General features: G+C 43.6%; 2 protein-coding genes across 5 annotated transcripts; both read right to left on the bottom strand.

Annotated features, from left to right (window-relative positions):
• Nucleotides 1-68,508: 68,508 nt before the first annotated feature.
• Nucleotides 68,509-173,825, bottom strand: LOC128903006 (pro-neuregulin-1, membrane-bound isoform-like). Of its 4 annotated transcripts, none has more exons than XM_054186840.1 (9): nucleotides 173,198-173,825; nucleotides 100,413-100,542; nucleotides 94,558-94,625; nucleotides 87,614-87,637; nucleotides 82,932-83,034; nucleotides 79,447-79,573; nucleotides 77,856-77,986; nucleotides 77,131-77,334; nucleotides 68,509-73,070 (listed from the first exon to the last, which is right to left on the bottom strand). In XM_054186840.1, exons 1-9 carry the CDS (start codon nucleotides 173,823-173,825, stop codon nucleotides 72,419-72,421), a joined length of 2,067 nt encoding a protein of 688 aa, XP_054042815.1. In that variant the 3' UTR covers nucleotides 68,509-72,418. The 4 variants fall into 4 exon arrangements, with proteins under 4 accessions (XP_054042815.1, XP_054042816.1, XP_054042817.1 ...); XM_054186841.1 differs by lacking the exon at nucleotides 94,558-94,625 and adding an exon at nucleotides 93,863-93,921; XM_054186842.1 differs by lacking the exons at nucleotides 87,614-87,637; nucleotides 94,558-94,625 and adding an exon at nucleotides 93,863-93,921.
• Nucleotides 173,826-201,145: 27,320 nt separating this feature from the next.
• Nucleotides 201,146-251,520, bottom strand: LOC128902547 (pro-neuregulin-1, membrane-bound isoform-like). The gene is made up of 7 exons (XM_054185753.1): nucleotides 251,287-251,520; nucleotides 219,961-220,138; nucleotides 213,521-213,645; nucleotides 205,515-205,565; nucleotides 202,530-202,580; nucleotides 201,684-201,860; nucleotides 201,146-201,159 (listed from the first exon to the last, which is right to left on the bottom strand). Exons 1-7 carry the CDS (start codon nucleotides 251,498-251,500, stop codon nucleotides 201,146-201,148), a joined length of 810 nt encoding a protein of 269 aa, XP_054041728.1. The 5' UTR covers nucleotides 251,501-251,520.
• Between the last annotated feature and the right edge of the window lie 36,838 nt (nucleotides 251,521-288,358).

The raw sequence follows: 288,358 nt of genomic DNA, 5'->3' as shown, positions 1-288,358 counted from the left end.
GCACTTGTCTAGCTGCTCCTGCTAGGTGCTCCAGCTCTCCTCTTCCTCTCTCATGGCTTCCAGCTTGTAGCTCTGCAGCTCCACAGTCAGCGCTGGCTCAGCTTGTGTCTTCTGCAACATGATGTAGAACCACAGGCAGCCCTCCTGCATGCAAGACACTCTGCAGTTGCTTAGCAGGAAAACCTGGTTTCAGGTTAGCAAAAGGACAGGACCAAGTAATATTTCCGTCAGTAAAACAGAAAAATTAAACAAATCAGCAATAAAACCAGTTTGGGATTATATTAAGCACAAAAGTCTGCATGCCTTTCCTGTGCCAGTACCTTAGCAGGGTGGGAGGGTAGGACTTATCAGTTAATTCTGCTACTGCAGTTGCCTTTCTGTCCTGAGGGCAGTCTTTTTCCCTGTTTCTCCAGGATTCACCCCTTCTTCTGTCCCTACAAGCTCTCCTGTGTTCCCATGTCATTACCCTGCTGAAGGAGTTTGTTCTCTGTGACCCCCAGGGTTCCTTAGCCGCACTGTGCAGCCTGCACAGCTCGTACAACTTCCTGGAGATGCAATGTCTTCTTGTAGCTTGTTAACAGAGTGTAAGGAAGAACTCACAGAAATAAATGCAAGTGAAAGGCTTGGCATTTAGGTATGTTTTTTTAAAAATTACCTCCTCCCAATCCCCAAAATTTTTAAGAGCCTTGAGGGTCCTGCCAGGACCCCGTGTTCTTTAGAAAAGAGAGACTGAGTTACGCCCTGCTCCCCTGTCCAAGCCCATTCAGATCACAGCTGTTCTTCTAAGGTTTGCTAGCAATCTTGTTAAAGTGATCTATGATGGTAAAAGCTACAGAGCTGATGAAGCCAGAAGCCATTCTTCTGTGAGTCTTCACATATCAGAAAAAAGCTCAAGATTCCCTTCCAGCTGCTATGGACAAACATCTCAGACAGCATGGCTCAGGGGCATGTTTGAAAAAAATCAAGGAAATGTTTTAGGAGATGCAAAACACTGAATGGAGAGAGTATCTATGAGGTAAGACCTTCATCAGCAGGGTCAGATCAAGAATTCCTGGGCCACCACTAGCACCCAGTCATCATGAGGCAGAGCCCTCTGCAGAACTGCAATGGGTCTTGCCTGTGAACCATTGTTTCTCTAAGTCTCTCTTGCCTTGGGATATGAACTTCACTGTCTCAATGCCGAAACTGGAGACTGGGGGCTGTGATCTCCGTGGGAACACTGTCTGAAATCCCCTGCCGCGTGTAAGGCTGAGGAGTCAGGGCAGAAATTCAGAGCCTCGAATTGTGGATGAGGTAGGTGATGGCGTGAAGAGGTAGGTGGTATGGATCTGGGAAACCTTTCAGGAGAAGAGGAACCCATGCAGAAAGGACTATCCCTCTTCATAACGGAGCTTGTCTGCAGGCACAGGAAAGGAGAAAGGCCATAGAGGAGTATGTCCACTCTGCATTGGGAAAAAGTACCTTGTTCATACCGGTACAGCCTACAAGGTGGATGTAACTAACAATTATTGTGTCTAAGAAAGGATCAGTAGAGAAATAGAGAGCACAACCACCCAGAAAATTAGTTTACCTGCAATTCTGGCTGCTTGGCATGTGCCAGGACACAGAGCAAAGGCAAAATTTGCAAGTGCTGGTCTGTACTAACAGGAGGCTGAAAGACCGAGAAGTGTCTGGCTCTGTGGTTGATGAGATGTTAACAAGTTCCTATGACCAGATGGCATTCACTGGAGGGCTGAGTGGGAACTCAGGTGTGAACCTGCAGATCTGCTGTTTGAAGTGCATAACCTGTCACTGCAAAGAGCAAGGGTGTCAGATGGAAGCATCAACCAATGGGTGACTTACAGTCCTGAGAAGATGATAAAAGCCTACTGTCAAGACTAAGGTCACACAGCATATGGATAAACACAGTGTATTGAGAAATAACTAGTATGGCTTTGTAAAGCTGCATACTGCCCCATTTGCCTAATGGGGCTTAGTGGAAGATCCTGCAGACGTTAGTGTTGGCACCAGTTTTTTTCAGCATGTTCATCAAAGAGCTGGAAAAGGGTGTGAATGGGAAAATCTTGATGCACCTGCATTTTCAGCAGACAGTGCAGGTCTTGTCCCTCTCGTCTCCAATAAAGACATGCTGGATGTAGAGAAAGGAAAGAAAAGAGAATTAAAATGACCAAGGAGATGGAGAAGCTACTTTCAAGGACACTAAAAAAGCTGAGAGGTTTTAGTCTGGGACTGGGCTGAAGGGTATGAGACAGGCACATGCAAAATCAGTAAAGTGGAAGGCAAACTTAAAGTGGAGCCATAGCTCATCAAATCCTGCAACACTGGGGTCAAGGGGACTGGTTTAAAACAGAAAAGAAAGAAGCTGCTTCTATACAGAGGGGAAGAGAATTTTTGCAACTTGCGGGTTTTGACAGCAGACAAGGAAACACAAAGCACAAAGGAAATGGAGAAACTCATGTAAGTGGATGGGCTTGTGTCTTCTCCCTAAGCAGCATTTCCTACTGCCACAACTGGCCAAGAGGACTGCTGTGCATCAGTGGTAGAGCATTTCTTATGTGTTTTTCTTACCCATGCATGTTCCCTGCAGATCCCACATATTTCCTCCAACATGCTTACTCCTCCTTTAGGAGGCTGCTTTTAGGAGCCATGTGATGGGTAGCGTGAAATGGGATGGAGAAAGATTACATGGGACACCTCTATTGGAGAAGATCCTGTCTGGTGTTTAGCTGGATGGGGTCTCTCCTGTCTGGCCCTGTAGCTCTTTGAGCCCCAGCTCAGTGGCAGACACTGCAGGCATGAATCCATGTGGTGTGTGCATCTCAGAGCACGTGCACCATGAGGAGATGCAGCAACGGAGCAAGGCCTGCAGGGCAGGGTAAATGAGCAGGAGCTGCCTGGTCCCACTCAGCCCATGAGGCAAGGCAGGCCCACTTCACTCCACAGCTTCTCTTGACTAAATTGTTTTGACTATAGGGCTAAGAGGTGGCCCAAGCAAAGGGTCAAATTATTAAAAAAGAAAAAAAGTAAGGGAGGATGAAACAAAACAGAGGAGGAAAGAAAGCACTGGTCTCAAATGTTTGAGATGTCTGCCTCATAAATTCAGCATCAGCTTCCTTTGGTCCCCAAACCAACTCTGCTCTAATGCTATTTGCAGATATAGATTGCTGTCTTTTTCATTACTGTTATCAAATGATGCATTTGTGGTACAGCTCAAGAGCCCTCTCTGCCCTACTAAGTGGATTATGCATCCTGGTGCCAGCACTACTTGAGTTATACTTTTAATACTAAAAATAAAGAAGAAATAATAAAATATCTCCTAGGCTTCTAGATTTTTTCTTCTCTCTTTCTGAAAGATCTAATTAAGATATTTATATCCCAAGAGGCAGAAGGGACCTGACCCCTGCTTTGTTAGCAAAATGTGACAAAAGGCACTTTGCTAAGCATTTGCAATCACTGCTATTGCCAGCTAAACTTCTGGGAAATGGTGTTGCAGTTTCTTCCTGCTGTTCAAGGCTGAGCCAAGCTCGACAAGATGAAGATCCCCTCAGCAAGCCAGCTGGCTGCCTCACATCACACGGTGTTTTGTGTCCCCTCACGAGCACCAGGTATGAGGAATTGCTTCTCGGCCCTGAGGCTTTTAGAGTGGAAATAGAGAAGGTCCTTTGTCCCTCTCCCTGGTGCATGTCCAACTGCACCGCACCCACACTTCCAAACACAGGTCGCACATTTTATGCCTGTGTTTGGCAGGCCCACCTTGCTGGCAGTTATTCTGCTCGGAGATGCCCCTGGAAGTCATGCATTGCTTTCAGAGCCCAAGAACATAGTCATCTGTTTCGCTTGGTATGAGCTGAATTTAGTAGACCTGACCAAGACCCCTTAAAGGAATGTTTCTCTCACTGTAGGGTTAACCTCACCATTCCCAGTAGAGAGGACACATGGACAGAGGTCTGAGTGCTCTTGAGCCTGTTGAGGAACAGATATTTGTCTCTATCAGGAAAGTACCAGAGGGACAGTACGTATTTCTGAGGCCCTTTGTCACAGCTAGGTCTGTCACTTTATTTCCCTTTTTACTATTTACCTGTTTAAACCCTAAGGATTTGGAAAGAGGCTGCTTGATTCTGAATTTACGTAGCATAATCTGAAACGAGAGAGCACCTTTGCCATAAAGTCAGCTGCAATCACAAGCATAAGCCATTACAGGACTCTCTGGGTCCACTCTGACAGCATCTGTTCAGCCAGCAGAGGTGATCCTCAGCTGGTAGGACTACAGGAGCAGCAGGAAAGAAAGTTGACCTGCCTGCTATCCATCAGAAGTTCTGAAAACCTGATGACTTTATGTTCTAGTTTTACTTGTTTCTCCTCACTTGCCTATGATTCTGCCCAGTTTCCAGACTGTGCCATTACACACATGATGTCTACCTCAAACCCTGATCTCTGCCATGATCTGCGGCCTCTCCACTGTCACTTACTCCACTCCCGTCTTTTCACATGAGCAGCATGTGGCATCATGTGCACTGAAGCCTTAGTTAAAATATTATTAAACACCAGCAGAGCAAGAATGAAAAGGTTTCCTGAGATCAAAAGTGGTATATAAAAATAACACCAGAAGAGAAAACTAGGCTCTGCAATATTCTCTTCCAATAACATTGGTATTAACCTCCAGGAGTGAAATAAAAGGTGGAAACATGAGCTACAATCACTTGATTATTATTTTTTTAACATTAAAAAGGGACGGAGAATAAAACGCTTGATAGCTGCTGAGTCAGGAGTATAGCATCCAGCATGTCAGATTCTTACTAAAGAGATAGTATATGAGAAGCCAGGCAGTTCTGTGGGTGCTGCATAAAGATCTGCAGAAGTCATTGGACTGGGAGGAGTTCATCACGACAGTTATGAAACTTGCTAAATAAATGCAAAACTGTCTTGACTTCAGATGGTTTTGGATCAGTCCCTATTGCTGCACTGAAGGAACCAATCCACTTGACTTGCTAAACATTAAAGGTGAAATCTGCAGAACAGACATTTTGCTGTCTTGCTCCCATTAACGTTGGTGTGGGTTCATCACCCAATGCCCATCAGCAGGCTTTAAAATCTTGTCCTCCTTGGTTCTTATAGACATTCTGAGGAGAAGGCAGAAGAGAGACAGAAAAAGATGCAAAACCAGATTTTCAGTAGGCAGAAACCTGTGATGCTTAACTGAAGTAAATGGAGCCACACTGAACTACACCAGCCAAGCTTTGATCCATAAAGGTTGCAGAGACCTCAAAAGCAATAAATGGCCTGATCAACCACCAAAACTTTGCAGCCACTGCAAAGGGTCTTGGAGTCAGAAAATACAGAGCACGAAAATGTTTGTGTCATATTAACAAGCCTGACTTACTGCTGGGGTGTGTCATCTCAAGTTTTCAATTATTTAACACATTGATCAGGTGGCCAGGATGAATGTGGAAACATAGAATCAAATGCAATACATTAAAAATCAATCAGAAATAACAACAGGCACAAATATGCATCCTGAGAAGACACTGGGATCTAGCCCAGGGGAAATATGAGAAGAGATTGCCTTTGATTTTAAGAGCTGGGAACTCTGTTTATTTGAGAAGAAGAATGACATCATTGTCTAGCTATGTCGGTGAGAAAGGTTTTATGTGAAGAGAGATCATTACAGCAAAAGCCTGGAGTCAGCCACCTACCCTACAAGAGTTAGAAAGGCACAGTGTCGGCTTCTCTTTGCTTAGACCGGGAGTTAAGCACACATGGGGAAAAGAGAAGTTCCATCTCCCAGGCTTGTGCAGCTGAGGTGTAGGTTGACCGGTAGGGCTCAGGGTCTGCCAGCTAGCCGACATCCCAAAAGCAAACGCTCCGTGCAGCAAGGAGCTGAAGGTCCCAGCTTATTTCACCCCTTATCTCATGTTTCTCCAGGCACAATGTGAGTATTATGTGCTCCTTCTACAAGTAGACAACAGCTGAGATGAAGAGCCAATTGATTTGGGAAGAACCAGGCCACAATTTCAACATTTTTCAGAGATTTCTGCTTCTCTTTTTCAGAGTATATAGTAGAGCAGATACCTCAAACCAGGACAGCCTTCCACTGAAGAGACTGAATTGGCATGCATTCACTTGTCAGACAGCAGTCACCTTTAAGATCGCCTGAGGCATTTGCACGGAGGACATGATAGCCTGCCTCTTAAGGTTTCTTCTGTGCATCAAGCCACTGACAATTCTTAATTGTCATTCTTTGATGGGGCTTATTAGCATCACTGCCTCAGATGCCCCTTTCCCCTTCATTGGTTGCAGCTTCTCTTTTGGGCAACTGCCTCTTGGCTTTGCTTTAGTTCTTGTTTGTGAAGACACCAGGAGGGACCTTAGCTCGCTATAGTGGCAGAAGGTGGGTTTAATCAGTACTGGTGGCCACAAGTTGTTTAATGGATTACATGAAAAACTGAAAAAAAAGGGAGCGTGTGGGCATGAAGGTACATTAAAGTGGGGACTTCTAGTGTTGGGAGTCTTGAGCTAGGCAGCTAGCTCACAGTGTCTTTGTAAGGAGGCTTCTTTCTCCTTTTTGCCTTTCCTCCTGTGAGTGATTCAAAATCCTCTGGTAACTGCTGTGACAGTAGCTGATATGTCAACGTTGTTAGTTCTTATTACAGTGTATTTGCTGAACTGCCAAGGCAAACGAGCACAGCTCCACCAAAGTCATTCGAATGTCTCTGACTTAAAACAGCTGAGAATCATTTTTACTAGTTGCAATAAATAACAACCCCGACAACCTGGCTTGGATCCAAAGTGCAGTGCAAAATTTTATGCAAGTTGTTGGAAGGAAATTATTTTGCAGGCTCCAGGCACTCCTCTGGGACACAAAAATTAATGAGCAGCACTTAGGTTTATCAGAATTTAGATGAAAAATGTCCTCCTGCAGCCCCCAGTAGTGCCTCTTTGTTGTATTAATCTTCAGGAATTGGTGCAGATTTCAAATATGAAGACAAAATTTAGATGGGAAAAAATATAATCAGAGGTTTGACAGAAAATAACCATTGGCTTTCAGGCCAAGGGCAAGAGAATACTGAAAAATATATATTTATCTATATATTTCTATATAATACAAGTATATATAACCATCTATCTATCTATAGAAAAAGCTTTTATGTATGATACGTATTATCTGCAGTATATCTTTCTATTGCAAATGTATGGGATTAATGTTCAAAACAGATGCAAGGCAACCCTTTTTGAAGCACTGGGAAATCCTCTAGCCACAAGAATTCCTTGGGGCTGATGACTTCACAAGACTGAAAATTTGCTATTCATACAGAGCAAAAGAACCGCCATTGTAACAGGTACTGCACAGTGCTAGGGAGGAGAGGAAAGTGGGGCGAGCTCAGAAAATCGTAAAGCTCCCCACTATGCATAAAGCAAGGTAGGTAATTAAGATTAGTAGTCATGAAATCCAGCACACTTGAGCACAGAGTGCTGAAGCCAGTTAAGAAACGACATGAAGTCTGCAGGGAAGGCATAGTGCTTCCGAGGAGTTATAAGTATTGACCTTATGCTGCACCCTGCAAACAGGTGAGCCTTTGCCTTTGGAAGAAAAAGGGTGGTTGGGGAAAGGAGCACATGGCATAGTAAGAAGGAGGGACGCTGGGCATGGTATGCCATTTTCCATCCACTTTCTCACTGGTTAGGACACTCCTACTTCTTACATCACTCACTATTTAAGTCTACTGTGTGAAGTTAAGCAGCCTGCAGAGGCAAGGTTGTGAGATGGCTCTGAAACATGGTGGGAAGATATGCTCCTTGGGCAAGGCAGGCTGCGGATTCAGGTGTCTCCAGGCAAAAAGGGGACTTGAACACAACTCCTTGGCTCCTTGTGTGATGTGCTAACAACTAAGGAGCACCCTTACTGGTATGGGCTTGTACACATCCAGAGTCAAGAAGATCTGCTGCAAGATGAGACAGCCTTGGGCATGCCTTGAGGCGTGTAGGCTGTACTCCCTTAAGCCCAAATATTGCAAGGACCAGACTTAGAAATTTGAGCACATCCAGGACATTAGCTGGTGCTGTCCTGTGGTCTTCACTACCTGGTGCCAGAAGCTGGAGCAGTGAGAGAGGAGGAATGACATTGCTGAAAATACACCCCAAATCTCCAGGGTCAGCACCAGCAGCTCAACTCTTCACCAGAGGCAGCCTGGAGCATATGTTGGTAGAATAAGCCTGATACACGGCTAGGTTTCCAAAGTGTGTTTGTGGCTTTCTATGAGGCCTTATGTCTACTCTTGAGAAAGTTATCACTGATTGAGAAGAAGTAATTTTGCTGCAGGAGCAAAATGCAAGAAGAAAGGCAAACCAGGGAAACTGGGCTTAGTACAACTTGAATCTCAATGGACTTGATGCAATGGAGTACTGCGCTTGTATGTTCTGTGAGAAGGATAATTCCTCCTTTGGGATTGTTGTTCTTTGGAGATATACATCTAAAACAATTACTGTTCTTGGGCTGATGCCCCTGCTTGTAAACCTGGCAGAAACTCACTTCAGCTCAAATTTCTGAGCTGTCAGTTCAAGCAAAGGGCATCTTTGCACTCCGCTATTTATTGTCTCCTTCCCCTACTCAGACATTCCCAGTGCTGCGACTGGCAGAGCCTTTTATGGTGAGAGGAAAACCCTTGCATGAGAACCACAAATTGTAAAAGGGAAAACAAATAACAGCCAAGATCCTGGTGAAGCAGTGCAGGCAAGGAAGCAGTGGAGAAGCGATCATCGTGGAAATGACGGTTAGCCTAGCAGAACTACTATATGCGACAAATGATCTCTGTAATGAATGACCGGCTTCTCCTAGGGTGCTGCCTTGGACATTGCCAGCTCGCTTCACACCATGCAGGATCACAAGCAGGCAGGGCGAAGCTTTCCAAAGAAATAAGCAGGTCGCAGTTAACCTTAGTTGGGATATTTCACTTCTCTCAAGGGTCTGTAAATCTTCATGTTGCCATTTTTCAAGCACCTAAGAGCAAACCCAAATTTTAGTCCCTAAAAGTCCTTAAACCCCATGGCTGTCAGGCTGATTCATACCCAGACTCCTCCTGGTTTTTTTCCTCCACCAGATTTCCATCCACCCAGTTCAGCTGTCTCTCCCTGGCCCTGCGAATATACAAGCCAGACACACTCACTGTGTACGTGCTGATCAGGTTGAAAAGCCATGTCAGGCCAAACTGCTGGAGAAATGCGATGGTGCGAAGCCGCAACTGTGAGGGGAGGGGCATGTGCAATGCAGGCAAAACCGAAGAGTGTCACCAGTCAATGGGAGATTTTGCCCTCATTTGAGCTGTGCTCCCCACTACAGCTACTGGTCTGGTTAGTCTCTTTGACAGCCAGCAGGAAAATTACCTTTTTCTACATTTACTCAATGGTACCCTTGTAGAGGACACTGCAGCGTATTACAGCAGCCACTGTTCTCTTACACACATCTATGCCAACCCTCCTCCCATTTCCTTTTTGGAAGGAGGAGATGGTATTACCATTCTCTGTCTTTCATCTCAAGACAAAAAAATTGCAGACATTTTTCTGGATGGGTTTTGAATGTGCAATTGCTGGATGATTAATGAGAATTTTATAAGAAGCTCTTAGCAAAATGCCTATGCTGGATTTTATCTTCTATTTTTCCTAGTTCCACTCCAGAGCTGCCAAACTTCCACAAGGTGTTGGAGAAAAACCTGTATTGGGAACAGATAGGAAAGAAGTTATTTCAGTTGTTCGCCCCTTGTATGGCTCAGCTGTTCTGTGCAGCTTGTGTGCTCCGTGCATCTCCGTGTCTGCAGGGCTGGATTTTTCAGCTTTGTCTGATGAGAATGTGCTTTCCTGGACACCAAAAAAGACTCAAAGGCAAAGTATAGCAAGGCTCTAGCACTTCCCTCTGTTGAGTCCTTGCTTCCCAGGCATTTTGAAGCGTGGAAAAGGAGCTTGCAGAAAAGGTAACTTCTCTTCTCTTGAGCATTCCTAAGAGAGAGACAAACTTTACCATTTCCTACAGCAATGGCTAGTTACCCTCCCTGTCATGATGCTACTTAGCCCATTTTCATTCTTTCACAACTATTTCTGACTCTAAGCCCCCACAGTGCTCTTATTGGCTGCATTGATATGACCTGATCTCAAATATATTCTCTTGTATTGCATGGACTGAGATTGCCTCTTAACTTCTCTCTGACAGGTTAAAAGTGTTGAGCTTCTTTGGCATTTTATGCATCCTGTAGTTCTCTGCAGTTTTGTGGATACTTTCTCCTCTGTTGAAGATGTTCTTCAGCCATTTCCTCAACCCTTTTTCCACTGAGATGTGTACAGGCGGTGCAGAGCTGATAATTCATCACATTTACTGATAAAATGATAAAAAATTCAGATCTTTTAACTAACAGTTATCACATGTGCAGCTATTGCACCTCACTCAAGTCTTTTAGTTTGCTACATTTACACATTCACTTATGTATTTTCTTGACTTAAGTAATGAGCCCATGACTTATTTCTTCCTCGCTTTTGGGACAAAGTGATCCCAGACTTGCAAAGGAAAGAGCAGACAAGGACAAAGAGAATCCTTTTGGCCAGAAAACAGGAAGAAAACTGCTAGTGCTCCAAAGACCACCTTCTCTTTGTTTCAGCTAAGGGCACCATGCTGAAGGAAAGAACAGTTTTATCAAAAGCACTCAGCTGAGTGGGAATATTCTTTGCCAGACTACAAAGAAAGAGGGTCTCTAAGTCAAGATTGTACTTCTGCAGCCTGCCACATGTGGAAACTGTCTCCAGTTTTCAGATGGAATAAACACTATGGCTTCAGTGCAGTGTTTCTTAGGACAGGTTTGCTCGTAAAACTAATGTCTGGTCTGCATCTGTCACGGAGAAGGATGCATCAAGAAGTCACTAAGACCCTCCTCATGCAAAGTACCTGATTAATTGTTCAACAGTGGAAAAGACTGCCTGAGAAAAAGGGTCTGATGATACCATGATGCCATGTATCTAGGGCAAAAATAGCCTTACTGAGTTATTCTGAATAGTTCTATGTGAGCTCAGGGTGGTTTAATGTCTGTACAAATAGAAGGGACCACTGAGTCCATCTCTGAGGGGTGTCCACGGTATTAGGCACAATGCTGGGAGGAAGGCTGCAGCACCGGATAGCATGCAGCAAGGGTGGGAGCTGTAGGTCTGGTGTCAAATTCTTATGACCTTTGCAAGTCAGTGAGACTCTGATCTTGTTGGGCCACCACAGAGGACTTGTCAGCACAGGACACTGAAGAAAAATTACCCAAATTAAACAAAAGGTGTCTATTTCCCTTGCTTTAATTGAACTGCTGAGAGCACTGTGTGGGCATTCTCTTTCAGACTTGAAAGGGTCATAATTCTGCTGAGTTTAATTGACTTAAGACAAGAATTGAGTTAAGCGAATTAATGCCCAATTAAACTAAACTGAGGTCATAGGGCTTTAGTGCAATTTAACAAATCCCTTTTCAAAGTTATTCTGAATTAATTTCCTCAAATGTTCCTGTGCCGACAAAGAACAAATGTTTGTCTGCAAAGGAACATTAATTTAGTTAATGTCATGGGATTAACATAAAGCAAATGAGTGATTTGTGGCTCACTCCCTGTGCATGAGCCATTCTCATGCTGGCCTAAACATACTAATTTAATCTAATCTGCTCTGGAGCAAGCATTGTCATGGAACGGACCATCAGGAGTAGCTGTTCTAGAACAAATCCTAGTATAGAAAAGTGCTGAGTGCTGCAGAAAAATCCGTTCCAAACTGCCAGTCCAAATTTAATTTCTTAATGTGTTGAATGGCAGTCCTTTGTTACCTTTGCAACTCAATACCACAGAAAACTGATATCTGCTTCTTCTGGCCACTTTAACAATATTACCTCTTCTCTCTTTTTTTTTTTTTTTTCTAAAGTGCTCAGACTTGAAACACCCAAGAAAAAAAGTAAGGCAGTGATTTAAATTCCAAAGCAGTATTGGGAATGCATTTCAGGCTAACTGTGATATATGTAATTGAAAATCTATAAATACATCAGGCTGATGCTTGCTAAATCAAAGCCAATTTTATGTCTATTACTAGTAATCTTTGGAGTGATCTTGTTCTTTCTCTCCACTCTCATCCCCCATCCCTTGTGACCGAAAATTGCACATTCCTTTTAATGCAATTACAGTTGCAAATACCACAATGTATAATTTTAGTAACACTAGTTCTTTAAAATAAATACAGAGCAGTAAACTAAACAAACTGAATGAGAAATTGCACAGCCAGACAAGACCATGAAGGTGAAGAGACAGAGATGGACATGTGCTGCTTGCTTAGGATCAGAGACGCATTTTCAGACTGATTTCCTCAGAAAATTAAGGTTATGCAGTAACGGTGTGTGTGTCCCAGCAGTCCCAACATGTTCTGAATCTTTGACTAGTTTCATTGCAGTTTGATAGAGGAGGAGAGATCTCAGCGATAATTGCAATCCTGCTTCCTAGGAGGGGGACAGAGAAGTCTCCACTCAGTCTCCTGCTGAGGAGAGAACTTGTGTTAGGTGTAACTGAACCCACACAGGAGACACACTGGAAAATATGCTTTGTAATTTCCATTGCTCAAGGAACAGCTTGGTTTTCCAGGAGCAGACAATCAGACATCCCCAGAATTGTCTAGGTTGTGGGAGAACACAGTAGTATTGTCTGTCAGTGATGGTTTCCAGTCACTCTCTGCTTCTCCTCCAACAGGGAGGACATCAGCTATTTTCCTGGCACAGCTCACTGCTTCTTCCACCCTGGCAGAAAATGGGTTGGCCAGGGACAAGGAACCAAGGCACCAGGCATCTGCAAAAGACTTGCCTTTTACTGTCCCCGGGGGAGAAAACTATTCCCTGCCCTCGGAGCCTCAAAATGCAGTGCTGTGGTCAGAACAGGTTGGGGTGGGAGAGCAGGATGGGAGCTCTACGGCAGCATGCTGAGGGGAAGGAATGCTGTGGAGAGCTGGCAGGGCTGTGGAAGACACATCAACATTTAGCAACCAATATCCCATGGTGTGGAGGTCTGCAACTTGCCCACTCCCAGCTAGGTCACTCATATAGCTGCAGACACCAACCTGCCCCTCTGGCCCCCCGTGAATCCGCAGAGCGAGCTGCTGAGCAGACTGCACCCTCTGCAAGCTCAGTGCAAAGCACCAGTTGCTCCCAGAAATTGAAGAGTATGAGCAACACTGATTTGCATAGAAGTGCTGTTTCATGCTGGAGCTTTTCTGCCCCTTTTTGGCTTTTGTGCAGCTGATGAATTATTTAGTAAACAACTGACTGTCTTAAGAAAACTGCTTTGACTGCATGTGTCCACTAAGAACCTCTGGTGACATTCAAAAACAAAAGCAATTTAGAGAGGGAGAAATACCAGAATAGGCTCTTAGTGAGTCTAGGAATATTCTCAGTGCAGGCCTTGCATTGAGATCAGAACATTGCACAATGCATAAATTGTGGCTGACATTTGATCAGTGACTCATTGCCCAAGTATTTGGAAAGGAAGTATTGATCCCAGTGTGCTGGAAAACCCCAAAAGCTTTGATAAAAAAATGCCTATTTTAATGTAGCCTTTGGGGGAAAAAGAAATAAAGAAAAAGAAAACACTTAGGATCTTTTTGTTATGGCTGCTGGGAGTTTCTTGACATTCATTCTGGACTCTCATTCCAAACTTGCAAATATTTTCCTCTTTGTTTTTGGTTTTCTTATTCTTTTTCTTGTGGAAAAGCAAAACTGTCAGAATACCGAGATATTCCCCCTTTTTTTTTAGCTGACAGTGGCATTGTTGCTTGAAATTTACTTGTATATAAATAGGTTTGGAGCAGAAGACTGAGACTGCCCTTGAAGTTAAATATCTTTTAACTACATAAGAATAATAATGGGGTGTGAAACCATAGAGATTATAGTAACACAGCTTATTATAAAAATGGTATTACATTATTGTCTTTCTGAGAAACCGATTGCTGCTAGAAAGACTAGGTATCTTCGAAGTTAAAAGGCAGCTTTGGACTCTGCCAGATGCCCTTATTTACACTGTCCTCATGCAGATGGGTGCTGTTTTGGATGCACAGTAGTGCTGATAAATCAAGCACAGGATTGATACTGTGAGCGATAAGCTACGTTCCTACTTGTGGGTGAGGCCAAGTTTCCTTTTCTGCCTCCCCCACTATGAGAGTCAAAAGCAATCAGGTCCCTCAGGGAGATGTGGAATGTAATGACCTCTACTTTAGTTTTTTTGTGAGTCTGTTTTTTCTCCTCTGAGCACCCTGTCACTGTTGTTCTAGAGGAGAGAGCTCCTGTCCCCCGCTGTCTGCACTACAAGGGCACTCAGATGAGGTTTCCTTGTTTTCTGCCTCCCTTTGGAAAGGTGGGGCAGGAGAAGGGATTTGGACTGGATTTTGCTGGTGTGAATGTCCAGGTAGCTACTACACATGGTGAATTCCTTGGAGCCATGGTCTGGCTGGTCAAGTATTCAATCTCCACTGGCACATAGTCCTGTCTGTGGGCTTCTTCCACTGTCCAGTCTCTCATCTTCACCATTCAGTGGAAAGTCCTCATGTTCTGCATGGGGGTGTGTGAAAGGTCCCAGCTAGCTTCTATACAGTAACCTTTTCTTTGGTGTCTACGTCAGATGTGTTAACTTTGACATGACTGCTGTCTGTACCACCTGTTAGCTTCCTTGAGGGACACTGCACTAACGTGGAACCTTACAGGATGGATCTTCAGTGTGCAACATCCAGAACACCATTGCCTCTCTCTCATCCAAGTAGCATTGCAAAAAGCTCTATGCTTTGTGCAGCTCTTAGAGCTGAAACAGCATGGTGGTTTCATTATTTCACAGATTAACATCAGAAGTCACCAGGTGAATCACTCAAAACACGCCAAAACTGAACAAGGGCTCTTCTGGGGAACATGGTTCTGCACTGGTTACAGGTGTCTTTTCTGACCAACAGGTTTTTTCTACTTGCCATTAAAGTACTTGCAATTATTTTAAAACCACTTCTGAGCTGGCTGATCCTTTTCGTCATTTGGCAAGGAAGAGAAATCTTGGCATTTCAGAAGGAGAGCTGAGGAATGTGAATAGGTTGGAATTACACAACAGTGCTGTCTGCCAAAGAGTGGCACAGCACTTAATCAGCTGAGAAGTACTGTGTGCTTTATTGGAGAAATTAATATAAGAAATTAAATGTCTTTCACCTCTTCTAAAAGAGAGAAAGAAGAATGTTTAATTTAAAAAGTGAGGCTTCAGTGCCCACATCTTGTCCAGAAATAGTTTTGACGTTAATAAAATACATGTTGAGATCAAAGGTCTGGGATGAGGCACCAGATTGCTCCTGTTTAGAGTATTACCTTGCATCTCTTTTGGTGTGCTCTGTAGCAAGTCAGGCTGCCAGGGCCAGGCAGGGAGCAGCCAGACTCTCCAGGTCTGAGTCCTCATCAGTCAGAAAACTCTGCACACAGAGGCAGCTTTTCACTGCTAGGGCGAACGACTGCACCATGCCCTCCGAATCCAGCCAGGAGCTCATGGCTGTGAAGGATTCAGCAGGAAGGTGGTGGGGAGGTTTGAGTGCTCAGCACCAGTTTTGCTTAGGTGGCTGGCAGATTTTTAGTCTTCATGGCTCAAGCATTGAGGGCTTTATGCCTTTCTCTAGAAGTTAGAGAAAAAGAAAAGTTAAACTGCTTCATTCTCCCTAAGTTTCTGCTCCCAAAGTGCGTAGAGGTATGCCAGGGGCTAATTGCTCCAGCTAGTTGTCACTGTATGCACAGGTGACTGTGTCGCTTGGACACCACAGCAAGGGGGGGTGGTAGTGCAATAACTCAGAACACGAGATACAGCCTTGCTCTTTCTCCCCTCTCACAAGCTGGGGAGTGGAGGTGGGATAACAGCCATTGTGCCAACTATTTTGCCAGCTGCAGGGAGCTTTCTGTAGGCTAGGCTGTGCCAGGGTGAGGGCAGAGCACAAAGACGCCTCAGTGTGCAGGAGGCATGGGCTGCGCGGGTGCAGGATCCCAAGTCCCCATCTCCAGGACATGTAGGAAGACCATGCGTGGATATCTTGCCATGTAGGGAGGTCTGGCTCTTTGCCTAGCAATCATCTCTTCTTTTGGGGAGACAGTCACACACCAGGGCAGAAATGCTGAACTCATATAGCCCCATGGAAAGGAAGTGCTTTTGCATGTAGGCAGTGAATTTTCACAGCCGACATCATTAGGATAAAGGCTTTGTGTGTCAGTGCATTACCAGCCCCCTTCCAGCAGGACAAAGGCTGGCATTTTAATGTGCAACCATTTTTCCTTGGCTCCTCTTCAGTGCTTTTCAGACTGGGGAACACCATTCAGCAAGTTTAGCGTATTGCTGGGACAGTAAAAAAAAAAATCTCCATGTCTCTGAAGGTGAGAAACAGGGAGGAAACAAGGAATTAATCTAAAGTAAGCCCAGCCTTTAACATCCAGTACAAGAACAAACAAAAAGGACCACCGGCCCAGATAAGTCCTTTCTTCAGTCCGTAACTCTGTAGAAGAAACCATTCACTTGGCCAGAACACATGGAAAATACACTCTTCCCTTTCTCTTGCACACTTTCTTGATACTTTTTTCTCTCTCCTTTTATTATAACTCTGTCAAAGGTTGTGATGTCCAGAAAAACATATTCCATGCTAACTGATCAGTCTTCAGATCTGCCTCTGAATCAGCCACAGCTTTGGCAAGAATGTAGTCCATACACCATTTTTCTCCCAGGAAACCAGAATTATGTTATTCTGTCTATTCTATTTTGCCAAGCCTGACTTTATTTTTCTTGATTGACATTCCCACTGGAGAGAGCCAGAGTGACCTTTCTGACCTGAAGGATGAATAAACACAAATAGTTTAATGTGAAGCAGAGTGCAATTTGAAGGGGGTGATATTCACTTGCTTTTCTCCTCCTTTTGCCACTTACTTGCTGTAGGAGCTCAGGGAGCCACTTTGCCTCTTTGTCCTTTTCTGTCTTGCCCAGTTAGGCCATTTGTCTCTCTAGGAAAGGTTCCTCTCAAGGAACCCCTGCTTGCAGGGATTGTGACACATTGGGACCCTAATTCCATCAGAGACCCCATGGCATGCATAGACAGCTGTTGCAGGACAAGCCTCACCAAGGCAGGGAGCTCTCTCTCTTCACATTAACAACCAAAATGTAAATCAAACTGTCTGTCTCCAAACAGCCTGCACAGTTGAGGAGACAGAAGCACCTCCAATACAGTCCACTCATCTTAGTCACCTGTCTTTTGGATGAATTGCAGGCTGGAGGTGCCCTACCAAGTAGACAGGAATCAGATGTCTTGGCTGGATTAGGCAGAAGGCTACAGATGGTCGAAGTGAGACACAGGGACTCCTGCCCCATGAAACAACCTGGTTCCAGGTTCAGAGAAGGACATGTAAAGGTGGAGCTGACAAAATGCAGCTCTAACTAGAAAGAAACATTAATTTAATAAATGAAATTCTTGTTGCCAGTGTTGTGTTATTTCCTGCTGATGTTACATATTTATGGAGTAATGTAACTTTCTCCTTGTTATTAATGAAATATAAGCAAATTCTTTAAACCCTTTCAAAGTCTTAGCCTTGCTTAGGTGAGGAAATAGTGGGCACCAGAACGTACTCCTCTGTGCCTGGGCTGATTTCCTGGGAAACCTAGTGTGATAAATGAGCTTGCCGGATAAAGGTTAATTGCTATCTGCAGAGTACTAAGATATTACATTGATGAAATTGTAGATGAGCAAATCTAGAGTGAGCACAGTACACCAGAGCTGAACATTTTACAATATTACTCTGTTCTGGCTTTCTTGTTCACTTTCAGTTTAAGGAGGAGACATTTTAGATGTGTGAGAGATCCAAAAGTATTCTCCACTAGTTCACCAGTCCACGGCACGTGGTTTGCCTACACAAAACCAAGTTTACTGCAATGGAAAAACTTTGCAGTAATATCTTGATGTACATGTATTGCTGCCAACAGGCCACACTAGCCCACTAACTTCATGGTTTCACCATGACTTAATGTTTCTACATGTCGTTCAAAGGTGGTATCTTCTTAGTCTTCCACATCACTCCTGCATAATGGGCATTGTGGAGCTGTTTTCCGCGAATGAAGTTTGCTCCTGAAATACTATTTAACTTCCACTGTGGATGTGCCATGTTCACCAGGCCTCATCCTGATTTGCCACTGCAAGCATTTTAAAAGCAGTAATGGCAGTTGCAGCTTATCATTGTGCATTTGCTGTTTGCTCAGACAGTGGAGGGCGGTGAAAGATAGCTTGCTGCAAATGCAGAAATCACAGTCTATCTCACTGAGGGAGCACTATGAGACACAGAGCTCTAGGTGATTTGATAAACTTTGATGAATAAATGATTTGACAGCATTACGAAAGAGATGTTTCTGCAAAAATTTTACAGTTTCTCACAATCAAAAATAACATGCTTTTTCTTTTTTTTCTTTTTTGAAGACTGCCAACACAGTGCTGTTCAGTAAGCACATAGCTACCATGAGACTGTGAAATCTCCTTCTAAATCTGGGTCATGCAAGATGTAGATAATGGTGGAAAAGTCCAAATGTGGAGAATACCTAGGAAAGCGGTGCAGCTGGTGCATTACAGTCCCAGGACTTACCCTGAGTAACAGCAGTACATGGGACTGCTCTGAAATGTGCTCAGAGAGCATAAAAAGGATCAGGGCAGTTGAAAGCACCTGCCTGTGAGTGTCTCCTATCCTTGATGCCATCTGGTCAACCTCCAGTGTACTTCCCAAAACATGTCCCAGTGTTGGAAAGATGTATAAAAATCCTGCTTGCACAGATGACGAAATTTATGTGGCGTCCCTGTCTTGCCATCCATCAGAGGATGTATTCTTTCCCTGTAGGGAAGTGCTGCCCAACACTGTGCCTGGGTTTCTGTGCCCAATGCTCCTTTGGGATGCTGCTGCACGTCTCCCAGGTGTGAGTGGGGTGCACGGGCCTTTTGCCTCGGACCACAGTGGGAGCCGGCTGTGGGATGACGTGGGCCCAGCTGTATGAGAAGCAGATGAGCACAGACTGTGAGAAAAGTCTCCCAAGCATAACCCAAGCACAGGCATACCAAGGCAACAGTACATCATCCTTGCATCAGTGAAAGAACCAGTGCCTGCAGGACTTGATTTATCTGGACTTCTCTGTGGTCCAGTTCTGTGCAACAAGGCAAGAGAAGCACAGGAATACTCCTGCTCGGTACTTTTCTCTCTGCATTAGGCATATCACAGAGCCAACACAGAAATAATTCACATTGCTGCATATGCGAAAAGCACCCATGTGAATTGCCAGCTATCCAATATGCACTTTGTTGTTTTCACTTCAGATTCTCTGCTGCTTTCCAGTTTTTCCCAGCACTGCTATCAGATGCATACAGAGCAGCATTTAGCCATCGCTGTGTCCTCCCCACCATTACATTAGAAAGAAAAACTGTTTTCCGTCCCATTGGATGCATGGCCTTGGCTTTTAAATTTGTAAACGTAGATCAGATGAAGCTGAATTTAGCGCAAGTTCAGGTCCAACCAGTTTGATTTATCTAGCATTTTGAAATACGTTAATCTGCTTGAACAAATTAAAATCACATGTCTAAATCCTAGACTAGATTTGTCCTTAGCCTCATGTTGCTCAGAAAGGGCTTGCTCCCAGCTGGTGGACGTGGGCAGAACAATAATAGTATCCAGTTTTGTGGTAGCTAGGGAGAATATACAACCCCTTTGTTCTGGACACACCACCAAGCAGTGGGCCTGGCCCACAGGCATTTTAACTGCAGCAATACTGACAGCATGATACTGAAAGACAGAGATAATAATATCTAAAAATTTATTAAGGGAAGTCTTAGAGTATGTTCAGAAAAATTTCCACTCATGCCACATGCCTTGGCCATTTTTCTGCACACACGGTCCTTCTCTGACTCCACAAACTGATCCAAAATGATAATTGGATCATTACATACTTACAGGATCAGGATCCTTTGACCTGCTTGTACCAGTACAACAGAAGAGTTGGACGGCTAAGTCCAAGGTTGTTCCTAATCTCCTGTTGTCACTTTCGTGTTGCTGGTTTATGTGACTGTGTATAAGGAAGCTGTGCAAGTCCTCCTGCCAGCAGCGCAGTGATGTTCAAGATCTTGGTCCCACCGGGGAAAGACTTGAGCCCAGTATAAACTAATGTTCCAAGAGCATGACTTAAAATAGAAGAAGAAAGACTAAACTGGTATCAAGTCTGGTAATGTACTGTTTGGGATCCTCTGCAAGTTTCTGTCTCCTTTCTGCACATCTCTAATCTTACTACATTTCACAATTTTGTATCTCCTCCCTGCCTGTTGGAGATCAGCATGTGTTAACTTATTCATGCTGAAGATCTGAATCTTGGCTTTGAAGACTAAGACTGCTGATTGCAAGACAGAGGAAACATTTTTTCCCATTTCTTCCTGAAATCACAGATTTCTAATTTGAAGTATGATGATCGCGGACCCAAAAGCAGGAGGTAGTGCTAAGAAAAAGGGGTAGATTTAGATTTTTGTACTGAAAAGGGTAGATTTAGACTAGATATTAGGAAGAAATTCTTTACTGTGAGGGTGCTGAGACACTGGAACAAGCTGCCCAGAGAAGCTGTGGATACCCCATCCCTGGAATTGTTCAAGGCCAGGTTGGATGGGGCTTTGAGCAACCTGGTCTAGTGGGAGGTGTCCCTGCCCATGGCAGGGGGATTGGAACTAGATCTTTAAGGTTGCTTCCAACTCTAACCATTCAGCGTTTCTGTGATTCTATAAAAGCCCTGGAGATTTTGTATGTTCTGGTTCCTGTCCCTCACACATGAAAAGACTCCTCTCCCCTGACTTTATGCCTTGGATCTTACTGCAGGGTGAGAAATAAAAGGCTGCTCCCCTCACATTTAATTTTGACAGATAACTTACTTTTTTTTGCTCATAGAGGCTAAAGATGACTGAAGAAGGGAAGTGCCGTGTGACTGATGTGACTTCCGTGTGCAAGGGGAGAGGAACTTGGCTGGGAGGCAGGAAGAAAAGTTCATGGCACCCTCCAAAATGGTAAAGCCTTGTTTAACTAGGAAAAGATTTGCCTGAACCTGGTCTTCTTGAGCAGAGTTTGCATGTGCTTGAGCAATGGGCAGGCCATGGCACATGAAAACCAGCTATACAGATGGCAGTAGTGCATCTCAAATGTCTGAGTGTGTTGGCACTTATTTCCTTGTCTGCTCCATAACTATCCAGCCCAGACAGGTCCTTAATTACCTTAATTATTTTGTCACTTCATGCCTGAGTCAGAGACATTTAAGATTAAATGGTTTGTACCCAACAGGTTCTGTCAAAGAAAGAAGTTCTTGGTTGTTACATTACAGATCCAGTCCTGCAACACAGTCCCCTCAATGTAGTGTCAACAAATAGATATGCCGTCTAATTCCACTTGGGATTTATATATCTGGCTATGCAATGGAATGGCAATATGACTTGAACAGGATATATATACATATATGTGTCTGTCACATATACACGCATGATGACTGCAGTCCCAGAAAATCTCCAGGCAGGAGATCACTCTAAGTAAAAGCTTTTCCACGTTGACCTTGCACACTTATCTTTTGCGCACTTATCCATCTATAAATGGAATTTATTAATGTGAGAGAGGTTTACATGAGTCCATGTGCAGCAGGCTTTCCAAGAGGTAGAAGTACAAAATCATTATTGACCAGTTTTGAAAACCTGACAGTGCAGCTTATGATCCCAGTCCATAAGGCACTGCTTTGCTGGTGCCAATCGTATTGAGGGAAAAAAAAAAAGAGCTTGGCTGTCAGGTGAGGTGAAGCACTTCACAAGAGAACTTACCTAGCCACACTGCTGCACAGTACATTTTCAGGAGGTAGAGCTGTCACTCCAGCCTCCATCATGTGGTTATGACTAGGATAACAGCCCACCTTTTATACAGGAGGAACTTGTCATTAGGACAGTCTAAGTTGTTTTAAAACGAGTAATTTTAAGGAAATTTTTTGAGGATTTTTTTAAAAACTTTTTGAATTTTTGAGAATTTTTTTTCAGGAAACTGAGACAAAGTGAACCACATTGCCCAAGATCAATCAGAAGTTTAGTGACAGAACCTAATTCAGCCATTGGGCTGACTGGTGGGTCAGCACCAGGTTAATCAAGTATCTGTAAAGCCGTATTATTTCCTAATCTAAATGTGTCCACACTAGAGGGTGCTGCACTGCTTTTCTAAAGTAATTTCTTGTATTTCATTTATTTAACCAAGTGCTAAACTCAAGTAAGACTTCTTTGTTCTTGACAGCGAGAGTCTAAAGAGCAGGAGCTGTTCTTGGGTAACCACATGTGGGCATGCACTTTTGTTTTGGAGAATTAAGCTCATAAGGAGGAAAAGAAACTCTTTTTTAGATCAGTGCATTTACAAGTGCAATTTCCCAGTAAACACTGTACACATACATAACTACAAATGTAGATAAGCTCTTTTTTTCATAAAGCCAGTAAAAGAAAATCACAAAGGAAAATACAGAATTTTAACAGAGGTGGTGGAACAGAGTTTTTATGTGCTTTATAAAAAACAGTTTCAATCAAAATGTTGAAAGCGAAAACTTTATGGTCGAATATACAGATATGATAGACTATTTTATCAAACTAAAATTTACCAGAAAAAGTCTAACTGACTTTAAAATAACTTTCAAAAGTATGTGTACAGATTTTTCAAAAAAACCTCTCATTTTCCAGTAAATTTAAGAAAATTAACTTTAATTGAATTAATAAAATCCTCTTAATCTGAAAGTGGCATGGAATAAATTTGTGTAGCTCAAGGACTGCGAGCACAGGCTAGCTAGGACATCAGGAGGAATGTCCTATTCTAATCAGTCGAGGGACTGGATGATATTCTGCTCCCTTTTACAAGGGAATAAATCCAGAGAAACTTTGTTGAGGTTTACAGTGGCATTAATTTAAGATCATAGCATCAGTATCATGCTACCAGATGTGTGAGCTTCTGTCTTAACAAGAAACATGCATACACATGCGTGCACAGACGTGCATATGTGCACATACAGAGAGCATGAACATCAGCACGTCTCAGCTACATTCTTTGGAATGATTTTTTTGGCCTGAGAGTGGGAAATCAATTTTGCTGTTGGGAATGTAAGAGCCCAGAATAGCTATTATAGAAGGAGTTAAAGGATAGTTTTCTCAATGGGCAATTCAAGGCGTCCTAAATCAAACACCAGTGAGAGAATCCGTACCATGTGGGATTGAAATAGACATAAATTATGTTGCTTTCTTTCCCAAACTCTCTTCTGTGCTACAATTACCTTGTGATAGCTTTAGCCAAATTAGTGCATCTATTATATTTTTAGATATCAGACTGCAGGTACTTGTAACAATTAAGACATTACCTGCATGTAGATCTGACAAATGCACAATTTTGAGCTGCTCTTATCAAACCGTGTCTTCTCTCTGATCTTAGGTCCATAATGTGCGCTGGCATATTCTCTAAAAATTTATGTTCAGGAATGTGATTTGCATAACAACTTTCATGAAGATTGCAGGAATACTGGATTACCCTAGTGATAAATTTATGACTGAGATGAAAAGGAATGTTGTCAATAATTCAACTATAATGCTACGAGTCACTTGTCAATATATTCCCCTGTAGCCACTGTTATATGTCCTTTTAAAGTGAATGCATGGCAGTGGAACTTGTCATGTGTGAACATGAAAAAGCAGTATGGCTCGAAAAGTATGGTGTGCATTGATTAATGCTGAAAGAAATATCTCCCATCTTGCCTCAAAAAGGCAACTGCTAGAGTTTGAGGGAAGAGACTTGTGAGTTAAAAAGCTCTCTCCACGGCAGCCAGCCAGCACTGCACTTGACTGTACCCGTTTTGGAGCTTTCTACCAACTGTCCCCAGTTTCTGTGTTGAATTCCCACCTCTCTGCAACTTCAAACCCACATGGCACCTCTGGTTTCCTTTTCCCTTGACTTTGGGATGAGTCCTACTCCACCTGCTCCATGGCACACTTTGCTACAGCAAAAGTTCTGGCCTCATACTTCTGCTGCTTGTGGTGTCTTATAGCTGCCATAAAAACAGTTGGTTTCATGTTTGGATGGAAGCAGTAAGCAAACTTATTGAAGTCAGGGATGACAGCTTTATCAGAAACCCTGATAAGTTCTTCTGAAATTCAGACCAGGCTGTTTGGACAGGGGGGATAACTTCGGGTGCGTGAACAAGGTTTCATCTGCTTTTGTCCTCCAACTTTACCAGTCTGATGTGTTACTCCAGGTGGCTGCTTAATGGACCATGACGACCTCCTACCTTGCTGAACTCCTGTTCAGCAGCAGTCACTTCAGAAAACATATTCCAAATGCTTTTTCAACTGGTGTACTCCGCACACGCCATGTCTCAGGGCACAAGGCTGGTAAGGGCTCCAGCACAGCAGAAGTATTGAGTCTGGGGAAGATGGGGAAGGTGCTCTCCCTGCAATGAGGACCTGGGCAAGGCAGATGGCAGTGAGCTGTTGCTGAGTCCTGCTCTGTGGGCACTACTGGGTTTGGGAGGCAGAGCATGTCTGGGCAGCGCTCTGTGGTGCCCCTGCCATTTCAGCATCTTTGCACACTGGAGATATTTCATCCTACAGAGTACAGGTAAAGCCAGCCAGGGACAAAATGTGGCACATCCTGCCACTCCAGCAACATAAAATGCATTGGATACCCATTTATCACTGTGCCCTCTGTGCCTTCCCCTCCAGCTCATGGGAGGTACATTTCATGGATGTCAGAGGATATTGCAGAGACACTGTTCAAAATACAGGCACGCAAACTGTCAGTCATGATTTAGATTCAAAGGATCGTTGTTGACTGAAGAAGACAATACTGGCATTTCATTGCATTTGCTGACAGCCGGGCAACTCTGCACATCGTTATCCTTGTGACAATGAGATGCTCAACTCCTGGGAGAATTGCTCCACGCCAGGGAAGTCAGAGGGGTAATGCTCTTTTCGCTGCTTTCCTCTCCACTGGCACTTGCAGGGTGATGCCTGAGGGCTAGGCTAGCCTGAGATCCAGCCCGCTAGCAGTCCAGCTGACTGGTATTTGGCACCGAAGCAGCGAGAAGATGGCTGTACACTTCCACTCTCCTGAAGTGGCGTGCGGAAGTCAGAGCCACAGCCTTGTTGCTGTCTCTACCCTTATTGAAAAAGTATCTTTGGATATGGGAAGGCCCTTTAGAGAGTGCAGAATCCCAAGGAAACGCTTTCTGTTTCATTCTGAGGAACCGTTAATCCTCATTAAACAGCTGCGATATCTTTGAAGGTCTCCAGCAACTTTTGTCTGAAGGTCAGCAGGAAATTCATCCTGAAGTCGAGGAAACATTCATGTTTCTCTCTGGCTCTTCAACTCACCTGATTTTCATGCTACTCTGAGTTTGCTTTATGTTTTTCTGTGGGACACAGAAAGAGGAGGGCTTGTTCTCTTTTTGACCCTAAATAATTTCTGTCTTCAAACAAGGTGCTTCAACTGGTACCCAGGCATCTCACACGCTCTTCCCATATTCCTTACCACATTATTTGTAGGAAGTGAAGAATCAGCATCTTAACTTGAAGACAAGAGTCTACTCACATCTTTTACCACAGAGGAGGAATAGGCTCACTCGTGGTCTGGGGGGAACATGACGCAGGGCGAGATCTCACTTGTGTGTTCTCCGGCTCACTTTCAAGCCAGATCTCCTAAAACTGCATATTTAAGTGGGCATAATATGCACACTTCCTCTCCCACATTGTTTGAATTACTATTCAGTGTGGTGTCTTTCTTCTCTAAGGCTTGTCCGCAGAGCACAGCCACCCAGCAGCGCAGCTAGCTGGTGACATTAGACCTTTAACCTAGGGAACAATGATGTCTGGTGATGCTTGTATTTCAAAACCTGGTGGACCACGTGGGTGGGCTGTTTTATTTGCACGTGGCACTATTTATATTTTCTTGTGTTAAAAACCTAGGAAACTGCATAGAAATGTATATATAAATTGCACCACATGTTGCCAAGAGAACATTAGAGCTAAAAGTTGAGTACTTGGGAGTTAGGTAATGCCAAAAACACTTGAACTCCCTCATGTGTGCACGTTATGAGACAGTCTCGAGTTACAGGATCACATTACTCCTGTTTCCACAGGACAGGCAATACTAGGTGCTGTAAGCTGGAGAAAAGCTTGATTCTATGTCTTGCCCGCTACCATAACAGAAATTAGGGGCTAAAACGCAAAACAGCAACTGTGAGAAGAGCAGGGTTTGGGAACAGGTGTAAGTAGGAAAATCAGCTGGTTAAGATGCAACACCTTAAAAGCCCATAGCAGTGTTTGGCGTAAACGTCCTGATAGCAGGTTGCATCTGCCTTCTATACTATTCCCGTGTACTCTAGTTTGCCCTGGGGACTTTATGCTGAAAATTGTAATTATGACAGGCAATAAGATTCACCAGCATGGGAGAAATAGAACAGAAGGGGAAAGAATTGCAGAGACAAAACATGTTTTGCTTTCTGCTTCACACTGGTGTTCCAGAGGTGTGGGAAAGCTAAGAGATTTTGTAATACTAAATTGCAGAGTTACGTGACAGGTCAGCAGTTCTACTAGGTTTCTCCTCCACATTGGCGTGGAGCATCAAACTCCATGCATTCAGGCACTTTGCAAGTTTTTTATTGTTTATTCCAGGGAGAACAGTAAACCTACTGTCCCCAGGCGTGTGTAGTGGTCTGCTAAATAGTAATGTTTTCTTGTTATACTGAAGAAAAAAATCTTTATCCAAAAAAAGAAGAAAAAAAATGAAGAAAATGAAAGAGGAAAGAAAGAGTGTAAACATAGCCGGTAAGTATCTTCACTTTGCCAAAACTTCATTCATAACTGTAATAATGTGTTTGTTAATATTGAATTAACTTCAAACAAACACCAAGGATTGAGGTAAAATGGGTGTCAATGAGAAAAATGGCATAGGAACAGAAGAGATGAAAAGTGTCCTCAAGGTCAGCTTTAGGACATCTGTTATTCATAACATGTGTCTATATATAAATATAAAATTACTTGGATGAGTGTGTTGAAAGCCCAGGCAATATCCAGCTCTGGTTTCCGTTTGTTCACTCTGGAGTAATTCCACAGACTTTAGTGGAGAAGGTCCAGATTTATCCTGGTTAAAAAATGGAGAGCAGAATCTGACTGGAGAGCTCCAAGTTTACAGATGATGCAGAAACTGGAGGATGAACAAATAACAAGAAACAGTATAACTAGAATCCAAGGGATTTGGATTATATTGAGATTTGGAGCCAGCAGATGGCAAATGCTGCTCATTGTCAAAATGATAAAATAATGAGGCTGAATTCAAGGAGACAATCTAGGGAATAACTGCTACATGCAGCAAATGTCTCATCATGACTAGAAAAGAGATTATGGAAAAATGATTGAAGCCCCCAGCCTGTTAGACAGCTACAGTAAAAAGACCTGTGAGGTATTGTGGTTAAGTGCTGTAAATAGAAGGAGAGAATATTAAAGAAGATGCACGATAGTCATACCATCTAAGGCACTTGCCAGGCAATAGTCTCTGGTTCTTATTATCAGTGTACGGGAAAGCTGTCTGATCATTTTCCTTGCCTCTGAGAAGGCTTAGCACTGATCTGGGCAATGAAAGTTAGGAGAAAGGACATCTTGGTGTGGCCTTGTCTCCATCCTTTCTTGCAGTACAACTGTTGATCCACTTGATCAGATAGAGATGGAGAACATCTCAGTGACACACAACCATTGTACACGCCTGCAGGAGAGACTGCAAACCCTGAGGTCCTCACAGAGAAGAGTGCTTTAGGCCAGTAGGTATGTCTGCATTTCAGGAAGTCGTCTAGGACCTGTGCGTTGGTCCAGCCTTGTGATGAATTTGCGATATCAGTGTAAACACAAAATGTTCAAGATGAGACAGTCTATGCACATATTCATGCTCCGTGCTGTCACCATTCTTGGTGCCAGGCTGAGTGGACCAAGAGGAACCTTGTCTGAAAACCCATGAGTGCTGTTAGAAGGAAGAATATTTTTTGAGGTTTCAGGTTACTTATAAAGGGCAGATAACCCACCTTCCCTGTTCATAAAAAATACATTCACATTAATTAACTTACTTTACAGAATCCTGTAAAAATTAGAGATGAAAGTAACCTGTTATTAGATGGCTAGTTGTCTCTTCCTCAGGGGAGTGATAGGACTTTATTTCCTATATTATAAATTTCTAATCTTAGTGCAGTTCAACAGTTTACCTTTCTTAATTTCATGTTTCTACTCTGTGTAGTTAGTAGACCTGCCAGGATCACTTTGGAGCCAAAACGCCGGTGTGTTGAAATAACACATTTCATGGTGTTGATACTATCGATTTTGACCAAATGCGCAAGAGAGTGAGGCTGAAGTTTTGATTTTCATTTCAGCTTTGTCCTTCCAAAAACAACCTCCCTGGTAAAACAACTCCTGCAGTGTACTCAACTTTTCTAATTTGGTTGCTGTTTGTTCTGTCTGCTTTGAAGTTTCCTCTGGGAGGGCAATTCTGGGTTATACAGGCCACTGCTGGTTATAGCTTCTTCCAGCCCATTCCTAGCCAGCAGTTGCCTCATTCTCACTTTGGCAAGCAGGCAAGCAAGGCTGAACACCACACCACCTGCACAACCCTCTGGCAAGGGCAAGGGGGTGGCTTTGATCCCAGCAAAAGAGTGGGGTGGGGAAAAGTGTGTGAGATAGCAGTGCACACAACTACGCTCGCTGTGGATCAGCTGGTGTGTGGCAGTCATGTGTCTAAGCCCTAACATTGTATAAAGGGGTCTCTCTGCTCTCACGGCACCGACACCCTCTCTGGCAAAAAATTTCCTGCCAACCCTTCGCACAAATCACAGCAGACATCCAACATTCAGAAACTGCAGAAGGATCTGAAAGTTACTTCTGGAGAAAAAAAAAGAACAAAACACCAAAAGGAATTTTTACCCCTAAAAAAGGAGCAGGGGGGTGGAGGAGAAGACCAGAGACATTCTGTGAACCTATTTAAGGATGACCCTATGGCATCACTTCTGTGTGAAAATGCATGGCTCCTATGTTGTGGACCAGTCTAAAACCAAATGGGAGAGATTTCTATCAGAAAACTCCATGATCAAGCAGTTTAACAGTCAGCATTTCCTATATTTAAAGGTCAGCAGGGACCATTAGCTCATTTAGGCCGACATCCGGTAAAGCACACAGGCTGTAGGACTTTATCCAATTACCTCTGCATCAAGCCTATAGCTTTTATATGCCTGTAGCACTTCTGTAGCACAACTCTGGGATCCACCAAGTAGTGAGGGCTGAGGGAACACGGAAGAGTGACAAGTGGGAGGTGACTGTGTTTTTCATGCATGACACTGGGATGAGGCTCACCTGGGTACACAGCTGAGTCTCCAGGAAGACAACATTTGAGTAATGAATTACAAGTGGTAATTTTACCTTTATAGTGGTATTTTCAGATCTTTGACAAGTCTCCTCTTTCTCTGTGTTAGACAAAAAATGCCTATCAGACAGCAAACAGCTTTCTAAATGAAGGACACACTAGTCTTTCAATTGCCTCTTTTATCCAGCAAGGTTTCTTCCAATGTTTCCATGTGTAAGACAAAGTATAGTTTTGCTTTCCAATTTAAAGGGGTATTGTCAACCTGTAAAATCAACGAAGAAACAGATATATGTGTAAAAAATATTTTGAAGCAGAAATGGGCAGAATTTGTGGCAAATTTTGTCCTTTCTCTTTTGCAAGGAAGTCAAGAGCAAAATTTTTTTTCACAAAGAAGATTACTCTTCAATAATAAATTGTAATTAGTGGTCAATTCTTTCTAAGTGGCATGGTGCTTTACTTTCTTGTATATATTATTGGGTTTTTTTGAAAAAAATAAGAATGGAGGAATTTATAAATACTTTATATATGCAAAACGGTCTGGTTTACTTCTATTGAAATACAAGTCTTTGTACGTAGAGTTGGTGATTCCTCAGGTAACGTTAGCAATAAAAAAATCCTCTGCACAAAACAAGCAATTAGCAGAAATCAGGAATATGCTGAACATCCCATCTGGGTTGCAGGAGTACGACTGAGTGTATTACACATGCATTCATACCCAGCTCTACAAATGTGCTTGGTCCAGGGATGACACTGAGGAAGAATCATACAAAGTACATACAGAGATTACAGGCTTGAGTGCATGTCTCCATCCCTACCTGCAAACACCCTGTGGACAAACCTCAGCATAGCTACTCACCTCTAGCTGTATCTACATAAAACCTGCCTAAACCCCATCTTGTCTTCAACATACCACTCTGCTACCAAGGACTTTCTGTTGCAGGAATTTGGCCTTTCCTGGTCTGACAGAGTTTTCTGAAGTGTTTTGTGGCTAAGAAGTCACTGGCTGCTGCATGCTAATGCTCCTCAGGAAAGGTGCCAGGGTCTGTATCAGTTCTAGTGGCAGGATCAGAAAAAAATGCAGAAAAGGAGGTGAAATGGATGAGTACACAGTAAGGAGTTTAGAGGGAGGCTGTCACCCAGGGATGAATTTCAGGCTTCAGAAAGGTGTGGAGAAATGAGTGGTGGAGGAAAGGGGTGACAAACAGCGTTAAACAGCTGGACATATGTGCCCAAACCAAAAAACCCAACCCCCCTTTGCCCCATGCCTAGAGAACAAGGCTCCTGAGACAGCATCCTCAGTGCTTCAGTGCTCATCAGGGCTATGCCTTCTAAAGGCCCATGAGGATGGAAGATGAGGCAAATGTAGCCTGGTCTCCCACAGAGGCCATTGCTGTGAGGAAAACCTTGCAAACGCTATCCCGTGAGCAACAAAAAAGGCTTGTACTTGCTGAAGCATCCGGATTGCCCAGCAATCACAGTTTGGTACCTCCCTCTGGCTGGAACAGCCCTTTTCCAGCACATTCACATTTTTCCTCAATCCTTTTGCAGAGGCTGTAGGTCTTCTGTGGCTCCTTACTTATGGGAGCAGTGAGTTGGATGAGCTTACACCATTCATGACTGCAAAGCTTCATCACTAGGCGTAGCTCCTGCAGTCATTTAACACGTACATCCTCTCTGCACTTTCCTTTTGGAAGGCGAGTCCGGCTTCGCTAAGCTCCACTCTCCCGAGCCAGTCTCCTTGTTTACATCAGAGTAGCAAATCTACTGAGGAGGCCAATTAATTGTATTGCGTCTGTGGCCAGTTTGATGCATTGAGCGAAATTCTTAATAAAGAATAATAGGAGATGGTGCTGGCCACAGAGATTATTTGGTTTCCAGGAAACAGCCTGTGACTGAGAAACCAATATGTTCAGTGCTGGGTGCCAAATTGCCAACACGATCCTCCTGTTTCGTCCTGCAGGCAGCTAGTGATCAGCCTCTGGTGAGCTCGGCAGGCCTGAAAAGCAACGGGAGGAGCTGCCGTGAGCTCCCCTACCTTGTCAGATTTCCAGTAATATGTCAGAGCAGTTGACCCCTGGATGACTCAGCCACATCTCAGAAGGGAAATGCCTGGCAAGAAGATCATGCTGGAGGAAAGATTTTAACAGCTGGGAGAAGCAGCACTGTCATTGCGTCAGAAGAGGAAAGGAAGAAGGGGAAGAGTGAGTAAGACATCATGATCTGGCCTACTCGGACACCAGCACGTGAAGATCAGGAGACAATGGATGACCCTGTTGATCGTGGACCGGGATTTTCACAAGTGAAGGCCATCAGAAGAGCCAGAGGGATCGAGCTCTGGATAAGCTACTCTGTAAGATGAGAAGTGTTGTTTCCTTACTCACATGTTTTCTTACAAAAGCCAGTTAGACTGTGATTTCAGAAATCATTGGCCAGGTTCACCAATAAGCTCCACATGCTTTGCTGCTGCTGCACGGGCTGAAACAAGATGTCAAAGTGTCTTGTCTTATGAGAGTGTTCATGTGCTGCTTTACACAGACAGATCAGTAACAAAGAGATGAAACATGCCAGGCACTCCAACCCCTTAATGTCTTCTCCAGGGTGGGACACGTGCTCTATCAGAGATAAACAGCCAGCACCATGAGGAGAATTACTGCCGTTACAGACAGGATCTTCATGGACCACTGTAGCTATGGAGTCTATGTTCCCATGGCTTTGTGTCTCATAGTAAAGCATAAATCCCCTCCACTTAAGACTTCTGCACCACTCATTTGACACAGTATCCCGAAGACTTTCCTATCTCTTACACAGATATCCTCTATCTTCAGCTGTCTCTGTGGCCCTTTTATGTACTTGAACATTTGGCTTGCAAAACCAACTTGAGAGTTGAGCAGAGACTGGAACAATGACTATCCCAGTTGTGAGCAGTGGGACACACTCTGCAAACACATGAGCTTTGCATTACATGTGCGTATCCCTTTCCAAATATCTCAGTCCTCTGGGCCATCTCTGGTGCCCTTTGGGCACAGCTTGACTTGCTGAAGCTCTTGCAGAGTGAATAAAGTTCCTAGCCAAAGACGTCACTAGGTCCAGACACCCTGAGAAAGAAACCAAAAGTCCCAAACTCCCAGAAAGGACAAGTACCATGTCAATGTCAATGGTAGTCTTTTCAAAGAATAAGCATGGTGGTTTAAACATCTGTGATAGCCATTACTTACACATGCTCTCTCTTTTATGTCTCTCTTAAACTCCTCAGGTGGGAGAAAATTCTCTTATCCTGAACTGTAAGTCACTTACATAGGGATAGTGATACCAGGATCCTGCAAAGGCAACAAGCATAACAAAACCTTACTCTCTCAATGTTTGGATTTCAGTAACCCAGGAAAATGTCCTATGATCTGCCTGGAGCTGGTTAGGAGGTTTTCTACTGTCTCTTGAGTACAAAACCAGGAGGCCTTAAATATGATGCAAGTGTGCTCCAAGCCAGGGTCTTCAACCCTGCCAGCTGGCACTTGAGCGAGCATCCAAGACCTGTCCCTTTGTCTGGGCAGCTGCATGATTTTGTAGCCATCAGATAGTCCATATCTGACTTTTGGGGTGGAGCTTTGGTCTGATCAGGACTTGAACCAAAGAAAAGAAACTAAGAATACAGAAAAGAAAAAGAAATTTCCTTAATCCTGGCCATTTACTTCTTCAGGAATTAATGACAAAAAGTTCCAAAAAGACTTACACCTGTGTTTAATATTATAATCAGGAATAACTGCACTGAGATTAATGTGACTATTGTAAGGATTCTGCTTACAAATGTATATAACTTTGAAGGATTGGTACCATAAACTGCGTAATCAACAAAGGTACAATACGCATATGCTGTAAATCTGTGGGTTTGTCTTCCGCATCCGAGATACACAAACCCAAGTGTCATTGTTTGCTCAGGCAAGGAAATCTTGCATTTTCTTGTGCAAAAGTAAGTTCAGGCAATATAAAAGGCTGTCTTAATCCTCTTGATCTTCTTTAGGACTTCCCTTGTGACTGACTCCATGCTTCTGAAAAGTTTGCAGTTCAGTCCCGAATGTTTTTTCTGTCACTCTTCTGGGATGAAACATTTCTCTTTCCCTTTCCCTTCAGTCATGCTCTATAGAGTGGGTGGCCCATAAAGACTGTTTCTCTCTTCACAGTGTTTGAAGGCTTTACTTTCTATTTGAAATTGCTATTTTCTCCCACAGTTGAAAGAGAGAAACCATTGTCACTTTGCAAGCATTTGAGCCTCCGCGGCCACACCAGAAAGGTACACTGCTCAGCACAAGCAGCAATAAACTGGTACCCAGAACCCTCGTGTTCCCCAAATGTTCATCTACATGTCTCATGTTTGTTGATCATGCAAGAACACAGTGGATGTGGCTCTGACTTGCTTAGTTTCTTTGACTCTGAGCAGATTTCCACCAACAGAGCACTCAGCCCTGTGTACGCTTATTCTGCTCTGTAAAGACGTTTTTCGTCCTGTGGTTTGTTTTTTTTTTTTAGTATTTTTTTTTTTAATAGCACAAGCTTAGCTATATTTCCTTGTATTTCTTCCCAAGAATAGATTGACTAAGACAAAGCTGCATTAATGTTGCAGGGCTTCATAATGCTCTGACTTTGCTCTTTACAGAGCAGAATCCCTGCACTATCGTACTGTTGCAATATAACACAGGGACATTAGAAATGCTCCAGAGATACAAACTGATGGTCAGTCAAGTCCAGGGAGTGCCTACAGCAGTGGCTGGCAACCAAATGTTTTGGAGGAAGCAGGAAAATGTGCATAATATTCCTTCCATTGCAAGACTTCAGCACAGGGAACTCCCATCCCAAACCCAGCTGCAGATCAGTCTATTCCCCAAACAACAAGGCTAAGTACCCCATAGAAATGTTATCCCAAGCAGTGTAATTACAAATGCAGATTGTCTCAATTTAAGGCACCTAATCCCGTTTTGGAAGTCTTACTGACAAGTCTGCTTCTCTGCATGGCAGCCCAAATTTAATTAGGCTTTGTGCAAGGGGAATTCCCCATCAGCCTATGGTTGCCTGCCTTTTAATTCCGTCACCTGCCCTCCTCTCCCAGGGTGCACAGATGAATACCCAGAGGTGCATGGCTTGCTTTTTCCCTTGCAAGATCAGCCTCATGGGTTTCATCCTGGGGCTGCACACTCAGCACCTGTTCCCTGCAGGATCTGCATCCCGGCATGCCCCGTAGCACCCTCCATTCAAACCCTCTGCCTTGCCTTTCAATAGTTCCTGCAGAAAAGGGACTGTTCAGGGATCACATGCCCTCTCCACTCCCCAGGGCAAACTCTTCCTGGGCATGTCTTTGTCATTGAGATCTTTCCTTGAACTCCCGCCTGAGAAAAGCAGTCCTGGAAGAGGCCCTTATCAGGAACTGAGGAGACACCTGCCACACAGCAAGTCTCAAGGAGAGGTTTTTTGCTGGGGGGAAGGGAGGTCACCCAGTGGGACAGGTGGGGAGCATGGCTGAACTGGGCTGCTGATGTGGGAAGGGTGGGTGGCAGATTGGGTTTGAAGACCAAGCTGCCCAGAATCTGGAGCATTTTAAAGACAGGCAGCTTGAAAGCAGAAAGTGTTTTTTGACGAGCCCTTCTTTTGACATTTCCTTGCAAAGCTGTTCCCTGCACCTTCCCCTCCCCTTTAAAATTAATTTTGAAAATATAATAAAAATCATTTTATAAAAATGCAACATCTTGGTAAAGGCTGCAATTCTTCACTTCAGTGTTGCCATTTTGCCCATCATAATGCCCTGCAAGTGTGCCAAATTATCATACCAAAAGCTCCAGCTTGGCAGAAATAAAACACTTTGATAATTTTTATCAAAACTGGCATGTTCCTGTGGAATGTTTCAATCTAATCAAACAGCCGTTCAGTCAGAACATTTTCGAGCAGTTCTAGTCAGACATTTAGCTAGTAGTTTCCAAACGTACCAAAGAGACTTAGGCACTCAAGGCCCAGTGCAAGGCCAAGGAGTTTCTTGCTCCTAAAAAACTTGGTGCTTTCACACTTCTTCCTCTTAACATTCAGGAAGACCAAGAGGTGACAACTGAGAAGCAGAAAGTAATCCAGAAATTGAGGGAAAGGGTGTGAAATACTGTCAAGGACCAAAGCTGGGGTGGAACTCCATCTGAAGCAGAACTGGCTGCTGTAACAAATCGATTTAGCCACACACCCACAAGGGCACAATGGAAGAAAATGAGACTCAGGAGAGAACGGAGCATCAAAGAGAGATCGTGGGTATTGGTAGTTATGCTGCCTGGGAAAGTCCCACCACACTGAGCTCTTTTACTGGCCAGGAGACTTTCCTGAAAGGTATTGTAATGAGAAAACCATATCCATCTACCAAGGTTTGGCCAAAGACCTGTAATATTAATGAATCTCCTTTTAAACTGACATCCTCAGTGCTATGGGCTCAGATGCCATTGAGCTGAATGAGCAAAGAACCAACCACTCAAGCCCAAAACCATGCAGCTGGGGCAGCTTATAACATTTTTTTCCCATCTTGCTCTATTCCTCTAGTCTTGCTATCTTATTTATTTTTCCTTTTTGCAATCTTGAAGATTTTGCCTTACAGAACTGAGAACTAAATGCATTCAAAACCATGTAGCTAATTACATGTAAGACCTTTGACAGCTTTAATCAACATATGGAATTTAAATATATACTCCTATTCCCCTGTGGATTAGTAACACTTTTAAATCTGCCTTGAAATCAATATTTTGCATCAGTGACTAAAGAAAATTAGTAGTGGGCTGGGACTGAAATTGAAACCTGCAGCTATCCTCATCAGCTCTGTCCCTCTAGGAGACTGTGCCATATGGTACGTTGTGATCAGGACACTTGTCAGGCAACAAAATTGAGTCAAGGAGCTTTGGGGGCTAGGAGCTCTTCAGCTCAGACTTTTACTGAGATTACAAACAGATCTTACACTTTAATAATCACTGTGAGTACTAAACCTCTCACGCATGCCCTTTCCCCCATCAGAGCTGCTCAGAGAGTCAGAAACGCCTTTGCACCCTCTTCCTGAGTCCGCTTCTCCAAAATGAAGCTTTCCCACTGAAGGCATCTCATCTATGGTGGCTGCTAAATTCAACTGAAAGTAGTACCTGAAATAAATTTCCCCAATGCAACTTTTCTGCAGGACACAGGCCACAGAGCCCAGGTCCCTGAAGCATCTTAATTCTCAGTCGGCAAGATGCTGTTCATATCCCTGGCATGTCCACATCCTCATTTGATCTGCTGCAAGCCATGTGTGGCTGGTAAATTAGCATAGTTTCCTCTGCAGGAAGATGCTAGGTTTCAATGAAAAGAGAATCCACCACTTAGCTTCCAGCAATTACTCCATCTGCTAAACATTTCCATCCTCTTTTTAATTTGCTGCTCCTGAATTTAGAAGGTTGTTGGGGCTTTTTTTTTTTTATTTTTCATTTTCTCTCTCTATTATCTTACCTTCCTGTTGTTTTTTATTTGCAAAAGACTTTAAAATTTACCTATTTCCAAGCATTTTCCCATTCAAAAGCTGCTTCCAGTCCAGCAAATTTTAAGCTTCCAATTGTGCCTTGTTCTCCTACATCTCCTCCCTTGTCAGTGCATCAGTAATCACAGGACGAAACCCACTGCTTTTAGAGTGAGCAATCTCCCATCCCTCTCTCTCTAAATAAACCAAGGTGCTTGAAGCCTGTTACTTCAAGGCAGCATTTTCAGACCTTGCATCACTTATATATCTGTTTTCTGAGCCTTCCACTTTCCCATTTTACGCCACCTCCCTTTGCCTCCTCCGGCACCCCCTCCATACCAGTGGCACCAAGCTGGACACAGCAGACTAGGGATGGTGTCACCACAGCTAATGCCAGCAGTCTGTAACTCCTGGTCCCTGCTCCTTGTTCACAGCCCCTGTACAGGAGGACTGTGTTAACCCTTTCAGCTGCAGTCTCTCACTCAAAATGCACATTAAGTTACCCTGCTAGAGGCACTGCTTTCCAGAACTGTCCCCCTGATCATCACAGACTGCTTGTTACTAATTTTTACTATTAGGCAAATACAAAGGCCTATACACTGAACAGTATACAGTTTAGCAATATGGATTTCCCTGAGGAACCCTTCCTTAACCATTCATTATTCTATGCATTCCTGTTTCATCTGCAAATTTTATCAGCAATGATTTTCATGTTTCCTTCCAGGTTATTGATTAAAATATTGAACAGCCCTTGGACTAAAATCCATCCTCAGGGATACAACTGAAATAATTTGCATTCACAGACTGGTCCACTTGAACAATTACCTTTTGAGATATATTTTTTGGTCCATTTTTAATCCATTTAACAGGCCTTATTGATTCCTAGACCATGCTTGTTTTAAGGAAGGGGTACTTTAGCACACAATGGAAAGCTTATTCATTTGGGAAAGTGCATTCATTCTGGTCCTGGCAGCCTAGGGAATTGACGTCTACTTTGGTCCTCACACTATAGCATTTATTTGTTTTGTTTGGTTTTTTTTTCTACTATTTTCTACCACAGTTGGTTGCTGTCCAAACAATAAGAAGTATACCGTTATTTCAGAGATGCTGTGCTTTATGCTCTTCCTCGCCACGCTTTTTACAAAATGACGTGCCTTCTTAGTAATAGTAGTTGTTAATTACCGCTAGGGGACAGCGTTTTATACCTGGTGTCCAGAGTTACTGCCTGAAAGTTACAGGACTATTCCCAAACACCAGCACTTTGTTTTAAACAGATGCAAGGAGGAAGATGTGTTATTCTCCATTTTAATGCTATTGACATCATCCAGGCTTCCTTCACTGGCAGAATCATTATGAATGCCAAGGATGAAAGAAAAAATCTCCCCCACTTTGACATTATGGAAATAGCAGGCTGGTGGACCCCTTACAAAAAAAAATAAATTGTCTTTAGCTGCACCAAACTCTGTGTATGCTGTTCGTGCAGGCAGAATTTGCTTGTTGTGCTGCGGAAAAATCCTTTTCTGATATATGGATTACTGAAACTGACCGTTTCAAGTGTGCTGAGGACCCAGTGAAGGCTTTCAGTCAAGAATTCAACTTAGCATTTCTGAAAAAACATTATCTGAAGAAACAGTGCTTTTAAGACTCCAGGCACACAGAGTTGATGTGTATAGGTTTTTGTGGTGTGCATAAGCAAGGCAAACCCCAACACTGAGCCAGCAGTATAATGGAGAGTCTGTCCTGACTCCTACAGAGAAATCAACCCCACATGGAAGCCAAGCAGCCACTCTAAAGCGAAGGAACAAATTAATGCAATTGCCCCAAACAATAGTAGCAAGGGGATTTCATTTTCCCCTCCAGGAAAGCCTAGAAGGCACAGGAGCACTGGAGATGTTCCTGTTCATGGCACACCTGCTTGCCAGGCAGGTGGGTCACTGTCCAACTCCCATGCCCAGACCACTTATCCCTGAGACCAGTCTGGAAAAATTCAGTGAGAAAGAGGAGTTTATCATGACTTTTTTTTGACATTTCAGGGCAGTCCAACTCAACTTTAGCAGTGCAGTGCAGCGCAGCTGAGAAAAGGAAAAATCTAATAGCCAGCTAACCAGAAAAGTGAGACATGAGCCCCACAGTGGGCATGTATATTGCCTTGCATGAAGAATAATAGATATCCCAACAGAGAGGAAGATGCAGGCTATTACAGTGCCTGCATATAAATAGCATGTCTATAAGTATCTGCTTAGGATATTGGAGAAGACTACATGGAGATTTGCTTGGCAGATGATGTAGAGGTAGTAAATCCCTCCATGTGTCTAGACAGGCTCTTAGGGAGTGCTGGAAAGGAGGTGATAGTGATGGACAATCAGTTATGGTTGAAAAAGGGATGGGGAAGAAGGAAGATTCTGCACACAAAATTTATGGCTTTAGACAATATCATCTTTGGAAGTCCTTCCAGGAGCATGTTGAGGGACAGTCAGAGATGTGGAAAAGCAAAACCTTAATGTATAGCTGAGTAAATGACATAGGGAGGTGTGAGGGGGAAATGTTCAGTTTCATCAAAAACTCCTAAGGGTCTGATTTCTGGAGCGGAAGGGCTTCAGCTAATCCTGCATGGAAGCAGGCTGCAGCTAAAACAGTTAAATAGCAAATCAGAAAATAAAAAAGAAGGAAACGCATAAAGTACATCAAAATATACTGTTTGGAATGATGACCTGTAGGGGTGAAGTGAGAGAAACTGCTCCCTCAAAAAAAGGGTAGAGTAAAAGGTCATGGAAAAGAAAAGGAAAAGAGCAGTTTGAAGAGATAGCAATTCTCATTTAAGCAGAACACAGACAATAGGAAATAAAATCATAATATATACACACATATGTATGTTTAAATATATATACAAACTTCGTGGCAAATATTTGTTGTTTTAGAAATAATGTGTGGGAACTGATGATAGTTTTAAATGAAACTACTCATAAACTGGCTGTAGCAGAAACTTGCTGGAAGAGTGATAATTAATAGAGGACTGAAATGTCACACCAGGTGACTACTTGGCCCTGAGCAATGTGCAAGGCCTGACATGATTAAACAGCTTTCCTACCTGGAGGAGGAGAACAAGTGAGACCAGATGAGGACAATAGGAAACCTTCTGGTTAGTCAGAGTTACGAACAGGCGGGTCAAAAACCTTGGAGAAGCAACTTGCCAAGGGCATATGTTTCTTCACCACTCACCAGGAGAAAGATGCCCTTCACAGGCTGTGTAAAAGCTGTAGGTGGTCACAGAGGTCAAGGTGAAAAGATAAGGCCATGGCAGAAAACTGAATACATTCTTCACATCTGTGTTCACTTGAAAGGATCTCTCTAAGGTTCATAGTTCACTTTCTCTTGGGATATGCTGGAGGATCTGAGTCAGAATAAACCTATAGAACAACTTTATAAAACAAAGAGTGAAAAAGTCACCGTGAATGATGACATTCATCCAAAACTTCAAAAGGAGACCAAGTATGAAATTCCCACATCAGTTACTGTGGCATGAGATCTTATCAGAACAACCCCAGTGCAGTAGAAGCAGGTGGCCCATAACATAACAGTTTTAAAAGAGCTGTGGAGATGGGTGTTGTGGGCAGTGCAGGTTAATAATTCTGATATCCACACTGAGCAATACAAGATATAGTTTATGGATAGAACAAATGTGATCAAGAACAGTCCTCAGGTTTTGCAGAAGGAAGTCATGTTTCACCAATTTATGAGGGTCATTTTGAGGAGCCACTGAACATATTTGTAAGGAAGATCCAGTTGTTAGGTACTACCCGAGTTTCTAAAAGAGCTTTTGACAAGATGATTCGGTAGAGGTTTTTGGAGAAGCTAAACTCCAGTGAGCTAAAAGAGAAAGGTATTGCATAGGTAAAGACCAGGCTAAAATAGTGGAAGTAGTGAGTGACTAAAAAGTCAGATTTTACAATGAATATAGGCTTCTAATGAAGTGCATCTATACAGAAGTGCATGTTGCACAGCCTGTTTACAAATGATTGGTAGAAAGGGTAGTTGCCTAATGAGGCAACCAACTTTGGCAAGCATACCAAGTTGGGGTAGCAAAAAAACACGTGCTGAGAAGAGTTGCAGAAAACCCTCAAGATGCAAATTACATAAGAAAAAGATTGTAGATGAAGCTCTAATACATATTTCGCCATGTGGAAACAGTATTGTCAACACTGCATACAAAGTGGTGAATTGTGAATTCCACAGTTTCACTAAAAAACAGATTTTTGTGTTCCTGTGGGTTGGTCTGCAAAAATATTAGTTCAATGAACAGTAAAAGTACAAAAAGAAACTAATATTAAAAATTAGTAGATGGGAAGACAACAGAACAAACTCTATTAAAATGCTAATCCATAAATGCTCAGGATATCCACATCTTGAATACAATCTCCAATTCATTCGTCACAGATGAATTTTGTGCAGCCAGAGGAGCAACATGGAGATGACTGGTGTGTGTGGAGGCTGCAGCATGAAGAGTGATTAAATATAAGCAGGATACTTCTTCCTGAGAAGAGATGGCTGAGGAGAAATATGCTAGAAGTTCATGCTAACAATGAAGTGTGATTTCCAAACCCCAGGGAACCTAGGTTCGTAGTTCTGCAGCAGTGGAATGGATCCCATAAGAAGGAAATGCACTTGGGATTTCTGAGCTGCCAGAACTCACTCCAAATTTGAACTTTGTGTATTCTTGTTGTTGCAGAACTTTAAGTTATTTGGCTCTATGTGGAGAACAGGGATGAGGGCAAAGAAAGATACGTGAAAGAGGTTTCTAAAAGACCTGTCTCCAGCTGCTGAGGACACATTGTTCCCTGAAGGCCAACATGCACTATTGTAGGGACACACTCATTTCTCAGGAGACACAATTCTGACACTCATACATTGTCCAGCAGTTTTTCTTATAAATTTTTGCTTACTTTTAAACACGCATCAGGACTGGCATTTAGAGTCCTTGAGCAGGGTGTGTTGAACTGGCAGATCTCAGACTCCTTACCATCTATGTAGCAGCATCTGGAAATGGCCCTTCACTGTGCCAGATGCTGTACAAACATAGAAGAGGAAGGTACTCTGCCATTGCTCTACTGCAACTTTTCCTTCTTGTGGGTATTAAGCAGGCCAATAGGAGGCCAAGGTGCTAAGCATGAGGCTGACATTAAGGAAAGGAACAGTGGACAGTGCAGGAAGCCATTGAGTATATGAAAATCACAAGGCCTTGGTTTTGTAAATTTAGGAAATGTTTAACAACAAAAGACGACAATACAGCCTACAAAATATATATACTATTTATTTTTTTTTGGTTTTCTGCCCACCTTCCCCCCCAATTCTATTATTTTTGAGTGGTCCAGGACAACTGAATGATCTTTTCTCTTTGCAGTAGGGTGGTCCTCATTCACATAATCCTAACTCTTCCACATCAGCTGTCTTCCACATTATCCATCTCCATTCCATGACAGAATGGAGAATTGGTCTATGCTACCAAGTCCCCTGGCTTGCCAGGTGTTCTAGCTATTATTATAGCTAGGCCACTCTATTCAGTGGTACCTGCAATTCTTGACTTCACCATATTACCTCTGGATTTCTCATTTTAGCACTCCTCAGTTTCAGATTTCTTTAATCAGATCTCTTCATCTCTGCACTCCTTTTCCATCACAGAAGCACCACACTGATTATATGACTCAGTTTGGCTTTTGAGAGTAGAGGCAGCTACCTGTGGCTTACTCTGTGTGTGTGAATGAAATGGGAAGGCCCTTCTTTCTTGTGGTGTGAAGAAAAGTCACAAGTGCAAAGGTCAGGAGAGGAAAAAGTTGTAGAAGAGAAGTGAATTCTTAAAAATTTTGAAACCCGCCAACTAGCTCAAAACAGCTTTGTGTTAGCACAGGTTGGGGCTAGTGGTGTTTGTGGGGCTGGTTTCATTGCTGGACATGGAAAAGGCTGTTAGGAGGGCCTTCCTGAACCTCACCGAAACCTGCAAGGCTGTCATTGCTAGGCTGGAGCTGGTCTGAATTTAAAACTGATGATAATTTTCAGTGGATGGGCCATCATTGTTTCAACAGCACCTTGGTCTGCCCTTAAAAAGCCAAGTTTTGTGTTTTGATCACCCTGTAAAATGGAGGGAGGCAGTACGCAAACTGTGAAAGGGAAGGTTTAACCTTCAAGACAATGTCAGCAAACTGGAGGTGCTGTTCAGTGGGGACAAGCCCAAGGCACTGTATGAGGAAGCGGTACTCAGTTGCATCAAGAGAGGATGGGTAAATCCTGCCTCAAGACCACCTCTGCAGAAGGGATCTGTAGGTAAATACAGATTCTGTTGCAAAGACTGACGCCCTAATAAACACTAATTCATTTTAAAAAGGAGTCCCTAAGACTAGAGGTCTTAAAAAGCTGCTTAGATTGGCACCTGGCAGGGTACACAGGGCTACAGCTGCCCTTGCTCTAGGTTATCTGACCTTTCTGGGTGGGCCTACTGCATGACCATCATCTCTGAGGGGCCAGACTTACTGATAACACAAATTCCTAGAGCATGATCATAACCAGTAAGGCTCAGGATAAAAATGGCCGGAAAAATCCTCATTTGGAGCCTTGGGCTTGTGTTTTCTGAGTGTTTACACACAGAAAGTGGCATAGTGACTAAGGACTAAGCTGGAATTAATACTGCTTCCCAAATGCCTTCTCTCCATCCATAAACAGACAGAAATAAAGAAGGTATCAGAGGAAACCCGGAGAGATAAGAGCTATTTTCCCTGGACTCTAGTTTTCATCAGACTATGTAAAACTAGCCGTGCAGTGTGGGAGCTTTTCTTTCAGCTTTGATTGTCTTCTAGCCTGTGACCCTTGCAAATACAGGACCTCACCTTCTCTCCCTTGGAAGTCAAAATTGTAACTCCTCTTTTGGGACCACAACTCCCAACATTTTCAGTCTCCCCACAGCCTTACTTTTATGGACAGCACTCCATCCAGCCTGTGATCTCCCTTGCCATAGGGTGGTGAAGAGTCTAGGAGACAGAGGTCTCCAAGGAAGCAGAGGTAAAGCAAAAGTATGGGGTCAAGTATGTGATGCTCTAAAAAGGAGAAAGAAAGGGAAGGCATGAGATAGAGGCAGTTTTCTTGCTATGTCTTGCTCAGCCATTGGATGTGTGAGATTGGCCGAGTCCCTTGTAAACAAGATAGATACACAGAGTTCAAGATTTTGTGAAACCTCTGTTCTCATAAATGACTTTCAGGTATTTTATTTAGTAGGTACCACCAAATTCAGGAAGTTTGAATCTCCATCTTTCCAGACAGACTGATGGCAAAGTCACAGGGAAAAACACTAAATGACTGAGAAAGACAGAGCAAAACAAATTCATGAAGCAAGAAAAGGAAGACTGATGTGTATAACCCGTAATACTCCAGTGACCTGCCCATGTTGTCCTTATCACCAGAATGAAGAGGTTTAATTCCTCCGCAGGTAATCTGGAAGTGCAATTATAGTACAAAAATCCACGGTTTTAAGCCTCTGTAGTTTCTCTATGCAAAACTTCTCATTTCATTCAGAGTTACGACCACAAACTGTAAATTAGTTGAATGAGCAGCATTTTACCCACCAGTCTCAGAATGGAGTCTGAAAATGAAAAATAAGTTGAGAAACCCACCATGTTGGAATTAAATGGAGTAAACTATCGTCTAGCAACAGATACACCAGATAGATAAATATGAATGTCAGCTCCTCCTGTGATAGCCTAGATTTACATACACCTCTAGCTTCAGGAGCATTGGGCATGGTAGAATATAATCTTGTTAAAAATGCAACAACAACAAAAAAAGCCAGCTGCTGGCCATCATATCTACAAGTTAACACTTGAGTTTAACAAATTTAATTAAGAGGTCCAACCAGGAGACAAAGGAAAAATCCAATATCCAGTCATGGTGGTGGGTGCTTTGGAGGGCACCCAACGTGCCGGCCGAAGTTCTCTGTCCTGACTTTTGAAGACAATTAGCGCTGCAGCTTTTTCCAATCTGATCTGAAGTGGACTGTGTCACTGCTGAACACACCTTAGGAAAGGAGTAGGGCAGCCTTTGACTCTTCATATCAGCTGGGAGAGACTTTAAGGCTACATACATTTTCTCTTCCCTTTCCATCCAATAGGTGTTTAAGATGTTGGTGCAACCAGTCTAAAGCAGAGAGCTAGCCCAGATAAGCCTTGTCCCCTTCTGGCCCATGAAACACTGCCTGCAGAAACTGATCTTTGCTGCAGAGGTGTTGTGTATGGGCTAAGGTCATGCGATCTCTCATGGACCTTAAGGCAGGCTGTCTGGTAAAAAAATGCATAGCAGGCACTTCTGAATCAAATCTGGATAGTGGATTGGCATTCTAGGACTTTAGCATCCTCAGCAAGCCCTTTGACATGCTTAAGGGCACACCTGAAAACAAAGTCATGCTATCTGTCCACATGGCACAGAGCCTGCTGACATTTTCAGGCTGATTCGTGTCACTAGGCTGTTAAGTAGACCGAATCAAGCCCATACAATTTTATGTAAGGCCAAAACTGTGTACCAGTGGATGTTCTTCCAGCTCTGTGGCATCTGTTTCATTGCTGACGCCAGGCGAATCTTTCTTACGGTACCTGTATTAAGATTTCACATAACCAAAGGCAGGACACAGAATGTGGCTAATCCCATGGAAATCCAGAGGCACTCTTGGCCAGCCTAGCCCTTCCAGAAGAAGGCTTGGTTGCTTGCATGTGAAGACTTGATACACATAGGACCTCTCTGTGCCTCACTTGAACTCCTGACTCGGCCAGGAAAGCTTTTCTCTTACTCCAGCTGACAGGAGCTGCTGCCATAAGAGGAATCCTTAGGTATCAGAAAGGGCACTGGAGATTTTGGTTTTAAATAGCATTTTCCACCAGCTCTTGGCATTGGGGCCAAGAATAAATTTCTCTTCTTTGCATATTGCCCAGCACAGTGGAGCTCACCTCTGCAGAAAGACCAGTGCCATTGGGCAAGGTATACCTACGCAAATACATGTGGCCACCTGGAGTTAAAGTCCAAGTGACTCTTCAAAGGACCAGTTGTGCTGGCCAAGCCGTAGAGGCACTTCAGATATAGCAAAACTGAAAGCAAAACTTTGTGCAGGGCCTGTCTCACGTCATTGCGCAGGGTCCTGAACAGCATGGTAACTCCCAGCCTATTTGTGGGAGGGGCTGCTGAGGGAAGGGGCTGTCTGCTGCTCAGCTGGTGCTGCTTACAACCCATCTCACCTGCATGTCCAGGGAACCTGGGGGGTGGTTACTCCTGCTGTGGCAGTAGCAAGGACCGGATCAAAGAAGGTCATACAAATCCTTAAACTGCTTTAGCTGACTCATTGTCATTCATCTGCCAGAGCCCTAAAAGTATGTTTACTTTCTCCCTCAGAGAAGATAGCTTATCCTGGGTTAACTTTCATCAATACATTTAGATGTGCAAACCACAGCATTTAGTTAAATCACAGAAAGCATTTTTACAGCAGGTCTTGCACAAAGGGCCCATTTTAGCTAAATTAGCCTGTAGAGAAGGTGGAAGAACCAAACAAGAAAAGCTCAGGACTTATACACAAAACAAGGTATTTCTTTCATTCTATTACACACACAAGTGATTGCACTTGCCAGGTACTGTGTTTGTGGAGTCAAGGAAGAATCTAATTGCATGCATGCAAGGACAGCTGGATTCCATGAAAGCTGGAATCAGCAATTAAAATAGCCTCCTAATATTTTTAATTGTGGATCCAGGTGACAATGAAAAATCTTTTAAAATGAGTCTCCAAGCATTCTGATGGAATTTTCAGTATGGTATGATGCATCTTTGTTTTCCTAACAACCCACAGCTCTGCTATCACAGATCAAAGGCTGGCTTGGGGAAACTTCTGAGAAGTGGTGGAGCTTCAGATCACTACTAGCTATGGACAATGTCCATCAGAGGGTGAGGAGAAGGAGTCTCAGCTTGATAGTCAAGCCAGCAAAGCATCATACACCACTCTGGGATCAGCTGGGGTTCAATTTCATTTTTAATGGAGAACAAGACTCAAATTTCACATAATTTGATCCTTATAAATATCTAGATGACTTAGCTGCTCTTCCATCACACTCTGCTAGCAGGAAGAGCAAAAAAAATTGTGTGCCTTGAAGATTTGTGTCTTTAGCATATTATCCCTCATGTTCTCAAGAGGAAAACAAGGCACAGGCTGTGATATTGCTAGGATCTCAAAATTCCTTTTTGGGCTGAAATGTTTTTTGTCTTTTGTTCCAAATGCCTATTTCAAGGTGACATCTCCACTGCCCACCAAGAGAGCTGCGGGTGCCTACTTGGTCTCGGAACCACAAAAGCAATGGAACAGTTGGATTTCTGCATTTGTTCACTCAGAGCGGAAATGAGTTACAAGAAAAGACAATTTCTCCACTTGCTTCTCTTATTTTGGAGCAGTGAATAAAGAGAGATGGGCATTTCATTCCTCTCAGAAAGTTTAGCAAACTAGCAGAAGCACTAACAAAGACAGTTTCTCATAACTCCAGCTCACTCTCCAAAGAAGATTTTACAGGATTTCACTCTAAGCAGCACTGCTATTGTTCCTCACTTTGTCGCATCCACTGTTTCTCCCCTCCAACTGGTCCTTAACTGCTGGCTGGACAAGAGACATAAATTAACGAGGCAGTCCATAGGCCAAAGGAAACACCTGGTGAACTCAAGTCACAATCCCTTTTACAGTGGATCTCGTACCCAAGTTTCAGCTTCCACAAAACACGTAGAAATTTAATCCTCTGAGATATTGGTGAATACCTTCAACAACTGTTATAGGACAGAGAGAATGGTGGCAAGCAGACAGAGTATTTATATATCCTGATTCCTAATGAAAATCAGACCAGGGTTTTTCATTGAGAAGGAAGTTTTTTATTGAAATATCAATTTTCTGATATTTAGGGATTTTGACAAGTGATAATATTTAAGAAGAGGAAGGAAACAAGCAAAAGTAAATTTCAGTCATCTCAAAGGCGCACTCACTTCCACATACTAACAAATGCCCTAAGTATGGATAACGAATGCAGAAATTTCTGACTAAGGGTATCTATTTTTATTCTCACCCACACTACTTTGTGGTTGGAACAAATCAATTTTCTGATCCACACTACAAATAACCTCTCCTGCCTGCTGTCATCTTCTTTTGCCCTCCAAACTACAGAATTAGCTAGAAGTCTGCAGAGTTCCCAGCAGCAAGAAAGCATTACTTCTTAGTACTTGATTATTGCGAAGGTGAGTGGAATAGAAAGAGCTCTGCCCAGGTGACATTTGTCATTGTCAGCTTATTACAGGTGCAGAGCATTGGAAAGAGGACAGTCACCTGGCTCCTGATGAGAACAGCCTCCTTTTGGAGGCCAGTCAAGATGTTATTCTTCATGGGTGATGGCTCCCTTACCACGTCTTCACTTGCACTTTAGGAAAGCTGATACTGTATGGGCAGACCAGCATACTAGAAAAGCACAGGCAGTTATATACAATGGAGCTCTTTTCCAGAGGAAATTATTTTCTCCACCACCACCTGAGCTCCTTAGATGACTTGAAGGCATTAACAACCTGCAGGCCCCATAGCACACCTTCTTTTACTTGCAAATGGATCTACACCATGCTCTCTTGCAATACCCATGCTCTTAGAGCAGGGCAGGGAATTCTGCCTGCCCAATGCAACGAGTTATTTCTCTCCTCTTTTCTCCCTGAGAAAGTCCTAGGTCTGCGCCTATCCAGGTATAATGCTATTAATATCTCACCTGGGGACTGAAATCTACTCCTGAAAAGAGCATGTACACTGCCATTTCTGATAGCAAATGTCAAACCACTCAGTGTTTCTTTTGTAATATCCTCTAGGGTGGAAGTGTTTGGTTTTTTTTTCACAGAGGTGGCAAATGCATTGCACACCTTAATTTGAGGACTGTCATTCAGAGAGACAGGCAATAGAGAAGAACTGAGAAAAAAGCTCCCCTTTCGTATTGCCAGTGGGCACACTATTCTGCACAGCATGCTTCTCTCCCCCGCAGAAGGAGCGCTGCCAGATAGTTTGTGCTGCAGACTTGACCTGGTACTGTGGAAGAGCTCAGGCCTTTACTTTGGCGTAAGGAAATCAATTGTCCCATGGTGCAACGCAGGCAAACTTCACAAGTTCAGACTGGAAAACCATGAGAGGAGGATGGGGCAAGAGGAAGGCAATAGCAGGGCTTTTACCCTTTAACAAAGAGGCAGCTGAACAGTATACCTCTCCCATTACATGATCCTCAACTGGTGCTTTAATAAGTTTTTCTGTGACCTTGACAAGTCAGATGAGTACCAATCTCCATTAACTGTGACATCTGACTGGTATGCCTGAGCAGTAACTAATGGACACAATTGCCCATCACACAAATTCTTCATTTGCCAAAGTTTTCAAATATATTACAACCCCTCTCAGTTCCCACTTCCCTCCCATCCCCATTGCAACCTGCTGAATCAAGAAATGAGGGGTCAGTAGCCCTTGGCATAGGATTCAAAGAAGACATGATAGTAAAAATTATAAAGATAGCAGCAACTGTAGAAGGTAGCAGTACTCTGGAAAGGTGGAAGCCTATTCTGGTTTTCCCTGAGTTTCTACCAGCATGTTCAGTCTCCAGTTTAGAAGAGTACTGTGGTGTACCAGGGAAAGGTTCCCTATGACTGCCCTGGCAGACCATCAGACACAGGAGCCCATCAGAACCAACACGTCTGTGGTTGCTGGTTTTGTTCCAAAGACATGTAAAGTATGCGTAACACTCATTGCCACTTTCCTGGCCAGATCTCTGTCACACTTGGCTGTCCAGCGGGCTCTTAGGGCACCAGATATGAAGCATGGTTTCCTCTGGCTGCTGAAAAGGCAACACAACTCCTCTGCAGCTCCTGGTGCCAGTCCTCTAAAGCACGTCCGGCAACAAGTGAGCTCATATGACTTGAAAATCAGGATGAAATACCTCATCAATTTGAAATCCATTCTTCTGGGGTGCTTGTCTGGATTTTTTTTTTTAAACTTTGTTTTTTTAAATCATTGACCTCAGACAAACCAGTGGATAAATTATATTTTTTCCTATGTCAACTGTTTGTTATCAGAGGAAATGTCCTCAGAGTCAGGACTTGCTGTTTTTTGTGTTTTATCTGTGCAGCAAATTCCATTAAGTGAAATTTAATGCCAAAGCTCTAAGATCTGCATTCCTGGGGAATGACTGTTTGGGGGGCATTGTCTTTGAATCAGGAGCAAACACAAGCTGATAAAACACTTGTTGGATTATTTAGTCATGCCATCTTTTGCTGGATAGCTAACACACACATACAAATCACTAGAGGCAAAAATATTTCCTAAGTGGAACGTTGATGATTCCTGAAAGATACAGCAATGGTCTTAGGCAAGTAAGCAACCCTACTGGTGATTAAGCTGTTCCTGACATACATAACAGCCTGAACAAGATCTCCCTCTGCCCCCTCAGAGTGAGAAATTTTGTTTGTATCTGTCAATGTTGTGCAGCAACGTGCACAGGGAAAGAAAACATCACCCTATTTCATCTTCTCAAAAACATAACTGTGGCTGATTCTTCATCGCTTTGCACCATGTAATTTTCTAACAGCTAGAGGAAGCCTAAGAGTCATCTCCTCATCCCCATCTGTAGAAAGAGGGGCAGAGCAAGCTGGGGTAGAACAGCTGCTTGTGCCGCTCAGAGGCTGAGTGTCTGACAGCATTGTCAAGCCTCATAAAAGCCTGCCATTTCCTTAGGGAGGCACTGCACTGCTTGTCCCCCTCAGCCACCATAGCTTGCCATGCTTCTCTAACTGGAAACTCATCTATGGCACATAAATGAGTTTGCATCATCTATGGAGGATGAGGAATTGTCTCTTTATCCCCACTTGTCCCTCCTGTATCCTGTTGTTTTCAGGACATAAGAGAATACATAGACTTAGCTATCAAAGCTACTACTAACCTGGTAGCAAGACTCTCGTCAAGACCCTCCTACAGCACTGCTGCTCATAACATACATGAAGGTTTTGTTGAAGCCCCTTTAATTTAAGGTTGATGTGCTCATGAAAATCGGTACCTAACCTGCTAGGTTGCAGAATATGGCTTATGCACATGACTTGCATATGAATCAGAAACTGAGGGATTAATAATGCTCTAACAGCAAGAACAGCTGGATTTATTCAGACCCATGTGTTTGGACACTATAGTTTTTGGAGAAAGCTGACAAGTGGACTCAAGGTGCAGTGCTGTCTAAGTACCATTGAAACACTAAAGTGGCACAACTGTCATGATGATCCCAGACCTAATGGTGTTCAGGTTACTTGTTACTTGGTTGATACCTACATGGTCTAGACACAATTTTGAGACCATAAGCAGGCTGTTAGTTAAATTGAGCTAGCCACTAATAAGTTAACTAAACCTCACAGAAGCAGCAGAAAGACTTCTTCCAGAATGGGGATAAACCACTTTATGCTTCTCAATTTGAGATCAGGCCAAGCCCAGTCTTCTTCAGCGGTCTCCCTTACCCAGGTATATGAGGTCACAGTCAGTCAGAGCAAACTGCCCTTTGACTTCTTTTACAAAGAAACTGTACTTTCACAAACTACCTTCTCAGAGCTGCCAGTGCTAAACCTGATTTATATAAGGGGAGACAGAAAACCAGAAGCTGCAACAACATTTTAGTCTGGAATATCTGTTAATTAACTACTCTTTCCTGAAGGTCCCCATTTTCACTGAACAATGGCTCAAGTGTTATCATCTGTCTAAGGATATCTCTGTGCGGTGCAGCAATTGCTCAGGTCTGCAGAAACAGATGAGGACTATGCCTCTGACACTCCTCTGTCTTCAGACTTGATGCAGAGACCTTTCAAAGCAATACATAGAGAGATTTTTGTGCCTGAGGAAAGAGGATGAGCCTACACCTGCCAATACCTGACACAAGAGAGCCACAGAGGACTAGAGCCACAGAGGGAAGAGGTACTCTCCTTCAGAATCCCCAGCATAAACACTTCTCCAGCTTCTAAACAGAGTGCTCCTGCCTCTGTGCAGAGTGCACAGCCCTGCACCGAGCAGCCACCACCACCTGGTAGCGATTGCCTGACTGGGATGAGGGAGAGCGCAGCTCAGATCCTTGTGCTGATGGGTTCATAGTAGGTACAGGGCAGGAACATTAGCCTTCCTTTCTCAAAGTGGAAAACAGCTACCCCAGTGCAGGGGTCCTGCACTCTTCCCTGCTGGAGCTGCTTGTTGCAAGGTGCTTTAGGTAGGTAGGTAGGTGCTTTAGCTTTTGTCATGCAAAGGATTTTGCAAGGAGAAACTTGCAACTTTGCAGCCTGCTTTCTACTTGCAGCTCAGCACTATTTCACCTGCTTTCCCCCTTTTCCCTGCCTTTTGTTGCTTTAGTTTATATTTGGGAGCCTGTTAGATGTATGCACAAAGCTTAACAACCAGTCAGCATGCAGCACTTACACCCGAGCAAAGTGTGCATACAGCATCCCATAAGCAGGGAGAACCAGGAGGGAGCCTGTGTGCCTAATGAAATACTTTATGACTGCTATGGGGAAGTATTATGGGGGTATCATCTGCTGCCCTGGAGATGAAATCAGGAAGAGGGCATTTGTCTGAGAACCTCTATTGCTTCTCTCTCCTCTTGCTGCCAGAGAATTTTTTTCTTTCCCTTTGCTCTATCTGTTGGTTAATTTTTATTTTTCCTTCAAAGTGACTTCTACCATTACAGTCAATGCATGCCATCAGCTACAGGCTCTGGTAATAAATAGTTGTGCATCTGTTTCAACATGCTTTGTGCAGCATATTCCATGCTGTATAGATGACAAAGCCAGAGAAATGATAGTCTTTGGTAAGGCTTTGTATGGGAGCCCCTGAACCCATTGGATGGGTATGGGTTCAGTTTCAGCTCTTGGATTCCTCTGTGCTGCCTGCAGGGGGGCAAGCGTAGTCTGGGGAGCAGCTGGGGACCCCACTGAGAGCTCCTGGGGCTCCCGCTTCGCAAACAGTCACTGCTGGAAACCTCAGTGTCTAGACCAGCTAGATTTGGGTGCCTGAATGTCCTTAGGAAATTGTATGTCTGTAGCAACCCTTGCTGAGTGTGCTAGGCCCCTGGCCCGGCTGAAGGAGTACCAGGTGAGAAGGCTGATTGACAAAAGTGATGAGTAGCATCCTCATGCCCATGATGTAGCAGTAGCTGGTGGGGGTTGCTACTGTAGATGCAGTAGCACAAATCAGTTGTGATTTCTTTTCAACCATGGCCGGATAAATTTGCTAGAAAACCATTGATCAACCTGACAAAGTTCATTGACTACAATGGCAGCACAAAAGGCTGCCATTCCCTCTGCTGTGTAGGGGCACCAGTTGCCCCCCTGTAAGCAAGGCTTGCCTTTAGCGGGACATGTTTGGGAATGTGAGCTCCCAGCTGGAAAGAGTGAGAGCTGCTGGGCAACAGCTACTTCGCCTGATTGAAAGAATACAACTGTTTTGCTGAGCTCCGTTCCCAGTGTTACTATGATTATGAATTCAGTTGTTCATATTTTTTCATAGGCATTTTTCATGGATTAGGCATTTGGTTTCCACACTGTCATTAAAACCAAGCTCTGGCTCCAGGGTGCTCCATCTCTCTGCTGACCCGCTGGCTTGCCAAGCCTACATGGGTAAGGTACTCGAAGGGACATGATTTTGGAAAAAAAGGGCAGCTCATTCCGCAGCGGGTAGGAACCATCTGATGCCTCATAGGTGTCAGATAAACATAGCAAACAGATGATGGCATCCCTCTGGTTATGAGACATAAAGGACTTACATCTGCCAATAAGTGCTCAGGGCCAGTTTCTGACACTCTCTGACTCTTCTGACTGTCTTACCTCTGCATGCATGGCCCTAGGGAAGACACTGGCAGTATTTGCATCAGGAGGTACTCCTGTGAGGAGTGATCTGGGCCCAACTGCTACTGAAGCGCTAATGCTCTGTAAATCCCGGGAGCCAGCATTGTCTAAAGGATTAGTACAGTAATTAACAGGCTCTCTAAACACCTCTGAGTTTCCAGAAGTTCAGCTTTAATGACCTCACCCCGGAGGTCAGGGTTTCCTGGCTATACTCCAGCCAGTAAGGGTTATTTGAACGTTATGCAGTTCAGCTAGAGAGTATAATAATTTCAAAAATAGTTTTCTCCATCACAGTATTATAGCACAGGACATGTCTCTGTGTGTTCCAGTCTGTATCTGCACTTTGTTACTGAGGCTAGGCTGGATTTCCAAGAATCCAGAAAAGCACCAGGTTAGCTTCAGGAGTCCAGTTATGCAGGCACTGCCACTGGGACATACATCCGGACTCAAGGAATTCTCAGGTTTCGATGCAACATGTGCAACTGTGGCTTTTCCTGACTGCGCAAGTGTTGCCTCTCTCCTCCACACCACTCCTGTCCCTGGTATAATGGCAGGTCTGTGACCCATTACAGGAGGGCCTTTTATTCCTCTCCTGCAAAATGCCCAAGCAGCAGCGTGGAGATGAGGCCACCTCAGGGTTGCTGCTGGGTGATCACAGTTTTCCTTTATAGGGTGGTGGATGACAGCTGAAGCATGGCTCAAGACCAGGGCATCCTGAAAGCTGCCACTGAGCATCCCTTGCTAGCTCCCTATGGCAGGCAGCAGGCAGGTGACAGGTGGGCTGTCATTACCTTGTGCTCCCCTGGGTGTTGTGAGGGGATGTTGGACCTGCTGCAGCATTGCCAGGCATTCCCTCTCAGGCAGAAAACCATGTAATCATAGGTCAGACACCAATGGGTTTGGGTCTTAGAGTAGAGATGTTGCCCCTGCTGCTGATCCAGACAGGTAGCATTGCTAATGCTCCTGCAGGGTTCGGGGTTGGCCCCTGCTTGCTGCCTGAGCAAGTCCTGCAACCCTTCCAGGGAGCAGTCCCTGCACCTCTCCTATCCCCTTACCCTTTCATGGGTGGTTGTTTCACCCAGATCAGAATGGCCAGCTGTGTTCTGCTCTCTGTGTCACCCTTCCTGGCCTTTTTTTTCTGCCCCCTCCCAAGCTGGCTGGGCTGCAGCAAGCAATGTGCACAGTGGCACCCAGAGCTGGGGTGGCAGGCAGAGCTGAGCCCAGCCCAGCCCATCTTTCCTGTTGCTGGCAGAGGGTGCACAGGCAGAAGGGCTGCCCTGCGCTGCTGGGTGTCTTCCACGCTGCCGTGTCCTGTCCAGCTCCAGGTGCCACCTCTGCCTCTATCCATCTGTAGGCAACGGTGCCCAGGAAAAGTGCAACTGGTGTGGGGGTAAAGCAGCCTTTTATTCCTCCTCACCCCGACCCCACAGCCTTCTCCTTTCTGCCTTTTTCTCTCTCTTCTCTCCTGCTTTCCACCAGCTTGCCTCTCCAGAATGCCCCCAGCTCACTTCTCTCCTGCTTTCCCCACCTGAGTGTCTCTGGGGGAGGCTGGAGGAGCCCACAGGGAGAGGCACGGAGCCTGCCAGCTCCTCCAGGTGCTGCCCTTCTGTCCCGCTGCTGGGGACTGCCAGGAGGACAGTTGGTACCCTCAGCCGTACAAAGCAGCCGGAGATACTTAGCACAGAGTCTGTCATCTTGTGCCTGAGGGTGAATGCAAGGAGAGCGAAGGGGAGGGAATACCTCTTCCCACTGTGCACCGCTTAGAACGAAACATGGTTTGTTATGATGCCAGAGCATCAAGCATGTTATTGCTTAATTTGCCTTGTGGGCCTTTTGCATGGCTTACATCATAGCATTTCAGCTCAGACCCATATGTTATCAGCTGCTACGGGGATTAGTCTGAAAAATATCTGACACTGTATGTAACTCTCCTAGCTGCTGAAATAGTTTAAACAGATACGCTGTGCTTCTGTTAACACTCTCTTAGACACCCATAAAAATGCTAGTCACACAAGTAGATGGAGGCTTTTGTACCCCTGAAGCCAAAGATCAAGCCCAGTTCTGTGAGAGATCTCATCCTGAAAGAAGGAATTGAAGGTTTGCTGAAGAATAAGAACAGCCAAAAATTTCCTTTGCAACTCTAGTTCAAATTTGTCTCCCTTGCCTACTTGATCATGTACTCCATCTGATACTCTGGGCTGCACAAAACAGCCAATGTTTGATTGATGCCTTGCATGCAAGCACAAATCCAGCCCTTCAGTGTGCAAGGTATTCACAGGTAATCCCAAAGGCAGAGTAAGACTGGCTGGAGTTTGGGACCCAGTCAGAGTCCGCTCCCACTGAGCCTGACAGTTGTGGTGGACAAGATGTCTGCAAATTTCCTGTTTCTGTGCCCTTCTGGTTTGTCAACATCACAAGAGACTTTTTGACCTTTATTTATGGGTTTGTGCCTTCTATCTGGCCAGTACACGTACCTTTTCACTTTACTGTACACTCTCCATCCCAGAGCCCCATTTGGGTGTTGTCACCGGGCTTGCCCACTGTATTTTTCTCCCAGGCACCAGCTCAGGACTTCAGTGTGATTGAGGTGACTTAGGGTGAGCTTGAATTTTGCCCTCTGAGGTAAAAGGAACCCCTCTACTGGCAGTTCTGCATAAAATATGGCAGCCTTGGAGCCAGATGGCATAGCATTGTCAGCTACAAACCAGTGGCCCAGTCCTGGAAGGGAAGAGAACTGTAGCTGTCCATAGTCAGTCAGAAGGGAATATTCCCATCCACTTCAAGTGCCTGATCCTTAAGTCTTTCAGAGAGACAGCAAGTATGGGCAGACGCAAAACAGCACGGCACATGCAGCTGGATAAAGCAGATACATCCCTCCTTATACCAGGGACAGGAGGGATGTCTAACAAGTAATTGCATATTTAAAGAAGATAACTGAATTCAACCCTTCCAGCTAACTCATAGAAGAGATACCTTGGCTGAAGCTGAGTCAGTGTCCTTAAACCAATTTTTCTTGCCTGCTACAGAACAGCCTGAGAAAGCTGACGTGACTAAATGGACTAGCAGCTCCTTTCACAGTCCCTCTGCCTCCTTTCAGCACATCCTTTTTTAATGAGACCTTGAAGGAAGCAGAGCTTTGATAATGGCCTAAGCATAACTGAGTTGTACTGAATCATTTGCACAGCCCATATCTCGATATGTGCGCTGCCTGCGTTTATGCAGTTGAGACCATGCCACTTAGGGAATACACAAAAGAAAAGATTTATTATACCTACTAACTAGGTAAAACAATGGAGATGTCACAGATGTTTTTGCCAGATCCCTTTAATCTCAAAATTAATCAACTGACACTGTTCAAAGACTAGGTACCTTCCTGCATAAAAAAGAATCAAGGGGCTATAGGGACTTAGTTGCCCTAAAGGGCAACTGAGACTATACCCTGGTCTCCCATTTATTTTGTCCATAACTACTGGAAACCCTTCCCTACTGCATTCATTTAGCCTTCAGTGCTCTTAATATGAAATTGACTTTGCCTGCCCCTTACCACAACTTTTTTAATGCATGAATAGCACTGGATAGGATAGATCACCATTAAAGTGAGACCAGAAATCTGATCAATTTCTGCCTTACTCTTGTTGCCTACAGCAACACAGCTTGTGTAGATTTTCTGAGGGACTGCACTTCAATGCACAAATTGACTCAAAAAAAAAATTAATTAACCTTCTTGACTTTTACCTCGTTTAGGCTATTTCACACTTCCACAAGTGTCTTTTATTTCTCTTACAATTGCATAGAAGAAACCAGAAAGTAACTCAGGACCACCAACTAAAAAAGAAACCAGATGATGCATTTCAACATGATTAATTCCTTTATATTTTCCTTTTCTAAGTGCAGTTTCAAATGACAAACTCTTAGAGGTACCTCCTTTTGCAGGTATGTCTTTAAGATATGTTTTCAATCAAAAAGTTGTAACAGTTATGGAACAAGGGACTTTCAGCTCCATTCGGTGCAAGGTGAGGTAGGGAAGCAATAGAGTGCCAGTGCTGTAGGGCAGCGTGCCCCAGCTTGTCACCTTATGTGGGTCAGATTGTTAATGGAAATAACAGTTTTTAATAATTATAGCTACGACAACTAGTATGGATATAAATGCTGCTGGGTACCTTCTTGTGAGAAGGGGCTGGTTCAGTACCTGGGGGGACACAGGTAATGTAGGGTCTTAACTGTGAAAGCAACAGAGATGGCCAAGGGGCAAGGTGGGCCTCTGAAGAACCTGTCTACTTTGGTCCATCTTCACCTTGTACAGTGCCTGTCCCAGAAATGCACAGGTTCTGTTCAGGTGGAGAACTCCTTTCCTTGCTGCTAGCATAAGAGGTCTCTCCAGCGCTATACACCAATTTGTTTTCCACCTATGAACAGCTGTAGTGAGATGGTGGTCCGTGAGAGCCTAGATGAGCCTCTGGGCTGAGGCATGGCAGATCCTACAGACTGTGGCAACTGAAGAAGTGACAAAACTGGCAACGCCGAAGTGCAGCCTGGTAATTAGTGCCAATCCTTGCAAGAAGTCCACAGTACACCTCAGAGAAACCCAGTTTACCAATCCCCATAGTCCTTGTGGGGCAGCGAAAAAAACCCAAACGTTACCTGATCTAACTAACCTGAGCTAACCCCTCTGCAGAAACAAAATTCTCAGTCCTCTGCAAGCCAAAAGCTGTATTAGCTGGATGAAGCATGGCAAGACCGGAACAATGTCATTATGGGAAGGTGCCCCTGTCTGCAGCCACCCAGGAGTTAAGCTGTGATCTCGGAGAAGAAGAATTAGACGGGCAAAAGACCAAAAGGAAAAACTTTGTCCCCATTTGGGTGCAAGAAACAACACTTTGTTTTCTAGCAGTTTGTGGTTTTGCTCTCTGAGGCCAGGGTAGAATGCAGACACACGGTAACCAGGACAAACATCAGACTGAGGATTAGGCTCAGCACTTACATGCTGTTTTGGAAGACGAGTGTGTTTCTACTCAGAAGTGTGGAAAAGTCAGAGCAGCAAGAACACAAGAATGCTCTAATGAGCATAATTCAGACATCGCACAGGCCTGCTAATTGGAACAGTGCCTGGGATTTGTGAGATGACCACCACATAAACATGCCCCAGCCAATCAGTTAAGTCAGTCTTCCTTCATTCTTAGAGTAAATGAGGAAAGGCTCCAGTTTCTGGAACCATACTACCAGTAATTTCAGAAATCCATTGTTATTTTATTTCTGCCAGGGATGGTCTCAGCTTTTCAGGAGGCAAGCAGCCCTCTCCCCGCCATGTAGTAGGCTCCCATGCTAACTGAATGGCACTATTAGTTTCATGTCTATTTGCCTCCAGTCCTGTGTGCACAGGGGTAACTTCTACTGGTCTGTTTCTAGCCACTGTGCACTGTTGTTTGCAATGGAGGAGCAAGTACCGTCCGCTTCTTCAACAACAGCCTGCGACCTTATGGAGCTGGATAATTCAACAGTCCCATTGGTTTTCTTCCTCCTCTTAGTACTTGCTCTTGAAGACCAGGAAGGTGTTCCTGTTAGCTTAGGAGACACAAGAAAGATGACTGCTGCACACAGCCACTCTAGAATAGACTTTCTGTGAACTTCAAGAAACAAAGAGCTTCTCCTGTCCCTGGGCATTGCAGTCTGGCGGGAGCATGTAGTTTTTAAGGGAATGGGGACCACGTGTGGGCTCAAAGCAGAGCTGCAACTCCCAGCTGTTCATCCCAAAGGCTTGTGGTGCTGTCCCTAACAGGCGTGAGGTGTACCTAAGTGTTATAGCTATGCTGGATTCTTACTCCTTCTCATAAGCAAGAAATTTATACCACTCCTTTCCAGTTATGCCCTCTGAACTGTTCCTGCCTTCGTTCCCCAAAGGTCCTAAATACTCACTGCTGGTCAACTTCTTGCCCTCTTCCACAGGGAGAAGTCCAAGCAGACCTCCTAGGCAGTCCATAGGAATCTCTGCTTCCTAGGCAGCAGAGAGATGCTCTTTGCTTCTTGTCTTTGAAGCTGGTCATGGCCTATATCATATGCACCCAAAAAGTCATCTTCTGAGCACCTATCATCATTGAACAGAACCAAACCGTATTACTGAGCACTCCAAACAACTTTGTTGTGTTTCAGCTGCCAGCAGTGGCCTTGAGACATTTTTCTCTCCTTTTCTATTAACAGCACCAGGCTCAGATGCATTTTTGTCCCAGGGTCTTTCCAAGGATGGGGGCGTTGCATGGGACAGGTATTTCATACTCCAAATATATGTCATTTGCAGCTGAAACTTCATGCAAACTAGCTGAGGCAGAACCCAAAAATATGTTAGTAGTAACAAACTTCAGCTATAAAAAGGTTACGTACTATACAGTACTGTGACATTATCACTGTCATGTGCATTAAGAGCAGCAATCCTATTTTAATCCCAGTCATTGCAGTAGTGATTGCTATTAGCAGAGCAGTTATTCATGCCATTTCCAAGCCTTTGCGGCTTTGTGAATCGAGGCAGGAACATTTGTTATCTTTTGAGAAGCTGCAGAGTGCTCATCTGCACAACGAAACTATGGTGATATTGAGGCTAATCAGCACATGCAAATGAGGGCTACAATCGTTGTAGAAGGTTTTTCTCCACCAGGGCAAGTCATTACTCTTCAAAGACCAAGAAAAGCAGGCAAAGTTTCTCCTGGGAAGTGTAGGGGTGAAGACTCTGTGCATTTAACCCAGTTATCTTCATTTCTTTGTTAAAAGCGAGCAACTTTTTCTGTGGGGAGGCATGAAAGCATTAATGATTCATAAGCAGGATTCTCTTTACCCAACTACTTTAGAGCTTTTGCACTTCCCCAAGCCCCTCCTATGGAATCTGACCTCAGGCATTTCTCCTGTTTAATGCGATAGTGGAAAAGGCTGTCCCAAAGAGGCAGGATTCAGCATACACAACATGGGTCATTTTGTACTTGGACTGCGTGAGACAGATATATTTGGGACAGGGATGGTGGGTAATTTACTAGTCTCAGTACAAGAGTGTGAGTTAGGACCACCATGTTTAGCCATATAGATAGATCAGCAATTCCTGGAAATGTTAACTGTTGAACACCTTCCCACTGTTCACGTAGGCATAGCCAAGCTGGTAGGTCAGTGTTAACTACCACAGCAGAGAGCTTGATCTGCACTTCAGAATCTTTTCAGAAGCCTAGCTAAGTAGCCATGTGGCCAGTGCATGCTAGGCTCGCTGCTGTCACTGCTACTTTGCTATCATCAGCAAAGGGGATAGCCTCTCCCCTTAGAGGGATTCCAGCTTGCAAGGTCTTGGGGACTCTCACAGGGAGAACAGACCTTTTAGAGTTACTGAGTCCTCCGGGAGAGTTTACATGTGGATGAGTGCAGTTATGTGCCTTAGGCAAAATAAACATCTTGCACAGGCAGCGGAGAATATCCAGCAAGTTCTTGCCACATAGGTACAGTGTTTATCTACAGGTGGATGGAGCAGCTGGTTGCACAACTACAGTCACTGGACACTTCGTGTCACTGTTTGGATGTACAAGGATGGTTGTGACCTTGTTGTGTCAACCTCAGCCACCGAGCAAGAGCACTCCTTAAACCAGCCGCCCTCCTCTCCTGAAGAGGCTGCAGAGCATTTGCCGCCAGGAGCAAGCTGAGGCCCCATGTTGGTAGTGGGTGAGAGCATCTGCTGTCAAAGTGCTGTCTGTGCCCCTGGGCTTTGAAGGACTCTAACCCAACCTGCAGGCTGAAAGTTTCTGTTGCACTTCATCATCTCAGCTCCCACCCACCACCCCTCCAAGAAAATCAGGGAAAACATTTGCTCATTGGTGCAAGAGATTGTTCAGCTTCTAAGTCACCGGATGCTTCTTTTCTGAAGTAATTCTCACTACCATAGCTGTCATAGCAGAGTATTGACACAGTGTCTGGTTTCAGGCCAACATACAGCAAGTCAAACTGTGCATTTGTTTCCTCCTTCTCTGGGCTGGAAGGAGCACTGCTGAGATCCTGGGTCTCCTCACTGGCTTCAGGAAGAAAGCCCTGGGTAGGTGTCTTCAAGCCAAGGGCTTCCCTGCCAGAGTGGGAGCACTTAACGCCCCTGAAAGCAAGTTGCAGCCAAGAATGGCTGACCTTTGAAACCTCCACACATGCCTAGGGCATGACGCACTGCAATGCACGCAGATGGCTGCCTTATTAGAGTAATACTCTGAATACTTTTGGAGCTCCCAGGTCAGACAGGTCTCTGGGTGCCACTCCTTAACTGCAAGCGGTTTTCAGCCTCTGCTCTGCAGATCGGCATCACTGTATTCCTCAGGCAGTATGGCACATTTCCCATCATCTCAGTTTGCAATGAATAATACTTTGCTCACTGAGTGTAACAAAGCTAAATATAGGCTCAATGGCAAAGCTGTTTATCTTTTACTCCTGAAACAGAACCTCATAGCACCCCCTTTGTTCCGCTCCCCCTAAAAAGCTCTTTCCATTTCCTTAAATCTGAAAGATGTGGTACATGCATGTGGGAAAGTGGTGGAAAACAGACAAACTCAGACCTTTTAGATCTTCAACCAACCAAAAATATTTACAAAGAACATCCTGGAACTACGTGCTGACATTGGTGATGTGATCCTGCTGAAATACCGAAGAAGGAGCAGCAAGCATGCTGTTCTCCTGCAGCTGAGAACCTATTGCAGTTACCTCGGGACCAAACTGAGAGCTGTTCTGCTGCTGAGCCACTAGAGCACTTGTCAGTCAAGTGAAGTTAGAATCATAGCATCACAGAATAGTTTGGAAGGGACCTTTAAAGGTCGTCTAGTCCAACCTCCCCTGCAATGAGCAGGGACAACTTCAACTAGATCTGATTGCTCAGAGTCCTTTCCAACCTGACCTTGAATGTTTCCAGGGATGGCGCGTCTACCACCTCCCTGGGTAACCTGTTCCAGTATTTCACCACCCTCATTGTAAAAAAAGTCTTCCTTAAATCTACCCTCTTTTAGTTTAAAGCCTTTCCCCCCTGTCCTATCACAACAGGCCCTGCTAAAAAGTTTGTCCCCATCTTTCCTGTAGGCTCCCTTTAAGTACTGGAAGACCACTATAAGGTCTCCCTGGAGCCTTCTCTTCTCCAGGATGAACAATCCCAACCCTCTCAGCCTGTCCTTGTAGGAGAGGTGCTCCACACCTGATTATTTTTGTGGCCCCCCTATGGAACCACTCCAACAATTCCATATCTTTCCTGTGCTGAGGACTCCAGAGCTGGATGTTCCCCACTCCAGGTGGGGTCTCACCAGAGTGGAGTAGAGGGGCAGAATCACCTCCCTTGCCCTGCTGGCCACGCTTCTTTTGATGCAGCCCAGGATACAGTTGGCTTTCTGGGTTGCACAAGTTCCAGGACAGCAAGTGAAGGTTCGTAAAAATACCATGATTGACTCATCTGAAGTCCTAGAATGGCAATTTTAACTAACTATGAGAGTCACAGAAATATTCAGATAGGCTCTGGACTATATCGGGCAGCCAAATGAAGGAAAGGGCTGAGGGTAGAATTACTCTGAAGACAATCATGTTAACGACTTCAGGTTACCTGGACTTCAGATTTGCTACCTGGATTTCAGCAATCATAATTTCCTCTTTGGATTTGGTAAAGCTGTTTGTAACAGGCCATGTAAGTCCTATTTGAAGGAAGCTGGCACTTGGAAATGAAAGTAATATGAGCTACAGTATAAGAGTTCCTTTCTGTTATTTCATTGGTATGACCCGGAGCTTGTGATTTAGTACCATGACAACTGAACTGCTGATTATAAAACAGACACAAGATAGCTGTGGTCTGCCAGTTCTTATTTGGAATTTTATTACTTTGAACTTTATTTCATAACCATTAGCCATTAGATAAATATTGCATGTTTTAGTTGAATATGGTAAGATGGTCTGTGCAGATGCTAAGATGTCAGAATTACAGGGCTTCTTTAAAATGAATAAAAAGGTTCATGTATCACTAGAATAGTATTATTTTGTTTTGTAGAGCTTTTACTAGGGGATGGTTTTAAAACGGGATGCTGAATTGCAGGTTCCTGAATTCATACTGTGGCCTTTATGTCTTATAGTTTTGGATTACTGCTTTTACTGCTTTCACAGCCCTAGTAGTTCACGTTGCTTTTTCCAGGAATGATGCTGTAGGTGCAGGTATCTGAGTCTCCTCATATACATTCAGCAGATTACTGTCTATTTCTGTGGAGGATCTGACTTACCTCACACTCAGCTTTGGGTCTTTAGGGTGAGAAGGTGAAGGACAAGATGGGAACATCCTAAGAGCCAGGGCTCGGGATGAGAATTGCTCTTTGGAGAGTATCTCTCACTGCCACATATAGAGGGCCCAAGACCCATTACTTGGGCATCTTCAGTGACTCTCTTTCTGTTTGGGATGAATACTTTGTCTAGGGTTATTTCAATGAAATGAGAGATACATTGCTATCCTTGACCCTAGTCTGAGTCCCCTCAGTCCTCCGCCTTGACAGTCCCTTCTCAGTTGTGGCCTTGTGAAGGCTCCTCTGCAAGCTGTGATCCAGCCTGTCCAATTGGGTAAGCAAGAGATATTCCCTTTCCATCTCTCCACAGCTGTACAGGTCAAATACTGCCCTCATTTTCCCCTCTTTGTTGTGCGAAAGGTGTTTCCTCTTGGATGTAGGCAATTTTGCAGCTGCTACAGGGCCTTGGTGAGCCATTTTTTCTTTCCTGTGACTGAGCATGCACTGAACATCAGGAAATCATTACAGCAAATTGGGAGACTGTATGTGTGTGTATACATAGTGAACACATCACCCAATTGTCTGCAGTAATGTGCAGGGTAAGTTAAAATACCTCCCACACAATATTTGGCTTCTGAAGCTTGGTTCCAAATTGGCCATTATCAGAGTAATGACTTCATCAGTTATTAACAATCACTGTACTCCCTACCAACTGATGAACATGTAACCTTGCACTGACTCCCTTGCCACCTCCTCTGTTGCTGTCATCAGAAGAGCTGGCCTTACTTCGTGTGGTTTCTATGCACTGCTACCACAGTTCCTCTCTCCTGAGTTCCCAGGACATCGCATCAAGTGCAGGTAAATCTGCTGTCCTCAAGGATAAGAAAGAAAATGGAAACAGCAACTGCCATTTAAGTTGGTGCTGGGTTACCTACTGGACCTAAAGTCTTAGAGAGTGAGGTCTAGCTTTCAAGAGGAATTCATTCTGTTCATACTGATGGCTTTGTCTCAGGCTCAGATAATCTGTGCAATGCTTAGAAAGTGCAGAGCTCTAAGTAACCCCTGGTGGAGACAGCCATACTGTCCTCAACATCGTTGATATGGCAGCCTTCCTAGATGTGCATCAGCCCGATCATGTTCCACCTCTTCCTTGCTGGGATATGTGGAAATTTAAGTCCTTGTCTTAATGGGTGGAAATGTGGGCATCAGGAACATACGACTGATTTGTGACATTTGCCCTGCCACACTTAGTCTGGAGACATAGGGAAAAATTTTGCAATCAGTAGAACTTTTCTAATAAGGGCTACTTTGTAATGACTCCAGGAAAAGGTCATAGCATCAGGTACAAGGAACACTCTGGGATCAAAAATCCCGAAGACTCTGTGTTGTTTTTTCTCAATGCTGCCAAGAGATATAGCCCTGAAGGGTTCCGAGTGCTGTTGCCAAGGGTCTGATGTCACTAAAGAAGAGTTCTCAGGCTCATAAGCTAAGCACAGTCCATGTTGCTTTGCTTGGGCTATACACCTGTGCGTAGCTGCAACATCTTGAGGCCTTTGATATAGTTTTCTTCCCATCAGCTGTAGCAGAGACAAAGAGAAATAACTTGGGGAATGCATCATCCAAATCATGTGCTCATAACTGGGTGGAGTTGGCATGCTAAGAGCATACCCAGCTGTGGGCTGCAGAAATGAGGAGAAGGGTTTGCTTGCTTTTCCTGTAGCGTTCCCTGAGGCCATCTGCTTCCCGACCTTGTGGAGAAGTGCAGAGGCAGAAGCTTGGCAGAGAGACAATGGGCTAAAGACAGCATGGAATGACAAACAATGTTTTTGCAAGGACAGGCATTTGGGACGCACAAGGATGTGTTCCCTGAAGCACTCTGGTCTGTGTCAAATGTGGGGTGAGGTCCTGTTGACTCTGAGTGGTTCTTATGGTACTTAATTGCTTCAGAAATCCCCTACCTTTCTCTCCCACCCAAGAAAGGCCAGTGGGGACGCTTGAGGAGGAGACTGGCTTCTCAAAGCATCCCATTTCGATTTCAACAGCCTGCAGTGGAAGATACAGGAGCATCTTCCTTTCCTCAGTAGTAGTACTGTGCGATGGTATGCTGGCTTGGGATTGCTCTGAGGTGACAGGGCCCTACCCAACTAAGACATTCAGGTGAGGCAAATAGCCTAAGCACCCAGACTGCCAAATACAGGATCCCTCTACATGCAATGGCAAGACAGGGAAGTTGTCCCAGGGGAACTTAACCTGTCTTGAGGTCTGACTAGCCCACCAGGTCTTCACTCTCTGTGTTGAGAATGGGGGAGACAGGGTGACAGAAAAAACACTTCTCTCTCTCCCTCCCTCTTTTCCTCCCTTCCTCTCTCCCTCCCTCCCTCCCTCCCTTCCTTCCTTCCTTCCTTCCTTCCTTCCTTCCTTCCTTCCTTCCTTCCTTCCTTCCTTCCTTCCTTCCTTCCTTCCTTCCTTCCTTCCTTTCCTTCCTTCCTTTCCTTCCTCCCTCCCTCCATGTTTCTACCAGGCCTGGGAACAAATGGATGTGAAACACATCCAAGATGTCTTTGCTGCATTCCTCCCTCCTTTGCTCCCTCCTAGCTTTCCTCCTCTTCTTTCATGCTTGTCAATAGCAAATGGCTTTGCATACTAATATGATGTAATGACAGCCCTGCCCGCTCTCCAGAAGTGGCAGATAGATGGGGAAGGGTAGGAGCAGGGCAAGTATACACAATATTTCCACCTCATTAACTTCCACGTTTTCAGCTCAGATATTTCGCACATCTGATGTGGAGTACGTGGATGTAGTAATTCTCATTGGATTACTGTCTAAAGTCCGGATCCCCCTTGAACCCATGGAAACTTCTACAGTCCACAACCTCTTGCAGCAAAGAGTTCTCCAAGTTCCCTAGACCTTACATGAAGAGCCACATATTTCTGAATATGGTGCCCAGTAGTTTTGATTCATAACTCAATTTATTGTGTTGGAGGAGGTACTGAACAGCCAGTCTTTCCTACCCTCTACAAGATAATTATGTTTCCATAGACCTTTGTGATACCTCCCCTCAGCTGTCCTTTCTTCCAGACTAATGAGCCCTAGGCCACTCAGTGCCCTCCGGACCTCACTGTCTGCAGATATTTGTTTACTCATGTTGCCCTCCAAACCTTTCCCCGTTACACTATTCCTGTTCTGAGATAAGAAGACCAGAGGACCACTCGTGTTGAAATCTGCACAAATCATGAATTTATAGAGTGGCGTGGTGATGGTATCTAATAATTCCTAGTATCTGATTTGCTTTATTGACTGTTACTGAGCAGTGAGGTGACATTTTTGTAGAGTAGGCTCTCGCAGACCCAAGACTGTGTCATTTCTGCTCCCCACCATCCCTCATCCACCTTGAGTAGTAATGGTCAGGGTAAAGCTAATAATTCTAATTTAAGAAAGTAAAAATCTTGTACCTAGGAACAAGAGTGTCTGTCAAAGACCTCCATAGGGGCAGGTCATAAACTCAGGGAACAGTGGCCCACAAAGACAGAACAAGACCTTTACAACACTCTTTGGATCCAGAAAGATGGTGGCTAGTGACCTGACACAGTCTGCTGAGCAGCTGGGCCAGTACAACACATAAACAATTTAATCCAGCACCTCTTTTACTGAAAATGAATAACAAAACCTTAATAAATCAACAATTACTTATTGCTGTATTTGGGATAATAAATTCTTTAGTTTATCAGTAGCTTGTGGCTTCCATAGCATGTTCTTTGAACAGTTTGCCTTTCAGTTACATCCCCTTTCTCTCCTGAACAATAAATTAGCATTCATTTTTCTTTTAAAGGAAAAGAGGGGAAAAAGAGGATATATTACAATTTTTTTCAAAGCAAAAAGAAAAATGCAACATATTTTTGACATATATCTTAAAATAATATGAGGATAACTTTCTCCGCGTGTTAGATGCCTATGCATAAATAATAAAGGACGTTATGTTATTTACAGTGTTACACAATAAACTAAGAGAGTCTCATTTAACACATAATCCATAAAGACAGTAAATGATGAAAACATCCAAGTATGTACAAGATGTATTTACAATAGAATAGAGAGTTACAAATGATGATAATTGGCCATGTTCTTTGTCTGCCCTTCTCTGCAGCATTTCATAGGTGCTTTTTTTGTTTCTTACTAGAAGTAAGTCCCAGCTGATGGTAAGTAGCCACACTGCAGGGCCAAGAAGTGTTCAACAGGCTGAGAAGTGTGCCCTTTGAGGGGATGCAAGTTTGCTGTCCTGGATGCTCAGGAAACTGCTTGCAATGTGTGTGAGAGAAGCAGGGAGATGCAGTGTTGTTGTTTTGGAGGACTGGAAAGAGAAGGAGCTTTTCCATTTCCCTGATAAAGGCAGTGATTGATCTCTTAAACCTGGGAGTGTTGGGGTGGCTCAAGTGAGGAAGGGAATAGCTGGGCCAAGATGAGGGAGTAGGTTTTCTCTGTTACATGAGAATCTCTGTGGAGCTGTAATGATTTACACGAGCTGAACAGGCAGGCTGTGCCAGGTTGTGCACAACATATCCCAGCTATAGACCCCTGAAGGAAGCTTTTTATCCTGGAATAATTCCTGCGTATAAACACATACGCAGGGAAAACTCACGGCTCAAGTTAAATGACATGGAAAGAAACCAGGACAATCTGAACAACTCTGCCACCACTGGAATATTTCCCCCTCCCCCTTCAAAGTACATTTCTCCTTGCCATGACTTTCAGCCAGAAGTTGGCAAGGGTTACACAGTGATGGCTCAAGGGTGCTGGGACTGCCTAGCTCAGAGGTCTGGTTAATGAAGCGAATATCCCCAACAGGGGAGCTGGCCTTTCCCGGAGGCACTTGCTGGCTCTGCTCCGTGCTGCTGCAGTCGCCAGCCCCTTGGCCAGCAGGAGCTGGTTGCAGTCTGCCAGCAGAACCTGTGGCCATGTAGATTTGCTAACTTTGGGGTGTGGACTTGGCTGATGTGGAGCACCCTCACAGTGTGCTACAAGCAAGTCCAGAGGTGAGGGACCGTGTCCTGCTCCCACTTCTGTGAGTGCCAAGCCAGGGCAACTCCTGTATCTTGCTGTTGCATGAATTGTGCTGTAAGGCTGGGGTCTCCCCAAAGACCTAAGGGCTTAGGCAGCCATATCCCCAATTGTATTTTCTTGTTCTTAGGTCCATGTGAAGTCCCCAGCCCAATTTCATGCATACTCTATAACACACTACTATATGTACCAGGCAGAGGAGGAGCAGGGACTACACAACACTTTGACTTTGAGGCACTGCAACAGAAGAAGTGTGACATTTTCCCCGAGACCTACATCAAATAAATCTCACGTGTACAGCTCCCAAGCATGCAGTTGCTCCTTTGTTTTATACTGGCCCTTTATAATAACAGTGTTAGTACTCAAATAATTTACCCCAAGGCAAGTTCCCTTTCCATCCTGATTAATCTGTCCGGGCTATCACAGACACTTCAACGAGAGCTGGCCTTGTGGATGATCTATACTGGAGGAGATTACAGAAGACCTGTGTTATAATCTCTATTCTGCCACTAAATGGGTGATTTTTGGGCAAATCTCTTGTTCCTCTTCCATCCTTTTTCTGTCTTATCTGTCCTGTAAGATCTTTGCAGTATCAGAGACCTTACTGAAAGAACAGATTTTTAAGTGCCTCTGGAAACTCAGCAGTGCAAATCCTTTGGAAACTGGTGGTCTGCATCAGGAAAGCCCACCTGGCCCTCTGTGCTACTGAGTTGCAGAGTTACTGGGGAGGTGGATGTTCTGCTGCACGGGACTGCAGATAAATAGGCATGACTAAAGGGATGAAAATGAGTGTATGGTATCTAGAATTTGTAGAGAGCTTTTGTTTTAGTCTGCAAAGGCAAAGTGTGTTCAAGTACATGCCAGCTAGGGAAAAAACAGCAAAGGGGACTTAAATCCAGACATAACGTATTTGACAAACTTTGCCATCTCCCATAGACTTTTCAAATAAGCAGTGCTATTTCAGCCACCACGTAGCCCAAAGCCATGCCAGTTTCCTAGCCTTTTGCTTCTACCACCAACATCCTAGCATACAACTTTGTCATCATCTTCTTCCTGTACTGAGGCTTTTTGTTCTTTTTTTGCTGAATCTGGTGGCCAGGTAGATTTACCCATGTTCTTACTAATGTGATGTTGTTGATTTATACAGTGAGCAACTCACTGATTTTTATCATCCTGATAAACAGCTTTATTTACTAGACTTTGCTTTCAGGTCTCAAATCAATTGGACACCTTGTTCAGCAAAACTCTTAAGCGTATGCTTAACTTTATGCATGCGCTGGATGCATCAATGGGAGTCTAGCACATGCTGAAGATAACTTTTGCCGGGATTAGCATAAGCATATGCTTGAACAATTGACTGAGGAACTTTAGTTCTTCAGGTTTACATCTCACAAAATTTCCTTAACTTATTTCTCTTCATTTAACTGGGACCACGATGTGGCCCAAAGGATGAGTGTAGTTTGGCTGAAATTCCTTTTCTCTTGACATGGCTCTTATTTAAAGTTCAGTAATACCTGTAGAACATATGTTCTCATTTTCAGAATCCCCGGAGTCTAGGAAAAACATTTGTTTTCCACATCAATCCTGAGTCTATGCTGTGCCAACTGAACACACAACAGAAATCAAAAGAAGAGAAGAGGCAGAGAGACCCTGACTAAACTGATAGGAATTCAGTGCAAAAGAGGCCATTTGCTTCTGTCTGAATGGATGCAACTGCTCCAGCACTGACAGCATCCTTGTTCATTACTAGTCAAAGACTTCAAGGCCATCACTGGCTATCTAAACACTGATATAAAATAGCCATGCACACTGTGGCTGTAATCCACATGGTGTGCTTGCCATTGTAAATGGGCTTTTGCATCAGCCTTGCCTCTCTCAGCCCAAATAATGGAGTCAATAAAGGCAAGTAGAAACAAACTCCATACTTCCACTATGTCCTTCCTACTTGTCTATACTTTTTAATGAGTCAGCAAATCAGTTCTTCCCTGAAAGACATTTCTGTGTCCAAGAGTAACCCTTACTCCAACAGCAACTCTAACAAGGTATTGCTAGAAGTTTGTCGGGGTTCTTTCTGAGGAGGAGAAGAAAGGGGAGAAAATTGAGAGGAAACAAAAGGATAAATCATCTATTAGAAATCAACATTAAAAAATAGAGGTGAAAACTGATTGCACTTTTATTAGTGGCATTTGTTTTCCAGCTAGATCTCTTCCTTGCTTGGTTACAGATATCCGCTATATTTGCCCCATTAACTTAAACTAATATAAATCTTTTTTTTGTCTTTTTTTCTTTTTTTTCTTTTTTCCTTTTTTTTTTTTTTTTTTTTTTTAATTGAGTATTGGGTTCAAAGCCTCAGCTAACCTAAACCCATTTTCTAAGGGATAACTAGAACAATTAATATCTGGAAAATAATGAAATGGCAGCTCCTAGTGATTACAAGCTGACCTCTGATTAATAATATATTTGGTTTAAAATCACAGTATTACTTTCTTTCTATATGTAACATTATTTAATGCAGGTTGGCTTTTTTTTCTTTTTTTTTCTTTTTTTTTTTTGTTATCCTGCTGTAATTAATAGTAGCATGCTGTTGGATCTACTATTATCCCAGTGCTTAAAGAAGCAAACCTTTTGGCTGGCAGAGAGCAGACAAAACTCATTTCATATACGGAAAGCAAATAAAACTTCTTATAGAAGAAAATATTTTTTGTTGTTTTTCAGCTTTTTTTTTTTTTCCTCTTTTTTTTTCTCTGTGTGTGTGTATTTCTGGTGGGGTGGGTAGGGGGGAGTGCCATTACAGGGCTTTTTGATCTGGGGATTCTACAACAAGCGACCAGAGGGACTTCTGCAATTCTTGCAAATCATACATCCAGTCATTATAACGCAGTGCACAAAAAAGCCAGGACAACTGAGGGCTAGAAGGTTTTGCAAAATACTATGGGACAGCAATCATTGTAACTGTACAAAACTTGCTCTCAACGTAACATAACATAAAGGCACCATTGATATCTTTCCCCATTTTGAAATACTGTAAAAAATTGCTACATATGGCACATAACACATTTGTACATACGTATATTTAATTTATAAAAGTTTTTTTCCCTCTCCTGTTTTCTATCAGCGGAATTGCTAAAATAAAATAAATTGTTTAATTTAAAGGTGGAATACTTCATTATATAAAATAAAGTTTTACATGTGAATCTATGTGTTTTATGTTTTATACAGCAATAGGGTCTTGGTTAGCTATCACACTGGACAACCTTGCTTGCAACTCTTCTGGTGTGGAGAAGCGATTTGCCGGGTTAGTCCTGTTTTCAGCCAGCCGGTAGGCAGCGGCTGGCTCCAGACTGGTCGTCATGGGGTTCTGTATGCTCAGGAACGGTGTATCCTCGCCTATTCTTTCATCTTCGGTTTCCGTCTCAGAGCTGCTGCTCTCAGAGCTCGTGTCAGAGTCCACTTCCACCCTGCTGGAAATGTGGCCATTGGGCTTTGTTCTTTTGACCCTCCGGCTGTTGGTGAGTTTCTTTGGAGGCTCCTGTGCTGGTTCGTACTCCTGCGTGGTCTCATACTCCTCATCCTCCACTATCCGCAGAGGACTTGGTGGCAGGCTGTTGCTTTCATGGGTGGCATTGTTATGGAAGGAGTTGAACTGCTGAAGGTGGTGGTCGTACTTTTCACGTAGCCGTGGTGGGGTCACCAGGAGCAGTGGTCGCTCCTCTTCTATGAAAGGACTCACCGCCACTGAAGGGACGGAGATGGTCAAGCTGGAAGCTGGTGGCGACATTTTGGAGGGGGGGGACTTGGGAGAAGTTGGAGTGTGGAAATCAACTGGTGACATGCGAGCTGGTGTAGTCATAGCTGAGACATACCTGAAGAAAAGAGATGGGGAAAGGTTGCGAGCACAGGAGTGGTGGTGATGTGAACACAGCTGCTCTCGTGGGCTGGGAGGGAAAAGGCAGGGATGCCTTAAGATCCCCAGCATCCTCACACAGGGCTACCAGGGAAACTTTCCTGCTGCTATTAATCCTATAAAACTGCTGACTTCTGGGACTCCGGAGAAAAACACCCTAACAGCGGGAGGAGCATAGCAAAGCCCCCAGGTCTGTTTGCCTCAGAAGAGCCATGGAGATACTGTAAATTATTTGCCAGAATAAATTCCTGGAATGAATCCAGGAATGGGATTCAGAGACTGGGGGGCTGCCAAAAACAAAATGCATTTGCAAGTATTTTCTCAAAAGGAAATCGGGTGCTGCACTTCTGGCAGGAGTTGACCAGAACCTGGGGTGCACACAAACAGACAGAAGGAGAGAAAGGAAGGGAACTGAGGGACAGTCCTCTTGGGGCATCACCCTCTTCTGGCAACCAGACTGTCTCAGCCTAAGGAGGAAAGCAAAGTTTGGACAAAAACTAGAGCCAGGTTCTGCTAAATTTAATCACTGGGGGTAGTCAGAGGAGGGTTTGCAGCACCATTCCAGTAGCTTTACACTGCTCTGCTCCTTGGATGCTATCTACCCTGGCTGGTAGATCTATCTGGAAAGAAACATGGAGCGTTATTTGTTGTCATGTGGGAATAAATGCTAACAGAGAGGACTGTCTGGCCTAGCGCTCATGATTTCTCTACATAATTTGCCGCTATTCCTTCATAAGTTTCTGTGGAAAGGGTAGTGGTCAAAGGTGATTTCTGAAAACAAAGCTCAGGTGCCAGTACAGTGCTTGGCCCAAAGGAAGAGGACAAAAAATGCGGGAGCCTCAGCTGGTTTGACTCAGTGGAGCTCCATGAGATGCTATGAGGTTGTGCAGATTCATGCCAGGTGAGGATCTTCTGCCTGAAACCTGTTGATCAAAGGCGCAGTGCCCAGCATGACATTTTGCATAGTTTGGCTTCGGTTTTATTCTTATCCTAAGTTCACCTGCCTGAATTTCATCTGTGTCCAAATTCAAAATCTTTCTAAGCTTCATCTCTTACACAGGCCCATTGAGACAAGTTATATAGCTATGATTGATGAAGTTATTTAGTTTTTCATTAGTGATTTATTTATCCGAACCTGAAATTACTAAAATAAATCTAAATTCAACTTTCTTATCCAATATATGACTCAGTTGCACATATTACACTTGATTAAAAAAGAGTTATTGGACAAAAGAAACCAGGACAGATCCTGAACTCATGTGTAGTGGAGTAAATTGGTTCCAGTAGAGGTGCATCAATTTAATTCAATTGAGGAACAGGAGAAAGAAAAACAAAACTAGAGTTATGCATGGGAATTAATCAAGTTGGTTGCCAGCACAATTAATAGGTTTATGCATTGGATGAATGAAATAACTCTTTTATTTTTCCTTTCATCCCTTTCACATTTTTAAATAGGCATTGTATGAAAAACTGAAGCCTTTCTACTTCCCCAGCTGGCACAGTGTTGGACGTACATCTTGACACACTGGATTTTAGCTAAACTGTTTCAGTTAACACACTAAGTTAGTAAAATGTCTTCAGCGTATGGTTCACACTCCCATCAGTGTCAAGTTACCCGTACCGGGGTCTTTGTGCATTGACACATTTCTGGTGTATTCCCCCACACCGTAATGGGGCAGTGCTAACAAGCTGCTGTTCGTGAGCTGAGGCATGGGAGCCAAACACACGCAGCTCTAGCCCATCCCGAAAGGAAGGTTAAACAGCGATAGATTTATTCAGCTTCACTGCCAAGAAGAGATAAACCATGCTGGCTCAGTGAAAGGGGATCAGAGCGTATCCACGGCCAGCCAACAAGCATTAACTAGTTACGTGCTGCCAACTTCATCATGGAGTCCAGCCTTTCCTGCAGAGATGGTGCTTTTTGATCTTCTCTCCTCTAGGCCGGCTAAGGACCTTCTGAAATATAGGTTCTTGGGACCTCTGCTCATGTAAACAGGTGTCAGGGCATGGGATACAACAAAAGCATGGGGTAAAGCAAGAGAAACCCTCATAAATATCTATTCTATTTCCTTTCAAAATTGTGAAGTAGCTGGGGACTGGAAGGTGGAGGGAGCATGGCCTTGATCTACCAATTCACAGCACAGCAACATTTGATGGCTTCAGGAAGTAATTTGTCAGCTCATACATTCCTTTATGTTTTAGAGTCATTTTTAGTTGCAAATAACTCTCATTTTCGCCCTTATATACACACACATACAAGCAATCCATCTCAGAAATAACCTGCCATGTATTTCCTGCTTGCTAAAAGTAGATGAGGCCCAATTTAATGCCCAGGGAACTATCTTCTGCATTCCAAATTCATGGTCTTTTCAGGCACATGCCTGGTGAATTATCACAGAAAAGTTGCTGCTTTTCACCTGTAGCATCATCTTCAAGAAACACAATAATTGATGAAATGCCTTCTTTCTTCTTATTGAAATGGAAAGACACACACTCCTTCCCTCCTGCTTCCTCCCAGCAAAAATCTAAACAGCTCATATCAGAATGATGCTCCAGGTGTCACAGGCAATGTGGGAAGACAGTGCAAAGGACCTTTACTTCTCACAGGCAGATGCCCAAATATACAGAGCTGTAATGCTCGCCGTCGGTGGGTGTGTGGCCATGCGTCCCATATGGTTCCCAGGCAGGAGACAATGCAGTATTTACTGCTATAGGTCCTGGTCCAGCAAAGCACTTAAGCACATGCTGAGCTCTAGCCCAGTGAGTAATCTCGCTGTTTTCATCGGGGCTACTTGCATGACTAAAAGTTGATCTTGTTAAAGTGCTCTGCCAGATCAGGGCCATGTCTGTTTGTGCCTTGTGAGCCACATATCTAGAAGTTAAATTCCATGGTAAATAACAGGTAACTTTGTTATAAGAAGAGAGACAGTTCACTATCCTTAGTGGTCATACAGGCCTTATTTAGACACCCCTCAGTTGTGATGCCTTATCCTGCTGCTAACCAGTTGTTCTTTGTGTAGCAGAGGGAGTACCACAGAAACGGCTTTTGCTGTACTTGCACATTAATTTTTCTGGAAACCGCAATTTGTCTCCTACACAACTCAGTCTCCTTCGGGATTGCCTGGCTGCATTTTTGACATCACGGACATCCCACGAGATCAAATCCCTTGTGATTTCACAATGCGCAGAGAATTGGTCCAGTAACCCTTTGTCTTCCTTTTCTTCTGCCTCTGTTTGTTGGGAGAAAAAGCTATCTTTAAATGTCTTGTTTCTTCTCAGTCTTCCTTTTGGGAAGTGATCCCATGCTCTGGAGGTAAAATCCTAGCCTAAAGCTGAGAAAACTTTTTCACCAGAAGTTTTCTTGCAACTGATGCTTTTCAAGGTAGACCTTAGGTTCTGATGAAGCAGCCTTTTCAGAGAAAAAATTACTTTCTTGGAAAATTCCTTGCCATCTTTCTTTCTAACCACTCTTGATTTAATAACAACCTGGGTTACTCTGTCTTGCACTTTGTGTTCCTTGCTTTTATTTAATAAAGTGTCAAGGGAATTTTTGAAGGAGATAACGTGTTTAGGAGCTGGAATCCCCCAGAAAGCAGGTGGCAGCAGAATTCCTATATTGCTTAGGAGTCCTCCTCCTATGAATCAATATGTGGCTTTCTCCCCACCTTTTGTGTCTCACAAAACCCCTCCGTTTTCTCACTTGCTTCTCCTAAGAAACTGGTAATTAGGCAAAGATCTGTTTTTACTTTACAGCGGAAATTTCTGACAAACGACTTCAGTGGAGCTTATCCAAATGTGAGCTGCTGGCTATTAGGAATAAATCCAGCAGAGGCAAGAAGAGAAGAAATTCTTTTGGTAGACTTTAAACTACTACCAAGCTCTCTGCCTCTATAAATGAGGCGATGTATGCCCTACATGAACAGCTGCACTGTTGAGTTTCCTCCTGTGCTCCCAAGCTTTGAAACCATCCGGGAACACCTGGTCTTGCCAGCTGAAAGCAACGAGGTGGTGTGTCCTACCTTTCACTGTGAGGAGAGTCTCGGTAGGAGTCAGGGGTCTCTCTCGCATGCCGGAGGAAGCTGTTGCCTTCCCGTGGACCACCAATGCCATTGAGGCGGCCCCGGGGTCCTGCTGGGCTGGTGTGCCTGCTGTTCTCCATGGAGGAGCTGACGAGCACTGAGTGGCTTTCAGAGAGGATGCTTTCAGTGTGGCCATTACTCCAGCTGGAGAGCAGCAACCAGGAAAGGAAAAGAAGGAAGGGGAGCGTGAGAGGGTGCTTTGGTGGCAAACAGATAAGCAGAAATTTAGCCAGGGGAGAGGAAGGGCTCTGTTGCTGCTCGAGATGTGCAGCGTAACCTTCAGGTTGGTAACTGGGGCTGCAGAGTTTTACTACTTGTATGAATTCACATGCACCAAGACGATTTTGTATGTGTGGATAAAAGGAGAGGGAAGATGGGCCTTCCAGTCACCACTTTACATATACTAAACATTTTACATTTACTAAACACTTTACATATACTAAAATTCACTGTAAAAGTATTGGAATGACACTCACTCAATAAAGATCTTTGCAAATTCCTGGAAAGATGATTACTTAGGTAACATGACATCAAATAATGTTAGTCTTTAAATGAAAACACTATGAAGGAAGCATAGATTTTTCTGGGTTTGTTTTTTCACACATCTTTTCGGTTTTGCAACAGAACAGATATTAGAGGGGCTGTTTGCCTTCCCCCACCAGTACCTGTGGCTGGGTGTCTGGGTGACTGTCACGGAGTGATGTGTTGTTGAGGTGTAGTGGCTCGTAGAAAATGAGGTCTCTGTTTCTCGCTCGATGACATGCTCACTGGAGATTACATTTTTTGAAACGTACTGCTGAAAAAACCCAGACAAACCCCAGGTTTACAAACTGTAATTCACAGCACATTTGCAGATATGACTTCCAATCCCTGTCCCCTCCCCACTAAGTTGCAGTTTTTCATATATGCCAAAGCACAAACTTTGTCACTTAAATACAGGCAGAAACCACACTGGCATATTTGAGCACGTTCCTGTACACCTCTGCATACATACCCCATCTAAACTCAAAGTAGGGGGAAACAAATGAGGAAATTAGCAAAGGACTGCATGCCAATCAGGCTATAAACAACATATGTATTTAACAAGGTCCAAATGGATAGAGACCTGGAAAGGCAGCCCCCCTAGACACATCAAAAATACTGTTCTCTGATGGAGAAGATGTCAGTAGTCAGCAGTAGCAATTGTTCTCTGCAGGGTAAGAATCTGGGCAGGAAATGGCTATTTTCAGTGCCCATGGATGCAGCACCAGGGCAGACCTATTCATCAGGGGATGATCTGTGGAAGGGGCCAAAGTCTCCTGAGATGGGACTGGAGGTGTGCAGTGCCCAGCCTCCCACACAGCTTTTCCCCCTGCAATGCTGTCACTGGTAGGACTCTCCATTCTGCTCAGTGGGGAATCCTAGTTTCCCCTCTCTTAATAATCTGACCATGGATTTAGGTCTTTTGAGGGGAAATATTGGAAGCTGAGCTCTTCTGAAAAGGCGTCTCGGCCTTAACCAAGGTCAGTGTGAGCGCTGCCGTTGACTTAGCAGAGCCAGGGCTCACCCCTGCAATGAGCTGTCATGAATACGTGGAGCAGGAGAGTGGTGATGGCTTGAGGTGGCAGGAAGCCAACATTCCCTCCAGGCAGCAGGCTTCTCTGGGAAAGGGAGGACAGGTGGAAGCAGCTACAGACAGTGTGAGCCCTAGCCATGAAGGCCAAGGGGCTTGGCCAAGGGGTTAGTTGAAGAGTAACTCTCTGCTCTGACAAATGGCTGGGGGATGCTGGTGGAGTATCTACTTCAGCCCCGTCTCCCAGCCACTGCTACTGTCCAGGCGAGATCTTTATTCAGACTTTTACCCCTGAACTCATAATGTCACATTCCTGATTCAAAGGGGCTGTCCCTACCCACCAACCATCAGGCCAAGGGCGGTAGGAAGAGCAAGACATGTGTGTTTGAAGAAATTGATCCCTACAGCGCTAAGCCCTGCTGTAGAGCTGTTAGCATTTTTTTTCTGAGGTAATTTTCTTGCTTTCGGTGTACTAGATCCACAGGCACAGCTGCAACACCGAGACACACCCCAGTAAACTGTCCATCTGCAGAAACGTATCTCATTTTACTGCATATGTTTTGCAAAGTCCATAATTGGTTTTGGGTGGAGAAAGCCAAAAGAATTCAGTCACGAGCCTGTGGCAGGTAGAAATTTAAAATCTGTGGGGTGAGCTTTGCTATAGCACTAGAAGCCTAGGTTGAAATGTGGGCAGTAAAACCTACGTTCACCAGCTGGACGTTATCAGGCGGCGGGTTGGGGTGGTGTGGCCCGTTGGCCATGTTCATCACATTGTTCCTTTCTGAACGCAAGCTCTGCCGAAGGCGGTCATGCAACTTTTTTCTCTGTTTCCTGTGCATGAAACATGGAAATGATTTTAATAGACAAAGGGAAAGCAGCTGCACCTTTCAGCACGTTGATGATGATGATAATAATACAACATCACTTTTTTGCCAGCACTTTCCCCACCGCTGCAAGATCTCAGAATAACTCTGAAGACCGCAGGTCTAATTGCAGCTGGAGCTGTGAGGACCTGCAGAGGGGGAAGGACGTGTGGGAACCCTTCCAGGAGTCAGCAGGCCACACAGGGACGGAAAAAAGTGCGACGAAGAGGGAAGCCATTTCTAAGCCACGGTCCATCTCAGGAGGTGCTCTTTTCTGCACTCAGAAGGGAGGGGGAAGAGATTTTAACCCAGCCACCTTGACACCCTCACCGTGGCCACGGCCAGGTTTCTGACAGCCCACCAGGTGACGCTTCTCCATTCACAACAGGGAGCTGAGGTGGCCTCGCCTCGGGGCTTGCTTGTGGCCACTGGAAAACATGGCGTGTGCCGTGATCTTTGTGATGTGGCAGCTATTTTTTTGTGGGATATGTCCCCTACCTAAACAGTGCACTCCAAATACATAAATGTGTTAAAGGAGTGAAGGGTGCAGAGGAAGCCCTGGAAATCCAAAGTGGGTGAGTGTGTGAGGTATGCCTGAGCCTGCAGCCACCCTGGCAGCTCTGGAAGGTTTCGTTACAGCAACAACAGATTAACTCTGGAACCTAATGATTGCCAGGTAGATGCCAGGGCTGCCAATGCATTCAGGAGAAATATCCACCAACCACATGCACTAACGGCAGGGTCTCTGGCTGACTTGGATGCTTCCACTGTGCCCCGTCCTCAGCTGCTCCTTCCCCAGTTGCTAATCTTTCCAGCTCTCCTCAAGAGAGCTTTACAGGAGATCACTGCAAGCTGTCACTAACAAAACTTGCAGCATAGGAAAACCTGGTGCTGTGAAGGCCATGCAGAATGCACTAAATAGAACACCAAAATAAATAACCAGGCAAAGAGCTGTTCAATTCCAGACTTAATTTATCAATATTCCCCAGTTTTGTCTGATTATACTGGAGAATTTCCACCATCCTGCCACAGAATCCAGGGAAATGAAGGGAGGATGCAGGCTCCAACGCACTGCAGAGTGCATATGACCTTGGCTGTAGTAAGAACTAAAATACACACAATTCCCTAAGCTGTATGCAGAAGTGCAGATAGTTTTGGCAGGGTAGGACACTGTAAGATATAACCATTTTCAATCGTGTTTTGAACTCAAGGGGACTATTCCAAGCTTTCCAAAAAGGAGGGGGGAGGGAAAACTATAAATATGTTGAAGCTTGATAGCCAAGGAAGCTTAAAGACAAAGAAAACATGACTTGACACACTGCATTTTACATATTTTCTCTGTGTGTATGTGCCTGGATAGTGGAAGACATTTAATTTATGTCACTCTACATGAATGGTATAAGCAGACACGGCTGCCTTGGAAATGCTCCTGTCTCAGCAGGACACAGCCCCTGGTCCATGTGGGCTTTGTGTTTGGAGGATAACCAGGCATCATCTTAGGACACACAGGTGCTTAAGGTGGATGGAGAGTGCAGTGCCAGGAGATATCTGAGCAGCTACCCGAAGACCTGCCTGGGCTGAGAAGCAATACAGACAAGGGTTTAACTTGATTTCATAGCACCCCCCCATGAGACCTTGGAGACCTTGGGAGCTGAACACAACCCAAGTCCCCTGACATGATAGAGAAAGTGGGTTCTAGAAAGAGTTTGAGTTCATCACCTATGGGTCTGAGATCCTGGCACATAGTGCCCAGGAATCTCTCCTGAGGAAACCGCATTACTTCCCACCTTCAGTGATCAATGCATTTGCATTTTGCATGCTTCCATGTGTGCTGTCTGTCCTCTAGCAAAAGGACACTAACTAAAAAAATAAATTACTCCAGGAAACTAAGAAGAAAGAATAATGGGAAAGCCAATGTGTACTTCACTTATTCTGAGAAGCCTTACCCTTAGTGTAAATGACTTGAAAATAAAGCACCTCTGAATTAAGACTCAGTGTCAGAAGATATTACCTTAGTATTTGACCAGCAGTATCTCTTGTCAGGAGACCAAAAAATCTAAGCTATTACATTTTATTTAGTGTGTTCTCCTAACACCATTCCAGGACTTCCCCTGGTTTCTGGGTTTTCCCCTATTAGGAAGAAAGAGCATGGGGAAACATCTCACAGATAGCAGTCTGGCATCACTGCTGCCTTTGGAGGGCCATGAACTGGCAGCTAACTTTCACTCTCATCAGTTGTGTTTGAAAACATTTCACTCTTGGCTGGCCGTGATTGCTGATGTCTGGGACAAACTGTGACTAAGCATCCAGACCCATGATGGATTCTGGGGGTTCTTTGTATAGAAAACCATACTTCAGGACCCAGGACTACAGGGGATGTCCTGGCTGATTTTGATGAACTTTGGAGAAGGAAAGATATTGTTTAGCCTCCCTGGCTTGCCAGTTGTCATTTCTAAAAGCACTATTGATCTCATTCTATATTACTGCTTCAGTTGTTCCCCACTCGTTTCACAAGGTTGTAGGTGCGAGCAGCGTGTGTGTGGCTGGACTCTCACTGAGGGTGGTAAATGATTCCCCTTCTCCCTTTCTTTTAACACATCCATTATTGGTGGGGCTTACAAGGAAAGCCAACAATCCAACTGCCAATCAGTTCCTGCAACAGTAAATCAGGTTTATACCAATGTGGAAGATTTATGATATGGGTTTTCTGTGTTTTGGTGGGGAGATTTATAAGAGCAGCCAGAAGTTTGGGCAGCACAAATCCTGCTGATGTTCAGTGTAATTTATGGTCCAGAGTGCCTCATGCGTGTTTGAGAGTCACCCCCAGTAATTTACAGAGACCCACAGAATGCATTTAAGTGCCTGCTTTTGCACTGGGAGCACTTTCGTGTTCAGTTCTTTGGCCTTTGGTGTTTAGTAACTTTTAGCACCGTTAATCTTGCCTCAAGTACAAACAAACTAGGCTGATATGTAAAATTTACTGCTGGCGAGTAACATGACTCCAGTGTTGGGGTTTGTTCCTTTCCAGCTGGGGAAACCCAGCTGGAATGGGTGATAGACAAAGAATTGCAAGTCAGTGAAATTCGCTCGAGTCACATTTGGGTGACAAACCTTTCAGATACCCATCTTATTTTTGCAGTGCTGATGGTCATGGAGACCTGCACCCAACTAGCTTGGACCAGAGCACCCTGGCCACAGGTTTGTCTCTTCAGTTCATCTCTGGAGAAACCCAGACACAACATTATGCTCAGAGGACTAGAAGCTACAGTTAGGTGGGAAGGCCCTGACCAACAACCACAGATATAAAAAAGAAGAGAAAAGTTTACTTGGTTTTGCAGTAGGCCACAACACACATGATGCCAACTACTAGAAGAGCAATGCAAATGCCAGTTATGGTCAGCACCCGTTTCTGGTACAGTTCCTCAGCTTCTAGAAAGGGACAAAAACAGAGAAGGTCACAACATGGAGGATGGCTAGGCAAGGAGCACACAGTCAACAGCTGGCATGCTACAAACGACTGCACAGATTTAAACAGCCACACCAAAACACAGCCACCACACTTCAGGCAAACTCATTATTGACTGCAGGGAGAACAGGACTGTACCATAAGCTCTTAACACATTACTGGTGACGAGCTATCATCCATACGATTATAGTCAAAAGTAATCTTTTTTTTTTTATTTGTTTAAGTCAACAGGAATAATATCTAAGAAACAACTTCACAATTGACAAATACTCAGCATTTTCTGGAAATAAAAATGCAATGCACTAAGGTAATAACATGAATTTGCAAATGCTTTGGAAGTTTTACTCTGCAAAGACAGCTGGAATGAAGGCCAATTTTACAGGCCTTAAAAGAAATTTATTTTCGTATTATCTTTTTGGATTGTTTTCATATCCAATGTCCCTCTGCCCCCATGTCAATTTATATCTCAGTTGTCTTTACAGGAGAGATTTCAAAATAACTTTCTGTATTTGAGACATAAGCTTGGCTTGTAATTATATTACCAATGGAAAGGAAGACAGATTTTGAGCTCTGGTCATAAAATTCAGACTCTTTCTCCAGTGCTCCTCCAAAAACACAGCAACATCAACAACCAGCAGTGCTTTGTATCAGAGAAATGCTGGGTTTCTACTTGTGTCTCTTTGTGTCGAACAAAGGAACTGCTCTATCTACAGTGGCAGCTTGCTCAGTGACAACAACTTGTTACCGATCTCGTTCATCAGAGATATTTCGCTATTGTAAAGACATTAGTAGCACTGGTAATGTTTGGGTTGGAGCTACCCATGCATTCCAGCCTCGCTCACGCTTGGCAGAGAGCATCGCTGCATGCTGTGCCGGGGAAACTTAATGTAAGGAGCGCTGAAACAGAGGCATGTTCTGTGCTGATGCTTTATGCATGAAGATTTGCATTCCTCCTTTTAGAAAAAAATAATGTGTGTCTAGCTTTTCTCAAGCCTTATTTTTGATTAAGCAGACAGTCCAGAAAACTTGCCCTGGAGAATCCATACTGGAAGGTGGCCTTAGGTCAGACTGCAATATTGACCACAGTCGGAATACCATCAGGTGATTAAAAATAAATGAATGAATAAAAGCTGTGCAGCTCTGCACTATCTTTGGGATAAATGCCAGCGTTATTCCTGCCAGAAGGGACTTAAATGAACATAAAAGGTCTGTGGGGCAATTCACCAGGAGGTACAGAGACACACAACAATCTCTCGCATGTGCCATGTGTCTCTGTCCAAGCTCAGGCACTTAAATGATGTGCTGTGAAAAATGCCATGACAGTTCAGGAGAAAATGCTCTCTACTGAAGAGGGAGTAGTTATTCTTCCAATGTGTTTCCTGGTCTTATCTAGTTTAGCTTTGAAGTTGCTGTGGGCAAATGGCAAATATTCCATGCAACAAACCACAAAGCAAAAAAGAAATCTTAATTTCTCTGATACAATGCACCTCACCATGGGATAAATTTATGATACAAGCCAAACCCACTATAAACCAAAACACCAGCAAACAGGTCATGAGCACTGTCAGACAAAATTAATAGCACTGATTATTAACAAGGGGGGAGGGGGTGGGGAAGAAGTGAGTTTGGTAAAACAAGGATGCTGCAAAAATGTATTAAAGAAAACAAAAATATAACTCCAAGAACAGAAAGTCAAAAAAGGGAAGGAAGAAAGGGCTGAAACTCCAAACCAAACAAGGACAAAGACAAAAAAAGGAAAGTGAAATATAGGGAAAGACAAGGTTAAAGGGTTGAGAAGTCAACTGCAGGCCTGGCACAGCATGCTTGATACTGGAAAAAACAGAGTGAAGAAAAGCTTGGGGACAAAACAAAAAGGTTGAAGCAGAGTGTGAAGGGATTTCTCATACAGCATAACTCCTCGCCTAGGCTAGTTAGTGGCACTTGATCCCCTTCCCAGTTTTGCCCCTTCTGAAAGCGCTTATTAGTTAGCCATGGAAATGGTGTATTACGAGGATGTCACAGGAAACAAGAGAATTGTGCTAAGCAATTTAGGGGCAAATTTGAAAGGCTTTGAATTATTCTTTTTTTTTTTTTTTTGTCATGCTGTCAGCTGTTAGCTTGTGAAAGCAAAATGAATTAGGACATTTTGACCCGTTTTTCTGGAGGGAAACGGAGAGGAGGAAGAAGATTAATTGACAGTGGAAATTCTTCTTGGCTGTTTATAGTGAGGGAAAAATTGCACTGACTCCAGAAGGTTTAATCCAGGCTGAGGGTGTTGCAAATGAGCCCGGCAGCTGGCCGGTGATGGCCTCGCTAAGGCTGCCAGTGGGTTGAGGCTTGTCGCTTGTGTGTTGGACGCTTCTGGGCTCTCACCCACTGGAGGGCAGGGAGGGGACAGCAAGGGACCAGGGCTGTGGGTGCATCCCTGAGCAACGCTCCTCACACCGGCATGTCTGCTGGGACTGTAGGCCTTGAGAGGCATGGAGAGGTAAACCCTGGGGTCTGCTTTCATTGCCTTAATTCCCTCCCGTGCCCTTCCAAACGAGGCCCTTAGGATGATCCAGCTTGACATGGTGTGCATGAAGGGTGCCGCTGCCATGCCCTCCCTCAAGCCACGAAGGGAATGTCTCCTGGCATGTCCTGCCCAGCAAATCAGCAAGCTCCTGTGTAAATTTGGCCGTACTCCTGGCTAACAGGGTCTTGCTGCCTGGGACACCAGAGGCCGACTGGGGGTTGCCCAGGTGTCCTGTGGGGGCTGCTACGGGCAGCAGGGGATGCTGGCAAGCCAGGACATGACCAGGGATCTGGGCCACCGCTCTGTAGGCAGCATGGTGCCTTGAGGACAAGCCTTGGCCTCTCTGTTTAAGGCCAGAAGAGTTCTGTGAAGCAGGGACCGAACTCCCACAGGGCACTTGCAGTTATACCGGGTATCGCCCCAAAACTGCCGTCTCTCTCTAAGGGGTGTTAACATTTACAGAGCCAGTTAATGATGCCCAACAAACAACATGTGCTGTGTTCACAGTGCTCATCAAACGAGCTTGAAAGAAATTAACAGCAGCCTTGGGGGAAAGTCCACAGAGGAATGTATGTGCAGTGAGAATTTAGAAAAGGTTTTAGCCTGTTAAGTATTAAAAATCGCTCGAATACATTTTTTTTCACCTGCAGAATGCTAGGAAAAATCAAATCAACATGAGACTTAAGCCAAGATATTAAATCCCTCTATGTGAAGCCTTTCGAACATGCACATTATGCACTTAATTTCACGTCACCATAATTTATACATAACTGATGATATATATGGTCTTAAATTTGCCCTGTTTTAAAGTTTTTCTTCTTACAGGTCTCTGGGGATTTTTAAAAGAATTTAATCCCAAGAGGTGGTTCCACTGATGTAATTTCATATATAAAGCAAAATTTGCAAGTCAGTTTTTTAATGGATTTTAATTTAATTCCTCATATGCTAATGTAGCCATATATCTTCTTGTACGTATGAGTGAGAATTAATATTATCTTGTGATAATGATAACAACAACAAGCTGGGTTGTGAGAGATTTTTAAAACCTGGACTTGTAATGGGTTTTCCACAGTTCACAGCTTAAACTAATGACATTTTGTAGGGGCATTTTTAATAAGATTATGAACTAAAACTGTGTGAAAAGCAACACTAGCTGCTGCTTCTCATTTGCCGACAATTTTGGGAGATTGCATACTAACACTGACCTGAATTTCAAGTTAGCCTATTCAAGAGATACATTATTTGTACTCCTGATTACTAAATGTTAGTCAGATAAATATAGTGTATTCATGAAGACAATTTATAAGACCTAGTTCTATTATATTTAAGCTTAAGTGTAAAAATAGTACCCACTGCCAATGTTCTCGCTTGAGTGCAATATGAGTTTACTATTAGAAACATTTACTGTATGTGCTCACTTTAGAATCTGGAGTATAGCTGTAAACCTCTACTTAAGTTCCTGAAGAACTTTCAGTTCACTTCGAACTTACAGACCTAGAAATGAATGTGTATATGCATATCATTTACATATATGTATATGCATCTGATTTACATACCTAGCTGTGGGTTTAGACATAAAACTTTTCCTGGAAACCAGAGCTCAAAACTAAATTTGCAGAATTTTCCGTGGCTATAACAGCTTATCTTTTTTTTATAGACTGGTTAGTCATTTTGCTTAATGTTTGCAGTGTTTCCAAAATCTGGCAACCCTAGAAGAACTCAGCAAAAGCAAATGTCAAAACTAGTCAAAATTACACAGCAGAAAAATGAATGTACACTATGTTATGATTACTTCAGTAGTTCCTAGAACTCTTTAGGTCTGGAATATCCTATCACTATTACCATTTTAGTGAGCTGATCTCTGCTAACATTTTGACAAGGGTTGTTGTTATAGCTGTATGATCCCTTCTAAAGCACAAAGAAATTGGTTAGGAATTGAAAAGGGGAGGTGGAGAAAAAAAAATAAAAAGGGGTTTTATCTCTCAGGCTCTAAAATCTGCAGGCTAAAAGGAATGATTGGTCCATACCCATAAATTCAATCCCAAGATGCTCTGCCAATGCAGAAAGTTGACAAAAAAAGAAAGAAAAAGGAAAAAGTTTCAGAAAAGAGCAATACACTTTACTCAAAAATAAATCACATACGAGAATTACAGCTATTCTATGTCTGCACATGAAACAGGACAAGGGGCGAATGGCTATGTGGGCAGTGCTCAAGTGCACCTCTGTAAGCTACATGACCAGACCTTCTGCAAGGGTTACACACCAAAATACATATGGGGATCTGAACAGCCACAGTGGAAGGGAATGCAGCAGGAACCATTAACCCTTAAAGATCTTACTGAGATGAAGAGGGCTATGGCCTGGGGACGCCATGTGAAACAGCTGATAGTTTTCAGATGGGATGATGAGAGCACAGGGATGGCCTTCACCTGCAAATGGGTCATGCACTGCCCTCCCTTCTGGCCCTGCTCCTGTCCCGGGTATGTGGCTCCTTGCTTTTATGGGTTGCAACCTGGAGGTCACTGGGACTGTTTGCTCAGCAGTGGGGACCCTTCTCAGCTTTGCAAACTGACTGCAGCAGGGCTCTCGTTTCTTGAAAATGAGGAGCCAGCCCCTATTCCCCTGCCTTTGGGCTGCACTGCCTCAGCAGAACCAGCATCTGGCCGGCTGAATGCACCCTGGGGTGCAGGGGCTGATGCCATTTACATGGATCACATGCCTAAATTATCACCCCCAGCCTACAGCAGCCGGGGGTGAGGAGGAAGACAAGTTTTTGCCCTGGCAGGAACCCTAGAAGACCCTTTCCAGGGGGCCAACACCGTAACCATGGCAGCTCTCACTTTGTCCTTGTGTGCTGTGAAATTTACATACAATCCTCTTTTTCTGACCAAATGGATTTTTTATGTAATTTGTACATATTGGGAATGCCAATTCTTTCCCACTAATCAGTAACATTTTAAGGGTTAAGTAAGTTGGAATCCATCCAGGTATCTTCCTAAAGAGCCAGTATTACATGCCTGCATGAACACTGTTAACGATATACATTAGTTGCATAGAAAGCTTGGTTAACTCTTCAATAAAATGAATGACATGCCCATGCATATATATTGTTGTACTTATGCTTGCTTATAGGTAAGACACCTAGCCTGGATGTAATTTAATTTTACGGGAAGTCATTCATATCATGCAGTTTCTATTTCAATTAATTCAATGGGAAGCTGGTACTTAGAATGGGAATACATTCTGTCTGAAAGCCCTAACAAGAAAACATGCTGAAGAAACATGCATTGCTTATCCAAACCTAGATGCCATTTAGCTCTTATTTGTCTTTGGTATTCCTAGCTACATCCCCTAGACCTGATTAAAAGAAAGCAGAATATCCCAACACTTCTAATTTTATAAACAGGTCATTATTTTTGATCTTTGCCTATTTAACCCAGTATCGTTGCATGCTTTTTACATGCAATGTGCTCTCTATTGAATATTTGTCCAGGCGCTCTGTGAAGGCATACAATTATTTTTAAGAACTCAATTTTCATTCTGGATGTGATTTTTGTGGAGGCAGTATTGGAAGAAAAAATGTTTGGGAAGCAGTTCTTTTTCCAAACAGAGACTTACAACTACCTCTCCTTGGATATATTGTAGCATGGAGGGGTCCAGGGTCTAGAGAACAAGAGTATGATGCCAGGAAATGCTGGAACACTTCCTCCGAGACTGCATGCTGTGTTCATGAGCGGTGTGCCGCGGCTGCTGGGCACCCAAGATTTTGGGGTGGCTACTCTATAGAGTCAGGTAGGTGGGTGGGTAGCCTGGGGACATGGTGCTGCCCAGTGAAGGGTGAGCACAGTTGCAGGTTTGTGCGTAAACCTTGCACCTGACAAAGGAAGGACCCATTTGGATAAACTGCATGCAGCAGCTGAGGGGTCCAGGGAGTCCAGTTTCACCTCTGAAGTATCAAGGTGCCATGTTTCTTAAGTCATTATTTAGTTTTCTTACTAAATGTGTTCTCTTGGGTAACGAGAAATTCTAAAAAAGTTTCTTTTCATGGAATAAAATACCTCAAACTACTACAGAGCAGAACCCCTACCTGTTGGCCAACTCTGCTTGAGGAGCTGAGATTCTGTGTCTCTTTGTGAGGCTTAGGATCCAGTTTGGATCTTAAATCTTGGTTCATTTCAGTGGTACTCAGGCTAAAAAATCAATTTGATCAACTTGAGATGTTAAGTTCTATGGCTCCTGTAAAAGTGTTGTCCTACAACAGATTCGAGTCTCAGAAGTGTAGAAAATGTCCTTTCTTAATTAGAGTGTTCTATCGTAGCAATTTTACCATTTAATGAGCATTAAGTGAGCAGTTTATAGCGAAAAGCTGTCTTCTTTAACCTTGAGCAGAAGACGGACAATTACATTTTTCAAATCTGTTTGTATCATTTAGGAGTCTTGATCTCGGCACATAAAGTGTGCACATTTAGGGTGCTGAAAGGCTTTAGAAAATGAAAATTTCAGGTAAGATTGTCTAGTACCACCTGAGAAATATATAGAAATAGAGTAATACTGAGCTAACAGAATTGCTGAAAAATGGACTTCTGAAGATCTGTAGTTTATGTGGAAGGACTGAAAAATTGAGGCCATTACAGAGCACCAGCAGTTTTGGTCATCCCTCTAGATTATCATAGCTTTACTCAACCCCTGCCCCCTTTAACCTGATGAGCCTGCCAGGCTCATCTTGACCATTTGAGGCAGGGCCTGTCATCTAACAGAAATTTCCCTTTGTCCCTCTTCATACTGTCCCTCTTGCTCACCAAGGATGGCAGAGCTGAAACAGACATGGTCTAAACTGGTGTCCCATGCTGAAACACTTGCCTGCAGGAAGGCAGGGACCACATTCAATTCATGCCTGAGATGGCTCACAGCATGCCCCACAAGTTGTTCTGTATTTACAATGCATACATAACTCTTAACTAGTGAAGTAAGCAACTCCATTGGCCCTTTGGATGGGGTCCTTGGCCCATCTGGGATGTTTGGGAGGACAAGGAGTTTACCTGTGATTATGCTCTAAAGAAGTTTCCCCAACCTCATATTAAACCAAGGCTCCGTCAGTGTTTCTTATTCCAAGGATCTTTCTGCACAGTGTTGCTATAAGAGTTCTCATGCACAGCTACACAAAAATTAGGCAAAACTTTCAATGCTCATTCATTACTTTTATTTTCCTTCATTTGCCTTGCTTCCTTGCCTTCAAGGAAGTGAATGTGTGAACATTCAAATACAGCAAATATATCTGCATGTCTTTTTGCAATACTTTTTTTGACCACTGTCTGGTGTCTTATGGACCAATGGTGGACCACGACCGCCAGAGTCAGAACCATTGCAGCAAAAAGCCACGATACTGTGGAATACACCTGGTAGCAGCTGTGCTCAAGGAAAGGACATCACAGAGTCTTCCAGCCAGACTCCAGAGATGGGCAAAACTAGCACTGTTTGTTCTTCAGTTTCCCTTGGTCTGCAGTGGTGGTAAGCACCACTTGAAGGGGAAAAATTGTGTAGCTGCAGTGCTGGAGGTAACTGTAGCAGTGGGGAATCTAACAGCCATCACTTCTCAGTCACAGCAGGTTGTCCTATGGTTTGGTGTGTTTGCAGAGCTGGAAGACAAGGGACAGTCAGCCTAAACATGTGCTTTCCAGTAGTCTCCCTCACATCCATTCCCGGTTACGCTCACACTTCCACTGACAGAAAAGAAAGGCTTTGGAAGAAAAAGGAAGAACTTTCTTAAAATGGAGATCAACCTAATTTCCTGTGTCCATTTTCAAGGCATTTGTAGTGCACCATGATAATTGAATTCTCCAGGGCTAACCAAACCACTGTCAAGATAAGCCAGTTAGCCTTGCCCTCTGTTGCGACAGGGGGTTTCCAAAATGCTAAGCATCGGCCTTGTTTTGATAACTCTCATTCTAAGTCCCCTTTTTAATTGTATTCTCACCAGCCAAATACAGAGCCATAAGAGAGTAACAGCTCATCAGTAGGCACACTTGGTGTTGAACCCATTGACTCTTTCTTTCCAAATGAAGACAGACCCTTCTGAAAACACATAAAATTAGATAGCGCTGTACAGTTCACATGTACACTTTTGTTTCCTACTGGTACTTATGCCATTTAACATCCCAACTTGCTCTGTACTTTGCAAAAGCTGCATCTATAGAGCTAAGTTAGTTACCTGCAACTCTTGGTGCAAAATATGAGCTTTACTTGAATGCCACATTTGCCCAAAGATAACTCTCATTCTAAGTCCCCTTTTTAATTGTATGCTCTGGTCTGCATTGTGTGTAATAATAAAAAAGTCATATAAATGCTTCCTCATTGATTTTATTTTTTCTTAAACATAAATGTACCCTCGCTGGACCCTTGCCAAAAGTGTTATTTTAAGATTTGTAGCAGTTTAAGAAACCTGACGTTATGCTGCAGATGCATGGTAGGCAGAAGTGCGAGAATCTCATAGCCGTTGCCTGGGGCTCTCAGAGCAGCCCGAGGTAGGTAGTGGTGCCTACCACTCCTGCCAGTGCACTTCAAGGAGGGGAGGGCTGGACCAGCTTAAGTACTTACAGTTTAGCATAGCTCCTGTAGCAAGGCAGGGGCATCTATGCCTTTTCCATGGAGGGAACTTCAGAAAATCTCAGCCTGGTGTCTACTGCCCAAAGATTACTTTAAAAATCCCAACCAGGGTTAGGAAACTGAAAAGCTAGCCCCTTTTTTTAAATTTTTTTTTTTTTAATGGGTAGTAAAATGAATTTCTTATCAACATACAAATCTTCCATAGTTTTCAGGGTGAATTCCATAGCAAACAATGGATCTTATATTTTTACACCACCTCTTTTTAAATTATTTGTCTAAGATATGAAAATCTTAATTGCACTTTTCACCACAATACACAGAAAAGGCCATTTACATCTAACATTTGGTAAACTTAAACACTGTAACAGCATAAAAATTTTCAAATCCATAATTACCAGAGGCATTTAAAAAATAACTCACACTAATAAGGCTTTTAAAAAAGGGCATAAAATACACACTTGAATGCTGGAAGGTCCGGTCTCCAGTCAGCACCCTTGAGATTTACATGGGCAGCATCCATGATGGGCAGTATGAATTATGTATGGACATTTTTCATCCATCAGTATAAGAGAGAACCTATGCATCTCTTCAGGCTCCAAAATGTCCAGCACATGCTAACAGCTTTTTTGTGCTATATACTAATGGAAATTAAATTAAGCTAGCCTGTAGTCTCTGAAATCTTTCTGTGCTGGCAAGTGATCCATCAAAAAAATAGTTCCTATAATACTCTCTTAGATCATAGTACATTCTGATGCCAGCGACAATTAATTATGAAGAGTACACATGCATTAAAATGGAAGATCTAAGCAATTTTCTTATATGTTACCTTTGACTTTGCTATAGCCAATGGGAGAAAATAAATATTCAGTGTACTTTCTGTTTCCTCCCTGACAAGTCATAATAATTAACCCATCCCTCCATGAGAAAGCTTACGAGATGTGTGACTGCAGTGCTGATTCTACCAGCAGTCTGACATAGACAGAGTCCTCTGTGTGTGTGTGTGTGTGGTACATTTCTTTGGCCAATTAATCTGGCTCTGAAATACTTGATCTCTTGCACCTGTTACCCACAAATAAATATGTCAGACCCCATTCTTTATGCTGTCTCTCCCCCTTTCTTTTTCTTTTTGTGCTCTTTCTCCTGTAACTCGGACAATGAGGAGGAAGAACACTTTGATCCTGTTTGGCATGTGCTCATTAGAAACATCGTTAAGAATGTCAATTACCTTTAACTTGTAGGTCCAAATACAAATCTCATACGCAAGCAGAGGATTAGCTACCTGTCCCTTTGCTGGGGGAGTGCTGCCCTGCAGAGAGACTCATAAGCTTTTTGTGGCAAATAAAATGTGAGACCTTCAAAATGTCATTTTTGCACTTGTACTGTTGGATGTCAGTGGGGAGTCCGTATCACACCATTCAGTGTTAATTTCACAGCATTCCTAAGTCTTGCATTTCCACATAACCTCAATGCCAAACAATCCAGGAGAGTATTGCAATTGCTTTTTGTTATCATTTTCATGCAAAAGGCAGAGACAATCAATATTAGGCCTTAGGCAACAAATCTAGTTACAGATTAAAAAAAAAAAAAAATTGGAGGAAAGATGCAGCGACAAGAAAGCAGCACCGACTGAGCATGCTTCTACTGCGGCACAGACAGAAAGGTAGTGGACGTACTGTAGAAGCTGGCCATTACGTAGTTTTGGCAGCGATCACCAGTAAATTCATTTGGGCACCTGAGAGGAAAAACAAACAAAAAAAAATGGTAGAGAAAAAACAGAGAAAAGAGAAGAGGTGAATATATGCTAAGAAAGAAGCTCCTTCAGTGTGAACTGATAAGACTTGGTGAGTTCACTTTCAGAAACTGAATCTCGGTTTAGCATGTCAAAATGTCTCAATATGTTGAGAGCAACTCATTTGCTCTGTGAAAATGAAAAGAAATCCCCCCCTGAAAAACCAGCCAAAACCAAACCAATCCAGATCAGTGCGTTTCGAGATGTGAGACAGAAATTCAGCATTCCAAATTCCCAAATTGCTTTTAGGATGCACTTTCCACAAGGCAGCGAGGACACAAGATCTGTACATCACTCATCTCCATAAGTTTGGTCTTTTAGGGTTGCACTTTACAAGAAAGCTGCCAGTGTGTGCAATACAAATGCATCTGCGAACGGATGGAAAGATCAAAAATCACACAAATGAGAAACATTTTGGAGGTCAATGATGCCATGGTGTACAGATTTTATTTTAGAGAATCAGGTCATAAATTAGTGCGTAAAGAGGCCAGTTCCAGCTGAACTGTGAAAACACCAAGTACTATTGATTTTGTTGCTGTAGTTGGGGAAGAAAGCAAAGTTCAGATTATTTTAACATACTTTCTTGGTTTTGGATTTTCATGGGCAGAGTTTCAGTACATCTTGCTCCAGTGAATCCAGGTTGGCACCTAAAGGGCAAAAACGTGATAAGCAATAGTACACCAAAACTGCTGCACTAACAGACTGACATCTGCTGGCCTATGGAGATGGGAGTGCATTAAGTGACCTCCTGGTTAGGTGTTAGTGAAAAATGATCAGAAAAGGGGCAAGAAAGTGTAACCTTTCCAGAAGATAACACTTTGAAAAATTTACAGCAAAAATCCACCAGAGAAAAAAATCTAGGAAGTCTTTTTGTGGTCTGTTTTGAAAAAGAAAGAAGAATCAGGGCTAGCAAAAATGTGTATCAGTTTATCGTTTATTCCACCTCATAAAGGGACCAGATTGAGGTTTTTTAAATTTGCAATGCAGTGTATAACAGCAATTTACACTGTTGCTTTCACCAGTCACATAAAATCTATGAAAACACCATGATTTCCCTATTTCTTTTAATCACATGTTGTGTCTTCCAGTAATTTCCTTTGAAGGGGAATGGTTAAAACAGCAATCACAGAAAAGCCAAAAAAAAAAATCCAAAAAGGGAGAAGACAAGCTTAAACCCAGAGGCAGGAAATATATTCAACATGGCTGACAAATGGAAAATAGTCAGTCCAGTCAATAAATAAGATGAGAGGGCAGAGGTGCTCTCAAAACTTGAAGTCCCACAGCTGCCCGCCTTTTCAGTTCCTGCGCTCTTCTGTGGAAAACTTCAGTGCAGATTTCCCTTTGGCCATAGTGAAGGAATTTTTCTTCTGTGCTTTGCCTGTCTTTCCTTCTGCCGCTGGCTGTCAGTTCTTTCTTCACCTTTATTCTCCCTTTTCAGGCAGAGCTCAGGCTCCCAAAATATCACCATAGCAATACAGGCTCCTGTGCTTCAGACATAAGTATGAATGACTGTCCAGCACACTAAACCTTTATAGATTTCAATCTTCTTTCCTCCTCCTCCTTCTATCCACTCCTACTCAGCGTGTAACCTGAAATTACCTGATACCTGCTTCCTTGAATACATCTCACCTGCGTTGCCCGTCTTTCTGATGCTCTCTGTGAGTTTGCAATGGTGCAAGAATCTCCCCCTCTTTTTCTCCTGCTGCCAATCAGGTGCTAGCCTCCTTTTCAAAGTGCTTCATCATTTACTCGTCAGGTGCAGAAGAGCCTTCCCATTTGCAAATGCAAATGTTGTTCAGAACAATCCTCCTCTTCTTCTATCCATCTGAATTTCATGTGCATTGAAACCTGTCCTGATTTTTTAAATTCCGCTCTTCCACAACTGCCTCTGGCCCTAAGGGTCAGGGATGCTGCTCTTGTACAAGTTTGACTTCCAGAAAATCACTTGGGCAGAGGACCAGTGTCAGGCATAAACACTATTATCTTGTTTAAATAAACCACACAGGAATGATTTTTGCCTAATAAAGGTATATTTTGAAGATCTGCAGATGATTCTTTGGAGCTGATTTGCTGTAATGTATTTGTTTGTTAAGGAAGGGAGCTTATGCTCTTCAGAGCCCAGGTCACATCTTTTGATAAGTACCAAGTGTGGAGAGATCTCAGTCTCCAGAGATATATTCAGTTGAGAAAAATGGAACAAGGATAAACTCTGTCATGAAAAGATGATATTGTTGGGCAGGATAGAAGACTTTTTGTGTCTTTGATCAAAGGCATTTTGATCTGTGTTACTGAATGAGAGTAAAAATGTTTTATCTCCATGATTTCAGTTTTATTTTGCACTGTAGTGACTTTGTTAAATACCATCCCTGGAAAGCTGGCATTCACACCTGCATTGGCTCTCATTTCGCAGGGACGTCTACATCTTGTTCATCAGGCTCAACCCTACACAATCCCAATGAACATGCTGCTTACTCAAAGCCTCAGACATTGCTCCTGCCGCTGGCCAGTGGTGGCTGCTTGCTCCATCTGTGCAGATGTTGGTGCAGCTGTGGAGGCGGTGAAAACAACTGGAGCACTAGTGTAGACAATGCTGAAATCGATTCCATACCAAGCCAGGTCAGCCCTGTTGAGGTGGCGCTGAACACAGTTCAGGTGTGTTTATACTCGCTCTGAAGCCACTGTCAGCAAATGGACTGACTGCAGCACCTGCTGTTGAGAGCAGGTCCAGGGTGAGCCAGCCGAGAGGAGAGCTGAGACGACCCTGTCTGTTTATGATTTTGTGTGAGTGCTAAAGGAATTTTATTGCTCAGATATGCAGTGCAGCACCGTTCCCAGTGCTGTTTGGCAGGTTGTTTACTGTAAACCGTGCTTTTACAAACAGATTGCGATGGTGTCGTTTTCAAAACACCTTGTCCTACTCAAAATTTCCAGACTGCGTTTCTTGTTGTGTCTTTCTTTTCTAGTTCATTACCTATGTAGAATTTTCTTTTATGACACTAGCAAAAGGTGGTGTCAAGCAACTCAGGACAACAAGTAGACATTTATGCTGCAAGAGCCTTATAATTTCCTTTCTGCCTAAAAAAGCGCTACTCAGACTATTTATTTATTGTATTAACTGTGTGAAACCACAATATTAAACCACATATACTAAAATAATTGGGTTTTTTCTTCTATACGCAGTAGTTGCAAAGAGCAGTATTTGCTCTTTCAGAAGACACTTTTCAGAACAACGAGCATGTGTCATCAAATTGTTTTTCGGAATGAGAGGAGTGGCTGAATGGATCAGGACCTTGCATTTTCATTTCACGCACTGCCTATAAGCAAATTCATTGTCGGAGAATGTTTTTTTTCATGGGAAGTACAGTACACTTCCATATTTAGTAGTCCATTTCACTGTCCAAGTCCCAACTAGTATTTCTATCCTGCCTGTTGAATGAGTATCTCTGGAGCTCTTGTTGTCATCATGGAAACAAATTTTCTCTTTTTGCTGTTTTCAGGAACTTTCTTTCAATTTCTATTCCACCAAGGCCTTTACAGGAAGATGGAGATAGAAAATGGCTATATCATGGAAAAGTATGTAATTCACTCTTTTGCTGTTGAGAAAAGAGGCAGCATCCTTCAGTTAGAGAGAAGCACTATTTTCATCCAGTTAAACTCAAATGTAAATTAATTTCTTCAGTAACAACAAAAGCACTACAAAAGATGATCTCTGTGAGTAAGGAATCAATTAGTCAGACCAGCAAGGCCTTCATGGTAGGATACTTCAAAAGAACCCTCTAAAAGCATAACAGATATTATATTCATATAGATTTTCCTTCAAGTGAGAAACAAATGCTAGTAATTCTGGTCTTATTTTTGTATTTATTGAAGAAGCTATCTGATCTTTTTTCTTAAGTGATCTTGGGGACCATTTCCAACTGAACAGAAATGACTTAGGAACCATAGTCTTGTAAGAAGCCAGTAAGGTCCAGGCTTCCAAAGTCTGTATTTTCAAAATGCAACTCACGTTCCTAGGAAACTTCTGAAAATTTTATATACTAGTTTATTTAAGTAGTCCCAAAGCTTCCTTTTTCACCTTTCTTATTTTCAGATTGTTTTGTTCAGTCTGGGGCCATAACTATAAGACGTGTAGGGAACATACATGCTACCATACATGCTACCACAGCTGTATGATGCATTACCAAGTCTTCACACATTTCTTGAGTACTTCACATGGTTATCCCTTGAAAGCAGGGAATTTTCTTGAAGTTCACAGCAGTACCTGTGAGAGCAAGATCTGATCCAGTCTGGATCATTACACTATGTATTTTACAGAACACTTTTTTTCTTTTTAAATACATAGCTAGATTTTATTAGAAGATGGATTTAGGAACTCCTTTTTTTTTTTTTTTTTTCTTTAATAGAATAGGGGGTTTACAAAACCAGAGGTATCACTTGGAAAATTCCATGGTTGTTATGAATCTGAGTCATGTTTTTTGGTTAGGGATAAAACCAATTTAGAATGATATGGCTCATGCTTTAGAAATTTTGTTTTTGCTCTCAACAGATGGACCATATGGAAAAATGTGAACTTGCTACTGAGGCAGAAATATGAAGAGCAAGTACCATATTTCAAGCATTCTGTTTCCACAGGCATGTTCTGGGGGAAGATTTATTTTCTCAGAACAATGAAAGCAATGTGTACTGGTTAGATATTTATTTTAATTAACACTGGAATACTAGAATTAAAAGTAGACATCTGTATTTTTAATGAAATAAGAAGAGAACCGTATTTTGTCTCTTCAGTTTCCCAGTACACCCACCTTCAAGTACTCACACTTCTATTTCTTACGTGGATGTATTGCATCCTGTTTTGCTATACAACATAAAGTTTCGGTTCTGGCAAGTATTAGAGGGCATAGCAAAAGGCCCTGCAAAAAAGCGGAGGCCCTGCTTGTCCTCACGATAAGAATCCTTTTCCATTGCTTTACTGTTAACGAGATTCACCCTCTCTGATTTTACAGCTCTGATGCTTTTACAGCTCTGATGCTTTTTCCAAATAGGTCTTGGGCCACCCATAGAGAGGCACATCTGCCAAATTTGGGAATTTCCTTTTCTTTCAACTCCAGTCCCAGAATTAAAGGTTATTACTTGTCTACAAAAGGGAAAGAAAATCCCCATTTCATTCAAGTGTCTCTGAAACTTTTAATTAAAAAGTAGCCAATCTATAACATCAAAGAACTGATTTTTTTTAAAAAAAACAGTCCTCGTACCAATGAAAATACGATACCTCTGAAACTGTCAAGACAATTCTAATTATTAGCAATTCTGCACGATGCTCAGCTCTGCAGCCCTGGAGTTTTCTGAGCAGTGTTTGGATAGGAAGTTGAAACAGGCAGGTAGGCTCTCGTACATGCCCTGGAGACTCATAGCAAACTGCTCATCTTGTTCTGTTGGCTTATAACGATCATGTAAATTTAACACAAATCTTTCTCTCTCTCTCTCTCTCTCTCAAAAAAGAATCCAACCCACCAGAGCCAGTAACTTTTCCATATTCACTTTAGCTAAAAATGATTCTGAAATCAATGAAATATTCATCACTTCCAGCAAAAGAGCAATCTGTGAAAAACCAAAGCAAACCAAAGCTCATAAAGTGCAGGTAACATCCTTCTATGAAGAAAAAGAAAATTCATTTCCCCCAGTTTAAATGCCAAGTTCCCTCTCAAGCCAGAGAGAGGCCGCAGCTCACTAGGACTAGTTCAGCTCCAGAGGTAAATGCGACATGATGCGCTACTGGCCAGGAGGTGAACTCCAGTGTTCTCCAACCTAATGGATTATTGCAACAGCCCAATAGAGCACAGGACAGGACTTGAGAAAAGTGCACATGCACGCCCTTAAAACTAAACTCATACAACTTCCTGAATCAAGATTCTCACATGAAATAGAAACCACCACCAATTGCCAAGACATTCATCGCTTTTTTATGCAATTAAACACAATAGTAAAAACCCCAGTTGTGAATCCGGTCTCATCAGAAAGGACTCAGTTACTACAGCAGACAATAAAAATAACCAGTTTGTCCTGTATAAAGGGTACTTATCCAATGCAGTTACACACACACCTTTTTTGCTATTTGCAGTGTATTTAGTTTACAGTATCTGTTTAATTATTCCTAACATAAGGCTCAAGCTGTGTTACTTCATGCCATGTAAACGTCAATGGGACTTGCTGTGCCAGTATTATGTGGGAAGATTTCCTGGTTAGCCTCTGTTATGCCTCATATATAGAGCACAGAGGTCATTCTTGGTAAGTTATTTTCACATCCACATACTTAAAAATGAAGAAGTATCTAATGTCGCAAGTACAGGAGAAGAAATTCTTCAGGTGCTCCTTTAAAGAAAAAGCATTTCTGGAACTTGGTGGCTCCACCGAGGCAAGCAAACAGGATTTCTTACCTGCACAGGTATCTTGGGGGGTTTGGGAGGTCTTTAACCATGTAACACTCTCCCCCATTTACACAGAAGGCCTTCTGCTTTATGTCACATTTCGTGAGATGACTTGTCCCAGTTGTAGATGTGGAAGTGGCTGGAAAAGACAAGAGTGAAAATATGGATCAGAACAGATTAATTTTAATTCCTGACTGGTAAGCGTACTTGTATGTGAGGGAAGAAGTAAGGCCAAGGAGGATCTGGCAAGTCCTCTGAGCTCTTTATCTGCTGCTACCACAAGCACTAATTACCTGACCTGTTTTGTTGATCAACACGGGGAGTGGAGTTTAAATGCATACCTAGAGATATGCTACACCACACACAGCCTGGGAGGAAGGGAGGATTTCACTAGCCCTGTCTATCAAGTGACCTTAAATTTCTGCAACACTCGTGTGTATGTCATTAAAAATCTGTAATTTATGTGCAGTTACTTATATTACTTTAATTGCATTCAAGTGATTTTTGTGTGTGAGAGTCATTACAGACTGCTGATATAGTTGCCCAATAAAATGAGGCACCAGACGAGCCTTCTTCCTGGCATTGCCTTGAAGTAGGTGTCTTTCAGTGGAGCTTAACCTGAGGCCCATGCTGATTCAATCCCTCAGGACTGAACCCCTCAATCCAGCCACTGCCTTCCTCCCAGGGGAGAGGGTGACCATCTGAATGCTGAATGTCTCTTCCCCTGCTCCTAAATGAAAGCTGTGGCTGCTTTGGTTCAACTCTGTAGGGAAGGAGAGGACAGGACAGGGGGGATGGAGGCATCATCCCTTCCTGTGCATATACGATTGCCACCCTTGTGGATTCTTTGATCTGGAGGCCAACCTAGCATCTCCTGCAGAGGGGCTCATCTGCATGAAGTATTAACAGTTTGGGGCCACCAATGCTGCTAGACACTATTAGGTGTATAAGTTGCTATTAAATGGAAATACCACTGTGCCTGCAGTGTTTCTTAGCTTACTCCCTGCTGCATTTAGGGAATAACTGGAGAAGGCAAGAGCAGTGTCTAGTTAGCAGCCTGGCAGGCTAGGCTGACAGGCTAGGATGACAAATCCCACCCTTAGGATTTGCCCATGCAGTGTCTGCCAAGGAAATGATAGTGCCCTGACCAAAGGGAGCAGTACTGTAGGAAAGTCAGTGCTTAAAAAGCCCCCACTGCAGTCATTGCTTCAAACTGCTAGTGTAAGGATCTCTACCTGAGGTTGCCCTAAACTAGCTAACAGCAACAGGGATGATGGGGAGGCCATACTACATCCTCAGCTCCTCATGCTGCTCTGTGCCTGCAAAACCACCTCTGTGAGCTGAGTTACACCTAAGTCAACCATGTACCTGCTAGGCTGCAGTTGCAGACCCAAACTAGAATATCTGGCTGCCCCCTAGTTTGGATGAGTTTCATTCTAAATTCTGTCAAAACAGGATAGGCATGCTTGAAGCCTGGACACCAGACAGTACTCAGCTCAGGAACCATGCCACTGATGTGACCTCTGGCAAGCCATTCAGGTTATTAATTTCAATTGATTTTATCTGCCTAAAACTGAGGTGTTTAGTTGTAAGGTGTTCTCCATCACTCACATAAAGCAGCTCCACTTATCCCCATAATGGGTGGTATAAACAGCACTTCTAATGGCGTCTGTCTCCCTACATTGACTGCAAAGAAAATTTAAGCTCTTGAGAATATGTGCCTAATATTTAAATGTCTAAAAGCAACTGAAGTGACTGTCATCTGTAAAAAGTGGGGAAGATTCCTGCATTGTTTTTATTTAGCTGTCTCCAGAGATACAGAAGTAAAAAATTTTATTACAGTGCTGAACAAATCCCAGTATTTTTGTTTCTACCCAGCATCTACCCAGAGGTGGAACAGTGCTTTAATCTACTGACCGATTCCACTGTAGCTGACTAGAAAGCTGCAAGCACCTACACAAAAGTTGTCTGCTATTCAATGCCTTTTCTAACATAAAGGCACCCAAGGGGCATGTTTATAGTAGGTGATGTGTAACGTTCTACCATTTGCTGCACACATTGAATCCAAAGAAAACATGCTTTTGGCTATCAACAAATACGACTTATATATTTCAAGTTCTTCTTTCTGAGAATAAGGATGAAGTAGTCCCTGTGACTTTTGATTTTCATGTGTTTCCCATTATCTTCCAAGTAAAACTGCATTTTTAGCACTCAGCACTTGGGAGAATGGGCCACCTTGGCTGGCACCATTTTCAGAGTGGCTGTAGCTGTCTTGTTTCAATGAGAGATGACATAGTGACTGGGATGTTTAAGCTCCCGCTTTTACTCCATCAAAATCCCATCTGCCTGTACAGCTAGCGTGTCTCATACCCCTTCCTTCCTTCCTTTGCCATTAATCACCAGCATGCCAGCTTCTTTCTCTTTCTTCCATGATGCTTTGCTTGCATGGGGTGCCCTCCTCTGATGGGCCAGGAAAAGCCCTTCTGTGACCTCTTCCAAAACTCCAGCTCCCTCCTGCTTCTCACTGTTGCACCCACTCATTGTGTCACATCTCCCCAGATTCTGATCTTGACTGGGGCCTCTAAGTGCTAATGAAACACAAACATGGAGTACTAATTCCTCGTAATAACACATTCCTTTCTCCTGGCCCCTCAAAGCATGATTTATAACCTCTCAGACCAGGATAAATTTATGCCTTGTCCAGAGGCAGGAAAAGGGGTCATGTTTTAAGAGTAGTCTGACACTCTTTCAGCTAGCACCGGTTCAAACAGGACTTTGCACCCAATGTTGACAAAAGGCTGGCCAACAGATTGCCATCAGCTCAAGCAGTGAAGGGTCGTCTACGCTTGATGTCAGTGGGCTTACCACCATCCTTGACATGAATCTTAGTATGGGGAGATTTGCCTTGTGGAAGAGCCTTTCCTTCTTCACCGGCTTGAAAGGAGAGCCCAAAGGAGATGCCTGACATGACAGGCTATGGCATACCAAGACCTAAGATGTGACAAATGTGGGTGAGTGAATCCCACCTATATAGTAATGCATATTTTGAAGCCTTTGTGTGTCTTAACAGGTAAATTCACTGTTAAGCTTAACCCTGCTGATAGCTTATCCACTATTGTGTCCTTTCACCTTATTAAAAGACTTCAAGCTGCAAGTGAGAAAAGCACTCTGAGGATGTCCTCAAGCTCAGAAGGCTAATGCATTAATTTGGAAGGGGAAAAAAGCAACATTATCTGCAGCATTTATGACAAAAAAAAAACCATTTTGCTACCCTGCTAGCTAACGGAATGTTTTCACTTGAATTATGAAGGTAGATATAGTAGCAAGTGGGCTTGTAGCCATCTATAATTGTTTTCATCATCTTGCTTACTGCTTTTCCTTTAAGCAGAAGCTCAATCAAAAGCAGATCACCGTGGAGTTTCAAAGTAACAGTTATTTCCCAGCTGATGTAAGTGAGCTTTGGATAGCAGCAATTGCTCTGAACTGATTACTAGAGATGGGAATAATCTGCAGCTCTCAGAGAAACCTCATGATACAAGGGATTTATGCATATTTGTAAGGAGTGCCTTTACCCACGCTTTTGGCATTGCATGCTCAAAACTGTTGTATAAATCTTGCGCAAGAATTTTCTCTGCAATACTGATTCACTGGCACTGTAGCGCCAATCTGCCAGAGCTCTGTAACTTCATGGGGTGAGGGGAGGAAAAAAGTCTCCAGTGAGTTAATTGTGACACTAATTTTTCTTTGCAAAGGATGCATAGTTTTTATGGCATATGGACAGTACTCAATAATAGACCGTAAGTCTATTTTGCAAATTAGATACAAGAAACACTAACTATGGTTTTGGGTTTCACATAAAGCCACATAACGGAAGAAATGTGGTGTTTGGGAGCAGGTGTTCATCAGAGCCCATTTCATACAATCCATAACTAGCCCCAAAACACTGCCTTTCCATACATCTCTAGCAGACATGGGCTTGAAGGATGTATGGTGGGAATGACCAGTAATGGTGAGGTAAAGCACAGCTGTACACCACGTATCTGTGCAGTGTTCTTTATTCACCTATTCAAAATTTGTACCTCCTTTCTTCTCTGTAATGTTTTCTTCATCTATACTAGCACAAGCTGGTTTGCTCTAGAGTCCTATACCAAACCCCTAGCTTAGTGAAAAGACTAAATTACATGCTGTAATGAAATTTGAAAATGTCATGCACAAGATAACATCTGAAAACACTGCATACTCTACCTTTTTTTTTTCTTCCCTGAATGCAGAAACACCACACTTAAAAAAGCAACTGCACGCAGTATGAACAAAGTCCCCACTAGTGCAAATATTCATGTGGCCCTGAAAAACAATGAGATCAGCTCCCATCTAGAGGAACTGCCTAAAGCCATTAACAAGAAGAAAAATAGGACCTATTGCATCTTTCAAAAACTCCAAAATGTGAATTTCTGCTGCAAAACTACCTTAGGATCATTTAATGTGAAGCAGACACAACTTCCTCTAATTCTGAGCTTACCTGGGGAATCTCTGACCATTTTTTGTCCTGAAAAAGAAAATTGCATTCTCTTTCTCTCTCTTCCTTTCCAAAAAAACCCTCTGAAGTTCAGTGGCTACAGCAGCAGGACTCCCAGGCCCTGCAGAGGTGAGGCAGTCTGCTGAGAGGAGCTCTAAGGGATCTCTGAACGCAGACTGAGAGGGAAGGGCTTTGCAACCTAAACAGAATAGTATCCATGCCTCTCTGAATTGAGTTTCTGCAAAGCTGGTGTAAAATCAGAGGACACACTCAAAGTCATGCAAGGTGCCTAGTGAAACGCTTATGACTCAATGGAGACGAAGTGGCAGCTGCAGCACAAAGGAAGGTTTGCCATTCTCACTGGAAGGCCACTTGCTGGATGTAAATATGCCGCCTGATTGGACTGCAGGTGGAGACCTTTCCAGTCTCTTTTTGTGAACAAAAAGAACAAATTACCAGAGAGGAACAGAATAAATACTCCTACTTATCACTGTTTTCTGAGACTAAAGCTTGAACAAAGCCTACTTCCAGCTCATGCTAATGGAAGACGAAGAGACCTGCATGGTCTGAGGGAGGGACAGAGGGAAAGAAGGAGGTGGAGAGACAGTGCACACAACTGAGCCTTGGTGTGACGAAGTGTGTGCCACCTTTGGTGTGTCCCACCTTTGGGGTGATGAAGTGTGTGCCACAAGAAGAAACTCAGCTTTACTAACACATGTTCCCTCAGTTGAAGCTCATTCATTTCTTTAGAAGCACAATCCAGTTCTGTTTTGGCTTCCCACTGGGTACTGAGCCTCTTCAGCTCACTCTGACTTCCCCAGTGAGCCCGACTTGCTTGCAAAGCACTTGCCACTTGAGGAAACCTTGGCATTTCTGTGCTGCACTAAATGAGGGAAACTGCTGGTTCCAGCATAACTATGGGCAGCAAAAACTATATGGGTACCTTCAAGGAGAACAGAAGCCAAAACCTGAGAGCAATCAAAAACTAGCCCCTTTCTGAACAAACAAGAATATCCATTTTACCAAGCGTGTAGAAGGACGTATTTCATGTCCTTCATACTTATTGGTTCCAGAGCTGAAACTGAATCCATGTAGCTCTGAGCATACCAAAGGTATAAAAAACTACCAACACCAACAAATAAACCTCAGAGAAAAGAAATAAATAAATCCCAAATCTCTATAGGAGGCATTCACTGTCTATTTCATGGGGCTGCTCTGAATTTTTCACATTGCTTTGGTGATGTAATACACTAAACTGGCTGTTCAATCTAGTTATAAATTTTTTTCAGCCTCTGTCTTCACAAATAACATGCAATGTAACAGATTCCTAGGACTTTCACAGGAGATCATTTAAGGAGCCTGCTGTTTTGCCAGAAGCTGGAATTAAGTGCTTACAAGTTAGTGGAATTACTCCCTGGCCCTAAGACAGTGCTTTCTCACTTTGGCACTATCTCTATGAAGATCAGGGCCAGCAAGAAGGAAACAGGAAATTGCTGGGACTGCAAGATAGAAACTTCAGGAAAGACTGAGAGCACATAAACTCTTGCTGAACCAAGGCGGCGTGTCCCTCTTCCCCCTACGACACGGACTCGGCAGCAGTTTCCCCTCATGAATGCAACCTTAGCAAAGCAAAGGAAAGCAAAAAAAAAAAAAAAGAGGAAAAAGAAAAACAAAGGACAGACGCTTCAGCTCGCTGCACCACCCGATCGCTTCCTCCACGATAGTCCAGCAGACTGACCCAGTTGGCAGGCGCGCGACTGCGAGACCTGCACAGCATCTGGCTCACCACCAAGGGTCAAGAGGTGACACATGCTAAAGACAGCCCAACCAGGAACAATTTTGGTTTGCTTCATTTAACTTTGAGGTGGGAGGAAAGATGGGCAGGGACACACAGCTCATGGGTTGTTAGTGAGGAAATTACTGCTTGGAATTACTGCTTGCAAACTCTAGAGTTTTCAGAGAAAAGGGGGCAGTGTGGGTTGTGGAAGAGTGCAAGGGTGCATGAGGAAACCTGCTCGAAACTGTGCTTTGAGACAAGGCATACTTTCCCATTGTCATGAAAGATGTCAGCTTTCACTTTAGGGTGATGTGATAAGCGTCTGCAAAAGGTCTGCAAGGGCCTTTAGAAAACATTCCCCACCTGGTGAGGGGAGACATGAATGGCAAAACACAAGGCAGTGACAGGCCACAAGGTCCCAAGAGGAAAAATGTATGTGTGGTGGGGAGGGGCAGCAAAAAAATAAAAGAAAGGAGGTGCAGAGGAAATACGTGTAGACAGAACCACTGCCGGAAAAACAGGTCTAAGCCCAGGAATGCTAAACTGACAGCCAGATAGGGAAGTGCCTTTACTACTGAGGGACTCTCAAACAACCTTGAAAATGCCAGGAATGGGTGGGAGGGTCTGAAAACCCTTGGATTAGGGTTTTCTAAGGTATAGGCCATATATTAAAGCAGACAGCAGATAAGCAGCTGAATGCAACTGCCACAATATAGTGAACTTTACCAATGTGGAGTCCTTTGCTGCACTGAAGAGCATCCCACCATGTGGAAAAGCCTGGGTGGCCAAATAAATTGTAGGAAAGGATTCCTGGCTCACCTTGCTTGAGAGACTGCATCCTGATCTTTTCCATGCTTGCTGTGCAGCAAGGTAAGTAAATAACTCATTGCGCTGGAAATTTGTAACAGGGCAGAGCCCATGGAGAACAACCCCTAAACATTTCGTTAGATGTGCTCTGCCACTGGGGACATTACTCCCGTGTATGTGACAGTTCCTCCACAGAGCTCTGAAAGGTCTCTTCAGGCTGCTGGGGAAGGACCATCAGTGCAGATGCAGAGGAGGCCCTCGAAAATGCATAGAACATTTAAAAAAGGAGGTGAAGCTTCATGAAGCAAGAGCTGCCCAGAGAGTCCATCCAGTTCCTCCTCCAGTGCACAGCTAGGGGAGCCAATGCATAAGGAAGAGAAACCAGCTGTTGGACAGGTAAGAAGCCATCTTCTTCTACATGTCCTGGTGTAGATACCAACCCCAGGAGAACTGATTGCACCAAACCACTGGGCAGGTCAGGTTTCCTGTTGGAGTCATGACCCTGCCTAACCAATGAGAAAGAGGCTATTACACCATCTGCAGTTGCATTATAGCCTGGAGAGGTGAATGATAGGACCTAGATGGAAACCTCCCTACTGACAAGAGAACTGGACTTGAGCTAGTAAAACACAGAACTTGGGCTCATTTCTCAAGTCACAAATGCCCTAATTCTGCAAGGCAGAGTGGGGAGCACCCTACTGCAAACAGCATCATTTCTCCATAAAGCAAACAACCGTGCTCAACGGTTTTAACTCAAAAAGACTTTTATTTTTAAAAAAGGGGGAAAAAGAGCCTTGACAGAACTGAAAGGACACACAGACAAAGACTACCAAGATTATGAAGACAGATTGCTGTCCTTCAAGGAACTGTCCAGAGAGAAATCCTTACACGATCCTAGGGCCCTGTCAGCTGCCCAAGTCCAACTGCAGGTTTGGTATGGCAGTAAGCTCCCTGAGGCAGCAAGTACAGCTGTGCTTACAGTGCCTTCCATGCCTCAGGATGCAAAATCGGGATTTTTTCCCTTCTCCAGGCCACGTCTGATGCTTTCTGTGAGGGTCTATCATGTGGTTAACCAGTACTGTAACCCACATTCAGTTACTAAACCAAATAATAATAAAACATCTAACTCTGATTAGCTGAAGTTAGTCTCAGCTGTGGTAGCAGGGCTGTATTACTGCTCCTGAATGTTACTGTGGCAGAGGATTGTGTTAACAGGTTCCACCTGGTACCATCAAATTTGCCTTGATGGGTACGTACTGATACTGACATAACTATTTCCTTATGACATTAAGTATTGAAATACTTCCACCCCATTATGACATAGTCAGTCAAAATCTGTTCTTCTTCCTCTTTCCTCTGAAGGATTTTTCTTATTAATTCCAAGTATCCAATTATATTTCTGCAGATAAGTGCAAAATCTCTTCTCTTCTTTAGTGCTACCTGCTTACAGAGATGCAGGGATAATAAAGACTATTCAGCAGCTTATGAAAGGAAGCATGCAAGCTTTCTATTACAAATGATGTTTCATGTAAAGTCAAAGTGATAATCCTTGTCAGGGACCCTGGTTCAGGAAAGTGTTTCAGCAAGAACATACTTAAAACTGAGCATATAAGCCCACATAAATTCAAGATAGCACTCAAGTACGTGCTTAATTTATAGTCACATTCTCTTCCATGTTTTTTCTTGGTGTCTTTAAAAAGTTTTTCTGAAGTAGAATGGATTTAAGCATGGCGCCTTGAGTGTTCAGCCCTGTTAAAGGCAAAGCTTGCCCACTGACATACCCCACATTAAATAAGTTTGCAAGAGGAAGCCATGTCTGCAGCCTTTCCTTGAATAATTAAATATCCAGTCCAGGATTCCTAGGCATGCATATAATCTGTCTCCTATTGCATACTCTGCAGTGAAAAACATTTACTAATTTACTAGTTCCACAATGAAATAAGTTTTAATTGATTTTGAAGCACATCTTCAAAGTCATTAAGGGCATGTCCACTCCTCCTGCCCCCATCCCCAAAGCACAGAAGACTATCTGTTGCTTCCCCAGTGGCCTTCTGCATCACGGGGGTGGCCGTGGGAAGAAGCCACTGGAAACTTGAGGCCTGAAAGGGATGTGCTGGCCATGAGGCAATTACAGCCCAATCTCTTTAACCAGTCTGAGGTCCCTGGGTGGTGAGGAAAAGAAGAGTAGCAGAGTTTGGCTGTTCCCATGTAACGGTAGTTCTTGCAACACCCTTTGAAACATAGAGTAGTACAGAAATATACCTCCATTTCTCAGTAAAAGTTACGGCAAAGGCAACTTCTCTCAGAAAACACAAAGGATAGCTCACAGGTTGCCAAGTATCTCCTTGATATCTATGATAAGAAAGCATTACAAGAAAGGACCCCCAATAAGGCTGGCAGGTAAGGGAGACAAATAAAGAACAAGAATGCTTATCAAAGAGAGCTTCCTTCCTAATGCACCGAAGCTGAAATTTATTTGTCAGTTTACTTTGATATTTGTATTTCAGCAGAGATTTCCAAGGCCTCAGATTTTTTATTTTTATTAAAGATGCTTTACAATTCAAAACAAATTTTGAGCTACAATGGGTAGAAAAGAAGAAAGACTTATTCTCTCACTGTTAGAACTTATTCCTGATATTTGAAATGGACTGTTCCCCTTGGAAAAAGGTATAAGAGCTGCTGGGTCTCTTATGGAGTCTTTGCTAGAGGATCCAGCCTTCTGGCCTGTTTTGGAGTTGCTCACTGAGACCAAGGAGAAAAATCTTCTCTGCGTGGGTGCACAGGGAAATTTCCACTCTGCTATCCACCAGCATAGCCATCTGACCCACCTTTTCTGAAAAACCCAGAGTCACCACTTCCCTGCTTGGAATTTCTCCAGAAGAGAGTGGTGGAGAGAGACATTATTAGGTGCTTTGCTTGTAGCAAGATCGTTTGGACCTTGTAAGCAGGGTCCTTTCATAGCAAACTGTCAAAAGCACTTGAAATTCCTATCAAAGAAAGTGCTTTCTGCAGTAAGGAGCCTTTTCTCATTTCCCTCCTCAATTTCCAGCTGGGAGGTATGAAACTGTCATTGTTTATAGTTTTGTCTGAAAACAAGTGTGTACGAAACAGTACTCATGACAGTAAAAACGTAAAGAAGAATGGCCCAGAAAACATGACTAGTGGGGCAAAAAGGAAACATTTCAGATTGCTTAGGCTGAAAGAAGGTTTTTTCAAACTGTGGGCTGAAGTCCTGCTGGGACTGACTCCAACAGGCTTCAAAGGATGGTGGGATGTGTCAGGAGCAGCTGCATTAGCGGGCACCAGCTCAGTGTGCCCCCTGTGACTACTGCTGCCCCTGCCCAGGACCTCTGTGAACTGCTGTGGGTGGGTGGCAGTCACGAATGCAGAGGAGAAGTGCTCCCACCCAGAGCCAGTCCCGTGAGCCTGCTCTCCCCCCCCTGCCCCGGCTCCCGTGACTTCTGCCACCACCTGCATCAACAGGTGTGCAGTACTTCACCTTGGGTTCACCGGCAAAGCTCCATGGCAAAACTCCAGGTTACTGCCAAGGGAATGCAATGCCGTCCTTAATTAATATCTGCTATCAAGTTGCTTTTGTGAAAATGAACGGTAGTATATTTGTTGCAATAGGAAATGCTACGTTCCGTCTATCAATGGCATTATTTGTTCTGGCACTTTATTTTATTTACCTGCTAACCTTATTTTATTCAGCTGTTATTTCTTCAGTGAAGTTGTATTTTAATGTGCTGATACAGAAACTGTCATTTAATCAGTACCTGTTCTCAAGAAACATCAGAGAGGAGTATGCAATAAACATGTCACTGTTCCAGACAGGTTTTAAATGTTTATGAAAAAGTTAGAGTTTTTTTTCACTTTAAAAGAAGTACATTAAAACAAGCATAAGGTTATTTTTCTAGCCTCTAAAAAAAGTCTGGTAAGAAAAAATACAACCATGTAGAAAAATAAAATGTGTTCATGTTGAGACTAAATGGCACTTTTCCTCCAGCAGTTAATTTCTACAGTCTGGTTATAAATCTGTCAAAAATCAGATTTATAATGAAATGCTAACAGATTCCAAGCAATTGCTGTGTTAATGGAGTCATTGTCATACTCCTGTATTTGTGCAGACCTGTAAAAGGGATGGATCTTTAGGAATGAGAAAAAGGTTCAACAGCCTGAACAGAGTGTGTCTCTGCAAGAGGCAGTCTCAGGGGGAAGGAGAACATGCAGTCCAGATGAACATCATACTTTGAACAGAAAGTCAAGATCTTTGTCCACCTAAGGGAAGGAGATGTGGCAACAGTGCACGCACAGTCATATAAGGGAAAACTTGCGACCAAAAAAAAGCCCTCTTTACACATGGTAGTCGCCTTTCTAACACAAACCAACTTTGCTAATGCAGTGCTATCCTTGGCCCTTGTTCTTCAGCTTAGAAGGGGCTCTTTGACGGCATTTATTATTTCTGTCACTGTAAACAGAGCTGGGATGCTGTTGTGTACCAAGGTCAAGGAGAACACTGGCCAGAAATGTGAAGAGTTCACAGGGCATGTAAAGGGCAGAGATGGGGACACAAGAAAACATCAGGAAACTCTTCATGGTGACAGCCAAGATTTTTTGTAGGTTCTTCCACAACAGAGAATATTCCTCGTAAAATGAAGAGTTGAGGCTTACAGAGAGCCCCTCCAAGCAATATTTAAGTGGCTCTTTGAACAACTGTTTTATGGAAAGCAGCACCCAATTGCTGCCTGCAGGTGGGAACCTGCATTTGTGTGAGCGGGAGGGAAGAGGAGATAAGCTGTATGGGGGCTGGCATGCAATGAGATGAGAAACCACTGGAGGGATGCAGAAAGAACGCACTGGTGACACTGGAAAAGCCCGATGGGGTGGAGGTCCTAGCTGTCTGGGTAAGAGAAGAAAGCTGTGCTCTAGTGGTGTCATGCACAAGGAGCCCTCCAGACACAGGGAGACAAAGTGAGCATCCACCAAGCCTACACATTTTTAACCTCTTAATTTCAAAGCACTACATGAGGTGAAAGGATTACCCTTCTCCTACAGACTGGGCCTAATCTTTGGGCTCATTGCAGAGAACTGTCAGTGCATGTGGTAACCTACCAATGACCGTCCAAGCACTCCATTTGCTCCAAACACTTTTGTGACCCTTTGTATCAAAATGAAAGCACATATTCATTAGTAAACCTTTTAGAAAGTTTGTCTTTCCGTCTTCTTTCAGTCTACAAACTGAATTGTTTGCTGCATCCCTTTTATGGTGCCATGGGGTGTACCTTCAAGCAAAAATCTGTGCTAATGAGAACCTTGAGTGTCAAATGTGTCATTGTCCCCTGCAGGTGAGGCAACTGCTATCTACCACCCCACAGGAGAGACCCTGACACCCCAGGAACTGCTCTTGTCATATTGCTCATCTGATACCATTATTTCCTGGGTTTCAGCCAGTAATTTGCCAAAGTCCAAAAGACAACACAAAGTCTGGAAGAGAATTGTACACCCAAGCCCAATGAAGCTAGGTGTGGTTTCCACCAAAAAAATGCTTCACATGCCACAAATATTGGGCAGATTCATTGATCTTTTCCATGCTTGTTCTAGGCTTGGGAACAAAGAGGAATTCATGAAGGTCTCCAGGACAGGACAGCAATTTGGCGCCAACTGGGGAAGCTACCAAGTGCTCGGGACCAATGTTTTAGGCAAACACTTGACAGTGGCAGTGGTGGAGCTCTCCTGAAGTTATGGAAGACATAGACCTACCACTTATTTATTTAGAAATATTGCCTTGCAGTATGAGCTAAAACAAGATCAATAATCTGAGACATTTAAAAACCCTGAGCCAAGCCTTCAAAATCCTGAAATTAGTTTAGAAGGAGAACAGCAGGATATAAAAAAATAATTCTCTCAGTGTTTGTATTGTTTTGTTGCTTTTCAGCCTTTGAGCCTATCATGTATTGCAACCCAAAAAGTTAGGCTTTCCCTTTTTCCTTTGAAGTGAAAGCTAAAATGTAGCTTGAGGAAAGAAACCAAATGCTGCAGGGATTCTGCCTATTTTATGTGCTGGTAGTATTGCAACAGCATTTTACCATAGCCTGAGAAACAATGCAATCCACCGCAAAACTGCCTGTAAATACAGCTTTCAAAGGATCCTTGGCTGCTATACCCAGAGTGACCTGCAAGGAGCAAATTACCAGTCTGGGAGGTGATGAGGGTTTTAGTAATGACCAATTTTTTTTGACTCTTAAGAATACTGAGACAAGGTTGAGCCTTTTCACAGGACAAAAGTAGTCACTGGCTCGTTTTCTCCAGGGCTGAGGAGTGTGCGTGGGAAAGAGGTGGAAGCCAGCCCGCCGCGCGTGGCGTCGTCGTGGCTGTGCCCAGGCAGTGTCGCATCTCGGTGCTGCCAGAGCTGATGCTGTTGGCATGAGGCTGCACCAAAAAGCTGTGGGGGCTGCTTGGTGGGAGTGGTGCCTCTGCACTTTCCACTGTCAGCCCTCCCCTGCAGCCTCCCTCACCAATTTGCACCCCCAGAAACTCAGTAAGTGTTCCTGGCACAAAGATCCCTATGAATATAGAGAACAGCAATTCTAGCCTAAAGCCATCCTGCCTTTCACAGCATGCATTTCCTCACTGGAAAATACTTCAAGGTCAATGAAGACAATTCAAAGTTTGAGTATCTCGGGGCAGAACAGAATGATTTTTTTCTTTCTTCAGGGTATTCTCTTACAGTCAAGCAAAGCTGAGTTCATGTCTTTTTCAACTTTCCTGTTCAATCGGAGACCTATGTCAGCTGTCTGCCTTATTTAACCTTGGTCAGCAGGACACAAAACCTAAATGACAGATAGTGCTGTGTCAGACACTGTTGTCTTCCTCCGTTTACCCAATGCCGTGCTTCATTCCACCAAAGCCATATATTCTGTTACCAGTAGCAGCAATATCACAGCAGCAATGAAAGTCTTGTGTTGGTAGTATGCCAGCGGTGTGCTAAGTTACTGGGCGTGTGCAATCTTTTACTCTCCCAGTACTGTAGAGATGGCCCCTGGGTGCCATTGATTTCCATGGCCTTTATGAAACTCACCGAGTGGGATGAAATTGCATTCTACTGTGCAAGGAGTCTGCTTTGACACAACAGGGCAAACAGGCCAGGGGGATTTATCTGTGAAAGTCACTTATGACTGGACTGAAATGAGAAACCGATCCCACTGCGAAAGAGAGAGAGTGGGTCCTTTTCCTCTCTGACATTTTTGCATGATTTATTTGCTTTTATTTACATGCACCAATGAAGAGTGGTCCTTTGAGCACAGTTTTCTTTAATGCTTCTAAGGCTAAGAGCAGCTATTTAAATTAAGTAGTTTGAGATACTGCCCACATGGAAACCAGTGAATTTGAGCACCTAGATAAAAATTTTCCTTTTTAGCTAGGGATGAAAACAAAGACAAGCTTAAAACATTCACATGTAGGGAAAGAAAAAAGTCTAAATGAGTGGATGATAGCTTTGATTAAAGAGTTGACTAATGGAAAAATGTTTTAAGGGATAATAAAATCAAACTAAGTACAATATGAAATACATTTGCTTAACTTAGAGCAGTAAGTCTTTTTTACTTGTTTTGATCTGTTAGTTTTGTGTGTCTTACAGACATTTGCTGTGGAATAGGATCTTCCCTTCATTACTCGTACTGATCAGAAGAAATTTGGGTATCAAAGAGACATCTATTAATAGATGACACTAGAAAAAATAAAATTAAAAAATCTTTCATGCATTTTGCAAGGCTAGAAACAAGTTCAAGCAGCACAATGAACATACTAAACAACCTTGTGCTTCCAAAAGCATGAGGAACATTTTTCACTTCTGAAGTTTTATTTCATAGCTAGTAATCAAAACCAGAGAAAAAAATTCAAGAAGTCAGTAGATAGCATTTAAGAAGGAAGTTTAATATTTTTAGAAGGATTTGGAAGTAAACAAATTGGAATATATTTCTCTACTTCCTTGGAAAAGAATGGGAAGCCTGACAGTCAGAGTTTTCCCTGCAAGGAAGCAATCACTGCCTTGATTTCATTTATCATTTTGCTTTAAATTGTGATGAAATACACTATGTGAAAAATGGTAAAAAAGGAAAAACAAAGCTTTGAACTCAATCATTATCAAACTCTTTTAGCTATGTCGTCAACACATACAGCTCTTGTCTGGTGCATACCCCATGCATGTCTATCAGACTGGTGCAGTATATGCTGCTTGTGTCATGGACACTCGAAAGTAATGATACTGATTTTTCCAGAAATTCTACCAGAAACCCTTTCATTTTTACTTATTTAGTGCTCCGAAGTTGGGACAGCCACAAAGTGATTCCTCTAAAGTAAAAGGTACAAGCCTTTTTCTATAGGATACTGCTGGTTTTGGTTCGACCAGCTCGAGAGCTCTTGAGCTGGCTTGCTTGTCAGACACGTTGAGATCATCCTGCCTTGAAGCTGCCTTGAATTAGGGAGTCCAAAAATGGAAGGACCCCAAAAGTCAGCAGTCTCCTTCTAAAATGTGAGTTTAAATGCAACAGTATGAACTCTTAGTGGAATTACCCTGGGTCTGTCTTCTGAGATTAGTGTTTGGCCCAAAGTCAGTAGCAGACATGTTTTACAAATGAGTGAGAACAGGATGTCATTCATTACTTCCCATCTTTCACACATATTCTGTGTGATCGGGTGGAGTGTGTCCCATTGGAAAAATAAATGGAAGACGCTATCGCTTTGAGATAAAATGGGAAAAAGCAAGTTTCAGGGATTTAATCTTTGACCTTATTATAGCCTGAAATTTGCCAACTAGACTCTGTTTCCAGAGGCTGAAAAAGAATTATGGCTGTCTAAAATGATACTTCTGACTCCATGCAGAGCTGAAGGCCAAGGCTGGCTCTCACTGTTGTAGCAGTGGACCTAGAGAGCACATTTACCCCTTTTTGTTTTCAGATCCTTTCACCCTCCCCGTGACAGTTTATTTTAGCTGTGCCAGACCAGCAGTCCAGTCTGCCTGTCTGAATCTTTATTTCTCACCACTTTTCTTCCCTCTAGTCCTCCCCACAGCCCCTCCTGCTTCACCAGTTGAAACTATTTCAATTTCCTCTCCCTCCCCAACTTACGTGCCCTTACAGCACTGTCCCTGAAAGATGTAAGGACAGCAAGGGTATTTTAGGGCTCTAGAAGCACCAGACCTTGACAAATGCTGCCCTGCTGTGCTGCGGGCTAGGGACGGCATGCAGCGGCAGGTGATGTGCTGGGCTGGCAAAGATGCAACTTTCCTGTGACTAACATCAAGAGGGCTGTCCTCTTTCCTTACCGCCAGGTATGAGTTTGTCTGGAGCACAGAAGTGTGTAATCCTGTCGAGTAAGAGAGGCTGGAGGGGTTCTTGCACAGGAGCAGGCTCGACACAGTAACCAGACCCATCAGTAATTGCATCCCCTGCATGTTCTGGTGTGCCTGGCTCCTCTCCTAGACTGACTGCTCTCTGGAGACAGGTCTGGTTATATCTTGATACAGAACATGCCCTTGGTGTTAAACAAAGGGTCACAAAGAAAAGCCTCAGCTCAGTTACTTAGTCTGACAAAAAAAGGCCTTTTAAAGTGTTTTTGAAGTGGTCCATTTTGCTAGAACTTCAGCAGCCTATTTATTATATAGAGCTTATTGCTTTGGATTTGAAATTGGAGATTCAGCTTTTCTGTGGGTTTCTTTTCCCTAGCCCTTACCTAGGCCTTTCTGGATTTTTAGTAGAGTGAATTATGAGCAAGTGACAGACACATTATGAGAGGAAATTACCCAGCAATACAGGGCAAGAAAAGAGAGGCAATTATCTGAGCTAATTCCAGCCAATGAGGCAAGGGAGCTGAAGAAAGAATCCCCCTTTCTTAGTCGCTTAAATAATAAAGTTAATTAACCTCTAGGCTTCAACTTTACACCACACCTATCCCAGACAGCCTGCTTAAAGCACTACCCCAATGCAACATGCACATGTACCACTGCCAAGGTGTACGTGGCGTGTCCCCTGGGAGACAGTGGGCCAGGGTCTCAATCTCAACAGACTCTCAAATGCCTTGAAAAGCCCTCCCTGGCATCATGCTTTAGAGAGCAGCTCTGGAGGAGCTCAGGTCACCTGGTCCTGCTGTATTCTGTGCCAAGCTACGATCAGCAGAGCTGTGGGAGCATCCTCCGACTTGCGCAGTAATGCCAGCCCTGCTCACCAAGGACAGAAACTTTCCGGACATGCCAATCGTTCCTGTCCCTCCTGCAAAAACCCACCCACCTCAGTGCTGCATTTTGTGCTCTGCTCCAGCAATGCTCCAGCTACCTGTGGGGCTGATTTAACTGCCTGATGAAGGGATGTATTTGTTCAGCCTGTGCTGTCACACATTGCGGCCTAGTAATACTGCTTCAGTCCCCCCCTTTATGATACATATAATATTTTTTGAGGAGATCGTAACTTTTCTCTTGCAAAATTATTTCCAGCATACAGTAAAAGTAATGCTTAAAGCAAACAAGCATGCATGCAGAGCATGACTGTCAGCCATGATAATTTTGTAGTGACCTCAGAGACGGTGGGATTTCAAAGACTCAAATCAAAAGAATCAAGAGAAATTTTGGAGTTGGTGGCGTGCTTTCTGGCAATGGTCTGTTGCAAGAGGAAGAGAGTCCAAGGCAAATTATATAGTTCAGGAGATTATTTAGAATTATATGTAAGACATTTATTCACATAACAAGAATGAATAAGTAGAAGATATATCTCTGGCCATTTACAGCATGTCCATAATTCTGTTTTTTTTACTTCCTAAGGAGCATGTTCAGCCATTAATCTTACAATCAATATGTAAAACAGACTGCAGTGCTCTAAGTACTTCTGTTCTGAAGGGTCAGCAAACTCTGAAAAGGAAAAGACATATATGGGAGAGACAAAAGTGCGTTTGGATCCCAGGACTTATAGATCTTTAGATCCTTTGTGGATGACTGTTATTTTTGTCCCTTGGAGCACTTAAACTAAAATGCTTGGTCTCCTGCCTACTAAATATAATGCCTGCAAAACGTTTATTAAAATGAAAGATTGCACTTCCAGGTGGATATTTAACCATGTGGAACCACACATCACATGCAATTCCCAATTCCCTGCTCATGAGTCTGGATCAATCTCATCATTCCTTAAAGTCAGTACATTACCACAAAAAAAAATTGTTTGGCAAGATTTCATAGCTGATGTGAATCTTCCAGAATTCAGCATTGCCCTTGACTCTAGCTGTACTTAAATATTTCTCTGATTAAACCATGATCTCATACAGTATATTTTTCATAGGTGCTGAGTATGAGCAGCTTTCACTGAAACCAAAGGGACTGGCAGGTGCTTATTCTGTTTAATTACTCTGCTACATTTTTTTCAGACATTCACGCACAACAGAGAATTGTTGCAGTAGCAGGAGTAGGTGGCACTTTTCAGTGAAAGACCAGCAGTTTATGAGATAGATGGCACATTGCCAAAGGATTGCAGGCCCTTGACATCAAGCGCTGATTTTGGATATCTGAGCTGATCAATGAATTTGGACAACTTAGCATTTGAACACCCAACGGGACTAGCTGAGACTACCCTGATCAGCCCTTTATGAAAATCAGGCTGCATTAAAAGTTGCAGTGAGAAGCATCTTAACAGCTCCTCTGTTCTCCTCTTATTCTTCTGATTTCCAGGCAGCTTCAGTTCACTCTGGTGATGCTAAAGGTGCATGGAGGTAAAGAGACAAGGGGCACTTTATAGCTCTGAAACACTGCAAAAAGGAGCCTTTTCTAAGGCTCCTATGGATCCAGAGGGTTATGCTGTGATTGCTATCAGGGTTTCTTCTTCCAGCATGTTAACAGGCCCACAAAAAGCCCTCCTTGTAACTGCATGCACCTATTTCAGATTAGATCAAATCTGGGTTTGGAAGGAATGAGGAAATTTTCCGGCCATATGCAACAGATGTGATACTGCTAAAGCCAGACGAAAAAGTGGCTGGGAGGATACAACCTCATTCCTCTTGGGAAGCTGCAGAAGCAGATGAAACTGCATCTTTCTTCCCCCTGCCTTCTTATTTTTATATGCCTCTGTGGAGGCGCCCTCAAAGTGCTGAGCAAATGTGGATGAAGCTGTGGTGGAAGGGAAATTCAAATAGAGCAAACCCCTATTCCTTCACACACAGAGAACATCCACTGCTGGTCCCAGGCCCTGCTGGGAGGGAATCAGACTTATGACATAGTTCTGCAGCCTTCCTCCTCCTCCTTTTCCTCCTCCTCCTCCTCTTACTAACCTATTTCTCCAGCCTTGCAAGACCTCTCAACCCAACTGACAAAGACTTCAGAAGACTGAAGTGGGAGATAGCCTGCCCGGCCATGGGCACCTTTGCATGAATTGCTAAGGCCCCTCATCACAAGCAGAAGGGAAAGGACAGCCACTTCCTGCATGCACCATGGCAGACCTTTGTGCAAGGGTGCTGCCACAGAAACACCTATGCACCTGATACTGCTTCTCGGAAGATGGATCAGAGCAGCAACAGATGGCTCATGCAGACAGGGCCATACACAGGGAAGGACTAGTGGCATCTGGTGTGCTCTCCACACCCCTGCCTAAATCACATTCCAGGTATGTCTCCACCAGCTACAAGGTGTGCTCAAACCAACTGGCATCTTCATTAGTGTGCTGGGAGTTAAGGTTGAATAAACACATGCTCTTCTGTCTTCTCACCTCCATACCAGGAAAATAACTTTTCAGGCTGCCTATAAGGGGCTTCTAAGAGAACAAAACATCATATTTCATGGGCTTCAGACTGCCCCAAATGGGATGTGCAAAACATCTGCAAGAGAGCAAGCTGGCTAACACCAGGTGGGCAGGAGCCCAGTGCCCAGCACTCCAGGCTTCTCTGACCACCCCAGCCCTACCATGTAGAAATACAGGCAAAAATGAACACAATCCCAAACCTTCTTGGCTCAAATGTCTTTTGTACTTTAGATCACAACAAACACGGTTCAGCTGCAGGTGACCATCAGCTCACAGACAGCTGGACATCATTCTCTTGTTGCCAAGCAAGAGGAAGACCTCGGCATGGGCAGCATCACATCAACTACCAGGGAATCCCATCACAGCCAGAGCACACATGGGGCAAACAGCTGGTCTCTGGTATCAATCCCGAAACACTGAGGCAAAGTAGTGCCTGTGGGAGGTCTTGTTCACTGATTGTTTTATTTTTCCAAGCCTCTGAACAGCAAAAACCTGGGGAAGTTGAAAACCTGGGGTGAGGGTCAGGGTAGATGAAGAAAGAAGAGGCTTCGCTTGCCTTCAGCTGTGAACTCTGCTCCCGATACGGTGTGTCACGCACAGGCACCCGGGTGGTTTGAATGTCCTAGTTCCTCTGCTGCCGGAGGCAGAAACTGTCTCCTTCAGCATATGGAAGTGTATGTGCAATCACTGTTGGTTTGTTTTTTTTTTTTTCTTCACAAGAGTACAGCTATATTACTAAAGGAAAAAATCGCTGAAAGGGCCAATGAATTTCAAGGCTATGTTCCCAACAAGAACTAAAACCTTGCTGATTTCATTGTGAGATTTATTCTATTTTGTATCAGTATTGGGAAAAGTAAAAAATGCATTGATTTTGCTTTGCAGCTATGGTTTGTAAGTGAAAAGATGTGTCAGCTCCTGTATCACAGATTGCCTATGCTTCTGTCTCACTGTATTTCACTGTACTTTGCCTCTTTACTTCAGAAAACTGGACCTGATTAGTTAGAAGACTCTCTGTGTCAGGTTTAATTTGTCCGTCATAGTGTCTCTGCTTTACTTTTTGAGATCATACATTCTCTGTGTTAACAAAGCATACAGAAGTTTTCTCCTCTGATCTGACAGAACATTTAAAAACCACAAGCAAGAAGGGCATGATATTAAAAGAAAAGAAACCTCTTGTTACAGCATCAAAAATGGACTGTTTGATATGGACTACAGATAGTCTCAGTCCAGTAGTGTAAAAAGGGAATGATGTAAAAAACAAATACTATTCTATTCAAAGCTAGATAGCTGAAGTTAGACTGAAACAACTGGGCAAGAATGCTTCCTTTTTCTGTTATCAACATTTACTAGGATGCAGAGAAACAGTGAACATTATAAATTCAAATCCACCTGTAAAGAGTCAGGTTTCAAGCTTAAACATGTTGCCTGTTTCTTTTTTTTCATTTGATTTTTTTCGAGACCCAAAGTCTAGCTACATCTGTTCCTAGCCTAGATAAACACAGAACCTGTTGATGGGAGCAAACCCACTCATTTTTATCAGTATGGGGCAAGGACGTAATCTTCTGGAGATAATTTATTTCCTGTGGAGAAGATCTGCAGGGTGCGAGAAGAATGGAGTAATTGAAAGCAAACTCCAGTTTGCTTTCTGGAAGCCAAAGGATATTCATCGGCAGTGATACAGCTTCCACAACCTGAAGCGAGTTACCAGCTCAGCCTGTGCGCTATCTGGGGTTGTTCTCCTACCCCATTTCACCCCTCCCTGCGTTGTTCCTACTCCCTTAGTTCAGTTATGCAGTCACAAGGCAGGGGGCTGGAAACACAGGAAGATGAGCCTGTGAGGCTTGAGCACCACTTGTCAGCAAAAGATAGACTCAGGAGAAAGGCCCCCATGGAGGACTGGTACTACATCTGCTGTTGTAACTCACCTCTGCAGCATCCCTCTCTTGTTCAGTGGGTTGCCGTACATGTTTCAGAAGACCTTCTGCTCTGTGGGGGGCTGACAAACCCAGTACCAATTGGAGCTAGAAGGTCCTCTTGCTCATGTGTTATGGGACTGAAGGTGAAAGAGGTCTGCGCAATTGTGGTGCGTTCCTGTCTGTCTGGAAGCGGCTGGCTGGCCTCCATTGGAAAGCTGCCATTTTTGCCTTGTGATGCTTGTCGAGTGGCCTGAAGGACCCCAGCAAGCGCAGTTTCTGATAACCAGATAGACTGGCCAGAGACTTCATCCGCTCCTTAGCTAAAGCATTTCCTTCTGCTGACCAGTCTCATCTGCATTGTTTCCTGGACTGACCCAGGGCAATCTCCCTCTTCACCTACCCGTTGCCTTGGCCCAAATTCCTGTTTTGGTGCAGGACTTGAAGTTGGCCAGATACTGCCACTTGTACCATTACCACACAAATAGTTCCAAGAAGAAAAATCAAGGTCTCTGACGGTTTCCACTGAGCAGTTCCAGTGCTTTCCTGACAATCCCATGCACAGAAATCTAACACAGCGAAACATCATCCTGGTTTTCTGATTTCCTGTGGCAACAAACTCCACAGTTTAACTACATGTAATATAAAGCAAGATTGCCTTTGATAAGCTTTTTAATCCATCAAGCAGTGGGACAGAGCACATCCTTGCTTTCATACCAGCGGACAAAGACAGCAGCACCTGCTGTCTACCCTCTCAAGGCCATTTTTAAAATCACCCAGCCTCCCCATCATGTCCCCCAAATCTTTCCGTTCCAACCTCCTCACATAGGAAAAACCCCGAGAGTTTTTCCAAGGTCTGTGCTATTCCTTTAACTCTTTGGTGGATGCCTTTCTACTCTGCTATTCCATGCGTGAAATGAAGCAGCAGGCAGCACTCCAGACAAAAATACATCACCATTTTGTATGAAGCCATTGTGACATTTTTCCTACAGTTTTCCCATTCCAATTTGTATGTTTCCTAACATGTGCTTGCATCTTTGAGCACAGTGGTGTGTGCAGAAGAGCTCTTAATTTGGATTTGAAACCCAAAAATTACTGAACTACAGCTGTGCTGAGGCAGCAGTGGAATAAGCTGTTTCTATTTCAGAAATATCTGTAACGCAAGTGAAGACCAACCCCAAAGGTGCTTACAATCCAACGTGACCAGACAGATAAAAGATAAGAGGTGATGTGCCCAAGGCTAGACAGAGGGTCAGCAGCAGAGGCAGGGAAAATGCTTGGTTGTCCTGGGCAAGGGCCAGGACTGCGAGTGAGCAGCTTTGTTCTGGCTTTCCCTCTGGGAAATGGGCAATTGGGATAATTACGCCTATGTTCTGTGTCAGCTCAAACAATTTAACAAAGTGGGAAGAAACCCATCACAAAGGACTGTTAGGAACAGGTTTGTTTCCTATAGTCTGCATCCAGGGGCCTACCTTTCCCACTGTCCCCTAAGAGGCTCTCTTTTTCCTTTTTTCCCCCTTTACCATGTATTATTTGCCAGTTCTGTTTAATATGAATCATGAGAAATAACTCTGTTCCACGAGCTCTGCTCTAACAGATCTGCACAGATATGGTCACCCAAGAGACAACGAAACTTTAACTGACCTACTTGTAGCCAAAGTTTAACTTTCAACAAGGAAATAAGCAATGCCTTTGATGCAAAGGTTCCAAGGAGGAAAACAGGAGAAAACCAAAGATAAAAGTCAGTCAGTTATCCCTGAAAGACATAATACACTCCACAGTATATTTTTCAGTGTAGGGGGGAAGGAGGAAATGGGGAGCTCTTAATTCACGTTCCTCATTCCACCAGTCTCAGGGGTCCTTTGAGCCTTACAGCTGGTCTGAGCTATAAATAGGTATATCTCTTGCTTTTTATTTTTTGTCTTTTTGTCATTTTCTTGTTGGCACACCTGGTCCGAGGACGGCCACTACACAGGAAACTATTGCAGATGCTTTAGTTAACTTTCTTAATGAAGTAACAATTTTCCAGTAACCAGACTCATGCTGTTGTGCCCATATGATCCTAAGTGAAGAGACCCTCTATTTCCCTCCCACATTTCCAACATTGATTTTCTAATCTATTTCCAGCCATATGCCTCATTTCAGAATAGAAAAATTTCCAGTATTGATATCATCCTCTTTCTAGGTTTAACAAGAGATTGCTTTGCGTTTTGGAAGCAGAGGAGTTGAACAAAGCAGAAGATCAGCTCAGCTTTGACATCCAGAGGAAACCAAATCTTGCAGCAATAAAGAATAACCTAATAAAATGGGCACAGACTTTTCCCAGTCTTGGGTGGCTGGGATTTGTTCTGTTAAGCAGACATGGTTTTTTTGTATATGCCTATTCATTTGAAAAAGATCCATCTGAATGATTGGCTGAACTCTCCTTTTTTGGCCCAGCCTCCTCTTTGCTTATCTCCATATTTTCTCCTGATTCTTCTTTTCCCCAAACCCTGTCCTCCCCATCCCATTGCTGAAGTCTTACCTTCCCTGCACATCCAAAACATGGGAACCCTTCCATTCCTCTCCACTGGGAGCAAACGCTGATAAGTGCTTTGGTATACACATGCTCTCTTTCACAGGGGCTGCAGCTCTGTGAGACTTTTCTGGAAGGTCCTGGGAGAAACCTAGTCTTGGCAAAACCCCTGCTGTGTTAGCAGAACTGGTGCACCTCCTGTCCTGCACAGAAGATCCCATTGAGATTGCTTTAAAAATTAAAACCTAGCATTAAAAATAGAAAAGGTTTTTGACTGGCCCCAGTGTTACAGTGGTAGAGGATGATGTGGCCTCTCAGATTCATACTGATGTTCAGACTTAAAGATGTGTGGTTAGGTCTCACAATAGATTGCATCAGCCTATGAGGCTAGGTATTAGGTTTCTTGCTTTTGATTGGGGATAGGCTAACTTCTGGGTTTTTGCTCACAGAATCTGAAATGAGAAAATTTGTTCTGCTTTCCCAAAACTTTTGCTTTGTTTCTATTTTCATTCTGAATCTGCATTTAACTAAATAAAATTGATTTTGCCAGACTGTGTCTGGCTCAGGGCCCAGTCACCCAGTGTCCCCTCTCTGAGAGGGGCCAGCACCAGATACTTCAGGGGAAAGTGCAAGATACTCCGCTAATGCTCGGTTACGGAATAAGAAGGCCCCAGGGAAAATTTCTTCCGGAGCCCGGTTAGCTAGAGCTTGGCTTCTGTCCTGATGCCCAAGGATTTAATATTCCTTCCAAAATCGCTTGTTTATTTTTAAGTATTAACCATTATGACTCTGGCTAATGTTGCTCTTCATATTATGACTAATCCTGTTTTGAACAGCCCTGCAGTCTTTGGCTTCAGTTATATCCTTTGGCAGTGAGTTCCATAAGCTAATTGTGTATTGTGTGAAAAAGTATTTCCTCCTATTAGTTTTCACTTTTTTGTCTTAATAAAAATCATTTTGCTATTTTATCCCTCCCTTACCTTTTCCTGTTTTCCTCACTGATAGATATCCATCCCGGAGCTGGAGCAGAAGGGAGACATGTACTATTGATGTAAGTTGTGCCAATGACTCAAAGACAGGCAATGGGTTGGAAGACATCACCTAGCCAGCCCTAAGCAGTTTGCACTGTAATGTGCCAGCCCTGCAAAAGTAGAGCTTCTGTAAATAGCTTTTAGACTCATAGATGTATTTAGAACAAAAATTTGAGTTTTTTTTTAAACTTTATTGTAATGAGTTCTAATTTTAGATATTTTAGTTCAGACATTTTATTTATTTATTTATATCATATATTGACTGCTTTGTTATAGACCAGTGGTCTTTAGGGCCATAATTGGCAAATGCAAGGGTAAAATTTGCTATTAGTTGCCAGCCAGCATTCCTCCTTATTCACTAGAGATACTTCCCCGGAAAGGAGACAGATGGCAGTGCCAGCAACATACTCCCTTGGAGATTTTCCAATGAGGAAAACTTCCTTAAATTAAAAGCTGAGCTTTCTGAGAAACCAAGTTGAAAAGCCTGCATAAGTAACTTAGGAATTGTTCTTGCGAGGTTCTTCACATCTTTTAGTGGGAAAATTACTTTCCAACATTGCTCGTCACCGTGAAGGCTCTCTGCTGGAGGACCAAAACTGCCAGGTTACCAGTGGACGCCACTCACATGGTCTCAGGCTGAATGGGCTCAGCTGGCCCCCGTCCAGCTATAAAGATCCATGACCCGGAGACATGAGTTTGCATTTACTCCAAGAATGTATCTTTCATGGCTGATTCTGCAGCAATACAAGATTGCTCCTCATGCTCTTGGTAGCATTAACTCCATCTTTTGACTTAGAAAAAAAAACAGTATTGCATTACATTTAAAATCTGCTCTGATCACCATTGTGATAAATAAATGTGTGCCACAGCCTGTACTTCATAGGAGTTATCTTCTCTATCGTCTAGAAAAAACAGATTTCAGTCCTGTAGCCACATTAATCACTGACCCAGCAAGCTGTTTAACTAATCAAAATCTGGATCTTACAACTGTTTCAATTTAATGAATCAATTTCAGTGTCATTGTGGGCATACCAGGCCACTTCATCATTGTCACCTACTGAACTGGGGGAAGTGAAACTGCTTCATTTTCAGTAACTACTTACTTAAAGGCAGGGTAGAAGTGGCATGGCAGTTTCATTCATGGATAGCCACTGGTCAGGGGATTTGAGGAAGCCAGATGAGCAGAAAGTGGGGGTGATTGCTGGGTGAGGCATTCTAGCTCATGAATGTGATCTTGGGAGGTCTGGGAGATCACCCAAGCCAACGTACAGGCAAGGTACGGTGCTGACCTCAAGACCACCACAGTACCTCAAAGAACAAGATGCTCAGCAAATGATTACAAAACCAACTCAACGAAAGACAGCATGTAAACAGCAAAAACAGATAGCTGCGAGCTTGCCACACTGCACTTTTCTTTGCAGTTGCTTTGCATACTTGAGCATTGCCTTGTGTCAAAGAACTGTTGCCTCACAGCCCCTTGCCTTAATTGGTCTCACAATAAAGTCACTGCTCAAGATGTCTGGAGTCATGGTGCCATGCCAACGGGTTGTGAGAGCATAAACAGGTGTATGACCTCACTGCGAGACTGGGCAAAAGCGTGGCAGATATTTATCCAGCAGTGAGTGTTACTAAGCAGTAAAGATGAAAAACAACACAAACACAAGTAAAATGAAAGGCAGTGAAGAAGACAGGTCTTACACAGGTCCTTACTCATGGTTAACGGCAGCCACAAATCGTAGTAAAGGAAGAATACATTCTGCACAGCTCTTCTTTCTCAAATTGTGCATGTGAGAAATAAACAGAGGTCTCCTTACAAAGCACATAGAAGTGTCTGCATTTGGAATCCTGTATAGCCATAATGCTTTCTTGCAACCTTATTTTTACTTCAGTATCTGTACACAAAAGGACACTGGTCCTCAGTAATGGCCCCTTGCTTGACATACATCAATCTAGCTTTACTTGTTCAAGAAATACCACCTCACTCTGACCCTGTTGTTGCAAATGTTTCTGTGCAAAACCAGAGCCTGCGCATATGATGGTCTCTGCATATTCACTGCTGCTTCCAGAAGCAGAGGCTTGTCCTTTGCCACCTGTTGTGGCAAAGTTGTGTGCTGTCTCAGTAGTCTGTGCACGTGCACCTTTAGAGCCCCAAGGCCAGAGAACAGGTTCACAGGAGAATCCAGGTCCCCACACATTTCAATGGGAGTCACCGGTGCTTAAACAGGGTTTAAGAATCTAAATATATTTGTAATAGTCCCCCCAAGAAACAAGAAGATACCCAATGATTTCCTAATTTCCACTGACATTCCATCAGTGCACTGACAGACAATTACTCCAAATGCTTCTGTACTAAGAGACATAGATTCCAGTAAGCACATCTTGTGCTGCTCACTGCAGATCCCAAGCAAAGATAGGCACAGGATGCGTATCTGTTCCCTACAACGCAATTTTTCTAGGCTGAGTGCTTCAGAGACATTAGGAACACAAGAATCTGCTGCCTCAGTTTTCCTAACCTCTCCCATATTCCACCAATTCCTTGAAGCTACACAAAATGCCATCGTAATATAGAGAGAAGAAAGTCCTTTCCTGGTGGTTGTTGCTTTGCTACTTCCATTCTGAACAGACCATCTTGCACATAAGTCTTAGACATACTGTCTCTTGTGAGTCATGGAGCAAGGGCAGAGTGCAGAAGGAACTGCATTTAGCAAACTGGGAAATCCTGTAAGCCCTTTACTTCTTTTAGTTGTCCCCTGGCTTTTTCCAGCATGCGTGATGCTGCTCTGCCTCCCTTTCCTCTCTTCTGTGGTGTTTGAAGGGGATAAGAAAATGATGCAGAGCTAATTTGTGATCAAAGGTGGAGCCTCTTTCCACACAGGCATGGACATACCTTACCTATCCCAGGATGCGTGGCATGCCATTAGTGACATATGGGTGATTTTGTAGGTGGGACAGGATAGGGCACTTCCTGTGGTTTAAAGCCCTGTTCAAGAACTACCCAGGGACTTACTTTTAGCCTCGGAGACAGATCATACTGGCTCTCATGAGCTGGTCAAGGACTGCTAAGAACGTCCTGTAGTACCCATCTGACCTAGACATTTGCAATATCTGGGAGGAAGCTATGCACACCCATGTGTCCCCACAGTATGGCACCCAGCCACAGCTAGGGACCTGCCTACTTGTGTGATCCTGCCTCCCTCTCTGCGTTACCAGCTGTTAAACTGTGCAAAAGGACAGCTCCAAACTCTTTAAACACTTTCTGCCTCTCCGACTTTTCCATTCACACAAGTGCCTCCGGGATGAGGTACTGGCATGGAGCAGTGGCAGTGAGAGAGGGCACCATGCAGGAGTCAGTCTCCGAGTGACAACAACATGAATGATGGCAGTAAAATCTGCAGAGGACATTAAAGGTTACATGATTGCATCCAGATACAGATGAACAAACCCCTGTCTGCCAGCTGCAGCTCCCTGATGAGTCATGCTGCCAGGCATGCCAGCTTAGCGGGAGGGGGGAAACTTCATTCCACTGCCTGTTCCTCTGGAATGCCTCTTCTGAACATTGTTTTAGTCTTGTCTGACTAACCCTCAGCTACTGACTCCCAAAGGACAATAAAGGGCTGGAGCTGTTTATGGCAAAATACAGGGCAAGCAGTGCTTGAACCCCTCGTATTCACAGCCAAACTTCACTCATTTCAGTTGTGAATGCTCAAGGTTTTAGCTGTCACACATATATAGTAAAGAGGATGGGTTTCCATCTATTGCTGCGTCGAAAGATCCAAGATATCCCAAAACTTTCATGGGAACAATGCACCAAGGAAGACTGCTCTTGGGATTCATTTTATTGCCATCAGAAAGACCTACATTTGGAAAAGCTTGGAAGAACTTCTAATTTCCAGTGTGCATGCACAGTGTCATGGGCAGCCTGGGTACACAACTGGGTACAGAATAATCTTGCCTATATGGTACTTAGTATGTGATGATGAACCACAGGAACGATCTAGAGAGAAAAGCTAGTGCCAGCTGATTTGGGCAGCGCTGTAGGTGAAGCCAAGCTGCTTGGACTGAAAATGAACGAAGGCCTCACTCCAAATTGGGAAGGCTTAGCAATTGTCTTAGCAAATGTCGCCCCTAGCACTTAGTCAGGCAGGTGCATGCAAAGTGCCCCTGCTACCCTGCCAGGTCCTCATGCTACCCAACATTTTTTGCATATTGAGCACAGAAAGAAAGAGGATGTCTGGCCTTTAGGAATAGCAGATGAAATGCTGCTCCGTAATTAAAAGAGGTGGTGCGTTGATATGGATTGATGCCTGATCGTGCTTATATGTTTACAAAGGTAAAAAAGGATGAATCACCCTCATTCCAACAGTGCCTGGACTACTAAAATATTAAGAAGCCCAAAGCTGAAAGCAGTCACATTTTGCTGGTGACACAACACAGGATGTCAAAAAAAAGAAGGAATGTTAAGATGATTATAAAACTGTAAATCAACCTCTAATAATAAGCAGTAAGATTTCTGCAATTTTTCGTTCTCCTGACTTAGAGAAGATCTATTTTCATGTAACTACAAAACCCAAGCCAGAAATTTGTAGGAGTTTATTTGGTTTATCCATTCCTCTAGGGCTACTATGCTTCACTCTTTACACAGACCAGTGCATTGGCTTTCAATTAAGACAACAGAAAAACATAAATCTAGGTTACTTGCTGGAGTTGTTTTTGTGTATCATCCTCCCCCTCTGCCCCATCCAGTAGCCACCAGAGACATGCAAAAATGGTAATACTGAGTTTTTATGCTTGACAGCCTTCCTCCTCTCTCCCATTCAGTTATCCTTGACTTTCTGAAGGTATTAGTCCCTAGAAAGAACTACATGTACATCACAGATGGACAATTTCATTTGACCACAGTAGGAGAGAAGATTAATTCCAAGCTTAACAAGGAACGCTAATCACAGCCGTAGCTACAGAGAGACCACCAGCTCTTCTTTGTTTTGAAATAGCAAAGCCTGCCTTTTACAATGACAGTGCCTGCAGCTCACAGATTTTTGAAACCATGGTGGTGGGGAAAAGAATCAGTTGCACGTGGTGTTAAAATGGGGTTTTGACACCACTGGCATTTCTGAGACGCTACTTCTTTAAGTGCTTGGACACTTGTTCTGTACCAAGGCAGGGTAATAGTACATTGGAGGGCTTTGCTGTCATGATGCATAACACTGAAAAGGAACCTGAGGGGTGTGTGAAGCTGGAGAGGAAAAACACAGAAAATGAGGGCCATTTGGGACAAGAGCCCTACATTTTTTTTTTTTTATCTGGAGGCAAAATGTTAAAACATTACAATAAGTTATTGCACTGTGTCTTGATGAGGTGTCTCTGATGGGACATGGTACAAAGAAAATCACGATCTTTGTGAGTTCTACAGTGTACATAAAGATAACAGTTTTTCACTGTAGAAAAAAATTCACTTAAATTAAAAATGTCGTGTGGGAATCTGAGACCATCACATACAATCTTCTTCCTGAAATGCTGCAGGGTTACCAAAAGCTAACCACCATCTTAGACCAACTTTCTGAGCTCTCTCTTTCTTATATACAGGAAGTGGAAAACCCCAGAAATATCAAGAACAACCACAAATTTAGCTAATCTGTCCAGGATTTCCAAAGGACAATCCAGGGCCCAGGTCCAGGGTCATGGCAGACTCTGTTTCATATCAGATGTTGGGACACCTCAGCACCTTGGTGGACGGGCATGCTGCTCCCACCTGTTCATTGCCAATGTGAAACTTCATTCCCCATCCCTGACCAGGGAAAAGTCATTCTCATCTGATGAGCATACACAAAGTCCCTGGCTAGAACATCTTTTGAAATTTGTGAATCCCAGATCTCAACAGCTTTCCCCTCCCAGACTGGCTGTTTGCTACCAAAGCCGTTCCTTCTGCCAGGGCCTGTCACCCCTGGCACAAGCCTGCTGCTGACTCCTTCTTGCACCTGCCTCCAGCGGTCGGCAGGTCGGGCAGCCTCCATAACTTTCCAGTGCACAACGCCCTGACACTCCCTTCCCTGCCGCTTTCAGGCTAATGGTGATGGACCACAGCACCACAGCCAGTTCCTGACCACACAGGGCTGCTGCTCTGTGGCCAGTGTGGGGTCTGCAGAGCTCCTCTGCTAAGGTGCCCGTACATTTGCAGGTTTAAAGGCACTGTTTGACCAAAGCAGTTGAGTTTTCCAGGGCAGCAGTGGAAGGGTTACTGTCTCCAAGCTCCACAGAGGTTGTGAGAAACAGTAAAAGACCTGTACCACCAATGGATCTACACAAGGAGCTCCCAGATCCATTGCTGAGGCTCCAGGCTGCTGGCGATGAACATGCCAGGAGGATGCAGGATACACAGGCAGCCTGTGATGGACACCACGAGGTGGGTGAGCCCTGAACAAATCCCTAGGAGCTCCCTAAGAGCAGTCGCAGAGACACTAGCAAATGGTGCATTCTCCTTTTCATGCACCCTTACATGCCACACTGTTTTTGTCATTTTGAATGCAACTCATGCAATAATCACGATGCAACTAATGGATCAAACACATCCCCGTTCATATGAAATGCAAATTCAAGCTGTTAATCACAACCCAACAGGAGTCATCCTTGGATGGCAGGTAAACAGAGTAACAAAGAAAATTACCAATTACCAACCAATAACCAAAACCACATGCACACACCCTCACTCTTGGACGCAAAAGACTAAACAACAGAAACTCATCCAATGCCGGAAATATTGTATGCTCGTTAAAATACTGGCCAGACTGCTTTATGATTACTATCCCAGGATTTTAAATGATGGCTGAGTTTGAGAAGAGGCTTTCAGAACAAAAACTGCTGATGAATAGAGGAGGGAAGTGGAGATGAAGACAATGAAAGGGATTTGGACATATAGGAGGAGAGACTTTTCTTCTAGAGCAGCCAGAATTAGTTTGACAAGTAGCCACTGTTTCTAAGCCAATGTTCGTTCTTTCTGTCTGTTGGGGCATTATCTTAGATGACCAAGAAATTATGGAAATGAATGGGAGAAGCATAGCAGCATAAGCTATCTAACATCACCCACAGCCGCTCATAGCAAATCAAAGGGGAAAATAGAAATGTGGCCTGCGCTACATCCTCTCAATGCAATTGGAAGGACCACTGATCATGCCAGCTCTTATCCTTGACTGCGATTTTTTTTTGCTGTTGTTAATTTTTAATTGGCTCTCCATTTGCAGTTTAAGACTGCAGCAAGTGAATCAGCAAGTCTGTATCTTTCAGCTAAACGTAAAACAGATCATTCATAAAATGAAAGGAAAAAAAAGCAAAGAGATGAGCAACAATAAAAAAATCATGCTTCAGGGCAATGTGGTCTTCAGTCACAATCCCAGATAGTTATTCTTCCAGAAGATAAGTAACACCCTGCAACCTCCTCTCAACATAGCCTGCAATGCTGACTCACTCCAGGAGGCAGATCACCTTTATTTTCCCTTAATGGTGCATCGGGCAGCTGTGCCAGAAATGAAGTAAAAGCTTCTCCTCTCTTCTCAGGAATCCTGCAAATTGCGGGTATACACTTTCTCTTTGAAATGCCCCTTTCTCCTCTCTCCCCCCACCTCTTTTTGGGAGAACAAGGTTACCATGGTAAGCATAATAGCTATCTTTTCCTAGGAGGAACCCACTAAATCAAATCAATCTGCTGCTGACATCTCTGTCCTCCTATTAATTCCCCGTTGTCTCCTCTTTATGCCATTTGTGATCCACGCAGGCAGAGGTCTTTTAGACACCTTGGTCACAACAGCAACAGGTCAGTGTCCCATATGGGTGCAAACTGGGTGCCACTGGAAAAAAATGGCTGTGTGAAGAGGCTGAATGAAGCTGATGAGCCATTAGGGAGCTGGGAGGAGTTCAGTGGGCCAGTAAATCGCTGCCCAGGGCAGACCTTCAGGATGTCTGCCAGAGACCAAGCCTGTAATGGAGACTGGGCTGGCAGTTTTGCATCACATGTTGATCCTACCCAATTCAGAATAGTTAAAGAACTGATAGGCAGAAAAGTAGAAAACAGAGGCAGATGTGAGTTAATGTTCACACTGAGGTCTGGGAAGGAGCAGCTTGTATGTGGCTATACGAAATGCAGGACGCTGAGCACTAGTGTTAGCCACCAGCATACTCTTGTCTTCCCAAACATTAGCAAGGCTCTTTTACCTCTCTGATAAGTGCAGCGACAACATAAATAAAACATTATGCTGAATATGTATGCTTTATAGTGCTGTCCCTTCAGCCACATGACTCTGTATCTAAAGAGTCACCCGCATGTGTGACTGTGTGTGTGAGTGCATCCATTAGGTACTTAGAAGCTATTCTTTAGCATGGGGAAATCTGCTCTGCAAAAAATTTCCTAATTTTGCTCTCAGAAGAACAGAAAACGCTTTTTCATTGAAACTTTCCTAACAATGTTCTACCTACAGCATAAGGCAGGGAAAATTTCCATTTGAATAGTCTGTCAAAATTGTAAACAACTGACAACATGGACTTATTGTGGAAAATGCCATACGATCTTAGCTACAAGGCATTGTCTACTAAAATCTAAATACTAAATGTTTAAAATAAATTAATTTATTTGTCATGCAAGATTTCTAGGCGGTTGTTTTCTCTTTCTGCTTAGCACTGGATGGCCTCCTTTACGCTTAACACAGTGTAAGAGAGTGGCAATGATGTCATTCACTGCTGCAGAGGAAATAAAAAACTCTGAGCTTAGACCTTGGCAGGAAAAAACAGTTTTGCACTTAATCTCTGAACAAGTGTTTAAATAAAGTTTGTTTTGCTTGAACGCTAGTCAGGGTCTGACAGCAGGCGGGTAAACTTTCCCCAGTCTCCGGACAGATGAAAACTGAAGGCAGAGCAGAGGGACTGAAAGCACCAGGGTGCTGTCAGCCCCATAACCAGGTTAGCAACCAGACCTCTCTCTGGCACCCTCACCTCCTCCCCAGCACCTGTGCATGTTAAGAGAGGTGAACATCTCTGTGGCAGTGTCTCCTCAATTTTTGCATGATGTTCATTTAGAGGCTTCTTAAAGGACGCCAAACTGCTGTGCACTCGGGTCCTCCTGATCAGCCCCCTGCTCTGATCATCTGCTCCACTGGTGGTGCCCCAAAACACTCACTCCTTTGGAAAATTTGGGCCAGAAACCCTAGTTTGTAACAGGCAATGCTGGTCACAGAGCTGAAGGTCACAGCTGTAGTATGAAGCTTAACAAAGCAAAAGGACAAGCCGGGATAGTCTGTGTGACTGGCCATGAGATACCTAAGATCTGAAACCAAAACATCACCTCATGGGCATGTGGCTGTGGCTGTGTTACTTCACACCTGAGACAGTGACAGCGCTAAGTTTACGTAAAAAATGCTTATGTAAAAGACATGACTGGAGGCAATCTGGGAACCACAGCATGAAGAAGTAATTTGCATGCCTGTAGCACAGCTAAAAGCAAATACAAAGCAGCAGGAAACCCTGATTTCTTGTTTAGAGTTGTTTTTTTTCCTGGTAAGTGACATGGCTAACAAAGACCCATACTGTAATTAATTTTAAATTTAAAGAATGACAGAGTTGAAAGAAGAGTGCATCTCACTGTGATCACAGTTCAGCTTTACTTTATGTTCTAACATCATTAGTTTATGTGATGAAAGCTCATCTGCCCACCCATGAGGGAAGGGCAGATAGAGGGGGACCCAAATCGTACCCTGCCTGGCCCCTCCCAGGCCCACCACAGAAGCCATCAGGAGGGATGAAACACACCACTGTGATTCAACTGGAAAGGTTTTCTGGAGCAGCTTTCAGAGCGTTGTTGCTGCCTATGAGAGTCTGGGACTTCTTATGGGACGCAAGGGAAGCGCTTTTTGGTATTGTACAAGATTCATTATGAGATATTTAGGGGAGAAACCAAAGGCAGGGAAAGGGAGGGATTTAGGTGGTTCTGGGGGAACAAGAATGGGAAAACAGAAAGATAAGGGGACAAAAGGTCATGTGTAAAGAGGCTGCTGATCAGTCTGCTTCTGTGGCTGTACCATGCACCTGATCAGTACAGTTTGCACGGTCTTCTCATTAAACTCTATTTCTAACGCTTTTCCTGGGTGAGAGGTGTGCACGTCTGTACAGATCACATGTGAATGTACATGTGCCTGTGTGCATGCCTGCTGGGAACGCATGCCCAGCCTCGCTGCTGCCTGGACCTGAGGCATGGAGCTGTTGCAGCCTCATCTCAGTAGGGCTACTAGATTTGTGCACTTCCTAGCAAATACACTGTATTGTCTTCAGGAGTATGAAATGTGGTCAGCATAGGACAAAACAGTACTAATTCATTACAAAAACATTCTTCTTTGTATTACAGACAACAAAAACCCATTCATTCTACTTCAGTGCCACAAGACCATGGGTATTGCAACTGCTCCTCACTTCAGGTACAGATAAATGCCTCACTTCAGGTACAGATAAATGCAATATACATCTTGAGCTGAGGTGATCAAGGCAAAAGATGAACATGCTCATCCTTTTTTCTTTCTATAAAAAGTTTTCCATTCAAGAACTGCCACATTACCTCCTTGAGAAAGGGAGACTTTTAAATAATTTGGGGAATTAAGAAGATCTTGTCACATAGAGAAAAATTTTTAAAACAAGGTGGTTTGGTGGAAAACACAACACCATCACTTTTGAAATAGTATGTTCAATTTTTCTGGTCTATTGTAAGGCTGCCTGTGCAGATGTTTTTAGTAATATCAGGTCTCTCAGTGTATACAAGATGCTAATTTTTTTTTTTGGCTGCAAAACACTTTCTTGGAAGACATCAGGGACACAAAGCACATGTTGTATTTCAGACTAGGGTGTTATAACTCGGGGATGCTGACTGCAACTTGAAGGCAATAAACTTGAAGTGAAATACAAAGTAACAGAGTTTTCCTTTGGAGATGCTCAGCTGATAAACAGACAGCCTGTAATGATTACACACACCTCAGGTTACATTGCAATGAAGAACGAACCGTTGAAGCACGGTGGGGAAAACAGTCATTTTGAGGGGACCAAAATTCAAGGAAACATAGCATCAAACAGGTCACTTAGCACAGAGTCTTGTTACAGAATATCCAGGGTAATGCCCCAGGTGACCATAACTCAAGTCACCCTTGGCAATTTCCTCACAGTCTGACCTCTAACTTGTCTTAACTTTCTGTTGTTTCTCTAGAGCCCTGAGATGTGGCTGTTTGGGTTGGGGGAAGATGAGGGTGCCTTGGTGACAGGTTGCCCAGCACACAGCTGGACCCTGTCCCATAGCCTCCACAGCTAGAGTGTGAGGAGGCTACTCACTACTGCTGAGGGCTAGCCTCAGGAGAAACAGGTCAAGGAGGCACTGATTGGGGTGGCAAATCCATGGAAAGGAAAACCCACTGCCTCATTGGAGCTGCAGCATCCTTTGCTTTCCCACTCCTCTCTGCCACACTCCCTGGAGACCTGTTCCAGTGCACAGCTGCTCTGACCCATAGGGATTGTCTTCCAATTTCCAGACAAAGTTCACTCTCTCTTCCTCCCTGTCACTGGTGCTTGTCCCTTTTTATGTCTTAGGAGATGGCCCAAAGTCCAGCAGTCTTCGTATCACTACAGCAGGCCCTTCCAGTTGGTCCTTTTTCTCCTTTCCAGTTTGTCAATGTCTTCCCAATTGGCTTAGCCCTCTCATCCCACCTCCTAAATGGGAGCTGAGGCTGTCTGGTACTTCATGGGTATATTTAGCTGCGTATCCTCAGTCCCCAGGTAGTGCCGACCTCAGTCATGACTGCAGCTTTGCCAAAGCACTCACTATGCACATGGTGACAACCAAGCAAAAAAGCTTTTAATCGTCTGTGCTGCACTGCACACAGGTGCCTCGGCACGACCCCTGCGGGGCTGCTGAGGCTGTCCTTCATCCCTGGGTGAGAAAGGGCCCTGGGGCTACCCCACACCTGAAGGAGGGGAGCTGCTGCCCAGCTGACTGCTTTTTCCTGGCAGACAAACCCAGACATCTGGCAGATCTCCACTAGCCACTTTCCTGAGTAGGGAAGGGTTACTGTTCTCCTTTCCTCACATTTTTAATGACTCTTAGTCATTTGGCCTTTGCTAAATATGGTCCAGGTGTAGACAGGGTCTCTCCTTCAATAAACTTTGTGGTATTTTGGACTCTTTTCCCTCCCTGGATGCCTGTAAACAATCAGTGACTGCAGGAAAGGATCTCCTCCACCTCTGGTTTTCGTCTCATAAGATTTTCTGCTCTGATGTCGTCGCCACAAACACACGCTACCATCACACTCAGCAGTGTGGATTATCCTCTTTGTGCCTTCTCATGGAGATGGACACCTAAGCTGATTCACCAGGGAGCTCAGCAAAGGACAAAATGTTGAATCCGCTTTTTTTCTACACCAGTCTAATTTCAATGAAATTTGCCTTTGCCTGAACGTGAGGTATCCAGCTTCTTACAAAAAGCATTAGTAACTAAACAGTGACTCCGGTTCCCCACCTTTCCTGTCTCTGCACATTTTTTCTCTGTTCTCTATGGTTTGCCCTGTTATTGAGATTATCTGTCTCATGAAAACAGCATACTATAGACGTTGCTCCACAGGGGCTTTCCAATTGGGTCACTAACAACAGAACAGCAGATAGATTCTCTGGTCTGTTTTTTTCCATTGTATTGTGGTCACTGCTTAGGTCTGACATGAAGAAGATCTTGGGTGCAGTTTCCTCATCATCTGAAGATATGTGCTTGTCTTTCAGGGCTATTTGCTACTCTGTGCTTTGAATGGCTCTGGAATAGTACTCAGCTGACTGTTCTGCAGCCATGTCTTTCATTCTGAGAAAAGCCTTGATGCTTTCCTTAGCATCTTAAAACAGAGGAGGATTATTTTTTTTTAACCTACTGATGGACAGGAAACCCTTTTTGATGATCCACTTTAAGCATTACCTGCTAAATATAATGGCTGCTTGCAATGCTTCTGCTGATTGCAGGAGATTTCCATGTCAGACCCCTGAAGATTTAATTGTATTTTTTGCAGTAACACAGATGAGCAGGCAACAGAACCCTCTTCATAACTCATACACACTAGTACACCTTAACTGTTAAATGAGCTAAGGTCTGTATTGGGGAGCAGTATCTTTTGGTGGACTGACAGATTGAATTGGAAAAAGATAGGTGAACTTTTGAGCCCACCTATGTCTTTTCAGGCCTTTACAGTTTCAACACATTAATCTGATCCCACAATGTTCTTATAATCCCACAATGCTCTTATACTCCATAAGCACCACCTTCTGCTGGTGTTCTAGGGGTTTAACTTCACAGACGTTAATGTGGCTCCCTAAACCTGTGGTGGATATGGCTTAGTGTATGTATATACCGAATATATCAGTGAACATGTCTTAGTGAGATTGACTGAGCTGACTAACATGGCATTGACTTAGCTCTGGTTCCAACCCCAACCCCGTGGCTGCTGGGTTAGTAGTTACAGGTATTTTGCTAGCACACAACATCACGTAAGTCTCTAAGCTTGCTAAACATGTGGAATTTGCTCTTGCCTCCAACACTGCCTGGACCACTTGCCACCTGTCCTAATTTATCCGTGCTGCAACTGAAACAAGAATGTTTTTGAAGGCCTTATTGTTGCATCCAATATATCGTTGCTCATAAGCCAAGCAATTCTGCTGCCAGTGCTCAACAAGCTGGGTACACTCAGTCAGAGGTTTGTGAATTACTGGTTTGTCTCATATGCACCTTGTTTCCCTCCAGCCCACAGGCAACTCAATCATCCTCTTTATTAAGAGGCATTTATTCAAAGTCAGGATCAGCCTACTACCTGCAACATGGATGCTAATTAATAGCTTCCAAGATGCGTATAGGTATGAACGATCTCAGTGCAGCAATGATAACATCTCTGCTTCATTCTCCAAGCTCTTTGCATGCAGTCTCTCTTCTTTCCCGCCACTACTGCCAAGGGTCACAGCAGTTGGTAGAAATAGGACACCCTGGGAAACCATGCCCTGTTTTCACTTTCTGGCCTCTTTCTGTGTGGTGGAATGGGAGGAACTACAACCGTGGTGTCTTCAGGCACTGTCCCGGGTGACTTTTGTGCACGTCTCACAGCCTAGAAATCCAGTCTGGGGCAGTCAGAAGGGTATAGAGCCTCATCCATGCAAATGGCTTTCCCAGTGAGTCCAACATAACAAGACTTAAAATCTAGTTGAGGCTTCTGGGGCTGGATCACATCCAGGCTCACCAATGTGATTGTACATCACTGGCATTTCTCCCTGGCTGACCTGGGCAGTGGGGATCTGCTGGGTCACCCCAGCTGTCACCCCAGCTTCTCTGGTATGGTTCCTCACTTTCCTGTGCAGTGCCTGCTACACCACCCCTCCGTGTTTTACGCAGCTTGTGTTGGGTTGCAAATACAGACAGGCACAGTGCTTAGGAAAATACCTAATCGCCCTTAGTCAGCATGTTTCTGCTGTGAAGTAACTCAAGCCACATTCTCCAGTTCTCGCAGCCTGACCTCTTCTCATTTCCTGATGATTTCCCTAAACACTTCCATGCAGAAACAGCTCTCAGCCCCTCTGGGATCCCTGCAGAAGGCTCTGTGTATCTGTCTGCTGGGGCCCGAGCAGTGAGGCAGTGCTCATAAAGGAGGTGTCAGAGGAAGTCCTTGAATGACAAACAAAGTGAGCAAATAAGAACAAAACCAACCACAGCATGCGGACCTTCCCTCCACCCTGGGCTGCATCTTACCCGACCAGCAGTGATCACACTCCCCTCCTAATGTGATTTTTTCTGGGCAGCTGTTCTGAAAGCCCCAAGCGAAAGATATCCCTAGGAAAGGCAGCTTTGCCTGTCCACTCTGTCAAAAGCAGCTGCCCATACCAAGCACACTATTTGTAATATTTCACCTCTGAGGAAGATGTTCACGACTGATGTCTGCTGACAACAAGAGAACTGAGACAAAGGTTTTCCTTTTCCTTAACTAGCGCTTATGTTGGCAGGAAGAGGAAAACACGCATACACCTCAAAAGCAAACTGCTTACCAGTGCCTGTGTTGAGGTAGGCCACAGAACTGGAGACAGAAGAGGGCAGAGCTCTCAGGGAGGTATTGCCACTGGGCATGGGAAAGAAGTACAGCCAGGGACACTACAGGGAATAGGCAGCACCGGCCATGCTGAGAGTCACACAAGGCCTGGGAACAGCCTGGCTCTTGGCTTCAATTACTGAGCAGCAGGACTGCACTTCAGAGACCACTTATCGCTGCAATAAATCTTGCTTCTCACTGAGCACATGTGGAAGCTGAGACATCTGACAGTGAGGAGGGCTCATGTAGGCAGGGGTTTGGCAGCGCGGGCAGGCAGCAGTTTTTACAGAGCTACCCGCTATCGCCAGTAACGTGACAGAAGCAATACTCCGTGACTAAAGCTGCTTTTTACATGTGTTTTCTTGGGGGCTGGGGTGAGCAGTGAGAAGAAGGGGATTTGGAAGGAGAAATCTCTTTTTAAGCAAAGAACAGAAAACAAAATTTAAAACAAATCCACAGCCTCACAGCTTCCGTACAACCCCCCACCCCCTGCTCCTTGGTTTCTGCACTGGGGTGCTGGCAGAGCGAGCCTCTTCTTTAGGATGAGGAGCAAATCCTGCCATGCTCCCATTTTTACCGCTGCATTTGCTGCAGGAAGCGTGAGATGCCAGTGCCTTCTCACGCCGTATCCGCACCCCGCTGCTGCACCCAGCAGTGAGTCAGCACCAGATGCTTGCAGGCTTGGGAGCCTCAGCTTCATCAACTGTAAATCCCTGCAGCTCCACTGGCTACAAGAGCTCCTCAGAGCAACACCAGCTGGCAGCCTGCCCCTGTAAACCTCTGGGGATGAGCTGCCCGAGCTGCTCCACCTCAAGCTGGCCCTGCACAAGGGTCTCATTCTTCCTGGTTCCTGAGCCCATTTCCACTCCTTCTGATGCATAAAGGAGTTTGGTGGAAGTGGGAGCCTTTATTTAGACCGAGCATGCGGGGTTTGCTTCATCTGTAGTCTAAACAAAAGTCTAAGAGAGTGTAAATGAGCGTAAATGGAAGTCAGGAGTTTGTGTGCCCATGTGTAGGGGAGGTAGTAGGGCTGCAGCCTGCTTCTGTCCTCCTGGGAAGAAAACAGGCATTTGTAAAACCTGCACACACCTAGTTTGGAGACAGACTGAATATCCATTATGTATACACTAGCAGGAGCCTATTTTTAGCCACTAGGCAATGATAGGGTATCTGTCAGAGCTGTGTTCAAACCTCATCCCGTGCCTGTCATTTTCCTTCCCCCTCTCTTCATGTCTTCATCATCCCTCCCCCAAACTTTCCCCTTCTGATGGAAACTGGGAGACGTTTCATGAAGTTGTTAATGAGATTCCATCTCCACACACAGACAATGAATCATCCAAGGAGTTTTTCTCTCCTTCCTCTGTGACTTTTCACAACAAGCGAATCCACTCATAATTCTATGATCACATTAACAGCAACAGCAATGTCTTATCATCCTGTGGGTGCTGCTAAAAGTGATACCCAATTCTTCCTTCCTTCCTTCCTTCCTTCCTTCCTTCCTTCCTTCCTTCCTTCCTTCCTTCCTTCCTTCCTTCCTTCCTTCCTTCCTCTTTCTTTCTTTCTTTCTTTCTTTCTCTTCCTTTCTTTCTTTCTTTCTTTCTTTCTTTCTTTCTTTCTTTCTTTCTTTCTTTCTTTCTTTCTTTCTTTCTTTCTTTCTTTCTTTCTTTCTTTCTTTCTTTCTTTCTTTCTTTCTCTTCTTTCTTTCTTTCTTTCTTTCTTTCTTTCTTTCTTTCTTTCTTTCTTTCTTTCTTTCTTTCTTTCTTTCTTTCTTTCTTTCTTTCTTTCTTTCTTTCTTCCTTTCTTTCTTCCTTTCTTTCTTCCTTTCTTTCTTTCTTTCTTCCTTTCTTTCTTCCTTTCTTTCTTTCTTTCTTTCTTTCTTTGTCTCTCTCTTTCTCTCTTTCTCTCTCTCTTTCTCTCTTTCTTTCTCTCTTTCTTTCTTTCTCTCTTTCTTTCTTTGTCTCTCTCTTTCTCTCTTTCTTTCTCTCTTTCTCTCTCTCTTTCTTTCTTTCTCTCTTTCTCTCTCTCTCTCTCTTTCTTTCTCTCTTTCTCTCTCTTCTCTCTCTCTTTCTCTCTCTCTCTCTCTCTTTCTCTCTCTCTTTCTTTCTTTTCTTTTCTTTTCCAGAGAAGAAACTTGTTTGCATTGCTGGCCTGCATATTAAGATGAGAAGGGTTTGAAGCATAACCCGAAGAGAGCATCCTTCTGTGCTATGTGCCCTGTGATACTCAGCAATATGAAAACCTGAACCATTGACACTATTTTATTACCATAATGACTTTGCAAGTGCATGTGCCTCATGGTATCCTAAGTCAAAATGAGATCATGGAACAAGAGGGGTTAACAAGAGTGACATAGCCCTCACATGGATTGCTAGATGCAGGGATGACCGAAGAAGCACACAATCTTGATAACTGAAGGGGCTGTGCTAAACGTCTTAGCAGCACCCAGTGCTCAAAGTGCTGACACACAGGCACAATAAATTTTTATTCTGCTTTGTTTTATGGCATGTCATATCCAAAGACATACCTCAAATGTTCTCAGGCACCAGAAAGTGATGAAAAGATTGGCAAACCAATGCAAAAATGGGTAGTGTTGCACTTCCAAACAAATCAGGAAAACTCAAGCATTCCAAACTGCAGAAAATAGGACTCTTCACGGCTACTGCCCAGCAACGTTCAGCTATGCAGAGCTATTATTTTAACAGCCTTATACATAGCCTCTAAATCAGAAATATTTTTTCATTCCAAACCCTCTTAAACTAGCATCTAAGAGAATTCCTTTATTTCCCCTCATATCAGGACAGAGTCAGCAGGACTACTTCTAACATGACTCCATTGGAAAAAAGGTATTTTGTCACTGATCTACATAGAGTTACTCCAAATTAGTGCTGTACCCTCAAAAGTGTAGCTCAACTGTGACTCCAAAAGACTGGCAGTAAAGAATAGCCAGGGGCAGTAACTTCCTCACCTACTCCAGCTCCATCCTCAAAATATATGAGACTGCACCCTCCCTGTGACTTAGAAAGAAGCCAGCAGGCAAAAGTTGTTCTTGCTATAATGATTGAGAACTGAAAACAGGCAACAGTCAAGAGTCTCCCCAGACATTTGTCTCTGAATTTCAATTAATATTTGGTCACTAAATCATGCTCTCCTCAAGCTAATTCACAATCTCTTATTTTTTTTTTTTATCTGCACTAACACTCTGAAAACGTGTGGACAGGGTAGCAGTTTTCCAAGGCTGATTCACATGTTGTGTCACCTAAAAAACTGTCAGTAATCGTCCTATTCTTGGTTTGCAAGAAACATACAAGAGCTCCAGTGATGAAGCAGTATTTCAGGGAGCACATGCATCAGTTTCCTGCACTCAGTAAGTGATCAGAACTACCGGCTGGCTGAAGGGGAATGGAAAATGAGGGTGTTAAAACAGTCTCTGTAGCCCATGGGCAGAGGAAGGTTACACCGTGATGCTCAAAGCATTCAAATGAGATTGCTGCACTCCATCACCTCATGAGAAGCCACCTTCTCCACTTCTGATGCCTGGTGAGCTAGCAGAAACTGATGTGCTAACTGAGACATGTCTACAAATTACAGCCTGGAGGTGCTACTGACTAAAAGCAAGCTGGTCATGGTGCTGGTGTGCTGCCTGCCTATTTGCTTGCTGTTGTAGGCTGTGCAGAAACGGAAATTTTCTCTCATCTTATTTTGCAGATCTCACAATAGGAGTTGTGTGCACCCAGAGGGCACCACCTGCTGCCCTCCCCCCGGCTTCAGACAGCTGTTATTGGAAATGTCCACGTGGCATTCCTCACATCTGGGGTAGGTATTTCTGCCATGGATCAGTTTTCATGCAAAAACCCAACACCCTAAAACCAAAGATAACCCCAAAAGCAGTGCTGCAGAAGCAGCAGGTTTGTACACCAGGAAGAGGACATTAGACAGTTGATGGGGGGTTACAAAGGCTATTTCACTCATGACTAAGCTGGTTTTGACTTGCTGGCTCTTCTAATATTCATGCAACATTTCTTCCTTCACAATGTGCAGTAAATCACTATTTTTCAAAGCACAGTGCCATAGACTCTGCCCAAGGGAGGGAAGCACAAGAAAATTTGGGTTTGTCTGTGTGGCATTACAGTTTGTTTGTTTGCTTATTTAATGAGAGCTTTGTTACTTGCCTTTCCTCCTTGATTTCTAGGAAAGAAGCCTCTGCCAGCTGTGGTGAAGAATACTAACCCCTTCCTAAAACAGGCACTTTGCAGCAAAAGCTCTGAGGGTCTCCATGACAGACGTGCTGGGCAGCAGGGATCAGAAAGAGTGCCTGGCAGAGCAGCCTAAAGCCTTGCAACACACTGCTCAGGCTCCACTCTGCACCCCTAAGCTGACAGAGGCAGGGTGGGATGACATTGCACCTTTAGCCCTGTCACTGCTCCGTTTCTTTAGGGATACGGAGCCACCCACCACGGCACCTCCTATGCTGCTGCTGCACTGACCACAAAGGGCCCCTGCTACTTGCACCCTCACAGGGGCAGGCACTTATGCATGGAAAGAAAAAGGAGGGATGGAGAGATATGACGAGGACCAAACCGCAGTACAAGGGTTTGTACACTGGTACCCAGACTTGTTTCAAGGCACATGTGCCCAGGCACATAGCTCTTACTAATGGTGATATTAACTACCACCACTGACTCCCAGCTTGAAAAACTCTGAGACAAGGAAACTACCAGCTCAGCACTGTGCTGAAGCAATGAAACAGGACCTGATTCCGTCCGAATGGCTGCAGCTCAGTTAGCTCACTCACACCGTTGTTCTAGCCTTGTAATGGAAAAAAAGGCACTGCAGAACAGTCCAAGAGCAGTTCCTGCCAGACTGCATGCTAGAGGCAGAGCAGGCTGCTTATTTCTAAAACCATCTCCTTTGCTGCATGTTTTCGGTCCAGGACATTTCCCAAATATTCACATCACCTCCTGAGACCACACACACATCCTTGCTTGTGGGCCCTGTTTCCATCCACTGCCAGGAAACATTACACAGAGTTGTCTGCATAAAAACCACAAGCCTTGAGATGAGGCAAAAAAGAAGATGAAAAATATATATCCACATTGCTTTGCTTGAGTGAGATGAGCAGGAATGAAGCTTAAAAAATAAAGAAACAAAACTCAATGGAGAACAAGGAAACTGGGATCCCATCCATTCCAATGTGGGGTCAGGAAGATGTACTGGGTACTGGGGAGGCATGAGCAGCAGGAGAGGGTGCCAGATCTCTGCTGCTGTCACAGCTACAAAGCAAGCTGCTCCCTCCTTTCTGCCACACTTCCCTTTTTCAGAATAAGAGCTGTTAAGAACTACTGTGCTTGTTATGCCTTCCTCTCAAATCCCGCTACTGCTTCACATATCACTTTCCCTGTATCTGCAGCTATCCTTATTTACCGCTGTAAATCTCTGGAGCAACTTTGTTTCTTGCACACGGTGTCTTCCACCCCGGTTTAGGAAGACAGTCCCTGCATTTCCCGTGCATTTACCGCTCAGCTTTGTTCATCCCTTGCTCACTTTCTCTGACTGTGTGTAGAGCTTGCTTCACCCGAGCTTCAGTTTTGGCTTTGGGGAAGGAGGATCAGCCTCATCTTCAGGAAAAGCAAGACACCAACAAGGCACAGGCCTGAGAGAGGATGAGACGCAAGACATTGAGATAGCTATCAATGTCATCTGCTCAGTGGGAAAATGCCAGAGGTTGAGGATTTATGTAAGTGAGAGCTGAGATGGGGTATTCTTTGCACTGAGAAGTCTTTCAGGAAGCACTGACTTGTTGCAACTGGAGCATTTTTGCAGAAATGTCTGCATTTCTACAAAGCTTTCAATGGTAACGTAGCTTGGGGTAGCAGGCTTTGGAACAAGGAAAGGCTGGTGTGCTTAGCTAGGGTGTAAAAGACCTAATATCAAGCCCCTTGTCCCCTGAAGTGGGAATGAATCCGCACCCTGTGTACTGGAAGGGATTATGTTCACCACTGAGCTGTTGGTGCTCAGTGTGGGGAAGGACTGGAAAGGACTGGGTTTCCTTCTGGTGCCCAACTGAAACACCTCAGCCAGAGTCCTAAGCAACCCAACCACACATCTCTGTCTTTTTATGGCTTATATTTACAGGACTGGAGGTATGAAGACTGCATCCCCCAGAAGGTGAGTGTGTGGGAGCTGCAGGAACACAGTAAACCCATTTCTAACCCGGGACCAGGGACCTGGCCACTAACAACCTCCTTTCTCAATCCTCCTCCAAGTTTCATTCCCCACTCCCTTTCCTTGACTCCAGGAGCCACACTCTTGAACGCAGGGCAGGCCAGCCTGCTGAGCGATGCCGCACCGAGGACAAGAGCAATCCAGGTTTATTTTTCTCACATGTAAAACCAGCACAACTGTTCCCCAACAATCGTAGGGGAGTCTTTGCAGATGCAGCACAGGACTTCTCAGAGGACAAGATAAAAGTAACTGTGTGGAGCTGTTCTGCAAAAGCACTTTAATTGCTTTTGACACTGCAGGCTAACTTCATTAAGCCCCAGGCAGATGACTGTCAGTAGAATACTGTACTGGTGAAGGAAACACAACGGGGTGTGGGGAGGAAGGCAGCATTTCCACAGTAGTTAGAAAATTTCTCTGTTGTGACTGAAACTGCCTCATGTCTTACCTTCTTCAGCTGGACTTTATAGTAGATGACCAGAGATGTCCTCAAGGACCAGAAGATGCTTAGCAGCACCCAGTATATCTGGCTTGTGTTGAAAAGAATAAAGTAATTGTTTTCCTTGAAGAGCCTAAGTGCCTCCAAAGGTAGACACTCTCCTTACTTCTTTCCAGCAAAGCGACAACTGTTCCATCAGCCCAAGTACTCCACCATGTACATCCACTGGCTCTACCCAATTAGATCTCGTTAATCAGTATGTGTAGGGGAAGGGGATGTCCTTACTGCATGACTGAAAGCAAAGCCTGAAACATTTACAACCCCCATCTGACAGCAAAAAGGACACAGCACACTTTCCACCATCATTTTGCCAGGCTCGGGTCCAAGCTCCCTTGCTGTGGATGCTGTTAGCCACAGTAACTAACGCAGGTGTAGGTCCTGTTATTGAGAAGCTGGTGTGACTCTTTCTTTGCAACAGTAGTCACCATGTCCCACAAGAGCTCAGGCCTTGCTAAAACCATGCTGGCAAGAGGACTTGGAAGCAATGCCGTGTGAAGGCTTGGCTACGAATTTGGGGGTTTACAGCCCCTAGGTATCTGCAGTTATTACTGTTACCTGCAAAATGACAAAGTTGTGATGGAGTTGTGATCTCCTGGTGAGATCACACCAGGAGAGCTGCTTCACCAAACACATGCACGTGGGCAATGAGGGCTGATGGAAAGGGCCACTACAGATCCTCCACCCTTCTGTGGTCAGTGTGGGTCCAGCACTGTATAAACTCTGACTGCAAGAGTCAGAGTTCTCCCAGTGTACAGAGGAGGGACATGCTGCCTTCCAAAAAGGGGCAGCTAATTACAGGAGCTGCAAAGTTTTGTGCTTTTTTTTTTTTTTTTAATGTAATGTCTATCTCTCAGGTGAGACCAGCTCATTTCTAGGCATACTTGTGCGACAAAATATTCAAACTCATCAGCTAATCTTCCAGGACTCTATTACTTACACTTTCAGATGAGCATATAGCAAACAAATACTGTGAAGGCAAGAGCAAAAATCAATGAGTGCAGCTGAATTAGAAAAGCTTTTCCCCTGACATAATAAATTGTCTTAATGATATTGCAACATTGAACTCTAATGAAAATGTCTTCTTTTATTTCTTGTCTCCTCACAAAGAAATAAGTATTTATGTCCTGAAAATTATCAGGCTCTGAAAAGTTACCAAGTATTTGCCTGAATGACAAAATTTTCACGACAGAAGATTGTCCTGAGAGCAGTTATTAAGCAATATGTTTGTAGATAACTTTGCCAACAAACTGAAAAAGCTTTCTAATTTAATGCTCATCATTAATTGCCAATGCTTATAAAAAATATTGAGCAGCATGGTCATGGCACTTTATGCTTTCCTACATCTTTAAGCACTTCATTAAAATAACTATAGTAACCAATGAATGCAAAGCAGTCTACAGGGGCTGTTGCTGTGCAGATCTAGTGGCAACTGCAGAAGGGAGCAGCTTTCTCAGAACCTGAAATTTTATTAGAGCTTTTTACTTTTTGCTGCAGAGATTATGTAGGAGCAGCTGCAGCTCTCCACACTTGAGATGTCTTTGTGCAAATTTATTTGGTTTCTGAAGGACTAAAATATGCTTTTCCTCCTTTTTTTGGGGTGGGGAGGTAGAGTGGCAATGGACTTTGAGTTATGCGTTTCTGTGTCGAGACTGCTCCTGGTGAAGCTTAGGTCAGAACCCCTCCTGGACAGCCCCTGCACATCTAACCATGATAAAAAATGACTCCTATGATGAACAGGGAAGGCAGGCAAATGTCAAATTTTGCTGAGTCAGTCTAAGCTATCTATTCTCCCCCATCCAGGGCCTGATCCCATTATAATGTTTGATTCTTGAGGCTGGTGCAAGTGAGAATTACAAGAGCAAATATGGCAATTGACTTCCAGAAAACCAAACAGACATCTTTGCACTTTTTCAAAAGCTTTTTATACTTCCCTTTCTGGTGATTTTGAGTTAGTTCTCACTGCTAGTTTATTCTCATAACCAATACATTTATGGAATGAGGGCACCGTGGCAACAGCTTTCTAAAAACTACTCAAAAAAACCCATTGCTTTTCTGCAGCATCCCATGAAGAGCAATGTTCACCAAGGCTCCCTCATTTTAATTGCAAATCTTAAATGTGCAAAGTTTTTAGAATGGGTGTGAGATTGCACATTTAAATGTGAGCTGGGTTAAAGCTGCTATAAAACCGGTACTATTATCCTCCCGACGCATTCACTGGATTTGTGTTGGTGTGGCGGGGGAGGGTGAAAGACTCCTTTTTGTGGGGATCCCAGACTCCATCTCCACGTTTATAATTACGGCTCCCAGGCCAGCAATGCCATTGTCTCTTCTCCCTCTGGATCAGAGACGCCTTGCTGACTCTATCCCTGACACAGGATGCACGCCTTGTTTTCTGGCACCGTTCTGCTTTCGACTAGCTAACTCCGTAACTACTGCCGAAGAAGTGGTATGGATGGAGGAAGCACTTGAACAATTAAGGTTTTGTGCTGTGCCGGAAGGGGACTCGAGCTTTATCCCTAGCTCTGCCACATGCTTCCAGTGCAGCGTAAGCAAGCGAGGATGTTCTCAGACGTGGCCAGTAATCTTGTTTCACTCATTTTTCTGGCAGCTGTGGTCTGATCTTTCCAAAACATTGTGCCTTCTGATATGCTGCCGGCAGGGACTGAATGGGGGAAGAGAAAAGTCCTGATGCTCAAGCCCCAAGTGCACGCAGTGAGAGGCTTTAGAAGATGGTAGCACATTTACAAATGGTTACACCTGGCCCAGCTTATGTGGGGAGGAGCTGGAGCACCCGAGAGTTACAGACAAGGACACAGATAGGAGCTCAGTCAGTGGGATGGTGGCTTCTGTTTTGGCCACCATCTCACTCTTGCAGGTACCAACGGAGATTCCCAGATGAGATCCTCTGCCTTAGCCATCAGATAATTTGGCCACAGAAACCGTTTTCCAAATCACTTATAAACAAGTGAGTGACACAAACTGATTTATGTGACTCACGTTCTCTGAAAAAGCACTCTGTAAACAGTTTTTATGGTTAAAAATGATCATAATCTGTCAATTACAGCATGCTTTGCAACGGGGCACAAGTGTTCCACATTTCTGTCATTTGTCACACATTGCTATGGCCTGTTTCACACACTGGCAAAACTGTAAAGGTTGAGAAGTTTGGTTATGGTCTTGAGACCATAGCAGGCAGTCTCTTCACAGAAAGGGATTTTCACTAACTGGAGAAAGATGCTGCTCAGTGGGAAAATACAAGCAGAATGAATCAACTACATACACACAGGTGGGGATGAATGACTCTAGGAAAGGACATCTGAGTTATTACGGATCACAAATGGTGGGAAAAAACAGAGTCACAGAAAAGGCACATCCTGTGCTGTGCTGCATCGATAAGCCTCCCCTGCAAGACTCGAGACTGCTCTTTGAAGAAGGAAGATGTGGACAAACCAGGCAGAGTCCAGAGGACAGCCACAATCACCCTAAACACGAGCATGAACATATGAACACGTGAACATAAAGGAATGAATAACTTCAAGATCAGAAATGCTTCAACAGGGCGACAGAAATTACATGCATTAAAACTTCAGATCATTACTCTGGCTTTAGCAGTGTAATAATGTAGCGCTGCTGCTGCAATAGATCATTGTGTGCCAAACTCTGATTTTGCCGGGATATGGAGTTTCTCTACCGATGTCAGACACATGCCGTTTGGATTTACGCTTTCAGAGTTCAAATTCAATGCAGCTTAGCGCAGGGGAGGGGCTATCCCTACAGCAGGCCATCTCTATTCATTTTCAAAGAAGGTTTTTCAGACAGACAACCTGCTCCATGCTTCTTCTAGTAGAAGGATATTAATTAAATGAGCCTTGAGTCAACTGCCCTCCTTAACCTTTAAACTGTTAAAAGCACTAACACTAGACAGTAGATCAAGAAGAGTTTAGGTTTTAGAGTGTGCTTATAATGAAAGAGTGGTTCAGTTTTTAGCAAAGATTACCAGTCTGCTTGGGGCAGCTGATAAAACCATTTGGTTGGCTCGGATGTACTTTACAGACTCAGCAGAGGGAGGGCTGTTATATTTCGTGAATATGACCTTCTGTGAAACACAGGACACGCAGCTCTTGAGATGGTAGAGGAATTAGTGAAGAGAGAAAAAGATCCCAAAGCTGTGTTTGGCGAAACGTTCTGTGTTTGGATCATGGTGTGTGTGTGCATCTACATGTGCACATGAACATGTGAAATTTTGTGTGGGGATGAGGGAAAAGCGATATTCACAATACACGAGCTTAAGTGTCACTTGGAGGATGCCGGATGTTTATTGCTGGGGATAGAATAATAATTTCCTGTGGGAGACGGCTATTAGTGGAGTAATTCCAGAAAGTTTCAAAAATTACCCTACGTGTTTCTGAAACATTCTAGAGGTTTTTAGACATTTGTAACATCATCCAGATCTTCCATCAATAACATGTATAGTCTTGTTTACATTTTATTCAGCCAAACTGGAGACTTTGTAGAACAAGGACAGTTATTTAAAGAAAAAGCCATCCAGAAATCTGGCCTGAAGAGCTTGCCATAAAATATAATGAATTAAAATATGTCTTATTGTAATTAAAAAAAAAAAAGTTCTATTAAAATCCAGCTTCCTGAAGATGCCAAGATTTGAAGTCTGTGTTCTCAATAAAAGGTTATACAGTCTGTCTTGCCAATCTTGAGTGTTCAAAAATCATCAAATTGGCATGAAAATGAAAAACTCTCTTAAAATTACACATCAGTATTTGGCCTCTGGATTTTTGAACTTTAGCTGCCCAGATTTTCAAGCTTATTTTTGCTATCATCATGATTAGAAATTATTGAAAAAACAAAATTGCAGAGGAAAGAAAAATAGATTTTCAAGTAGTATAAGGACTGGATGAGCTGATACTTTGTCAAGAGAGTGTTAAGTGCCTTGTGGTAATAGCCTAAGCGTTGGCCCCTGCAGAACAGCCGGTGTCATATCTGGGTGGATTTTACAAGCCACTCTCCATTGCTTATCTTTTAAGTGCTGCATTGGTGGAATATATCACTTGGCTACAAATGACTTCTAAGACAATTGTTCTGACTGCCTACGTTTCTGAGACACTTTTTATTACAAAGAAGGTATCTCCAAAAAACAGCTATTTTAACAGCTATTTTAATCAACGTTTGCAGATCTTAAGTTAACAGTCATTAGTGTTTTTTGACAACAGCTGACCAAATCAGGGCCATGATCCAACTGACAGCTCACACAATGCACACTGGTTGAATTCACGAAACCAGGAGCTTTTATTGCCAACCTAGGTAAATAATGGCAGAACAGATGCTGTGGGGAAAATGTGCTATTGCAGCAAGAGCCACGGCCCTTATCACCTCCATTTTGCAGGCAGGAAGGCAGTGGAAAGCAATGCTGGATTTAATTTTTGACTTGCTTGCTATTCTCCCTGAACAGGGAGAGGTTTAATGGGATGTAGTGGACCAAGGCTGCACCTGGAGAATTCATTTTTCAGGGGCAGTGCAACCTTTCTCTAATGCCCGGGCAGATTTTCAGAGGGATTTAAATACCTAAGTAAGGTGGTTGACACCTAAGGAGATTTGCTAAAAGGGTCTATATCTCCCCCTGCCCCTGTAAGTAAAATGCATCCATTCTTCCTTCCCAGCCTCCATCTCGTACAGCTTTTAGGGGGAAAAAGAAAGAAAGAACACATTTGTCATGTGGTGGCCAAGATTCCTTCTGTATGAGGTCATTTCTACAACTTAATCTGCTACCAGCAGGTAGGTCCCAGCGATTTGCCACAGAAGAAGCATCCATCAGCAATAGGTCAGCATGTATCTTCCACAGCTTTTAATGTCAGTCTCAGCGCCTTTCACTGCTCTCTGTGTATGTGTGCGTGCATGCGCATGTGTGTGTGTTTAGGAGGGTTGGGTGTGAATTTGTCCCAGAGGAGGGGATTTCACACCTGTGTATAGAGAGGTTAATTTTCTATACTCCTCTGCAGGCTTTGCTGCGGGTCTGGAGTATGAGCAATATGTGAACTTGCATAATCAAAGAAGGATATAGTTGTAATCCTGACCATTTCTAGGTGGGTAATACAAAGCAGACCAAAGCCCGTGTTGTGAGGGATTTTGCTCCTGTCCACTTACGCAAAATCTGCCCTGATGTGTTCCTTATCCGAGGCGGGGGAGGAGGCGGGGGCGGGAGGGCAGGTTTGGAGCTTGGAGATGTGTCTGGTGGTGGGGAGGGAGGCAGAAGGAAGGAGGGACACAGTGGTCTTGGCACGGAGCAGTTCTCACATTACACAGCATTAACTAAAGGCTGCCACACAAAATGAGCCAGCAGCTGCGCCTTTGTTTTTGTAGGGATTTTGCGTACAATTAGAGCCCAAACCAGCAGGCGTTGCAGACTGAGCCAGGCTGTTGCGGCCATGGGACAGCCTTCTGCTCTCCCTTCGCACGTGCCCATAAGGGGTAGTTACAAACTCAGCCCTGAGCTGGGCTGTATGAGGGACATCCAGCCTGACTGGGAAGTGGTTTGTTGTTGGCCAGGCGTCGGGGTCAGCACACATGGCTTCTGCTGAGGCTCAAACCTGCAGCTTTCTGCCCTGCACCTCAGAATCCCTCTACTGGCCTTTGGTCCAAAACAAAGCCCTTTCAGAGCTGATATGTCACAATTACTGCTCCTTATGCTTTTCCTTAAGAGTTTGTACTTAATTTCTTAATTTCCAGCACCACAACAAGGTGTGCAAATACCCGTTTTACTCATTACTTCTTGTTTAGTGGTCTTCTACTGGCTGTAGAGGGGCAAGCAGTACCTAGACGTCACAAAAGCCAGCCTGTACAATCACGTTTGGAACAAATTTGAACTAGCAGAGTTGATTTCAGATCACCGTACTTGGCAGCCTCTGGAGAAGGCATGTTTGTCCCAGTACTAGGTCCTTACAGAGCTGGTTGTCTGTCAGATCACAGACTCCCAACCTGCTACTCAAAGGCAGGGTGTGTGTATGGGAGGTGACCACCTTTGGCTGCATAAGCAGCAGCTTTGGTAAACTGCTGCCACTCCAGCAGCAGGAGCTGGGGAAAGCTAATGTCAGCAGAGAAGACCTGACCCAGGAGCCTTAGATTCAGACCCTTGTCCTGCTTTTGACTCGCAGCATGAGCTCAGTCACAGTGCTTTCCCCTTCAGCCCTCTGTCTGCCTTGGCTCCGTGCTGTACGACACCTTGAAGGAAGGGCTCTGCCTCTTATCTCAATTTGTTGCCATAGCAGACCTTAAGGCATACCTTATAATGCTAGTAATAATAAACACGCATTAGCAAGCTATTAACAGGATCTGAAATGTTATGCTGACCCACAACAGAAGCCCAAAGGAGCCACATCTATGTGCATCATTTCCAGTTCTGGTCCTGCTGAGGTCTTGTCTTTTTGCAGCTTTCAAAAACTGTACAGCTATGGTCAGAGCAGAGGGAAGAGCTGCCTCACCCTGGAGGGTGCAATGTCCAAGTCCCTGAGGGCTGAATCTCACCTTCGGCAGTGTCCTTCAGCACTTCGTGAGAGCTTGCATTCACGAATCACAAGATTAGGAAGAAGATTATCCTTCACCAGGTTGTAGGTGCAATTTAATGCTCTTGTTTCTTGCTGATCCCTCCTGGTTGAGAGATATGCAGAGGCTGCTACATCTATTCTAGCTCATCCAGCAGGCAGTGATGGGATCTGAGCATTCGCTGTCTCCCAGTTGGCCACACAGAGCAGCATGACTTGGCACACGTTGGAAAAGCCCAAGAAACATGCTGCAATTAGTTGGCCACATCCACAATGCCAAAAGGGTGAATGTGAAGAGATGCTGCCATGCCAGTCCTGAGACAACAGACTGTGTTGCCCACGTTGCACAGGGCAGTGCGTCCCTTGAAACAGCACTTGTGAAGTGTGCTCATTAGTTGTGCCCCCTGCTTCAGGTCAAGTTCAGCCCCTGTGGGAGCACAAATATACCATTTGTGGTACCTAAGTAGCTCGGTCAGTATGTAGCTTGGAAGAGTCCTGCCCTGGGCAACTTCTGTACCATGAAGTACCCTTTTGTGACAATCCAGGCCCTGATGGGATTACAGCATTGTTCCCTGCTGCCGCATGCTCCTGAGCTTGCAGGAGCTCCATTCCTTAGTGTCAGCAAGACCCTGCACTGCAGGAATGACAAAGCAGGAGTTATGCGGACAAATGCATTTTATGAGAAGCAATTACGGAGCTAAGCAGATCTGTGTGAGAGGAACTGAGTAAAACATTACTAGGAAAGGTCTGCTATAACTGTCGTTTTGAGACAAATGGTATGGCTTCGGCCCCTGCCAAATTGTTTAATTTTGCCTAAAATTGGCAACACACTGGGAAGGGGAGTGGGAGGCTGTACGAGAATCCTCATTTACTAGAGAGCTCTCTGTCTATCTCTGGAGATTTATGAAACCCTGTAGCTTGTTCTCTGTTAATGTCTTATACTCCTGAAAAGCCCTTTTCAGTTAGAATAAATGATGGCCTCCCCCACCATGGCAAGAACAGATTGTTACATAGTTCTCCAAAAGGACCTGACTGAATTGCACCACGAAAGATGAAACAGCATGGCATTTCTTTTGAAGCAAAAGTAAAACTAGTTATGCTCCGTGTATACGGTCTTTCATTTAGCGGAAGAAAGAGAGATGAATAATAGATGGTCCCCTGGAAATATTGTTCCACCAGCTCTTAGTTGGAATCAGGCGATGCTAATACGCTAAGAGCATTCAAGATTATTCTATTTAATCTCCATAACGATATAGTAATTTTAGCCTAGTGAGAAGCCATGGCAACTTCTCCTTTTCCCCCATAAAGACCTTGAATCTGTAAGTGAAAGGAGGACTCAGCCATGTCCCAAGGCAATAGATAAGAGTCTTTAGCTTCCCTGTCATTCTCTAGAAGTGTCAGATAACGAGGACATGATATAAGGCATTACGATTAGGAGATAATATACCACTAAAATGTTTCAGGATGCAAGGGACCTCTTTAAAAAAAAAGTGCCTTGGAAATACAAAGTAGATGAGGGTAGTTGAGAGACAAGACAGTTAATCATGAATACCAGTGACAGCAATAGGACAACAAACCTTGTTTACTACAGATGTTTTGGGGTTTGAGTTGTCAAATCTCTAAGGAAGGGTGAAAGCACAGGGCCACACCACATAAGGCCACCACCCACAACATCCTGAATCCATGTTTCTCAATTATCTTCCAGATATTAAGATTTAATACCTGTAAAAGTCCACACCAGCCCCAGAGATCATCCCAACAAAATAAATGAAAACAGGTGCTTGGATGTTCCAGAGTGTCTGGTGAAAGCTTAGCAGTCAGGCCTAAAACTTCGTTAAACAGGCACTAACTCACAGATCCACCATACTGTAGAAGCAGCTATGAAAAAATAGGCCTGTTTCCTCCTTGCTGATTTTGACTCTTAAGACAGATCAGCCCCCTGCCATAACCACCATTTCATGTGAAATGTTAAAAATAGTCCACAGAGTGTTTCCTTTCTGCCCAATCTGAATGCAAAACTGATGTGTTGCGTGGCAGAGCATCACTTTGGCTGCTGGTAGTTTGTGAGCCAACTAGTTCCTTACTGTTTGCTGTCTAAAAGGCGTGCAGCATGCCTTGCAGACTGCAGCACTTCACAAAATATGCAACTTTGACCAGTAACAGAAGATATCAAGAAGTCTCAGAGCTGTTGTTCCCCTGCCTTACAGTCGACTACTCCTCCTGCATTTACCTAAAAGTACGTGGGATGCAGGTAGATATAGGTTGTGACCTGAGAAGGTGCAAAGGCCAGGAAAACATGTAAAAAGTGAACAGAGCTAGCACATCCTGACACAGAGAATGGTCAGACTCCAAAGAAGGATTAGGACCTCCTCGCAGCCTGTGGTCCTGAACAACAGCCAACAAAGTGTACAGCCCTGTACTGGAAACCTACCATCAGTTTTTACCTAAGGGGCAGCACGTAATTTGCTGTTCAAGCACCTCCAGGTTATGTGTGAATCCACCATTCACCCCTAGCAATGTCTGCTCTGGAAGACAGGCTAACAGCAAAGGAGCGTCACGAATGAGATGCTGTGCAGCACATGGGGATGGGGACATGGGAGCATGATGTGAGGCTCTGTGCAGCACTCCTTAGGGCAGCACTCTCTCCCTCTTCGGGCACCTCTCTGAACCATATGTTTCACTACAGCTCTGCGCAACTCTCCATTCTGTCTGTGAGTAGCCTCTTAAGTGTTTGTAAGGGGGAGGCTACACTGGTCATACAAGAAGGCCCATAGACTGAACCCTAAGGCTGGGCTCTTGGAGATAAGATGGATGGAAAAGATACTTGTTCATTCATTTGCATATCCACCCCCTGAAAGCCAAGAACCACAGTCTCACCTCAGTGGTATGCTGGCTTCACAGAGCTGGTAAGGCCAGATTCCTCTCTGCCTAGTGCACCACTGGAGAAGAGCATGACAGAGCAAGAACAAAGCAGAGCTTGATCTACCTGCTAGAGCCATGCCAAAATCCTTCAACCTCTCCACCATTACTGTTCCTGGGCCAGCAGAGCAGAGGGCCTGGACTGCCAGGCATCAGAGGGCTGCTGCCTTTTGGATATTGTACATTGTCCCAAAAAAGAGGTAGGATCCCTCTGTGTTGCAGTGCACAAGGACCATGCAGGGACTCTTCCCCCTGGAGTAGGCATCATGTGCTCTACTCTGCTTGCCATAATTTCCCTGCAGCTTCAAACTAGAGACTTTCCAGAAGACTTGCTTCATTTTAAAGTGTGATTTCAAATGGTGTCATGGTGTCCTGCCCTCACCGTGAAGCAGCAGAATAATTTGGGCTGTGGCTGAAAACATGTTTGAGCCTTCTGTAAATGGCATCCTAGCAGAGCTGAACTCTGATGTAAAGACGATACAGCTCCCCGGGGCATCCCAGCAACTGGTCACATGCTGAGTTTGGTATAGGAGATATCATCACATGCAAACCTTCATTTGACCTCCCTCCTCAGATACAAGTCTGGCAGTGACCCAATCCCATGCATTTGTGCTCTGCACCAAGCTGTCTATCCGTAACAAACCCTGTATTAACATTGGCATTTTCCACTCTGAAGCAATGGCATTAACCTCTTCAAGAGCCGATTTCATGCAGGACACTGGGAATAAAGCACATCTAATGTAATCAATCTTGCATTTCTAGCTGAGGCAGTGCTTGGGTTGCTTTTTGCTAACAGCAGCAGCTATACAGAACTGGTATGTATAGTATCCCTGCCGCAGAGAAAAGCAAACTGGCAGGAGAAGAAAGGATTGTTCCTGGCATCATTTCTCCACCTACACAGCAGAAGGCAGAGCTGTTTCAAGCCAAGAAATTATCCTCAATTTATTACAGTAATGACAATAGTGAAGGGCAAAGCTAAAAAATCTTTCTGGACAGGGACGACCCTGGGAGGTCAAGGAGGGGGGTTTCTGCCAAAGAGATTGCACTCAGACCAATGAGTCCCCTATGGGGCTTTCAGAGAGTGTTTATTTCCCTTCTTCTCCTACCTAAAGGGTCTGCTCTTTTGCCCAGTGAGCTGGAGCCACCCCTGCACTGCGTACCCATCGGATGCCTGCGCCCTCCCCAAGCAGCGCTGTGGGGACTGCCCTCCCTCCTGGCCACAAGCTGGCACCCTGCTACCACCACAGTGATGCAGGGGTGGCAGACCCTTCACAGCTCCTCTTCGTCCCCAGCACCGTGCTCCTCCATCCGGCAGAGTGCAGCCTCTTTCCTCCCCCGGCCCAAGCAGGAGAGCCACGTGGTGAGACACAGGAGGCGATGGTGCGAAGGTCATTCCAACAACCTTGCTTTATGCAAGTCAAAGCTGCTAAATTTAATGGGTCTCAGCGAGTGGCTGAGGAGCTGAGGTCTGGACCCATGCTATACAACGGATAGTGAAAAAATAGCCATGGGAGCAGTCTTCAGAATGACCAGATGATTTTTGTGTACATAAGCACAAAAATTGAAACTAGCAAAGATTTGGAAAGAAGCAATCACTCTCTATTAAAAACAAACAAACAAAAGAAAACAAAAACGGAAAACAGAAACAAACACAAACAGCCAAACAGGCCCTGCAGCTGGTTGAGGTTCAGCCAAAGGGTGAACAACAAGTCTTTGACATTCAAAGCTCTCAACTTTGGGAAATGCGATCCCCAGACTTTGGCTAAATTGTCAATTGTCAAATGTCAATGAAGTGCAATGTTGCCTTTTTTTTTTTTTTTTTCCCCCTGAAGGAAGCTCTTAGCTAACAGTCTATTAAATTCAATGAAGCAATGACAGAAAAACGGCCTCACTTGAAATGTCAGGATCTGATTTTGTTTATATTTATTTCATCCATTTTTAGTGATAAATGCCAGAAAGGAATGTCTTAACAGTGAAGTCATATTGTCCTCCTATGTATTTTAAACAAATATTTCTTACCATAAACTAAAAAACCTCACATCCCTGGAATGGAAGGATTCTGGAATGATTTTGGAATGATTTTTGCTTTATTGTATCTTTATGCAACCATACATACTACCCTTTATTTGTGACTTTTCTCCCCTTTCTTCCTAGATTTTCATTAGTACATTCTACCCTTTAAAGAGAGGACAGCTGCCTCTAAGGCTGTGGGACTTCACTATTGGTGCTTCACCAGGTTTCCTTTGTGATACCAGGTAAATCACAGAGGCCTCTGTAAGAGGAGCTGTTGGCACTCAGAGACTGTGAATTCATCCAAGCAAGGCAAAACATTTGTAAACTGTCACCTACGATGCTATTACTGACTCACGCTCTGTAAAACGGGGCTGGTAGAGTATATTTGCTTAGTTCTCTCCCAAGCTTGGAATGGATATGAATGCAGGCTGATGTCAAAATGTGTGTTGGGGGTTGTTAGTGGAAGATCATTCTTCGTCTCAGGCTATGCAAACTGGGGTCCTAGCTGGTTCTGCAGCATGCTTTGCCGACGTCAGCAGCGATATTGCAAACCTCACAACACCAGCCCTATGGCAATGCAGGCTGACAGTGCGAACAAAATTGTCATTATGTCTCCAGCAACATCCCTCTCTACTTGCAGGTCTGGATATGCCCACTCCCGCTCCCCTGACGCTTTTGAAGGAGAAGGTGAAGTGTCCCCCGTAGCACAGCTTTGTGTGTTTCAGCTCAGGAATGTCTCCCCCCACCTTGAAACCTGAACAACCTCCCCAGGATCTCAGCCCGAAGGGCTGGCATGCACCTCAGTGACATTTCAATCACAGTCGCCATTTCCCCTTCAGGCTGAAGCCCATTAGCTGCTAAACTGGCTACTTCCCAGCGCTCAGCTGAAGGAAGCACTTTGTTGGGAGTATAATCAATCTTACCACAAAACTCTGGCTGGTACTCTCTCAGGTGATTAAACAGTCACATGGGAGAAAAATGACACAATTCAAGGGTTGCTCTTAACCGAGCTAGGACATGAAAAATGAAAAGTGTCACTATATTACTTAGATTCCCTTACATCACCACCCCCAGAAAGGAGCCATGAAGTGCAGCCCCTCCATGATGGACTTATGCATAATTCAAAACACGCGCTGCCTTCAGGAGCAGATCTCTGGGTCCGAGTCTGCCGAGAATGCCAAGCAGCATGAGCTTGAAGGCTTCTCAAGCAATGAAAAGGGCAGATCACTAACAGTGTGAGAAAATGAAGCACAGGGAAGACTGAGGTTGAGATCACACATGGGAAGTCACAAACTGACAACTTTAAAAGCTCTGTTAGCAAGTGAACATCCCCAGAAGCTCTCAATATTTTTACAGATACCTCTAGACTTGTGGTCCTTCTGCTACATAGTCTTCTTATGCTTTATGAATATTCACCGTATGGGCTGCCCACAAGAATGAAACATAATGCTCTTTAAATTAGCAGAATTAGTGCTAGATTTCAAATGGTTATTCCGAGATTTCAAATGGTCATTCCAAGTTTTCTTCTATTTTTACACACAAACTCAGAGAGAGAGAGAGAGTTGCAACTGGAAAGGTAGAGAGCATTTTCAGTCCTGAACTCACCACGAGGTAAAACTAAGGCCAGTGTAGCTGAACTGCCCGTTGGTTTTCAGTGAAAACTAGAGTCAGCATGTAGGTAAAGAGTTGTTTCAATTAATTATTGTAAACATGAAGAACCCTGCATTCACCCAAAGTCACTAGAGGGTGGGGTTTGAATTTGCTAAGGGTTTTCTCTTTATGAGATTGGAATATGAATCACCTTGGGGTAGCAAGTTTCTTGGGGAATCACCTTGGTGACACCACTGGTTGCGACACGCATTCTTCCCCTGACGCTGGTGGAGGTCAGTTAACCCCCAAAGTAAAAAATTCCAGCAGTTGAACAGGCTTATTCTTAAAAAAACTGTGGTTAACTTATATTTTGAATAATCTATTTTCAGCTCACTCTCACATGATCCAGTGTTTCCTTTCCAGATCTGACCACCCCAAATTTTATCTTATAAAACCTCTCATTACACAAAAATCATGGTCAAGTTATTTGTCTGATCCTTCTCTATTGACTGACATTTTTAAGTCTTCCTCTGTAGGGGCAGTATTTACATGACTTGAACAACATTAACAAGCTGTGTTTTTAAAAAACTTTGTCAGTGTTTCTGCTAAGTCATAATTTTGGATTAATTATCAGGAATATTTTGTCATTATGCCATCACCATTTGTAAAACAGAGTACCATATGAAAATTAATATATGAATGAAATGTAAGTTAACATCAGACAGTAGCGCTGGTATACCCATTTGTTAAAATCAATGTATATTAGTATCCTGAAAGTATCAGTAACAGCCCTAAGAAGACAGTAGAGATAATCTGTAAAAGCGAAAGCAGAGCATAACCACATACTACTCTGCAACTCGAGGAACCTGCTAGGTATGTATTAGGGGCAAGTCAATTTAGATATCAAATTCTTCTTTGAATGCTGGCATATTGACATGACATGTTCAGTGGATCTCAGTCCTGTTCGGGAAACATCAGAATATTTTTCTGTTTTCTTTGTCTTCAGCCCCCTCCCCTGCCAGCTTCTGCCCAGCTAAGTGGCTTGAGGGAACTGATACTTCCTCTGATTCACAGCTAGTAAATGCTCTTCCTGGGCTGTCACAGTTATCTGAACACATTTACAGAACATGTCTTTTTAATCATTCTGCCAAATTTGGAGAAGGAAAAACTGCAAACAACAAACAATCGATTAGCAACAATTAGGAAAATTACAGGGTTGTTTGAAAAGCTGCTTATCTGAGAGATCTCCATTAATGTTTACAGCATAGTTAATTCAAATGTTTGTACCTAGCAAGAAACAGAGAGGTTGCTAGCCATGTTTTTGAACTTTCACATGTTCAAAACCCAGTGTATTTGTTGGCTTTACTGGACAGATACCATTTTATAAAGCAAAAGGAGAATTTTAGGGTATTTTTCTGTTAAATCACTTTGAAGAAAAGACTCTCTGCTAATGCATTTATTGGATTTTTGATCCTGAAACACAGCCTTTCTTTGCTCACAAACAGAATACATACACAGCCGTACATCCTGAAAATTACATGGCTGAAGGATTTTGCAAAAACTTTTACTGATAACCTCCAAAATCTATTAATACTGTCACTAAATCAACATCTCCAAAAAGTAGGGTGGGCTGACTAACCTCCATGAGGCAATGGCTGGAGTGCACCAAGGACTTTTGAACAAAGGGACAGGAGGGAATTCAGTGTCAGAGAGAAACTTTGCAGCTTTTGCAGTACTGGCAGAGAAGAGTGGCTCCAGCCCTCAGAGAGGCCGGGGAAAGCAGGCTGCAAAAGGCACTTTCTTGGATCTCAGTGTCAGTGAGGAGCCCATACTCAGCATGGCCGGATAGCAAAAGGATCTGCCCTGCAGAGATTGCCTTAGAAATGCAGCATGGGGAAAGAATCGATGATTGCATTCACAGTCCATCCCCTCAGCAGTGGAAAAACCTGCTTTGGGATCTCCTGCAAGTCCTATGCAGACTACAGGTACCTGTAGCATTGGGGATCCCGTTCTTCCTGCTCTCTTCCAGTCAATAAAGGATCAGACCTCCCCTGCTGTTCTGTGCTTTGCAGATATAACCACTTCTCCCAGTTTTCTGGCACTTTCCTGGCTACTTAATGATGTTCCTCTCTTGCAAGGATAAGTTCAAGCCTCTCCAAGCCCCTGTATCAACACAGCAGGAAGCCTTTTGTCAGCCTTCTCATCCTATGCTCTCTAATTCCTAAACTCTAACAACACACTCATTTGTTCCCTGACCAGCTCAGACTAGATACAGAAATGATCATTCTTCTATTCCCCTACAGTTGTCTTTCTCACCCTGATATACTTCATTTCCCTTGCTAAGGCAGTATTACCTTCATACTGTTAACTGACCTGGTGAGCACACCCACAGCCCAAAACCAGCTATCTTGAAAATATAAAAATGTCTTGAAAATCCCAGCTATCTGGAAATTATTAACCATTGTGACTTCCTGGATGTAATCATGCTCCTTAATTCCCACGTCCTGTGTCCTGAGATCATAAAAGATACTTGTGCATCATACAACCCTAGCAGGCTGAGTCCATGCAGCAGATCCACTGTAGGACAGAAATGCAAAGGAATCCATCACATAAGCAAAGTGTCTTTAAGCTAGGTAGACAGGAGGGTTGCACAAACACCAAAATCCTTCCCTGCCACAAATCCATGCTCTGGGACTGTTTCTGCTTTTGGAAGGAAGAACTAAATGTTGGAGGAGCTGAGACTGAATGAAGGGCAAACTGATGCAATGGTCCTTGGGCCAACAACGGGAGAAGTGTCAGCAGGGCACAGAGGGAGAAATCTTTGAAAGCGTGAACAGAAGTCAAGTGAACAGGGGAGCCAGCACAGTTAAAACCATTGAGCCAACCTCCTGTTCACTCAAGAAGTCTTGCTGAGGGCATCCTTCAGAGCACGACAGAACCAGCTGGGGAATAAGAGAACTGAAACTCCTCCTCAAATGCACGTAGCATTGCTAAGGCTGGGTGACATTTGTCTTTTCTTCCCTTGACTGGCCCTTAGGATTGTTGTTCCACCCCAATAAGAGGCAGCATGCGACCTTAGGAGTTAAGAAGCAGAGCAGTGAAGTCCCTTGCATGTGTGAGATATGGGTCTTCTGCTCTGACTAGACATTATTACTGATTTACTGCTTAAAATATTAAATAGACACTGGTGCTACCTCATGCATCTTGAATGCTTCTGAACAGTGACCAAGACACTGAAGAGATTTTGTTGTCCTTTGTTGGGATTTTGGGCTAGCCCATGTGTAAGTATCATATCAAAATTATAGCTCTATTTATCTGAAAACTAAGAAAGCATGAAGGGGGATGAAATAATTCAAGGACTGAAAACAATTCTCCATGGGGAGAATTACAGAGCTCAGCCTGCCTATCCTGTCAAAAAGGCTTATTCAAAGCTGAGCTGATTACAGTGTATATGTACCTTTGTGAGGGGAAAATACATGGCGTGGAAGAGCTTTTTAATCTAGGAGAGAAAGGTGTAAATGAACAAATGATTGGAATACAAACCCATATTTTCAAAGTCAAAGTATCCGGTTCTGTTTAAAAGAGAAGCTACAATAAGGGAAAAGGCAGACACTGTTTTGCTCTCAGCCTTCACACCACAACCGGTGGGGGTCTGGAAGAAACCTTAGTCAGGAAGATACTCTGTCATGTAGGTCATGGACCACCGCATCCCAGTACTCTGCTAGGCCTTACAGGTCTGCTAGGTCTACAGACCTGAGAACCTTTATGCAAGTGAAAATTCAGGCCATTTTGTTCTGACCAGCTGAAAAACTAAATTAATTATCCAGATTAATTTAGTATAGTGAGAAGCATAATTCTCTCTTCTCAAGATCCAGTTCCAGCAGCTTTACACTGGCTTCCAGTTACCACCTTAGAAGACTCAAGTCATCTTTTATGAGCTCGAATCTTTTTCTTTTTTTGCATAAGAGAAAGGCTTTTGAACGAGCTTGATACCCTTTTTTTCTCCTTTGATCTGTCTAATCACATGAATTAATTGACTGTTAAAAATTGTAAAATTCAAATCTCTTTCAGGAATTCCATAGAAATACTGAACTATGTCACAAATCGTGCTTAAGATCATAGCTTCATATACTCCCCCCAGTGCCATGTGACTACCAACCCAGTATTGATTTCCTTTCATCTCAAAAACTGAAGCAATATTCATTGCCAAAATAAAAAGCTGTCTGAGTTATGAGAATGCACTGCCAGCAAGTTCCAGGATGAAGCATAGATATAAAAAAGAAAAAAGTGGGGGAGGGAGTAGCGAAAGCATATGTGAAAAAGCTGAATATACTCTGCAAGAAGATATGTATTAAAATAAGTCTTTCATAATAAAACAATACAGGAGCAAAGGCAATAGATGGGTGCCACAATGCCACTGATCTTGTCCAGTGCTGAATGGACCTTGTTGCTGGTTTAGCTTAGAGCAGCCCTGCGTGGTAGCCAGCCTTGTCCCACTGGATTTGCTCCAGCCCATTTTTCCCCAGCTAAAACCTTTTCTTTTGTCTCAGTGACCAAGACTGTACTGGGAATGAGGGAGGGGGATGAGAGACAGGATGAGACAGGACAGGGTATAAATAATCAGACATTACATTGCCCCAAAATAATGCATAGGTATTTCTCCCTTGCTGCTTTGAAGAGCTCTCTAATTGCCAAACAACATTCATGCTCACGCTCTTGAGTTTAATGTGTACCTCCTACTGGGTCCGGTACTTCATATAACATTTTTAATGTTAAAGATCAAGATGTGATTCATAGTGCTCACTCTGCAGCAAACTGGGCTCCCTGCAGTATAAATAGTAAAGGTAGCCAGTGTGCCTGCTATAAAGCAATCCACAAAAAGGCAGCGCCTGCTCCTCTCCGTGGTCTGCCTGGGGAACAAGAGGGCACAAGCCTTTAGCAGGAGACACTCCAAAACCGCCTACCCGTCTCCAAAGTTACACACCGTGACTCAGTCCTTCCCTGATTTCATGTGGCCTGAGCATGACCTGAAGCACAAAGACTCCTGTCTTTGCTTAACTTTCCTGTCTTTGCTTAACTTAGTACCTTGTAACAAAAAAGACATCTTTGGGTCCAAACAAGATCTGAATTCCTCAAAGAAAACAATTCCCCTCCCTCATACAGAGAAAGCCCTTTCTCCTAACACTGTCCCATCCTAGGTGAAGCAGGCTTTTTCCTTTCAGAAGTCTTTCATCACCTGCCGTGGCATCTTCTAGGGCTGTCTACCCTTTCCTGACAGACAGCCAGTCAGCCTCTGCCCAGGTAATGTCTGCAGTAGATTGGCATCACATGTGCTCTCCCTGAAACAGCTGCCTCATTGCATTGCTATTGATTCCGAGTTGGATTTCTGCAGCGAATCTATTGCATTTCCATTAGCAAGACTGCAAATGATGAAAATGTTCATTTATATCATTGAGCTCTGCATCACAATTAACCTTGTGGCTACTTAGCCTCCAGCAAGCCAAATTCTGCCTTCTCATCTGATGCCGAGAAAGTTCCCCAAGTTTTCTCTGCACCCAAAAGTTAGACACTGTAAATCTGACATGGGTTGCTGTGTGTGTTTATTTGTAGTGCATGAATAGGAAATAAAACATTTAACTTAAAAGTACAATAGATACTGAAAGAGGATAATTTCAGTCCCCTGCAGTGGAAATCCAAACCCGTGTTTTGTTATGACATCAATTATTAACCATTTTTGCTTAGAAACGTATGATGCAGTACAGTCCCAGATGTCCTTTTTAACAAAGAAACAATGGCCATATACTCCATATACCTATTGTATTTTCTATACTTACATATGCATATGTATATGAGGAGGGAGACCATACAGAAGTTCCGTGTAGCATGAATACATGACTTATTCTCACTGAAGTTTACAAAGTAAAATAATGCTTTCAAAAAAACAAGTGCAGATTGCTATTTTGCACGGAGAGATTCAGACTGGTATTAAGGAAAATACTTCAAGAAATACTGCTTTTTCTCCACCAGTTCTGCACATGATATATGGTGAATGAAAGAAAAAACACACCCATGAGGTAGTTTTGAAAGCCATGAATTTGGGGTGCTTGCCCAAGAGAAAGAAATGCAGGACCGATCAGTTCAGTCCTCTGCATGTTAAATAGAAGAACTGTTTCTATGCAGGCAATGAATATTAAAAATGGAGATGGTAGAGACACAAAAAGAAACAAAACAATAAATTTGTGTGAACAAACTGTGCTTGTTGAGGGCATTTTAAAGACAGTGTGACTAACTGGGCTGGGGAGAGGAAGTCTCAGCTATCACTCTAGCAGGCTTAATGGACCTGAACTCCCTAAAAATTGGTGCATGTTATGCATCTCACCCCATCAGTCCCAATCTCACTTTACTCTGAGTGTTCCTGCCACGAATATGTACATCTGTAAGCCACCATGACCTTTGGGACAGCAGAGAAATAAGTGTTTCAGGGAAATACAGACTGGCTGGCTCAGTACAGTGGCACTTGCTTTATTGCTGCTTGTTAATGGAGGCCCAGTTGTGTCTCCAGGGCCTACTGAGATCAGCATCTCTTTATTATGCTCTTGAGTTAGGCTCAGAACTTGTCTGGTATCTTAACCGTGATTAATTATAACTTCCCTGTGACAAGACACTGTTAATTCACAGGACACATCAAAGAAAAGTCATGGCTTTCAAAACAAATCTTCGTATTGTGTAGCAGCCATTTAACATAGAAACTGAAATGGAAGGTCAGTCTCCCTATACGCTCATTGGAGAAAGAGAGTTACTCCTGCTACAGCCACGCTGGGAATTGCCTGAGGGAGGTCCCCTCCTTTATGCTGAACAGGAAGCTGAAGGCTGCCTTGCTTCCTAATGTAGGCACTTAAGTCAGGTGTCTGAAGCTAATCAACATCAATACTGTATCAGAAATGGAGCAACATCTACTTTAAGGTGCTCTCCTCCTGCATCTTCAAGCTTTGGGGAAAAAGCAATCTCCCATGTGGCGCTGCCCTGCATAATAACAGTGAGCATAGAAAAGGCTGGTATACAGTGTGTGCTGTATCATCTGCTCTCCTCTCCGGTGACTAGAGTCCCCTGTGGCTCTCTGAGACATCCCTGACCTTGACACTTTCAGAAGCTGCCAGGCCTCTCAACCCCACAGCATTGTGATGGGGATTTGAACTGCAGAGCACGGGTCAGAATGAGACTTTTTCAAGAAAAAGAACAAACGACTTGTGAAGCTGCTGTGAAGAAACCCTAGCTGTCCGTAAATTGAAGCCTGCAGCATCTGTAACTGGAGGGAAAGGCTCCCTCCTGCCTGCCACAGAGGTAAAATACAGACCTTCACAGATCACTGTGTATCGGAGAAAGGACATCAAATGCAGAGCTGAGAAAGAATAAGCGGAGGTGAAAGAGGCAGAAGGAAATTGCAAGGAATATTTACAGTATAATACCAAAACAAGGGACAGGCTACTTTTCTTTTCATTTTTCCCATCCCTAACTCTAAAGACAAAAGATATTCAGTCATCGTGCTTGGATAACTTTGGAGGTGAACTGAGACCATTTCCTAGGTAAACACCCACTACTAGTCCACAGAGGCACCCTTTTAACACTTTTTCCATTGAGGATGAGAAAGCAGCAGCTTTTGCTGATGCTGCCCCAGCACCCCTGAAGTGGCATCAGAAATCATAAACACAAGAAGGCAGCAGTCCCAGTCAGAGGTGACTGACAGCAGTGCACAACCCTTTCTCTGCTTTGCCACGTTTTCCAGGTGAGGGCCAGCACCGGGGAGGTAGGAGGGAGCCCTACCTGTCCCCAGGGGGCATGCACCCGTCAGGTGCTGCAACCACCCACCTCCGCGTGTTATGAGTACAACTTGGTGGGCACAGAGGTAGGGAGACGCAGAGGTGCCTGTTGGTCATCTGCTGGCCACCAGTGTAGTGCGAGGTGTGCAGCTGTCCTGCCAGCACACGGCACCTGAGGTGGCCAGGGAAGCCAAAATCGGAATGGACGCGGGGGCAGCGCAGATATGCCGTGGGGGAGGTGCATCCTGTGGACCCTGCTCTCTGATGGGCCTTTAGCTGTGTTCGCAGGGAAACCCACCCCAGCAAAGTCCTCGTGCTGTGGTCTACCTCCTGCCCTGCCTCCTGTGTGCCTCATGGCACTTCACCAGGTCAGGAAAGTTGTGATCCGAAAGCCAAGGGCTTGGGCAACTCTGCTTTGGGGCAGAGCCAAAATGCAAGAGCACTGCACTCCTTTGGCAGAGCTGTCACCCCAGGAAGGCAACACCATATGGACGCTGGCAGGTGGTTTTGGGTGAAATCTATTTAAGTGGAAAGAGAAGGCAGTGCGAAGACCTGTAAAGGGGAGTGGTGGGTTTGCAGATGTATAGATGCGGTTATTACAGAAACACAGTTTTGACAGTACTACAGAGCTGCGTCTATTACCAGCCTGTGTGGAATTGTGTTTAAAGGTGATGGTATATGAAAAAGTACAATTTAGCTCCTGAACTGTGTTAGCACTTTTACAATCTACATGTCTTCTCAGAGGGAGGGAGATTGTAGGTTAGTGCGTACTATTATATCCCGCTTGTAATAGAATCTTCTCCGGTGTAATTAAGCTAAGATTGACATGCTCCCTAAATATGGGAATCCTTTAAAACATTCACCTTTCCTTTCTGTTTCGGCAAAGGAGAAATGATATCACAATATAAAACGTAAACCAAACAGAAAGGAAGAGATTATTTCTGTATTGATAAAGGGCAAAGTATAATAATAGGAGTGGGACCGGTCTTGAATCTAATGCACCAGACACAATTACTAGGATTGTCTCTCTTCTGCTTTCTCTCCCAGGCTCCAGGAGAAAGAAGAATCAATTAACTCTCTGCAGACTATGACCTTGAAGGATACAGCTTTAAGCGGAATATGCTGAGTAAGACAGAAAAGAGAGGAGAAGAAGAGAAAAGGATTTGGAAACTCATGGAAGGGCTTGGTTCAGAAACAATACATCAGCCACAGAATATGAGATGTGTCCATTCTTTTTTATTTCTGCACTGGAAAAAAAAACCTATCAGCACAAAACGGGCTTTCGGGAAACAAGTTACCTCACTCTGCCTGAAATGGAAGAAAAGGACACTGAGAGGCAAAAGAAGGGACAATCCAATTTGCAGATGCTACTTTCCAAGCCATCTCTCTGAGAATTCTATAGCTGTCAAAGGCATTCATAAAAAAAAAAGGTTATCACTGATGCAATCTGTCAACCTCTCCAACAAAACTTGCTCTACATAAAACACAATGATGTGTTTGAAATGCAGCTGTTGCAAAAACCCCAAGACAGTGCTTTTAGAGCTCTCCAAAAAGTTCATTTCATGCCTCTTTGAATTCTTAGGCAGATCTTCTGCAGTGTACTTTTCCAGCTATATTTTCTTATTTTTCTTTGCAAGGAATTGCAGCCCCTTGCCATAGGCAGAATTATGTGCCACAGTTAGAAAAAATACTGTCTACACAACCTTATCCCTCAGAGCAACCCAAACTTGACCTGCTGCCAGTTTTCCCTCTCCTTTCAGCATGTATCTATCTGGAAGTCTATGATGCCTTAAAACACATTTATCTTAAAATATTAAGACATCAGTAAAAAAAACAACTCAAGACAATCACCTAATTTCTGGACAACCATTTATTTCCCAGATGCGAGCAGATCTGAATGCAGATAATGGCTTTCCGTCAGTGACTGCTCCAAAGAATCTCTTCCCTGCCCCCCCTTCATTTACTTCAGAGATGAAGTTAGCATGTTATTGATAAAGGCTTGCCTCACTTGTGGAAATTCAGGAGGACAAGGGTTGTCCTGGCATAACTAGCTTTTGGATGCTTCTCCCTCTCACATGGAAGAGGCCATTTTGACTGGATGGTGTTCCCTGGTCACTTTATGAAGTAGAAAGTGCTGTCACATCTTTAATGTCACTTATGATATTTGCACTACAAAAAAAGATTTTCTGCATCAGCAGAAAAAAAAAAATCACTTAGAATTTGCAGTTTTATATAACTGCAAAGGCGGCTAAGTGTCCCAATAATTCAAATATTGTCTAACCTACCCCAAAGTCCCCTGTCATTTAACTGCACAGTAATATTTCCCTATTAGACTATTGCCATCAGACAAATTACTTTTAATCCAAAGGCTGGTTATCACCCATTATCTAAGCAAAAGGCAGCAGGGCTTCTACAGGAATACTTAAAATTTTCTTTCAGTGGTTCCGGAATCGCTGTTCAGGACTGACTCTCAGCTAAAAGGACCTCCGCTGAAATCACTGTAGTGATGCTTATTTTCACCAGCAAGCTGGTTGGCCCAAAATGTTCTCTATAATCCAATTGCCACATACCTATACGGAGTCCAGTCCTGGTGGGGCTAAACTTAATAGCAAACTTCAGGGCTCCAGTGTGAGGGCCAGTATGTGCCACCTACAAGGTGGCCATCCTGCGGCATTACAGGGAAGGCACAAGGGAGAATAAATGAGATGGGGTCCTGCAAGGCAATTTGCAAGGAACACAGTTGCTTATTCTGATCACTGCAGCTTTCCAAAGGAAACCTCAGCCCTGTGATCTCGGCACAATGGGGCATTGCCTTCTCTTTTACTAGATTTGCAGAATTTTGCACAGCTCAGGAATTGCTGGCTTGATCTGCTCTGGATTTGATGGGTTAAAATGATGAATGTCAAAGAAATTACACTTCAGCAATGCAGTATTTTGATCCTTTATGATCACTACTGAAAAAATAATCCAGGTACCCTGAATATTTTTTGCTTTAAGGATGAGCAAAGACTAATTTGGAAACTGACCCCTCCTGCATTGACAAGAACACTTTCCTGAAATGCCCCACAGAAGTCAATGAGGCAATGCCTGAGGAATAGGCTCAACAAGGATCAGCCCCTAGAGGAGGGGAAAGACGCAGAGAAACGTGTGCTATGCTCTTAAGAGAAAAGGAAAGATCATAAGATAACTGCTAAATTAATAATTCCCAGTCTCTAACTGCTTCAAATACGCTGTCGCTCTTTCCCACTGTTCTCCCTGAGTGTTTCAGGAGGATGACAGGGATATTTGCCAGTAACAGACTTCAGGAAGGAGGTTGCAGAAGTGCTCTGCAGGCAAGGCAAAGAAAATGAACACACATGGAAGATCCAGCACAGGACGCAAATCAAATTTATAAGAAAAATACGCTGATAGACCATGTGGAATAGCGATCTGATAAGCCCTTGAAGTAAATCACATACTTCCCTATAAGTGGATGCTGAGAAAAGGGTGGTATTGGCACTTTACAAAGGTCCCAAATGAAGCCCTCTTTACTGCCATGCACAGCTCAGAACTAAGTTCAGAGGCCCCCAGGTGCTCTCCTCAGAACGTAACCCATGCTATACCCATCTTAGCACATTTAAGCTTTGCATGCCAATCAATCACATGTCCTCCTGGAGGACAGCTGCAGAACAGTTAAGTGCTTGTGTGTGTGCATGTGTGTGTGCATAAGGAAAAAACAAAGAAATACATAGCTTCTACTTACAAAGTTTTGGAGCAGTTTGGAGATTGGTTTCTGTTGCTTGCGCCTGAGATGCTGTGGTAGGCTCCAGGGCAGGTGGTGACAGCGAAGGTGCGGCAGAGGACAACAACCCAACATCTAGGATGCGGTTATACAGAGAAGGCTGGAGGAACGGTTTGGAGGGCACAAGCGAGCTGTCACTTTGCACTGTCACTTCAGCCTTGCTCTTGGGGCTAGGTACAGGGAAGGGTGAGGCATATACCTCCGAAGGCACCCAGGCAGACAGAGCTGTAGGATCCACAGCGCTCTTTGGGTCTTGTCCTATCCTCCCAGGGTCAAGGTGGGTAGGAGAGTCATACTCAAAAATCTTGTCCACAAAGACCCACTTGAGGCCAGCAATGCAGAGGCAAAGGCTGAGCAGGCAAGCCAGGATAGGGGCGATGCAGATCTTTTCAGAGTTGAGGCAGCCCTTCAGTCGCTCTGCCTCCAGGCACACACAGCAGGTCGCAGCAAGGCCTGCTATCCCCTGGACCCTCCTGTCCTCTCTTTGGGTCCCCGGCATGTTCTCCTCAGCCGGGAGCCCGTCGAGGGACGCATCAGGGCTCAGCTGAGCTGAGGGGCTGGGGAAAGTGTCGGCAGCTACTTCAGACATGTTTAAGCATCAGCTCTCAAACAGCTCACCTCCAAAAGGCCTTAACTCTATCACAGTCCATTACTGTGAGACACAGACAAAAAGAGATGGTAGTAATAGTCACAGTGCTCTGCAAAAATCACAGAGTGGGAGTCAACAAAAGGTCTGAGCTCAGCAACATCATCCAAACTGGGAGAGGAGTACCGCACAGGAAAAATGAGACCCCCCCTCGTCCCCCCCGGCTCCCGAGCCCTCTGTTGCTCTCTCTGCCTCTCTGAAGCAAGAGTAGCTTTGCAATTACTGAGCTCTTGTTTGCTGGCCACTTTTATAATTCCTTAAATGCCTCTCGAGCAATTCCAGCTCTTCTGCAGGAGGGAAGAAACATCCCCCCAAAAGCAAGCACAACAAAACAAAACAGGGGGAAGGAGGGTGACGAAAGAAAACCACGAACACTGAACAAATTGACCGGATTAAGTGAACCAATAGCCCAGAGCGAAAGGCAAGATTCTCACCTTGAGCATCTGAGGCTGGTATCTGCTTAGACGAGGAAAACAATTGTCATGCGGTAGAAGGAGCAAAAGCAAAATCTGTAACAACAGCGGCAGCGGCAGAAGTGACAGTAGCAGCAGCATCCTGTCGTGTTACAGCGGCGGCTGAAAGAGGCTGAATCATTACAGAGCAGCAGGTGCTCTCTGTCTGAGCATCACTGCAAACAATATCATTACACAGAGGTTTGAAAGGAAGAGCGATGCCAAGACGGTGGTAACTCCCTTTCTCTCCCCTCCCTCTTTGTCCTTCTTGAGCGCTCATTCACTTTCCTCCTTTCTCCCCCGCCGCCCCGCTCCCCCAGCCCCCTCGCAGCCTGTTTCCCTGATGTACAGACTCGCTCCTTCCTCCCCTACCCCACCCCCCGCCCTCTGCAGGGGCTGGTCTGAGGGAAATCAGTACACCCAGCAACGCAGGACTGTCAGTGACTTCCTATTTTATCCAATTAGGAGGAATAAAGGCCATCAAATCAAAGGGAGGGAGCGGGCAGGAGTTGCGCGCCTGCCCGCTCCCTCTCTCCAGCCGGAGCGCGGCCAGAGGCGGCAGCCATCGATGCCACGGTCCTCGGGCGAGCACCGGGTGTCGGTGGCAGCTCTTCGGGCTGGACTGGGTTCGCTCAGTCTGATACCCGATCTCTCCCAGGGGGAAGACGGCTTTCCAGCAGCAGTTCCTCCCTGCCTGACACCTAGAGACAGCTTTTCTTTCCAAACCCCTGAGTAAGTTTCGTTTAGCGGGAATAGTGCTGGGATGCATTTTAGCTCAAGCAGAGGGGGGAAAAAAGAAAACCAACCCAAAACCATTCCCACTTCTGACAAGTTTGCATTTAAGTTATTACAAAGAGGTTTGAATGTTATTTTTCTTTTTTATATTCTATTTACCAACCTCCTTTCCAAAGCCCTCCAAAACCAGAAAAGCAAAGATTTCACACTAAAGCCAGCTCCCAAAGATACTTTTCAAGAGCTCGCATGCTGCTAGAATATATCCTCACTCCCCTTTAGACTGAAAAAAAAAAAGAAAAAATCAAAGAATTTTATTATTAACAAATCTTCCACTTTTTTCTTGAATTTGAATGTCATTCCTCACCTCTACCAATACCTAACACTAACTCCCATTTCCATCAGTGCAGTGTAATACAGGGGTAAATCAACAGTCGAGTTAATACAATGGAAGTAGGATTACAATCAGCTCTATTCCTGGTCTCTTTTGCGTCCCGCAGAAAGGTACACCTATGCAACAATACACACATATGTATAAAAGGAGAGGGGCTTTTAAGAAAATTTCTAGTTTCTTGGACTCTGTGAAAACATTTGCATTGAAGATTTGTCATCATGAACCCCCTTTCTCTTTAGTATAAATGGCTGTGGGATGCATAAGGGAGCAAAGAATCAAGTGCTACAAACTGCTGTGAACCCATTTTTGCTGGTACCTCAGTCAGGCATCCGAAAGGTAATTTCCTTTGTAGTTATATATTTTCAGCAGTGACAAAAAAGACAACTGTCTACCCATCTCCTCTCTCTGCCTCCAGCTCCCCCCATCCTCCCCCCGCCTCGACTTCCATGGGAACATTAGTAACATTCACATAAAAAAGGTTTATCAAAATCTTAATGAATCCCATAGTGTTTTCGCAGACTCTCATGTCAAGGGCTAATTGATGGATGTCTGATCACAAAGCTTCCTGTGAGGCTGTAGTAGCCAACTGAAGTAATCACAATGTTACTACATTCAAGTGCCTGGAGAATTTACCTTAAAGCACAGCCAGTGATAACACTCTCTGGAAGAATGTAAAAAGATAAATCATCATACAATCTAGTCTGCATTACCACTGAAGTGTTTGGCCCCCAGGTTAATGATGTGATCAGTATCCTCAGACGGAATGAACAGCTTGCATTGCATATTTACGTACATGGCTCCTCTTATTACAAAGCACATGTGCTCCTTAGCTGGTAATATTCTGCATGAGTGCAGCCGCTTTCAAGTATCTCAAAACCTGTTTCAAACAGCAGTAACAACACGGCCACTGTAGAAAGGGTAACACCATAGCAGCTTTGTCATGACAGCTGTGGTGGTCTGTGGGTACAAGTAAGCAAGGTTTCTAGGGAAAGGATGTATCTTTTACTAGATTACTTGATAAATCTGAGAAAACCAGACATAGTTTTGCACACACAAATTGCTCCTCAGGTGTGAAGCTGAAGCACCCCTATACAAAGCAGAGTGCAAGTTGAGAATCAGCTGGGAATATTCTCTTCATTGCACAGACGAATTACTGCAGCATCTGAGTGCTCGGCACAAATTTTTAAAAATGTCTTGCCTTCTTTGCCCATGTCTAATTTTTCAACCTTCCTATTTCCAGTAAGACAATTTTCCCTGCTCATGCTGCTCTGAGCTTGTGTTTAATCCACTGCTCTGTCCACATCTTCACTGCTCTGGCCTTCCAGGCAAACTACCTGTGTTCAATCTTCTCCTGTAATCTTCACTGCTCTCCAGCTTACCCAGATTTAACAGCTCTCCTTTAAATTATGTTTCTGCTTTGCTCACATCTTTCTGGTGCTGAGGTGAACAGAAATGCATGTGGAGATGTTGCACCTTTCTGACAAAGGTTGCCATGAAGTTAAAGTAATCATACGCAATGCTACATAGCTGGACGGAGAGAGGATTATTACCAGTTCAGATCATGGGCTGCCACCTCTGCAGGCACAGCACCCTGTGAAATCTCAGAACCTTTTGTCCAAGAAGCCTGGTGGGGACACTTCAGGGGCGCCCCTGCATGTGGGTACATTGCCGCCGTCCTCACCGTGCCTGAGCTCACAGGGACCGGGGAAGGGATCTGCCAAAGGGGTCTTGCCTGTCCCCCCTCCTCCCGAGCCCTCCCGGCTAAACGGAGCCAGGATAGCTTCTGCCACCTCCCTTGCTTTTTCACGCTCTCCTCCACTGGCCAGGCCCCAGCCTGCCTGCACCATCTCCTCCCGGCACACAGCCACCTCCAGCCCCTCCCGCCGCCTCCGCAGCCGCAGCATCTCCATGGGGCCTGGCTCCCTTCCAGGCTGCAGTACCCTCCTCTGCTGCAGGTCCCTTCCCCCGCGGCACCTCCGGACCTGGCACGCAGGCCGCCTGCTTCAGCATCGCGCAGACAGCTCTGCTCAGACCTCCTCCTCACATCCCCCTCCCCAGGGAAGCCTACGGAGCTGCTTCACCCTCCCAGCCCCGCTGGAAATGCAGGGTGCTGGGGCTTGAGGCGAGAAGAACAGGGCGGCACCCTGTGTTCTGAGGTGCCTGGCAGCTCCCGTTATTCCCTGGCCAACGAGGGAGAAAGGCAATGCTGAATCATCGGCCAGGCTGCTTGCCTGGCCCTGCTCCACAGGTGGCCGAAGCCAGGGCCAGGACACAGACTGCCTGCAATGCTGCAACCTGATACCACACAAGGCTGGCTCCTCTTGGGACCTTTTGGACCAAAATGCAACCCCATGCCCTTTATCGCATCTGGGTTGGTAAGGGAGCACGCTGCCTTTCACGCCAGCTCTCTTGGCTGTTGGTAAAGGCTGATGGACTCTGACTTTGGGTCAGATACGACTGTGAACTGAAAGTACAGTTCGCTGGTTTTGGGGGTCCTTTCTGCTCCCTTTCCCCCAAAGCAATGCAGAAATACTTTCCTACAGGTGCAGTTTTGAGCCTTTTACATTTCTGTAGTGACATGCTAGCGCTGGCGTGCTGTGCTTAAACATGGCTTCTGGCCCAGGCTGGAGGAGATAAGTGCCTTGGAAAGGAGCCAGCAATGGGTTAATAGAAAGGGAGACCCTGGAAGAAAACAAGAGGAAGCATGACCTTGGAAGTAACAAAGTTTTACTAGGGTAGACCATTGGTGGGCAATATAGAAGGATAAGGAAGGAAATTACTTGCCTGCTTGCAAGGGGGTTGGGTCCTTGTGCAAAGATTTATTTCTGATTATTATGTGGCTTGGGTCTCTGGCTTAGAGGAAAAAGTAGTGTGATTATACACTAATGAAGCTAATCTGTGACTGAGATTTGGACTCCTGCCATATGTAAGTGACAGGTTGAAACCCAGAGGCTTACAAAACTGTAATTTTATTTTGCGGAGTGTTTTTGCAAAGAATGAAGTGTTACTTTGTTAAGTTCCACTCCCAAAAGACTCAAGGAGAAACAGAAAAGCAAAGTCAGCATTAACCTCCAGCCTGAGATGAGGATGAACAAGATGTATCTGTTCCTCCAGTTTTATGGGTCCTAAAAGAAGGTTTATTTCCTGTTACCAAACTGCAGAAGACCATTCTCTCTGGCCAGCCACAAAGACGTGAATGAAGCTTAAATAGATACGTGATCATAACTGACAACACTGGGCAAATTAGAGCAGCAAGTATCATTTAACTCAGCTGACCCTTCAGTCATGCCATAATCAGACCCAAACCTGCTGAAGGTTTTGGAAATTAGGCTTGGTGAGACATTCTCATGGAAGCCATTGGATTTCAAATATCCATCTGCTTTAAATAAAGTCCCAGTAGTCCACACAAAGATTCTCTAAGAATCTAAGGAAAGTAAAGTATGCCTTCACAAGTGGTTATTCATGGCTCTGCTGGATCACAGCTTGAGAAAGGATGCTCAGAGGACCATGCATCAGTGCAAGGCAAGTGATCTCCGCCCAGACCACTGCTTTCCTTTAAAATATGTCAATCCTTCAGAAAGAAGCAAGCAGTGTGGCATCAGCTACTCCATCATGGGTTTGATTGCACTCACTTTTTTTTTGATACATTGAAAAACTAAAAGCATTGTAACCAAGAAGCTAAAAAGAAAAAAGGTGCATGTTCATTAACAAGAGATTGATGAGGAAGATAAAAGGATGCCTTTTTATTGATTGCAGGCACTTTCTTCAAATTAAATAAGTGTGCTATTTAAAGATGGGAGGGTGACCCAAAGCAAGTGAGCAGGCCCAATAAGCAGCATCACTGCCAGCAGTCATGGTGTAGGAAGAGTGGGCTATCACACATGGTGCAAACAATTCATTTATTCCTTCTTTCAGTGCTTCACCAACCTCCCTTCTTTAATCCATCTCCCTTGGATTGAAGCCAGCACTCTCTCCCTTTGAGTCCTTCCAAAAGCCTTCACTAAAAACCTCATCTCTCAGCTCAAATGGCACAAGGAGAAAATTTCATTTTGCTTCTATACTGGTCCTATCACTGGAACTATAAATGTTAAAATGGGACAGGCTGTCACTTGCACATACACATCCCATTTTTCACCTGATGGGAAGCAAACAAGATACATGTGATAGTGCTGTTTGTATGCCTCTGCCCATTCCACCTGCCACTACCTTTTTCCCCTTCATTGTTGTTAAACCCTCTGGCCATTTGCAGCCATATATATGACTGAGGAGATGAAACATCAAGTCCGAAAGAAAACGAAGTAAAACATAAGCAATAAAAAAAAGCACACATTCAGCCTTAGACATGAGGGTAAATATGTCAATGTCAACAGAATCATTAGTGTGCTTAATTAATTTTAGTATAAGAAGGCTGCTGTGGGAAGACCCCTTACCCTCAGACAAAACAGGAGACAGGGACATGGAGAGGCTATATCCAAGTCATCTCCATACCCTTAAGCCAAAACAACTATACTGGAATTATTGCACTGCCCATGTAAGTGTGTCAGAAGCGGGTCCTCACACTAGTACAGTTCTTGGAAATGTCTGGAGCAGAGAATACAAACTTCAGTGCTTATGAAAACATTTTGGAGAGCTCATGTTGCCTCTGTGGCAGCATTTTCTGTATTGACACCACATGTGCATATTTACACCAGGCATTTACACCAGGAACATGCTGTCTGTAAGTCCAATAGCCGTGGCTTGCAGAAACAGTGATTTGAAAAAACAACACAACTACAATGGCCATTTCAAGAGATGTTTATACTTTAAATAGCTACAGCCAGTAATTGAAACTGAAAACTGCCATAAAAGGGGCTGTTATTTCAGGGTAACCAAAAGGTTTTCTGAGTCTTTTCATCTTCAAGTGAAATGTGAGACTCTGAGTTTCTTTCATCCTAATCAAAAGCAGAGCTACTGGCACTACATGAGACACAGAAATACAACATCAAACCACAAATGTCAGGAGTTTTCATCAATGGCACTGACTCATTCCCCCAGCCTCTGCTCAGTCACAACACTCGGATGAGCCCTGCCACTGTTCAGACTAATGATAATTAGCTCTGCCCTGTGGTAAAGGAGCACTTAAGAGACGTAAAGACATGTAATGCACTCAGCTACGTTTTTCTGCGTGAGGGCAGAAGCAGCAGAAGAAAGATGATGTGCAGTTTTCTGTTGTGGTGGGTTTTTTTGGTGGGCTTTAGTTTGGGGTTGTTTTTTTTAGATCTGGCACCACCTTCACCTGGTCACTGGAGTCTCCAGCAGACCTGCCGGGGGGGGGTTGTGGTCATTTATTTTCACAGCATGTCAGTGAGCTGGGGCAGCATTGTAGTCACAGGGCCTGAGCTCACTCATTAACTCCCACCCACCTTCGTGCTCAAATGCATCTGTGTGCCTGCATTTGAGCCACTTTATTCAGACAGAAGAAATTCCTCGTGGGTGTTCGTCAGACAGTGGCAACATGGCTACTTTGCATGGGCACGTCTATGCAGGATTTTGTGCTATCCAGCCTTCATATCTGCAGTGCTGCCGCTGCTGGGGGAGTCACTGGACACTGATAATTTGAGTAAAGGTCCCAAAAGCCCTGAATCAAGGAATTATCCCTGCCCCATTGACCTATGGTTAATAAAGTACTTAAACGTGCATGGAGTTAAACAAGTGGTGAAATGCCTTCCTGATTAGAGATGGGCTACATCATATATCTAAGTGCCTTTTTGAATCAGAGCCTAATTTAGGAACTGAAAAAGTATTTTGGAGCATAGTGCTGTGGTTTCATGATAAACAGTTTGGCAGCAATATCATACTTTTCCCTGTCTCCCCTTTCTTTTTGCTCCCTCTGTTCTGTCACCTGCACTAATTCAGTAATATTGTTCAGGTGGCCAGGCTCTCAACTAGATCAGAGAACTGATTTTTTACTTTTTTACTTTCAGGTTTTTCTATTTTTTATTAGTTAACCAGCTAATTCCCAGCCTGCCTCCATAAACATATATAGGCTGGAATAATCGGTCCATCGACCATGCTCCAGAGGACAGAAGTTCCTTGACCTTGTCTTCTCACCAAAGCCTTTGCATAGTGAAACCATGACCCAAGGCCCTTCCTGAATCTAGGCTTACCTTAGGCAGAAGCTCCCAGAAGATCCCAACAAGATACCAGTTATTCTGAAAAATCCTGGCTCTACTTACTACATCTTTCATTTTTTTGTAAAGACAAAATTATTTTTGTACCTGCACATATTCCTAACTGCTGCTGTTTAAAACTAAGACATCAAAATTTACTTCACTTTTCAAAATTTCAACTACACATGGACTTTTTCATAGAGTAACTTTCTAGCATATGTGTATTCAATAGTTTTGCTGTTAAAAAAAAGAAAAAAAAAAACAAACAAAAAAGAAGTCAAAGACATGGAGCCAGCCTACTGCATGGAAGAATTTCTGTATCTTTAAATAAATGGGTATTAATGATAGGAGAGTCACATATTATTGTCTTAGATTTGTAAAGTACGTCTTACAGTACAGTGATAAATTCAGAATCTGGAAGCTTCAGAATTTAGCTTGCAGGAAGTTTCATGATTTCAGCTCAAGAGCTTTCTGCAAACACCTCCAAATAATTAATTTAATCTACCTTATCCTAAATCGAGATATTAATTCAATTACACTGTTTGGTTCAGCTCTGGTCATGTCTATATGTAGCCTGATCATGCTCAAGTTAGCAGAATTGAGATGTCTGCTGTTTAAAACAGACAGCAACACAATATTTATAACTGCAAAAATTCCAACAATAACAAAAGCGCCAGCTCTCATCATGCCTCAGAATCCTAGCATCATCAAGGACATTTAATATTTAATATTTAATATTTTTTCTTAGTGCATTCAGAAAGCCATAGAAGGCATGAATCACTCCTTTGGCATTGGCTGGAAAACTTTGTCAATTTCCAGCAAATAATTAAGAAGAATTCAAATAAGTATGACAAAGGAGATTTATATCTAGTTATGAGTTTTCAGTAGTCTAATCAAATATGGCTTTATTACATAGCTATGTTTTGAATGCAAACCCCAGCCTGTGTTTTAAGATGTTTTGGTAAATCTTTCTCACCCCTGCACCCCGTCTCTCTGTGCTATACATGGTCTGGCACAAAAGCAAAACTCTCACCTTTTAGAAATAAAAATCTGAATCGAAAGGTAGTTAACTCTTCTCATACACAGGACTTTAATCTTCCTGCATAAGGTTGGGTGTTGTCAAGAGCAAGAGAGAAAAACAGCAGAGAGGAAACTCCGAAACCTTAAAGAAATCTATATCTGCGGTAATCTCCTTTCATTGACACAGTTCAAAGCTACAGAGCAGACATTGTGCTGCTCCAGACACTGCGCAGACCCTTGCACCAAGGTAAAAAGGGTTTATTATAATATGTTTGCATTTAACACATGGGCATGAACAGTGCAGGGAAATGTAGGCCATTGCTGCTGGATGGTGTAAGAGCAGTAGTGCACCTTTGGAAACACCCCCTTCTGCAAGACATCGGACAACCTAGAAATGGAGCATGAGAGGCAGTGACAGAGCAAAACCCAGGTCTTTAAAGCCCACAACAGGACAGAGGAAGGAGGGTAAATGGAGCCTTTGCTACAGAACCCAGATATTTCTAATCCCCACTACTGACAAGAATAGTATGTGACGGAGTGTTTATGCACTCGCACATACATATGTATCAGAAAGTTCACAGCAATCATAATTTCATTTGATGGATGCATTATTCCTGCAGCATTTCCTGCATTCCAACTGCAGGTCATGTCCACCAGGGGTGCCTTATGTCTGCCTGTGTTTCACCACAGACGCTGTGGAGTGGCAGAGGGACTACAAAAAGGAGATGGAGGGGAGAGACTGTCTTCTTCCTTCTTCTTGAGGGTGCCTAAGGAATAAATGCATTTACTCTGAAAGAGTATTTGAAAGGTTGGGCCAGACAGGCAGAGGTGAGGTCACCCTATATCCCGTGTTCCCTGCCAAGATCATCCAAATTACCAACCAGGGAAAAAGTCAAATGAAAACAGAGCTGTTCTGATGTACACCACTGTAGGGATGCCACGCCTCTGGTGGAAAGGGTGGCTGGGATTGTGGGGAAAGGAAATGAGCACCTGCAGGCTGCAAGGAGAAAAAGACACTTAGTGATCTTGGCTTGTACACACACGGACAAGGTGAATTGTGTCGCGAAATCTGTTTCTGATCACAGCCATAGTTTGAAGCCAAACCCTATAAAACTCTACCGTTCCTTTAGACAGTGACTGCTGCAAAGATGGGGCCAAATTTCTTGCCAGTGTGGACAAGATTTCAGCCTGCTCAGCCACAGCAATAGTGAAGATCGAATACCTGCTTTCACCTGAGGGATGCTGCGCTCTTGCTCAAAAATTGCCCGCATACTGCTTAACTGCCGCTTAACTCCAATTAAATTAAAAGCTGCCAAAGGGCAACAAATCCTCTCTGTGTTTCTAATTTCACGCTAAACACTGTGTCCTTCCTTCAGGGTTTTCAGTAAAGGAACTGTATTTTAACAACTTTGCACATGCTAGAGGAGAAAACAAGGATGTACCCAAAATAGATCCAATTCTAAAGGCACAAGCTCCACAAGGCAAAGCCCAAGCTCCCTGGGGCAGACCAGGCTGACACACATACTCATGGGCATAACATTGTTTCTACTTATTCCAGAAGCCTGAAGATCAGCTAAGGAAGAAAAGGGCAGAGTGCCTTGAATTTTGAACTCCTTTTGCCCCAAAAAGGGAAGCTGGTGCTCCTGCCTCACCGATCAATTTGAAATGATTCTCTGGAGGCTTTGTTAATAACACTTCAAAAAATATGTGAAATTCTGTATATTACATTCCTTTCCTTTGTTAGGATCAGTTCATGGTTTCAGCAGGAAAGCAGCCCTCCTCAGCTGCACAGAAATCACTCTTTGAGGCTGCCTTGAAGGACACAAAATGACTAGAATTTAACCAAGTGAGCTGAAAAATAAAAAAAAAGGATAAAGTTTTGGCTTGTGTTGCTGAGTGTGTGCTAGTAACACTACACAGTGCAGGTGTGAGCAGACAATACACTTCTAAACTAGCCTGCTTAAGAAGTGCTAGTATTATCCCAACAGTGACTATTAGGGTTAGACACAGGCTAATTAAAAACCTAGGCAGCTGGGGTCTAGTCAGCATTAATAATTAGTTGTAGTTGTCTCCACCACCTTCCACCCTCCACCTCCATCTCCTTTCTTCCTCTTACAAAAAAAAAAAAAAAAAAAAAAAAGAGATCTCTGTGCATGTATGTAATTACAGGAAACATAATGCATTATTAATGTGGCTGCAGCAGACAGAAAGTTCAGGTTTACTGCTTACTAGTGTAGAGGTAAGTTGTAGCTACTGGCAACAGTCAGCTCGCTGGTGCATTAGGTAATGAGAGAGTTTCCAAGAGTGCCAACTAAAGTGGCTAAATAATACCAGCTATTTGGAAAAGCACAGAAGCTGGGAGGAATGATGGGTCTGAATCTATCACTGAGACAGGCAACTACGGACAACCTGTAGGAATTATTCCAGGAACAATTAACTTGTGACAATGAGGTTGTGCATTTTCTTTGATCCATGAATATGATTATGTTCAAATGCAATTATGCAAGTCAGAAATCTCCAGAGAACGGGCAGAGAGGAAGCAGGTACAGATAGCAGCATGAGACGAAGCACCCCAAATAAAGGTCTTTACCGATCCCTTTTCCCACTGAAACAACACAGTGCTCACAGTGAGCTGGAAAAAAATCCCCGCACGTGTCCTGTGATTTCAAGGAATATCAGACAAGTCAGGCCAGAAGTGCTCATTTCCTGGCACACCAAACAATGATCTGTCATTACAGACATGTATCTGTCAAGCTGGTATCTGCACACACATGCTGAAGAAATTACTTTCAGATTTCATTTTCCAGTTATCCTGGACAACATATTATGCTGCATACAAATAGATACACAGCCAGAACCCCTGAAATGAAGGCTTAGAACAGCAGAAAAACATGTGCGACTTGAACAAGTAATGAAGTTATGGATTAGATGCATGGATTAAAGTCACAGAAATTAATTCAGACCTGCTCCCCCGGCAGGATGCCTTTGGGCAGTCTCAACCCGAGTCACATTCTGTTTTTTCCCCTTCTCACGGGGTACTTTCTTTGTACAACATTTGTAACTCCTCGATACAGTGCCTAAAATATAGAAATCGTAAAAACCAGGAAGGAGCTGTCCTAAAGCTGAAGAGTCAGAAACTTCTCCCACACACCATTGTCGTGTCTTACAGACTTCAGGGATACGCCAAAGAAACGCAAGTAGACTTCCTTCCCAATAAGCCAGAGGGGAGGACCCTGATCTGCAGCCAGAACCCAAGGGCTAACACGAAATTTGGCACGTGCAACATTAAAGCTACGTTGTCTCAGATCACTTGTACCTCACTGAGCAAGAGCTGCAAGAGGGTTGTCACAACACCTACTATTTGACTTGCGACCCCTCACTTCACCCTGCTGGCCGTGAGACCTCCATAGTAGCTTCTTGCTGACAAGGAGCTACTGTTTCTTCTTCCCACCAGTTGGGCAGGATGGGTATTAGGATAAAAATCATTGTCCTACTGCCTTTGAAGATGACTTTCTCTGTTTTGAGTGTCAACAGTTAACTATAACCTTTTCAGCTAACCACTGCCATTGACCATTTCCTTACTGCAGACAGGCTTTTTAATACTGCTGTGGGGAACTGTACGCAGATGACACAGAGAAATCCTTTGGTAATTATTCAGGCTAATCCTATTAGGAAAGAAAGGCTTTCAATTGCTAAAGCAACAAAAAAAAAAAAAAACCCAAAAAAACCCAAAACCAAACCAAAAATACCCACAAAACACCAACCCCCCCCAAAAAAAAACAAAACAAAAAAACCCAAAAACATTCAGAGAAGGAACCCACCACTTCAAATTAAATCAACATCCCCTTCCAGCCCAGAATAACCTGATTATAATTATACATAAGAAAAGTTGTGTTTAACATCTGAAGAAGTTTTATTTAAAATTTTAAAAAACACATTTGAAATGCCTACAAATTCAAAAGACACCACTCTGCTTCCCTGCACATATTTTATTTGCACTTTACTAGACCAGAGTTCTACTTGTGTATTTTCCAAGTAAGAGACAGATTTTTATAGAATGTGCATAGCTTTATAGGGATTTTGCCTATGGTCCAAATTCATGCTACAAGAGAGGATAAAATTTATGTTCCCCATATTTGCTGCTATTTTAATGTTGTGGTGACATGACAGTGGTAGAGTTAACTCTTTCATGTGCTGATCACAAATTCAGCTAGTGTTTAAAATGACAGTAACTTGATTTACTGAGCAGTAAGAAGAATTACTCCTCTATGGCCATCAGCCAAATCTTTTAATAAGGCATGTACAGTCACTGCATTTCCTTTATGAGGGGAAAAAAAGAAAAAAAGACAGTTAAAAAAAAAGTGTCCAGGCACCTAAAATGGGCCTAACATGGTACATAGGCACACGAAACCATGTGCCCTTAGGCACCTCAGTTCCCTTCTTACACCCGCATCTGCTCATGACTCAAGGCTCTCCTCCATTCCTTACCCAGAGGATGCTGGATGAACCAGGATTGCTCTTCAGGTCCTTTTACCATTTTAGACTTCACCCAAGATGTTAATAGCAGCTTTTGGGGTTTATTTTAAAAAAAACCTGACAAGGCTATCCCTTTTTTCTCCAACTTGAGAGTTTTCCTTCTCTACCAAGAGCACATTTTAAATGCTGGCACTGCAGGCTGTTTTAGGTTTCCAAGCCCCTCTTGCTGAAGTAAGTCTCCAGCTTTGCAGAAACTGATGAAACATTTTCTACACGAGAGAGATGGATGGCACTGAAGCTTTTTTCTAAAACTTTGTGGACAGAGGAAGACATGGTGAACACTCTCTTCACAGGTAAATAGTAAGTGCATTTATTTGATGGTGGTTTAATGCTTCCTCCCTTCCCTTTTTTTTTTTAAATTTTTTTTTTAATTTTTTTTTTAATTTTGGCCTCCTTATGCCTCTAAGGAAGTGTTGAGGATCTAGGAGATGGGAGAACTGGAGACAACTTCTCCTGCTCCATCTTAGTCATTTCCAACATGCTGGCTGTCTGCCTGGCTCCCCACTCAGCATATGAGTGTGGAAAAAACTTTGGTAATTGTTTGGACTAATCTATGTAGGAAATATTTTTAATTTTGAGGCAGCTGAAGTCTGTCTGGGCATCCAATGGGGTGTCTGCACGTGCAGTTCTGGGTTCTTGGGTTCTTCCCTTAGGAGCCAAGAGTTGGTCTGTGACTCCCAGCCTGCAATGCACATTCGTACTAGTCCTAAGGGATGTGCTCAGGGTTGCTCAGGAAATCTTTCCTTCGATCAGTGTCTTGCTAACATCCAATTGCTGGACTGTCTGTCTTTCTTGAGCATTCAAGAACGTGTCCTTCTGATTGCTGTACCCTATGATACATTTCTGCATTTGCAGATGTACAAGCCCCCTCAAGTAAAGGGTTTAGAAAAATGTAAGCAGAATTGCATATCTGTTAGAGATTCTGGGAAACAGAAAGAGAGCATTTGTGCCTGACCAGCAGAACTGAGTTGTGTTCAGCCTGAGCAGGAATGTGAAAACACAGGAGAGAGATACAGATGCTTTGTGGGACCCCTATTCTTCATTTGTTTAGCAAACACAAGTAACTGCAAGATTTCTTTACAGCTTCTCACATAACAAAACCACATATTTTCATAAGAGGAGGGAAATATTTTCAAAAGTGGTGAGAGAATGTGAGAATATCTATTAAAAACTACAGCCATCTCAGAAATACATTGCTGCTGTCAGTAATTAATGCATGAGTTATAAAACTCAAGCAACTAACTTTGAGCCTGTCTTGTTTTGTACGGTTGTCTTTCTAGCTGAGATCAAACACATCGTTTAATGAATCGATCCCTTCCCCACAAGCATTTCTATTTAAACATCTACATTTTCTCTTAGTAACATTATGCATCATGTCTGAAATCAACATCATCATAGAAATTCCCAAAGGAGACTGGAGCACAGCTCATGTTGCTCTCGCTGCACAGGAAATGCAACCGTTCTTACTCATCCTTCCTCTATAATGAAGAGTCAGATTCATTGCCTTGCTGTGCTGAGGAGGAAATTGCTGCATAATCTCCTTTCACAGCTAGACAATCCCCTCTTTCCAAAGCAGGCTAAGCATGCAAATTCTCCAGACATATTTGATGAATTTCTAATAACAGTGGGTGAAACGACAGGGCAAAGGCTAGTGTCAGTGACAGAAGCCTTGTGCTGGCTCCCTGCTGAAGACATTGTTTTCCTTGTATGTTCACCCACATATTAATTGTAGGTGATACATATTAATTTTATCTGCTCTGGGACAAATAAACCATAATCAGGTCAAAATGTGGCCAGTCTTAAGGTCAATTAGAAGTCTTAAAAAGACTAACAAACACATGCATCCTTCTCAGCACTTCAGACGGTCTACAAAATGAAACGTCCAAGGTCTCCCACTTTATGATCTTACATCATCAGCGTAGTGAAGGGAGTGCCTCCTGCCAGTCAGGATGTTCCCCTCCATCTATTGAGCTAAGAGAGGGACCTCTGTGGGCTGGGAGGACCAGGCTGAGTTATGCCTCTCCAGCCTGCCAGGTGATTTTATAGCCTGCTGTGGTTACATTTTCCTGTATGGGGGATAGACACAATTCTTTTTTCCATGTGGGAACAGAAAATAAAAGAAAAAAATATCTTATCTTCTCAAGAAACACTTACTTGCTTAGGCCTTCTTCAGGTCAAGTTCTTAAGGAAATGTTGAGAAATGATTTGATAGTTGCATGGAAAATAGGAACATGCGTTCCCTTGCTCCACTAACAAAACCAAATCCTTCTTACGCAAGGGCTAGTAAGCCTCATGCTTTAGAGTGTAAGTCAATTATTAATCAAAAGAGGGAAAAGATAACATCTTCTAGGTAATAAAACAAGTCCACAGTTTTACATGAAGACCATTTTTGCTCCTTACTCTCCCTTTTTGGCCTTGCCCACAATTAGTGACAGTAATCAGTAAAGCACTGACATATTCTGGTGCTCTGTATTCCTACATCAATCATGTGTGACACTACTCAAGGTGTCTGAAACGGCATGTGACTCCATCCACAATATTTGATTATGTGGCTTGCTGCTGTAATTGTTTCTAGTCAATGTAGATAAGGGACGAGGAGAGGCAGAAGACCATGAGAAGATTACACTCCACTTAGTGGCTTAGGGCTTAATCATCTGTCATCCTCGATTGCACTGGGTCTATAAGGTGGGAGAGGGCCCCTTCCAAAGCCACAGGGTGCTGGTGGCCTCATGGTGAGGAACATGATCCAAGGCATAATGGGGTGGTGGTTGCTATGGGAGAGCGGGAGGGAGCTGTAACAAACAACCAAACAAGATTACAGAAGAGACAAGACTCCCTGCAGATCTAACAAGAGTAAAAACATGAGTCAGGAAGGTTCAGTTACCTCTCATGGTCATGGCTTAGGAGGAAACTCATTTAGCAGAGGCATCATCTTTCTGTTGTGTCTTTCCCCCACCAGTCCCTGAGACACCAGTTTCTGCCTGAGGCAGGACACAGGGCTCTGCAGGGACTGGGGCTGTCCAGCCTGCCTCCTGTTGCATTTCTCTGCCTTGTCTGCTTCCCCATCATCTATGAGCATGGGCTGGCGTCAGAAATTCTGCCCTGCAGCAAACACTCTTTTCCCAGAAGATCTGCTTCCTTTTCCTCCCTGGCCAGGTAGGGGAGGTACAGCAGCATGACTGCTTCACACATGGTCAGATCGACTGGCTGACACCTGGGACTCTTGTTCAAGAGCTGGTGATATTTCAGTTTTGACAGGTGGTATTGTACGCAGAGATTGTGCTGAAAATTAATTGGAATGACCATTTTCTGCAGAGCTACTGAAGGCCAAGACGTGATCATGACTAGGGCTGAGAAAGAAACACCCTTCAGAGATCAGAAAAGTATGTTGAGCTCCTTAAAGACTCACTGGACCCTTATTAGTCAGTGTTTCTTACAAATGCTGTATTGTACTTTGTCACGCTGATAATTTTCTGTGATAACAAAAGGGGAGACGCCAAGAACATGGCAGTGTTTAAGAAATGAGCAGTAAGATCTGGTTGAGACAGAGGCTTAGCAGAAATGCTAGCTCATACACACAGGCTCTCTCCTTTCTGCTTACACTAGCCTTTCCTGCTCTCCACCAACCCTTTAGTACTAGGATACAGCAGATGAACTTGAGAGCAGCAAGTCTAAACAGAGTGATAAGCAATTCTGTGCTTGCCTCGAATCCTAGAGTTAGCTGGTGCCCATTTCTTCTTAAACAGATTTCTTTAAAGAACTATTTTTTCCTTAAGGAATTTGCAAAATTTTCAGCAATCTTGTGCCAGTTCATCAATGTGCTTCTACTACAGCTACCCACTCCACATCTTCTTCTGCAAATTTGGTAATAGTCGATACGTTTGGCTTACTCTTTTTCTCCATCCAGAGAAAATGCTCCATCCAGTACTTCATACATGCTGCTTTTGGGTTGTTGTGAGTAACAATCTCATATTTTACAAGAGATTTACAGATAACAAAAGCGATTCCTCAAGATGAAACATCATCCAGAGGAACAGATTCTTACAGAATTAAAAGGAAAGAATCCCTCCTCTGTACCCTGTGTACCCAGCTTTCCTTACTAGCCATCTGCTAATAGTGCCCATGTGTGTATAAAATTCATTTGCACATTTAAATTGGAAAGCTCAATTTGCTCAGCCTGCCTATAACTGTGCGCTCTTGCTGGGGTGAATATTAGGTCTCTGATGTGTGCATATTATCCAGTGAACATATAATTGCAAATGCAATCCACATCCAATTATCTAGAGTTTTACTGCATGTTTTCTACACATGACTCAAGCAATAAGTACAACAATACATTAGATCTCCAGGTGTTCATTTGGCTGGAAGAATTAGCAAGGTGCTGGCATTTAGTTCCTGTCCTCTGAAGTGTAATTCACTCATGGCATTGCTGCCAACTTGAGAGGTCACTTACGCACATGGTGCAGGGTACAGACATTATGGGGAAGACACCAACACCAAGAATCCTCCGCATCTGACAGATACATAGAAAGATTAAGGTAAATACTCCCTAAGCCATGCCTAATTTCCCCTCCCCTGCCTCCAGGAAGGCATTTCACGGATGCACAGCCCAAATATGCTGGCTGAACACAGGTGGAGAGGATTTCAGACTTGTGTTACCTCTCACGAAGCTTGGGATTGATCCACTGCTCATAGGGATCACACCTACATTGGCTTGACTACCAGCCTACCAAAAAAGATATGGAATCCATATTTGCAGCATTCCTTCCCTGGACATATCTAACCTCCTCCTCCCTCCAAAGTGACAAATATATAAAGGAGATACAAGCATCTACTCTATCGATGTAGCTTGCCTAATAACGAGCTCATTACACCAGAGAATTGAGACACCAGTTCTGCACCACGACAGACAGACACACATTTGAATGAGCTGCATTGCTACTCAAGGCAATTCTTCATCCTTCCTGCAAAATTAGTGTTTAAGATTCTTCTGGCCTCTTGCAGACTCTGAGACAACTGTTATCCTACTGTCTGTCAAGTATTAGTTGCCATTGTGGCAGCTAATGGGTTTTGTGTAGATCACTAAAATATTCAAGAACTATGCATAGCCTGCAGCTTGTTTTAAGCCAAAGATTTTCCCAGTGGGAAATGGAAGGAAAGAGCTGCTCCAGGGAAATCATAAAAGTCATACTAACAGTATAAAAAGTATAGCACAAAATTAGACTCAAATCCTGTCTGTCACTGTCTGTCCTATGGAGTCAGTGGAATAACTCCATGTTTGCATTGCTTTAAATAACATAAAATATTAAGGAGTTCAAAACAATCAATGCTAGTTTGGGACTTTCTTAGAATGGAAAAAAGCAAAGGGGGTGGCATTTAATTAGGCAAAAGTACCAGACATTTAAACCTACTGTTCTCTCAGAACAATAACTAAACTGTTGAACTAATGCCCCATGGCATTGGACGCCAGTGCTTAAAAGCATACAACAGAATTTTACCAGAATTTTAGCTAGAACCGAAAGAACATCCTTAGTTGCTATATACAAAACCAGACATTTCAAACAAATAAAAGCATCACACGTGGTTAGCTCACTTCTAATGTGAGAAGACTAGAAAAAACTTTCTGCCTCTGACAATTTGTGCCATAATTGGCAGCAGTAGATCTAATAGTAGGTAGCTGTGGCTTTCACAGCTAGATATCTGCCTGCAAAATAGATGTTATAGGAAAAATGCCTTCATATTTCTTCCCTGGAGCATGGCTTATCTTTTTCTTTTAAAAACCAAGCATTACAGTAATACTCCTCGGCCAACCTGCTGACATTTTGGAAAGCTCATCTAAATACCTGTCAGACACTTGACTGTGTTATTAAGAATCACGTTTCAGATCATTGTGAATATTACCAAAATATTAGTAATATTAGAAATAAAGCTCAGACTCCACTTTACAAACCTCAGAAGAATAATGACTGTATTAACGTCTGAAGGGCTATTACCACTCCATGTATAAATGCTAAACTTTAACCTCAACTCAGTGGCACATCGTATTTGTAAAAGCTTCAGGCTGCAGAGCTGTGTCCAGTGAAATCCTTCCTGACTCAACATCAATTCTGAACATTTATAGCTCTGGAGCAAGGAGCTTTTCTGTGCTGAATAAACAAAACTGAAACAAATGAACAAACAAAAAAGCCAAATGCTCAGGGCTGGAAAAACAGTTGTCTCCTCTGTTGTCTTGGGACTGGAGTATAGTAAGTGTTGTCTCATCTCTCTGTTCAAAAGCAGTGGCCATGGTTGCTAAACTTGGGAGGGCCATGGTGTAACACCAGCTGCTCTGTGCCCTGTACGTACACCATGGTCAGGAAGGCTGGGGTGAGATAGGCAGCCTGAGCACTCAGATGTGCCTACGCTGCTCAGAAGCAAAGGGGACAGTGTAAAGCTGGGTGCAATGGCTGGGCAACATCTATGTCACACACCACTTCACTGTGGCTCTGCCCTTTCTTAAAAATAATTTACACGTGCGCTTTTTCCAGTTGCCAGTGTCTAAATTGTGGGAAGCCTGTGTCTTAGCCCACCCAGGTGGTGTTTTTATGACATGAATATGGCTTTATGATTAATTCCTTCTGGTACGATATAAAGGCACTTGGGATGATGTCGTAGGACTGCTTAGAGTGAAGGGAACCAAGCTGGTAGGGTGGTACCCATATTGCCTGCTGGGAAAGTCTCAATGAACTTAATCCTTCATATTGTGCTTAGGTGTCTTGAAAAGCAGCAGTTGATGTGAGCCAAAATGACACAAGAAAGCATGTTAATGATGAAATGGACAAACACTGCTGTAGCACTCCAGCTCACTCCTCAGCCTCACTCCACTTAGCACCCCAGGTTTGGCCTTTATGATCATCCATCATAAATTAGATATGCCCCATGCTGTTTTAGCTTGCAAAAGGATTGATGCACTTTGAAAATTGGATGGCTGTGAAAAGTTTCCTCCCCTGTAAAAAGCAGATCCCTGTAGAAGGGAAAATTTGGAATTCTTTTGCCAAAAGATCTCAGACAGCTGGATACTATGATTGATGTAAAGTACTAATAAGGCCTATGAGCTTTGTATAGCCATAATGAAGTTGAAATGACTAGCATGAAGAGTGGGCAGTCAGGAGAAGAAAATCTTTGGAAGAAATACAAAAGCCTTTATATATGTATATATTCACTGAAAGAAAATACTGACATCCATCAGACACGATTCATAAAGGACAATTACTTCAGGGCACAGCTTTCTTTCCAAAAAACACAGAGTGGGTGTTTTGTGATCCTTGCCGTGCATTTCCATGCTACTGCGGATGCAATTCCTACTAGCTGACTACTGCTAAATATTTAGGAAGATGCACACCTAGAAGGAAGATCACACTGTAAAAGGCAGTTCTTTAATTGCTGCAGTGACTACAGCAATTCCTTCTCTCTATACAGGGGGAGAATGTCAAGAACAGCAGAAACCATTAGGAACCTGCGGGAACATGTTGATAATGAAAGTCACAGGAGATACAACTTTTCCACTTTGCACCCAATTAGGAGAGGTTACCAAAAGGCAATTTAGAAGAGATGTGGACATGAAGGATGGGATGGTAATTTCTTCCCAAGGGTTTAGCTTGGCTCTCACTGCACTCTTAGAATACCGCTATAACAGGAATGTGAAAGAAGGGTATTGCTTTTAATTTACCTGGTAGGAAGTGTTATAATCTAAATTGAGTCTCAGCCATAGCATGCCACTATGTTTGTGGAGAAGCTAATGAGGGGATACAGTGACGGCTTTTAAAAGCCATGCATCTATGAAAATATCACATTTATGTATACAGTGTTCTGCCTATGGCTTTTGAAATATAACTTCTGTTATGCGATTTGTATTTTTTAAGACGTAAAAAGTAATTTATCAAGGGGCTATTCATAAGCAAATGGAAACTTATTCAAAGCCATACACTTTAGAAGTTATTCTGAAGATAACACTGTACTTTTCTGTTCATCTTTTATCTACTGCTGTGTTACCCTCTGCTTTCATCTTCTAGAAACAGATTTGATCAAATGCTGAGGCACTTCCAGCTATTAAAGTGGTAGGGACTCCCTGGATTCCTCCTCAAGAATAAAAAGAGTCTGGGATACCAGGCAGATAACTCAGAATGGTATCTTCCCTTCCCCTATTGCTCTCTAAGAAACTTTGTTCTTTCTCCCTAGACAACAGCACCTGCCTTTTGTGGTTGACCAGAACTGCCTCAATTGGAAGCTCAGCATGAAAACAAAACATTGGACCCAGCCTCTTGACTTCTTTGTATTTCATTCGTCTTGTGTTTCTGCTTTGTCACAGAATTCCACGAACCACGTGCCAGACCACAAACTTGAAACAACCATTAATGGACCAGGGCCCTGCTATGCCACAGAGTGTCTCTGTTTACAGCATATGCAGCCTAAGACTTCCCCTGGAAGAACGTGGAATAGAAAGCCCAGAACATACCGTCTAAGAAAGCCAGTTGTGTGTGCCTCTCAGTCAAAGGGAGAGGCACAAAACCTCCAGGCATGCTGGGGAATTCAGATTTGGCAACTCAATTTCCCTTTGGAACTTTCCTCTTCTATGGACCTTTCCCACCAAAGCAGAAACAACAGAAACTCCCCCTCCAAAACCAAGAAAGTGAGCTGCAAACACCGTCTTTTTCGGAACAGAAGGGCCTCCTGAGGAGTACAAGAACCCTGCATTGCTAGTCTCTCCTGGGGTTAACACAACAGGGTGCCTCAGGGCAAAGTCTCTTTTGGGGGCAGGTGGGTACTGTTGTGACAATAGGTGGAAGATTAAGAGATGAACAGTATTTCTGGGCTATAGGGGTAAGTTGGGAATTGTCTATTGTCTTAAAATACAAACATTATTCTGTACCCATGTACACATTCACCATTTTTGTCTGTTTTGAGTATCCTTTCTTCACACTAGCTCTGAACTCCTTGGTTCCTTTATGCTTTCCTACAAAGCACTGACATTCTTGATTGCCGCATGGTTAATGACATATCTTGATTTGCCAGAGTGCCTGAAATACATGCTTGCTTCTGTGAAGGTCAAGTATTCCATGGTGTTCACAGATCTCTGCCCAGCTAGTATCACTACCTCTTATACACCTTTATTCAATATGAACTACCTTGATGCCTCAAAAAATACATGGGAGAGGGAAGATTTTGAGAAGGCTGATCCAATACCACAAAGTATGTTCCTAATTGCTACCCAGAAAGGGTAAAGCCAGCAAAGAACAGGAGCCCTTGAACACCCGTTTTTGTCACAGTGACAGTTTTCCCATGGCAGACACAGTGACCAAAATACCAAGGTCAGACCACCAACACATCTCTGTGCTACTAGCTCTCACCCTCCTGTATAGCATAGGCTATGCTAGCAAATAAGAAAGATGCTGATTTTGGTCTCAGGTGAGCACGTGGTACATGTCACTTCAGCATAGTGGGGAGAAGAAGTCAGAAAGGCATAAACTAATGCTCTGTTAGGAAAGGTTTTGCCATGATTAGACCGTTTGGAAGACACTCAAAGAAACCAGGCCTTGCCATCAGCCTCTTGAAGCCAAATTCCCACACCACTTACAGGATCTTAGAAACAGAGGTCTGGAAATACTCAGGCATCCTGAGGAAAGCTAGGGATGGAGTCCACAGTCTGCCATTTCTGAGACCCAGATAAGGCAGCAAGTAACAACATGGCCTTTGGTCAGCTACCCTGTTGTGAGGGTGTCCCCTCCTACTCTGCCAGTGAGGACACATTCTGTCTTTTAAAAAAATTTAACTGCTGATCTCTTTTGCTGAATGATGGGAAGAGTTTCTGTTAGGACCTTGGAGAGAAGAAGATAATCCACCACATGTTAAAGGCAATGGGACATGGGCTGTCAAATTCTTTCAGAAATATTACAAGCAACAGAAACATTTGAAGTAGCTTTTGTGACTAGTAGACTGTTGCACATTTGGTAATGCTTTTCATTCATGGTGTAATCCTTGACCTCAGGACAGCACAGCCTGAAATAAACCAGATCCAAACCATTGCCTTTACACTTACATATATATACTTTATAAACCTACACAGGTATGTATATTTATATATAAAACACTATTGCCTCATCATATACAAACGTTGAGGCAAGTGCTGCCCTTATAGATTTATTTTTACATGCACAAATACAAAGATAGCTAAAGCCAATGTCCTTAAAACCCTTCCACTCTGGCAGCTGTATTTAAGCTATATAAACTGTTGCACTTCTTCCTTCGTGACTGTTATGTCAACTTCCAATTTTAATGCTGCTCATACCCATCATTGCCTTTTACCTCTCTGACCTCCCTGAAGGAAAAAAAACACAACAAAGAAACCCCAGCACAGAAGATAACTGACTCTATCCTAGTGATGCTATCTCAGAAGTTTGACATGTACAAACTCCCCAGCGGAGCTGCCTAACCCAGTTCAGGTCCTCAGTGCCAACCCAAGCTCTCCTTCAGAGCAAGACTGTGGGACCAAGAATGCAACTACAAAAAACCCTGCAAGATTAAGTGGTTTGGAAGCAGACATTTAGCGTCACACAAAGCTTAGACTGGGAATCATGCAAAAGGTTGAGAGCTGTGTCTCTGGGAAACGTTATCTATTCACATGAGTTTGCCCTATCTGTGAAATTTAAACACAGGAAACAGGATTTGTCACGCCGGATCAAATCATAACGGTACTGAGATTACCATTGCATTGCCCACTGTGATTAGTATCCACTGTGGGGAAAGAAACTGGAAAATACTGAACACTCTGTGAGGTTTTAACAGGGGATCAACACATGTCTTCATCTCTGCTCTTTCAGTAGGATTTCACTAAGCAGGAAGCTTAAACTCATTTTACATTGAACAAGAACTAGTTATGCGACTCTGACATTGCTTAACCACTGTGTCCTTAGAACAAAGCAAAGTGTTTCCTCCAGAGATGACTATTCAGAAAAATGAAACCACTGAAGTAATAAAGCAAAATGGACGAGGTGGTATAGTGTTTTCCTCTGACCCACTGTCCCACCAAGGCATCAGGTGGGGCTTTCCTGGAGAAGCATCCTTTCAGTCCGTGGAATGGATGAGTTAAATGCTGACAGTTGAAGATGTCAGACTAACTTATTACAAGAGCAGGAGCTGGGAGTCCTTCTGTGCTACCATAATTGCAACCTGAGAAATTGCCTTCAGCTGAATTCCTTCTGCTTTGCCAATTGGTTACAGTATTCTCCTCTTGCCATCCTGCCCCAAGTCACTCTGCCCTGTTAGTAGACTCTCCTAAAACAGTTCTGCTCTTTCACCCAAAGATAGCTGCCTTTCAGAAGTCACTGAGCTTCTACCAGTGTATTTAGGTTTTCTGACAAAACAATGGAGTCTTGCAATTCACATGGACCTCAGAAAGTAGGAAAGACTACATAGTTTCACTCTTCATTTGCCTTTTCTTGATTCCTCAAGTTTTGGCCACACATCAAAGACAAGCACACTCCTGCAGGTGTTTGTGCATGAGTCCTATTAAAAAAGATAAAACAAAGAAATCTAACCAAAACTCAGAGCATCAGATAACAGGACAACTTGAGTGGTCTAAGGACTTGTTACAAATCAAGATGACCCTTCAAACAATTGCTTGAAATACCAACAAAATCAGGTCTTTAAAGGTTTGGATAAGTATACCAAAGGCAGAAGAAACAGCTACATAAACCCTATATCATTGGTTTCTAATTTCTGTCTTCCAGAAGCGCATATTCAGGTTTGTATGATTCTTCAGACAAAATTCATGTTGTTTGGAAGTGGATTCCTGTCAGGTACTACACACATAAATATGGGGGAGGAGGACAAAGTTCACTTTAGGAGGTGAAGGAAAGCAGAAACTAGCAGAAACTTAACTTTCTTGTTAAGATTTTAGGACTCAGACAGGCTGCTTGTATATGCAAAAATGTTCCTGTTAAAAATACTCTATAAACCAATGACCCTAACACCATGTCATAGAAAGTTTTACTGCTCAGAACAGAACATATTAATCAAAGTAGCTCAATATTGTACTTGAGAAAATGTGACAGGCAAAAAAGTCTTTGCATGCCTCCTTTCTACATGCTGTATCTGCTCTCCATTTAATATGCAGGTTGGAATCTGTTACTGCACCATGAGAAGACGCAGTGTTAGGAAGGTGCCTTGCTGTGCCAGGCTTGGATCTTGCAAGTTAGTAATTCCAGAGACAAGAGATGAGCAGTCCAAAATGACACATTTCTTCTCCAACTAATCTTTCTTTTTTAAATTTCTGCACTGCTTTTAGAGGCCAGCATGAAAGTCTGTGGGAAAATGAGATTGAAGTCATCTATGGAACAGATGACCAATACCGGGTCTTTCCCTCCACCCAAAAGCTAAACAAACTTGCTCTGTATTCTTCTGAAAAAGAAGCCACAAGCAAGGTGGGATCAGCTCTTCATCCATACTCTTGCCTACAGCTGGGCATCATATCAACCTGATAGATAGTGGAGAGGAGGTTGCATGCTGCAGAGAATATGCTCCAAGCACATTCATGGTTGCCGGCCCACCAACTTGCACAATCAGACAAATCTGAACTGAGATTCCCAGTGTTAGACAATCAGGTCTGAAACACTCAGAGTACACAATATGCCCCGGCTTTTTGCTGGAGGAAGTGCCTCCAGAGACACTTCAGGGTGCAGCCCTTAGTGGGCAGCATAAACAAGGGCATGAAGGTAATTCTGCACGGTGCAACTAAGCAAACATTTCTGTCCGTGATAAAGAGTCTGAAATACACTCCCACAGCCTCTGGTTCTGTCCAACTTCTCATTTCCTACTGCTACAAATGCTCACTTTGTGGTCCAGTTTAGCCCTCAGAGCATGGTTTTATAAATGGTTGCTGTCCATAGAAAAAGCGAGCTAAGGTGCCGCATCACTCCCGGTCTGATATGCTTAAGAATGGCCTCTGCAGACCTTGGTAGTGAGAGCACACAGGGCTCCAATTACTGTTAGTTTGTTTCCTTCTTTCAGCAGGAAGAAAACGTATCACAGAGTGCTCCATTGCCAAGGAAAATGAAGGCTGTAACTTAGGTTTCAATATTACAAATTAAATACATATACAACAACCCTAGGATTGGGGTGGAAGAAAAGGTGGGAAGCACTTCTACCTGCCAGGGGCAAAGTCAGCAATCAGTGCCACAAAGTCTCACACTATGAAACAGGACACAAAAGCATGAATTTCCTCCTCCTCCCTGGGACTGCCAACCCCCCCAACTCGATCACCAGCCCTTTATGTGAAACTGGAAATACATCACAGTCTTTCCTTCCTCCTTTACTTGAGAATGGAGGCCCACACTCTCAAAATGGACTATATTTCAACAACTGTAGGTACACGTGAACATAAACAGGTAGAGGGACCTTCAGTTTTAGGATGTCCGTTGTGGAGCATCTTACAGAGATGGGATTTTTAAAAACTGTTAGCTCTCAGAATATATGTCTGTCACTGGAACTTCAAAAAAGCAAAGCATGACGCATGCCTATTTGCTTGTGAAAGCCCGGGGGAGAAAGCCTACTGAATCACTCTGCTGTTCTCAGGTCTTTCCCAGCGTCTGGCCAACAGTGACAGTGCTGGCATGTTCTCTGAAACATCTGCTATTGTCTGAGAAGTGGAAGGAAACAGTTTATTTTATCTCCTGTAGCTGTTACAAGATTGACAGTGACAAGTGTGAAATGGACATGTCCCACTGAAATTCAGAAAAGAAAAGCCCTAAGCAACTTTAGAATAAGTACATGCACTCAATTCCCTCATTGCTCTGTAGTGTGAGTAGACATTCACATATGTTAGCAATAAACGTTGTCTCCTTTCTGCTTTGTAGCACCTTCCTACCCAGCATAGGCAGCAATATCCAATACTACTCTCTCTTCCCCATTACTTATTTTAGTGACTTGGATAGTGTTACTCCCAATTTACATCAATGCAACTGAGAACAGAACAGAAAGAAATGACTGTTTTAAATTGCTCCAGGAATCACTCCTGCCTACTCTGCTGCTATGCATCAGAGGAAAAAGAAGACCAAAAACATTAACTCTTCTTACCTTGCTGGTAGAAACCTTTTTGGTCATTTTAAATAACCTATCAGATTTCTAAAATTCCTTCAACACACACTTAAAACACTAATCAGCCTAATAACTGAGAAGAAAATCTACAAAAATAAGTCTTTTGTATCTCAAATAAATTATGAAAAATGTTCAGAACGCTGTGTCCAGACATTTGGCTTTGACCATTCCCCCTTGTGCTGCTACAGTAGATATTAGATGTGAGTTAAAGGCATCTACCTATAGTTTGCTATAGAGCACGCACCATATTTTATAGTAGAGCACGCACCATATTTTATAGCAACACTGGAACTGTCGGAGTGGACTGGACCGCTGGTCTATCTCACCTGCCATCCTGTTCCTGGCAGCTGGCAATACTTACTGTTCTAGAAGAAGGTCAATACCCTACCTCCCACAACCCATCTGACTTTGATTGTGTGAAGTGTTCTTCCAGACTGCTCAAAACCAGGCTGGATAGATGGTGGATTTGGGTCCAGTGAAGAGGTGGAAGGCTCTATCTGATGGTTCTCAAGGGTGAAAGTGTACAGGATTATGGCTGTAAAGCATGCTTCCCTGGGAAGCATCACTACAGAAGAAGAAAAGAGTCGCATTCCTCACTGGTACCCCCACAGCTCCCAGTGTGCCCCTCAGATGAGCAGAGATACAACCACTCTTCCCAGAAAGAGGAACCATTTCTCTTTCTCTGTCCCAGACGAGGGAAGATACACAAAAAGATGTCCTCACCTTCCTCATCCTCTTCCCAAGGGCAGCAGGGCACAGGAGAAAGAGCCCAGGGAGCTCTAACATGCACCAGCTGGCACGGGGATGAAGGGAAATGCACTGCAGCTGAGGACGCCTGGACCTGAGGATGTTCCAGCTACTCTAGCGCCAGGGGCTATGGAGGTAGAGGAGACAGTGTTTGAAGCCATACATTGCCTGGCGAGGCTGGGAAGGAAATTCCAGGTAGGAAACACTGGAGCAGTTTTCTCCTCCTTTGCCCTGCGCAAACGTGCACTTTGACTTTACTGAAAGAAGGTGTTTAGTCCTCAATCTGCAAGGGAAATGGCTCTGAGAACTAGACTCATAATGTATATAACAAATAACAACTGCATCTGTAGTGCAGGAATGCTACCCAGCCACTCTCGATCCCTTATTGTAGGTTTAGATGGAAGCACATTTTTTTCTGAGCTAGGGAGTAAGAAATGTACCTGAGGGCTCTTGCCAGCAATAATTTAAACAACTTGTATATACTTACAGGAAGAAGCATTTGTTCCTTCTGTTGAAGCTTGTATCCTAAGCATGGGTTCTGCAACACACAGAAGTAACAACAAAGGTGTAAGAATATAGCCACAGCTACATTGTTATACTGGAAGAGCCTGAACATCATCTCCCAGCAGAGCTTTCTTTTTTTTTTCACTTTTTTTTTTTTTTTTCCCAGTAATCAGAAATCCACCAAAGCATATAAAAAAATGAGATAGCTCGAGAAAGCAAAGAACTTCAAAGTTGGTACAGCATGTCCTAGGCACACTGTGAATAATCAATTACAGCAAAAATGCTCCATAGTCCTGGGAGGGAAGGTCAGGAGAAAACTGGCAAAGAGATAGCAAAGTTTTCAGCTGTTTGTGACAGCATCAGAGGAAAGTGGAAAGCAGTGTGTCTTGAAGCTCTATATGACGACCCAGGAAACAATAGCTTCTTATCTTCTTCTCGCAAATGGACAGTCAGGCCTCCAGGTCTATCACAACTATGGATAAGGACCTCTGTGGCTTGAAACAGAGCATGGTCCATGACTGCCACCATGTCTGCAGAGAGCTGTAGCTGGAATGGAGAGCAGGACACGTTCCAGACCAAAATGGGACATAGCACCAGTCCCAAAGTGGTTACAGAGAAAGGAAAAAGAAGCAGTATTCTCAAGATGGCAAATAACCTTGCAGGACAGATTAAAGAAACAGACCTCAACACAAATCACATAAAGGAAGCACTCAGAAAAGTTAATGGAAGAAGCAAGCTAGCCTGAAGCTAGGGCTGAACCTTCTGAGCTGTAGAAACCCGAACCACACAGCAAACCAAATCCATGCATTTGGGTGGCTGCATGGGCTTTCACTTAGAGTCCAGCAAAACATATGGTGTCATGCATGAATAAAGAGTTCAAGAGAAGTACGATCAGCTGGAAGGAAGAGTATGCAGAGAGAGCACTTCACCTAAGGCAGTAACGTGATGGATGCGCCACTGTGGAGAGGCATGAAGGAAGTCAGGGTGGCTAGCAACCAGCCTGTGAATCCTAGGGAGCGTGTCAGGTATATGCTCTGTAGCGAACTGTTTAACATTATGTCACATCAGGCAGAAAAGATGAATCCGTTGCGTAACAGAGTCAGTTTTTAGGCAGAGTAATTTAACCACAATTAAAAGCTAAGACTGCTCTGTAACTCCTCCTATCACCAAAAAGTAACTAGCAATACTTCAGGAGACCTAGTTCCTGGTGATTTAAACACCAGCATGTCACAGTAACCTCTCTCAAATTAAAGAAGCAACACACTAATAACTTATTTGCATTTGCAAGGACTGGAAAAAATCAGCAGTGCCCAAAAACCCAGACACTATCGGTCAGCAGGAGACTCCTGTAGTGTCAGAGAAAGCTGACATGGTCAAGACCCAGGGCTGGGTGAGAACAGTGGGAAAAACAGCACCCAGCTGGGTTTGGGACTGAGCAGGTTTCTGCTCCAGCCACATAACAAAGACCTACTCAGAGCTCCATGAGAAGACCTCAACAAGGAGCCAGTGCACATATACCTTTCTGCTCTCCTTCAGGACAACAGTGGGGTGTGCTGCCTGGTATGAAATCTGCCAGTGCAGCGATTCATCAGGAATGCAGACAGCCTTTTTAACATCTCAGCCTCCTCCTCTGCAGTGCACAATAGCAGTAAAGAGGAGATCAGTACTGTAACAGCGGGCACTGGAAGGGACACAAGCAGTGAAAGCGACCTCTCAAGAACAAGAAACTTAGTTCATGGGAAAGAAGGGAGCAAAGTGCAGGGACTGCATTCTTGCTGCACAAGGGAGAAGGCAAGCCGAGCCCAGTGGAGTCAGTGACCAGCGTGTCACCTCGTCTGAACAAAATGGTTCCAATGGTTACAGGACATTTGCTATTAGCTATGTGGTCTCATACATATCCAGTGAAGCACCAGTGACAGGCCCCACTGAGAACATGAAAGAATATGGGCACATCCAATGGCTCTTCTGTCAGGCAGCAGTGCCAAGATTTCAGAAGTAGGTCGCCACACACGCAGATGCATCAAAGGAAAGGCTGCAGGCATGCTAAATGCAAAATCTGGCAATCACACTGTTTTCCTTGATCTAGCCTACAAACACTGTCATCTCACACTAAAACCTGTCTCTGCCAGACATAGCTTTCTCAAAAAAGCTAGCAGGACCCCAGTCTCTTTGCCAAGCAGGATATGTGCATCTTGTAAATCCTTGGGATGCTCGGCTTACACACCCCTAGCCACAGCTCCCTCAGCCAAACCCAGCGGTAGAGACAACTGCTTGTACTGTGTCCATATATAAAGTAACTCTTAACAGTTAAAATAATGAAAGTGACTTCTCACTGGGGTCAGTTCCAGGAGTAACTCTGGAGGCGTGCAATCCGTAACTGCAGGCGGGATGCTGAAAGCAAAATTCCTCCAGCCTGAAAGGAAACCATCTGGAGAAGGCCCCTAGTATGCCAAGGCAGCTTCAAACGTGGTTAAACTACACAGTGAGTTACCTGTCTACATTCACAGACCCCGCAGAGCTGTCAGGAATTGTGTGTAGAGCCCTGAGGAACAAAGCAGTCTAGGCAACAAGCTTTCTGGAGGAAACATCAATATGTCTATACACTCTGTAAATTCATATGCAGCTGCTAGGGTTTACAGGAACAGGAGCAACAAGTGCTTTTTCAAAATACAGTTCCTAACAACTCAAATACTTTTTCACTTGGGCTGCTGCAGGCTGACAACTGCAGGCCGACAACTGCAGGCCACGTTAGCATCCTCAATATAGCTCCAGGATATTAAAAAGTATGCTTAACCCTTCTTCATTCATTTCTCAGTCCCTGAAGTAGCTTCAGTATTCAAGGTGATATGCAGGTGCTGGTAGTAGGCGAATTGTTCTCTGATAAGAGGGAGAAGTTGCAGAGCTGCAGAAGCAGTTACAAGAAGAAATAAAGAGAAAGAGATAGAAAGACTCTGTTAATTCAACTTACGTGAAGAAGTTTTTGTCCCTTCTGTTGATACTGGTATCTTGCTGGTGCTCTCTGGAAAACACAAGAGGCAACAAGAAGTTATAATGTGGAGTCAGATGATCCTCTAACAGCATTCAACTCCAAGGATGGACAAAGTGATGGGGAAAAAGGTGCTCAAAGAAGCAAGCTTGAATTCTGCTTCAGTGGGCAGAGGCTGCAAGCAGACATCAACTTGAAAAAGTTTCCCTTTGGGAAAAAAAGAAAAATTATGGTGTCTACTAGTAGAACTGAAGAAAAAAAAGCCCGTTTCTTCTGAAAGAAGCCAGTTGTTCAATCTCTCATTCTCCTCTGGGAATAACTGATCAGTGGCAACAGGAGAAATCATGCAGATGGCTCTGCTTCTGGAAGGCGTCAGTGTGAGTATTCACTCCTTATGTTTCTAGGCAGTTAAATTTTGCAAAGACATGTTCCTGTTCATATCACTTGAATTGCTCGTAAGTACATCCAATAATGTCACTTGCCACTTAAGGGAAATCTTCTAAGTCACACATGCAAATCCAGTCCCTCATGGGATGACTGCTGGGGGCTCAAACAGTTGCTTTGCTGAAGAGATGAGAAAAGTTGCTCTTCCATACTGGTCCTATAGAGATACGCTATTGCTAGTGACATACTGCCTTGGACTTTTTGCATGCACTTGTTGAACTGACTGATGGCTATGAAGGGTGCTGCTGCTGTGCTTGGATCCCTGCTAATGCCTTGCAGAATGCAGATGGGGGAAAGTAGAAAGTAGAAATCATTTGTTTAGGCTTCACAGGCTTGTACAGAGACCTCATTCCAGAGGTTCACAGACCACATCTGTCCATGTGCTGCTGACCTGGCAAGCCACGACTGTGTGCAATTTCCTAGGTGTGATCAAATTGCTCTTCAGTTGTATGCATCAACAATCTTGGTCTTCTCCAAGTTCTCAAAACACTTTTCAGCCTCATAGTGGTGCAGTTCAGTACAGCTGCACAAGTTTCAACTCCACAGCTAGAGAAGGGTCACAAATGCCAGGGAAAAAGTCTTGCCCCAAATTCTCAAGACACACCAAGAGTCCTCTGGTAGGCCAAAAAAAAAGACTTTAGAAAAAGCCTCATAAGAGACTTAGGAATGCCTTTACTCTGTTCTGTGATTCTGGATTGGGTGGCCCCTCTGCTCACTGTCTTCGGAGTCCACAGAAACTTGACCAGAGACAAAACTCAGTCCATCTGTCTTCCCTTCAATATCCCTCTCATTAAACCTCAATGTTGAGCCTATATTTTAGTTTCTTACTTACTAGCTCTTCTTTTGTATTTTTTTTCCATTTTGGTCCAGTTTTCTTTGGCAAATATCTTGTTTGCCTGGGCAATATGTCCCGGTTTCACCTCACTAATGTGAGACAACGTGTATGCAGCACTTCCCTGATAGCCAGTGATATGTCGCATGGAAATGAATATCATAAGTAAAATTCTTAAGGTCAAAACCTTTGCACTAGGTCTTGGGACACAGTGACCTGTAGTCAGGCAGCTTCCAGGACCTTTTTTTGGGTATAGAGGCAGTTTGCTGTTGTGCAGCTAGGTTGCCTGAGCAATTAACCTTTCTTAGTCACAACAGGAGACAGGACAGGTCTGACAGCCGCATAGCTCAGCATCTGGCACATCTGGAGCAAATTTTTCTTTCACTGTTAAAGAAACCATGTTCCATATAGTGCCCATGCTGAGCCTGATGAAGCATTTCTTAATGCTACCTCTGCAGCTCAGCTGTGTCAGTACAAATGCCGGTGGGGAGCTTCCCTGACAGTGGAAAATACATCCAGAGCCTCCCACACCTGAAAGGTGCTGAGAAATGCGTTTGGAAAACAAGTGTCAAAGTCACACATTACCAAGCCCTGCTAGTATCATTCGTGTTAGCAACATTAACGGTGGACGCTAACATTTGGAAGATGCAAAATTTGTGTGTATTGCTTACTAAGGACAGTATACCAAAATGGTAAGAGAGGCATTTTACTCCACCCAAGAAGGCCAGCACAGATCCACATGACAAGATATCTGAACAGAAGAAGCAGAGAGAAAAGAGGCCACTTGTACAGGGCCTTCAATACTTGCCCAAAGTGGAATAGCCAGAAGCATTTTTCAGTCATGATACTTGCAGTTGTTGCTGCAGTTTGCTAAGGTATGGCGACAGCAGCCCACAGCCACCTCAGATGCTCTATCCATTTCTGTTCCCTGGTGCTTCTAGGAGCATTTAGTTTTGGTGAACTCAGTAAGCTGTTTTCTGAAACTGGGTATGTTTGTGCTGGGGCTTTCTTATGTAAAAATATTGAAGGATGGACAGGAGATCCTTGTTTGGGGGCACTTTAAGGGACAAGTTCCTGCAGTCTCTCAGTCCCATTTCCTCAGTATACTCTGGCCAGCTGTATCTCCTGCTGTCTCCTCTGGCAAGACAGACGAGGCCCTTCAACACCAACAGAACTCATAGCAACCTGGGCTTGGTGTCTTGATCCATCCTTCCAGTTAGGGAGCTTTGTTTGGGCTGCTGGGAGGAGCCCACTCAGTGCCTGAGCTCTGCTCTGCTGTAATGCCTCTGAGGGAGGCAGGAGGTCCTCCTTCTCAGGAGACACCAGGGGTAATCAAACATCTAACAGTCCTACAGCTGCTGTTGTGAAGAGCCCTCTGCATGCCCTTACAGCCATTTTTTTCCCCAGTTAGTTTGCCAAAGGCCTAACACAAAAAGCCTGCTTGAGAAAACTGAAGGGATTTGGTTTATCTCATGGGTTTTGGTTCAGGCCTTGAAGATAGCTCTGAGGACCCTGACAGGGACAACAACCTGGACTCTGAGAAGAATGCAAACACCACGAACATCACAGGTAGTCAGAGCAACAAACACACACTTTCTGTCATCTTGAGGTTTACTTTCTGGCAGTGATATAAGACTTAAGTCTTTTGCATTGTTTGTGTCATTCAGGTGACACTGAATTATACAAAGAATGACAAAAACTAGCACATGCCTTGAGAAAAGGGGAGTATATGAGACCTCTTGTTACTTAGTGTACAGATGGCAGAGTAGGGAGTAGGTGTGTAGACCGTAAGGCCTTCTGAGGCCTCTGAGACCTCAGAGGCATGCAGGCAGGTGTGGTCAAGGACACAAGGAGATCCAGTGGATAAATGGACTTTTTGTTTCTTAAAACAACTGTGCTTTTCACCTTTTTCCTGGTCCTCAAAGAAACTACTGCCCTGAATCAGATTAAAAGAGCACCGCCCTCAATTCAAGTACTCAAATTGCAAGGAAAGTTCAAAACTACTCTTAGGGAAATTGCTATGCCAAACTTTCTTTCTATGTGGAGGCCCAAATCAGTGACACTGGTCCAGGCATGCTGATTTGCACCAGTTGAGAATCTGACCCATTCCACCAGACATTTATCAACAAACTGTGGGCCTAGGTCACATGTAACTATGCTATAGAGAGAAGAGATACTCTGATCTCCTTCTTTAATCAAGTCTCAAGTGGATTAATGTATGAGTAGAAGGGACTTTTCTTGCATTTGAAGTATTTCATAGTTGGCCACATGCTCTATGGGTACTACATGCAAGATGTTGTTTTTATTACATATTTCTGTGCTATGTTCTCGAAGATAAGCCACTGGCTACCTTCGGAAGAGGAACAGCAAACTAAAGTTTAATGGATTACGAATATCAGATCCTTGTTGACTACTGTACAACTTGGAGCTGTTAATACCATTGCGAGTCCTACGGATGCAAAACCAGAAGCTTGCATGGTCCACTGACTGTGTAGCTAATGAATTTACCAAGGCTCACCTCTTGGCTACAGTTGAGTTACGTGACCAGATCACCTGAGCATTTCGTCTCACTTTGCACCGACATGCATGATGAGCGCTCACACAACACTTTGCACACAAGCCAGCAGTTATCCAGCTGCTTCTAACCATAGACTTCTGACTTCTGAAACATCTCTGCGGGAATCCACCCTTTTGCACCCTGAGTCATGCTGGACACAGCAAACAGCAAACATCCTTAGAGAGGCAAAAGATTTAGGTCAGCAGGTTTTAATGGCAAAGACTGCCACCACATTCAGCTGGAACTGTGGCATGCTCAACATTTTAGAAAACAAAGTCACTTACCTAGTTGTCTAAATAAGGAGGTTTGTGAGCAAGTTTTAAACACGAAATTGAAAGCTTTGGCTGTGGTATGAAGTATTCTCTCAGTGTTATCTATTAAGGTCTTGTATTCATGAGAAAGTCCATGAAAAAATTCACTGCAAGTATTTTGCCTGGCTAAAGTGACACATTAGGATGCAACAAAACAGTTACTATTGCATTAGCAAATCCATGCACTATTTATACAACTCCAGGAGAACTTCATGCCTCTATTCTGACCTCAATTACAATCTTTCTTAGGGGAGCATACATGAATAGGAGTGAATGAAAATAAGAAGGCAGCTCGTATCCTGTGGGCAAGTTATACTCATTATAAATTTAAAAGAGAACAGAATAGCTCCCACTGCTTGCCATTAAAACGGATAAAAAATCATGTTTGTCTATCCATTTTTATATTTCTTGCATTTTTAATCCACACATATGGCTCCATAGACAAGGTTTTATGTTTCTTTCAGTAAAAATTAGAAAATTCAAAAGTCTGTGTAGGTTAATACACTTTGTGTGGGGTGTGTGTGTGTTTATGTGTAGCAAAAACTTGCACAAGAGCAAATCTGGCAGTTTAAGTAACAGCAATGTTAATAATAACAGCAACAGCAACAAGGACAGGGGTTACTACTGCACTGACTATTACTGTTTATGAGAGAAAATTTTACCGTTTCTGGGAATGAGATCAGGGAAAAATAAAGCTCTCTGCTCACTGAGAACAACAAATAAATTTTTTACAATTGTTTTACTGAGAAATACTCATTTTTCTATGCTTTGGAGCAGGGAATTGAAATTAGCAATTTTCAGACACATGACCTTTGTGGCAAAGGTGTGGCTTTTCATATTCTTGGGGAAAAAACCCAACACATTTGCCTTGTTCTTCATGTCTTTTTTCCTAACGTCCATTGCTACTTGATGTAAGAGACAAGGCATAGACAGACCTTTGGTCTGGGCCTAGAGTTCTCTTTTGTGTCATACACCAACAAAGAAAATTTCAACTAAAATAGTTAAAGTTTGACAAAATTCTAGGGAATTAAACCCAAGATTTTTATACTGAGAAACACTAATCTTTAAGTGGAAAGAAAAATAACCCCGTGCCCAGAAATGCCATCACCTTATCTACCCTTTAAGACTTAAAGCACTGAGCATAAAAGGAAAGGAGGATCTAGTTTGCAGATAGCTGTGCACACATAATAAACATGACCAGGTGAGGTCATTAAATTAAAGGTCATCATTAAAGTTATGGTTCACATAGCAGAGCAGGTCAGTACAACCATAAGAAAGCCAGCCCCTCCGACACATCTTTCTTTACCCCACTGTCACCCTGTGTGCTGGAGGTAGAAGAAAGCAACCTCTCTGCCTACCCTGAGAGGTTCAGCCCTCTCAGATATCCATACTTTAGTTTCCTACAAGGGCTCCTGGCCTGCACTGGACCCCAAGGTCTTCTCCAAAACCCCATTGGCAAGAAATAACAAATAAGAGCTAAATATGCTGGTTTTCTTTTTTTATTTTCTTTTTTTTTTTTAAACTCTCTCTTTCTTATGAATAGTGCAGGACCTCAGATATATAGGACCTGAGTAATGACTGCCCTTCAGGGCTCATTACCGAGTTTGGATCCCAAATCTGTCATTAAGCTAGCAAGGGGAAGAGGTCAGGGAATGCGGGGGAAGGAAGGGTGAGGAGGTCACCCATGCAGGAGGTCTGTCCCTGTTTGCGAAGCAGATGTTGCCCTCTGAGGCCTTGGGGATCCATTGCTCTTAAGTCACCAGATGTTGCCCATGCTGCTCCTCAAATCCAGGTGGAAAATTCCATCATTAGGAGGAAAATTAGGAAAAATTTTACTGGTAGTTTATAAGCAACAATAAGCAGAGGGTACTCAGACGTATGCGTGGCAACCAAATATGCACAACTGATTTATTCAACCAATGAATGCTGCCATGCCTGATTCTAGATTATAAAATATCACTGAGATGTTCCAGTTCAGATATCACTGAGTTTCCACTTCAGATCTTTACAGACAAGAGCCAGCTGCCAGGTTTAGATTGGATCCAAGTTTGCCCCGCATACAAGGGATTTTGCATGCATGGCTGTGTTTTAAACAACTTACATTTCACAACAAGATTAGACAGATTCTAACATATCAGTTATAAATGCACAGAACAAGGCCTGCCTGCAAATGTTTCCATTCAAAACCAAGCTCCTGTCTCCCTGCTGCAGGAGTGTTTTGCTGTCATTCAGCACAGCCCAAAAGGAAGTTGAAAAATCCATGTCATGAAGCATAGGAATGAGGTCCCACATGCACTCCCCAGCCACGACACCATTCCTTGTCTCAGAAAGTAATAGAGGACGGCCAAGCATTTTTTTTGCATTGATCTGTATCATTGCACAGGCACAGTGCCTACAACTGAGTTTTGGAAACTCCAGTATCTTGGAAACGGTATAGAAGCCTTCCATGTAAGCAGATAATGAGCAACCAAAATTTGTATTCATGGAAACTAAGAGCATTTACAAAGCTATGCAGAGACGCCTACCCCTTTTCCCTCCTAATAACATTCTGGTAAATAACATTTGATCTTTTATATCAGTCTCCTGACATCTGATCATGATTATAATACCATACAACTAGTATGAAATCTTAGCACTTGAGAATCTTTAGTTCATGAAACAGAACAGCAAATACACAAAGTGAATACAGTTGAGCAATCGCTGTGTGATTACTAAGCAGCAGATAGCCAAAGACAAGTCCCACTGGCAAAGGTTTACGTTTGTTTTTCTATTTATTTAAATGCCTAACTCCTATTTCAGAGCACAATATGGAACAGAAAAGCATCCCTGGTAAATTCCCATTGCAACAACATCTTTAAACCCATCTCAGATATGCACAGAACTTCTGCTTTTTTTGCTAATGAGGGCATGTTCATTTAATACTTCACAACTGCCTGGACACTGGACTTTGAATTATCGGACCTGAATTAGTTGATGTCACACTTAAGAAACAAGATTTCAGCTGAACTGCAGCCTCCAATGCTGCAGCAAGGAGAAACAGTACTGCTAAAGCGTTTGCGTACACTGGAAATACTCATGAAATTCCATCAGAATTAATTGGAACCTCCTGTAAATGAAATGGAAAGAAGCCCTGCAAAAATAGCAATCTATAATAATTTTAAATCATTTGGGTATTCTGAACGCTATCTGCCTCATGAGAAGCTCAGCTCCTCAAGAAATAAGTTAAATGACAATACCTGAATTAAAGCACTTAAATTACACTCATGCCTTTGAATAATATGCATTCAAATACATTCATGCCTTTGTCTTTATTATTTTAGAAATCAAAAGAAAAACCTATCAACATCTGTGAAAGTAAAAATCGTGGCAATCAGAGCCATACAAATATTACTTAAAGGCAGAGAGAGGAGCGCTGGTTTAGAAGTTCAGACTAGGACATGTTTTACGTTAAATGAAAGCTTCCCCACAGGCCTATAGTGCCTCCACCACTCACGTGTACTGTGGGAATTAAAATAATATTCCCTTCCCTTCATCCTCTTCTTATCTTGACTACTTAGACTGTGTCTTAGACTTGGTGTTGGAAAGTGTCTGACAGAAAAGGCTGATCTCTCCTGAGATCTGTAGGAGGCATCCCATTTGTCTGGCTAAGGAAAACCGAACACCTCAACTACATAGCAAACAAGTCAGGCCTCATTAATTTTCTTAGTACCCCTAATAGATTTCAGTGTTTCCACTTCCACTTCACTTGTAAAGCTTTCACCTCCTCCAAACCCCTTTGTCGTGGTGGCAGCTTTAATACACGGTCTTGCTGGACGTGATAGTAAAATAAAGAGTCAAGCCTTACCATTGGTGTCCGTGATGATAACACTGGCTTTAGTACTATCATTCCCAAGTTTGCTGCTCACTCTGCATGCATATTCCCCAGCGTCGGCCAACGTGGCTCTGTAAATGTGAAGCTCAGAGTATTTCCTGTGAAATCAGAAAAAACATGTAAACAGCCTGTACTGGCGTAATAGTCACTGCATCAACTAATGCACCCTTTTTTTCCCTCTCAACAAAGAGTCTTGTCTTTCATTCTTATTGACAGATTAACACTATCCAGGTTTGAAAGAGGGGAGGAGAATAAAAAATATCTCTCTCTTACAGGCTGCTGGAAAACAGGCATATTAATGAACTCAAATGAAGATACTTGTTTATGCTTTTCTGCTTGAGAGGAGTCTTTGTTCTTAAAGGAAATCTGAAAAACAACCTTCCTCTCTCAGCTGAATCGGCTATCCAGATGCCACGGAGATGGGTGTAATATTAAAATAGATTACCCTTTCCTACAGGTTCATATTGCCAGTAGCAGAGTTCTGGGTAAGTACTGTAGTTTCCAACATCTGACTAAATAATCATGAGATTAGGACACACCACTCTCTTTAACAACCTCTGAAACCCCAATAGTAAATCATTCTCCAGCACTAACAAAAAATTATGGGCAGGAGCACAATTTGCATGAAGCTACATTTTGTTCCTGGCTCAGAGACATAATTTAATCAGTCTCCAAGGTTTTAAGATTAGATTTTAAAATGCAGAACTCCTGCCTACCCATTAATTTGGTAGGAACATGTTCTGGTGTCATTCAAGGGGTCCCCAACTCATGTGATGGCAATAATCCCATTACCTAGACTTCAGAGAATGACTAGCTTGGGGAAAATACACACGTTATTGCTGTTCCCAGTTTCTGTTTAAAAGAAGCACTTTGGGGAAGATTTTGCCTATAGCAAAGCCTGCTTATTTATCTACAGAACAGTCGTTCAGTAGAGTGCACGAGCATTGGCTTCCCTCTATCGGCCTACAACAACACAAAGGACTCATCCCCAGGAGGCAGGGGTTCTTCATTTTAAAAGCTTGTAGTCACCAGCATGTCTAGCAATGAGTGATGAGCTAAGCAACGTTTTGGGAGTTGCTTTGCTTCAGTACAGCAAAGTCTCCTAACTCTCCATGCAGATACACAACTTGTTACCCCTTCTGGACAGCATTGAGCAGGGCTGGGTTCAGACCAGAAACAAGTCTGCTGTAGCAGGGGGGGCTTCTGGAGCAACCAAAATGTTCAATGCCACTTTCCAACCCATCCTTGCGAGCCATCCGGCACAGTAAACTATCCCATCTGCTATCAAACATCTGCTTATTTGTAGCTCAGCCTTCTCTGCCTTTACACAAAGGTCCTGCTGCTGAGGAGTCAGCACTGTGGCCCTCCTGAGATGAGAGCAGTGTGCCAGGTGGACCCCAGCTCTGCTAGAAACCCACATTACAAGAGTTTCTCCTCATGTCACGAAAGAGAACTGCTTTCTTAAGGCCACTGGGCTTGCAAGAAGGAGGAGCAGCCAAGCTAAGATCAGCAATTTGCTCAGGTTTGCTCAAACGGTAAACAACTGAAGAGCTGACTATTTGGGCTCCCTTCTCAGACAATGTTAGAAGCCCAGTTCCCAATGCTGAATTAATTAACTGGGCTGCATTTCAGATGGCATACAAGAACAGACTCCAGCTGGTGGAAACCATGAATATACAAGAACAATGTGGTTGAGATACTGACAGAAGTGTCCAGAAGGTGAAAGCTACTGTCTCTTTGCACGGGAATTTTATACCTGACTAACCGCTATGCTTATACCACCTTAAAAACGGCCTGTTCTTCAATATTCCTGCCAGCCATCCACACACCTGCCTTTGCAACAGCATGTTGAGGGCCTGTCTGGCAATGGTCTACACCACCTAACAGCTCGCGTGGACATTTCCTGTATCTCATGGGTTATCTTTCAGCCATGCTTGCAGACTTTTGTCTAGATGGAGAGCAGGCTGTAGCCTCAGGATGCTTAAAAAGGCAATGTAAACAGGCTCAGTTTTTTGAGGAACTCACTTTTACCCAATGATAAGCAAGAAGTACAGCTCCATCTGTATCAATTTTATTTGGGCATCCACTGTATGTCTGCTGCAGTCTCTTTTCCTCTCTGTATGATACTAAGTAATATTGATGCAAACTACCCTTGTGGCACTCTTGGCTTTTAGATGAAACTCTTTGAACATGTATTTTTATTCCTTTTGTTTTACATGATACCTACGGAAAAAGGCAAAGAATTGTGTCTTCCTTTTATGATCTTAAGGTTGTATTAAAATAGGTGAAGCAACCATATTTCTTACAAATTTACTTCTAACAAGCCAAATTTACTCTTGTTTTAGAAAAACTCTGTAAGGAGTTTTCACTCTGAGAGCAGGAAAAATAATATGAATATCCATAGCTTTAAGAATATTATTGAGACATATCAGGGCAGAATTCAAAACAGTCAAGCAAAAGATGACTCATTAGTGGCTGTAAATGAAGCAGCTCCCTAGCAATACAGTACTCCAACAGTACTCACTTAAAGCCCTGATAAGGGATTTTGTATTTAAATGGCTGTCCTTTTCTAAGTCTATACCATACTATGCCAAAAAATGCCCCTCCCTATAAGATTTGCTTCTGGTGTATCTTTAGCTCATTGCCACTATGACCGTGCTGAGCTTGTATTCATACATGAAAGGGGAAGAAATACATCCACAGAATGCAGTTCCAGCCCACCTTATCTGACTGCTTGAATTCATTTTGCTTCCAGTCTCCATCTGTCATCCAGAATTGCCTGTCTGCGGGCAAATATCCAGGCTAAGCTTGGATGAAGCCCAAGGTACAGGGCACTTGCACATAAAGTTTTCTCATGCACTATTGCATCCACAGCCATCACAGCTAGGTGAAGTGGCAAACACCTTCCCTCTGTCCAAAAAACCCAACCCCAATAAGGGAGCCTCCTCTTCGTGTAATGAGTAGAGTCTGACTCTGCACAACACACTACCCAAAACAAAAATGTGCAGGCTTCACCTGGGTTTGAAATAGAGAAGGAAAATGAAATGTTACCAGTACAAGTGGACAAGCAGGGGAAAGTTATCAGGCAGGTTAGTTAGCAAAAGCCTTCGTCTGGTGCCTGATTTTTTCAGTATCTCCATTGACACAAAGGAGTAGCTTAGAGCTTGGACACACAAATCAATCAAACATGGCCTCATGAATCATTAGCAATCATAAGAGCTGCAGAAACTCACTGACTGCATGCTCTTACTCCACGACAAATTTGAGGTAAAAAGTGATTGCTTTAAATGCCTTTCATTAGAATTTAAACTCATTCAGTTTCTCTTGACTTTCCACTGTCATTTAGCGTGGCTCATCTGCTGTACTGTCATGTCATCGCGTGTTAGCGCTCTGTGCCCTCAGCATCAACCGCCCTGAAATCACCCTAGCGAGCTTAGAGGAGTGATCCCCCGAGTTCATCTTACATGAAAGGCAGTCTTCAGAAGCATAAGCTTTGAGGAAGCCTACATTGCCACAGAGTCTTCTAAACTTTTAACAAACTAGGAAGACACAGTCAGTATCTGCCCCACTCCTGCAAATCTTTTGAACCAGTAGTATTCACATTGGCCAAATGCACCCACTAAACACCAAGCTGTAGTATTATCTTTTCTATGCCTACTCCAGGTGCCAAGCTAAGGTCTTAATTTTCAATTTCTGAGCTAGACACTTCATCTAGATATTCATTCTGCCAGATATTTTTGCTATTTGTTAAAAAAACTAAAGCTAAATATCCAGAACTCGGAAACATTCATTTTTGCCCCACAATGCAGAGGTTTTATTCTGCCATCACATAATAAGAAAGGTGATTTCTTGCAAAATACGACATTACCAAAAGTCACTTCTGGTCACTGGGCACTACTTACAAACTTTGTGAGTTTTTTATAAATATGTAGAAAGTTTTATTCTCAAGTGTTTGCATTGAAGGAGTCAATAAGACTGTGGTAGCCTGCATCCTAATGGTTCTTCAGAAACATAGCCTACTTTTTATGGAGCTGCTTGACCTTTAAAATAGACAATAATCCCAGACAGATCAACAACTACTCCAGCTTAGCTGATGTTTCCCACACTTGGTAATAGTAAAAAATTCACACTAAAAGGCTTGTTGCAACAATACGGCAGCATACAAATATGACAAATATTTATCGATGTGCTGTCATGAAAAAAACACAGAAAATAAGTGGGGAAAAACCTCCTTGATCATTGATATTCCTTTCATTTGCAATTGATCTTTTTAATATGGGTTTGTTTACTGTAATCTGCATATCTTTTTATACACTCATTTGCACTGCATTTTCCCCCGTTTTACTTTAGCTTTAAAACACTTGCCTGTTCCACTTTTTATCAAAAGAAAATCTATCTCGTCTTAAGCTATTCACATCTACTCAGTCCTGGAAGCATACATAAACAGCAAAAGAAGAATTGGTTTAGTCCCCAAAACGAAAATCTCAAAGTAGAAAGACAAGGAAAATCCTTCAGATGTCAGCAGACATCCCTTGTCTTTCCCCTCTACTTTACATCTAGTGACTTTCACTTCTCTAACTGGAAGGGCTTCTCTGTTCCACACTGACATGTTTTAAAACTGAAAATAGAAGAGAGAAATTCCAACAATGAGTGGTACCCTTGTGGCTGGGGTAGCGCACAGAAGTGTGAAATACAGGTCAAAGCATTCATTCTGCCCACTTATGGTGGGGGAATAGGACTTTGGATTTCCATTTTCCAGAAAAAAAAATATTTTTTTTCATTATCTTTTGGGCAATTTTAAACATGTTTTGGCACATCAACCTGGAAAATAGTCTCACACGTTCCACATGCATGCTCTAATCAATAGCTACTAGCTAGTTTCCCTTCTGCCAGCTCCTCAAAGTTTCGTGAGGAACAAAAAAAAAAAAAAAAAGAGAAAAAAGGAAGCTGGCAGAAGGTGGTTAGTGATTCAATGCTGAACCGACAAAACCCAGCCCCGGAAGGTGAAATCCTAGCTCCAGTGAGTTTGGTCAATCAGTATCAGCCAAAATGTAAGAGGAGAAAACACTGTTTGCCCCTCACAGGCAGCACTGTGTTGCTGGGGAAGCTGAGGGCCAGGCTCTGACTTGAACATTTTCCTTACAGAATAGACTGAAAATACAACTCTGACGGAGACATATGGCCGTGCAAATGGGTCCAGACAATTTGCCAGGCTATCTGCCACCTGGAACAGCTCCATTTTGCAAATGCTGGAAGGAGACATCACAGGTTCCTTCTTGCCGTCTGTGCGACCGTGGCACCAGGGTTGCAGCGATGCTGCTCTGCACCCCTCCTTCCCTCACCTTGTGCCCCAGGCTGGGGTACAAGAAACTGCAAGGGAGCGTGGGATGCCTGGTTTTCAACCTGAATAACTCCGAAAAGTCAAGCGCCTGTTTGATTTTGGCTGCTGTTTTGCCTAATGAGATGAGACCTGACAAAAAGTGTGGGGGCACTTGACACCCTGGAAGAAAAAATCTCTTGCAGAGCCCATGCCAAATCGTGTGTCTTGTACGAAGGGAAGGTATGGCCCAGTGCAGCAGACAGCAGCCCTGCCTACTGAAAGCAGAAGTGAGAGTTGAAGGGCTGTTTTCAAACAGATTTTCATAGCTTCCTCTGACAGACAAGTGGCCACAGTCAAAACTTTTTAACCTAAACAACAAAGTAGAGGTCAAACAGCAAAAGCCTTCTCCTGCCTCAACGCAGAAAATACATTTTGTAACTTCTTCTCTTCCCTGCACAAACAAGGCACCATACCATCTTTTGGCACTGGTCATCAGTCACATGTAGGGGACACTTTTCCCCAGTCAGGAGGATGCGAGTTGCAGGCTTTGCTACTCATCTGACATCTGCTAGACCCATGCCGTGTTCTGCATGCATGGGAATGCCTCTGGTAAAGGACTACTGCAAGCTTGCATAAGACATTCGAAGATAACGCAGACAGCATTCAGACCCTTTTAAAGACTAGATTGCTTGCAAAGCAAATCTCAAAAATATTTCCAAATCTGCATTGCTTTGATGATTTTAAATGTTCTTGGATTTTAGACAATAAGCATAAGGTACCTCTGTTCTTGTCAGTAGTTTAAAAATGGCCTGTCTCCAAGGTTTACTGGTTAAAATTATAGCCTTTGGCTATAAGAAAATAAATAGAAATTGAAAAGGGAAAATTATTTATGAAATATTTATACCATACTACCACTTCATCCATACAGTCAAGAAAAATAACATCAGTGTCTGTTTCCTTAAATGTTCTTCCTCCATAACTCACAGCTTTTAGCTTTGTGATACTGCAATTAACAACCTCAATGCTTGTGTTCTGGTGAACAGCTCTCCCCATCCCTCCCAACCCAGCTTGTGAGATATGTCTCTGTACTTACTTTTGTTTTTTGGGGATCTTGATATTTTCAGGCCTGTTTTTTTTGGTTATTTCCTTTCCATTCTTTAACCATTTGAATCTGAGCGCAGGGTACTCTGAAGTGGTTTCACACCTTAGCACTAGCTTCTGGCCCACAGTAGCCTCTTGGTTTTTCATTTCCTTCAATTTGGGAGGCACCGCTAAAGAAATAAAAGAACGTGCTGGTGATTAGGCCATCCTCAGAAGGGAAAACAGTGCTAACAGCGAGCAACACCCCAGCAAGACTAGCAATGCTTCTACACCAAAATCTGTAAAATAAGGTTACTTATCATCCCTAAAGCATAAAGGCGCACTTAATTGACAGCCTTGTTTGGCCCTTTGGAGTTCTCCTACATGGGTCTTACAACCTGCAAGCCATATGCAGCCTTAGTGAGAACTAAAGTGCTGCTTCTGAATACAGTATGAAGCACTAACAACACTTAATTGATTGTGAGCACCTAGATGCATGACAGCACACTGAAGCAGGCAGCCTTGGTAGGTAACAGAGAAAGGGAGGATGTCTTGCTGCTTTGTTTATTTCGACTGTTATGAGTCAGGGGCTATCCAAAGGCTCCAGGTGCAACTGATGTGACAGAGAGCTAAAAGCATAAATATAAGTTTGACAGCTTCCCTAATCTGAGGGAAAGACTTTTGCTCCAGCCAAACATTATAACCCACATTATACACCTACCTCAAACCTCAGCTTGGCCATATCCTTTCCCTGAGGCAAGAGACAATGGGCTTGGAAGCCCATCAAGAGAATCAATATCAATTAAGGGTATTTTGGACCCAGAAGGGGACACTGCATTGAAAAGGCTCAGCCAATGGCTCCCACACACTGAAGGGCTCCAGCTGACGCATCTCAGTTTCTACTGCGTTGTAGCAATACTGTTTCTTGTGTCAGTAAATCTCAAACCATTCAGGGCTTTCTAAGTTAAATAATACTCCACAACCAGTACTGATCTTTGAGCACAGGCTTCATGAGAAGATGCGGTCCCTCTGTGAGACACTACCCTTCATTTTACCCTGTGGGCTAGCTGCAAACCAGCCTTTATCACGCTCTGGTATTGAGGTAAAACACTTAGTTTAACCTTACTTCCTCTGGGGCTTAAGATAACACTTTTACTATACAACCGTGGAGAGCTAATATGGGGAGCTACAGCTGGTCAGCTGATGTGTGATAGCTTGTGAGTCCATTCTGGCTCAGCTGCACCCTGTTGTTGTTGGTCTGTACCTCTGGGGAGCCAGTATCCCCTTGCAGCACCTCTAGATGCAGTGTGTTTTGTTTTTTTGACCAAATGATTCTCCACAACATGCTGATTAGGAGTGTTCATTGGAACACCAACAAGTCTCCAATACGGTACTGTACAAGAAAATGTTTTAACAAACTGGAACATGCTTGATTACATTTTGGTATCTGTTGCTTGTGGTTTTGTGGAGACTTGCTGACGTCAATTTCCCTTAATTATTATTTCAATCACACAAAAACCGCGCAGCACCACCATGGCCATAATTATGAGAAGCGTGTACAAAGAACTGGATACACACATGCCCAACAAGCAGTTGCCTGTTGCAGACAGCAGCACGGCCTGTCCCATACACAAGACAACCTTCTCGATCCCGGGAAAGCCCATGGAAACCAAGGAAAGCCTGATTCCCCTGGAAACTGAGCCCAGAGCAGAGCAGCATAAGCAACGGTGGTTGGGAAAAAGTGGTCTGCAGTGAGTGAGCAAATGAGGTGGAACCTGCTGGGCCACCAGGAGAAGACGGAGTAATTCAATAATTAAAAAACTCCTGATTAAGAGGAAGACAACAACTTTTTCCCTGTATCTCTGCTGGTGCAGAAAACAAGTCCCTTGCAGGAAGTTTAAGGCTAGACATCAGCAAAACATCTAAGAGGGAGACCTTCTCTGTGGAGGGCATCAACCAAGGTTTTACACAATGGGTCGGCACATGTGTCAGGGTAGCACTGGGATGGGTCAGGTTAGGCCCCGGACTTCATGACCAGAAAGAAATCTCCCCCAGAATGTCTTCTTACATGTTGGTTTCCATTTTCCAACCCCCAAAGGATAATTTTGGAAATTTCAGTACGTTCCAAAAACACTACCAAAACAATTTTTGCTTTCTGCAAAACAAATGCCCACACACCATTCTGAAACCAATATGTTTAAATATATGCACTTTTTTGAGTATGTGTGTATTTATATATATACATACATTTACATAAGCACACACATGTAAATATTCAGGCATTTAACCAAAAGAGAGAAGGAATTTTTGAAAAATACCAATCTTTACATTTTCCAGCAAAAATAATTAACATTAATTAACAGTGCCTTACTACTGAGATTTGTACTGATAGTTTCATTCTGCCATTAAAGAGTTAAGGTTACAGTATTGGTCACTACATAAGAAAAGGAGCTGCAGAGGTGTGAAATAAAAAGGCAGTATTCCTTACTTTAATATATTTCACTTATTATAGTCTTAGTCCATTTTGTGCATAAATTAAGAGAATAGCCACAATTGCAAAATCAAAATTTCTGTGCTTAAGACTTCAACTTGTTATTGATTTTCTTGTCAACATAGCACTGTGAAACCAGGAATAAAAGGGAGATGCCATTTTGTTCCTGAATTTTATTTTAATTCGGTATTATCTGCTCAAAATGACTTGCAGATTTTTTCCTCCATCAGAACTGTCAATGAAAAAAAAAAGTGTTAAATTAATATGCTCAACTCTTGCCATAATTCAGGAGTTACCAGGAAACATAAAAGAGGATTTAATCAATGGCAGTGACCCTCACTAATTCACAGTAACTCGCTGTCCAAGCATGCAGGCTCTCCAGGGAAAGCAGTAAAAGCTGTTCACAGACATGACAGAAAAGAGATTGTTTCTCCTTTTTTCTTTTCTCCTTTTCATTTACACTATGTTTGTTTCCTTTCAGCTGCAGTTTTGCAAGAGCTAATCAGACCTGCCAGGCATATGAGAAATCTCGTGCTGATAAAACTACAGCATTATGTGCTTGGATTGAGATCAGCTACAGCCTCCACTGGTGCAAGAGGCAGTTGACTTTCAACGCTGTCTGTGCCAGTTTCTCCAGCGCTGGTAAGACAGGACCTTGTCTGAGGGTTAAAAACGATTTTAAAGGAGGCAGAAATGCTTATAACGATAACCAGACATTGCTCTTCCCCGACACCTCCCTCCCCGCTTGCCTCTCTGCCTCTTCCCCCTTTGTCCCCGCGGCATCTCCTGCCAGCTTGGCTCCTTTCCACTGCTTCTCCACTGGGCCTGTCATGCAGTACCGCTCCCGCCGCCGGCAGGAACGAGGGAGAAAGGGCAAGGAAAACACTTTCTGCATGAGTGGAGGTTAAGGTGCCACGCAGGACAGGATGACTTAGTCGGACAGTACCGTGAAAACGGAAGCGTTTCCTGCGGGTCAGGTTTTGGGCAGCGCTGGTGTGAGCAGCTCCGGGCTGGCGGCAGCAGAGCCCTCACACGTGCCACCCGTCACAGAATGACAAGGGCCAGGTAGCAAAGAAAACAGACACATCCTGAAGAGAAACAGTGGAAACTAAGCGTGGAAGCACCCCAAAAGTGTCGCTGCTTGAATGAAAGATGCCGTGGATCCACTTTAACTCTATTCCTTGTGCTGAAACCCAGTAGGGCCTCACATTTTAGGAGTCAATTAGACACACAAAAAAGCACTCACGTTTAACCCCAAGTTTTTCACGCTCCCCAGTCAGGACCTCTCTCTCTGACCCAGAGACCTCCCCTGGTTTGACAGGCTTTCTAAGAAAGCAACAGGGACGACAACAGCGAGAGAGGGCTGTCACGCTGTGACAAGCCCTCACAAAGCAGCGCAGCACTTGTGTCAGCGTAAGTCCTGCACTGTTGGAAGGGTTTACCAGGCAAAAGCATGCAAGGTGTTAGATCTCTGCTTATTAAGATGGCTTGAGTATCTGTCATTTTGTTAGCAATTTTTTCAGGAATGTACATCTGCCGGCCTGCATAATAGCATTGCAGATAAGGAACACACATTTCCATATTCCCTCTGCTTAAAAGACTCACTGATAACGTACGACTGGAGATAACTTCTTCTCTCTAGGCTTTGGTGAGTTTGGCAAAGCGCAGCAATCTCCTCACCCTCAGTGTTTGATTGTATAGTTAATCTGCATGGAAGCTCAACACACTGAACAAATTAAACAGGAAACCTGCAAAATATTATCACACAACTACACGCTTTCAGCTGAAATTCCATGAGTGGCTGGGTTGTTTCCCCCCCTCTCCCTTTTCTTTTCCTAGGAAGGCAAAAAGCCTTTTAAGAGTCTGAGCACGGGAATGTATTAAGCATGCTTGCCAGTAGGCACATGTGCACAGTGTGCTGTGCAAAATTGTGACCAAAAGCTTGGTGAGTGGTAATAGAAGCCACAAGAATAACACCCATTGCCTTGGCCTCAGACTTGCTTTTTTGTAGCATAACGCTCAAGGCAGGGCAGTAATGTAAGACAAATTATATTATTTCCAAAAAGCCTTCTCCCCTTGCATATGAGATTGTAATCAAGTTCTGGTTTATCATCAGCAGGCCAGATTTTCTAAAGCCTTTGGTATAAAACATATAAGCTACACTTTAAAATGTATACTGCTCCTGCTCAGACAACTGAAAAAACAAACGCAAATTCTGGTTTTTTTCTGTTCGTTTTGATCCTCCTATTATTCTCTCAGACATTTGGATCCTGAACACTTCAAAATCTGGCTATTTCCTTCTAACATGCTGAGTCTCTGCCCAGATTACCTACATGATAAAACGTTGCAGGTAATGATCAGAGATAATCCCACACAATCAACTCTCCAAAATACCAGAGTAACTGATCACGAGCTGAGAGATTGGAAAACCAAACAAATCATTTAGCTAGTTACATGTGAATTTCTCAGTGCTGAACTCTTTTGAAAATACTGCCAGATGCATTTCAGCTTCTGTGTCTTGGTATGATTTGAATACTTACATCTGTGTAGAAGAGCAAAAGGAAAACCGCAAGCCTGACATTTGTCTTGAGCACTACATGTAAAACCAAGATCCACAGAATCTCATTCTTCTAGTGATGTTAAAAGGACATTTTTGCAGTAATTTTAGAAGTTATAAAGGCCAAAAGAAAGGGGAATTCCACAGGAGTGTCTTGCAGCATGGTCAAGAGCCAAGAAATGTAGCAATAAAGAGGGATAGAGCACTACAGCCATGTTCTTTGAACACTGGACGAGCGAGGAACCAGCAAATGCCACTATAAATCAGACTAACTACTCCCAAAAGCTAATCACAAAGCCAACTGCAACTCTAATTACCCTGACCAGGAGCTGCTCATCTCATGCTGTGGAGCGTTTGAGTCTAAACTCAGTGAGCCTGACAGGTTTAGGTATGACGGTGCTGAATTCTCACCGGGTCCTTTCAAAGTAATGGTGCATCCAACAAACTCATAGATCTCCACCTAAAGTATTTGTTTATTCGAGGTGAGATGCTTTCAAGTACATGGTATGTCATGCCAGTGTTCATGGATACTTACCCCTAGCAATGAAGCTGCTCTCTGAGCTTGCTTTCTTTTCATTTTCCCTGTCAGAAGCCCAGTAAACCCTTCCAATGAGAGTATCATGGGCCAACTCATAACATAACCTTGGGAAGGCAGGATTTTCAATAGAACACTAAAGATAGACATATGGAAGAAGTACTGTGCAAACGGTAAGGTCTCACTACTCCCCCCTCCACTCTACAAGTGAAAAGCATCTCCAGCAGAGCCAGAAAAAGGACAGTAGTGGCAAACCAGTATGTCTAGAAGTATCATGTCCACAAGGGAAAGCCTGAGAGTGCCCATTTATTCAGTGTAACAAGATAATGCCAGGCAGTCCAGTCTCCTGCAGTCACTCAGGATATCAGTTTCGGAGCTTAGACCTCCTCAGAGACAGGGAACTGCATTCAAAGAGAGTAAAACGTAGATTTCACAAGAGAAGCTGGGTGTGAGCAAGCGTCTAACCTAAAGATTACAATTTAAAGGTCAGCACTTAATTTGTTTACTGATGATCATGTCTGCAGGAACACACCGCCTGATTGCATTAAATGCTCTCTCCTCTGGTTCACAATGTTTCAGCTGACTCCAACTGGCTGCATCCCTGATAAACTTTGATGATCCTGTTAGACACTGTCAATATAAAAACTTGATCATATAGACTGCAAATGTGGGGACAGCGTAAATAAATATACTTGCTATCCAATAAGCGATTCAGGGACAACTGCTCATAAAGTCGATATAAGAATCTACAGGTCCATATTTTACATACCTAAGTGTATAAAGGTAGACTCCAGAATCTTTATTTGAGAACTAAAATGAAAGCAATCCAATGCACAGAAATGCTATGCAAGCATAAATCCTGTGGACTTCAAGGGGACTTGCAATACTCAGTGCTTTTTTTTTTTTTACACGAAGCCACTTCTGATTTAGAAGCTGAATTTCAAGACTTCACATTAAAAAGTCTGTGTTCCTTGAAGTCAGGTGGGGGGAGGAAGCACAGCTTGCTGCATCATACATATGTCTCTTTCTCTTCTTTGCTTTCCAGTGTATTTTCATCACTAATCTCTATCTTTGCTTGAAAAAAGGCATGCAGGAAGTCACCAAATAGAGATTAGTGCAGCTGAGAAAACCACCACAGCAAAGGCTGTGACTGCACTGTTAACTTGGATGGGTCTCAGATTATGCCTTATAGCCAGACTTGGAAGATTCACCAGATCACTGGGCTGAGGCACACAAAACTTAAACTTTGGTTCTCAGCTGTGGTACTGGTGTAGACACGTTGGTGTGCCCTAAGATCATCAATATGATAGAAAATATGATAGCATTAAGACAAATGGAGGAAAAAAAGACAAGGAAGGAAAGATGTGCAATGCAACAATATTCTCCTTTGGTATAATTCCAGAGGTTATTCCTCTGGATTACTAATGAAAATCCAGTTCTTAAGTAATTCTCTTTTTTTCTCTTTTTGGCAGAATTGTTTGTTTTTTTTTTTAATAGCTTCCTTAAAGCTTTAGCCTTTCAATCTGAGGGCTCAAAAGTGCTGCAGCCATTTCCTTCTCTCCTTCTGGAAGCCTTGAAAGAAAGCATAACACCACACATCCATTGACATTACCACCACACTTTAATGTGCCTGGTTAGAGATATTCCTAATTAAGCATGCCAAATTGTCCCTACTCCCAATGAGAGCTCAGTCAAGTACATATAGAAGCAACAATCTGCCAGATTAGTGCACGATGCAGAATTTAAATGATATCAGACAATGGTGCAGTCACAGGGTTCACATAAATTTCCCTAATATTAAAACAATTTTTCATGTTGAACAGGAAAACCCAAAGGACCTGCTGCCCACATGGGTGCCTTATTAACAAATGAAAACAACATGGGGAAAAGGGAGTGTCATGACAGGTGAAGTTCAACGGAAATGGTGGTCAGAAGATGATTCCCGGACTGTGGGATGCAGGGTACCTCAACAAGGGACCACTAACCACCTCATCCTGCATGGGTTCACAGAGCTTGAGTCACTGCCACCACTACAAGGATATCTGGGTAATCTGAGTTTGGGGATATAACCACTGGAAAGACTAATTAGTGAGTACACAGAAAGACCTCAAATGGGATTTACCAAAATCCTTTCCAAAAGTCACGAACAATCTCCCTCTCACAAAGTTCACACAGAGGCCATCCACAAAGTAGATGACAAAATTTCTGGGCATCCCCAGGCACAATTGCCAGTTTTGGGGGTTCATTTGTCCACTAATGTTCCTCCTGACAAAGAACCACTCACCCATGTGGAAATATTGAGGTGGGAAGGTGGAAAAACTGAACCTGTGATGGCGTGTTTGACATGAACAGAAACAAAATAAAAATGTAGAAATGAATTTGAAGAAACAAGATTAATTGGAGCATCAAAAGTAAGAAGTTGCTGTTGCATTACAGGTTGCATAAAATATTCACAGCATTGTGAAGAACTTTGAAACATTGATTTGCTAATGCACAATTCAAACTTAGCACTATGGGTATTGGCTCCTCATTTGCCACTTTCCTTCCCCTCCTCTCCTTTAAATCCTTGATGGTCAGCTCCTAGCAATACTCGTTTTCTGAACTTTATGTGGGTGTTCAGCACAGGCTGTGAAACATCTGTGTGCTCAAAGACTGCATGGAGGACACCTGTGGAAGGCAAGGACAGCCTTTCCACTGCAACCCAAAAGTGGAATCTGTCCCTACCCCAACTTAACCAGAGCTGCTTCTGAAGCTTTTCTTAGTCATTTTCTTCTGGTGCTGATTACAGATGGAGCAGAGCATGTGCCAGCCCCATCCCACCTGCTCAACACCAAAAAGAGCAATCCACCTGCCCCTGCCTGCCAGAATCTCCACCAGGTACAAAATGTCAGAGCTATTGCTGGTGGTGTGTGCTGTGCCTCTGCTCCTAAGTCAATTCGGAAGATGACTGCTTTAATATCTACATGCTAAGGGGAAAATCAACGTGGTCTGACAGTGCCAAAAGGGTGCCACTCCAACAACGAAAGGATGTGCCTTTCTTCAGGGACAGAGCACAAGTAGTCCTGGCCCCTTCAGTTGACTGAGGTGGCCATCCCTTGAAAACATCTGTTAGCAAAATCTTCCTTTTTTTTAACTAGAAGGTATGCAAACAGTTTAGCCAATGAGACCGAAAGCCACTCGACTCATTTCAGGAACTGAGGATCTGGATACACCTGGGCATTACGTGCATGCCCAGCTCAGCAAAAATATAAACATGGCACAATATTATGGACTTGCACAGTGTGCAGAGAGGATCTCATCATATACCCTTCAGTATAATTTCCTTCCAACATATACAAAACCCCACATTTATAGTCGCAACTATGGCAAAACAAAAAAGGCAATTGCAGTGAAAAGGAAATGTTTATGTCACACTTGTTTGAAAATGTGTGCAGGCTGTCTTCAGAGAAATGAAAAATTAAACAAAATTCTTAAGAATAAATACTGCTAAATACCTGCAATCAGGAACAGTTCGCGAAAAGACCTAATTAGAACCATCTCCCCTGGTTAAATTATTATACAAGATTAGACATCCTTTTAAAGGTCAACCTCCAAAAAATCCATAACCACATGATCAGTAAAGTGTGCAGAAACACGCCACGGTCCAGCAACCACTGGAGGAGAGACAGGAACACTTTATGCAACTCTGAAATGGTTTCCGGACTGTAAGCAAAAGTTTAAAAATTATGTAGGAAAAATTACAAGGCTTTTAAAAAATATATTCCAGGTCAACCATAAATTGTGTAATTGCATACCAGGAAACCTGTGTGAATGCTAAGTGGTGGGCCACACAGGAGTGTGACCATCACAAAAACACAGGACACTGTAAAACAGATCTCAAAGTGAAACAGAACTCCAGGCCATCAAGTCCAGCCTGGAGCTCCTGGTCCGTAATGATCAAGCCCATCCTGCTACGTGTTTATGTAACCTTTTGTCAAAATCCCCCAATGGCCTTAAAATCTGTGACTATGTGAAAAAGACTATAACATGCATTAAACAGTTAGTAATTATTTAACATCCTACATACCTAACCCCTGTCATTGTGGCTATCAGTATCTATTGTTGGGCATGAATTATGGTTTTTATTGTAGGAAGGTGATATTCTTTACGTAGAAGCCACAGGCAGACCTTCTAGATCCATTCAAATCTATAAAGTACAGTAAGTAATGTGCATAATTTACCAAAGCTTATGCCCTAATCTAGGCTCTTCATTAACAGAACAGAGACCATACTGTAAAGTTTAGCTAAAAAGGAGTTGGGAGAATAAACCCCACATAAGTTCTGAACAGGCTGCCAGTAAAGAGAATAAAGACATGGTAAATCGAGTAAACCTCCCTTCCCCCACTTCTTCTTTTAAACTTGCAAATGGTTTTTGTGTGTCACAGTTTTGGATAAAATCACAGCCTGAAAATTAATTATATCAAGTGTGCAAGTATCCAGGGCTTTATTTGCTATACGATAAGAACTGAAGGCCCAGCACAGTACTAAGGTAAAATTCAGGCCCTGTGAAAATAAAATGCTTTGTCATTGATTCGATACAGTTAGACTTTCACCCCAGAAGACAGGGAAATGTGCCACAGTCTTTCTAAGGGGATAAAATAAAGTACAGACCTTGTCTATATCCAAATTTGCAGATTTTTAAGTAAAGCATAAATCAATTTTATTTAAACCAATGCAAAGCCTCAGCATGAACACACTTAAACTGATTTAAAGCTGATTTATGATTAAACTCACATTAAAATCAATTCCTTAACAAATTAAGTTGAATCAATAAACTTCTGGATTAAATTAGTCCTAACAGGTCTTTCTAGAGGCAATGTTCCCTCTGCTTCAGTTGAATTGATTTAAGAAACCTAACTTTAATGACAGTGACTTTGTGTGTTAACACTCATACATGTTATTATGCATTCATCATTCAGGGTAGAAAAACATCAATGTGATTATAGAGCTCTGCACAAAAGGACTAATCAGACCAATGTCCCATCCCTTTGGTAGTCTCCTTTTTGTTTCATTCTCAAGGATAATAGCCTTGTGAGTAACAGCTTTATTTTGTCACTACTGAGCTGGAGATTTCTGCATATCATCTACTGTGATCTATCTGTTCCATGCAATTTCTCATAAAAGTTTCAGTTTGTTGTTATTTCTGCAAGAGGAAATTCTTCCTTTGCTTTTAATTCCCGGCCAGGATACTGACTTCAATCATGAAATCGCCTAGACAGTATACATATAGCATCCAGCATAAAATGTGTTACTCTGCTGCTGAGAAATTACTGAAGAGCATTAGTAGAATGACTGCAAGCCAATCTGCAGCAAAGCTGTTTCCACCAGAGTCCCACCAGACCTCAAACCAGCTCTGTTCACCTTTGGACATTTGAGCTGCAAGGAAGGCAGCAACCTACGCACTCCTTACAGTGCCAACAGAGGCAAAATCTCATGCGGGAGTACCCTGAGACAAATACCCAGAAAAAAACCCAGGTAAGGAAAATCAAGAAGGTTCCCACACACACAAGTTGGTGTCATACTGCGGCAGCCCAGCAGATTGCTCATCTGTTTCTTGCAGAGCTAGAATTAAAATAAAGGCTCCAGCCTCAACACATGTGGCCACTGTGCCTCTCTGAAGCATTTTGAAGTGAATAACGGCAAAACCTGTTAGTGGAGGCTGCTGCTCCTTGACAGACATGGGAGGGATGTTTCCCCAAGCAATAAGATGAGATTGAAGTAGGAAACCACAACCAAGTCTCCCTTTAGAGAGTGTCTGTATAATGTTCAAATTCTTACGTGTTGTCACTTTTTTCTTACTTTTAGTAGTCTTCACAAAAAAGCAGTCTTTCATGAACCAAACAAAACCACATTATCCTAAATAGATGGTATCATGTCAAGTTCCAATCTGGATTTTCATTGAAAATAGCACGTAATAGGCAGAATGCATAACTTTCTCCCTAACTGTGCTGAACCCTAGGGGGTTGCCAGTCATCTCTTTTGTCCAGATTCTCTAGAAGGCATGAGAAAGAAACTCATATTACATGAATAAATCAAACATAAAAGCTTGATCCTAAAAAAGGTTTGGGAAAACAAGGGTTTACAATGGAAACTGTTGTGCAACTCCAGCAGCAGAACTGGCAGCTGTATCAGGTTTTCTTTAAGGCTCAGCCCTGCAAGGTGGCAAAAGTGCAGAGAACAGGGCTGTCTCACAAGAAGTCCAGTGGCAGGCAGGATTTATTTCCTGGTGATAAGCAAAAAGATGAGTCTGCTATTTACCTACAATGATGTAGCCACACCATCTGGCTCTTCTACCTTATTTTTTTACCTCTGACTTTTCTCTCACAGATTATTTCACTACTGCTGCCATCATGAAGCAACGTGCATACCTCTGCTTAGGAATGTGCATTTATTCTCTCTCGTCATGAGCTGGGTGACGGTGGGAAGTCCATCCAGCAGACCAAGGACCCTCTCTTGCATCTCACAACGTTCCCCTGTGTTTGGGTGTCACAACCACCAAAACATTCCCCTACTAATTACAGTCTGGGATTCTACCTCCATACTGGGGAGATGGTATAACTGTGTGGAGACCCGGTAACACAGGGGCTGAAAAACCCTGTGACAAATAGACAAAGAAAAGATACACCAATGCCTCTTCCTGATGGACTGGAACCTGCTTTCAGCCATGTGTCCTAACATTTCAGTACTTCCTTCTGCAAAATTTGTCCTATATTAGTAAGTACTTAATAACGAAAGCTTTGCAAATGCAAGGCATGAAAGATTGATGGAGGAAGCCAAGAAATAACTGCAACAGTATGAGAAAAGGATGTTAAGAAGAATGAACATAAGGGATGATTTCACCGCATCTGCTGAAATTTAATATCCTGAGTCCCCCTTCTGGCTGCAAAGGGAATTTAATGTAGGAAGCAACCGAGCAGGACACCATTGTTGCTAAAAGAAATTGAGACAGTCAAGCCAGAAAAGTGCTCTGTAGATTATAAGGATACTGTTTGCCCAGTATTACCTCATTCTGAATCTCTGTCCATCTACTGAGAGATGCCATAAAACCCAAAATGGCTGAATAAAGTAATATTAATAAAGACCAACAGTATCATTATACTCAATGTCTACTGTATTTTTACTTTTCAACCACTGTTTATGCAAAGAATTTAAGGCACGCTTTGGCCTTTGGAAGTCGTTATTTCCAGGTGTGATCTTGGTTTTGCAGAGTATTTTTTCTCATGAGCTTCATGAATTTCCAGTAGTACACGAACAGACCAAGGACTAAACAAAACCAGTATCAGAACAGCATCTTCCCAGAGCCTCCAGAACAATCAAGCTATTTGTCATGGAGGGAGAGGAAGTGAGCACACACTGTATGTTCAGGGACGTGTGAAAGGGACCAAAGGCCATTCTCATAAATAGATCTGACATGAGTTGGGAGTGCATAGAGGAGGGTCAAAATCCAGCAAAACAACAACAAACCGATCATCTCTGCTGGCAGTGTGGCACCTCTATCTGCAACCTTCACAGACCTGCCCAGGGTTGACTGAATGTGCACCAAACGCAGTGTCTGATCATGGAAGTCCAAGTTCCCATGCCAAGAAAGGCAAAAAGCTCCAGGAACAGGTGCCCTTCTCCTTGCAGTCTCTTCATCCCAGTCCTTCTGAGAAAAAAATTATGAACTTTTTTGTTTCTCAGTATTTCTCAGTCCTCATGAGATGGAATTGTTTTGATAGTAGTGAGAGGTTTGACAGCTGTTGATCCCCACGGCTTGCTTCCTCAATCTTAAACATAATTTAAATAATCAGAGGAAGAACTGACCTAAACAGAAGGTTTTAATCATTTTTTTCCTTTCTGTACCCCATTCTTTCCCCAAAAGGAAAAAAAAAGAGAAAAATTTTCACTGGTTGATAATGATTATGACGCTTTTATTTGTTATTAAGCATAGCCATTATTCTCAATTTGGTAACTCAGTTTTCCAAGCTCTGAGGATATGCTGTCTCTGCCCTCCATTTATTTAGACAACTGTATTACTGGATATACACATAACCACACTATAAATTCTTAGATGTTTTTAATGCTGGAAAATAGTCCATTATCTGATGTATTTGTTATCTGACATTATTCTGCATAGAGATTAAAACACAGAAAAAGTGAATTTTGACAGGACCTGCATTAGCTGCTAGACACACAGGAGAGGAAAGAAGCAGAAATTTTATTAAAACATGTTTTGAAGTTGCAATCAACAGGCTCACTAAGAAGAAAGCACTAGAAGTGACTTTATGAGTCACATTTGAGTAAGGTCATCACATCCTTAAAAAAAGAGAGACATCTCAGTTTTAGACTTAGATTGGGAGAGAAAAATGCAGACTTTTGCTGTTTAAAATCTTATTCAGCAACTGCATTTTGAAAAAATTGGTCATCATGTTGAAATAGATGAAAAATATTTAAAAAACCCCAACTTTTCTCAATCAGCAAAGCAGACAAGCCTAGAATTCAAAAAAGATCTCAGACAACTGACATTTCTACACTTTGAGCTTTTCATATGGTGAAGCTGGTTCATGGGATGTGAATTTACAGAGCTTTAGTTATTTTACACTCAGTCACCTCAGGCATTAAATTTATACTGACTGGAGTGGCTTACTGCATTTAAAACTAGAGGATCGTTTTAGAAACCGCTAAAATGGTTGGTCCTTCACCCATGATAACAAGTCCAAGTGAATCAGAGAGGTACAGAAAGCCATTGTCAGTGAACACCGCGCAGGCAGTCTGCCTTGCAGAATGCTTGTACTGTATCCCTTCTTATGAGGCATGATGTGAAATATTGCAAAACTGGATGGCTAGGCAGAGAGCTGTCCATCGGGACTAGAATTCAAGAAAATCACTCTAAGGCAGGCACATGGGATGCAGGAGGACAATAAAGCTCAGGAAAAAAAGACTTCGCCCTTAATAGAAGCCACGGTAGACTTGTGATGGGGATAGCTGCACAGGGAACGTTTGGGATAGAAACAGAGAACAAGGAAGAAAAACGCTTCAGAAACTGTCAAAATCAGCATAGTTTGCTCCCCAATCGCCAAGATTCACTTACACACAGACCCAAAAGACATGGCAAATACTGTGTAATGTGACTGCTCAACTCTCCCACACACCCCTAGGGCAAAAGGATTCTTGGCAGAAGTAAAGCAAGCTGGTGCATCCAGGTTTTGGCCATTTTCCTTGCAAACTGTTGCTTGACCTTCGGCAATGTTTTCGCACAGCCTAGCTTAAAGCATTCCTCTTCCACTCCTGACACAAAGGGCCAGCCTCTGTACACCCCGTGGTGAGGGGTCCGGACAAGCCCCTTCGTACCCCAGGTGCTGATGCAACGGGTGAGTGTGGCACGGAGCAGACTGATGCACGGTGTACAGGGGACATGCATGAGGAGTTAATTACAATTCACTGAAGGCATGCATTCATCCTGCGTTAGGTAAATCCAATAAAACATCAAAGAGGACATATCCCTTCCGAACTCGGGTGGCTTTGGTTTAATTCACTCCCAAAGCAGGTTCAACTCTCATTTACATCAATTCATGGGATACCCATACCCATCAAAACAGTTCATCTCTGAGCAGTAACATCCGCTCCAGGGCTTCCCACAGTTGAACTAATTCACTTTAAATGTTAATATTTGAGTGCCTTGCCTAGGCCAGCTGTAGGACCGATCACCTAGAGGGTTTGGGCAAAGCAACCATTGGGCTGTAAATTCACAGTTTAGCTGTCTAATTTATTCTTGTAGATGTGCCTTTGTTTCGACATAAAAGCCTTACCAACTAAATCCCCCTCCCTCTTAAATGTTTATGCAAAGTTGCCGTGGTTCTGCTGTCATCCATGACATCCCACAAGGGTTCTGGCTCCCAGCTCTAAAACAATTAGTCTGGGGAAATTAAACAGTGCTTTCTGTGCACCTGTGGCTGGCTGTGCTCCCGTGCCTGACAGCAGCGCCTCTCCCACACCAAGGCACACAGGCGGCTAGCATGGCTCCCGGGGCCGTCGTGCCCGCCCTGCACCCTCCCAAAAAGCTGTCAGGGGGAAACGGTGCTGTTTCTCGTGAAGCTGAATGGAACCACTGGTTTGGCAAAGAAGCTGCTCATGAGGGTCTCTGCTTAGAAGATTTATATTTTAAACAGGCAACAGCTAATATCAAGGGGGAACAGATACATTACCAGCAAGTCATTTCCAAGCAGCTAATAACTGTTTCCCTACCCACCAGATCCTAGGATGCATTTTCAGGTTTAAACATAACGTATACATTGTAAATAGCGGAAACATCTGGGGTTTATTATAACACCACTTTGCTAGCCTTGGGCATTGTACAACTCCCACAGGCCACGGTTCACCCTTGACCTGCCAAACACGATTACTGTACTCAGGCAACTTCCCCTGCTCCACAGCTGCTCGCCCTCCCCTCCCCTCCGTCAATACTCATTACCGCTATCATTACGGCTACCATCCTAGAGCAGCCAGTCAAAAACTTGGGTTGCCATGGTCACTGCATGGAAACAGCGTGGCTGTGCAGGCGGGGAAAAGATGATGAGGATGGCCAGTGAAGTCATTTTGCCTGCTGACCTCGGGGGAAGTAGGGCTGCACGACGCCATCTGCTTCGGCAGCCTTTTGCCTCCCCCCCTGCAAAGACACCTTCTTTCTCTGTCCCCCTCATCCCAACCTCATTGTGGGTTTGTCACGCCTCAGTTTCCCCTCTTTCCCAGTTTCCAGTCTCCGACTGAGCCAAAAGTGACCCCGTCTCTCTCCGTGACTCCTCCTGCACCCTCATCTCCAGCCATGTCTTTCTTCCCAAGCTCTCTGCACCCGCCCTCCTCCTTTTCTTGCTCTCCACCAAGGACCTCAATTCCCAGTGCTTGATGTTCAGCCCCACAAATCCCAGTCCTATCCCCCCCACCTTTTCCACCATTTCTCCCCTCCTCTTGAACATGGTCCCTAGCTGACTTCTTCCTGCCTCTGTGTAACACCTCGTGTAATGCCACAACAGCACTGTGCTGTGCTGGGGCTGGGGGCTCTCTTCTTTCCCCTGGAGATTCAGCTGCGATTAGAGACTTATCCCAGGATAAGCAGCAAGGGGAAGAGGGGGCATTTTAGGGCTGTTGACACAAAACTCCAAACCTTTAAACAAATTCAAAGTGTGAATATAAGTGCTTCAGTTACTATGATGGGGACACACCTTCAGAAATAAAGTGATCTTAATTCTGGCTGATCTAGAGCTAGGTAAAAAATCAAGCAGTGATCCAGTATGGCTTAATGTATGCACTTTAAAAGCTTGTTTGGATAAGCCTTCCAAGGTGTCCCTGCATAAACAGGCCACCGACCACAGGCTCTTGCCTTCCAAGCATGCATAACCAGTGCCTACCTCCAGCTGAACCCCCCTGCTGATTGCCTGAACAAGTGGCTAGGAGACCAGTGCTCAACACCACTGTTCAGAAACATAGCAGAAAGAAAATACAGCCTGTGCTTCCAGCAGCTCTGACCACCTGAGAACCAGAAGCAGACCCAGCAGCCTCCCAGCCAAGTCACAGCCAGCTGCACCTCTGCTTACAGCTCACAGGAGTGTTACGCCTTTCCCACAAACCCTCTGTTACAGGAAGCCTCCCCAAGAGGTAACAACCATTCCAGCAGCAGTACATCCATTTGCAGAGTGCCATCAAAGCTGCTTTGCCACCCCTCCTTGGTTAAAGCCTATCGATCAATGCTATATCCACCCTGGCCCTGGAACACAGGGTTCAAGTGCTGATTACAGTACCGGGGCAGTACCCCTACTCTCTCCCTTCCCTGCAAAGTAAAGACAAATTTCTGAAAATAAACATCTGAAATGTATTGCCTTTTTAAAGTTTTATTACTTAGTAGCCTGTGTTAGAAAAAATGATATGTAGCATTGTCTTTTTTTTTTTTTTAATTTGTTAAATTCAATCTACTGATCAATTTAAACATCATCCTGGAATTATGCTATGGTAAAACAAATGCACATTTAAAGAATAAGTGGAATTGATTCTTTTCTGGAGTAAAAGGCCTTACTAAATGAGGTATTTAAATATAACCCCCAATCCCTCTCTGAAGAAGCACCTGGTAATTCACTTTTTGGATCAAATTGCAACTCCACAAAAACTTTATGACCTCATGTGGTCTTTCCACCCCCGCATTCCTCCCTAGAAACATTATATACAGCATGCTCCAGGCAAGAGGGTTTGTTAGAAATGTGGATGGTGCTGCTGGGGGAAGAGATGTAGCAGACACTGGGACAACAACAGAACACTAAGAGACAACAACATTAAGAAATGGGCAGCTGCATAAGGAAGGACTCCCTGAGATGCTGATACATTCATTCCTGGTCAAGTGCATATCCTCCACTCCTGCTTGAAAAATCCTCCACACCCAATATTTTCCTTTGTCAAACAGGCCCACATGCCCATCCTTCACTCCATCCTCAAGCATATTTCAGCAGCCATAAAAATTACCATCCTGTTCAGACTAAAAGCTGGTCTAGCTGAATATCCCATCTCCAGCCATGGCTGATGGTGGGTAACATGTAAAAGAGACAAGAAAAAAAGCAATCTTAAATCATTGTCTGTGATGCCCTTGGCCATGGTGAAGTCCTTCAGGTCAGTGAGCTACAGAAGAAGGTACCGCTGGGTCAGGTGAGATGCTTGGGAGCCTTCATGGTGTGAAGCTGATGCACAAGCTGCCTCTTGCTCCTCTGGTGGGGCTTGGACGTGGTGAGGAAACTTGGCTGGCTCCAAGGAGGGATCTGGCTCCAGTGAGGTGACATTTTCCACTGGTGCAGAGATGGCAACCCTCAGGCATTGTTACTGGACCCACACATACCCTGCTGACGGTCAGGAGAAGGATGTGCAAATACTGTGAGCGTAATGCTCGTATGTTTTTTATCTTATTTTTCCCTGTCTATAGAGCCAGCAGTCGCCATGGTTTTGTGAATGGAAACAGCCTGACAAACAACCTCCAGTTCTAAATACCCCAAGCTGTTGCTTTTCCCTCAACTTCAAAGTAATATATAGCTCTTATTTGTGCCTGGATTCTTTGTGATTGATCGGAAATAAACTGGATTTTGCCATGAAACTGATAGCAAGAAGCATCATGAAACGTGCCATGAAACAAGGCAATCCTGAGGACACTTGGTATTTCTTTAACTTGTCAAGGGGGTTGTTAACGAACTGCAGCTTTAAAAAAAATAATCAAAGGGAGCTCACTATTCTGGACATTTCAACACTTCCCTGCTGTGAGCCATGGTGGGGAGATTTCTGCTTTTCCACGAAGAGTTTGGTTCCCAACGCTATCAAAAGAATATGCATTTGTTCCTCTCTAAAACATTAATGTGGAATTGAAAGGGTTATTTGGGAAAATGCACTGCTTTCTCACAGTGGCTTTCAGTTCTATTCTCTAAGGACAGCAGTGTTTTCCAAATTTGTGCCATCCAGCTGTTGGCACATTTCACAGGACCACTCCCCAAGGGGGTCTCTCCAGGAGCTCCAGCATTTTTATGGAACCACGAATTAAAAATGGCTTAGAAAAGAAGCCTTTTCTTTTCTTGACACTTCCCAGTGGAGAAATTCTCTGATGTAATATAAGTCTAGGAGGTCTTGAACACTTAAAAGTTAACTCCTCTCTTGCTGCAGTTGTGATGGACCAGAACATATGTGTGCACAAATCTGCATGTATGTTTGCACTAATACTGCTCTTGGATGACTCTAGGAAAAAAGAGTTTGCCTTCTCTTTCCAAAAGCTAATTAGATGAAAGTAGAATGAGAAGCAGCTATCACTTTCCCGACGTAAAGAGGATAAGATGAGAAAGATGCCGAAACACCTGCAAATGTACCAGCACCTGATTTCACAGGTCAGCTGAGTTAACCATTAACCTCGGCAGCAAACATTAGATATTTAATTTAATTATCTTTCTCTCCTTGCCATCTCTAGGCCAGCAGACATGACACAGTGCATAATTTCAAATATTCTTCCAAATATTATTTTTGCAGGACAGAAGTCCATTTGTTATTCTCGGTCTAAATAGTTTGCTGTGTCATTAATTGCATTTTCACTTGGCTCTTTTAGGACTTGCCGAAGGACATCCAAGATCACCTGCTCACGGTTTAAACTACATGAGTACCCATGTAGGCTAAGACAAGAGCAAACCTAACCATAGGCATGATATCTTCGCCTTGCACACAGTCCCAGCTAGTTCCATTTACCGGAGTGCTTAGGCAAGTGCTCAAGTCTGCAAATAGTCCCGGTGATGTTCAAGGAGTTTCATGCATTCCTGACAGGTCAGCTTGCTTGTAAGTAAGCTGGAAGATGCGGTTCCTTTCAGGGCCGAACTCTGCACAGAACAGGGAGATACGTAGACTTGGTGACCCCAGAATTGCCTCTAATGGGTAGGAGGGACTGGATCCACTGTTCTGTCTATGAGCTAAAGTCCCCTCTCAACTACACAAGTGATTTTGCTACAGCTGACATACAGTCTTTGTCTTCCTCATGGCTTTTTTCCCCAAGTCTGTGATGAAAGCTCTTCTTCCTATGGGGATCTGTCTCAACATCACCAACAGCAACCTTTATTCTTCCCTGTCCTGTGTGTGCGGGTTCCTGGGACACATTTAGGGAAAACTGCCTACATGGAAACAAGTTTGTTCTTTGCCACTTATGCACACAGTATAAGGGCCCTCCAAAGTAGACTTGGTTTTTTACAGTTCAGAAATAGATGGAAACACTGACAGTGGACTGCCTCAATATTCTTATGATGCCACCGGACAGCACCAGGACACCAGGACACACACCTCCTGGCACTGTGAGAAGGAAAGCAGCACTTCAAACTAAGTATGGGTATAAATCAGAGCAATTTCTGGGCTACTTCATGGTGGAGACAGCAGAGCATGAGCAGCTTCCCTGCTAAAGTACTGAGTAGTCTTTGGTGCTGGAGGGAGTCTGGTGAAAATTTATGGTTTGGCATCCCCATGTCTAAGCATCTTCGAAAAGTATGCAGGGGCCATACACTGTGTGGCAGAAGACAAGACTCCCAAACACTTTTTGTTTATGAAAGCATTTGAAAAGCTTGAAAAATTAAGTTTATTTCACATGTCCTCCTGCCATTTCATCTCATTGACATGCCATTTCCCTCTTGCCAGTGCCATGGGAGTGCCTTCTGGCAAGCTTACTGTGGCAGCCAGCACTCAGCACAACTCATCACAGGAGCAGAGTCTGACCTTTTGAGAAATAAAAGGGAAACAGACACCAAAGACTCAAACTACAGACCCTGGAGAGAAAAAGAGCTACCTAGACCATCAAAGCTTAGTTCAGTTTTGATGGCACTTATATACAAAGTCAACTTAAGGGAAAGCCACGGAAGCCTAGAGTGAACCATGAGAAGCATTTAAAAACCCGCCCTGGGACAGCCATCCTCAGCGGCCTTGGAATCTCTCTTCAGCACCTCCCCTCAAGAGGAAGCAATGTGACTGGCAGCAGCTGTGCAATTATTTCCCTGCCTTTAAAATAAAATGCCTAGATGAAGCTACTGGTCTCTCAACAGTTCTTAGAAATTATCTTCCCTCCCTCGCTTTTTCTTGTGGACAGCATCCCCTCAGTTTCACTTTCGTTGACAATTAGTTTCTTTTCCCTGTAGATCATTTTGTCATCCACCACTCGCACTTAGCCTTTTGCATATTTGCAGCACCTTCTCACATGCCATGCAAAAGATGCCTAGGAAAAAATCACATTTAAATCAAAATATATCAACAGAAAAAAAGATGAGGCCAAAACTCCTGGAATCTACAATGTTAAGCCTGGCAATAACTTGCTCAGAAGGTTGGGCTAGAAGCCTGGCACACAGCAAAAACCTCACCCCGTAATTTCTGCATTCATCCCATAGCTTTTGGTTGAACTATAGCATATCTTTGAAAAAGGATACCAACCCTCACCTCAGATGCTGTGAGTGACAGAAATCCTCCACACGCTTAGGCAAGTCCTTCCTCTGCGTAATTGCCTTCACTTAAAATCAGTGCCTTTTAACTAACCCCCCCAGTGCACTGACAGCTCCGTTCATCCTCTAGAGCTCCCATGGAAAATACACTATTTACAGCGTGCTTTATACTTCTGCATTTCCAGTCCCCCTTTCCAAGAACAGGTCCAACTAGCATCTTTCATGTTTTCAGGTTCGCTCTTCAAAAGCCTGGCTAACTTCTCCAAAAGTAACTTCTCTTGAGATAATCAGGACACTGCTGTAAAGCTGGTATCGTTTACTGCAGAAATACAGAAGAGGGCAGAAACAAGAGGGAGGCACTGGCTACCAGTTACTGGCCAGCTTTTACAGGTCATATTGTTTGCACTGGAGGAAGAAAGCTCTGCCTGGGAAGTTTCTCCTCTGTTCTTGCAATGGGACATGCTGCCCTTGGAATCAGGCTGCTAGAAGATTTTTCTAATACCACCTTGTGTCTGAGAGTCCATTAAATCCTTCAAGTGACACTCCCTAAACATGCAGGTCTGGCACAGTGGCACAACTGACATCTTCTTTGATGCACTTCATCCCCATATCCTCCCTGTGGAAACAGCTCCTGCCACAGAGCTGGCTGCACAGGACCAGTGGGCAATGTGCACGCTGCCTAAAAAGACATCCCATCTTTCTGCTCTCTCTGCAACAGACATATGAACAATGCACCGTGCCCTCCAGCAAACCCGTTTTCACAGAGGGAAAGGAATCTTTTTGCACACCAAAAAAAAGGGCAAGAGACAGGCTTGTGTTACCTATATGTTATTCTTATCTCTAGGATGGACATATATCAGGAAACAGGGTAGTTTGAAGAAAGAGGTTAGACTGTGAGTCAGGAGATTTAGTTTCTGTGCTGGGATCAGACTCTGATCTGGTATGACCTTGGACATGCATAGACTGTAGACTCCTAGGCAATAGGAGCTTGCTCTCAGGCTCAGCTTGTTCCACAGAGGGGAATTTGAAGGATACAGGTTTCAGGTAGACCTCAAAGGACCATGACGATACAAACAATGCCGGTTTATTTGGTTCAATTCAAGGCTACATGCAAAAAATGTATTCAGAGAATAACAGACTCTCCTTCATTTACTGGCATTGAGTCCAAATATAAGGCAATAACTCAGAGCAGTTTTCAGTGCTGTTTCACATAAAGGTGCAATATAACGTTGACAGAACAGCCCCTTTTTTCTCCTTTCTAAGTCCAGTGGACTTCCCTGAAGGAAAACTGAAGAGTCTGTCATTGTAGAAGCCAACAATCCTGCTACAACATCACATACACATACACACAAGTCTTCCAATATTGGACTTAAAATTTAACTCTTTTGGCAGTAGCGGCAGTAGGAACAACCTCTATCAATCACCTCTGCAACTGGATGTTACCAGGGACTCTGTTTAGTCATCTCAAGTACGCATTCATGCTTCTGTAACTGTCTTCAAACGGATTAACCATTAGCCGTAGGACATGGCATGTGGTTGACTCAGGGGTGAAATGAAAGCTGTTAATGCCGGAGAAAGGCATTGAGCAAGGCTCAGCCTGAGTCCAAGTCTGAATGCCAAGCCCAAACTGCCTGACCTGGATTCCCCTTGCTTACAGAGGTGGAAGGACCATCAGCTCATAAAACCTGAGAACGAGATGCACAGAGGGAATGAGGAAAGTCTCCCAAGCAAACTGTCACAAATGAATTAACATCTTTCTCTTCCTCCCTGACCTGTGAAGCCTGCGGACTCCATGTCAGAGCCAGGAGGAGTCAAATAGCCCACAGTGAACACACTACCTAACATGGTCAATTTCTCCCCAAATCTAATGATCCCACAGAAAATTATGCAACCAGAAATGTAAAAACAGACACAAGCAGTATTTTATGCACAAATAAAACACTAGCAGTTACTCCAGACAGGAGGTTATGTTAAAGATCCCTATCTGTCCCTTATGAAATACTTTGCTTTATTTTCCTTTTATTGTTTTGTCTCAATTAACAGAAATAGAGCAGATGGGAAGGACAGGAGGAAAGACAGATGGATGGAAAGGAGGAAGAGAAACAAAGAAAAGGAGGGAGGAAGGAAGGGAGAGAAAGAGGCAAGGATGCAGAAAAGAAGGGAGGGATGAAGAAAAGGATGGTGGTAGCAAAGGACAGAGAGGGAGGCATAAAATGACAGCAGGACAGATGGGTGGAAAGGAGGAAGGGGGGAAAGAAAAAAGGGAGAGAGGGAGTGTGGGAGGAAAGGAAGAAAGGAAAGAATGAAGAGAGTGGAGAAAAGCATGCTCGTGAACATCCTGTGACCTCACACTGGACGATTTCATACTCGTATCACATGAGATCAGCGCAGTGTTTGCCAGGACCTAAGTCTCTCTCACAGCTTCCCTACCAGTTTACCTGCACATCTACTGACCTTCAGCACAGCTTAACAGCCCCCCACCCTCCCTTCACTTTCAGGAGACTGCTTTCCAAGTTGCCATCCCCCGCATCACCCTCTGATGGTGGTGACACAGCCGCAGAGCCAAAGGACTGGAAAACACCCTCAAAAGCCTTTCACGCGGCTCAGCCCAAAGCCCCGCAGCTCCGGGGAAACGGGCAGCTGCCACCTCCACCGCCCCCGCGCAGGGCCCGCGGAGGGAAAGGTGCGGGGACCGGAGCTCCCGGTACCGGCGGCGGCGGCGGCAGCAGCGCGCTCCCGCCGCACCCTCTCGCGGCCGCCGCCGGCAGCGGCAGCGGCACCTCTCCTCAAGTCCCTCTTCCTTTCCTCAGGTCACCAACGGGTATTTTTTCCTTTCATTATTATTTTCTTAATTTTTTTTTTAAGCAGCACACTTCCACAAGACGGCTCCGTGAGCGTCACATGCAAGCGCCGCCGTCCTGACACCGTTCCCCCTCTTCTGCGCAATGCCTGTCCACCAACACCGTAACTCTTCAAATGCAAGCCTTTCACTGTAAATTTTCTGGGGCTGGAACAAGACCTCCCCCTAGCCCCCCCGCCGACCCCAGGACTCCATGTATTTTAAGGAGCAACTGAGGGTTAACTGAAATACCTCAATCACATTCAAGCAGTTCTTTGTACAGCTAGAATGACTCACACAACATATTGACACTTGGTTTGTTTTCTTGTATCATAACGGAACATGATAAACTATCAGTACTGTTAAAGGCACATTCACTCTTGTTACTTTTGGAATGTTAACAAAACACTGATTTGGTAAGAATTCATAGCATTTCCAGAGCTTCTGACACCCTGCGACACAATTGTTCTTCACTGTTTTGCTCTTGGTTATAAGTACCTGCCCCAAAGGACTATCAGATGCTTACAGAGAGATTAAAAGGGGGAGGTGGGGGAAGGAAGGTGCTTGGAAGAAAGTTTTCCACAGTTCAGCACTTAGCTCGCCTCACTTTCAGAATAACAAATTACCACTTAAATGCCTAAAGCAGAATCTGTTGTCAAAGATGCCTGGTAGCTCCTCTGATTTTTGCGGCTAGACATACATGAACCGAGCACCCCAAAAGTTTTCTTGAAAACCCAGTGACTTTGATTCAGCAGATGAGATGCAAAGTGAGCTGCCCCAAATAATGAGTGCTGAACTCTTCTGAAAAATAGCTGCATAGGATCCTTCCCCCTCTCCCCCCTTTTTTTTTTTACTTGTAAGAGCTGTTTCAAACTGTTTCGCTCAACTTTTTTTTTTCAGGGTTTTTTTTTTCAGTTAGTGCCTTTCCAGAAATCCAAGAAGAGAAGCCCACAATTGCAAATAGACAAACTCAGATTTGAGTGTCGGCTCACAAGCTTTGCCAGGGATTAATGTTTTAAAATCCTTGCATAGCTTAGCAGATCTTGGCATTTCTATACCCAAGATAAAAATTTTGTTCAGCCTTGCCCAGCTATCAATATTTGCACAAAGTTCAGAACAGTTTCTCAATTTATTTCACAGGGGGAATGTCTTTCTATACACATGTAGCATTTACTGGACAACTGTATTGGTATGTCCTCGCAATTTTATTTGCATTCCCATGGCTACAGTCAAGTAGTACTTGTAGTGGTAAGTCAAAAAAGGTTGAATGGTGACTAATCTCATTTATTCACAAAACATGAACACACTCGCATGCTTTTTAAAGGATTCATTCTCAAAATTGCTCTGAAGATTGTGTGGAATGTTTGGAGCATTCAGGCATTGCACACAGGTGGAGAGGCTTTCCTCCCAGAAAAATGACCAGGCATACCAGCAGCACTTAAATATTTTGGCCTGGAAACACCAGAAGAAGGTGTCACTCCTTCTAAGCAATGGTTTCCCTCTAGAATTGGACAAGTTTTACCAGAAATCACAGCTCTCATTCCATCTCCAAGGCTCTTGTCTTCAATTCATGCTAAAATACAGCCTGGCCTTCTGACCTCTCTTAATGAATATTGAGTATCAATTTAAACTTAGCAAGCCTCAGACTGAGCTTTAATCCTCCCAACCAAGCCCTGACCTGCACCTTGGTCTTTAATAGGATCAAAACCATTTCTTCCTCTGCCAACCAACCCTGCTACCAGGATGCAGTCAAAGACGATGCTCAGTCACACTCATCTCATCTGAACTTCGTGCTGTTTATTTTGTAATGTAGTCTCAAAGCTCTGGCATTTTATTTAAGTCTAAATTCAATTTCTCACCAGGAGGGACTTATTTTCTATGTCAGCAGCTGCAACGTCCCTTCTCTAGGCTCTGCAAGTACACATGTGTTCAGAACAATGCTGCTGAGGTCACCTCACTGAAATGACGATTGGGACCCATCTTTGCTGCTCTTCCCTCATCTCCACCAACTTTGTCTTTCTGCACCAGATTCTTGCAGAGCCTTGCTCTTCCTACTGCTGCTACTGAACTAGAGAGTCGCTGACATAACCCATAGACACATAGTTCACTGCTCTGACAGCTCTGTCAGGCTTCGCACACATCAAGGTGTTTTTCTCAGAAATACTTCGTGTCTTCTCACGCTTTGTCCTTTTGGCCCCAGCAGCCTCTCCCTCATCTTCTCTGCTAAGCAGAAACTACCTGAAAACTCACATTCCCTGAGATGTCTGGGAACACTTGACAAAGGCACTGGGCAGACAATGTGCTGTTGCACCACCTTATTTACCAAAACACCGCTCTTCCACACAGGGATTTTTCCTGGGCTGATTCCTTTCTCTCACTTCACTAGCACCATCTTATGTGGTCCAACAATAAGGCTGGGATGACACAGTGAGCCCAGTCCCGGCCTCCCTGCTCCTGCTATAACAGCACCCTAAATCAGGAGCAGTGCCGCTGTGAGGGGAAGGTCTGGAGACCCTGCGTCACATCCTCAGCTTTCCTGCATTAGGTTTCTCTGCTTGGACTGGATGTATTTTCAGTGTGATGGTGATACCCTAGGAAGCCCTGATGGCAGATTTGTTGAGCCTGTCTGCATACTCAGTTGGCATAGCAGTTCAGTGAAATCACTTGGAGAAAAGCTGTAAGCTTCCGTCGATTTGTAATATTCTCTCCTCAGTTTTCCACCCCCTGTACTTATCATGGCCCATAGTGCCCTGTTGAAGGAAAATACAACTGCTCTGGACTTGATGCAAACCAGACAGAATCAGTTTGTTCAAGACCACTTGAAGTGAGGGGGGGAAATGTTCTTCTACATAACTTTAGTGACAAAGAGACCATAGCAACATGAAACTCCCCAAACTTTTGTAACAGAGCCCTGATTTCACCTGGGCAATGGCAAACATGAAGATGTTTTTTTCTGTGTTAACACTGTGCCGCTGAGAAGAGAAGGCCAAACCCACACAGGTTTTTTTTTTCCAATAAGGCTTTAACTTTATTCTCCAACAGCAATTCTCGAGTTCCCAGATAAGTTATGACAGAGTAAAATAAAGAAACATTTTCACATACATTTTTTTTCCAAATAATAAAGCTGATTCTCAACCTGGTGACAAGTTACCAATAAGACAATGCTTCCAGATCCAAGATTGAAGGGATACGTGGTATACTTTGACAGCCAAAAGCAAACTAAGCTGAGAGAAGCTATGATCAGACAAAACAGGACTAAACAAAAAAATCAAGATCTGCTAAGGACTTCTGTGCAAATGCACAGATATTAAAACTGATGGCTGGCTACAAGCTGTTGTTTTTCATACAGAAGAAAGACCATGAGCAGATGCAGACTACTGGCAGAAGAGAACATAGCAGAGAAGATGACAACAATTTAAGAAAGCAGGTAACTAGAAAGCAAAACTCTTTCATGACCTCTCAGACTGCACATCCTAAACACACTAAGTGATCATGAGGTACAACTGATAAACTGTATTAGTGAAAAGGAGAAATCATGGTCTCACCTAAGTCAGAAGGCCTTCGTGTCATCCCTAGTAAGTACTGTTAATCAACACGTGTAGCCCAGTCATTAATTCAAGCTCTAATATATTTGAACAGACAGAATAAAAGCCCATTGCATGAAATTTAAAACTGCTCTCTTGCTACTTTTGATATTGACCAATCTTCCTGCTCTTTCTCTTCTAAAGTATCAGTTCTTGTTCTACGTGCCCCCCAGAACAGAAAATATCCTTAAGTAACAGATTAGGTAGAATTTATAAATGTAAAATTGCCAGCATGACATTATTTGATTGTGAGTCAAGCGTACAGTAATGTCTCAGTGATGTCTTATGCTGTATTTCATTCTCCTATCAGACACCATAGCTGCAAACACTACACGGATTTAGCTACACATGTGAATTACTCTGCCACGTACAATCATCTTGGAAGGAGTGGGATTTTAATTACATAAGATAGAAGAATGCTTAGTTCTTGCCCACACAGGAAACTTTTGACTAGTATGTCAGGTATGGATGAAGGCGGTACCCTTTCATACCGACAAAAACATACTGGCACTTTGGGGAACTGACGTAAGCATTTGCCAGAAAAATGAACTTTTTCTCGTTCAAACACTGACATATTTTGGCTTAGCAGGGACATGAGCACTGTGGATTTTTGGCAAAGCCTTAGGAGCTTGGCATGATCTGAACCCTGCCTTGGTGAATCTCAATCTACACTGGCCACCTTTCAGATTTTCAGATAAAACTGTCCCCATGCAGACGCGATGAGACCACAGCACCCGTACTGGGAATTAAATACACACGGATACCTAAACTTTAGCTGATATATACCTGTGTGGATCCTCCAGAACGTTATTCTGGCACCCCCCACCAGAGAAAGAAGACCATCTTCTCAAAAATCTCAGCCTAGTTCAGAGATGACTTGGTTGGACTACTCAAAAAATACCCTGTCTGGTTCACAGCTCCTTTGCCTGCTCCCTCAGCATTAGCACAAGTGCCCAACCCAAGGCATGTGGAGTCTTCTGCACCCTGTGCAGAGCTGGCCCCAGCTTCCTGAGACTGTCCCAGCTCCTTCAGTGTGGCTACCCTGCTCCACTGGAGACAGAAAACTGTCCACAAAGCAGGAAAAAGAAAGCTCTGCTACAAGAATGGGATGGGACACTATGGGACTCTGAGGCGCACAGTCAGAAAATGTGTGTCTCCTTTACACTTCGTCGACAGAGCTTTCCTGTAAAAAATCCTCCAACATGTCACTGTCCTCCTGTTTTCTATGTCAACCACAAAAAACAAACAAAAAAACCCCAAACACTTCAAACAGCCCAGCTATCATGGATAAGATTGCCAGAAGTTCCAAGAGGCAGTTAGTTTTAGCAGGAGATGCTCACAATTCATAGAATCATAGAATTGCCTAGGTTGAAGGGACCTTTCAGATCATCTAGTCCAACCACCAACCTAACTCTGACAAAAGCTATCACTAAACTGTATCTCTAAGCACTATGTCTACCTGTCTTCTAAATACCTCCAGGGATGGTGCCTCAACCACTTTCCTAGGCAGCCTGTTCCAATGCTTAATAACCCTTTCAGTGTAAAAAATTTTCTGAATATCCATCCTAAACCTCCCCTGGTGCAACTTGATGCTGTTTCCTCTTGTTCTATCGCCTGTTACTCGGGAGAAGAGACCAACTCCCACCTGGCTACAACCTCCTTTCAGGTCCTTGTATAGAGCAATAAAGTCTCCCCTCAGCCTCCTTTTCTCCAGGCTAAACAAACCCAGTTCCCTCAACCATTCCTCGTAAGACTTATTCTCCAGACCCCTTACCAGCTTTGTTGCCCTTCCCTGGACCCGCTCCAGCACCTCAATGTCTTTTTTGTGATGAAAGGAATTCTTGCCTACTGTAATGGCAAGCAGAGTTACAAAAACCCAGTGAGAGAGGGAGAAAGAACGTCAAAAGGAGAGTTTGTCTCTAGCTTGGCGTAACAAGCAAAACCTCCCCTGCTGTACCTGAAACTCATTTACACCCACTGCCGAGCAGAAGCTGGCTGAGCTGTGTCTCCAAGAGACATACAAAAGAACAGGATGCATTGGGCAGTGCTAGTTTCTAAAGATTATTAGCCCAAAGGGATACCTGTTGCTGCTGAATCACACACACCCTCCCTGAGGGCTGATGATTAAAGTCTAGAGCAGCATCATGTTGGCCATGATGCTCTAAGCAAAATTCACTGTGATATATCTAGAAAGTTTTACCTTTTGGGGCTTGAAAGAAAGAGAGAGAGAAAGAGAGAGAGAAAGAGAGAGAGAAAGAGAGAAAGAGAGAAAGAGAGAAAGAAAGAAAGAAAGAAAGAAAGAAAGAAAGAAAGAAAGAAAGAAAGAAAGAAAGAAAGAAAGAAAGAAAGAAAGAAACAAAGAAAGAAAGAAAGAAAGGAAAGAAAGAAAGAAAGAAAGGAAAGGAAGAAAGAAAGAAAGGAAAGCCCAAATCAGGCAACTGACTGCTTTTCATAGGCTTCTTTTAAAACAATTTCCCACAAACAACAAAGAATTCAAAGACATAGATAAAAATCCAATAACTCCAGTTACACATTGCTGTTGCAAAAAGCTAAGTGCATCTGTATGTAGCACCAGGCTTTCTGATAAACTAGGTGGCATAACACGAGCTCTCTAGGAAAAGCATCGTGCGCTCCTGTGTGTTTGTACGGCACTAGAAGTCTTGATCTTGATTGGGGCGCATGGCTGATAGAAATAAATAACTGTGTCGAGTGAAGCAGCATGCACAGCTGTGACCCTACCTTTGGACCCTACCTCTGTGGACACCTACAAAGGACAAGGGTATCACTGGCAGGAATTCTTACGCTTAATAATGGGGAAGCATGTGAGAAATAACACGTGCTGCTAAGCCAGCGAAAGGTCCTCTCTGATCATCCCTGAGTAAATAGCTGCAAGTTTAGACAAAATACCCCACACGAAAGTTTGCCATCTGTTCAGCTCGGCTAAGTGATTTCTGGTAAAAGGAAAGGATAGAAAAACGTGTTTTGTAACAGGAGAGAGAGCCCCACGCCCTCCAAAAACATTAAGGGGAAAAAAGAAAAAAAAAAAAGAAATGAAAAAAGCAACAGCTGGCCGAGAGCCGCTCAGGGTTTCGGGGCTGGTGGGAGGGAGCGCGGCAGACCGGCCCGCGGCGGTACCGCGAAGGGGCTCCCGGCAGCGCCACCGCCTCTGCCGCTCCGCGGGGCCGGGCAGCTCGGCGAGCAGCCGCCGCCGCCGCGGGGCGCGCAACCCCGCCGGGCCGGGGCGGCCGCCGGGGATGCGCCCGCTGCCTGCGGCACCGCGAGTGCGGGAAGAGCGCGGTGCGTCCGCGCAGGGCGGCCTCCGCACCTGCCGACGGGCTTACCTGTGGCGGACCCGGGCGCCTCGCCCTCCTCCGGCGGAGCGGGCTTCTTGCCGGGCCCTTTGCCTTTCCTCCCCTTCCTGCCGTTGCCGTCTTTTTTCTTCTCGGCCATCCCGGCTCCGGCCGGCACCGCGCTCCCCGCCGCTGCCGCGGCCATCCCCGCGGCCGCCCCCTCCGCCGCCGCTGTCGGCTCCCGCAGCGCCCGCGGCTCCAGCATCGCTCTTGCCCGCCTCTGCCGCCTGGGACTTGGAGCAGCGAGTTGCTTGGAAGTTTTGGGAAACTCCTCTCCGGGCCTTTTTTTTTTTTCCCTTCACCCCCCTCCCTCCTCCTCCTCCACCCCCTTTTTTTTTTCCTTTTTTTTTTTCTTTTCCCTTTCTTTCCTAATAATAATAATAATAAACTCCAGCCCACATCCACACCCCCTCGGCACACGCCTCACTAATGCCCGCCCCAGGCACCGCACGCTTGCTCTTGGGAGGAGCCTGCACGGCCCCAGGGTGTGGGGCGGCCCCGGCCGCGGCCCCGGCCCCGGCCCCGGCCCCAGCCCCGCGGAGGGCGCAGGCACCGCGTCCCCGGCGGGGCGGGGCAGGGCAGGGCAGGACGGGGCGGGTGTTGCAGCCTGGTGCCGCCCAGACGATCGGCAAAGCCCGCGGTGGGTCGTTGCGAAGGCGGGTGGCTCCGGGGCTGGACGAGCTGCGGGCTCGCCGCGGAGGAGATGGAGCGGAGACTCTCCCGGGGGTCGCGGTGGGAGAGAGCGAGAGGCGGCGGCGTCCGCGGTGGCTCCTCAGGGTGCTTGCGTGCTGCCACTGAGACACCTGCTTAAGCTGCGGCTTCCTGCGGGGTTACCGGCGGTGCCGCCCCCCCCCCCCAGCGGCGGCGGGGGATGCTCAAGGGAAGGGGGATTTGCGAGGTTAGCGTGCGCTCCCGCACCTGGTGCTTTGCAAGGGGATCCTGCCCACGGGGAGGTCGCACTTCCAGGCCATATTCTCAGTGTTGGTCTGTTCCTACTTTTGTATCCTCTCAGGGGGCTGATCCCAGAACCACCAATTCTCACAAAGTGAGAGCTGGTCAGGTAAAGCCTTGCTGCAGTTCATAGAAGAAACTGCACTCGATACAGCCAAACCCGAGACAGCTTTAAAGTAACTGGTAACAGTGTAAATACCACAAGCTGAACTCCACCGTTATCCGGAAAACTTCAAGAATCTGTATATATAGTTACTCAGCTAACCTGAGCCATGTTCCTCACTAGTGCAGATAACCACTATCTGTAGGACATGCACTTACACCATTAGGTGGGAAACACAATACTCTGAGAAGTTACAGAAAAGATCTGCAAAACCTACTTAAAATGTCACAATGGAAGGTTTTTCTTGTATGCTTGGAAAGGTCATGCAACGTGGAAAACCAGGTAGGATCAGAGCCTAAAACTAGGATTGCTACTTTGCAGTTCTTAGTGTTTCCTCCTTCTCTTGAGGAGGCTATTCTGCATGTCCCTTAGCCTGCAAAAGCATTTACAATGATCACCATGCACAAAAGATGCTATAGAATTGTTTTTCATTATTATATGACTGAAAATACTCAAAAAATCTTCCCGAGTCAGGCCCAAAAAAGACAAAACACTCCAAACCTAACATATACCTATTTCCTCATCTTCTTTGGATGAAAGTTTTAGGGCTCTGTTTCAGGGTTCAATTTTTTCAAGATACTGCCCTGGAGCAAGAAGCTTTTGAAGAACGCATTGGTTAAACAATGCTGGTTTTTCAGCATTTGGACTTTGAAACAAACAGAAAAAACCTAATGCTTGTGTAAGTTCTATCTCTACAGTAAAATTAGAGGACTGAACAACATCGACTGCAAAACAATAAGGCAACAAAATAGACTTCCTAAGTGGTCTGGCGATAAAGCACTAGGGAACAAACCAAACCACGGGGAAAAAAAAAGAAAAAAAAAAAAGACGTGTACAATTCTTTACACAAAAAGTTACAGAAGATGCCTGCTGCACGATATATTTGAGCAACATTTTGGATTTCTTGATACACGGTGTTATGACATCCTTTCTCAAATGTGCTGAACCGAAAATGAGGCAATAACCCCCAGGCAGAGCGGGGAGAGAAAGCAAATCTCACGGAAGATCAGCTGGAGATGGGGAGAAATTACTGGCGGCAGTAGCCCTGTTTTTCCTTAAGGGGTCACTACTCAGCAAGGAGGGAGCCTACTCCAGCAAAATGTAAGGGACTATGTTGGGTAACAAAGTGTACTTTTAAATAATCTCGATATGACCTGATTTTCTGTACTCTGCAAAATCTAAATGTTCAAGGTAAACATTACCTTCACGCCGTGTTCATCAGTATTAGACCGTCGTTCCAGGGAGTTATCAGCAGTGAGGCGCCGTGAGCAGGACGCAGACAGACCCCCACTAAAGACTTTCTTTTTGAGGGTGCGTTACTGTGAGAAGACCCCAGGAGCCCGAAGATGCATTCAAAATGAACCCCTAAAACTGAAACGCCAAATTCCTGACTCCCTGGCACCTTCTCTGTCAGAAATTGGAAATTTCTTGGGAAAATGTACGTGAAATCTGCCCCAGAAGTAAGCCTATTATTCCCAGAATGAAGACAATAATTCATTTTAGACAATGGGTCATAGATCTGCAGCAGAAGGGTGTGATTTATTCCTGTATACACCAATGAGAAAGAAGCAGGTATTGCTTATAGCACATAAGACTGTCTCTCCTTCTTTGCTGTAGCCAGCTGCGAAGTACTTCAACAGAGTAGGTAGCTGCTGATTTAACACCATGTTAAAAGAGTTGTTTTTCCCCCTCAGTTGCTGTACTGTGGTAGACGGTGGGCTTGTCAGAGACCGGACAGAAAATGCACAATGTACAACAATCTTCTGAGCTGCTACAGCACATCCAATGTACTGATCTCAAAGCACTTTATCAGTTCCCACATCCAAAGGCCACTTTGGACGTCTTGGAATAGAGGCATGCACCCATTTACATCATTCCAGTGGAGTGGGAACCATAGCTCAGACATGCTGCACAACCTCATAAAAATGACTCAGTTACTTGGGGAACTGAAGTCAAACTTTCATGTGCATCAGTTCATCATAGGACAGGTAGCGGAGAGGTGCCCTCTTGTCACCAACACACGGATAGAGTCTGCATGGAGCTTTTACTTGTTCATCTCCTTGCTCTCTCCATGTAAACTTCTTCAGTATAAAAATTAAGCTCTGCCTGTGACCAAGTTCATCTATCTGTTTGTAGTCTGGCTACTCTGGACCTCTGCACTTTGTGCAATTATTTACATCACGCAAAGTGAATGCAGAATGCTGCTAAGTCTAATTTTTCACTCACACAAACATCTCTGCAAAATGCAATGCAGGGCAAAAGAGACAGATCAGTAAATAAAAATAAATAGAAAGTGCTCCAGAGTAACAAACAGTTGAATAAAACTTCAACAATCTGATTTTCTTTTGCTTCTAGGTCCATTTTTACAAATACACTGGCCATACAAATGGGGGTTAATTACAAATACTTTGAGACTCCAATGCCTGACCAAGAGAATATAAAGTGTTTTAAGACCTTTTTTTTTCTCCCTTACAGAAAACATACTCATTTAACAAAATCAGTTCCTGAATTAATAAAGTTCATGGTTTAACCCCATTCTCAGTCTTCTCTTAAACTGAGGTCTGCCAATTTCTCTTTTTCTTTATTTGGTGTTCCTTTAAAACCCATGAAGGCAAGCGGGATGACAATAAACATCAAAACTGCTTATTGCCACTCCATTGGTGGGAAGAAAAGAGTAAGAAACATCAGCATAAACAGAACTAAACGGTCAGGTCAAGATGTATCCTAACGATAGCTGTGAATAAAACCCATTCTTACTTTAAGTTGGACTTGAAATTTTGTCAGCAGCTAAGCACCAAGTCTTTGACATCTACTCAGCTGAGTCAGGACAACAGTTGCTTTTGTTCTACTGACATTTTGAAGATGCAAATCTTGATTACACAAAAGTATCCTAACAGTGGTTTAAAGGTCGAGCTGACAGACCAACATCTTTGGCAACAGCAGCAATCGTGACAGGTGATGACGTCCCATTAACGTCTCTTTTCAGGAAATAGCACATTTCATAATTGTTTGTACATGTGTCTGTATATATGTTGCTACAAACAAGCTCTGGTAGCCTCCAATTTACCAATAATTTTTACAGACTCAATTTGTGAAAGTTCGGAGAACTGTCATAACAAGAGAAACAGATACTTTAACATTTACTGTTTCAGAACTTTTTAGATCATCTAGTCATAACTGCTTGCCCCATAAATGTGCAAGACATTGATGCTGTTCGGTGTAAGATGAATGAAAAGATCTTGTGTAGTTAATGGGCATAAGCTTTATCTTCCTCAAAAACATATCAGGCCAAAGTTTCTACAGGTTATTACACTCCTGAAAAACATCACTAGTCATAATCAAGGATACTGCCTCTGAAAAGAAAATAAGTGAAAATGCATGGAAGGTGAAAATCTATTAAGAGGAATAATTTTGGCAGCCCCTGTTTGAATCCAAGCTCCTCCAGCAGCGGCAGTTCTGACAGCTCTCTCACTTGACCTGTGTTCAGTCCACACGTTATGCTCTCATGAAAATGAATCCAACATAATTTAAGTGTATATTGGAACTTCATTCAATTTCTGGGTGGATATTCTAATTCAGGACTAAAAAAATTCTGAAATTAAGTTCAGACAAATTCACTTGTTAAGGTAATAAACTCTAATCACATTAAATGCACCTTTGATTAAAAATGCCAAAACAGAGCTTTAATGTGGTTTAACAAATTCACATTAAATGCATAGCTGTTTTGGATCCAGATTGATTTTTATCACTGTGAGCAAGACTTCAGCGGCCAAGCATGATAACCCACATCATCCTGTTGCACTCACAAGGGACCAGCAGGCCTTCCGAATTAGACTGGCACGCTCTGGGTATAAATCTGTGGTTAATCTGTGCCCCATCACGGCCAGCATTCATTCCTTACCTCTGTGGTGACACATCTCAAAAGGGATGTTGGCCCCAATCCCTTCCAAACCTGCACCCATGTGGTCACCAGTTTCAAACTGTGCTCTGCCCGGTGGGTTTGGTAAAGCTATTTCTGTCTCTAAACTGTCAAGCCACACAGGTAGTTCCGTATCTTGTGTGGTCTTCTCCATCACAAGAGCACTGGAATTGTGGCCTCTGCTTCCCTGTGACTCCCCTCTTCTTCAACAACAAGCTGGCCTGTCCTGTAGCCAGCCAACTGACAGAGAGCACAGGCACCAGCCTGGAGCAAAAATGATGCTCCCGACGCAGTGCAATTAACCTAGGTGCATTATTCCAGAGTCCCTCACTAAATTGCTTGGCTAGTCTGATGGGTCCTCAAGGGCTCCACTTCATGCTGTCTTTGCTCCACAGGCTCTGTGAAGAAAACAGCTCCCCTTCGCCGTCAATCAGTGCAGCTCAAGCACTCTGGAGTGTTTTGCCTACGCTGCCACCCAAGGTTGTTACAGCCTTCTTCATGAGGTTATCTCAATGACATGCAGTCTCCAAGATGTCTCGTCTTCAAAACACCCCTGTGTCTGTGTGGCAAAGCTACTAGCCTCTTTCTTTACAGAAGGGGAAAAGGAGTTAGAATTGAGGGGGGATTTAGACCCAGCAGTTCTTGGCTTTGTAGCTCCAAACACTTCATGATCTGGTCATCAAAACAGCATCCTGAATTAGGCACATAGGCTCCACATTCAGCATCTGAGGAGTGTTCAGTGCCTGTTGGTGAGATTCACAACTGCCATGTCTGCTAAGCAAGAAGCTACCCAAGTGTTAACAATAAGACAAGACGCCTCATTGAAGCTTAGGAGGCTTTCAACTCTAAGCTGCAGGAAGGTGCATTCACGGCCCCAGAGTGAAACAAAAACACTAGAAAAAAAGCAGATGCTATGTAAAAATGATTGCAATGAGGACAGACTACCTCCCTTGTGTCTGTGCTAACAGCCCAGTGTTGGAAAATGTCCTCTCCCCAAGAAGGAGAAACCTGAGTTCGGTTCCTCTATCTGTCTGAAGAGACGCAAGTGCACATCTCTCATCTCTCAGGAGTTAGCCAGGCTCTTAGGCACCTTGGCCAAAAATTTTGGCCTGGTGAAATACTTAGGAGAGCAGGAACAGGAACTGAGACTAGCCTTTTTTTTACATAAGTGCTCTGATCACTACTATGCTTTCTTTGTCCCTGGCCCAGTATGTGGTGGGACAACTGTGACTGAGGGTATTCCCTCTTGTCTGAGCATACCAAGAGGTCTAGCCCCATAGACCAGACATGCAGACGTACAGTTTTTGCATGGATTTCACTGAGAGCTCAGCTAAATGGCCTGCTACTAAATACAGAAATTGTTTGGATCCATTTTGTCATTAATATACAAAATGAAGGATGAGACTTTGCCCGTGCATATACCTCCCCACATGTGTATACACACACACACACAGACACGGACACACGCACGTTCACAGTTAGTTCAGAACTGTTGTGATTCAACTGGAGCTTTTGCTGCCCATGAAAATCAGCTAGATGAGCAGCAGTAAACAAAAACATATTGCATGTGGGGGGAGGAGTCTCTCTGTGTGGGCTTTGTCTTCTCCATAACTCTTCTTATTTAAATCCTAGGCAAAAATGAATAAATACAGTGTTAGAGAGGATGTACAGTCACTCCAGATTTGTTTTAAGGTCTTTCATCCAGCAGGATAATTAAGTTGTGTCTAATTAATGCCTGAACCAGTGGCAAGATAGCCTGCTGTGCCTTATCTGTGTAAGAAATATATATCTATAGCTAGCAAGTCTTGACTGTTTAGCTCAGGCTGTGAAAATTTGTGTTAGTAATTGCAGTGTCCCTGCTTAAATCCCTGATTTAGCAGGCATCATATTAAGCACAGGAGTATTTCTATGGCAACTTCTTTGCTTAAAGCCAGGCACAGACTTAGGTACCTTTCAGAAATGGGGTTTGGTAAGGATTGTTCTTTCAGAAAGTTTTCATGCCCTTTCCTTTCTAAATAAGTGCAACTTCTGGTAAAATATGTCTGATATGCCATTCCTCCTATCAAAGTTTCTCAGCTGCAACCTTCAATGAGAATTTTCTATGAGGAGTAATACATTGCTTTCACTGAGTTGTTTCAGCAAGTTGCATGCACTTCCCATCACATCCAAGCAGAAGATAATTTTGGTAGGCTTGCCTCAAAAAGAGAAATATGGTGTGCAGGGGTTTCATTTCATGCTGTGAAATAAGGATTGAAGTGAAAGGTTAAATGGGAAACTAGTCAAGTGGTAAATTAAAGCCTGGGGAAATCCAGTTATTTCAAGCCTCAAAAAATAATGTTTTGAAATTGTGTTAAACACAGTACCCTGGCGGGTGGGGTGGAGGTGAGGTGTTACCTGCAGACAGGCCAGAGCAAAAAATGTATATTTGTCTGTTTTGAGCCATGCCAGACGCTGGGAGGGGGGAAGGGGAGGGGAAATGCACCCCAAATACACCTGGGTGCTCTGTAGTTATCCTAAGAATAGGGTACCTGGCTGACAGACAGGAGCTGGGAGCATAAATCTGGAAAATTGCTCTCTACATGCCCAGCTCTTGTAATCTCCTTTAGGACCCTGCTCCTGGCCATTGTTAGAAAATGGATATTAATCTGGATGGGACTTTAGTTTGACCCAGTGTGACCAGTTTTGTGTTCTTCTGCTTTGCATGCAATTTAACAAATGCCTAAGGTTTCAGGTCAGCATGAGGCTTCATCATGTTTCTAAAAGAAAGTGGTGACTTCAGTGACCTGTAAGTCAGTGCTGGTTCAGAGCCGTTTATATGAACTTGTTCTTTCTTCCCAGACTAATTACTTTCCTTTTTTTCCACAAGTGTAGAGACATGGTGTGAAGTTCTGTTGCCCTATCCTTCTGCCACAGTTAGGGTGACCAGACCCCTGTGGTCACTGTCTCACTTCCTCATTTTGGGGCATCAGAAATTACCAAGCTATACACCTCGTAAAAGATTGCCAAGGGGAAGTTAAAACTACATTTTAAGAAGATCTTAATTTTTCTTTTCATGACTTCATGACATCTTTTCATGACATTCAGAATCATGAATGAAGGTATTATGGGTTGCTTAGTGCTGGTGGGAAAACTGAATTCAGCATAAAATACCAGAAAAAAGGGCTAAATATAACTTTGTTTGGCAAAAGGTGTGGTATGGAAGGTAGTGAATGTGGTGTGAAGGCTGAAGAAAAATCCAGAGGTCAGATCCCTGAGGGTGGAAAATCAGCACGGTTCCTTTGAAGTCCATGGGAATAGTGATTTGCATGCCTGAACATTTGGCCCTAACACATCATGACTATTTCCAGATGATCCCTAGACTAAAACATATAGATAGCAAATAGCCTTGCTTTTTGCTCACTAATTCCTCCCTTTTTAAAGAAAGTCTCAATAGGGAGTCAAGCTAGAGACCCTCAGCACTGTAAGTGCCCTGATGTAATCAAGCTGGTGTGACTTCCTCTGTGGATAAAACCTTTTGTGAAATATGCTTTATGCAGAATTCTCTCCAGATCCTCAGGTCATACAGACACACACGCGCGCACACACACACACGTACAAAATACAACTCAGGAGGTGCTGTGGGGCCACACAGATCCTAGTAAACACAGTATTTTAGCACACTTGTAGACCTAAATACATGTATATTTAGGGTTCTTTTGGCTCACTGGAAAATTCCTACAAGCTGTGCCCTGTCTGCCAAGTTTCAGTGCTTAAAAATACAAATAACTGGGATCTGGGTACTTCCTTTTGGGGCAAAGTTTTTTAAAAACCTTCATTAATCCTACCCCTATGAAAACAATGCAGGACTCAGTTGTCAGGGAATAAAAAGTGTGGTTCCTGTGTCACTAAATTCTTTCAAGTGGTTTTAATTGACTCATAAAACATTCAAAACTGAGCCAAGACAGGAATCCTATTACCCTAAATGTACTAGTCCTATACAGCTTGCTAGTAAAGCACTGGAAGTTGTGGGATCACCTCGCTGAGCAGAGAACAAAAGTATTTTAATGGCAATTCCGCCTGCAGGTTTATTCATGAGTTAAAAATTGACAATGAATATGCTGTTCCACAAGCACAGACCTTGGTCTGTTCGTGATTAACCCACAGAAAGAATGCAGATATCTCAGTTATAAGGGAGAATATGGAAGTGCTATTTGATAATTTGATTGCTCTGTGTAGCTCTATGGTGGCCCATTATGCAAACACATTTAATCCTATAGTTTGCTCCTGAGTTATTCACCACAGCTGCTGTGGAGAACTTGGTAATTCCAGAGTCACCATCTCAGCTATGTGGCTAGTCACCCAAGTCACAAAGTTTATGTTCCGAGAGGGGAAGGTAACGTTTATAACAAAACCCAGGGTCTCAACCTAATAATGGACTGATAGTGGACACTGTTTCCAGTGCATACTGATCTCTATTCTCTGTCAATGGGTATTAACTATTCCTTCTTTTGACAGTTTTCGTTCTGCATCAGGTAAGTGATGGTCAGCCTTCTATTAGCATTCTTTATGTCTGTCACTTTAATTGTGTGGTGGCTTCAGATTAAAAGGACTTGTGACAGAAAAAGCAAAGAGAATACAGTTGACAAAATCCTGATGATTTGGTAAGAACCTGTCAGTAAAACCTGGGAGGGGTCAAAAATGCCATGAAATATTCCGGGGTGCACCAGTAACCGATGTGTTCACACCAACGGGTTGCAGAGCAGAACCACTGGTAACAACTTATTGCACAAAGAAAACAAAGAAAACACATTTTTTGTCAAGTGTCTTCACAAGGTATCAGTTGCCCAGGAACTCTGACCAAAACCACCAACTCCAAAGGATCTTGCGAGACTAAACAAGTAAGTCATCGAAGAAAAGTATTCCTGGGGAATGCACGCTTCCAATACGGTACATTAAGACTGACCTTAGTTGCCTTGCCTTTCAATATTGCCAATATGCTGTTATTGCCAATATTGCCAATACCGTCAATATCCTCTTAGCAGGCAGTGAAACAACATGTATCCACAGAGACTGAAGACAGTGTGAAGAAATTCAAGAAGACAATTGACTTACTTGCAACACTAAACTCAGCTGTATGGTTTTTAGTGATGCAGGGTCATGTATGCAACAAAATAAACCAGAGCCCATACTGCAAGGAAATTGGAAAAGAAAATATTGCTGTGAATGCAAAGCTCTGGGAGTGTGATGGAAATCTGGATATTTGCTGAATTGCCTAATAAACATACAGAAGAAATCCTCAACAGGCTGATTTGTGACAGGCAAAAAGAAAGAAAGAAAAAAAATAAACAGCATAACAAAAATTCATGCAAACGTCAGGTGATTACATCAAGGCTTTTTAGTGCCATCCTATAAATATAAGCAAGAAAAGGAACATGAGACAAGGTCAGGAACAGGCAAGAAAACTGGCAGGAAAGGAACAAAAGCGCCAGCGCTTTGCCATTTTGTGCTTGAGTCCTGAAGAGCTGGGCTGGCTGTGCCACTGCTCTGTCTCAGACCTGACATTTCACTGGCCGCGGGCCAAACCGTGCTGAGATGCTCTGCCCTGCAGGTTTCCCCGTGTGCTCCTTTCAACTTCTGGAGGTAGAGTTAATGGCAGGGAAAAAACATCAGGTTTTGCCTGTGCGTCTGAAACACCTTTGGGCTGGCCCTTGTCTGAAACCTCAGTAGAGCCTCTCTGTACAGACAGATACCATTTAACAAAGTACAAAGTAATGGATAAAGAAATCTCTTGAGTGCGTGGGTTGAATCATAGTCTGCAACGGCAGATGGTCCAGCAGGTGCATGACTTGTCTACAGCAACAGGATGCAAAAGATATTAAAGAATCTGATGAAGTGTCTGATGGTCAGGGACACCTCAAGAAAATAATAAGTCACGTTGATACGGATCCCAGTGTTCTGGCAAAAATAAATGAGTGAGTGACTGCCTTGAGTAAAGTGCTGAGAGCTAGAGGATAAGCTGAACTAGCTTGGAGAGAATAGTTAGCTAGCAAGAGTTGCTTTATTAAAATTAAAATAGTTAAGGATCAGTAAAGCAATCAATTGCAAATGCTGTTCCTTGTGAACAATGGGGAAAGGCAGGCCTTGTTTGGAAATGGCATTTTTCCAAATTTACCATAGTTTCTCAGGTAAGCTAATGGCTTTGGCAGGCAGAAATGTGATGCAGAGAAAGAAACTCTGTGCTGTGACTTCCCTTGGTGCAGTAAAGTGAGTGCCCTAGCACCCAGGCTCACACCACATACTGTGGCCTGAGCTGTCTGAGGATCCGGATGGAGCAGATGCAATGAGCAGACTGACAGACGATAGAAGTACCAACATTGAGCAGCTCTTGGTGTCTGATATATTTGGGGAGGAGGGTGCAGTCTCCTGTGGATCCAGTGTACCTCTGTACAAATGCAAAATTTGCTCAAGAGGGGGAGAGCTTTCCTACACCCATGTGTTTATTGTCTTTCATTCATTCATTCAGGGTGATATTTTCAAAAGCTTTAATTGTCTGCATTTTGGACTGAAAGCCATGGTGAAACCTCCCTTTTGCCCCACATGCCCTATTTTCTTTAAGAGCCTAAATACTCCTCCAGGAAATGCCCACCTTTGTATGTCCATTTCTTCCAGTTTGTCAGCTTGCACCCTTGGCGTTAAGACAGCGGTTTTGGTCTTCCTCATTCTGCAGAAAACTGCATTTCTCTTTCAGAGAGGAAATGCTCAAGGCTTGGAAACTGCTGAGACAACCTCTCAACCTCATCCTGGAAGCTGCACCCACTCACCCAACAGAAAATCTGACCCATCCTTCAGACATTGCATGTTATGTTTACAGGTTGTGGTTACATTTAAAGCAGTTTATCTTTGTTCTTACCAAATAAAAATGTGAAGAATTTACAGACAAGTTTAAACAAAGAGGTGGGATCTGAGTCAGATTCTTCAGTCATCAGTTGTTTTACACGGTCAATTAATTACTATTTGCTCTAACATCCATGAATGCCTTCTGGTAACCACCAAGCAAATGACAGTGTTCACCTCCAAGAAATGTCATCAGTTCTTGAAAAGATTGTCAGCAGCACCATTTGTTTGATTTAATTGTAATAATTCCTAGCTTTTAGGGAGTCCCTATAATGACTCCCTGTTGAATAGAGGTGGAAGCTCAGGCATGGTGCAATGAAGCAATTTGTTCAGGGAAGCACATCAAAGCTGTGGCAGAACCATAAAGATGCCAGACCTTCAAAATATTGTTCCAGGAATCTACAGAGAACCATTTTATGTGAGATCTTTACTCAGGACACAAGATGTTGTTGTTTGTCCCTTTCAGGCTGTGTTGCTGGTGAAGTCAGGTGGTCCCAGCCTGAGGTAGGATGCAGGACACACTAGACCTGCTGTGGCCTTTTTGCTGGGCTGCACAGACAGGGTGCCCAACAAGTGTCCCTACACATAACATAACACACCACAGGCCACAATCTTTTTGAGGAAGGCTGGCCACAGGAATTTAACCTTAAGGGCCATATCTATTGCTCAGATCAATAAGAAAATATGATTATGGGCATTGCACTAGCCACACAAAAAGTCATTGACAGGAAGAAAAAAAAAGCCAGAGTAGGGGTTTAATATTGTGCTGAACTAACCACATGTCACTTTCAGAAAAGTTAACGCTCTCTGGGATAGGTGAAACAGTAAAAACAGGTTTTGTTCCCGTTTCATGGACATTGATTCAAGACACCACCAATTTGATGCCACTGGTACTAAACTCCCAGTGGTGCCCAGAGAGAGAGATTCTGCCCTGAGATGGCATCAGGTAACCCCCAGCGTAATGGCAACGCCAGTTTATGGACTCAGCTCATGCTGTAGCCACCTTATCGTCTCTGAAGCAGTGCCTGTGGAGGTTGACTGCCACCATAATATGGGCTATGGATGACTGTACACACAGCGGGGGTTCGCCCGCCCCCTCTTTCCTGTTCTTCACATGCGTCTCTCTCCCACAGCCCTTCAATGCCTCTCACCTTTCTTGGGGCTGGATGTGCTGAAGGAAGTTACTCCAAAAGATGAAGTGCAAGTGTTTGGGGTAAATACAATGCCCAAAACGATCAGCAGGGCTTCAGAAAGAAAGACATACAGAGATGCTATAAAACTTTCAGTCCAATAGCAAAACACAAAAGTATTTTGCTAGGGCACAGTCCTTGTTGTACTATCATTGTGTTGTGGACAAAGAGGGGCAAAGTTTGTCATGTGTTAGGCAAGCCTGAAACTACCCCAATGGAGTATTCCTGGGAGCCATCTTAGTTTAGCAGACAGGACACTGGAGTGGAGGTAAAGAGGTTGGAAGATTGCAGAGGTAAAATTCTCCCTGACCTTTACTGGTTTAGGGGCAGGGTTTCAATGAATTATCCACACTCAAGATCCTGACTTTCAAAAATATAGCTTTGCAAACAGCACAGCTGGTGCTCCATCAAAACAGCAAACTCCATCCTAGGAACTTTTGGGAATGGAAAAGAGAAGAAAACAGAGAACACCTCTCTGTCAAACTGATTTGCAGCCACATTTTTAAAACCCTGTGCGTTCCTTGTCCCTGCATCTGCTTTGGGTAAAGTACAGAGAAGGGCAAGACAGATGGTTGAAGGCATGCAGTCTGGTGGATGTGGTGGAGTCCCATGCACTCCATGCAAGTGGAACAGAGAAGATGATTAGGGAATTATGGAAGTAAGGAGCATCAGTAAAAGCAGAAAGTGGTAGTTCCAACACAACCCCTATTCTTTCCAAACATGAAAAGGAGTACCTTTTCACACAACATTTAACTAGTTACATTGTGGAAGTCCTTACCACAGGACATTGTGAGTGGTAAAGGTTTACATGGAGTTCAAAACCAATCTGATAAACTCATGGACAAAAAGTGACTCAGGAGCTATTAAATCTTAACTGATCACCCATGACACTCAAGTTCTTGGAAACTGGGAAATCATTCCCAAAAATCCCCTTGTGCATACCTCCCATGTCCTTACACTCTTCTACCGCTATGGGCTGTTGTCTAGTCCCAGGGGCAGGATAGTGGGCTAGATGGTCTTCTGGTCTCAGCTAAGCACGCTAAGTTTAGGCAAGACAAGTTCTCTGTGTCCTTGTTTTTGCTGTGATCCAGCTTGTCTCTTTTTTATTCTTTTCCAGTTTGTAAGTTCTACAGGGCAGATGGATTTGTACAGGGGAGAGGGGCGATCCCCTGGCTCAGGGCCTCTCAGGCCTCATCCAGGCACTGCATCCTGTTTGTGGCCCCAGAGGGGAGAGAGAATGACAATCCAGAGGGGCTCCAGGAGGCCACTGGGTTGGTGGGACTGGGGCAGTGTCCTGGGAGGAGGGGCTGGTTCAGCCTCAAGCAGAGATGGTTTTGGAGCACCTCACAGCACTCTGGCTGGGAGGACCGGGGAGCAACAACAGGCATAAGATGAAGCTAGAGATGTTCAGGCTGGAGATAAGACACATTTCTTCCCCATGATGACAACCAGGCAATGCAATGGGATGCCCAGAGAGGCTGAGCCTTCTCTGTCCTTGGAGGTTTTCAAGGCCCAATACAAAAAGCCCTTATAAAGCCGTGGGTAAAGTTCCTTGTGCAGAAGACTCTCGGTTTCCACTGAACCCTCTGGGCCCAAAGATAATGTAAATGCTAATGAAATGCCATCAGTTCAGTGTGTAATTTCTCTTTGCTTCTGAAATATATGTATGCAGGCCTTGGCATTTATACTCATGCGAAAACAGAGATTAACTTCAACTTCCCGCATAACAATAATTACCATTAGACTGCTCTGCCCTAAGAAAGGAAAGTACATTAACTCTGCCAAAAGCAGAGAACAGGTTTTCAGCCGGTGTAAGTCAGCGCAGTACCACTGAAGCCAACAGGCTGCACTGAGTTGCACCCGCTGAAAGTCGGCCCCCACGCACTTGGAGCGTCGGTCCCTCACCTTCCCCCTCTGCGCAGACCAGCATCCCTGCGTGGTCAGGAAGGCCACCCGGGTGTCGCCCATCAGGGCAGGAAGGCCACCTGGGTGTCGCACACCAGCAGGCTGCTTGCGATAGATAGATGGTGGGCAGGGAAGCTGCTTTGCCCGCGCACAAGGGTGTGCTTGTGCTCCCACCGAGAGGAGGGGACACGCAGGTCACACAATCTCCCTCATGCCATCAGGGAGACTAGCCAGACCTCTCACCCCCGCACACGGGGGAGAAGAAGGAGGAGGAGAAGGCTGCTTCCTCTTCCTCTTGCAGAGCTGACAAGGCCCCTTTTTCCTTTTGAGAGCGCTGCTGGGTGGGCAGCTGGGTGCTGCCGGATCCTAAACAGCACACTACAGAGCTGTCTTCGAACTGACAACAGCACAGCTTCCCTTTCCTACAGCCCTTTCTGCCCACAGAAATATGCTTTTTTAAGGAGGAATGGCCCTTGCCTGGGATTTGCTAAGTCCAAACATCCATCCTGCTTTGCATTGGAACGGCCAAGAGTAACGGGCTGAATTAATGCCTCCATTTGCCACAGCATCAGTGTAATGCCAATTTTATCTGTTACATAGTAATAGCAAAAATCCTAGCAGCAAGGCAGGCATTGAGTTGGCTTTGGTCTCCCCTGTGGGCCCAAAAGATGCTTATGCTTGCTTTAGACCTTATCAGCATCACTTTGTTGTGAACTCCCCTTGCTATCTGTATCCAAAATAAAGCATCACCTGACACCTGTTTTGCTTTCTCTGTTTTCCCAAAACAAGGTGAGGACACAGACGATGCAGATGATGGAGCTTTCCATTTGTGTTCTCTAGTTTGAGTAGAAAGGGGGCAACATCTTGGCTGACAGCTACAGCTGTGCTCAGATGAAAAGCTGAAGCCTGCCCTCCACCAACATGGTTGCAATGGTGAACAGGTTTTTGAGTCCTCAAGCCAAATTCCTCCCAGCAGAAAAAAAGCTTCCAGCTGTAACACATCACGGCCACCCAGCAAAGCAATGACATGGAGTGTGATTTCTTAAGAACCCTGTTTCTTTGTCCAGCTTTGTGATGCAGTTTCTCCTTCCTCCCCTTCCAGAAATCCCATTTAAAAATGCAGATATTGACCAATAGGCACTGCAAGGTAAAAGAGACATTTTTCCTCATTCCCAGCATACACTCAAACCGAGCAGGGTGCGTTCACAGAGGGACCTGTGAACACATGCACTGGCTGCTCATGCTGTTCAGGAACTGGTTGCACACACTCAGCAGAGAAGAATTTCCGTACACCTTTTGGTTTTCCACCTGTGTTCAACCTCTTAATTGCAACGCACATTGCTTACTTGAGTCATCTATTTAAGTCAGTGGGACTACTCACTAAAGTGCTACTCATCAGGAGAAAGGGTTCTCCACGCAGGCCACAGATACCTGATCATACTTAAATTTGTGCATTCCTGCTCCAAGCATAATTAAAACACCTTCACATGATCCCTTTAACAGCCACAAGATTTTGGAAAGTCAGAGGAATGCAGGATTGTAAGAGAAAAGTGTATGCCAGGCAAACAAAGAGTACACAAGCATTGCAAAGAAGGAAGAAAAAAGAAGCAGGGAAGTAAAAAAGTGTGCAATGCATCAAAGTTTTTTGAACTGGTCCACAACCGCCAGAGGGAATCTTCCATTTTTTTAATGTAATGGAATGCTTCAGAAAGTGTAGAAAATTATGTTGGGTCACTCCATGGTCTGTGTGGCTCATCTGCCATGTGTGTAGGATTGTTACTAAATGGAAAATATACCACTATTTTTATTATACTGGAGGATAGGAAACTGGGGCCAAGAGGGGTTTTTAGTTCTCCGATTTGAATAACAAAGCTCTCAGACGCAGGCTGCGTGTCACCGATGCTGTTCTTTTGAATCATCTAGGTTACAGATCTTATGGAATGACACGTGAAGAGACTTGTAAAATATTACACTAAAGTTTACTGTCCTCTTTATCTTCCTAATGTGTCATATGTCCAGCTTATTCCTGTTTTATAGTACCGCTATGTAACTTCCTAGCGGATAATGACAGCAGGATATGGTCACTGTTCAAGCATCATAGAAATATGCAAATTGTACAAAGGTGTTTCAAGTTTCAGCAGGGTTTACTTAGCCCCCACTGCCAAGGAGGAGGGAGGCTATTCAGTTTGGCTCAGTCAGATGGGACGCTGTTCATCCAAGCCTGGCATTCACTCCACAGGCAATAAATATCCCGAGTCATTTCTTGGAAGTGCCAGCATTTCCTGGTGGAACTCCTTTCACCCCAAACAAGCGCACGCCCTTCCTGTACAGCACACTGCGGGATGCGTGCTGGGGCCAGTTGGCGCCTTGCAGCGATGTCTCAGCAGGCACAGGAGTTACCTGGATCACACCACTTTCCAAGAGACTCCTGGGCCAAACAGTTTTTAATACCGTGCTGTGGAGAACAAAGAGCACCTCTCCTACATTGGGAGCAGCTTTTTCTATTACCTCCATCCAAACGTCTTTGTGTTGTGCATGTACAGATCCACTGATTCAGTGCAGGGACACTCTCCTGGCTGGACCAGCTGGATGAGGAAATTCAAAAGTAGGGACCAGCCACAAACAGGTTGTGGGCCCAAGCGCCAGGTGAGGAAGCTTCTTAGTCATGATCTCCAGAATCCATCTTCCCTTGATCTCATGCAGGAGGAATTTTGCACAGAGCTCTGGGCCAGCTGAGGGGATTTAACAAAGATCTCACTAATTTTTCAGTTGTCCTCAGAAGGCTTCCTTTCAACAGCATGGGATCCTGCTGCTATCTGCCATCTCTGCTGAGGAAGCCTTCATAGCGCTTGGTAGCACTACAACAACCTGAACAGAAAGCATGAGACTAACTGAATCATGCAAAACATTTGCCTGATGCCTAGCTAGGAAGAAGGAAATTTTTTTTCTGGACATATGTGTATTTTGAAGAGAAAAAGAGACATTTCGGCCACTTTTCTACAACCCAGGCTCTTCCTGCATAGACCTACTTCAACCCATGCCACATGCCTGGGCACTAGTCTTCTGTCTTCGCAGATACTAAGCTGATCAGGCTTGAGTTTGGCATGTCACACACCTTCCTTCCCCTTTACCATCCTCTTTTATAAATCATGAAGAAACCTTCCTTTTAATTGTTTTGTTTTGTTTTGTTTTGTTTTTTTAACATAGGAGGGTCGACCAAGGTAGACTGCTGTCTCTTAGGAAAAAACTGTTAATGCTGCTGCTAAGGTTGTGTTCCAGATCTGTGAAATTGTGATTTTCATATCTGCTTGTTCTCCCTACCTGTCTGAAGGAGATTGGCCAGAGATGTCTGTCTGGCTGTCTCTCATAGCCGAAGAATCCAGCAAAGCTGAACTCAAGACCTGCTAAATCCTTATGACAAACAGACGCTCAGAGGGTGCTGGGACTCTCAGGCACTGGCCCAGGCTGTCTTCTGTAGCATCCATTTTGGCATAACAGGCAGAGAGCTGGCAAACAGTTTTGTCTGGGCTTGGAAACAGAAGAGAGGAGTGAAAGCCACACACATACTCATTTTCAGGACAAAAGTGAACATTTGGTGACCACTTCAGCTTCATGATCGCCTAGTTACACACAACCTTTAAGCATTTATTTTTAATTAGCTCCAGAGAGAGATCTTTCTTTTTCTTTACTTTTCTGTGTCAGCCAGCTGATACTTGTTCAGGGTGGAAAATCACTGTTTAGATCTACTTTGAAGGAAAATAAATACACGTATTAAGAGAAAACTCTCTCGCGCATGCCCCATGGATAAAGCATTTTTCCTGTGTGTGTTCACTCTGTAATTGAAGTCCAGTAGGAAGCAGACACTCATAGCCTGGGCATTACCTGATTTGTTTTGACAGCCTGGGAGCAGATAGGAAGGACAGGCTCCCTGTTCCCTGCCCCAGCAGAGCCATCCCTGTGTGCTAGCTGAGACCCCACCATGGGCAGGGGAGTTTGGGGTGGGTTAAAGGCACAACTGGCAAAGCTTTACTGCCCACCCCCCCCACCCCTGCCCCAGAGGAGAGGGAAACAAGAGGAGTCCTTTAGGCTTAGGATCAAAAGTATCTGTGTGTCACCAGTTCTCAGGGGCTGTGTGGTTTCAGAGAGGCTCTTGGCAGCTGCAGTCATTTAAAGTGGCTCTGGGCTGCTCTGACTTACATGCACAGGGTGAGCAGGGACAAACTTGTTCTGAAGCTCAGTGCAAATATTTGGGCCAGTAGTTTCCACGAGTATGAAAAATAACAGTATTTCTTTCTCTTTTAACATATTTTTGTTCTATTTTGAAAAATTAGCTCTGATTAAACCCCAACTAGCCACTTCCGAATTGCCTGAGAGGCTTATGTATCATATATGAACTCGTATCATTGTCTGCCCATTTTGTGTGATTGTTCACAGGCATAGCTGAAAATCCACTGATGTGAGTGTAGGATGGCACCTAGAACCAGTCTCAAGATGTCATTTTGTGTATTTGCTTCTGTAGCCAACAAATAGTAGAAGTATTTTTAATGTCTGAAAAGGTAATGAATTTATAATCAGTGAAATTCATCCCTTCTGCATCATAGGACAAAACACTACCTCCATAGCCCCAGAAGCCTTTGAGCCTTAAGGAAAATAATATACACTTGCTTGAAATGTGGCTGACTAAAATTCGCACTAAAACTTAGATTAATATTTTGAAGAAAGAAGTAGAGTGGGAACTAAAAGCAAAGTTGTGCCACATCCAATTTTTTAAGCTCTGGCCACAGTGTAGAGATCATAATCCATTCAATTGCCTTTTAGACAGTGTTCCCTACCTTCCATTATGCTCCACTCACTACTGTTTAACCTTTGATTTTAAGAGTTGACATTTCTGTTTACTTTGGGGGATGGAAAACTTGCTTAGTGCTTTAAGCTAAGCCAATTGCTGATACTCCAAGTATCAAAGTATCAAAAAAATTGGCTAAGCTTTTGATACTCAAAGTCTTTTCCAAGTGAGATCTAATTCCCTCCCACCAGGAATCAGGATCAAACTCTTGAAGAGACCGTAGGACTCTTGACGCTGTGATATTCTTTGCAAGGAAAGCCTCAGCAAATTCTTGAGAAGTAGATGTCTAAAGGTGAATGCTTGATTCAATCTAAGCAACCTAAAAGTCGAAAGCTGCACTGAATGAAGTAGTCACAAGCGAAAAAATTGTTCTGACTCTACTGTGAAGGCCACACCCTAGGAAGATGAACTTGGTCTCTACAGACAGCTTATATTCATGGAGGTACTTCCTAGTCTTTTACTTTATAATCTTAAAGTTCCTTCAACACAATTTTTAAATGTAATCTGATAAAATAATAATTTAAAAAAAAAAGCTAGTTCATATCAGAACCAGAAGCTGTTTATCTTGTCAGGAAATACTTCTGAGCACTAGATAATGGTTAGGATAATCCTAACCAGACAAATCGTTAGGATTTTTTTGTAACTGTGATGATTTAGGGATAGAAGTGAGTCAAGGCTTGAAGGGAGAGGTAATGTCTCTTAATTGAAACAACTGGTACAGTTGGAAAAAGCTAAGGAGCTGGTGAAGGAATTGTGTGCTAAAAGTTTGACCGTATTTTCTCATATACCAACTACTCTAATTAAAGATTTGACTTCTCCATACAAACTGTATGTCAATTAAATAGACTGAAGAATTGCTTTATATACTGATTTTGAAATTTGTCTTGCACCACCATGCTAAACCATGGCACCCATTATCAAGGCTCTTTGTGTCATGACTGCACAACCTAGGTGCAAGTCGCTAATTCATAAAGGACAGAGAGACGGCTTTAAACCAGGCCAGTGTTGTTACCTGAATAAAACCTGTTGGAAGAGCAAACAGCCATAGCAGACACATTTTTCCCTGATCTGAATGATTGCTACATTTATACATACAGCAGATGGCCAAGGCAGGCCTTGAGGAACTGAATTAAAATAACAAGTGCAACTTTATCATTAATTGAAAACTCATGGAAATCAGAAGCCTGTGTCGGTCACAGTGTCATCTCACTTTGGTGGCTTTTCAGAGGCATCATCACTTATTTATTTCCCTTTGAAAGACAAAAAGCTCAACCTGGACAACAGAGTAAGGCCTGTCACACCAAGCACGTGATGGAGCTGCACAGTTGAATGATGACACTGAAATGAGCTTTCCCTTTCCTGTGAACAGGACCTCTCTTGGGTAATAACATGTGCACAGCTTAATTTGTCCACAGTTTTCAATGGCACAGGCACGTCCTCTGCCCTGTTCCCAGTAGCCACTGAGGGAAAATGTAAGAGAAGGGGCCATATTCCAATCATTGTCTATTTGACTCTTCTCAGCTGTTGGGTAGCACTGTTGGGTGAAACAAAGCACAAGCGTGTGTTTGCTCAGCTCTTCTGTCAGTGCATGTCAAAACTCCCTTGATTTTCTGCATATTTCAATCACACTGATCTAGCAAATATTGTTGAACCTGTGGCCCATGACTACAGCTTACAGACTTTACCGTAAACTCCTGTCTTTCCTTAGACTCGATGAATTGAATTGCTTGCCTGCAACTCTGCCTCTCAATATATTGAAAAATCTGACAGTGTTTAATAGCAGCCACTTCTGGAGGCAACTATTGTAAATCTTTTCCGATTTAGAAACTTTTGAGGATAATTAGTATTTAGTGATAGCAAAGCTAAGTATTTTGACCAATATTTAAAACAGTTCATCAAGATATTTAAGGAACATGAAGTCAAAGATTTAATTTGAATAAAGGCATTTAACAATTCATTTTTTCTTGGCTTGCATAGACGTTTGTAAATACTATCAGGTCAAAACAATAAAAGTCAAAACGATGTTTTATTTTGTTAAACATTCTGGGAATTTCACTTTTTGTCTCAATTCAGGATTAAATTAGTTTTGCTTGCATCACATCTTTCCTTTTTTATTTGAATCAAAAGACGCATTGTTTTTGTTGCAGGATAAGGAAAGATTATTTTCCTAAGTAAGTTTTGCTAAATAGCACTACATGAAGTTTTAGTATTGCCTAATTTTAAAAAAAAATAAATCCCTATTTCTTTAGTTACAGGATGAGTTCAAAGACATAAAATGCACAAATACTTGCAGCTGCAACAGTTACATGCTATCTTTGAGTGGTGGGCAATTTTTTGAGTGCCTCCAAGAGTGAGAAGCAAAAGCCCCACCTATAGTGTACCTGGCTTTTAAAACCCCTTACAATTATTCAGCTAGCTGAGTAATGCAGACAGTGAAGTTAGACCAAGAGAATTTGTTTCTAACCTGTACTTAGACAAGTGTCAGTAGGGTGTATGGAGAGCCCAAAGGGTCCAGTGAGATGTTGAGAGTCTGGGAGCAGAGAGATGTGCTGGGAGGCTTGAAGGTGACTGGAGGGAGAGGAAGGAAGGGAGAGGGAAGGAGACAAATGAATGGGGCTTGAAGATGGCAGGGAGGTTTCAGGCAGTTCTGTGTAATGCCACAGGTGTCTCTGTCTCTTGGCTTTTCAGTACCATACACCTTACCCACTGACCAAATGGGTTTTGTAGGACCTTCCTTCTGTCCTTACAGCAAGGTAGCCTGGTCCTTCCTGGGTTGCTGATGCGTGAGCAGGCTGGGGACAGGGTGAGGCAGAGGGAGACCAGAGTAACACTGAAGCTTGCTGCTCCTCCTTTTTGCAAGAATGCAGAGGTCTCTCACTAGAAGGGGAGCTGGAGAAGGGAAGGAGCAGTGTCCCATGTCCCTCACACCTCCTCAGCTTCCAGTGCCACCTGCAAGGCCAGCTGTGTGCAGGTCTCCACATCCAAGAGATGGGGATCACCTTTTTGGGTACTACATGTGGCTCAAACAGACACTGTCTCCCTTTGCCTTAAAGAAAGCAAAGGAAAAACAGGTGTCCTCAGTGCAGCTGCCTTCTACCACTAGCTGTCAGTGAACCTAGCTTACTGCCTGATTGTCTCTACCCAAAGTCAATCTCATAGAAAAGTTTTTGGTTTTAGGCCCTGATCCTTTTGGCTGAACATAAGTACAAACAGTGCTGTTGAGCTAATTGAATATATTGAGACACAAAAAAAAAGCCAAACCCAAACAGAAAACAACAAAAAAAAAAATCCCCAACAAAACCCCTGCCAAATTCATGAAAATCAATGGATATATAAACAAATCTACAAATCTTGGCTAACTTAGAGGTGAAGTTGAAAAAAAAATCAAATGGAGAAGTATCGGTTTCTTTTAGGTAGGTTTATGTTAGTATGAGACATCTGGTACCTCTTCTGAGACCACATCCTAACATTAGTTCCACCAGAAAGAACTGCTTCAGAGAGAGGTGAGGATCTCTTCTAACACTGATGTTCTTGCTGATCTGTTTGTGGTTGGAAGTGACAACCACACAGTCCAGAAAGGCATGTTTCCTCCTCCCCATGAGAATTTCTTTGTAAGATGGCAGTTGTTGCTGAATGGAGGATGACAGCTTAACAAATGAAACCTAAGAAGAACAGACCTGAGAAGCTCCTCGACTGCTGAAAGTGCACCGGGGACAGCTTTTCCATGTTGATGCCTCCTTTTACAAAAAGCGTTACCAAAGACGTCACAAAGATTAAGCAAGCAGAGCACATGGGCCAGGCTGTCCTAAAACTCACTTTATTTGTGTTACTCTTTTTCTCTGCCCAAACAACTGTTGAAATCCATCTGATATGTCTTGTCTTCCAGCCTGCAGGTTCAGGTACTGGACTGGAGAGCTTTGTTCCTCACAAGCTGCAACATTAGAATCAGTAGTACATCTTAAAGTCAATAAAGCTGTGGGATGTGTTTCTGCAACATTCTCCTGTACAATCTCTAAAGCCTAGAGCATAACAGCAGCATAGGTGTTTATCCGCTTTGAGAACTTTCATACTACAGACGTAAAAGTAATACAAGTAAAATAACTGTGTTGAGGAAGTTGCCTTGGAAAAGTTAAGACATTTGAAAGCAATTAGCCAGCCTAACTTATCTGCCATTACAGTGGAAGCCTCCAACACCTATTATAACTTTTAGGTATTTAACTTTAACATGCACGGTGCACTACTGTGCACAGGGAAAAAGAGCAGCTGGAGGAGTGAGACAGTCACATATGCACCCACTGATTTTTCCTAGTATGAAGCATGTTTTTCCTCCTCCTGGGTTTCCTTTCCCCTAAGGCAAAGATTATGTTGACAGCAAGCAGCAGTACTGGAGGTTATGGAAACATGTAGCCATACTGTCTGTTTTGTCTTCCACACACCTCACTCTGCTAAGTCTGTCTCAAAAAGATAACACCTTTGTTACAGAAACGTGTGGAGGGAACTTGCAGGTGACTTCACTCATGCTCAAGCAAGTGGGAGAAAGAGTCACAGGTGTCATTGTGCTGACACGGCCCAAAGCCGAAGGAAACTCTCCCAGAACTGAAAATCAGCATGCTCAGACAGGCAGTGCAGGGGTGATACTTCACTCCAGAAAGGATCTCTCTGTATTAGCAGATGCAAGTGAGGTAGTTTCAGCATGTGGGCGTCAAACGAAACCTAAAGTATACGGCGGATTTAGTGACTTTCAATTTGTTAGCTTTAGAGACCTGAGTTTGCAAACAGTTTGGATAATGCTGTGGCCCAAAAGAGAAGCCAGCTGTTTCCAGCCTTCACTTTCAATCACTTCCTCCTACTCTCTTAAACTAAGAAGGGGAAAAAAAGTACATTAAAAAAAAAATAAAACCTGCTTCCTGTCATCAGAGGCTTCAACTGTCACCCTGTTTTGCTTAAAAAGGGCAGTGTCCTTGTTCCCCAGGCAAATAGCTACTATGCAGCAGTGAGGGCTGCATGCTGCAGCTGAGATTTATGGTGTGGTGTCCCAAAGATTCAAAGGGCTTCCCCTTCCCAGCCCTTCCCCGGAGCCTGCCTCACCAGGAATATCTGGTAAATCTCCTACTGGTCTACCTTAATGGGAGAATTGTTGTCAGCAGCAAAGGGAATGAGGCTGAAGCAGTCCAACATCTAAACATGCACAAGTGTTTATGAACAAAAAATTATGCAATTAGCATTGCTTTTGTTTTTCTACTCTGGATCTCAAAACTCTTTGCAGGTTGTCCTCCCAATGTGTGTCTGAGACAGGCAAAGTCCTCTTCCACCTTGCCATGTCTCCTCGTTGAACGTTATGCCGAATAATTAACGAGTGCTGCATGTAGCATGGAGAGCCATCGGGGTCTTGGGGGCCTTATACCACCATGGGGCATACCTAAGTGAAAGCAGAGAAAAGAGCCAGCAGGCTGAATTTTTAAACAGCATCTAAATGAGTGCCTTTGGTTTGAACACACCTTCTCTTTCACATCCATCTTCCCAGCAAAGCTGCACCTCAGTGGATAGACCTCACCCCCTCTTTTTGCCATTGCAGTGGGATGGAAGCTCCTTGCTATATGAATCTCAACTAAGAAACCATGGAACTAGGAACGTGAGCCATTCAGTGGGGAAACCTGCTCAGAAATGCACAGGACAGAAATAAGATCTGTTGTGGGACTTGGACCATGCTATCTGGATTTCCACCGAGCTTATTTCTGAATGCTAAATCACCTTCAGCCAAAAAGAAATGCAACTCAGGATACTTTATAATCCTTTGGCTGTATTGCTACTGTATGGACAGTAATGAACTCTCAAGGCAGCTATTTATTCTGCTAAGAGACCCTTTCATATCACTCTGGCAGCATATTTCAGCTTTATATTGACTGCACGTTATATTTACACCCACTTAGCACTCGTGCAACAATGCAAACAGAACTTACAGAAATGAGAACCTGAATGTTCTGCATACTGCGGGAATGTAATACTCATTATAAACTTCTGCTCCAGCTCAACATTAACCACACAGAAAGCTGGTTTGCTTCTGGATACACATTTTAAAAGCATCCAAGGGACCCAGTGACTTCAGCTACATTTTTTAAAGATATTGTGGTATAAAGGAGAATGTGATTACACTGTCCTTAAAAGGCGGCTGTGTATCTTTCAGCAGCTTGTCATAGGTGTGCCTTGCTCTTCTGTAGGTGCCAAATGCCATGCTATCGATGTACTCAGCCACTGGCTGTATTCAGGCGCAGAGGATCCCCTGAGCTTCGAAGGTCAGTCTCTGGCTGCCCCTTGGGCCTCCATTTCCAATCTGAAGTCTGCATGGACAACCAGTCTTGGTATCAGCTCCCCAAAAAACCAACCAAGATGTATTCAGGCAAACTTGTGAGTTCAGGGTCACTTATGAATATGGTGCTCCAAACACACAGGAAGACTTTTCCCTTTCTTGGAAACACTGGTAACTGATTTCCCAAGCTCCACAGAAGATGGGCAACAGTCCTGTCCTCTCAAATGTTACGTCAGTGAGAAGCTGCAGGAACACAAAGGGCTGTGGATGGTCTGCCTGCCTGCCAAAATGAGAGCTCAACCCGATTCACGGTCATCTATCCTCCGGCCTTTATTCAATTTCCCACCGTATGAACTCTTCTCTCCTTTTTGCTTTGATCTGCACCCATTGACTGCAAAAGGCCTATTTTTCCTGCCTCAAAGGTGAAATCACCTAGCTAAAAGGCTACACCAGACCACAGTGTTGCCACAACAACAAAAGAGACACTCGTATGCTTCACTTCACCAGGAAAGAAAGGGAAAATCATCAATCAGACTGGATACTGGAGTGGTCAATTGACTGCTAAGTCAGCTGTCCAATCGATTATCCACTTGAAGTAGTCAACCACTTTTGTAGAAAAAGGACCATATGCATTTCCTTCTGACATCAAGCTGGTAGATACTTATAAAAGCTTCAAGAGACTCTGGGGAAAACAAAACAGCCTTTTCAAATGAGCCTTGAAAGCACAGCAAATCTGTGGAGAATTGATTTTAAGTTTTTTTTCAAAAAGTGAAGGGAGGAAATGCACTAGAGATTTGACAACTTCTAAAGACAATATATCCAATTCAATTGTGTCTTGTGATTTAGAAATGCTCAAAACAGTTCTTGGTTTTCCTCCAGATACTTTCAACAGTCTCATGTTAAATTCCCTGCGCAAGTGAAGCAGCTTCAGTCACTGTGCAACTGGTTTTCTTTGTGAATCTATAAAGCTGAACATATTTCTTAATGGACCTGGAATCTCCTTTGCACTGAGGCACAGCTCAGTAATTACATAATTACATAAATTACATAATTACATAAAGCCTTGAAGGCCATTTCACACTACCTGTGTGGTGCGATCGGGATATGAGGGCTTTGAATCATGAGCCCTGGTGGTTTTATCTGCCATAGGTTAAGGTGTAACCACCTACTGCCTTTCCACTCACCCGTGATTTGCACTCTGAGGTAGTACACTGGGCTGCGGTGTAGGCATGTGTGCTTCTCCCAACTCACCATGGAAATCGTATCTTCTGGCAGAGAAGCAGGGTGGACATCTGGGACAGTTACGGTTTGATCTGCTGCAGATTAAGATGTCAGAGCTCATGACTTGGAGTGCTGAGTGTAAATCAGGATCAGAGTATTAATCATTCAGCTCCAGGTTTTGTGCCCAATTCTTTTCTGCCACGCTATTTGAGGGCCCAGAGTCCTACAGAGTGACTGGACAAAATAAAAGCCAACAAGTTCTTTACAGAGATGCTACTCAGGTAAATTTGTGAATATTAGAAAGGCTGAAAGGTGCTATGGAGCCAGTTGTATTCCACTACACTGTAGCTCAGTACCTGCTCTAAGCTACCACTTTTCCATTATAGCAGCAAATATGAGCAGGAGGGAAGAAAAAAATAATCAATATAATGTTTTCAAGAAATCAAATCAGTCTTCAAGGTTAGAGAAGTTATTTTCTTAAGTAAAAGGACACCAAATAGAATTTGGGCAGGAGTCAGAGCAGACCACTGATGAGTCACACTGTCTAAAGGCAGTTGTGTACTGAAGCTGAAGAAATAGCGATATATCAGGCTCTTAGCTTCCCATAGGGCGGGAACAATGGGTTTGCAACGCAAGGATCCAGCAACCATCCCCAGTCTGTGGGATGCTAGCTGTCCAGCAGGCCAGGCATCTCATCAGTGTTGGTCTGCAAAGGCGCTGTGGGCAGATCACGCAGGACTATATGTGCACCTGCAGAAGGCTGGCAGGGGTGGCAAATGCAGCAGTGTATGGGTATGCCCCTTGCCTGGGAATAAAATAATCCCTCAGTCCATATGGAAACCGGCTGCCTTTGCCATCAAGGCTGGAATACACGGGGACTTGGAGTAACAGCAATGAAAAGCTATCTGTTGGGGAAACATCAGTTTCTTTTAAACCATTAATGCAGAAAACTTTTGTCCTGTTTGATTCCTGTTGACAACGGAGAGAGAGCGTTTTCCATGGCTTTTTGATCTATAAGACAAGATCTGTCTGCAGTCCCAAAACCATAGATGTGGCTAAATATGGACACCTGGAAAAAAGGCTATTGAGAGAAAAGATAAATGCTAGTTTGAAGCTACAATTTAGTAAATTCTAGAGGGTGGGCAATTGCTGGTAGCCAGATTGTTTCTGGATCTTTCACTTTTTTGTTTTCTGGTCATGTTTTGCTTTCATGTTACATTACTGGAAATTACAGAATGGGTCATACTGCCTGATTTTCACCGAAACAGATATTTTGCCTGGTGCCAGTGAAAACTCCACATTTATTGAATTTTGGCAGTTTTGAATTTCCCAGGCCCAAACTCTGATAATTGCACCAAAATAAGCACACTTCTCTTTCAACTTTAGCTTTAACTAATCATTAAAAATCACCAAGAAATAAAATACAAATGTTGGAGGTGGGTGGGGATGAAAATCAAAATCATCACCACCACCTCAGTCCATGCACTGGCCTAAAACTGCAGGTACAGCTTTGTACAGGCTGTTTGAGAGTGGGTCCTGGTGCACACTAACTCTGTTCCTCTAACCAGCCCTCCTGCAGACACATTCCCGTATCATCTACAGGTTTCTGTGCTCTGCCTGTTACACTGTGAAGTACAACCATGCTCTGTCAGTGTCTTGTAGACACACTCTCTCAAATGTCTTGGGAAAACTTGTCCTTATGGTATGAGCAGCAATTAATATTTTGAGGGAGGAAGCCTGCCTGTGTCAGGGATGGGGAAATCTCTTACTACAAAACTCCTAGGAAACTTATCTGCACTGTGAGAAGAAAAGCATACCATAGTCCCCAAACCTCAAAAGGCTCCGCTGTCGTTTCTGAACATTTGTAAAGACAGACATAAGGTCAGAATAAACCAAGCTGAAATAAAGGAAGGCTCTCCCCTATCTCAAGAGAGTTTTCACTTCATTCACCCTTTCTTAACTGTCTTAGTATACATTAGTTTCTTTCTTGGTTCTCCTTCAACATTTTTAGGGTGCCAGTTTTCCATGCATGTTTTTCCAATTTGGAGCTGGAAGGCCAGGTGCAGGCGAACCATTACAATAAGTGTTGTGGTGCTGATGCTATGCCTTACAGCTACAGACAGATCCTCATGCTGCACCGAGCAAAGCCAGATGATGATGTTATCATCCCCAAGGTGCTCATCACCACCTCAGGGAAAGTCAGCTGGGTTGGTTTACACACTTGAACTACATCGCTTGGGTTTGTGTTATGCCAGCTGTTTTTGCCTACAGTGTATTGGGGAACCACTCTGCCAGAATTGCACAGGCAGCAGCTTCCATTGGGGTGAAGAATTGCACAGCTGCTTCAAAAGAGGGTGCCTAAACCGAATAAATGATGAAAGAGCATTTCTGACACAGAGTGTAAACTCTAGATCCACTATTCAGGCACTTAATACACAGTGACAAATACCTCTGAGGATCTAAGCCTCAAGTCTCTTGCAGAATAGGGCACTATTTAATTCCATTCTTAAATTGAAAAAAATACTTTTTATACATGATCATACATCGATAGCCAAAAGCACTTGAAACTCAGATTTTGCCGAGGATAACCGTCGCAAGGTCTTGCCCTGCAGCTATGTTCTGTTCCCAGATCTTCATACTCTACGGATATTTTACATGTCTCAAAACATAGCATTTAGGTTTATCCTCATGCTCTGAAAGATGGGATTGAATTGTCTTCCTTTTGTTCCCTTCACTTCCCAGGTTTGTCTTGTGTTTCCCTATCATTCCCTTTAGGTTGCACAGATGTTTCAGAGAAACAATGCAGAAAGAAGGCAAAGGAAGGGACTAATTTTGTCAAGACTTATCCTACGAAGACAGATCACTGACTTATTTCAATTAATTTAATAAGGCTTTAAGCCACTAAAGGACTCTCAAGAGATGTAAGCCAACTGAGCTGTTTTGGGTGACTCCTACAGAGCAGAGCGTGACCAACGCCACACACCTGCAGTAAGGCCATTCTGTACCATTTGCCACCTCCTATGTTGGTTCTTACAGATAATAAAACTTTTTCTCTCTTTTTTGATGTCCCTTTCAGGTTATCCTCATTCCTCAGAAAGAGTGGAACCTTCCAGCAATTGCATCTGGGGACTCAGCCAGGATATAAAAAGGATCCATTATAACCTAGCTTTAGGAAGCAGATACTTTGATGTTTGTAGGACTTAAATTAAGCAGTATTTCTACAGTCTTGCTCACATAATGCATTTCTCTTTAACTTGATTTCTTCTGTCCACTCCAGACCTTTGCCTGAATAGCCTTTTGAATAAATTCTGCCCTTGTATATGGCGCTGACATAGCTCCCATTTTTTCTAAATGAACCTCATTTTAGTGTGTTTTCATCTCTCTTATGACCCAGCTGTATAAGTACTGTTTCTTATCTATTTGCCCAAATCTTTCCAAGCCCTTTCTATTCATTAAATCATTTACGTGTAGTTTACTCCCTCTTCTGTAAAAGCAGACAAACAAGACTATCGCTAGGTCCAAATCAGAGATTTGGTCTCCAGAGTCAATCCAGTCCTTTGCTGTTGGGTTTTAGCATCTAATAAAACCTTTTTAAAATGTTCAGTTACAATTCTGGATGACATAGAAAACAGTGCCTCAACAAAAGCCATTTACCAGATTCCTTCCTATTTTCAGTATATATCTCTGCTTTATTTAGCAGAACAGTTTAAGATTTCTGGTAAAAACTACTTGGTTATTACAAATAAGTGAATAATTTACAATGAGTAACTTATTCCATGAGTTTTAACCACTTTGAACAGAATGCCTGCTGGCACAACATGATTTCCACAAGTGCACTTTATATTTTAATATATTTGATTATTCACGGTTGGTTGACCCATGACTAGTTTTATATTTCCAATGAACTTCATAAATATGATTAACCTGAACAGGAACTGAGGTGAGAGGCTGCGATGAGAATATAAACTGTTATTAAAGGATTCAGCAAAGCACTTAGAGACACACATGCTTAACTGCAAGCACTTGCACTAGTTCCTTAGAAATCAAGAAGAGTTAGGAAGTGTTAAATGTCTTCCTGAATTAGGACTCAGGTGTCCAAGTATGAACACTTACTTTGAGATGTGGCCTGCTAGGTTTTAGTGCCTGTCCATGATGCATGGTAAATGCTAAGAAACCGAAGACCCTGTAACGAGGATTCCCACAGGAACATATGCTTGGAGAAAAGCTGTGCTGAGTCATACTTCATTATTGAGGCAAGACTGCAGAGTGATTACATTACAGAAATCCACCAGAAGCTCCAGCTGACCAACCTCATATATCCTCCATAGGCTTGTGCCTTGGCATCTGACTCTGTTCCAAAATATTTTACATGATCATTCCTTTAGAAATGTAAGTGTTCTTTTGCTTTCTTGCTGTGACCCATAATCCAAAACACACTTAGAGCACACTTTCTTCTTCCCCACCCTTGGCATAAGCTCACCTGCAACTTCAATGAAGTACTGCTGATGCACCTTTCTTTTTACAGGCTTTATTGGCAAGACAATGGAGAGAGCTCGCAGGTGAAATCTCCTCATGAAAAGCATGAGACCACTGCAATGGCTCATTAACAAAACAAAAGGTCTGCTTGTCCATAAAGAGAGCCTTGTTGCAAGTTGAATATCAGTAGGGAAATCCATCATGGAATTTCTCATAGTGGATGGCTACTATGGATATCAGGGTGGTAGTGCAGAGGTATATGTGTGTATATATATATAATACATATATGTATATATAAATCTTCATATAAGTGTATATACACACATATATTTGTATATACACATACATACATGCATAAATTGATACATATCTGTATAAAAACTATGAATATATAAACTAGAATATGTTTTTCAGCAACACAACTGAATATATAAATGCCTGGTCAAATAAATTTTTTTTGGATTCTGATCTTTGAGTGAAGGCAAGGGAAATAATAGCAGGATTAATGATTCCAGGCAATTTCCACAGAGAAAAATAATAAAAAAAAATTCTTAGCAGAAGGAGCAAAGGCCATTAGATACATGCAGCTATCCTATATACCAGAGATAATTAACTTGGCCTTTTGCTGTATTAAAGAGGCGTATCATAATCCTGCTAACTGAGCCTGTCCGTCCATAATGAATTGTCTTCTCCTTGCAAACTTATTGCTATGGGCCCAGCTACGACTTCAGTGATGTCTACAGGCCAGCACGAGCTGTCGGTATTCTAGGTAGGTGTCAGCTATATGATTATATCTGGTTGCACTGACAATTCTTCCTCATCAGTTCATCAGCGAAACCAAGCATGGCAACCTAGATACCCCCCACATTTACAGCAGCTTGAAAACCCTCACTGCTACTACAGCCACTGAGCTGGGCTGGAGACAGAGACTTGAAAAGTAAAAACTGACTTCTCAAGCTAAATACTAGCCCAGGTAGCATGGTTTTGAAGGGTTACTTCTACATCAAAGTAATTTAGAAAAACTAGAAAAGCACCAAAGAATACTCCTCCCATGTGATAAAAGACTAAACCGTATTTTCTACCGAAGATACGCCTCAGGTAGCAACCCCTGGGTTATCCAGAAGACCATTATTTGGCAGGCCCTCTAAATCTGAGATGAGTTCCTCCAGGAACTTGTCAGAGATTGTATGTACCTTGAATCCTTTCATTGAAGGCATCTTCCCCCTTCAGCTTACCAACATTTTCTTTATTCCACTTTCCATGGGAGCTGCTCAATAACATGGAGTAGGTTTTCATATATATTTCTTCAGTAATAGAGCGCTTGCAATACTGAGAATGTTCAATGGGTTGGGTACTGGTCAAAAGTTTGGGAGATAGCTCCCTAAGATGTGTATGAGGCACAAGGACAAAGGGAGGATAAACCCAGTGAAGGCTGCAAATACTTCAGTAATGCAACCCTGAAAGACCTTTGCTGACAAAGGTCACAAAAACAGCAAGAGCACCACAAACAAGTATCTGGCAAAGGGTTGGTTCAGGGCAGCATGAAAGAGGCTACGCCCACCTGCATGACTGCAAAGGAACAGTCACCCAGAATGACATGGTCTCTTTTGAGTGGCACATGCAGAAAAAGACAACTTAGTTTGTCATCAGATGTGAGTGTGTGGTGAAGACAAGATTAAAGGGCAAAACCAATGATATGGGATAAGGATGCTTGTATTCTCTTTCATATTTGGTCTTTCCTATTTAAAGTAAAGATTCCTCAAGGAGGCATGCCATTTGTTGCCATCTCAGTGCTCTAGAGTCCACGATGGTCAAGCAGACTTCTTGGTACCACCCCAACAAAAAAGCAATCAGCTAAGGATGTTAACAAGGGAAATAGAGAGCTCTCAGGTGAGGACAGCAATGCTGTTTACATCTGTCCTTGTGTATCTTTTGCTAATGAGCACTGATGTCAGCCTGAAATCCACTCTCAGAGCACTCACTTTAACAAAGTAGCAAAAAAATTTTTGTTGTTTTTAACTTCAGGCCATCGTGGTCACACCTATGGCAAGCTACATATTTTTCCTTTTCCTCTGGATGGTCTCAAGAGCAAAACTCCTCCTCAGGTGACACTGGGCTATTGTGAGCTGCTGCTGAGTGGAGTTTTGCCAGAGCTGCGGAGAGCCCTTTCACCAAGGTGAGGGCCCTTCTCAGTCTGACGTCCTTCCTGACCTGTACTGGCAGCAACAGCTTGGTTTCTTACTTGCCAACGCCATGTGTTTACAGATCCTGAGTCTGGGCGCCAAACCTCACAGGATGTTTAAAAAGACCTTGGAACAGTGGCTGGAACCGAGGGCTTCGCTGTCTCATCCTAGTGCCGTATGATCTGGTTAGACAGCTATTCTCCATTCCTCTTAATTTCTAGTTTTGGCTGCAGGGTAAAACAGCTTTAACAGGATAAAAAATAACTTCAAACCAGAACATTTTGCTAGTGCCTTGGAGAACCTCTTGATGGTGGGAAAGGGTCGTTTGACTCCTCTCACATAGAAGAATTTGAGACACGGACTGACTCCAAGCTCCCCGGTGCGGAGGGCAGCTGTGAGACCAGGCCACTTGGCAGACATGTGGGTGGGATGTCCAGTTGACAACCCCCAAGAGAATAGCACGCAGCTCTCCCAAGCTTTTAGCCAGTGGCTTCGCTAGTGGAAAACTCCAATCAATGTTTTACTGGGCACCATGAAAACTGACACCTTCACCTACCACCATGCATCCTGGACCTAAGGCTTTGTTGAAAGACATTGAAGTCCGCATCTTAATGACACCAATAAACCCAGTAGGAACAGCGGAGTTTTGCACTGTTATTTTACATGGACAACTCTGACTTAGCTCTGTTTGAGGACACAGTGATAAGGAAGAGTCCAGATGTTGCCTCCCCGTTTTTAATACACCTCATTTATGGAGTTACCATAAATGTTTTAGGCTAGCGTCACAGCACAATATCAACAGCAATGTTTTAAATGACAAAGTACGGCTGCAAAGTGACCACGTTTCTCTGAATTTTAAGGCAAACACTTTATCTCAGTTAAACCCTTAGTAGCCGTGTGGTTTTGCCCATCTCCTCAGGAACATTTAAAGTACTCTTCTTCTTATAAACAGTTTAAAGTCATAACGGTAAACATAGAGGCCTAAAGCTAAACTTCCATTCCTTACACTTGTGTTGGTTATTTGCAACAATACCAGAAATGTTTACCAATCCACCAGCACAGTTTACACTGAAATCCTCCACTCATTTACCTCTTGTGCCATGATTAATTGTTGGCTTAAACCAAGGAAAAGAGAGAAAAGGACGCAGCTTGTGCACCAACCCAGAACTTTTGCTGACTGAACTCCAGTTTTTAAATGTGATTCAAAGATCAACTCAAGACTCAGTGTTGTAGATTTCTCCTGGATTTTTCAGTAATTTGTGTTACTTTTACCAAGCCTCTCAAGAACTGCTAAAGCCTAGAAAAGACATAGTGGAAGAGAAAAATGCTTTGTGAGTGATAGCTCCTTCTGGACAGGTAAAGCAGGTGAGATGCTGGGCAGCAGATTTCAACAACAGCACTGTCGTACCTCCTAAAGCCTCCTCCATGTTGCTGTTTACTGCATGCTTCTGTGACTACGTAGAAGTCCATTATGCATAAGAACAGGTCAAATCAGGATGCAGTCCAAAGGACATAATGGGCTGTGAGACCCTGGAGATTACAGAAAGGTGCTATACCTACCTAAGAAAACTGTCTGCACAAGATTCCTCTCGCCTCCTTGAATAGGATTTTGGGTCTCTGACTTTCCAAATCATGCTTTCTAGCATTAAGCAGCAAATACAAATGGAGTATAAAACAAGAGTCAGCTTAGGATATCACTAAGATTCACCAAATGGCAAGGACAGCAGATAACCAGATCAATGCTTTAGACAAAACTGGCACAGTTATCAACAGTGGGACAACCCTGCAACAAAGATAATAGGAAATCATGGAGCCGTGCAAAAAACCGCCAACTGCAGAGTAGAAGCACACAAGTTTCTAATTTTAGGTTGAACACTCTATCTTTGTGTGGTTTTTCATCAGCCTTGGCAAAAAGATGGGCCTTGTTGCAGACCCTAGTGATTAACAGTCTGAAGATATTTCACAGCAGGGTCACAGCCTTCCAAGTTTTTATTTGAGTCATTAAAAGAGAACATGAAACAAAGAAGGAATTCCTACGGTTGATTTTGGTAAAAAAGTATCTCTGAAAACACTACCATTCAACGCTATTTTCACAGAGTGGCTACTGCAAGACAATGAGTGTAAACATAGATTTCAGAGAGAGTCTGGTCAGCTACACAGTTTGACAGAGATCTGGTCATGCTTACAGCAAGACAAACGTTATAATCTCAGCTAAAATGACACGAAGCAACGCATAGATGTCAGCAGCAAAAGGAGAGTTGTCTGCCATGGGTCCACTGGAGTTGGTAATGGGGTCTAGTGCTGTCTTTTTACAATTCCACCATCATTTATATAATTTAGATTACTATAATCAGAAGTTGTAACTTAAGTTTACTGACTGGTATATCTGTCCATTAGATACACAACTATTTCCTAAGCTCCTACTTGATGGATGGATAAAAGTGGAAATAGCTACCCATCCATGAAAACAGGCCGCTTCCAAATGCTGTGGGGTGGAATATTTTGGGTTTAACCCTTGGTGATTTCCTTTATTTTACGTTTGCAGGCTGTGACTGTGAAGAGTGCACATAACAGAGGCAGAAATCAAGACGTTTTTCCTTATGCCTTGAACAGAAGCGAGATTACAAAAGGCACTGTTAAAAAAAAAAAAAAAGGAAATGTCTTTCCATTTTCCAAGTGTCTACAATTAGCCCAGCTGCTCGTATTTTCCAGGAGTTTTTGCTTTTGGGGAGTTTTCAAATATATCTTTTTTTTCCAGAACCCATACACGGGAGTTCCACAATCTCATCACTGCCCTTTAAGGCCATTATCACCTCTTTCCAAAATGCCTCTGTCCTAGAGCACTCCCAAGGCACATCCTGGAGGGTTCATTTCCTCACATGTCACACACATCTTTTTGTCCTTGTGGGAATGGATTTCAAGCTCTAAGCTAAATTTCTGATAGAAAACAGGTGACCTTCATTCTTTCCCCCCGCTCTTTTATAGTCTCTTTGCTTACCTCCTAGAGCCTAACTCACCCTTACTCTAATTTA

This window comes from Rissa tridactyla, chromosome Z (genome assembly GCF_028500815.1).
Source record: "Rissa tridactyla isolate bRisTri1 chromosome Z, bRisTri1.patW.cur.20221130, whole genome shotgun sequence".
Taxonomy (NCBI): domain Eukaryota; kingdom Metazoa; phylum Chordata; class Aves; order Charadriiformes; family Laridae; genus Rissa; species Rissa tridactyla.
This window is presented reverse-complemented; position numbering and strand designations above follow the sequence as displayed.

Coding starts and splice junctions, on each gene's coding strand:
- LOC128903006 (XM_054186840.1), bottom strand. CDS start 173,825: ATGTCTGAAGTAGCTGCCGACACTTTCCCCAGCCCCTCAGCTCAGCTG. Junction 100,543..173,197: donor CCAAACTGCTCCAAAACTTT/GTAAGTAGAAGC, acceptor TGTCTTTTCCAG/CCACTTCCACATCTACAACT. Junction 77,335..77,855: donor ACCCAGACACCCAGCCACAG/GTACTGGTGGGG, acceptor GCTGCTCTCCAG/CTGGAGTAATGGCCACACTG.
- LOC128902547 (XM_054185753.1), bottom strand. CDS start 251,500: ATGCTGGAGCCGCGGGCGCTGCGGGAGCCGACAGCGGCGGCGGAGGGG. Junction 202,581..205,514: donor AGGGACAAAAACTTCTTCAC/GTAAGTTGAATT, acceptor TGTGTGTTGCAG/AACCCATGCTTAGGATACAA. Junction 201,861..202,529: donor AGGAACAAATGCTTCTTCCT/GTAAGTATATAC, acceptor CTTCTTCTGTAG/TGATGCTTCCCAGGGAAGCA.